Source organism: Hypanus sabinus, chromosome 15, assembly GCF_030144855.1.
Source record: "Hypanus sabinus isolate sHypSab1 chromosome 15, sHypSab1.hap1, whole genome shotgun sequence".
Classification (NCBI taxonomy): Eukaryota; Metazoa; Chordata; class Chondrichthyes; order Myliobatiformes; family Dasyatidae; genus Hypanus; species Hypanus sabinus.
The window spans coordinates 38058712-38347069 of NC_082720.1; positions in this window are offsets into that span (position 1 = coordinate 38058712).

Below are 288358 nucleotides of genomic sequence, written 5' to 3' on the forward strand. Positions count from 1 at the left end.
CTGATGACTGCTGCTGGCTATGAGGATGTCATCCACATAGATGAACGCGAAGTCCAGGTCCCGACCCACCGCGTTCATTAACCGCTGGAACGTCTGTGCGGCGTTCTTCAGGCCGAACGGCATGCGGAGGAACTCGAAAAGGCCAAACGGGGTGATGAGAGCTGTTTTGGGGACGTCGTCAGGATGCATCAGGATTTGATGGTACCCTCGGACGAGGTCTACCTTGGAGAAGATCCGTGCGCCGTGCAGGTTTGCTGCAAAGTCCTGAATGTGCGGCACAGGGTAGCAGTCCGGTGTGGTAGCCTCGTTCAGCCTGCAGTAGTCGCCACACGGTCTCCAGCCTCCCGTCGCTTTGGGCACCATGTGCAGGGGGGAGGCCCATGGGCTGTCGGACCGCCGGATGATCCCCAATTCCTCCATCCTCTGGAACTCCTCCTTCGCCAGTCGGAGCTTGTCCGGGGGAAGCCGCCGAGCACGGGCGTGGAGGGGTGGTCCCTGGGTCGGGATGTGGTGCCGTACGCCGTGCCTGGGCATGGCCGCTGTGAACTGCGGTGCCAGAACCGATGGGAAATCCGCCAGGACCCTGGTGAAGTCGTTGTCGGACAGCGTGATGGAGCCGAGGTGAGGGGCTGGCAACTGGGCTGCACCCAGGGAAAACGTCTGAAAGGTCTCGGCGTGTACCAGTCTCTTCCTGGGCAGGTCGACCAGTAGGCTGTGAGCCCGCAAAAAATCCGCACCCAGAAGTGGTTGGGTTACGGCGGCCAGTGTGAAGTCCCACGTGAACTGGCTGGAGCCAAACTGTAGCTGCACCTGACGGGTGCCATAGGTTCTTACTGTGCTGCCATTCACGGCCCTCAGGGGGGAACCCGGTGCCCTGCTGCGGGTGTCGTAACTCGTCGGAGGTAAAACGCTGATCTCAGCCCCAGTATCGACCAAAAACCTACGTCCTGACCTTCTATCCCACACATACAGGAGGCTATCCCGATGGCCAGCCGCCATAGCCATCAGCGGCGGCTGGCCCTGGCGTTTCCTGGGAACTTGCAGGGCGGGCGACAACGGTGGGCTTCTGCGCCCCACCGCTGGTGGTAGAAGCACCAGTGTTCATTGGGCCGGGGGTTGGCGGGCTCTGCGGCCGGGCCTGGACTGGTTTGCTGCTGGGAGCATGGCTGGGAGATCTGTGCGATGGACGCCCCGCTCACCTTTTTGGCGTTCCACAGCAAGTCCGCCTGGGCTGCCACCTTCCGGGGGTCACTGAAATCCGCGTCGGACAGCAGCAGGCGTATGTCCTCGGGCAGCTGCTCCAGGAATGCCTGCTCAAACATGAGGCAGGGTGTGTGTCCAACGGCGAGAGACAACATCTCATTCATTAAAGCCGATGGAGGTCTGTCGCCCAAGCCTTCCAGGTGCAGTAAATGGGCAGCCCGCTTGCGCCGTGAGAGTCCGAAAGTCCTGAGGAGCAGGGCTTTGAATTCCGTGTACTTGCCGTCTGCCGGGGGCGACTGTACGAACTCCGCGACCTGGGCCGCTGTGTCCTGGTCGAGGGAGCTCACCACGTAGTAGTAGCGGGTGTCTTCTGAGGTGATCTGGCGAACGTGGAATTGGGCTTCGGCTTGCTGGAACCATAGGTTTGGTCGCTGTGTCCAGAAACCCGGCAGTTTCAATGAAACCGCATGAACAGAGGCGGCGTCGGTCATTTCTGGTCCAAAAATCGTTTGGACCGTCGGGGTCACCAATTGTAGCGGTGTGCTACACGAGGCGCTAAAATTACGACACGGAGTCGGTAACTGCAGTCGAAGGAAAAACCTTATTCGAAATCCTCAGCCTCACTTTTAAGCCTCTCTCGACCTGCCCCCCGTGGCGCAGAGGCTCCAAAGCTCTGTGCTCGCAAACCCCCGTAGGCTATCTAATTGTGAGCCGGTTCGGATGTGCCAGGAAATGGGTCGCCACACTATCATCCTAAATGTTTCTACATCAATGTTTCCTTTTTTTTACAAAAAAATGCTAATCAGCATTTCCTGCAGGGTATGGCAAGATACTCACATCACAATGGGACAACACTGCAGGAAGTTCACCCGCATAGAGCTCATTACTTTTATCACTTGCACAATGTGAAGTGTACTGTACTTTCCTGAACAGCAAGTCAAAGAATCCAATTGGTGTCATGAAAACAAAATAATTTTTGTAGCGTTTTCAATGTTCTAAGCGGGATGGGCAGTGTTAGCAAGGTATTTAGCAAGGCTGCCTAATAGTTACAAAGAAGATGGTGGTGAAATGCTACCAGACAGGTGGTAGAGCTAATTCTGCAGTGTTTTGTGGAAAGGACGTTCAGAAGTTAACTCCAGCATCAGTAGAGCAATGATTAGATATATCCAAGTTGGATGGTGTGTGACTTGGAGAGGAGCCAGCATGTGGTGGTACTTTTCAGCATCATCTGCCCTTTAGCTTCTATGAGGATCAGTGCCTGAGAGGTCCTTATACAAAGGAGTCATTGAATAATGCAACACAGGAACAGGCCCTTCAGCCCTAAATAACTGTGCCATGCAATATGCCATACTAAAGTAATCCCTCCTGATTGCAGAGGATCACATTCTAGGTTCCTACCAGTTAGTGATCTTTCTCTTCAAGCTGACCTTTCTCACATTAGAACTATAACCTCTAGTAGTTGATATTTCTACCCGGGGAAAAAAAAAGATTCTCACTGTCTATTCCTCTCAGAATTTTATAAACTTCTATCAGGTCTTCCCTTCAGCTGTTGACACTCTAGAGAAAACAATCTAAATTTGTCCATAATAACTAATCCAGGAAGCAAACTAGGAAAATGCTTCTGAGCACTCTCAAAGGTTCCACGTCCTTCTATGATAGGGTGACCAGGCTGCACACAGTAATCCATATGCAGACTAATCAAAAACATGAGGAAAGACTCCTAATGAAGGGTCTCGGCCCGTAACAACCATTTTCCATAGATGCTGCCTGGCCTACTGAGTTCCTCAAGCATTTTCTGGGTGTTGCTGTAGACTAATCAAAGTATTATACAACTGCAAAATGATTTCCTATGTAGAAACAGGCCTTTCAGCCTATCTAATCCATGCCAAACTATTCTGCCTAGTTCCATTAGCCTGCATCTGGACGATAGCCCTCCATACCCCTCCCACCCATTTCTCTTAAATGTTGAATCAAACCTGGAAGCACATTTCCACTGGCAGCTTATTCCACACTCTCAGCACCCTCTGAGTGAAGAAGTTTTCCCTCAAATTCTCCTTAAACATTTAGGACGATAGACGGCATGCCACAAAAAGACGTACTTTGTTGTAGATGGTGTCAAGATGTTTGAATATTGTTGAAGGTCCACTTACCCAGGCTGTAGATATCAGGATGTGAATTGCTCGCTGGAGGACACCCAGCTTCTGAGCAGCTCTTGTAACACAGTTTTAATATGACTGGTCCATTTAACATTATTTAGTAAAAACTCATCAGTGGTCATGCTGGGAGGATGAGTGATTGCAATGCCATAAATATTGAAGGAAGATAACTAGATACTCTCCTGTTGAAGATAATCTTCTCTCAATTACCCATGCTTGGATGTTGAGTAAATCTTGCTGTTTGCAGGAGGAGATCACTTTGTTTAATGAGTTATGAATAGTAATGAGCATTCATCAACAAGTATGCCCATTTCCAACATAGTGGAGCAAAAGTCATGAAGCAGCTGAGGTTAGGTCGATCAAACACATGGGTCTGAGGCAGCTGTGAGTGATTTATTCATGTTGGGACTTTGTGCCAGTGAATATTTTGAGTTATCTGTAACGTAAGATTGATAAATAGTTGGACATTTACTCTTGTGGGGAAAAACATATTTTTTTCAGTATTTACTGCCAAAAATTATTAAACTGTCCGAATTCAAAGTGAATAGCTATTTAATTGTAAGCCTCAGGTTCTGTCGGCTAGGTAAGTCGAGGGAAGACAATCTCTGGCCCTGCTGAATGGGGGAGATTGAGATGTGAGTCCACCCCTAAACCGCCCCCCCCACCGTTTGTGTGGATTCTGTGTGACGTGTTACCCTATTACAGATCAGTACAACGAAATAACAGACAGTTCACCGCAGACAAGTAAATGACTTAGCTTTATGATTCCTAATCTGACTACAGGGTTAGTCAAGGAAAAACAAAAATGAAAAGGGCCCATTTTAATGAAACAGTTTAATGTGCACAAGTTGGAGCTCAGAGTTTCTCTTCGCCGATCCTCCTTCGATCTCGTGGCCTTGGTTGGGTCATGGCTCCTCTCTGGTGTCTTCTCTCTTCATCTCCAGCCGAACAAAAGACCCGATCACCCTGGTGTCAGGCACACAGCACAAAAACATCCTCCTGTTATTGGAAGGCTCACATTCCAAAGCACCCATTATCTCTAACCATAACCCAAACACTGCTTCTACAGAAAGACTATCCCATTAGCAGTGAAACCTTTCCCAGGGTGTTACATAACATAAATTGCACAATATATCATTTGTCTCTATGTAAAATGTAAATAAAGAGAGAACTGTTGGATGTCTATTATTTTCTTTGAATTGTCATGTTTTGAAACCCCTTCAGAATGGTGAGATTCTCCTTTGATAAGTACTGTTTCAGGCTATGAGTTGTTAATATTTTTTCCCAAGGAAAGCTTGAATTTACTCCCACTTAGTGATTTTTAATGACTGCCTTATTTATCACATGTACATTGAAATGTAAGAGTGAAATGCATAGCTTTGCATCAAAGAGCAACGCAGAAAAAGGATGTGCTGGGAACAGCTCGTTAGTGTTGCCATGTTTCCAACACTAACATTGCAAGTCAATTTACTAATGCGTATGCTTTTGGAATATGGGAAGAGACCGGACCACCCAGGGGAGGTCCATATAATTAAGGGGAGAAAGTTTAACATCAATTTATTATCAAAGTACATACAGTATATATAGCACTATAAAGTGGGCAATCACAATAAATACAAGAAACACAATAGAATCAATGAAAGACCACACCCAAGAGGCAGAGAACCGCCAATGGGCAAAAAACTATGCAAATACAAAATGAAAGTGAAAAAAACAAATAATAATAATATATAAACAATAAATATCAAGAAACTGAGCTGAAGAGTCCTTGAAAGTGAGTCCAGTTCAGTGATGGGGAAAATCAAGTTATCCCCTCTGGTTCAAGAGCCTGATGCCCTTTGAGGGGTAATACCTGTTCCTGAACGTGTTGTGCAAGCTCTTCACAGACAGTGGGAGGAATAGAACCCCAGCTGTGGCATTGTAAAACATTATGCTGACTACTAAGTTACCATGCCAGCAAGCTATAAAATTCAAGGTAGAGACAAGTAAAGGTGTTGGGGTACTCTTGCCAACGGGCAAATTGTGATGTGAAAATGTTACCAGGCACTAATTTTGACCCTAGATATGTAATAAGCCCATGCCAGGCTGGCATTTAATGAATCTAAGGCCCAAGCAAGTCTAGGGAAACTTGTCTTTGAACATGCACAAAATCCTGATTCCTAAAAGCAAATCTCAGGTTTACAGTATTCCTGGTTTCTAAATTTTTGTTTATCACTTTAACATTTTTGACAGCCCAGCTTGATGAAGGATGATCCAAAAGCCAAATATTTAATGCGCTTGAAATCTGAAAAGAAACGGATAACCCTGGAATCGCTTAGGATGTCAAGCAGCATCAGTGGAGGATGGAAAGTCAACAACAAGAAATGTTTTTTTTCTCTCTGCACAGGTTTTGCTTGATTTACGGAGTACTTCAGAGATTTTCTGGTTTTTGTTACAACCAAGACTGGTTCTAGTGTTATAACATGTCAAGAATCCAGCCTGCATGTTTCAATAGATGAATCTTCACTTCTCTTTTGTTTTAACGATGGGAAGTGTCTATTTAATTTGAAGACAGTCCTATTTTTGGTATGTCAGTCTTTTAATACTTAGAGAAAAAACTGGACCGTGTAAGAAGATATTCAGTAAGCCATTTGTTTGTTTTTTAATTCTAGTGATTTATTGGCAACATTAAAAATCTTGGTGATTCAGAACAAACAATACTTTACCATTGTGGTTCAATCATGGAATGTTATTCTTCTCAAATATAATAAATTAATTCAATAATTTGTAAGTTGATCTCTCATCTCCTTTCTTTGTCTTTCTCTGTCCTTACTTTGTCTTCACTTCCCTTCAACCCTTATTCCTTCTTCAGTTATATTGTTTTTTTCTTTACCCCAACTACTCAAGCTGGATTACAGTGATGATCATTTCCTACAGAAACTGCATCCAGCTGAGAAACTGCTCAAGCAGCACTGTGCACTGTTTATTTGTGCAAGGCTGATATTTTTCTGGCATCCGTCATACATGCAACAATATCACAGATCTTACACTGAACATTTCTCCATTGCTGACAGATATTGGAGCTTTAACATGTGACCTAGGAGCTTCATGGATTGCTCAAAAAATCTAGGAGTCTACCATGCAGGAACTGGAAATCTCATCTCATCTTTTTTGAGGTCTCTATTATGAAATCAATGGGGAAACTACATCAGTATCCTCAGTTTTAAGTGCTTGGGATTATGGAAAATCATTTAGAGTGCTCCCTGCACTATTAGAAAGATTTTAGTTTAAACCACACCTGAGATGCATATTGGGCCCCTGATCAATTAACACTCTCCACTACTATATTGGTCCAGGTAAAACATAGTTTACCAAATGCCGAAGAGGCCAAAGTGCATCCCGTATTCTGATCTCCCTTATCAGCATGTTGTCCTTTATTGCAGTAGCTCTATGACTGCATGTGGAGAGAACTTAACTCTCATTCATAGAACATTGAACATATTATAGCATAGGAAGAGGCTTTTTGACATGTGTGCCAACCATGACAGCAATTTAAACTACACACCTGCCTTCAGATTATCTCTAACCATCCATTTCTTGGCTGTTCACTTGCCTGTCTAAATGTCTCTTTATCATTATTATCACCTCCTCTGGCAGAATGTTCTAGGCAACAAACAAAAACTTACTACATAAGAGAAAATCTGCAGATGCTGGAAATCCAAGCAACACACACAAAATGCTGGAGGAACTCAGCAGGCCAGGCAGCATCTAGGAAAAGAGTACAGTTGACGTTTTGGTCTGAAACCCTTCGGCAGGACCAGAACTTTCTACATAACTCCTTTTTAAGCTTTCCCCCATATTAACTTAAAGCTGTCCTCTAGCATTTGGCACATTCATCTTGGGAGAAAAAGACTTTGACTATCCTGATGTGAAAATGTTATTCTGCTGTCACCACTAACCTATTAACCTTTCTCATGACCTCCCTCAAAAAAGTCAATCAAATTTGTAAGAAATGATCTCTCCCCACACAAAGCCATCCTGGTTATTCTTAATAAGCCTACAATTTTCTAGATGCGAAAATGTTCTGATGAAAGGTTTTGGCCCAAAACATTGACTTATTTCCCTTCATATATGCAGTCTGATTTATTGAGTTCTGTCAGTATTTTATGTGTGTTAGCTATCTATCCTATCTGTACGTCTCCTAATTTTATATATTGAATCACCCCTCAGCCTCTAGTGCTCCAGAGGGAACAACCCAAGTTTGTCCAAAATCCCTTTATAGCTAATATTCTCTAATCCAGGCAAAATCCTGGTGAACCTCTTCTGAACACTCTACAGAGCTTCCACGTCCTTCCACAAATGCACACAATGCTCCAAACGTGACCTAACCAAATTTTTATACAGCATGGGCATGACCTCTTGACTTTGATACTCAATGCCCTGTGCAGTATACAGTATCAATGTTCCTGAGAGCCCTGCTGCTTAATGTACACTTTCCGCTTCTATATGACCTCCCAAGGTACAACATCTCACTCTTGTCCCAATTAAACTCCTGTTATTTCTGCCATATTTCCATCTCGTCTACATCCAGCTGTGTCCTTTGACATATTATTTTAATAGCCACAACTCCATAATTTTTGACCATAACACGCACTGCTCAACTGTCATTCATCACTCTTGTATCCTCACTCAAAAAATTCAATAAAATTTGTAAAAGATGACTACTTCCCAAACAAGACTATGCTGTCTATCCCTAATAAGTCTGTGCTTTTCCAAATGAGATTTGATCCTTTCCCTAAGAATCTTTTCCAATAATCTCCCTACTACTGATGGCTCAATGGCTTGTCGTTTCCTAGTTTGTCCCTATTGCCCTTCTTAAACAGAAGAACAGCATACACTTTTATCCAGTCATCTTGGCACCTTGCCTGTGGCTAGATAGGTCTCACTTCCAGTGCTATAGTGTTACAGTAATGCAATGATTAGAGGCATTCATCCAGCTCCTAATGGGGGCTGCCCAGATTCCATTTTAGAGTCAAATGTAACATGGTATGGTACCAAGGAGCAAAATGGATGGGAGCTCTCAAGGCAGTAAGTTTAGCTCATCAAGCAGGTGAAACCCAATTTCAAGGCACCATTGTTAAATCCTTGCTCAGCATAATTAATCACAGACCTATAAACTGAAATGCTCAAAGGTGACAAAGTAGTTTTACAAATTTTGTGGATGGTACTCTTTGCAGCCTGTCTGCACTATAGTTAGAGAATTGTAAAGCTGGAGGATAAGCACAAAATCATGTAGGTAGCTTTGCCCTGGACGGTCCTAAGATTGCTGTTGAGAGGGTATTCATTCAGGAAAACAAAGAGTAACCTTGCACTATTGACTTCTCACACACAGGTGATGGAGAGGCTTGGGTGAGGCAGAAATTGAATCACTTGCTGCATGATTAAATAAGTTATGATTTGGTCACTGACAAGAAACTATACAATAATGTGAAGGATAAAATTCCTTCTGCTTGGCAGTAGCTATGTGGTGTGCACATAGTTACTGTCAAAACACTCTTCACGCCCACACAAAGCACAATTCAGCCCATGAATGTTAATAGCTTTTGCTGCAGCAATGGGATTTTGAGGTTATTTTTCTACAGCTGCTGCCATTTCATTTTTAATTTAAAAACCTTTCTGCAGGCTGTCTTAAGGTGACCTTTGGCATGGAAGTAAATAGACATAATGCTGGCATTCATATTTAGTTATAACAAAGGACATTTAACAATTTATAATAGGCTAATCTTTTCTGCAGGCTGTTTTTCTTTTCATACTGCAGCATTGACTGCTTAATGGCTGCAGAAAGAGATAATGAACATTACTGCAGTACCAACCGCCACTGTATACGATAACAACATATATTTTTTGGTAAGAGCAGAGTAATGGAAGCTAATAAATATATTTCAGTCAATGATAAATAAGTAGTTCAACTCAACAACTTTAAAAAAAAGATAGCTCGCATTTTCACAAGTAATTCAACCACTTAGGTAAACGTTCTTCACAACTTTTTTAAGGGTTCAGGGAGCTGATGTTCATTTCTGACTTAAGGTACACCTGAAGGTACACAAGATTTCATTCCCAAGTTCAAAGTTTAACCGCCTGTCCACTAAGTTGATATCATCTCACTAGCAGGTGGTTATTCAGCATGTAACTATGCTCAGCTATAACTTCTTTGCCTGCTCCATCAAGATCATGGATGGACCGAATCAAGCAAAGTCTTTTAACTTCAGAACAACGTAGCCAGCATTTTCCTTCCATCCATTGCAGTACAAGTAATCTCATGTCAATTCCAAGGGTCTTCACCCTGAATTATTTTGTTTTCCTTACCTTGACCAGTTGAGTTTTCTCAGGCCAGGCAGCATCTACGGAAAAGAGTCACAGTTGACGTTTCAAGCAGGACTGGAGAGAAAAGAAAAATTAAAAGTTAGAGCAAGAATGTGGGGGGGGGGGGGGGGTGAGGGGAGTAGGCAGTACCAGGTATTTGGTGAAACCAGGAGGGAGGGAGGGGACGAAGCAAAAAGCTGGAAAGTGGATTGGTGGAAGAGATAAAGGTCTGGAGAAGCGGGAATCTGATAGAAGAGGATAGAGGACCATGGATGAAAAGGAAGGAAGAGCACCAGAGGGTGGTGATGGGCAGGTAAGAATATAAAGTGAGAGAGAGTAACATGAATGGGGAATGATGAAGGTGGGGGGGGGGACAATTACCAGGAGTTCAAGAAATTGATGTTCATGCCATCAGGTTGGAGGCTACCTAGATAGAATATAAAGTATTGCTCCTCCAACCTGAGAGTGGTCTCATTGTGGCAGTAGAGGATGCCATGGAGTGACATGTCGGAATGGCAATGGGAAGTGGAATTAAAATTGGTACTGGCTACTGGGAGATCCCGCTTATTTTGGTGAATAGAGCATAGGTGCTTGGCGATCCAATCTCCCAATCTACTTCGGTTCTCACCGATGTACAGAAGGCCACATTGGGAGCATCAGATACAGTAGATGACCCCCAACAGACTCACAGGTGAGTTGTCACTTCACCTGTAAGGACTGTTTTGGGCCCTGAATGGTAGTGAGGAGAAGGTGTAGGAGCAGGTGTGGCATTTGTTCTGTGTTTAAAGGTAAGTACCAGGAGGGAGATCATTGGGGAGGGATGAGTGGACAAGGGAGACGCATAAAGAGTGATCACTGCAGAAAGTTGAAGGTGGAGGAAAAGATCTGCTTGGTGGTAGGATCTGTTGGATATGGTGGAAGTTATGGAGAATTATGTGCTGGATGTGAAGGCTAGAGGGATGGTAGGTGAGGACAAGAGGAACCCTATCCCTGATGTGATGGCATAAGGGTGGGATGAGGGCAGACATGTGTAAAGTGGATGTAATGCAAGTGAGCACAGCATTGATGGTAGAGGAAGAGAAGCCCCTTTTTTTTAAGAAAAATACTTTGTCTGCTACATGTTGTACCTTTACACTCTCTTATTAAAAATATTCCATTTATGTTATTGCTTGAAACTCTGCTTCCTTCCACTTATTAGTTGCCAATTAAGTATCTTTCCATAATGGCTCCTAATCCATTTTGGTATTCCTAGTCTGACACTGAATGATTGCCATTAAATTTTAAACACTATTGCTTTTCGACCAATGTTCCCAAGTGGGGCTCAGCTATATTGGAGAGGGAGGAAAGAGTCCAATTGAATAATAAAAAAATGAAAACTTGGGAAGTACTCATCAATTTGGGCAGTGTCTGCGAAAGAGGAAGAATGTTAATACTTCAGGTCTGAAACCCACCAGAGCTTGTTATTTTGGTCCATTTTATGGGCGACATCATAGGAAAGAATAAGCAAGAGGTTCTGATCAGAGATTACCAAGGATTAGGATCTGATGTTAATACTCCATGTAATACTGCTGACTCGTAGAGAAGACCAAAGACTCAGGGTCATGAATGAGTCCATTTCGAAGCATTGAGGAAGGTTGAAGCATCACAGTGAATGCAGAGAAGCTTATCAGCCATTCTCCACAGAAGCCGTGAGGTGGATGGTGGACTGTGGCCAGGTCGCTGGCATTCAGACATTGCAGTCTGGCATTGCAGTCACTTTTTAAGGAAGGACTGAGTTTGTGCGGCCACTCTCCTCAATGTTGACAGGATGATGTTTTGGAAATTCTTAGATTCATGTGATTGTTAGATTATAGTTTATATAGGTCTCCTTCAGTTTTCGGTGTTTTCTTTCTTGTTTCCGATTGGCAGGTGGGGATGTGTTATTTTTATGTGAGGAAGGCATTGGGGATTTGGGGTCTGATGATCTTCTTGGTGTTTTTCTATGTGGCCAACCTGTTAGTTTGTGTGTGAGATGTGAGAAAGGTAATTGAGATTTTATGCTATTGTTATTATTCTTTTCTGCGAGGGAGGGAGTGTGGTGGGTTTGATATTACTGTCACTATTTTTTGGTGAGAGAGGGGGTTGTGGGTTTGGGGTTTGATGTTCCCAGCTGCCATTTTCTTTTTCTTTCTTTTTCAATCTTTTTATTGAATTTCATATATAAAAAAACATATCATAATATTGAATAGGTTATAAGTGCACTAGACTTGAAGTTGAATTAGTAATAACATAACAATATCTTAATAAAATAACAGCAAAAAAATAGTACATTAATCAATCAAACCTATATTAATTATACATGAAAAAGAGTAAGAATAATCATCAAAAGAAAAAAAAATTAAAAAAATACAAGAAAAAAAATATATATTGAAAAAAAATTAAACCTAAACTAAACTAACATGGGCAGTAATAACAGTTTATATGTATATGATAGTGTCAAAAACTCCGGAACTCCATACCAGAACAAGAATAAAAAGAGAAAAGGTCTGGAAGAGGCCAAATTCATTCATATGAAAGTGTCGAATGAACGGTCCCCAGGTTTCTTCAAATTTAATTGATGAGTCAAAAATAGTGCTTCTAATTTTTTCTAAGCTCAAATAAGAAATAGTTTGAGAGAACCACTGAAACGTGGTAGGAGGATTTACTTCTTTCCCATTTTGTAATATAGACCTTCTGGCCATTAATGTTACAAAGGCAATCATTCGTCTAATTGAAGGGGAAAACCGATTACCATCCTCATTTGGTATACCAAAAATTGCAGTAATAAAATGAGGTTGTAAATCAATATTCCAAATTGAGGAAATTATAGCAAATATGTCCTTCCAATAGTTATGTAAAGTGGGACATGACCAAAACATATGGGTCAATGAGGCCACATCTAAATGACATCTGTCACATTGAGGGTTAATATGAGAATAGAATCGAGCAAGCTTATCTTTAGACATATGGGCTCTATGTACAACCTTAAATTGTATTAAAGCATGTTTAGCACATGTAGAAGAAGAATTAACCATTTGTAAAATTTTTTCCCATTTTTCTGTTGATATATTATATTGAAGTTATTTTTCCCATTCTTGTTTAATTCTACCTGATACCTCTGGTTGTATCTTCATAATCATATTATAAATAAGAGCCACTAATCCCTTCTGACAAGGATTCAAGGTAAAAATCATATCTGAAAAATCTATCAAAGTTGAATTGGGGAAGGATGGTAGAACTTTATGTAAAAAATTTCTGATTTGTAAATATCTAAAAAAATTAGATTTAGGTAACTTAAATTTGTTGGAAAGTTGGTCGAAAGACATCAAACTACCTTCAAAAAAAAGATCACAAAAACATATTATACCTTTCCTTTTCCATATGCTAAAAGCTTGATCTGTCAACGAAGGTTTAAAAAAGAAGTTAAGTAAGATAGGGCTATCAAGAACAAAGTTTTTCAGAGTAAAAAACTTACGAAATTGAAACCAAATTCGTAATGTGTGTTTGACAATAGGGTGGGATATCTGTTTATTGAATTTAACTAAATCAGCAGGAAGAGAAGAACCAAGAACGGAGAATAAAGAATATCCCTGTGCATCATTGCATTCTAAATTTACCCACTGTGGGCACAATGGTGAATCCAAATCTAATTTCCAATATATTAAGTTTTGAATATTATTCGCCCAATAGTAAAATCTAAAGTTAGGTAAAGCTAAACCACCATCTTTTTTAGATTTTTGTAACTGCCTTTTACTTAACCTGGGGTTTTTATTTTGCCACACAAATGAGGAAATTTTTGAATCAATGTTATCAAAAAAAGATTTAGGAATAAAAATTGGTAAAGCTTGAAATAAATATAAAAATTTCGGTAAAATCATCATTTTAATAGCATTAATCCAACCAACTAATGATAAGGTTAAAGGAGACCATCTTGTAGTAAGTTGTTGAATTTGATGAAGCATAGGTAAAAAATTCAATCTGAATAAATCTTTATATTTCTTGGTAATTTTTATACCTAAATAAATAAAGTTATCAGTAACAACTTTAAATGGTATCCTGTCATTCAATAAAGTTTGCGCATTTAAAGGGAATAATTCACTCTTATCCAAATTTAGTTTATAACCAGAAAAACTACCAAATTGAACCAAGGATAAAATAGCGGGAATAGACCTGTCAGGATCAGAAATATATAACAACAAGTCATCAGCATAAAGTGATAACTTGTATAACTTCTCATTATGGGTAATACCAAAAATATTAGGGGATTCACAAATAGCAATGGCTAGAGGTTCTAATGCGATATTAAATAATAAAGGACTTAAGGGACAACCTTGTCTCGTACCACGAGATAATTGAAAAAAAAGAGGATCTGTAATTATTTGTAAGAACAGAAGCAACAGGTTTATAATATATTAATTTAATCCATGATATAAAATTAGGACTAAAATTAAAATTTCTCAAGGCATTAAATAAGTATGTCCATTCAACTCTATCAAAAGTTTTTTCAGCATCTAATGAAATAACACATTCTGAGGTTGTGGGTGAAGAAGTATAAATTATATTAATCAATTTTCTAACATTAAAACAGGAATACCAGTTCCTAATAAAACCAGTTTGGTCTTCTGAAATAATTTGTGATAGTAACTTTTCTAATCTAATAGCTAAAATTTTTGTAAGAATCTTAGAGTCTACATTTAATAACGATATAGGGCGATAAGACGCACATAGAGTAGGATCCTTATCTTTTTTAAGAATTAGAGAGATAGTAGCTTCATAAAAAGACTGGGGTAATCTCTTCTTAGTAAATGCATCATTAAAGATTTCACATAACCAAGGGGAAAGCAAAGAAGAAAAAGTTTTAAAAATTCTATAATATAACCATCAGGACCAGGAGCTTTCCCTGAGTTCATTGATGAGATAGCCTCTCCTATTTCAGCCATAGAAATAGGAGCATCGAACAAGCTCCGATCTTCATCTGTCAGTTTAGGAATATTCAAATTGTTAAAAAAATTATCCATCATGGACAGATCGCCATCAAATTCTGATTGATATAAAGATTTATAAAAATCTTGGAAAGTATTATTAATTTCTTTATGATCAGTAGTCAGATTACGGTCTTGTTTACGAATTTTAATAATTTGTCGCTTAGTCGAAATAGCTTTTAATTGGTTAGCTAACAATTTACCAGTTCGATCACTATGAATATAAAATTGAGCCCTGGTCTTGATTAATTGATTCTCAATTGAAGAAGATAATAATAAGCTATGTTCCATTTGAAGCTCAACTCTCTTCTTATAGAGTTCTTTGGTAGGAGTCACGGAATAAATCTTATCAATTTCTTTAATTTTATCCACTAATAAAGCAATATCTAAATATCTTTGTTTTCTTTTACCGACGGAATATGAGATAATTTGTCCACGGATAAAAGCCTTAAAAGAGTCCCAAAGTATTCCTCTGTCAATCTCTTCGGTATAGTTTGTTGAAAAAAACAAGTCAATTTGCTGTTTTATGAAGGTGATAAATTCTGGATCTTGAAGCAAAGTAGCGTTAGGTCTCCAACATCTAGTATTATTGAAAGAGTCCGGTATCTTGATAGATAACTTCAAAGGTGCATGATCCGAAATGGCAATAGAATCATATTTACAATCAGTAACATCTGTTAATAAACAATGATCAATAAGGAAATAATCAATTCTAGAATAACTGTGATATACATGTGAAAAAAACGAAAATTCTTTATCTTTAGGGTTCAAAAACCGCCATATTTCAGTAATTCCCGAATCAACCATAAAGGAATTAATAAGTAAGGCTGATCTATTCGGAAGAATTCGAATAGGTTTAGATCTATCCATCAAAGGATTCAGACAACAGTTGAAATCTCCACCCATTATCAACATATATTCATTTAGATTAGGGAGGGAAGTAAATAAACGTTTAAAAAATTCAGGGCAGTCAAAGTTTGGAGCATAAATATTAACTAGAGCCACTTTTCGATTAAAAAGTGAGCCAGTTATGAACAAAAATCTGCCCTGTGGATCAGAAATAATTTCATGATGTGTAAACGAAATTGAGGGGTCTATAAAAATAGACACACCCCTAATTTTGGCGGTACAATTTGAGTGAAATTGTTGACCCTTCCAGAACCTAAAAAAGCATTGATTATCCTCCCTCCTAATATGGGTCTCCTGTGCAAAGATAATATTAGCATTTAGTCTATGGAATACTTTAAATATTTTTTTACATTTAATTGGATGATTTAAACCATTAGTATTCCAAGAGATAAAGTTAATAGACTTATCCATCATGCCAATATTAATTGTATATATCATAAAAGGTTAAAAAGACACATAACCCATAATTCAGGAAGAAGGAAAAATGATTCAGGAGCAACCGAAGAACATGACACTTCAACAATATTAATAATCTAAAGTCGGCCCATAAACTAAAAGCAAAAAAATAAAAAGCAAAAGCATGAAAAAAGATCCCTACCCCCTCCCCCAACCCCACAAAAAAAAGCCAAGCGGCAGGCGCACAAACTAATACTAATATTTCCCCCATTTTCAAGATGGCAACTCCATGAAAAGAAAAAAAAAAGACTATTAACACCCAGATATAAATACAGGGTTGTAAAAAGGAAGAATATATATCAATCAAAATGAAAAAATAATATAATAAAGCAAAAGATCATTAATAAAAAAGGATAAACATTAAAGTTTAAAATAGTGTAATATGCCTTTAAAAAAAGATTCCATATTCAAATACAAGAAAATGATGTTTCAAAAACAGAGACTTATGGGAAGAAGAAACGACATTTTGAAAAAACCATATTACAGAATATAAATGTAAATTCACCAATCTATTAAAATTATTTTTTAAAAAAAAGGTCATCAAAATAGGATTAAAAAGGATTCAATAATCACTACAATATATAAAAAAGGTCCAAAAATCCAAAACATTCGTCCCATTTTCAAGTACAAGCAAATAAATGCTTACGGAAAGCAAAGTCTTATGGGAAGAAGAAACGACATCTTAAAAAATAAATCATTATTACAGAGTATTAATGTGTATATCCAATTCAGAGGAAAAAATTAAGAAAAAAGACATTATAGTAAAATTAGAAGAGCATCCATAAACCATGATAATAAAAAAAAACAGATCTACAGACCAAAGTAAAAAGCTATACCGCAGCTTCATAAGTTAAAGCCCAAAACAAAATGGCATCTTCTCTCCAAAAATTCTTCAACATAACACATAGTTCAACTTGTACTAGAAGACCGATATTCTTTGACGAATTTCTTCGCTTCTTCCGGAGTATTAAAGAAGCGCTGACTGTCGTCACTCAACGTAATTCTGAGATTCGCTGGGTATCTTAAAGCTTGTTTAAGTCCAATCGAATGAATCTCTGCCATCACCGGTTTAAAAGCGATTCTCGCCTTCATCACTTCAAATGAATAATCTTCAACAATACGAAACTTGTTGTTTCTGTGAGAAATCATACCTTTCTGACAAGCTAATCGGATTAAAAGCTCTTTCTCCTGAGGATAATGGAGGTGAACAATCACAGCTTGTGGCTTGTCTCTCAAGATCGAAAATCTCGAAACTCTGTGGGCACGATCAATAGTAGGTTTAGCCCGCAAAGCGTCCTCGTCAAAAATTTCCCACAATAAGTTAGAGAAATATTCAGTTAAGTCACCAGACTCAACATTTTCGGGAAATCCGATAATTCGCAAGTTCTGTCTGCGAGATCGGTTTTCAAGATCGGTGATTTTAAACTTATTCTGCTCCACTATTTTAGCGGTCGACCGTAACTTCTTCTCTGAAGTTTCAATAGTACGTATTTTTTCACAAATTAATTTGTCAAGAGCCACAAACTTTTCTTCATGCCATTCAATATCTGCTGCCTGCGATTGAAGCTTGGTATCAAACGATCTAACAACTTCTTCAAGCTCAGATATTTTCGCAGTAAGCTTATTTTCCAGACTTGCAAGTTTAGTATCCAGTTTAGTATCCAGAAGACTGGAAATTGCCTCAAGAGATGGAGGGTCTTTAGACGATTTCTTAGATACAGACATTTTAAGTTTGAAGAGATTAAATCAAGTATTATTTTAGAAAAGAAGTTAATCGTAAATATCAACCCATGTAATTAAGTATGAAAAGATTTGATTAAAGGGTGATTATAGTTTAAAAAATGAAGAGCGCCTAAAAGACAGATGTCTACGTCGCCATCTTGAAACTCCGCCCCTGCCATTTTCTATGTGGGTGATCTGTTAGTTTTTTGTGCAAGGGAGGATGTGGGCGTTTGGGGTTTGTGAGTTTTGTTTCTTTTTCTTTTTTGTGTGTTGGGGATGTTTCATGTCTTTTCTTTCAGCAAATCCCATGCTTTTCTATATTTCTTGGCTATCTGGAGAAGACAGTTGTCAGAGTTATACTGTCTATGTACACTTTGATAATATGATGAGCCTTTGAGCCTTTGAACTTTTAATATCACAGAGGGGCAGTTCTGGAACTGGGATAGAAGTAAACTATTCCATTGGAAAACATTTCACTGACATAGACGTTTACCAGGCTCAACCAGAAAAAGACAGTCATTAGCATAAAAAAGTGATAAATAAAGAAGGAAATGAATCTCAGTGGAAAAGTTGGAATACATAATTTAAAAACAGATGTTGAAAACAAGAGTTAGAATAATTGGAAATTGTGCACTTCAGACTAAGAGGAATCTAGAATGCCTGAAGTGATTGAAAGTGAGAAATTCTGACAGTAGATCGTGTCACTATGCATTGCTGAAGTGTTCTTTATTACAAAAGCATGGAGGATATGGGAAAAATTCTGTCTGAGTGAAACTTGGTACTGATTACTGAATTATAATTTGGAAGTGAATTGGTCTGAATCATAAAATCAATAAGCGGGATTGTACTCTGTTATTTCTCCCATTTAGCAATGAAATTTAAAATGGAACTACTAAATGATAATGATTGTATAATAAAAGACAAGTGATCAGTGGAGACATTATGGGTTAGAAATTTGTCCCTGGTAAGGTCAATGGCAATTCAAAAGAATGCCAATATGCACTTGTTTCTACATTGAAAATTAAACTCAAGTGACGGAGGACATAGTTCAAAGGATAGAATCAATCGGTCAGAAAGAAGGTTAGACTATAATGTAGTTACAATTCCTGTAGTGGAGGCTGTGCATAATCTTAGTGTTTAGACAAGCATTCAGTAAATTCAGAATGGTTTAGTAAGAGCTTTTCACTAGTATGTAGATTGAAAATATCATTCATCACTGGATTCCTGCTATTCTTGCACTGCCTGGCAAGGATTGCAGTCCTGAGTGTTGCATTGAAAATGGAACAAGGGTAAAGTTGGATTACTGGAGGAGGCAAGTGTAGAGCATTGGGAACATCATCACAGTTACAAATGAGAAGCATGAGTGGGCTGAGGAGAAGGTGGGATGTGAGCTAATGCATTAGGTATGAGCGTTATCCATATCAGATCTGAACTCACACCCTCTTTACACAGAGACAACATGGCTAGTAAAATGACAAAGCTGGAAAAGCTGACAAAGTACTTCTCCTGAAAGATATAAAAAGCAGATAGGCCCTCCATTAGTTGGGTAAACCATGGATGTTGTGTGATATCTGGCTACTTGCAATTTACTTGCAAGCCAGGCCACTATGATATGGAGAGCAAGCTATTGCCCATGCAGCAAGCTCCCCTTCTCCACACAAAGGAATGGCAGAAATTGATACATTTTGGCACCAATGGCATTTCAGGAGTTGCCATTCAGTGTTGAACTCAATGCAGAACTGCCTTAGGGACTCCTTCTTTGGATTTGAATTTACTGCCAAAGCCTTGTCCACATGGGCGGGTATAAACCTAGTGGAGCAAGGTTTCAGATCAGAGTTTTCCTTCTCCTAGATGAACAGCCAACTGTGGCAAACTAGCCACATCTGCCCAGAATGACTGGTTTTAAGATGCCAGTCTTTGTACCTTTTCCTGTCAAAAGAAACAGTTCCATTGGCCGAAGTAGCTGAGCGACACGTGAAGACTAGGAATTGGACTTAGGTGTCAGAGGCTATTTGAAATGCACACTATTGGGAGCATTTAATTAGTAGTGAAAGCTCATCCTCATTACTCACCACCCACCACCCCCAAGCCTAAACCAATCTTAAGAAGCCATAAAAAGCAACTATATGTTAAAATTTATGATAGATTTGAAATCTGCAGGCATGCCCTCTCAAATCATACCTACTAACCACATCTTCAATATTAGTACTGTATCAAAGTGTTTAATCAAATCAACTATGAGGGGTGATTGATACGTACATGGCCTAAGGTAGAAGGAGTCAATTTTAGAAAACCTAGCACATTTATTTTTCAACATAGACCCTTCCTATATTTATACACTTAGTCCAGCTGTCGTGGAACATACGGAACTTGGACCTTCAGAAAGTGTCCACAGATGGGTGATTGATAAGTTTGTGGCCTAAGGTAGAAGGAGATGAGTTATACAGCTCTCATTACATATGTTGGGTGTGGCCAAGTGGCTAAGGTGTTCATCTAGTGATCTGAAGGTCGCTAGTTCGAGCCTTGGCTGAGGCTGTGTGTGTGTCCTTGAGCAAGGCATTTAAACACACATTGCTCTGTGACGTCACCAGTGCCAAGCTGTATGGGTCCTAATACCCTTCCCTTAGACAACATCGGTGGCGTAGAGAGGGGAGACTTGCAACATGGGCAACTGCCGGTCTTCCATACAACCTTGCCCAGGCCTATGCCCTGGAAACTGTCCAAGGCGCAAATCCATGGTCTATCAAGACTAATGGAGGCCTACGAAAACATGCACATGCAGGTCAACTCTTTGAGTGATTATGCAGAAAGTTCCAAGTTAGTAATTCATCTCCTTCTACCTAGACCACGAACTTATCAATCACTTCTGATGAGTTATTAACTTCAAACTTTCTGCATAATCACTCAAAGAGTTGACCTGCATGTGCATGTAATGAGAGCTGTATAACTTACATCCTTCTACCTTAGGCCACAAACTTATCTATCACCCCTCGTATTTATGCTCCTCCGAATATCCTACACATTCTTTATTTATGAAAGCATTATTTGAATATTCTGTGACTAGATTTTAATATGATGTATTTACTCTTTCAATTTGCCACTTAATTTTTAATCTGGAACTCCATTCTTCACCTAGATCCCATTTTTTGAACAACCATGGATAATGTTGTTGGAGGTTAGTTCATCCAAAAAAGAAGTCATCCATCCCCAAGCAAATGTCATTACAGTTCCTTACCACGAGATGTTACCTCGAATATTGATATAAATGATTTTGTGAGGAAATTTTGGTTATTCCAAAAGCATAACTAATGCATCTCATACACTGCAAAATTAGTGTTGACAGTATACCAACCATCGCACATAATCATGTTAGGAGAATGGATAGTCAGTGAGATCTTGTGATATACAGTATCGTGGACAGGATAAACAAGAGAATATCGGCAGATGCTGGGCAGCAAAAATTAAAAGAGTAAACGGTCAATGTTTTCAGCCAAGACTGGACAGTCCATCAGGACTGGAGGAAAAGTCAGGAAAAGAAGGTAGGGGGAGAGGAGGAAGAAATAGGAGGTAATAGGTGATAGGGGAAATCAAGAGCAGGGGGGAGTGAAGTAAAGAGCTGGGAAGTCAATTGGTAAAAAAGATTAAGGGCTAGACAAACTGATAGGGCAGTACAGAAGGCCATGGAAGAAAGGGAAGAAGGGGGAACGCCAGAGGGAGGTGATGGGCAGGTAAGGAGATAAGGTGAGAGAGGAAAGTGGGAATGGGGAATGGTGAAGGGGGTGGGGCATTACCGGAAGTTTGAGAAATCAATGTTCATGCCATCCGGCTGGAGGCCACCCAGACGGAAAATATGGCGTTGCTCCTCCAACCTGAGTGTGGCCTCGTGGCAACAGTAGAGGGGGACATGGACTGATATGTCAGAATTAGAATGGGAAGTAAAATTGAAATGGGTGGCCACTAGGAGATGGAATGAAGGAGCTCGGCGATGCGGTTTCCCAATCCACGTCAGGTCTCACCAATATTCAGGAAGCCACACTGGGAGTACCGGATACAGTAGACGAGCTCAAAAGGCTCACAGGTGAAGTGTCGCCCCACCTTGGAGGATTACTTGGGGCCCTGGAACGTAGCAAGGGAGGAGGTGCAGCATTTGTTCCACTTGCAAGGATAAGTGCCGAGGGGGAGATTAATGGGGAGAGATGAATGGACAAGAGAGTCAAGTAACAAGTGATTGCTGCGGAAAGTGGGAGGGAGGGAAAGATGTGCTTAATGGTGGGATCAGTATGCATGCTGAATAAATGCAGTTCAATGTACTCCCACAGTGTAATAAACACAAAGTGCTGGTAACAAGGAGGAGTAAAAGAGTTAAAATTTCAAGCATGTGACTTTAACTTCAGATTTTCAGAACCTACAGTATTTCACTTTTGAAATATCCTCATAAAGCAGATCATAAATTCTGAGGTCAATTCTTCAGAAAATTGGGAAAAGAATGACCTTTCAAGTTCTTTGCTTCAGACATAGGTATGTAGGGAATAGCACACAGCATGCATCTATTCATGTGCTTACAGTAGTCATGATAAATTTGTTCAGCAAACTCTGCTCCTGCTATTTTTGCACCTCTGCAGCTTTTTTTATATTTACAGGAATGGCAGGAGATGGAGGGAAATGGGATTTGGATGATTCCCTTTGAAGACAGCAGCATCTTCTGGTTGGGAGGTGCTTTCTGCTTATAAATCGCATGATACTCCAACAAGAATTGCTGCAGAATCCAAAGGGAATTTTCTAATATTGCATTACTGTCCTCTAGTCCAAGCTTTTAATAGGAAGGAGGTGATCTTTTTCTCCAGATGGTGAACAGATTTCTGGAGCAAAGATCCCCCAAAATGTTGCTGCATTAAGAGCTATTGGGTGAATTAATTGACTCGAAGTCACCAGGGTGCGGTTTTAACTCTGCTGAAAGATTTGTCCTCAACTTTCATTTCAGTCAAATTGTACATAGGCCGTGTTAAGGGTAAGTGGAAAAGTAATATGCGCTGTAACAAAACGCAGACTTTAAACCTGCACACATGGTTACCACTATAAAAATGACAGAATTTAACTAAATGGATAAGCAAAGCACACTTGTAAATTTAACATTCAAACTGACCTACAGCTGTGAGAGTTGAGTCAATATTGTCTGTTTTATCTGTAATTAAATATTTCTTATAATTAATATGCATCATATGATTCTGCATTATTGTGCATATAAAACCAACCAAAAGTAATGACTCTTCCAAAAAAAAAATGCCAATATCATTGAAGGAGTCAGGAGTGCAGAATAAAAACATGTACTGCAGTAAGAGTAACTATAAAGCCATCAGACATCTGACATATAACTGCTAACAGACTTTACGCAATAGTTGTCTCCAAATACAGAATGATAGAGCTCTGCAGAGTACAGCGAAATAGGATAGCCTGAGGTATACAGTTTCTGATTGAGTCTCTGATAGCTTTTAATACAACCTATTTACCAAAGCAACAGAAGTGGCAGAGAATCCAATATGAAATCCAATTGGTCTAACAGGCCTGAAGCTCATTTTTGCCATGTAACAAGTCATTTTTACCAGGAAATGGGCACAGTCACTGATACAGTCGATTGCTTGCACTAATATTGTACTTTCAGCTCATTTCCATTACTGAAATCCCTTAAAATTTAACCTTTTATCCTTCCTGAAGGCAAGTTTCACCAAAAGCTATTCACTGCTGTATGTTATCTTTGATGAAGTACACGATTACAATTACCTAAAGCTAAGAGGATATCTTGCTAGTCCCTTAAATTATCCAGTACAACTCAAGAAGTAATCTAGTTTGAGCTTCTAATAAGTTTTAGTGCCTATGCCTTAAAGTTTTTTTTAACTTTAGTCTATTATTATTTACTTTGAAATTACTTGTAAAATCTTTGCCAGACTCTTGTAAAATATTCTATTTTAGTCGGTTGTTTTCTGTGCCAGAAGGCCTCAGATTTTCTAGCTATTTCCCATGGTTCAACCTGTCAGGGTGCTTCACCTGAGCTTGAATACGTCCTCTGTGCCTTATCACCACCAACTACACAGGTGCTGGTCAAATGGAGTGACAGACGGTATACCTTTAGTAAAACCACAGCCTCACAACTGAAGCCACCAGTTGTTAATTTGCCAACATGTTATTTTAAGTACTGATCCTATTGAATCCAAGGTTGTGCCCCAAGCCAACAACACATTATTCAGGTGCCATTTCTTCAGCACATGGAGTGGACTTAAATATTTCCTGCTGAGAGTAATGTTATGGCTTCTTTTTAGCAGCAATGCTTGATCCACCTCCCTGCTCCCACTTTAATGAATTTGCGCAGACCTAACAATGGGTAGTCAGTGCTCTATATTGAGTATGACATTTGATTTTTAAAATGAAATGCATTTTAAAAGAAACTAAATCACTAGGTTTTACATATTAAGGGATATGTGAATAGTGCAAGGAAGTGGCACTGGTGCTTAAGAAAAGAGCAATATTCTTACTGATTTTATTTCATAAGACCTTAAGACATATGAGCAGAATTAGGCCATTCAGCCCATCAAAGTCTGCTCCACCATTCCATCACAGCTAGTTTATTATCCTTCTCAACCCCATTCTCCTGCCTGCTCCTCATAACCTTTGCAGCCTGACTAATCTAGAACCTATCAGCCTCCTCTTTAAATATACCCAATAACCTGACCCCCACAGCAGTCCGGAGTAATGAATTCCACATATTCACTACCCTCTGGCTGAAGAAATTCCTCCTCCATTTTGTTCTAAATGGACTTGCCCCTATTATGAGGCTCTGGTCCTAGGAAACATCCTCTCCATATGCACTCTATCTTGGCCTTTCAATATTTGATACACTTCAATGAGAGCCCCTGTCATTGTTCTAAACTCCGGTGAGTAAAGGCCCAGAGCCATCAAATGCTCCTCATATATTAACCCTTTCATTTCTGGTATCATTCTTGTGAACCTCCTCTGGACTCTTCTTATTGAATAATGGAGCTGGCATGAGACCAAAAGACCATATGACATAGAAGCAGTATTAGGCCATGCAGCCCATCATGTCTGCTCTGCCATTTCATTATGGCTGATTTATTATCCTTCTGAAACCCATTTTCCTGCCTGCTCCCTGTAACCTTTGGCAGCTTTGCTAATAAAGGACTGAATAATCTTCTTTTATTGTTTTTATTGCAAATGATCTATGTTCCTATTATATCATGTTAACAAAGGATCAACATAAGCCACTAATCTATTCAACTCCTTCTATATAAATAGACAATAAAAGCTCTATCTGCTGACATTCTGTAGAAAGGTCTAGAGATGCAGACAATATATCTATGAGCAATATTTATGGAAGCAGAAACCTAAATGTCAAGTTTCTATTGACAGAGCTGCAGTTACTCAGCAAAGACAATTAATGCCTGCTTCTTTCCAAAAGCAGGTGATCATTTATGGGCCATAGGAATACAGACTAAAAAGAAATGGACAGAATAATTAATAATTGGGCAGAAGATGCCACAATCACCTGATTTATGGCAAGAATATACAACAATACTTATGGGTCACTGCAGTAGAAACTAGTCTTGTGCTAATTTTTGTTTTGATTTAGAGTATCCACAGCATTTAGAGACACACATGTCATGTAAAAGCTACATTGTTGAGTTCGGACTACTTATTAGAAGCATGCAGAGTGGTAACAACCTGCAAGAAAAACTTATGGCTGTCCAGATAGGCTGGTTACAATGATCAAGATGTTTCATGAGAACATGTCTGGCAAAGTATCTATCAGAGGAGATGTCAGCGAAGCCTTCACCACCAACCACGGGGTAAAACAAGGATGCATTCTTGCTCCAACTTTATTCACAATATATCTTGCTGCAGTTTTGGAAATAATGGACCATAATTTGGACAAAGGCGTGTACATTAGGACTCGCTCAGATGGAAAATTGTTCAAACTGTCAAGACCCAAAGCTTCAACCAAATCAAGCAAGATATGTGTCAGAGAGTTTCTGTATGCAGACGACTCAGCCCTGGTTGCTACTGAAGTAAATGTGATTCAAGAAATTGTAGACCGCTTCTCATTGCTGCTACTCTTTTTGGCCTAAGAATCAATGTCTCCAAAACCGAACTTCTGTACCAGCCTCCTCCTCCCAGTGAGACCCAGCCACCAGTCATATCGGTCAATGGGGTAGCGCTGGAATGTTCTGACTCTTTCCCATACTTAGGAAGCACTGTGACCAACACTAACTCATTTGATCTGGAAGTTGAGAGGAGAATTCTATCAGTTACAACAGTCTTTGGTGCTTTGCAGAAGCGACTTTGGTCTTGCCACATTAAACTGGCAACCAAGGTCAAAGTGTATAACACAGCTGTTTTACCATCTCTGCTTTATTCAACTGAAACGATGACATTGTATCGGAAGCACATCAAGAAATTGACCAAGACACAACTCAGGCATTTACTTGAAATATTACACATCAAGTGGCAAGAGAGGGCACCAGATGTGGAGGTGCTCAAACGTGCTGGGACAATCAGCACAGAATCGCTCATCACAGCTTCTCAGCTGTGTTGGACTGGCCATGTCATAAGAATGATGATCGTTTACCCAGAGCTGTTTTCTGTGGCGAGCTACCTGAAGGAAAGCGGAAGCATGGTGGTCAGAAGCTGCGTTACAAAGATGTGCTCAAGCGCCATATGAAGAACACTGACATGAATGTCAACACCTGGGAGAAAGATGCTTTGGACAGAAGAAGTTGGCGCTGCATTGTCAAGAAGTCAATCCCAGTTATTGAGCAGAAAAGGCAGAAGAAATATGAAGCAGATCATGAACACAGACATTCGGTGCTAGACCAGTCAAATCACAAATGCAACCAATGTGGGAGACAGTGCCAATCCAATGCTGATCTTGTGGCCAATAAACATGCCTGCAGAGACTAAACTCTCAGCACTGTCAACATCGAAATCGATGGACAGCCAAAGACTATTCGGGTTACTCATTGGAAGCATGCAGAATAGTAACAACCTGCAAGATGTCTTGAATCATCATTGCGATTTTGGAGTTCAACATTCTAACTGCAATATTCAGCACCATTAAGAATTCCAAGTTAGCATTTTTGAGAAGAGGGAGTAAGTTAATTGGTGATTGAAAATTATCCATTGGTACTACTCAGTAAATATTCTGTTGTTCCTATAGGTGCCTCAAATTAAAGAAATCTGTGAGAAAATGACTACAAAAGATATAGGATACCAAATATCTTGTTGGCTTTTGTGGTGCTGAATATGCTATTTGTTCACCTTCACATGTGTGGTATTAAGACAAGAACATAAAAAATAGCAGGAATAGGCAATCCAGACCTTAGAGCCTGCGCATCATTCATCAATCATCAAGAACTTGAATAATCTGCCACCTCATCTTAACTCTTTCTGCATTATCCCTATGTTCTTTGACTCCCCTACAATCAAAATATCTGTCAACCTGTTTTGAATGGACTTAAATATTGAACCTTATAGCCCTACATGGTTGAAAATTATTAAAATTGACCAACCCTACAGAAGTTTTTCCTTCTCTCAGTCCTAAATACCTTCTGTCAGTCTTTATCTCAAGCTACTTTTAGACACCTCAGACAGGGGAAACATCTACCTTGTCAAACCCTCTAAGATTTTTTGTAATTACTTCAATTAGATCACATTTTATTCTCCTAAACTGTGGACTACTCAGTCACTCCCCATATGGAAGGCTGTCCATCATGAGAACCATTCTGATAAACCTTCACTGCATTCTATGCATTACAAGCTTATCCCTTTGTAGGTATACATACAAGACTCCAGGAGCACACTCACTTAAGCTCTCCATAATTTTACTAATATATTTTTCCTTCAGAATTCAAACATTATAATAAAAGACAACATATCATAATTCCTGCCTGTTGCTTTTCAGTGACTCGTTCAGGACAATGAGGGGAAGCCACTAGAATGGGAGGAAAGAGAGCAGAGTATCCCACCTGGGTACTCAGGTTGCCCAGATATTCACGGATCAATTCTCCCTTTGGAACTTCAGCAAGGAACAGTTTTGATGCCAGCTGCAACTGCAGTATCAAAGCAGGGCAGGAGAGGAGATGCACTGAAACTGGCTGTCAGGATGATTGTGCCAAATCAACTTTTATACATCTGGCCTTTTTAGGCTCAAATTTGAGATATGTACAACATTTTGTAGTGTTCAGGTCATTACCACATGTGATAAATTACTCAATTTTCCTAACACAATATATTTTCACCTCACTTACCGGATACCAGGAGGGAAAGAGGTCACAAGAATTTGTAAGGATTACAGGGGCACCAAAATTGCATGTGGATCTTTGTTTGTGCACTTGGTGTTCATCACCAGCTGCTGCCACTTTGGCTGAAGAGAAAAGCGCTTTCAGTAATAGACCAAGACAAATGCACTGCACCAAAGCGCACTAAATGTGGTCATTCTTACCCTCAGCCATTAGGCTCCATAATGAGTCAACCTATAGCCGGGGAAGTGATGACCCCTCCTGTTAGACTGTTTAAGGTAACTTATTTTTATATTTATTCTTCTTACTTGTCTACTAAAATTGTATATCTATGCACTGTGACACTGTAATATCCTTTGGGATCAATAAAGTATCTGTCTATCAATTTTAAAATGGATTCAATGTTCTCAAAGCCTAGTTGATTCATAACTATGAGCAGCTGTTTCTGAACATCAGTGTCCAGAATTACAGTTAACATCTCAACGCTTTTAATCTGCTGCAGTTTTCCGTGTCAGTTTTGGGCTACCAACATAAACCAAAGGGTGACTTCAGAACAACAGAAGCTATTGATGATATGACTGATTCCTTTGATACATGACTCTCACACACACAGGCAGAATGTGTACAACGAGGTCATGATGCAACTCATAATCTTTATAAGGAGTACACTGGCTCGCTGAAATGCTTCCTCTACCTGAAAGAGCCTCATGGCACATGGCAGAAAAGATGCTGAAGCAAGTGAAGATTTACTTCATGTTTTTCAACATTGCATCAATGAAGGCAAACTTCTTGTTATAAGTTCTATACTAACAAGCTAAAGCGAAGGATGAAGAAAGGGAACACCTTATCTGTGTTGTGCCCGTATACACCTCATATCAATTAAATAAAAGCACACATACAGGAGATGGCTTAAACTGGTGTATTTACATTGCAGCGAGAGAGGAAGAGAGACACAGAGAGAGAGAAGGAACAATGCACAGGTGTAGACAACAGCACATGCACAGGCAACAGGTCACTATGCAGTGCTAAGTCGGGGGGTAGGGTTATTGCTCTAAAATAAATAGATACATTTTGGAAGACAGATGCAATGTTAGCATTCATTTCAAGAGGCCTTTAAAATAAGGACAGGGTTGTGATGCTGAGGCTTTATAAAGCACTGGTGAGGCCTCCCCTTTATTGTGAACAGTTTTGGGCTCCTCATCTAAGTAAAGCTGTGCTGGCATTGGAGAGGGTTCAGGCTAAGTTCACAATGATGAGTGCAGGAATGAAGGGGTTATCATATAAGGAACGTTTGACGGCTCTGGGTCTGTACTCACTGGAATTTAGAAGGATGAGGGTGATCTCATTGAAATCTGTCAAATGCTGATAAGATGTGGAAAAGATGTTTCCCATGGTGGGGGAGCCTATGACAAGATGGGACAGCCTCAGGATAGAGGATGTCCATTTAAAACAGATATGCAGAGAAATTTCTTTAGCCAGAGGGTGATGAATTTGTGTAATTTGTAATCAGTGGTGAAGGCCAGGTCGTTGCGTGCATTTAAGGCAGAGATTGATAGGTTCTTGATTAGACATGGCATCAAAAGTTACAAGGAGAAGGCCATGAAATGGGGTTGAAGAGGGGAAAAAAGGATCAGTTATAGTTGAATGGTGGAGCAGACCTGATGGGCCAAATGGCCTAATTCTGCTCCTATGTTTTATGGTCTTATTTAACTACCTCCCCCTTAAGATTGATGCAACATCAAACTGTATATGTACAAAACATTCAATGTCCCTTTCACAAACCCATATTACAAATCAGTATACTTTCACAATAACAATCAATAACTAACTTCACAATTCCAAAGGTTCAGTGTTTTGGGCGGTGCTCTGTTTCTTTCAGGATAGCGCATCTGGACCTGTGGTGTGGCATCAGGTTTGGTAGGTGTCTTGTGCAGAATGTTTTTGGTTACTGGTGTCATGTAATTGTCTGTGACAACCTGATTGACAGGCTATAATGTGTTCATCTTGTTGAATGCATTCAACTCGGTGTGTTCTACGGTTCAGGATTCAGAACCTGGTCCACATGACATCTCCATGTCTGATCTGCAACATCCACTGTGTACATCAGTGGTCCTACCGGGTGTTCACTTTTCTTCACGGTAGTCACACACTAGGACTTCCTGTCCAATCTCAAAGCTCCTTGCTGCTTCACTTGGCAAATTGATGAATTGATTATTTTGTAGTTCCCTCCAGAGGTCAAGTTTCAGGAGGTTTATGCAGGATCTCAGATTCCTGTCCATGAACACCATTACAGGTGTTAGATTTGTTGTCACATGAACAGAGTTCCAATACACAAAGGAAGTTTTTGGCCATGTGCTGTAGAGAAATATCCTCCTTGTCCACCACTTTAATGGACTTCTTGAAGGTTTGGATAAACCTTTCCTTCAGGTAACCAATTCATTGCTGGGTGGTGAGGATCAGATTTGAAATGTCTGATGCTATTTTTCTTCATGAACAGCTGGAATTCTTCTGATATGTATTGTGGTCCATTCTCACTCACAGTTTGTTCTGGAAAGACATTTCTGGTGAAAATAGTTCTCAGAGTAGAGACAGTCTTTGCTGAGTTGGTTGATTTCATTGATATAACTTCCAGTCACTTCAAATGAGCATCCCCAGCAATCAGAAACATGGAGTCCATGAATGGCCCAGCAAAGTCAATATGTACTCTTTGCCATGGTGATGACGGCCACTCCTATTGGTGTAACGGTGCCGGTGGGGGAGTATTTTGAACTTTTTGATGTCCCATATAGCTTTTGGCCAAGTTTTCAATCTGTTTATCTATACTCTTCTCAAACACCTTCTGATTAGCATTAAGCGGCTGAGACAGCCATTAGTTAGGTTTACCATTTGGGCTGCTATTACCTGTGGATGCCAAACTAAGAGTTTTGATTGAGTGTCAGTCTCATTGGATTTTTCTCAACTATTTACATCCAAAAAGTGCTGCCCTTCACTTTTCAATACATAAAGCTCTAACTGTTATGTTTGACCTCCATACACCACATTTACTTTCAATTTGCCTTTGGGAGACATTTTTTTCACCTGTGTAAGTCTTTAACATCACTAACGTCTTCTCTAATGTTATCTTAGAAATCAGTGTGTTGTAGTCAGCCTCTGGAATTATGGACAAAGCTGACCCTGTACCCAGCTCTATTTTCAGTCTTGCACCAGATGCATCTATTGTGATGAAGAAGATTTTATGACCTGCTTCAGTTATACTATGCAGTTCTAGGCATAATAGTTCACATTTGTCAGACTCTATGTTGTTTGGTTCCGTTTTACATTTGGTAACTTAATGCATTTGCTTAGTTTTGCATTTGAGACTTTTCACCCAGTTGTGCTTTTTGTCTGCCTTGCATATTTTCTCTATGTCTGTGAAACTTCCTGCAGACTTTTTCTTTGAACCAACAGTCATTTGTATCATGGGAGGATTTGCCACATCGATAACATTTTTACACCATTCAGTGACATTTTGTGCATTTCACATTCTAATATCTTTTTCTGTAGTTCTCCTGCATTCTTTTCTGTAGTCTCTAATGATACTGCAATGATCAATGTCCATTCTAAGCTTAGGTCTCTTTGGCACAATAGCCTATTTTGAGTGCTTTGACTATGTATGCCACATACAAGCCTGTCCCTTAATGTATCAGAAGCTCCATCTCTAAAGTCACAGTACTGGGAAAAGTTGTGCAATTCAGAAAGGCTTTCATCTTTTGATTGGCTCATTTTGTAAAATCTAAATACCTCAGCTATTACCAGTGGTTTGGGTCTCAAGTGATTTTGTAAAATTGTAACAATTTCATTTTGCTTGCTAGGTTTGCTGGTGTTATTAGGTTGCGTAAACACTATATGTTCTTGGGCCCATTAGGTTAAGAAGTGTAGTGGCTTCCTTTAGCTACACCACATTGTTCATATTACAATACAGTTCCCCCCTCTTGACTCCCAGCCTTCACTATCAAATTTGTCAATGTTCCCAACTGTAGCCATCGGTGTGTTACTTTCACTTTAAATTCAGCGTGTCTTTCAGTATTACTCACACATCCCTCGGCTTTCTCATACTGTTTAAACTCGTTGTTTCCTCCTGTAATTGTCAGTCCAGTCCCTAATAGTCTCTGATATTCAGGCTTGTACTCAACGCCAATTTGTTGTGACTGTGCACAACTACATATATATTAATTAAAAGCACACATGCGACAGTTAGCTTTAACTGGTGTGTTCACAATGCTGTGAGAGCGAGAGAACAATGCACATGCACAGACAACAGTACACATGCAGACAAGAGATCAGTATGGAGTGTTAAGGTGGGGGGAGGGGTCATTGCTCTAAAAGAAATAGATCCATACATTATAATCAGATTCCTTCTTCTTTTGCTCTTGTGAAGAACTTTCCAAATTCAGCACTTTACTCATGCCTCAGTCACAGATCATGAGTACCCGCATTCCTGCTGCTCAGCCACAATGCAAGATTAAAAGCAATGTCAAAACAAACTTTTCAAGTCAATTTTATCAATGAGATTTTATTTCAACTGTACATCCCCTGAAAGCCTCTTTTCAGTGTGGCTTTGTCTTCACCAGTGCCTTGGAACAATGTTAGCCTCTTTGTTGCCACATGCCACATGCCAGTGATAATAAACCTGATTCTGATGTTTACAGGAAAGTCCCTAAACTGTAGTAGCAGAAATAACATATGGTTTTGGAGAATGATGTTGAGCAGTCCAAGCTAGATATCTGGCTGCAGTCCGCAACATCTCATTATGGTTAACACTAGCCCAGGTTGGGTCGCTGACTTAAAGGCAACAGTAAAATTACTAGCAGAGGGCCAGGCATCTCAAAAGAGAGCTCAGGTTTCTTTTAGCGAGCAAACACGAGGGAATCTGCAGATACTGGAAATTCAAACAACAACACACACAAAATGCTGGTGGAACACAGCAGGCCAGGCAGTATCTATAGGGAGAAGCGCTATCGACATTTCGGGCCGAGACCCTTTGTCAGGACTAACCGAAAGGAAAGATAGTAAGAGATTTGAAAGTAGTGAGGGGAGGGGGAAATGCAAAATGATAGGAGAAGACTAGAGGGGGTGGGATGAAGCTAAGAGCTGGAAAGGTGATTGGCGACAGTGATACAGAGCTGGAGAAGGGAAAGGATCATGGGACGGGCAACCTCGGGAGAAAGAAAGGGAAGGGGGGAACACCAGAGGGAGATGGAGAACAGGCAAACAACTAAATATGTCAGGGATGGGGTAAGAAGGGGAGGAGGGACATTAACGGAAGTTAGAGAAGTCAATGTTCATGCCATCAGGTTGGAGGCTACCCAGTCGGTATATAAGCTGTTGTTCCTCCAACCTGAGTTTGGATTCATTTTGACAGTAGAGGAGGCCATGGATAGACATACCTGCCCTCAATTTTACCTGGTCCATTTCCGACACCTCCCTCCCCTTTCTTGATCTTCCTGTCTCCATCTCAGGAGACGGCCTATCTACTGATATCTACTATAAGCCTACAGACTCTCACAGCTACCTGGACTATTCCTCTTCCCACCCTGTCTCTTGCAAAAATGCTATCCCCTTCTCACAATTCCTCCGTCTCCACCGCATCTGCTCTCAGGATGAGGCTTTTCATTCCAGGACGAAGAAGATGTCTTCCTTCTTTAAACAAAGGGGCTTCCCTTCTTCCACCATCAACTCTGCTCTCAAATGCATCTCTCCCATTTCCCACACACCTGCCCTCACCTCATCCGCCCACCACCCCACTCGGGATAGGGTTCCCCTTGTCCTCACCTACCACCCCACCAGCCTCCAGGTCCAACGTATAATTCTCCATAACTTCCGCCACCTCCAATGGGATCCCACTATCCATCACATCTTTCCCTCCCCCCCCCCTTTCTGCTTACCACAGGGATCGCTCCCTACGTGACTCCCTTGTCCACTCATCCCCCCCATCCCTTCCCACCGATCTCCCTCCTGGCACTTATCCTTGTAAATGGAACAAGTGCTACAACTGCCCTTACACTTCCTCCCTCACCACCATTCAGGGCCCCAGACAGTCCTTCCAGGTGAGGCAACACTTCACCTGTGAGTTGGCTGGTGTGGTATACTGCGTCCGGTTCTCCCGGTGTGGCCTTTTATATATTGGTGAGACCCGACGCAGACTGGGAGACCGTTTCGCTGAACACCTACGCTCGGTCCACCAGAAAAAGCAGGACCTCCCAGTTGCCACACATTTTATTTCCACGTCCCATTCCCATTCTGATATGTCTATCCATGGCCTCCTCTACTGTCAAAATGACTCCAAACTCAGGTTGGAGGAACAACACCTTATATACCGGCAGGGTAGCCTCCAACCTGATGGCATGAACATTGACTTCTCTAACTTCCATTAATGCCCCTCCTCCCCTTCTGACCCCATCCCTGACATATTTAGTTGCTTGCCTGTTCTCCATCTCTCTCTGGTGTTCCCCCCCTCCCTTTCTTTCTCCCGAGGCCTCCGGTCCCATGATCCTTTCCTTCTCCAGCTCTGTATCTCTTTCGCCAATCACCTTTCCAGCTCTTAGCTTCATCCCACCCCCTCCAGTCTTCTCCTATCATTTTGCATTTCCCCCTCCCCCAATACTGTCAAATCTCTTACTATATTTCCTTTCGGTTAGTCCTGATGAAGGGTCTCGGCCCAAAATGTCGACAGCGCTTCTCCCTATAGATGCTGTCTGGCCTGTTGTGTTCCACCAGCATTTTGTGTGTGTTCAAGTTTCTTTCGATTCCTCTCAAGTGACAGAGTCAGCAATGAAAGACATAACTCCACAAGTAGTTTGATTGAGTAATTTTATCTAAATCTTAACTAAAAATTAATTAAAGGAATTAATTTGTTTAATTCATAATTACAATCTTTCAACTTCTAAATATAACGACAAATTTAGTGTAATTCAACTAAAAGAACAAAACTCAGATTTGTCTATTTGATCCTTCACTAATAAATCAAGTTCAAGGTTGTATGCAATTTATTGTAATACTTATCAGCAATTAACTGTGAGCAGTATTGCTTGTATATTCTTTACCACTCAATCCTTAAGAGCTGGGGAATCCCAACACTGACGAGACATAAAGGGGCATCAAGATCCAGCCCACGGAGAAGCTCCAAGTATCCCTTAAAGAAACCTTGCTATTGGACTGTTCAGGGTCTCCCTTAGCTCCCCTACAAATGAATAACAAGATCCCTGGTGTGCAATTTACTGGAAGCTACCACACGATTTCCATAAATCACCTCAGACAGGCCTATCTGCAAAACCAGAGCCTAATACAAAACTTAAATCAGTCATCTCGTCAACATATTCAACCACTTTATAGCTGCTGTGACAGGGAAATCACTATTTCTGCTTCTTCTTACCACACCAGGAGAGAAAGATAATTATGTCTTCCAAAGAGCGGACAACATTCAGATGGTCTTTGAATTCACTGTTTCTATGCAGAGCATCACTTCAGTTACCCTGATGATTGCTAGGTGGCAGATTGATGGAATACAATGATACTCTACAAGTCGCTTTCATGTTATGATGGCAGCAGCACTGAGATCTTACTGCACTCTGTATCTGAGTGGGTCGTTCATGTTTTGCAAGGAAGCTACAACACAACATGAACAAATATTGAGCCCCACACCAAGCCCTTTGAAACTTTAACATTGGATCTTTTACTGTATCTTTGGAGTGCACACCGATCTGGCAATTTTACCGATTATTGAATATCTGGAATGAAATGTGCTAAAGGTCAATGGTACTGGAAGTCACATAACTGAATGGATCCTCACATCAAAGAGCGCTTTTAAATCAGAAGAGGGTGTTGCTTCAGAATTAAGAGTTGTGAAAAATATGAGTGTAATGAAATTGTCATGTTTGATACTTTCAGGCACACCTTCACAGAATCCCACAGCCCACCAGCTCCCTCTTTTCCACAAGCACTAGGACGTGAATTTTGATTAGGTTGTGTAGCCTCCAAATTGTCAACCACCTTATTCTATAAGATATGAAAGTACGCAAGTGAGTGAGTGACTGGTATGTCTGCCATTGTTAAATGGCCTACAGTGGCTGTAGGCTGAGAAACAGAGAAATTTGCAGCAAAGAAGGCTATGTGCAGTGGTATATAGGGACACTGATTCTGAATCCTAACTGATAGAGATCATTGGTTATTGGGAGAAAGTGAATTGAGCTGGTGGTACAACAGGTAAGATAGGGTAACTGGACAAACATTCATTGGCCTTGACCACTTGCTATTCTTCCAATTACAACCTTTTTTTATATTATTATACAGATAAACAGGTTACATTCATAAATTTGATATTAAATGATTTTCTTTATGTACATTTTTGTCAGTACCTCCAGTTGAACTGTCTTTTTGTGTGTTTCCCCTAGCTGTCAGTCTGTGGTTTTGTATTGCCATGTGCTTCTGTCTCTGCTCCTGCTCTACTCCGGCCCCTGTATTACTGAGTACTCCGTCTCTGATCTGTTTCTCATTATTACCTGTATTGCTGCCACCTGTGTCTCATTGTGCTCCATCTATCATCTGCCTCTCTGTTTATTGCTCAGTGTATTTCAGTCCTGTGTTTTCACCTGTTTGTTGCCAGATTGTGCCAGTGAATTTTCCTGAGCCTTTCCAGTATTTGTATCTGTACTCTGTCTGTTTCCCAATTCTGGTTTTTGGATCTCTCTGGATGTTTTGATCTGTGCCTGAACTTTAATGCTGACTTTGTTCACACCTTGGGATTTGTTACTCAATTAATATCACTGTGTGCACAGTACTCGTCTGTGATTGGATCCCTGCTCCAGCATCCTGACAATTTTGTGAAATAAAACAGCTCAGTGATCAATATGACTTTCCAAGCTGAAAAGTAATGGCCCAAAACATTGACTGTTCCTCTCCACAGATGCCACTAGGGTGCTGAGTTCCTCCAGAATTTTGTGTGTATTAATCTGGATTTCCAACATCTGTAGAATCTCTTGTGTTTACAATTTGCTATCCATGCATTTGCCTTACCAAGTCATTTTATAATCTACTTATTAAAAATTGATACAGTGTGATTTACAAATAAAAAAGCTTCCAAGTTCAGATTACAAATGGATACTTCTAATACATTTTATTGTATTGGGTTAAGTAGGACTTTGGAAGTATGTATATCAGTTTACTTAGCAAGAGTAAAGGACATTGCCATATCTGAAAACATGTCTGAAATGGAACCTAAAGTTTGGAATGAGGATCCTCTGAAAGATCAACTGTGTAAATGAACATATGAAACATAAATGTTCATTGTTTCAGGATATTCAGAACAAATGAAGGAGTAGGAAAGCAGACCGGGCTGGACCTTACAATAGTAATGATGCTGAAACTATTGGCATTCACTGTCATTACTGCATTAAGTAGGCAGCATTTACTGTCATTATTCTGAGAGCAACTTAGGGATTTCAACATGTGTCGGTCAGAAATCCCGAAGCTGCTGTCAATAATTCACCAGATCTTGCTGTATGCTGTTTTTAGCCTTCTCCACATGATTCAAGGAGCAATTACTTGAACTGACATGCATTTTGTGCGATTACAAGCTAATCTGCTGTAAAGAACACCAAAAATCTTGCTGTGTGTTCTATAAGGTCAAAGTTGCTGCTTAGCAAATCACTAAGCCCCAAAAACATTTTTTTTGTATGTGCATTGTAATTCCTTCAGAAGAACAACTGAATTGAAGAACAAACCTAATGAAATAGAAACTTTAATTCAAAAAGGAAAAATTAAACAATTTACATCTTGTATGTATAATTTGATTCAAAATCAGACAATTAAACCAGGAATCCATATGTCAAGACAAAAATGCGAAACGGATTTGAATATTAAAATTGATGAAACAAATTGGTCAAGACTATGTCTTGATAGTATGTATGACAAATACAATAAATGTCTGACTTAGATTAGTACAATATAATTGTTTACATCAACTATATATTACACCACAAAAAATAAATGGATTAAATCCAAATTTATCTGATCGATGTTTTCGATGTAATCAAGATATTAGTACTTTTTTACATTCTACTTGGTCCTGTGCCAAAATTCAACCTTTTTGGATAAATTTAGTTTTATTGGAACAAATTATTGGAATACAACTTACACATAACCCAATATTGCTTTTATTAGGTGATATTGAAGAGATAAAACCAAAACTCAAATTGAACAAATATCAGAAAGAATTTATAAAAATTGCTTTGGCTGTAGCCAAAGAGACTATTGCAGTTACTTGGAAATCAGATTCATACTTAACTATGGACCATTGGAATAATGAAATTTTTGGCTGCATTCCACTTGAAAAAGTTACTTATAATTTAAGAAATAAATATGACATATTTCTGAAAATTTGGTGCCCTTATTTACAAAAGATAGGATTAGATATATAGGTGCTCCGAAGATAAAGTTATTAGTCATTTGGGGAAAAATAAATATTTATATTAAAGTTATTTTGAATATCATGGAGCATATGGGGATCTATCTATCTTCCTTCCTTCCTTCCTTCCTTCCTTCCTTCCTTCCTTCCTTCCTGCCTTCCTTCCCTCCTTCCTTCCTTCCTTCCTTCCTTCCGTGAACTATGTGCCTGTCGGGACACACCCCTGCTGACTGCTCCTGTGGCTCCTCCCACAGGCCCCTGTATAAAGGAGACCTGCAGCCTGAAGCTCGGCCTCAGTCTCCAAGACCTTGTATGATAGACACTCACTCCTGGTTCCTTCTTCCAGTCAATAAAAGCCGATATCTCGCCTACGTCTCAGTGTGAGTTATTGATGGTGCATCAATTTTATTGACTGGAAGTTTTCAAACATGGAACCCGTTTTGCGTCCGGACCGGTTGGATTTGGACCCTCAAGACCCTGACGCGGCTCTCGCTTTTGAACACTGGCTTGCATGCTTCCAATCGTACTTGGCGGAGCTTCGTGCGACTGAACCCGCCGTTATGCACAGCATCCTACTCTCGAGGGTCTCCTCCAAAGTTTACTCCTTTATCCGGGACCTGCCGACCTACGAAGGGGCACTGGACGCCCTCAAACGACAGTACCTGCGGCCGGTGAACACCGTCTACGCAAGACATCGCTTAGCTACCCGGCAACAGCGGCCTGGCGAATCGTGCGCTGAGTTTCTCCGAGCACTACAGACACTCGTCCGAGCTTGTGACTGCAAGACGCTCACGGCAGAACAGCATGCGGAGCTGCTGGTGCGAGACGCCTTTGTGACGGGACTGAGGTCAGTGTACATGCGCCAGCGACTGCTGGAGAACTCGGATCTTACCTTAAGCTCGGCGATAGAGACGGCCAATGCTCTAGAAGCTGCGCGGCATAACGCCGACGCTGTCCAGTCACGCGATTCCCCGCCGGTTTCGTGGACGCCTCAGACCCCGCCACCGCCGGCTCCCGGGAGCGAATTCGCCAACGCCGCCACCAGTCGCGATTCCACGCGCTCCCCGACCCAGACCACGGCGGTGGCCCGTCAGAAACTCGTGTTTTGTTATTTCTGTGGCCAAAAGAAACATCCTCGACGACGCTGTCCAGCGCGAGAAGCGACCTGCTCCAGCTGCGGAAAGCGGGGCCACTTCACCAAGGTCTGTAAGTCTCAACCTCGAGCGGAGTGCAGCGCTGCGGGTGAAACGTGGGGGCCGCCATCTTGCATGCCGGGATGTGGGCGGCCATCTTTGTCGACGTCAGTACGCCCCGCCCCCGATCCTCCGATGCTGACCGGGTACCCCGGATGTGAGCGGCCATCTTTGTCGGCGTCAGCATGCCCCGCCCCCGACCCTCCGATGCTGACCGGGTACCCCGACGGCGATCCAACTGTGGCCACTGTGACTCTCGACCAAAGCGCCCCACACCAGCTTGCAAGGTCCATGATGGACATCCAGGTGGAGGGGCACTGGACTGGATGCCTGTTTGACACGGGCAGCACTGGGAGTTTTATTCACCCGGACACAGTGGAACGCTGCGGACTTGCAACGCGGCCGGTAAGTCGGAGGTTCCATTTGGCCTCTGGGTCGCAGTCCGCAGACATCCGGGCGGGTTGTGTAGCGACATTGGTGGTGCAGGGCACAGAATATCGGGACTTTGAGCTGCTGGTCATGCCTAATCTGTGCGCACCTGTGCTATTGGGGCTGGACTTCCAGAGCCATCTCGAAAGTGTGACTATGGTATATGACGGGCCCCTCCCACCACTCACTGTCAAGAATCCTCAGTTTTGTGGGACTTCTTCACATACCCCGCTACTGACCACACACACACACGGGCACACACATCCCATCCAGAACCAGGCCGACAGCTGCGCTACCGACACTTGCAGCCTCTCCAGTCTCAAGATCCCTCCCCCACCGCTGTTCGCCAACCTGACCCCCGACTGTAAACCTGTGGCAACCAAAAGCAGGAGGTACAGTGCGGGGGACCGGGCCTTCATTCAGTCGGAGGTGCAGCGGCTGTTCAGGGAGGGGATCATTGAGCCGAGCACAAGCCCTTGGAGGGCCCAGGTAGTTGTTGTTCGGACTGGGCAGAAAGATAGGATGGTGGTGGACTATAGTCAAACCATCAATAGGTTTACACAGCTTGACGCATACCCCCTACCCCGCATCGCGGATATGGTCAACCAGATTGCTCAGTATAAGGTGTACTCGACAATAGATCTGAAATCCGCTTATCACCAGCTCCCCATCTGCCCAGAGGACCGCCCCTACACCGCCTTCGAGGCGGGCGGCCGGCTCTATCACTTCCTGCGCGTCCCTTTCGGTGTCACGAATGGTGTCTCTGTCTTCCAGAGGGAAATGGACCGGATGGTGGACCAGTACCAACTGCCGGCCACATTTCCCTATCTGGATAACATCACCATCTGTGGTCACGACAGGCCAGATCACGACGCCAACCTCCAACGGTTTCTCCAAGTGGCCGCAGCTCTGAACCTTACTTATAACAGGGACAAGTGTGTTTTTGGTACCACCCGCCTTGCTATACTTGGGTATGTCGTGGAAAACGGGGTTATTGGGCCTGATCCCGAACGTATGCGCCCCCTGTTAGAGCTCCCTCTTCCCACCACTCTCAAGGCCCTCAGACGGTGCCTGGGTTTTTTTTCCTATTACGCCCAATGGGTCCCCCATTACGCAGACAAGGCTCGCCCCCTGGTCAAGTCTACCTCGTTTCCCCTCTCTGCTGAGGCCTGCGCGGCCTTCAACTGCATTAAAGCGGACATTGCCAAAGCTACGATGCATGCAGTGGACGAGACCGCTCCCTTCCAAGTGGAGTGTGATGCCTCCGATTTCGCTCTGGCTGCTACCCTTAATCAGGAAGGCAGACCAGTAGCATTCTTTTCTCGCACCCTCCAAGGCTCTGAAATTCGGCACTCCGCGGTGGAGAAAGAAGCCCAGGCCATAGTGGAGGCTGTTAGGCACTGGAGGCACTATCTTGCTGGCAAAAGATTCACCGTGCTGACCGACCAACGCTCGGTTGCGTTCCTGTTCAGCAACCAACAGCGGGGCAAGATCAAAAATGATAAGATTTTGCGGTGGAGGATAGAACTCTCCACCTACACCTATGATATCCTGTACCGGCCTGGCAGACTCAATGAGCCCCCTGATGCCCTATCCCGGGGAACATGTGCTAGCACACAGCTCGACCAGCTGTACGCCCTTCATGCACAACTTTGCCATCCGGGGGTCACCTGATTTTACCATTTTGTGAAAGCTCGGAACCTGCCGTACTCCCTGGAGGACATCAGGACGATGACCAGGGACTGCCAAATTTGCGCCGAGTGCAAACCGCACTTCTACTGTCCTGACACGGCACAACTTGTCAAGGCCACCCGCCCTTTTGAACGCCTGAGTGTTGACTTTAAGGGCCCCCTTCCCTCCACTGACCGCAATGTCTATTTTCTCAGTGTTATTGACGAGTTCTCACGGTTCCCCTTTGCCATCCCCTGCCCCGACACCACTGCCACATCCGTCATAAAAGCCCTGCGCCAGCTCTTCACTCTGTTCGGGTATCCCTGCTATATCCACAGTGATAGAGGGTCCTCCTTTATGAGTGAGGAGCTGCGCCAGTACTTGCTAGCTAGGGGCATTGCTACCAGTCGGACCACGAGTTATAATCCCCGGGGTAATGGCCAGGTGGAGCGGGAGAATGCCACAGTGTGGAAGGCCACACTTTTAGCCCTTAAGTCAAAAGGGTTGCCGGTCTCTCGATGGCAGGAGGTCCTCCCTGAGGCACTGCACTCTATCCGCTCTCTGTTATGTACATCCACCAATGCCACCCCTCACGAACGCCTATTCTCTTTTCCCAGGAAGTCTGTCACTGGGACCACCCTACCAGTTTGGCTGACGTCCCCGGGGCCAGTGCTGCTCCGGAAACATGTGAGGAGCAATAAATACTCCCCGCTGGTGGAGAGGGTTCACCTTCTACATGCGAACCCCCAGTATGCTTACGTGGTCTTACCTGATGGGCGGGAGGACACGGTCTCCATCCGCGACCTGGCACCCGCAGGTGCAGCAGACCACTACCCTGAAGGCTCTCCGGTGACTGTGAACCCTGCACCAGAGTTGACACCGTGCTCACCAGGCCCTACACAGACTCCTCACGACACTTGTATACCGGGCGTTTCGTACGCATTTATACCAGGCGCCTCGCACATGCATGAGGGATCACTGGCGCCTAGTGGGCAAGAACATGCGCAACCCCCGTCCCCTGTGCAATCGCCAATGTTGCCGGCACCTATGCGGTCACAGCCGGTGCCAAGTAGATCGCAGCGACAGATTCGACCGCCTGATCGGCTTGACTTGTAAGAACCTTCGCTACATGAGGACTTTTTCAAACGAAGGGGGGGTGAATGTGGTGAACTATGTGCCTGTCGGGACACGCCCCTGCTGACTGCTCCTGTGGCTCCTCCCACAGGCCCCTGTATAAAGGAGACCTGCAGCCTGAAGCTCGGCCTCAGTCTCCAAGACCTTGTATGATAGACACTCACTCCTGGTTCCTTCTTCCAGTCAATAAAAGCCGATATCTCGCCTACGTCTCAGTGTGAGTTATTGATGGTGCATCACTTTCTTTCTTTCTTTCTTTCTTTCTTTCTTTCTTTCTTTCTTTCTTTCTTTCTTTCTTTCTTTCTTTCTTTCTTTCTTTCTTTCTTTCTTTCTTTCTTTCTTTCTTTCTTTCTTTCTTCCTTTCTTTCTTTCTTTCTTTCTTTCTTTCTTTTTCCTCTTTTTAGATAGGGATGTTAAGGGAGGAGGGTTGAAATATATCATTATTTCACTATTCTATTTCATGTAATTATCTTTAAAAATCGAACAAAAATTTATATAAAAAAAAGAAGAACAATTCAAATTAAAGGACCCTGGAAATCAGAAAAGTGGACACTTAAGAAAGTTGGATGTATTGGGTGGATATGATGCGGACGGTGAAATGGACAGTAGTGGATTTCATTTCCGTTTACACAGTGCTTGAGTCAGCTGCTCTTAATCCATCTCAGGGAATTGAGTCTGCTACACAGGGTCTTGCAACTTCCTAATTATGATTCCTAACCAAACTTAGCTCAAGACAGTTTCTCAATAACTCTCCTGGCTGCTGAGAAAATGCCCCTGACTCTGGGCATAAGGCAACCACTCTCCACAATCACCAGTTCTCCCCAACTGATTAGTTACTCAGCAGTGCCTTTTCCTTTGAACTCAATCGAGCCTCCATCACAATTATCAGCCCATACTGCCATTTCTAGTTTAGAATTATTAACTCCCACACCTTTATGATGTCCCTTCCACCCTTCAACAGCCAAACAACAGCCCAGTACTGCGTTTTGATCACCAGAGCCTTGACAGTTTCTGATATCCACACTGAACTGCAAGCACTAAGTTTACTTTCTGATTTCCAGCTATCGAAAGCTGATGAATGCACCAACAGAACTCTCCCCTCACTGCAAAGCCTGGAACTGTGTCCAGCATCCCACACCACAGCTCTGGACTGATTTCCTTTGTGTGTACACCACACAGAGGAATGAGATTTCTGATTCTCAGGGCTATTTAGAAATACATGATTCCTTGGACTTCACATGTGCCTTTGAAAGTAAGAGCCCACTCACCAATCATTTAACATGTCTTTAGTAGTGTTATTTAATTTCTCAACAAACAGAATAATTTTTTAAAAATGTGATCTATGCAATTTTGCCTTTTGATACATCGAGTCCTCAGACAAAATATTCATGTTACTGCCAAGTTTTTTTTCTATAAAATGGCAGTGCATTTAACAAAATGCATTCTTGTTTAAAGTTGCTAAATTTAGGACCTTTTCCATGAGATTTTCCATAGCAATATGAAATGTTAGAATTATATATACCAATGTGCGATGGTCAATCCCCAATGAAACAGGATCAGAATCAGGTTTATTATCACTGGCATGTGACATGAAGTTTGATCACTTAGCAGTAGCAGTTCAATCTAATACATAATCCAGCAGAGAGGAAGAAAAAAATAATTAATAAAATAAAAGTAATAAATAAACAAGTCATTCAGTTACATATATTGAATAGATTATTAAACAATGTGCAAAAACAGAAATACTGTATATTAAAAAAGTGAAGTAATGCTCAAAGCTTGAAAGTCCATTTAGGAATCGAATGGCAGAGGGGAAGAAGCTGTTCCTGAATCACTGAGTGTGTGCCTTCAGGCTTCTGTACCTCCAACCTGATGGTAACAGTGAGAAAAGGGCATGCCATGGGTGCTGGAGGTCTTTAATAATGGACTCTGCCTTTCTGAGACACTGCTAATTTTTAACATCTGCATTGTTTACATTCTAACAGCAAGATATGCAGACATTGTAAATATATATTGATTAAATTGGAGGAGCATCATTATGCCTTAATATCATACTATTTTATTACCACATGGAAATATCCTAATATTATCCTGTCTGGAAAAAAAAGACTTGCTTTTTCATTTGCTATTATCTGTTTGTTAGCGATGCAAATACCTTCATTAGACTGTTCTAATGATTATTATTGTATATTGAAAAACCCAAATCATAACTAAACACTGAAACCTAATTAGCACTGTTTTGCATTTGTAACATGCTTGCCCTACACTTGCTTCTAAGCACTCAAGAAAAGAAAAGCCAGGCGTAACTGTGCAGGCGTAACCATACAATCATTTTTAGTTTATTAACTATAATTAATATTAAAAGCCATTGAAGCCTAAAGAGAGGCAATATGATGAGTGCCAAGACAAATGAGGCTGATATAAATGCAAATGACTGGAGTGAGTAGAACCACTTAAAGCTTTCCAGAAGTACTGTTAAATACAAGAGCTTTTTGTCACCATATCACAGACTATAAAGCATACGATGCTGACACAGATAAGAAAAGGAATGAGGTAGCTTATGGAATATATTGTGGTGTCATCATGGAGATGGAAGTAGCTCTTATGAACATCTATAATTATGACAAGTTGGTATAATTAATGAGAATGATAAATGTGCATTAAAGCGAGTCCCTTCTTATTAGTAATGAAGTGTCTCAGATATCAATCTCCCCTTTGCAATGCACTGTTAACCTAGGACATTCAGCATTGTAAAACTTATTGTCAAAGTGAGTACTTGTTTCAATGGTTTGGCACAGAAAGATTGTAATGAATTCTTCACAATCCACAAATATCTGAGATGGTCCAAGCCAGATATTAGGATCACCTGTTATTTCATTTCCTTTGCTCTGAAATGAATAAGGGTATGCTATCTCCAATGCTGTTGATGATGCAATTGTGATTTCTAAAGTAAAGCACGTTTCAATCAAAAGGATGAGCTACTATGCAAATCTAATACTTCACTAATTCCTATCATAGCAGAAGAGAGTTGGGTATCACCAATGCCTTTGTTCATCTGAAACCATAACTAACTGTGCTCTGTCTTGACAAAAGGCCTCGGCTCAAAACATTGACTGTTCACTCTTTTCCATAGATGCTGCCTGGCCTGCTGAGTTCCTCCAGCATTTTCTGTATGTTGCTTGGATTTCCAGCATCTACATATTTTCTCTTGTTTGTGCTTTTTTTGATGTAATTTCACAAGGCCAAAAGGAAATGGTGGGAGATATAACAAACAGAGCTATACACCTAATTAATAACAATGAAGCAGCAGAGTGATTTATGCAGTTTTATACTCTAACTGAAGCACAGAAAGAAGAAAGATATACATGAAAAGATGAAGACTAAGTAAATCCTTCAACAAGTATTTTTTTAGAAACCAAAAGAACATATAAATTTATAAAAGGCACAGGGCTTGAAGGAAGATCATAATGTAATGAAAGACAGTGCATCAGATTTTATCAAAGGTCAAGCTTGTAGTTGACATGTTGAAATTATGCTTGTTTAAATATATTAAAAATGAGCTGTATCAATTCCCAACACGACACCAAAAGGATACTTGCAATGAAGAGAAGTGGGAAGGAATAATTGCAGATAAATTGGTGGAGAAATAGCCATATGGCTCCTCAGGTCTGCTAAACCATTCATTAAAATCAAGACAATATTTATCGCCCAATCCCAGAATCCTTTATCTCCAGTGGTCCAAAAATGTACCTCAATGACAATATGGTTTAAAAATTCTGGAACCTTTGGTGCTCATTAAATTGTGATATCTACACATCCAAGACCAATGTCCTGTAATGTTCTTTTCTTTAAAGGTAACAGTCTATTAATTAGAATACATGCCATCGTCAGTAGGTTACGACATCAGCTTTCCATGCACCAGCTCAAGGAAAACATTATCTTGTGGCTTATGAACGATACCTTTATCCATATGTACACACAAGCCAAAACACTTGATAGGTCGGCTGTCAGCCTGTGAGTTTCAGTACAGCTCATACTCACCTGCAAGCATTTTGTTATTGTATCATTAAATGGAAGCAAATATACAGAGGCAATGATAACTGAGGCTGATGCTTTCTAAGGCATTTAATACTGATGGACAAAGACAATATTTCCCCAATACTTACATTCTGGATGAAAATGACAGATATATTTTAATAATTTGATACTGTGTGCAGAACAGACGTACTGAACATAAAACATTGGAGCAGAATTAGGCTATTCGGCCCATTGAGGCTGCTCTGCCATTCCATCATGGCTGATTTACTATCTCTCTCAATCCCATTCTCCTGCTTTCTCCCTGAAACCTTTGAAGCCCTGACTAACCATGAACCTATCAACCTCCACAATAAGTATACTCAATGACTTGGCCTCCACAGCCATCTGTGGCAATTAATTCTAAAGATTCACTACTCTCTGCCTAAATAAATTCTTGGTCATCTCTGTTTTTAAACATACTTCCCTCTGTTTGGATGTGTCCAATGGTCCTAGACTCCTGTACTATAGGAAACATCTTCTCCACACCTACTCTATCAAGGCCTTTCAAGTTTGATAGGTTTCAATGATAGCCCCCATCATTCTTCTAAATTCTACTGAGTAGAGGCCCAGAGCCATCAAATGCTCCTCATATGTTAATCCTTCTATACACAGAATCATTCATGTGGCCCTCCTCTAGACCCTATCTACAGACATATCTTTTCTTAGATAAGGGGCACAAAGCTGCTCACGATGCTCCAAGTGTGGTCTGAACAATGCCTTATAAAGACTCAAAATTACACCCTTACTCTTGTATTCTAGTCCTCCTGAAATGAATGTTAACATTTCATTGGCCTTCCTCACCACCAACTCAACCTGCAAGATAACTGTAAGGGAATCTTGCACTAGGACATCCAAGTCCCTTTGTTACTAGCAGTTTTGAATTTTGTCCCCATTTAGAAAATAGTCCAGTCCCTTATTCCTTTTACTAAAGTGTGTGATCATACATTTCCCTACACCATATTCCATCTGCCACTTCTTTGTCCATACTGTCAGCCTGTCTAAGTTCTTTTGTAAACTCCCAGATTCCTCAACATTAGCTGCCCCGCCCATCTTCATACCATAAAGCAAACTTGGACTCACAGTGATCAATTCTGTCATGCAAGCTATTGACATATAATGTGACAAGAAGCAGTCCCAACACCAGCCCCTGCAGAACACCACTAGTCAGTGGCAGCCATTTCCTTTATTGCCTCTCTTAACCTCCTGCCAGTCAGCCAACCTTTTATTGATGCTGGTATCTTTCCTGTAATACCATTGGTCCTTATCTTGTTAAGCAGACCCATGTGAGGCATCTTGTGAAAGACCTTCTGAATATCCATATAAACAGCATCCACTGACTTTCCTTTGTGTATTCGGCCACATATTTCCTCAAAGAATTCCAACAGGTTAGTCAGGTAAGAGTTCCCCTTAAGAAAACCATCCCGACATTGGTCTATTATAACATGGATCCCAAAACTTCATCCTTATTAATGAATTCCAAAATCTTTCCAGCTACTGAAGTTAGGCAATCTGTCCTATAATTTCCTTTCTTTCACCTCCCTCCCTTCCTAAAGAGTGAAGTGATGTTTGCAATTTTTCAGTCCTCCAGAACCATTCCAGAATCTAGTGATTCATGAAAGACTGTGCCGTAGCAACAATCTGGCACTCAACGTCAGTAAGGTGAAAGAGCTGATTGTGGACTTCAGGAAGGGTAAAATGAAGGAGCACATGTCAATCCTCATAGAGGGATCAGAAGTGGAGAGAGTGAGCAGCCTCAAGTTCCTTGGTGTCAAGACCTCTGATGATCTAACCTGGTCCCAACATATCGATGTAGTTATAAAGAAGTCAAGATAGCAGGCTATACTTTATTAGGGGTTGAAGAGATTTGGCATGTCAACAAATACACTCAAAAACTTCTATAGTTGTACTGTGGAGAGCATTCTGACAGGCTGCTTCACTGTCTGGCATGGAGGGGCTACTGAACCTACAGGACTGAAAGAAACTGCAGAAGGTTGTAAATCTAGTCATCTCCATCTTAGCCTACAAAGTACCAAGGGCATCTTTAGGAATCGGTGTCTCAGAAAGGCAGTGTCCATTATTAAGGATGTTCAGCACCCAGGGCATACCCTTTCCTCATTGTTACCATCAGGTAGGAGGTACAGAAGCCTGAAGGCACACACTCAGTGATTCAGGAACAGCTTCTTCCCCTCTGCCATCTGATTCCTAAATGGACATTCAAGCTTTGGACACTATCTCACTTTTTTTAATATACAGTATTTCTGTTTTTACACATTTTTTAATCTATTCAATATATGTAATTGATTTACTTGTTTATTTATTATTATGTTTTATTTTATTTACTTTTTCTCTCTCTCTCTGCTAGATTATGTATTGCATTGAACTGCTGCTGCTAAGTTAACAAATTTTATGTCACATGCCGGTGATAATAATAAACCTGTTAATAAGAATAAACCTGATTCTGATCATTACTAATGCCTCCCCGGTCTCTTCAGTTACCCCCTTTCAGAATTGTGGGTCGTCATCTATCTGGTCCAGATGACAACTACCTTCACACCTTTCAGTTGCCAAAGACCTTCTCCTTAGCAATAGCAATTACACTCACTTCTGCACTGTAACACTTGAATTTCTGGCTTACTGTTTGTGTCTTCCACTGTGAAGACTGACACAATATACTTATTAAGTTCACCCACCATAACTTTGTCCTCCATTACTGTGTCTCCAGTGTCATTTTCCAGCCATCAGATATCCACTTTCACCTCTATTTTAATCTTTATATATCTGAAGAAATGTTGGTATTTCTTTTCTAACATTGGCTAGCTTACCTTCATATTTCATTTTTTTTCTCTCTTTGTGGTCTTTTTATTTGCCTTCTGGTGGTTTTTAAAAGCTTCCCAATCCTTTAACTTCCCACCAATTTTAGTTCCATTATATGCCCTCTCTTTTCTTTAATGCTGTCTTTGACTTGACTGGTCAGCCAGGGTTGCGTCATCCTCACTTGAGAATATTTCTTCATCTTTGGGATGGATCTATCTTGTGTTTTCTGAATTGCCTTCAGAAATACCAGACATTGCTGTTCTGCCATCATTCCTATTAGTATCTTCCTCCAACTAATTTTAGCCAGCTCCTCTCTCATGCCTGTGTAATTCCCTTTTCTCCACTGTAATACTGACACTTCTGATTTTATCTTCTCCCTCTCAAACTTTAGGGTGAATTCTATTATATTACTGTATGATCACACTCTCCTATGGGATCTATTACCTTCAGCTCCCTAATCAAATCTGGTTCAAAACACAACTCCCAAACTAGAACTGCCTTTTCCCTAGTAGGCTCCAGCACAAGCTGCTCTGAAAAGCTGACTCATAGACATCCTACAACTTCCCTCTCATGGGATCCAGTACCAACTTGTATTTTGAAATCCCACATGACTATTTGAATATTGCTCATTTTACATGCCTTTTCTATCTCCTGTTGTGACTGGTATTTCACATCTTTGTTACTGTTCAGAGGCCTGTATACAAGGGGTGATTGATAAGTTCGTGGCCTAAGGTAGAAGGAGTCAATTTTAGAAAATGTAGCACACTTATTTTTCAACATACTGTTGACCCTCCCTATCCATAGGGGATTGGTTCCAGGACCCCCCACAAATACCAAAAAACGCGAATGTTCAAGTCCCTTATTTAGCTGACGAGTGAGGTGGTCTTTAGGACCCAGAGGAACCCCGAACCTTATTTAACCTGTATCAGTGCGGTGGACATTAGGACCCAGCGCGGCTCTGAATCCGCAGAGTTCTTGTTCATGAAAATAATCACAATCACGATTGAAAATAAAGTGGAAGTAATAAAGCGATCGGAAAGAGGTGAAACGCCATCGGTCATCGGAAAAGCGTTAGGCTACAGCCGGTCAACAATCGGAACAATTTTATTGGAGCATGTGAAAGGCCCTGCCCTGATGAAAGTTATAATTATTACTAAGCAATGCAGTGGTTTCATTATTGAAATACATGTGTTTCTTATGTGTTTTATATGCATAGAAAGGTAAAATGTATACTATATACAAAGACAAATGTTTGACTAACTGATGCTAAATAATACCAGATGTACCTGTTCTGACTTCAAATCCGACTTAAAAGTGGACTCAGGAACAGAACTTGTTCATAACCTGGGGAATGCCTGTACTTTTAAATCATCTCTAGATTACTTATAGTACGTAATACAATGTAAGTGCTATGTAAATAGTTGTTATACTGTATTGTTTAGGGAATAATGACAAGAAAAAATAGTCTGTACATGCTCAAATAACAAGTGCTGGAGAGAGAACTTCCGAGTTTTCCCGATCCGCGGTTGGTTGAATCTGCACATGCGGAACCCGAGGATAAGGAGGGCCAACTGCAGTCCCCTCCTACATTCATACACTTAGTCCAGCAGCCGTGGAGCATCTTTGTAGAAGTCGGTGTCTTGGACCTCCAGAAGTGGTCCACAGCAGGGGTGATTGATAAGTTTGTGGCCAAAGGTAGAAGGAGATGAGTTATACAGCTCTTGTTACATGCACGTGCAGTTCAACTCTTTGAGTGATTATGCAGAAAGTTTGAAGTTAATAGCTCATCTCCTTCTGAACTGTCTCTACTGACAAATGAATGGAAAATACAGACCACTGCCACCTCCAAACCTGCTTTGGACAGGTGGGGCTTGTCAGCCTTGGACAGCAGCTCTCCTAGAAGAAGGAATCAACCTCCACTGTCTTGTGGCCATACTCACCCATGGGAGAGGCTTTGGGAGTAAACCCCAAGGAAGAAATCCAGAGTTGGGGTCCTTAAGGCAGTTTGATGTTGTTTACAAGTTCACTCTGGCATCTCTGTGATGAAACTGGTGCCAAGCTGTATCGGCACTTGCCCTTCCCTCGGATTATATCAGTGACTTGGAGAGGGGGAGCCCGCTGCATGGGCAACAACCAGTTCTTCAAATCGTCCTGCCCAGGCTTGCACCCTGGAGAGGACACAATCCATCAGAGGTGCAAAGACATGATCCCAGGAGATCGACAACTGCCTACTACAAGTATGCCATATAGTAACTACATGTACTATGTGCTGTGATTTGCACCTTAGCCCTGGGAGAACATGGTTTCGTTTAGCTGTATACATGTGTATGGTGAGTGACAATTAAACCTGAATGTGAACTTAATTCTATTCCATACATTTCACTCAAATCTGCTTCTGTTGTTGTAATCTTCTTCACAGAACAATTAATGATAAACAATTTTATTTAGTATTCCTACTGCAGGTAGCTGCAAAAAGATAGAACATAATTTTGTGCATTAATGCAGCTGTCAAATTCTACGTATTTTTCACTGATTGCAGAGTGGGTCACTTTGAAGCCAGTCACAACATTTTTATATGATGTGTAAGTATGATGTGTGAATGAGCAGTGTAATTCAGGGTCCAAGTTCCAAGATGAAATAGATGAATTTAAAATAATATAGCAAACTTATAGCCTTTATCTCAAGGGATTGGTATATACAGTGGATTCTGGTTAGTTGGGCCATGGGTTAATTGGGGAAGCTGCTTATTTGGGACAATTCCTGAGGAACAAAATCTAATTGAGATAATAGTCAGTATTCCCTTCATTTTTGGGATACTATGCCACTTAATTGGGACTGGAAATTGTTGTCGACTTGTTTCTAACTGGCGTCAGCCTCACACACTTAAGTAGGCTTTACACCATATTTAGAGTGAACAGTTTTTAAATAGTGTCAATTCAGTGTGTTTCTCATCAAAAAGGAATAATTTTTGTCACTGATAGCTGGCGAGAAATAAGCAGTGAGATGATTCAGAACTGTTTTGCTTGCTGCATAGTCAAGCATTCAAGCTTGGAGATGGCAGAAATAGTCAGGAGAGAAAATGAAAAAATTCATTACTCTAAAAAGTTAGAAACCATGAAGAATTTGAAGGTATTGACAAACATCTCAAATATTATAATAAAAATAAAGGTATGGAGGATGTAATCATTGAAAGCATTGTGTGAAGCCAGTCCATTATCTGCACTATGCGTCTGCAGTGATTTTGTTCATTGACAGTCAATCAAAAGAACACAGCAGCATACACTGGATGAATTCCTCTGTCATTAACTATTATGAACTAATACAGAGTTTTATCATCCTGTGGTAGCATTGGTAGTGTTCTAATTTGTTCTGTATTTCATTTATAAGCATAATTCATTATTTATTTAATATCTTTTTTAACTATTTCCATCAAACAAAGAGTTAAATGGGCCAAATGTACTGGTACTGATGTGTCCCAATTAATTAGTATTAGGAACTAATTTTCCTTGCATAAACCAATGACAAGGTGTATTGATAAACATATTTTCTTACTGCAGAATGATAAATTTCATCAAAAGATTTTTAATGATCCAAATTGAATTTGGGGGAAAAACTCAGGGAAACCCTGTAGAAATTCTACACCAATGCTTTCTCAAAGAGAAGGTGAAAGGATACCCTTGGATAAACAAACTATAATCAGTTGCTTGAAAAAAAAATCATAGGCAAAGAGATTCTGCAAATGCTGGAAATCTTCAGCAACACACAGAAAATCCTGAACAAACTTAGCAGATCAGGCATCATCTATGAAGGGCAATAAACAGTTGGTCTCAGCCCAAAGAATCAACTATTTATTCCCCTCCACAGATGCTGCCTGACCTGTTGAGATCTTCAAAGATTTTCTGTGTAGAAAAGTTGCTTGAGTAGAAAAACGGGCCTGCTGTTGTATAGCCCATTGGTTCGAATATGTTGCATGGTTCCTTTGTCAATTGACTGCATAGTTGTGATTTTTCTAACCTTAATGTAAGAAAGGTGAGGAAAATATTATGATTTCTCTTCTGATTAGTCGTTTCTTCAGCTCTGTGGACAAGAGAAGGGGAGGATAAAGTAGGAAGGGGGAAATTGACTGCTACAGCAAGCAATAATTTTATAATGTTGTTTTATGCCATTGCATTCCCATTTATTGACTTAATCAAACCATCCAATATTTGGATGTCTAAACTAAGTTCTGCAGTTCTCCAAGAAGGACTAACAAAACCAATCTCCCAGGAACAGAAGTCAATCAGAAAATTCTACAAACATGAGAAGATCTGCTCTTGGATGAAATCCAAAGCAAGATGCATGAAATGCTGAAGGAACTCAGCAGATTAGACAGCACTTGTGGCTAAATCTTTGACTTCATCTTTTCCATAGATTCTGCCTGACCTGCTAAGTTCCTCCAACATTTTGTGTGTGCATGTTGCTCTCATTCAGAAAGTTACTATTAGTAAATTAGTGTTAGTCATAGGGTTTGGTCAGTTTGTGCAGTAAGTCCTATCATATTCAGGCTGGTTCATATCAAGGGTCTAGTTATAGACAGGAAGGCAAATAAACCTGGTGGTTTGAGGGGGTAGTTCTACTCTCCCCCCCTCTGTCTCACAATCTATACTGTAAAGTCTGTTATAGAGTATCTTGTCACCTCTTTTAACTGCCAGGCCTAAATAGCCCGTCCACAGGTTTTAATTCAAAGTAATTACATCGCCTTAAGAAAAAGTAAATGATTAGTTTATCTCCTGAGAACACATTAATTGTCTGGCCCACATTCATTAAGTGGTTAGAGACAAATTTAGATCAGATTTAAGTATTTTAGCTATTAATTTTCAACTACCTCCCATCTTGCTAAATCTTTGTAAATCATTGTTCATTTCAAAGCCTTGAAAGAGTTCAGAAGACCTTTACTAGAAAAGTACAAAGGATGAGGATTTTCATTCATGTGAATGCATATGAAAAGCTGGGATAAATTTATAGATGCCATCAAATTGAGGAAGCAATGGGTTAAAATGCCATGACAAAGCACGTCATAGGCAAATTGAGAAGTGTTTAATGAGGTTCCATTTGTAGACATCAGAAATAAAGACAATAAAAATGAAATACATATGCATGCATCCAATAGGTTAGTGGGTGGAATTTTACCTACATAATAGTGACAATATAGAACTTGCCATCAAAAGGAGCAGGTGAGACAAGAAGGAAAATAATACAAAGAAGGAGAAACAGATGAATTCTCAGAAGGACACCTTATCTTTGGTATAAGTTTATATCTTTTTAAAAAATTTACTCAGTGGTCACAGTTTTTAGAATCTCTTGTAAGAGGATGCACCAATTTCGTTAAGATTCTTCTGGATCTTTTGCATACTAATTTTGCATAATTAAGTAGCCAATCAACTGATGCAAATATATTTACTAATAGTAATATATTTACTAATAACTAATTTACTAATAATAGCCTAAAGCTGGCATAAATATTCAATTAGTAAGTTGGTTTATTATTGCCACAGGTATCAAAGCAGAGTGAAAAACTTATCCTTCATACCATTAATACATATCCATTCAGTACAACAGTGCATTAAGGTGTACAAGGTAAATAATAAGAGAATGCAGATTTAAGTGTTACCATTACAGAGAAAATGTAGTTAAACAATAAGGTACAAGGTCAGAATGAGATAGATCGATGAGGTCGAGTGCCCATCTTATCGTACCAGGGATACGTTCAAGTGTCTTACAGCAGTGAGAGAGGAGCTGTCCTTGAGCCTTTCAGGCTTTGCTATTTTCTGCCAAATGTAAGGGGGGGGGGGGGAGAAGAGAGAATATCAGGATGGGTGAGGTCTTTGATTATTTTGGCTTCTTTACTGAGGCAACAAGTAGTGTAGACCAAATTCATGGAGGAGAGGCTGTTTTCTGTGATTTGTTGAGCTGTGTCCACAACACCTTACAGACACAGGTAGGCAGGCTCCACAGTGTATCTAGACAGGATGCTTTGTACGATGCATCGATAATAATTGGTGAGGGTCCAAGATGACATGTCAAATTTCTTTAGCTTACTATGGAAGCAAAGGCGTTGGCGAGCTTTTTTGGCCATGGCATCAACGTGTTTGGAACATTGGTGAAATGTATTTCTAGAAACTTCAAGCTCCCAACCCCCTCAACCTCAGCATCAGTGATATAAACAAGAATTTGTATACAGCCCCCTTCCTTGAAGTCAAAATCTATCTCTTTTGATTTGCTGACATTGAAGCAAATGTTGTTGTCATGACACCATGACACTAGGCCCTCTTTCTCTTTCCTGTATTTTCCTGACACATTGTTGTTTGAGATTTTGTGGTATCATTTGCAGACTTAATGATGGAGCTGGAACAGAATCTGGCCATGTACTGTGAGTCAAAGACTGAGAATACAACTTTGTGGGGCACCAATATTGAGGATGTTTGTGGCAGAAGTGTTGCTGTCTATGCTTCCTGTTTGTAGTGTTTTCATCAGGAATTCAAGTATCCATTCTCAAAGAGAGGGAGAGCAGGAGGATTCAGTTCTTGTTCTACGATAAAGATACTTGTATAATTCTACTGGAAGTAGCAATTCTCAATTGCCCCAAATACACCATCAGAGCAGAGTACATGTAGAGTGTTGTCTTCAGGGTCAAAGAATAATGCAGGCCCAGATTAGCGAGAATGAGGCCTGCAGATGTACCTGCTAGCATTGTTGCTTATTGCTGCAAAGACAGTGGAGTAGAGCAACATGGTTCTGAGCAGCAGTGCCTCAAATGGTTTAAAGTGTGTGGACTGGAACAAGCCTCAGACAGGAAACCATTTAATGTTTTTAACAGATGGCAAAGGACCACCCCATGCCTTACCATCTAGCAAAGCTGTTAAAATTCAATACTTCTGACTGCTTCTAATATTCAGAAATATATGAAAAATATTCACATGAACAGAAAACAAAATAAAATGTTCAGCAATTTATTTTCTACATCAACCAAAATCATTAAAAATATAAAAATATCTACCAAAATCATTTAAAAAGAACTCAGTATTAAAAATACACATTCAATTAAAACCTGGTTAAAACCCGCAACTTTTTAAATTCTAAACTCACTTTGCAATCTTACTTTCCATGAGCAACTAAATGAGGGTTAAACATGCAGAATCCAGGAGAAGATGCCCTCAAGAAATGCTAGTATTCTGCCAGAACTACAAGCAAAATCTAGCTATTAACTGATATTCTACAAATATATGTTACATTTATGTGCCTGTACACATGAACTATTGGTTTGCAGAACTCACACACCAGAATATAAAGCGACTTAATATTGAGAATGTTTCTATAGTTCCCTTTGCAATAAGGAACTAATCTGCATCCATTTATACCAAGTATCCAGCCTAAAACTAAATTCCCTCTTGGGAAAAACAAATCCTTAGAATACATAAAGCAATAGACTTCAAATTTTGCATTTCATTTTCTGAACCTCCCACACAAATGTATGGTTTGTGAGTAATAAATAAGAAAACTTGGGGAAAAATCATTATTTTAGCAGAAAAGGTTAATGCCATTGTTCACATGTTTGTGATTGATGTCATTTACCTCTGTAAATATCAAAAATTGGTGTGGAAGAAGTGAAAACTGATCATCTTTCTACAGACATTGTTAATAAATAGAATCTTGGAAATATACAGTGCTGAATCAAATCTTTAGGACTATCTTGTCCATTCACAAACAAGAGAAAATCTGCAAATGCTGGAAATGCAAGCAACACACACAAAATGCTGGAGGAACTCAGCAGGCCAGGCAGCATCTATGAAAAAAAACACACTTGACATTTCAGGCCGAGACCCTTCGGCAGGACAGGAGAAAATGCTACCATACCTCCCCAAAGTTCTATGATCAAATTTTTTTTCAAAGTCAACTACAAAATTCCTTAAAAACAAAATTAAATTTCAAAGCAAATATATTATCAATGTACATGTATGTCACCATATACAACCTTGAGATTCATTTTCTTCAGGCAGACTAAATAAATTCATAATAGAATTATAACCAAAATAGAATCAATGGAAGCCCACACCAACTTGGGCATTCAACCGATATCCACTCCTCATATTTTTTTCTCCTGTACTACCAAAGGGCCTCGACTCAAAACATCAGCCGTGTTTTTTTCCATAGATGGTGTCTGGCCTGCTGAGTTCCTCGAGCATTTTGTGTGTGTTACTATCTTGTCCATGCTGACTTTGATGTATATCAACACTAATCTCATTTCGACCATAAGGCATAGGAAAAAATAAGCCACTTGGTCCATCAAGTCTGCTCTGTCATTCAATCATGGCTGATACATTTTTCCCCTTCTCAACCCCCCATTCCGTGGCTCTCCGCTCTTGTAACATTTAATGATGTATCCAATCAAGATGCTATCAATCTCTGCCTTAAATACACCTAATGACCTGGCCTCCATAGCAGGCTGTGGTAAAAAAAATCCCCAAATTCACAACAATCTGGATAAAGAAATTGCTCCACATCTCTGTTTTAAATAGACACCTCTCTATCCTGAGGCTGTGCCCTCTTGTCATAAACTCCACCACCATGGGAAACATTCCTTTCACAGCTACTCTGTCTAGGTCTTTCAACATTCAAAAGGTTTCATTGAGATCCTGCTCATCCTTCTAAATTCCAGTGACCCAGAGCCATCAAACATTCCTGGTATGATAACCCTGCATCAATGAAAGACCACACCAACTTGGGCATTCAAACAGTTTGCAAAAGACAACAAACTGTGCAATACAAAAAACAAATAAATAAATAGATTAATTAATAAATAGATAGATAGATAGATAGATAGATAGATAGATAGATAGATAGATAGATAGATAGATAGATAGATAGATAGATAGATAAATAAATAAATAGATAAATGGATGGATGGATAGATAGATAGATAAATAAGCAATAAAAATGAATAACATGATATGACAAGTCCTTGAAAGTGAGTCCATGCGTTGTGGAAACAGTTCAGTAATGTAGCAAGTGAAGTTGAGTGAAGTCGAGGAGTAATAACTATTCCTGAACCTTGTGGTGTGAGTCCTGAGTCTCCTGCCCCGGTATTCATCCTTTTGAAATATTTTAATGTAAAATGACTAGAAAAACATGAACTATCATGAACAGAGAGCAAGACAAGCCTTTTCTTTTGCATTCATCTGAGGCAGGATCACTTCAGTGCTAACAGTTAAGTATTAAAGAACACTTAAGAATTTTGTTTAAAGTCAGAAGGTAAGCTCACTTCCTAAAAGTTGTTAGAGGTAGAAAAATAACAGTATGTAAAAAGTATTTGGAAGAGCATGCACAAAAATATTTCCATCTGGTACATACTGTCATTCTTTTGTCTTGGTTAACTGCAAATTAAGGCAGAGATGAAGAAGACAAATGCAATGTTAGCATTAACTTCAAGAGAATTACAATATAAAAGTGAGGATATAATGCTGAGGCTTTATAACACATTGGTCAGACTGCACTTGAAATATTGTGAGTAGCTTTGGGAAAAGGTTTGCTGGCATTGGAGAGGGTCCAGAGGAGGTTCACAAGAATGAAAGACTTAACATATAATGAGCATTTGATGGCGGAGTTTAGAAGAATGTGGCAGGATCTCATTGAAACTAATTGAATGTTGAAAGGCTAAGACAGAGTGGATGTGAGGAGGATGTTTTCAGCCTGAGAATAGTGGGATGTCTATTTAGAACAAAGATGAGAGGGGTTTTCTTTAGTCAGAGGTTGGTAAATCTGTGAAATTCATTGCCACAGATGACTGTGGAGGCTGAGTCACTGAATACACAACACTGCGGATTTCAGTTAATAGATCTATTGGTTAAAATGTGCAACCGCTTCTTGCGACAGCTTCTAAGGAACAAAAACTGATCACGAAAATATCCGAGATACGTTTCATTTACTTGGACACTATGGCACTTAATTGTGACAGGAGACAGCTGCTAAACAGTCTCTAACTAAATGTCAGTCACGTGATTTTGTGTGGCCATTAGACACTATACCTTGCTTAGAAAGAACAGTTTCTAAACAGTGTACTTGTATATGTGTGCAAACAGCAGTAATTTTTGTCACTGATATTTGGCGAGAAATAAGCAGGAAGACAACTTAGAATTGTTTTACTCACTGAGGTTTCAAGCACTCAGGCTTGAAGATACCAGAAATGGCCAGGAGTGAAAATGAAACGATTTTACTACTTCAACAAGTTCGGACCCACAAAGAATTTGAAGGCATCAACAATCATCTTGAATTTTACAATGAAAATGAAGATTTGTAGGATGTAACCATCAAAAGCATTGTAGGGAGACATTATATTATCTGCACTAGGTGTCTGCGCTAATTTTGTTCACTTACATTTAATTAAAAGAATGGCAGCATGTTGGTTATCCATCATATTTGACGATTACAGTGAAACCTATGCAGGAGAATTTTTAAAGTGGAAAAGACAGTTTCACTCTCTTGATTTCAAAAGGTTGGGTTCAGTGGTATGTGTAGTCATCACAAATTGGGGTCTTTCTTGGTTGCAGTGGGTAACCATACTTTTTTTTGTGCCTAATCATACCCTTTGCTTTCCACGAAGTATTTAAAAAACTCCTGCTTGGCCATTGGATCTCATTGTTGATCTCATCTGTCCAATCCATGGGAGCTGACTTCAGATGCCAGGACAGACTCGTCCCAATTTCACTAGAGAATGAGGCCTGCCGGCTGTCCTCACCTGACTTAGCCCACCTATTGAAGTAATATACTGCGATGTGACTGCTGTCACACGGGAACAGATATTTGAAGCCACACGTAGGATTTGAGTGTCTAGTAGGGACCAGAGGTGAGTGAGCTACCCCTTAATGGACACAACAAGTCCCTTCAGAGGAGTGCTACACCTCAGTGAACACCCGATAAGTGGCCTCGCACACAAGATGAATTCCTCCATCAATAACTAGCAGGAACTAATACAGTTTTATAGCACTTTTGATGCACCATCAATAACTCACTCTGAGACATAAGGCGAGATATCAGCTTTTATTGACTGAAGAAGGAACCAGCAGTGAGTGACCATCATATTACATCCTGGAGAATGAGGCAGAGGATCAGACCTCGATCGCCTTTATACAGGGGCCTGTGGGCGGAGCCACAGGAGCAGTCAGAAGGGGGCGTGTCCAGACAGGCACATAGTCACCACATTCACCCCCCTTTTGTTTGAAAGAGTCCCCATGTGGCGAAGTTTCTTACAGGTCAAATCTATCAGGTGGTCGAATCTGTCGCTGCGATCTACGTAGCACCGGCTGTGATTGCACCGATGCCAGCAACAATGGTGATTGCACAGGAGACGGAGGTTGTGCTGGTTCCAGCTCATGCATGTGCGAGGCACCTGGTATATAAGTGTCATGAGGAGTCCATGTAGGGCCTGGTGAGCGCGGTGTCACCTCGGGTACCGGGTTCATAGTTACCGGAGAGTGTTCAGGGTAGTGGTCTGCTGCACCTGCGGGCGCCAGGTCGCGGATGGAGACCGTGTCCTCCCACCCATCAGGAAAGACCACGGAAGCATACTGGGGGTTCGCATGCAGAAGGTGAACCCTCTCGACCAGCGGGGAGTATTTATTGCTCCTCACATGTTTCCGGAGCAGCACTGGCCCTGGGGACATCAGCCAAACTGGTAGAGCGGTCCCAGTGACAGACTTCCTGGGAAAAGAGAATAGGAGTTCGTGAGGGGGGGTGGGGCCACCATCCGACCACCTGGGCCCTCCAAGAGCTTGTGCTTGGCTCAATGATCCCCTCCCTGAGCAGCCACTGCACCTCTAACTGAATGAAGGCCCTGTCCCCCGCACTGTACCTCCTGCTTTTAGTCGCCACCGGTTTACAGTCGGGGTCAGGTTGGCGAACAGCGGCGGGGGAGGGACCTCGAGAGTGGAGAGACTGCAAGTGGTGTCGGTAGCGCAGCTGTCGTATTGGATGGGATGTGTGTGTCGCTGTGTGTGTGGTCAATAGTGATGAAGTCCCACAGAACTGAGGATTCCGGACAGTGAGTGGTGGGAGGGGCCCGTCATATACCATAGTCACATTTTCGAGATGGCTCTGGAAGTCCAGCCCCAATAGCACAGGTGCGCACAGATTAGGCATGACCAGTAGCGCAAAGTTCCGATATTCTGTGCCTTGCACCACCAATGTCGCTACACAACCCACCCAGATGTCTGTGGAATGCGACCCAGAAACCAAATGGATCTTCTGACTTACTGGCCGTGTTGTGAGTCCACAGCGTTGCACTGTGTCCGGGTGAATGAAACTCTTAGTGCTGCCCGTGTCAAACGGGCATCTAGTCCTGTGCCCCTCCACCCGGATGTCCATCATGGACCTTGCAAGCTGGTGTGGGGCGCTTTGGTCGAGAGTTACAGTGACCAGAGTTGAATCGCCGTCGGGGTACCCGGTAAGCATCGGAGGGTCGGGGGCGGGGCATGTTGATGTCAACAAAGATGGCCGCTCACATCCGGGGTACCCGGTAAGCATCGGAGGGTCGGGGGCGGGGCATGCTGATGCCGACAAAGATGGCCGCCCACATCCGGAAATGCAAGATGGCGGTCCCCACGTCTCACCCGCAGCACTGCACTCCGCTCGCAGTTTAGACTTACAGGCCTTGGCGAAATAGCCCCGCTTTCCGCAGCTGGAGCAGGTCGTTTCTCGCGCTGGGCAGCGTTTTCGAGGGTGCTTTTTGAGTCCACAGAAATAACAAAGCACAGGCTTCTGATGGGCCACCGCCGTGATCAGGTTCGGAGAGCTTGTGGAATCGTGACCGGCAGCGGTGATTTCACTTGTGGGAGCCGGCGGTGGCGGGGTCGGCGTCCACGGAACCAGCGGGGAATCGAGCGGCTGGACAGCGTCGGCGTAGTGCAGTGCAGCTTCCAGAGCGTTGGCCGTCTCAATCACCGAGCGTAAGGTAAGATCGGAGTGTTCCAGCAGTCGCTGGCGCACGTACACTGACCTCAGTCCCATCACAAAAGCGTCTCGCACTAGCAGCTCTGCATGTTGTTCTGCCGTGAGCGTCTTGCAGTCACAAGCTTGGACGAGTGTCTGTAGTGCTCGGAGAAACTCGGCGCTCGATTCTCCAGGCCGCTGTCGCCGGGTAGCTAAACGATGTCTTGCGTAGATGGTGTTCACCGGCCGCAGGTACTGTCTTTTGAGGGCGTCCAGTGCCCCTTCGTAGGTCGGCAGGTTCCGGATAATGGAATAAACTTTTGGGGTGACCCTCGAGAGGAGAATTCTGTACATAACGGTCCAGTCAGTCGCACGAAGATCCGCCAAGTATGATTGGAAGCATGCAAGCCAGTGTTCAAAAGCAAGAGCTGCTTCAGGGTCTTGAGGGTCCAAATCCAACCTTTCCGGACGTAAAACGGTTTCCATGTTTTAAATCTTTCAGTCAATAAAATTGATGCACTATCAATAACTCACACTGAGACGTAAGGCGAGATATCGGCTTTTATTGACTGAAGAAGGAACCAGCAGTGAGTGATCATCATATTACATCCTGGAGAATGAGGCAGCGGATCAGACCTCGATCGCCTTTATACAGGGGCCTGTGGGAGGAGCCACAGGAGCAGTCAGAAGGGGGCGTGTCCAGACAGGCACATAGTTCACCACAACTTTATTAGTATTGAGTGTTCTAATTTTTTCTGTATTTCATTTAAATACATAATTTGTTACTCAGCTAAATGGTAGTTTATCTTTTTTTATACCTTTTTAACTATTCTGTGGAACAGGTTAATTGGGTCAGCCACTTAAGTAGTCCAAAATGTACTGGTTGCAGTGTGTCCCAATTAACTGGAATCCACTGTATTTGAAGTGGAGACTATAAGGTTCTGGATTAGTCAGGGTATCAAATGTTATGGGTAAAAGGCAGGAAAATGGGGTTGAGAGAGGTAATAAATCAGCCACAATGGAATGGAAATGGTGGAGCAGGCTCAATGAGTCAAATGACCCAAGTTTGCTCCTATGTATTATAGTCTTATGATATGCCAACATTTGGACTTGGTTCACATGGATGGGCAGCTTAGTGGGAAGGCTGAAGGGATTTTCATCAGTCCCATTGCCATTAGCTCTATTTCTCTCTGCAGTCAGTCTCTGAGGCTGATTGAACTCAATTTCATTCAACTGTATATCACATCAATCACCAAAATGACCTATTTCTATTTTCATAAAACAATCTGTTGCCATTCTGCCTTGGCACATCGGTGCACAGTTCACATATATGACTTCCAGATTGATTATTCCATGATCTCCACTCTCTTTATTTTTTTTTCCTTTAAAAACTTACACACACGCAAAACTTTGTTGCTAGTTCCTACGGCATCATTTCATTCAGCCCAGCTTATGTGCATTGGCCATTGGCAAAAAAAAATACAGGCTGCCAGAGGAACTTGGTGAGTCAAATGTAGCTGTAGAAGCAAAGTAATATTAATGTTGTTTGCTTCCACATCAGTGCACCTCACGCAAGAGCACACTCCCTTTGTTCTTGACATGTTCTGTTTCCAGATTTACCTTCATTTTCTCCACAATGGAGCAGCACGGAAGGAACAGACAAAAGTAATTATTGTGAACAACTCGTTAAGCAGTGGAAATTAATTTGAGGTTTCTAAAATTGTAAAACCGAGATAACATGGATTAGACAGACCTAGCTCCCCTTGAAGGAGAGAACAGCAAGACTGCATAGATTTAAGATGATTGTATTAAAAACTAGTCAGTAGTTTGTTCACACCAGAACACAGCAGGACTGGAACTCAGTTTTTGTGAAAATGGAAAGGACAGAAATTAAGCATATGGATGAATATTTGAAGTCTCACTATTACAAGTTTTCTGATAGATCTGGAAGTAAGATTAGATTCAATAGCTTTTTCTTGATTGGCACTGTTCTGATGGCCAAATGTTTTATATTTGCGCCAGAGACTTCTTTGATTTTATAAATGTAAATGCTCCTATGAAAGTTAATGCAGATATAGGACCATAAGACATAGGAGCAGATTTAGGCAATTTGGCCCATCAAGTCTGCTCCACCATTGAATCATGGCTGATCCTTTTCCCCTCCTCAGGCCCACTCCCCAGCCTTCTCCACATAACCTTTGATACCATGTCCAATCAAAAACCTATTAAGCTCTGCCTTAAATACACCCAATGACCTGGCCTCCATAGCTGCCTTTGGTAGTAAGCTCCACAAATTCATCACTGTCTAGCTAAAGTAATTTCTCCGCATCTCTGTTTTAAATGGATGTCCATCTATCCTAAGGCTGTGCACTCTTGTTAATGACTCCTCCACCATGGGAACCATGTTTTCCACATCTACTCTGTCTGGGCCTTGCAACATTTGAATGGTTTCAATGAATCCCCCCCTCCTCATCCTTCTAAATTCCAGTGAATATAGACCCAGAGTAATCAAACATTTCTCGTATGATAAACTATTCGTTCCAGGAAACATCCTTGTGAATCTATTCTGCACTCTCTCCAATACTAGCACATCGTTTCTTAGATGAGCAGCTCAAAACTTTAGGTGTCCTGAAACTTCAGGCGACTACTTCCCTGTAACTCTGATCGACTATCCCATACAAGCCAAAGCTGCTGCTCCAGATCCCTAATACAGTCTTCAAGGAGCTGCAGCTGGATGCTCTTCATGAAGATGTAGTTCCATGGAAGACTCTGGGTCTCCCAGGACTCTAGCATCCGACATGAAGAACATACAATAGCCATTTACTACATTAAGCTCAGTGAGAGAAAAAAAAACCTTAACAACAGCTTACCCAGAGCCGACACCTCTTTTCAGCCAACGTCTCCTTTGAGCCAACTATTGAATATTTAGTATATATAGATCCTATTTACTAGTACTTCTTTTTCTATGTATTGAATGAACCATCATGTTGCACATCCAAAAAGTGTCAAAAGAAAAATGTCATCTATCAAACCAAGTGATTTAATTGTCCTTTCCACAAAATGCCCCAAATATATTAGAAAACAGAATATGTGTGGAGAGGTCTGAACATACGCTCATGTTAATCCAAATATCTAATCAGCCAATCATGTGCCAGCAACTCAATACAGAAAAGCATGCAGCCATGGTCAAAAGATTCAATTGTTGTTCAAACCAAGAATGGAGAAGAAATGGGATCTAAGCGACTTTGACCACAGAATAATTATTGGTGCCATATGGGGTAGTTTGAGTATCTCAGAAACTGTTGTTCTCCTGGGATTTTCACACATAACTGCCTCTCGAGTTTACAGAGAATTGTGTGAAAAATGTCCTCTAGTGAGTGGCTGTTCTGTAGTGCCTTGTTAATGAGAGAGGGTGGAGGAGAATGGCCAGACTGGCTCAAGTAGGCAGGAAAGCAAGGAAAATTCAAATAACCGCACATTATAAGAGTTATGCTGAAAAGCATCTCTGAACGCGCATCACGTTGAACAGAAGGTACTTAATGAAGTAGCCACTGAGTGATGTTGAAGCATTTTCTTATGTAACATATTTGGAGACTTGAGAAATCATAAACAATGGACTTTATTTTTGGATACAGAGGAAACCTAACTCTATATTTACCAGAAATTAGAATTCTGGACTCAACAAGATGATATATTTGTCATCTTAGCAAGATGAGGCGCTCTTGTTCCCCGATTTGGAATATCTAATGATTAAGTGCCATTCAGTCTACTTAGGGATCTCTCCTCCGTGATTCTGACCACAGTTTACCTACTGCCAAAGGCAGATGTTAAGCAAGCACTCAATGTGTTGGGTAACTCAATTAGCAAAGAAGAAACAGTCTACCCCAACACATTTCACAACATTGCCAGGGACTTCCGTCAGGTTTGCTTGAAGAAATCTTTGCCCAATTATCATCAACATATCACCTGCAGCACGATGTTCAACCATTGTTATGTTAAGATCATGAATGCCTACTGTTTCATCCCTTGGCAGTGTTTCAGGAAGGCTATCTCTTACTTGCATACAGGCAGAGGCTAAAGATCAGGGCAGCAGAGGTAAGGGCAATAAAGAGGTGGTCACCAGAGGCAGAGAGTGGCTACAGGATTGCTTCAAGTCAGTGGACGGACCCATGTCCAAGGACTCATCAGGAGATCTGAATGAATAGGCCCTGGTCATCAAGGACTTTATAATGATACTCATCAATGTGTGTGCCTCCACAAACTCATTCAGAATCTTCCCCAACCAGAAGCCCTGGATGAATCAAGAGATCCGCAATCTGCTGGGGGCTAGATTGGTGGCACTCACTTTGATGGACAGAACATGGAGGCACCTTCAAGAGTTCACAGAGCTCCTGAAGACCCTGTGATTTCAGTCTCTGAGGCCTACATGAGAACATCCTGCAGGAGGGTGAATCATCTGCCCCAGATGCTGTACGTGCCTGAATACTAAAGAACTGTGCTATTCAAATGCCTGGATTAGTTATTGGGCTCTTTAACTACTTGCTTCGGCAGCCTGAGGTACTCACTTGTTTCAATTATATCCCAGTCCAAAAAGAACATGGTGACCTGATTTGATGATTATTGTACAATAGCATTTACATCCACTGTGATGAAATGCTCTGAGAGGTTGGTGATGAAACGTACAATTTCTTCCTAAGGAACAAATTGGATCCATTCCAATTTGCCTACCTTCACAGCAGGTCAACAGCTGATGTTATTTCAATGGTTCTTCCCTCAAACCTGAAACAACTGGACAGCGAAGATGCATATATCGGGATGTTCTTCATTGATGACAGCTCTGCGTTCAATACTATCATCCTCTCAAAACTAATCAATAAGCTTCAAGATCTAGACCGCACTACCTCCTTGTGCAACTGGGTTCTGGCTTTCTTCACTTGCAGACTCCAGTTAGTTCTGAATGGCAACAACATCTGCTCCACAATCACTGTCAGCACAATTATGTCCTTATCTCTGAGTTCTACTCACTTTACACTTATGGCTGTGAGGCTACGCACAGCTCCAATGCCATATTTAAATCTGCTGACAACACCACAGATGTTGGCCAAGTCAAAGATGTGATGAATCAGCATATAGGAGGGAGATCGAAAATCTGGCTGAGTGGTGCCACAATAATAACCTCTCACTCAATGTCAGCAAGACCAAGGAGCTGATTATTAACTTCAGGAGGAGGAACCGAGAGGCCCATGAGCCAGTCCTCATCAAGGGATCAGAGGTGGAGAGGATCAGTAACTTTATATTCCTCGGCATTTTCATTTCAAATTATCTATGGGGGTCCAGCACTTAAGTGCCATTACAAAGAACACATGGCAACACCATTACTTTGTTAGGAGTTTGTGAAGATTCAGCACATCATTTAAAATCTTGACAAATGTCTATTGATATGTGGTAGAGAGTATATCGACTGGCTGTATCACCGCCCACTGTGGAAACTCCAATGCCCTTGAATGGATAAGCTGACAAGAAGTTTTGGATGCACCTCAGTCCATCACATGCAAGATGCTCCCCAACATGGTGCACATGTATAAGGAGTACTCTCAGAGTAAAGCAGAGCATCATCAAGACCCCCACCATCCAAGTTATGTTCCCTTCTCATTGCTGCTGTCAAGAAAGAGGTACAGGAGCCTTAGGGCCCTGACCACCAGCTTCAGGAACAGTTATTACCCCTCAACCATCAGGCTCTTGAACAAGGGTCAATAACTTCCCTTACCCCAACACTAAACTCATTCCACAACCTATCAACACTTCAAAGGAGTCCATAACTCATGTTCTCAATATTTATTTATTTAGTTATTTGGTTGGTTGGTTATTTATTTATTTTTAATTTTTGTATTTGCACTGTTTGCTGCCTTTTGCACATTGTTTGTTTGTCCATCTTTGTGTGCAGTTTCTTGTTGATCCTATGGTTGTTTGTATTGAAACTCCACAGGAAAATGAACCTCAGGATTGTATATGGTGACGTGTATGTACTTCGATAATAAATTTACTTTTATTTATCTGCATGTGAACGAGTTAAACTGACCTCAAGGTAGCAATTACATAAGTTATCAAACTTAACAAACTTTTAAATAAAATACAAAATTAATTCAAGTGTTCTTTAGAAATAAAATGTCTTCATGTCTGCATGTTCAACATGTTTAGTCTTTAGCCGGATTATGAAGCTATCTTAGTTTAATTTCAAGTTTTTATTTATTTTTAGGATAAAATTTGGATCCTAAATTTTAGCAGCAGTTTTCTTTGAAAGATATTTAATATGTTGGGGTCAATTTTAATCCAAAGTAATTCTTTACAGTACTTTAATGATACCACATACTTCAAAATTCCAGTCAAGATGATGCCAAGCTGTGATCTCCATGACTGACATGGCTCAGGGTTAGTCACCTCCATTTAAATTGCCAAGATGGTTTTAGGGACAGCGCAATGATCTATGGGTCAGGTTAGGATTTAGAGACAGGGGCACTAAGTGAAGAGTTAAGGCTAGAGCTGATGGTCAGGTCAAGATGACACTGAGCTGCAATGCCTGACTCAGATTTTGTTGGTTTTATTTAGGTTCATATGGATGTTAATGGGGACAACATAGAAAGTTAGGGGTCATGATAGGTATGAGGGACAGGGATGAGGAAGAATTAAGAGTCAGAGGCAGAGACAGTGTTAGTCCAGGTCAGACTGCTCCACAGTTGAAGGCTGGCAATCTTGGATTTTGGGTCGGTAGGCACTGAGGTGACTAGCAATTCCTCAGGTCAGGGAGTCCCAAGTTGTAGGTCCATATGGCCAGGAGACAAGTGGTCGGGTTAACACCCCACCACGCTTCTCCCCCACTCTACACCACAGGTCGCTGGGATCAGTGTTCCCATGCGGATTTGGAAGTCAAAGCCTGAAGCACTGTCCAGTTGAAGATCAGTGATCCCAGAGGTTGCGTCAGCAGGCACTAAGGATACCAGAGATCCCCAAGTCAGCAGGTTTTGAATTGGAGGTCTGTACAGGCAGGATTAACAAAGGCCTGTAAAACCCCCACCTGGTCACCAGTTCAGAATTCTGTGAGAGGCCAGTTGAACCCATGACTGGTAAGTCATGGGGTTGAGACCTGAAGGTCAAACCCATGATCGGCAAGTCCTGGGATCAATAACCCTTAAGGTGGTGAAGTTCAGAGGGCAAAGCCAAACTCTGAGCCCAGAGCTCAGCATGTCCCAAGATAGAAAACACGAATTGGTGGTCCAGAGGTCGAATCTGCAAGTTTGGGCACAGACTGGTGGTTGAAGGCCCGATGATTGTGAGTCTGACAGTCCAGGAATCCCAGAGGTGGCCTGTCCTGTGTGTGGGAGAGAAAGGGCCTGTTTTGATGCTGTTGTCTTGTTTTGATCTGTTGTTGCGGCTTCTGTTGTCTGCTGAATATTATGGGCACGCTATGTTGGTGCTGGAATATATGGCAACACTTAATCGCTGTCTCCACACATCCTTAGGTGTGTTGCTTGTTAACACAAACAACACATTTCACTGCATGTTTCGATGTCCACATGATAAGTAAATCTGAATCTGAACTATTAACTTGACAGCTAAAGGGATCAATGTTTCATGGAAATCCTCTGTTCAATATTGTAGTTTACACAAAGGCTTGTCTTTAATGTTTATGGCCACTGCTGAAATTCTTACCATTTTATTATGATTGTGTAGGGTCATCAAAAGATTTGAAAGAGGTTTTAAAGTATCTTTAATCAAAATCGTAAATCTGTTCCTTTTTCTACAGATGCTAGCTAACCTGCTGAGCATTTTAAATCTTTTGATATAAAATGAAAAATATTAATCTGCTAATAATTATTTTAAGGGGTTCTCTCAGATGACAATGGCGACACTGGTCGAAAGCTCTAGAGACATGTTTCTTGAGTGGATCTCCTGTGGTTATACGTAAGCTGGTGATTGGTCTTTTTGCCTGGTCCAAAATTCAGCCCAGTTTGGAAGTCTCTTCCTTCTATTTAGTCAAATACCAAGTAAATTTTGCTAGGTGAGCACTAATCTAAATAGGCCTCTGCCTTCCAATTAACTCTCAATGAGGTGAAAACATTTAGTTTTCTCCAGAAAATAATTGACAATACTAGCAAATAAATTTTTGAAGAATAGATTTTGTAGCATTCCACCAAAAATGGGCTTAATCATAAAGCATATATAGTGTGTAGGCCTCCGTTAGTCTCGATAGACCATGGATTTGCACCTTGGAGAGTTTCCAGGGTGCAAGCCTGGGCAAGGTTTTTTTAATGGAAGACCAGCAGTTGCCCAAGCTGCAAGTCTCCCCTCTCCATGCCACCAATGTTGTCCAAGGGAAGGGCATTAGGACCCATACAGCTTGGCATCGGTGTCATTGCAGAACAATGTGTGGTTAAGTGCCTTGTTCAAGGATACACACGCGAGCCTCAGCCAAGGCTCGAACTAGCGACCTTCAGATAACTAGATGGATGCCTTAACCACTTGGCCATGCGCCAACACATATATAGAAAAGATTCAGCAAGAAAAAAATGTACATTTTATATATATATTTTAATAGTTTTCCAATTTCTCCAAATATTAAAATCTGTGGAAGTTTCGACAGACAATGAGTTGCCCCTCCTGCCAAACGCCATCAGGGAAACTTCTGGGTGAGATCTCAGCACCATGCTACCCAAGGCTTGTCTTCCAGCTTCAGAAGTTCTCTACATTCAACCAAGTTAAGTGCAAATATTCAGGAAACACAGATAGCAATTGGGGCTGTTCCAGTAAAAATTTGGTCCTTTAAATTTCTTGATGTGCATCAAGGCCATGTCTATTGTTACCACAATTCGCACATGTGCTATGAATCTCTTTGCTATATTTGAATGAATTCTGATCTGATTTTGTTTGAATAAGTATTAGTTGGGACTTGATTCAATGCATGAAAATTATTTCCTGTGTTGAGCTGTTGTTTCCTCACACCAGCACGACATATCATGCAGTGCTTTCAGATGACATATTTCACTTTCCAAGTGTCTCAGATAACCAGAGATATTAAAAAACCTTTGAGTATAACTAATAATTTTAAAAGTTACACATAGTAAAAAGATATGATGTAAATACACTTGAAATTGCTGTTAATTAAATATATCTTGAAATAAAGGAAACATAGAAAAAAATTCCAAATTCCTATTTTAAGTCAATGTCAGAGGCCCCCATTTGAAAGAAAGTGGCCCACATATACCTGTATGACTGCTTCTCTACTCTGCCGCTTACATTACGCAGCTGAGTCCAGAGCAGAGTGAAAGAACATCTGGTCAGTAATGCAGTCTATAGCAATACTGCAGTGTTCCTTCTCTTTAGCTTCAAAATCCTAGATAGTTAGTACCAATTCCTTTAGCTACCTTTCAAGCTTCCCTGTGATATTCTTTCTTTAAACTTTAGTACTTATTCAGAACCTTGTGGTGGGTCCTCAGAAACTTACCATTGACTTGCTCCAACTCTCTGCAACATTCCTTTTAAAAATAACATATCATGAAGCTTAAGTATAGCAGCTGTGAGGCTCAAATTTGTTAGTGAGATGTATTTTTTTTTAATTTTGTCTACGCATGTCTGATCTAATGGACATGAAAGCATGCTTCTAGTTATGTAATTCTGAGGGGGTTTTTTTTACTAAAATGACCTGGGTGTATTTTAACTGTAATCCCAGTTTCGAATCCGTCCACTAGACACTTGTTTTACAAGGGTTGTATGCCATATTACCTACAGCTGCAGGAGGGAAGCGTCTGACTGTAAATGCATTCATCTTTTTCTCAGAGTGAACGGTACCTATCACCAAGACCAATGTGGTGTCAGATCCTGTCAGAAGTGAAATATAATTAAATGCTTTCTTGGTGCCAGAAATTTAAAAAAAGCAGGAAAATTTTGAATCAAGAAGTCCTAAGTGATCATAAGTGAGCACAAAATATTTAAATAATTCCTATTGGAATTTCTGAATACACGTTAATTTTCCTGGTCTTGCATGGAGAATTTCTATACCATTATTAAAAAATGAACTTTAAGTTGACATATTTTTGGCATTCATATCGTTTTATTAGCTTGTTACATGTTTGGGTTATTAATGAGATGTTATTACAGCTGTAAAGATCAAAGACCGAGGATGCTGAAGGTCTGAAATACAAACAGGAAATGTTGGAAGATTCTAGTTGTTCTGTTTACAGGGTCTTCCACCAGAGGTGTTAACTCTGCTTCTCTTTCCACAGTTCCGTCGAGTGTTTCCATTTTTTATTGCAACTATGCCATATTTGATTTCTACTGAAGTTACAGTTTCAGCAAATACAGAGCTTACAGTCATAATTTTGTTTCAATAAGTTTTCTCACTTATTTAAAAAAACTTAAAAACTAGTTCAAGTGGTATTAGACAGGTCCGACAATCTAAGTATCCAATGTAAAAAGGTCTGCAAATCCAATGATACCTTCAGCCATCACAAAACCTTTGCCCTCAAAACAAGTCAATGTGAAAGAACATGTTCCATTTGCCTGGACGAGTGAAGCTCCAAACTAATTTTTATCGAGTCATAGAAAACATCTAATCTGGATACAGTACATCACAGTTTGATATAGCTCTGTCTGGGTTCACGATAAACTGGACTTAGTTCAGTTATGGTTATGGACTTAGCTTAGCACATTATGGAAACCAGCCTCTCCATCATGGGCTCTGTCTGTATTTCTCACTGCCTCAGTAAAGCAGTCAGCATAAACAAAGACTCCGACCACCCTGGTCATTCAGTCTTCTCCCCTTTTCCATTAGGCAGAAGATACAAAAATTTGAAAGCACGTAGCATCAGCCCCAAAGACTGCTTCTACTCCACTGTTATAAAACTATTAAATGGTTCCCTAATAGGACAAGATAGATTCTTGGCTCCCCAGTCCACCTTGTTATGATCTTGCATCTTACTGTCTGCCTGCACTGTACTTTCTCTATAACTGATTCATTTTATCTGCATTCTGTTATACTACCTCAATGTAGCGTGTAATGATTTGATCTGTTTAAACTGCATACAAGACAAGCTTTTCACCTCAGTACATGTGGCGATAATAAAGCAATTCCGTTTTCAATTCCGAACCTCAACATCATCCAGAATGAGGTAGTCTGCTTAGTGGATGCTTCTGCCACCTCCTGAAACACTCATTTCCTCATCAAGCAACATTGAGTTTATACAATCAAAATGCACTACAGTTGATGCTCTTTGCTATTCACACATTCAGTGTTTTAAGAACAACTTCTTCCCCTCCGCCATCAGATTTCTGAATGGACAATGAACCCATGTGCACCACATCACAATTTTTTTTTGCTCTCTTTCTGCATTCATTATTTAGTTTAATCTCTTAATATATATTTCTTATTGTTAACATATTTTTATTCCAATTACGCTGTCTTAGTCTTGCCTGTAATGCTCTGATCCCATGACTGGAATAAACAAAATACAGTTGCTTAAGTCTTTCAAAGATTAACTGGATCAAATGCTACATAATTAAAAACACTTATTAAACAGTAATTTTATTGTATTCTACTGTATTTACAATCTTCATAATAAATTGTCATATTTAAAAGAAATTCTTGATCATACTCACTTTAAAGCTAAATAAAGGAAATCCACTGTAAAGTGAATGCACAAAAAAGGGAGAGAACATTAGCAACTCAGATTTTATCATCAAATGAATCACAAACAAGTTACAAGTAATCCAAAGTAATGTATGCATTTGGGATTGGTGTTTGTGTATAAATCAGAGGTAAGAATTGCTTATGTAAACTAAGAGACAGGAGTTCAAAAGTATTCAAAAATAATGTTGATGTATTAGTTCGATTTTATTCACAAGCTCAGCGAAATATTCTGTATGTGCTTCTAAATTATTGATTGAAGAGTTTTATTAACATATCCATCAAAATGTTGTTTTCTTTGAACAAAACCCTTTATTAATATTCATACAGAAAGTATTAGCTTTCAAGAGCTTTTAGATAAAAATAGTTAAAGTGCTAGGGAAATATTTGTGTTTTATTTTGAAAGGGGAAATGTGCTCAGCTCTTCATTTATTAGCAAACCGATGGAAATATCATGAGAAGGGCGAAGTATGTTTCACTAGCAGGGTTTTGATTTTTGTAATTATTATCTTCATGTGCCATTTCATATGACATAGGCAACCACGGTCTCATGACCATGATTGTTACTGGCAATTTTTTCTATGGAAGTGGTTTGCCATTGTAAGTTTGAAGACTGTACATTTAAGTTGCCATTGTCTTCTACCAGGCAGTGCCTTTAGGTGACCCCAGCCATTATTAATATTCCTTAGATATTGTCTGCCTGGCATCAGTGATCAGAACTTGGGATATGTACCAGCTGCTCATGCAACTATTCTCTAACTGCTCCCATGGCTTCACATGACCCTGTTCAGGGGGCTAAGCTGGTGCTAAACCTTGCCCAAGGGAAACCTGTAGGCTAGCAGAGGGAAAGGGCACCTTACACCTCCTTTGGCAGACATGTATCTCCAGCCTGCCACCCAGCTTATAATCACGTAAATTTAATAAATCATAAATATCATTTATTATTCCCCAAATTATTGAAGCAATTTTTGAGTGTGGTTGTGAGGGGGTGAATCATTTTTTAAAATAATTATCTTTTGTTTTCATTAAACTGCATTAAATCCATAATAGGATTTCAGAACTTGAACTTACTTTGTCAAACAGTTCTTCAGAGAACAGATATTTCAATATTTTCAATATTTTTCATCTACATGTGATATAATAAACATGTTTGCATTTTTAAACATGATTTTATTTGCATTTCTTTAAATAATGGCATAGATCCAAAATATATTCAATGTTAGTCAATCAGTTTCAAATACCCTATCCACAAAATCATTCTCTGATTCAGTCTTTATTAAAATGATAAACAATATTTCACAGCATGAAGCAAATAAATTGAAATTCTAAGCTACCTTGTAGAGATTCTGTAATGGGAATAGATCTGGCATCTAAAATCTTCTACTTTGTCTTCATCTCAATTCAAATACCTTTAACCTTTGCTTTCTGAAGTAGATTACTTTTAACCATGGACTAGGTAACATTTTACCTATTTACTGAATGCACAGTCTTCAAACTGACTATCATTCTCATGCTTTGTATTTAATTTAAACTGACGCTTAGTTTTGGAGGGCTTAGGTTTCCCTTTATTCCTCTCTTTCCTTTGCAAGAGTGCCTTTCAGTAAGATGTAAGAATGGCATTTTTATTTCCATTGGATTACTAATACATAGTGTAAGTGAGATGTGTCAGATAAACATAGAAATTGAAAATGTTAAAAGGATACTTCACTGAAGTTTTCAAAGGAAAAATGGTTAGGTGTAACTTTAGGGATTGCTCATGGTTCTTTTTTTTGTAATTCAAACTTTCATTATTATTTATTCTTATTTTACAAAGCAGCACAGCATATCATAGAGCAGATACAGTACAGCATATTTACACAACCATCCCATGACAGGAAAACATATAAAACTAAGAAACAGAAAAAAACTTCTAATTTAAGTTCAAATTAACATACAACCAAAATTGATGCCACGTGTCCTGCACTTTTCCCTCACTGTTAATTCTTCCCAACGTGCTCATATGATGAAATCTTAACCATTTCCTCAGTCCATTCCCTCACAGTGGGACATCTGAGTTTTCTTCCAGTTTTGCAATATAATTGTTGCAGCTGTGATGAGACCCACCTTTAAAATAGCAAATTTGTCATTGTTTACATTAGGTATCAGTGTCCTATTATCATTAATTTACAATCATATCAGACATGATATCATTAAATGGTGGAGCAGTCTCCTGGGCAGAGTGATCTGCTAATGTGTGCTTAAATGACAGTACTAAAATTATTCTCAAAGTTGTACCATACTGTTGTTGATTGGTGTAAATGGTACTTTGTTGTCATGTATTGAAATTTTGTGTTACTGCTGTTTTTATGTAGTGGTCAAACCCAGCAGCCCCATCAACCATCACCTAATAGTCCCCAGACCACTAACACCGTTGTACCTAAACCCAGAATAGATATTTGATCCTTGCCCAAATACACTGCAACCCTCATCCCTCCCCAACCCCAAATGGAATCTGTTTCTCTCTTAAATGCTACTAGATCAATGCAAGCTCGTGAGCAGAATCTTGCAGGGTCAAGTTTTAGGATACCATATTTCATTAGATAATCTAGCAAATATGATTTAATATTTAATTACAGAGGAATGATGGAACTTAAGAGTATGTATATTATGCAGATTTGAGAGTAAAATTATATTTATGATCAATGCAGAGGTCTCCCATTGTTTAGTTTGGAGGGCTTTTTTTTCAAAACAACATTAATGAACATATTTCCGTTTAAAACATACAAATGTCTTAGGTGATGGACATTTTTTTGTTGTAAAAGAAAATAAGATTGTAAAACATTTAGGCCATTATCATGAGATCAAAATCCAAATTTGGTTCATTGAAATTCTCTCAGTGGTTATTAGTAAATTAAATCAATTATTCCTGCAGACAGTTGTAGAGACAAAGTATTTTCTTTTACAAAATCATACACAGATTAATTGTTATTATTCTTTCGCTAAAAATAAATGCATATTGAGGCTTATTTTATCTACAATTCGCAGGTTTTGACATTTGCATTTAATTTCTAAAGCAATTTACTTACATCAAATGTGAAAACAAATTATGAATCATGGAAGCCACTGTCAATTTTATGAGGCCAGAGGTATATGGTCAGAATTTTGCATTTCTCTCTTGATACATGGCTAATCTGTAATTTTAGTGAGTTTAAAATGCAAATGTTTGATGCAATATCTGCAATCAAGGCTCCTCACAGGTTGCCTGCGTAGATAACTTTTGCAAGCAATTTTATTGCTTGGATGAGACAGTACTAACATAATTGCAGCCTTAATGCAATAATTATTGCTCAAAATTAATATTACATATACCACAGGTGGAAAACCCATTCAGTTTTCCTGCCAGATAACTTGAGCAAACATCTGAAAGACTTTGGATTAGTAACACCATCAATTCCAATAGAACTTCCATTCCAAACTCATTGGTGTATTCATTTCAAGCAGCCTGGATAACCATTCTGTTGCACAGGAACCTCTCCGTTTACCGTTTTAGTTATTTCAGTAAATGCTAATTTGCAAGCTTTTGAGAGCAATTTAGAATCAATAACATTATTGTGGAACTGGTAATACACAGGGCAGACAATGTATGGGTGACAGCTTTCTGTTCCTTAAAGACATTGGAGAGGTTGCTACAATTTTAATCACTTTTGCTAAACTGAAAGCAATATAAACACTGATGTGTTCTACTGTTGGCAATTTTAACCCTCATTTTCAGTGAAATTATATGTTTGGAGCAGAAAAAGTTCATGTGAAATACCTGCTCCCATGAGAGACTATGGACATTAATGTGCAGCTCAAATACACAACTTTAAATCTTACCTAAAATGTACAAACACTTCATGTTTTAATCATAGCTGAAAATATTTGAAAACAGTTGAAAGATGTGAATTTGTCATTTCCTTTTCTCAGTTCCTTTGGCTCCTCTGCATCCACTCCAAGAATGAGGCTTTCCATTCAGAAACATCAGAGATTACCTCTTTCTTCAAAGAACAGGGTTTCACTTCCTCCACCATTAATGCTGCCCTCACCTGCATCTCCTCCATCTCCTGGACATCTGCCCTCACCCCATTTTCCCACAGCCTTAACAGGGATAGAGTTCCTCTTGTTCTTACCTACCACTTCATGAACGTCTGCATCCAACACATCATTCTCGGCAACCCTTCTGCCATATTCAATAGGAAGCTACCAACAAACACATTTCCTTCCCACACTCTCTACTTTTGCAGGGATCGCTCATTCCATAATTCACTTGTCCTTTCATCCCTCCCCACTACTCTCCCTCCTGGTGCATACTCCAGCAAATAGAAGAAGTACTACACCAGTCCATTCACCTCCTTCTTCACCTCCATTCAGGACCCCAAACTGTCCTTCCAGCTGAGGCAACACTTCACCAGCAAATTTGTCAGGATTGTCCACTGTATCTGGTGCTCCCAATGTGACCTCCTCTACATCAATGTGACCTGGCGTAGATTGGGGGACCACTTTGTGAAACACATCAACTCCACCCTCAACCGGCAGGATTTTCCAGTGTCCAACTAATTCCCATTCCAGCATGTTGGCCATGTCCTCCTCTATTGAAACTATAAGGCCACTCTCATACTGGATGAGCAACACCCCATATGCCCAGGATAGAGGAGGATACCTTTGCAAATCTTCCTGGAGGAAAACATGTCAGCAAAGTCGACATAACTGAGGCCTACCTACAGATGTAGATAGAAGAGCTTGAAGTGATTCTCACCAAAAGTAGAGTAGAAAGGGCTTTATCACTATAAAAGACATATTTCTGGAGCAGCATCTGCACCTGCACACTGGCAAAAAGCTATGAACCAGGTGCTGTGCAGGAACTCAGTGTTACATGGATGATACCATTGTTAGTGTTAAGGATGACAAGAAACATCTCCAAAATCTCAAACATTGAGAAGATTAGAAAATTATGGGCTCAGACCACAATGTAACAAACGTGAATTCTTTAAACCAAGCATCGCTTACTGTGGTCACACCATTGATTCACAAGATTTACAAGAGTGTGCTGAGGAAATTCAATTGGTAGTGGTTACCCAAGAACAAAGGATGTGTCACAGTTGCGGTCCTTTTTAGGATTTGTCAATTACTACTGTTACGTATCCCTTAACTGGATCACTTACCAGCAAAGATAGAGAGGTCCATTGAAGTCTGATGTCACTATTTTCAAACGTTTTTATTTATAAAGGGGCACAAAAGTAAGGTTAATACAAACATTCAGATAATGCACATCACCAATACTCAATCTAAAGCGCGGGTATAGTAATAATCATCATTAAGAAATGAGCTCTACTGTTGTCTAGGGGATAATATATTGTCCGTTGGAAATATAAAAGTCACTCAGAAGTCTGCAGGCTTCAGCCTTTTGGGAATCGCTGGGTTTCACTTGTTGCGACAGAGAGAGAGAGATTGGTGAGAAAAGGAAAAACTTGCCGGGTCTTTATGAAGCATCCGTTGAATCAGGGGAGCGGGCTCCCCCTCCCCGATGTTAGTTAAAAGCGGTTTTCCGTGATTCCAGCCACAGATTCCAATCCTGGAATCTAACGCACGTGGCTTCCTTCAAAATGACTTTCCGCTACAGCAGGATCACTCTCGTGTCTTCTTGGTGTGTCTGAAGGGGCTTCCCCCCCCCCAGACTATACTTTCTCATGGGGTCGCAGGTGTCAATCAGGTTGGGATGATGCAATCTCTCTCTCAACCAGCCCACTTTGCCCGAGGGCTTTACACGAGGTCTCCATGAGACAATAGTCAATGTCGCCTTATTTTGCATCCCGCTGAAGCGCAGTACTCTGCACGTCTCTCTCTCTCACACTTCCTGTGTCTATTCAGCACGTCTCTCTCTCTCCCACTTCCTGGGTCTACTGACCCCCCCCCCCCCCCTCAACTAGTGCTCTTGCGATTCTCACAAAGGAGGGGGCTGGGATCATAACACTACAACAGGTCCCTGCCAAAACTGGCTACTGTGTTCCACCTTTTGAACTCATTACTACAGATTGGGAAGAAATAATAATGGATAAGAGTAGTGTGAGGTGGCTTTCAAAAAGGTAAAGGAAATGGTGACACCAGACACTGTCCTCAGACATTATGATCCAAGTTGTCCAGTGAAGCTTTCCTGAGATGCCTTGCGATATGGTGTAGGTGCAGTTATGAGTGACGGAAATTAATGCCCCTTAGACTTTTCATCATGTTCCCTTATTATGCACAGTAATATGAAGCACAATTACACACAGATTGATGGTGAAGCCTTAAATCTGGTTTGCAATGTAAAATGTTTCAACCAGTATGTATAAGAGTGTACCCTTGTTACTGATCATCAATAACTAGTGCCCATTTTAGCCCACAGAAGAGTGTTCCATTATCAACAGCTGCACAAATGCAGAACTGGGCTCTGTTTTTTGGAGGACACAATTACAAGATCGAATTTTCAAAGATAACCAAAGATGAAAATGCTGATGGATGGTCCCGTTTACCCTTGCAAAAGGAACTATGTGAAAAATTTACACAACAGGACACTCCTCTTGATGTACTCTCCCTAACACAGATCAGAAGTCTCCCTGTTACAGTAGAGATGATCCAAAGGGAAACTGGAAGGACCCCATACTGTCTCACGTCTACATGGCAACACAAAATGATTGGAATTTGCAACAGAAATCCCAGTTCCCCCATTTTTACCAGCACCAGGATGAACTTATCCTTGACAAAGGTTGCCTTATGTGGGGATTAAGAGGTGTTGTACCATTCAAGCTGTGAGCTAAAGTGCTGGAGGAACTACATATTGGTGTGGTTAAAATGAAAGCATTGGCTTGAAGTTTTGTTGGTAGCCAGCGATAGATCAGCAGATTGAGCTGCATTCCATCCAGAAGATGCCAAGAGCAGCACCTCTCTATCCCTGGGAATGGCAGAGGATTCATGTAGATTTTGCCAAACCATTCATGGGCACAAATTTCTTAGTAGCAGTACAAATTGGTCATAAGTGTTGCCTTTATCCTCCACTACAGCCTTGCACACTGTTGATGGGTTCAGAAGCCACTTCTCAAGGACTGGTGTTCCATAAAACATAGTTAGTGATGACAGACCACAGTTTGTTGCAGAATAGTTTCAGGCATTCCTGAAAATGAATGGAATAAGACATACTACATTTGCACCCTACCAACCAGCTACAAATGGCTTGGCGGAAATATTTGTTCAAAGTCTAGAGCAATGTCATCAGTGCTCACTACACTGACACTGAATCAGCAATCTCCTCCTTACATATTGCAATACAGCACACTCCACAACCAGCAACTCACCAGCTATGTTGTTCCCGGGTCAAACCTTGCATTCACGCTTGGATCTGCCCAAACCCAATTTCAGAAAGAGAATCTAGGACAAACAGATGAGACAAATTGGAGGCTCCTCAAACTATACAAGACTGAAGAGGTGATCAAAAACGGGTACTCGGAAAGATTAAGCAGATAACAGGACCACTCTCCTACACAATGGAGATTACGCCTGATATCATTCAGAGACAACACATTGATCAGTTGAGGAAGGTTCAGTCTATTGTTAGAGAAGAAAGGTACCTGGAGTTGTCAGAACCACTTCCTACCGTCCCAGAGTCAACTCAAGGAGGAGCCCCCAGATCCTGAGACAGTTTCACAGCCCCATCTCACCTGCCAAGTAGGGTCACCCCACTTGTCAGGAAGAGATTAGCCCAGAAAAGTAAGTAAGTAAGCCTCCACAGTAATTAAATCTTTAGACCTGAATAGGACAATTAACAATATACTGTTCTGTGAATGTCTATATGGTAGTTGTATTATATAGTATTCTATATAAATTGAGATGCATTCTATATTGAATTGAACTTTATAGCTAATCAGGGAGGACTGTTATGTATTTAATATTTGAGTCATATTAATAATATATTGTTTGATTAAGAATTCTTTGTTGTTTAAATAATTCATTATGGTTATATTTATGAAGTATGTGAAATGGCATATCTCATCACGCCATCACATCATATGTAGGCACCTTGCTAAAAGTAAAAAATGAACTCAAACTCACATCTCTTGGCTCCCTTGTTTTATTCATATTTAAATAACTTTATTTTTTAGAGTTTCAAAACGTAATATCTCAGAGGAAATTTACACAGTCACAGCAAGAAAATGCAAACTCCAAACCAACAATACCAAGTTCAGGATTAAATCCTTGGATCTGGCTCTGTGAGGTTATGGTTCTTCCAGCGAAACCATTGGGATCATCAAACAAGCTAGTGCAGAAGAATTGCACCAAGATAGTGATTAGTATGGAAGATGTCTATCTCTCCTCTTTCCTCATCTTGCAGATATTGTTCTCCGCATTCCCTCCCCTTGTTCCCCGTCTTGCTTACACTTCAAAGACTAACAAAGCACTGGTGTCTGTGAGCAAGTGGAAGCTGATAAATACGAGGGGTGATTGATAAGTTCGTGGCCTAGGGTAGAAGGAGGTGAGGTATTAACTTCAAACTTCCTGCATAATCACTCAAGGAGTTGACCTACATGTGCATGTAATGAGAGCTGTATAACTCATTTCCTTCTACCTTAGACCACAAACTTATCAATCACCCCTGCTGTGAACACTTTCTGGATGTCCAAGATCTGTATGCTCTACGACTGCTGGACTAAATGTGTAAATGTAGGAGGGGACTGTTGAAAAATAAATTTGCTACATTTTCTAAAATTGATTCCTTCTCCCTTAAGCTACGAACTTATCAATCACCCCTCAAATTTCAGAAAAACGTTCCTGCTTCTGTCACACCACTTGGTGTAGACTTCATAAACAATTGTTGTTCATCTTTCGGAGTCGAAGACGACCATGACTTCTGTCAGGTGGAGTGTTTGTGACCGTGGGTCCAGAGGTGACTGGTGAGGCCAATCCGGGCCCTGAAAGCTCGCCCACATGTGGGACACATGAGGGTAGGTGCTGCAGTGGATGTGGAGGTAGCTCGAGCCTTGCATGCGGCACGTTTCCTCTGAGCCTCTGTCACGAGGCTCATTTCTGCTGCATACGCTCCTTTAGTTGTCCTGCTCCACCAGGTTGGGCGGTCCAGAGCAAGTGATTCCCAGCTACTGGGATTGATGTTGAGGTCTTTGAGGTACACTTTGAGGCAGTCTTTGAAATGTTTCTTCTGCCCTCCAACTAAGTGCTTGCCCTGGCTCAGCTCTCCATACAGCAGCTGTTTTGGTAGTCGACTGTCAGACATCCTGACGACATGGCCAGCCCATCTGGCTTGGGCTTTCTATAGTAGGGTGTAGACGCTGTGGGTGCTAGCCCGCTCCAGGACCTCCGTGTCTGGGACTTTGTCCTGCAATCGTACGTGGACAAGTCTGTGGAGGCTTGAGCTAGTGGAAGGGTTTGAGCTGTTTAGCGTGTCTGCTGTAGACAGTCCAGGTCTCGCTGGCATAGAGGAGGGTGGTGAGAACCACTGCTCGGTAGACCTTCAGCTTGGTGGTAAGGCTGAGTCCTCTCCGCTCCCATACATTCTCACAGAGTCTCCCAAAGGTGGCACTGGCTTTGGCAATTCTGTTGCTGATCACTGCATCTATGTTCACCGCTTGTGATAGAGTACTGCCCAGATAAGTAAAGCTGTTGACTGCCAGTAGCTTCTGCCCCTTTACTGTGATGTGTGGTTCCTGGTAGGGCTTTCCGGGTACAGGCTGGTACAGAACTTCGGTCTTTTTGGTGCTGATTGTAAGTCTGAAGTTGTCACAGGCTCGTGAGAGGCAGTCCATTTCTCACTGCATCTTCTGCTCTGTGCTGGTGTTGAGGGTGCAATCATCAGCGAATAAGAGGTTTCTGACGATGGTCTCCTTTATCTTTGTAACAGCCTGTAGATGCTGGAGGTTGAATAGCCCACTGCCAGTCCTGTATCTGATGTGTATACCATCCTGACAATTGCGGAAGGCATCATTCAGTATAGCAGAGAAGACCATGCTAAAGAGTGTAGGGGTGAGAATGCATCCTTGCTTCACACCGTTCATCACTGGGAAGGCTTCTGAATCATCACCATCATCCAAAACTTTCACCATCATGCCATCGTGGAACTGCCGAACAATCGTGATAAACCTGCTAGGGCAGCCAGATTTCTCCATTATCTTCCATAAACCATCTCTGCTGACCGTATCAAATGCCTTGGTCAGATCGACAAAGGTCATAAAGAGGTCGCTGTCCTGCTCGTGACATTTTTCCTGGAGTTGACGTGCAGCAAATATCATGTCGACCGTTCCACGTTCTGCACAGAAGCCACACTGGCTTTGGAGGAGAAATTGCTCAAGGTGTTGGAGAAGGCGATTAAGCAGGACGCGAGCCAAGATCTTCCCAGCTATGGACAGGAGGGAGATGCCTCGGTGATTGTCACAAGACTGGCGGTTGCCTTTCCTCTTGTAGATGTGGACTATACTGACACATTTCAACTGCTGCGGGACCTTTCCTCAGTCAGCTTCTGCATCATGAATGGGCCTCCTGCTTTGTAGACTTCAGAAGGAATTGCATCCGATCCTCGTGCTTTGCCACAAGAAAGTTGCCTGATGGCTTTTCTGACTTCTTCTTTTGTGGGGAGGTTGTCAAGGTCCAGGTTGATCGCCACCTGAGGTAGTGAGCAATGGCCTCATCATTGATTTCGGCAGGGCGGTTGAGGACTTGATTGAAGTGTTCAGCCCATCTCTCCAAAATCTGCTTTTCTCTGTCAGCAGCAGAGTCCCATCTGCACTGAGGAGGGGTAAGGAGCTAGAGGACTGAGGTCCATACATAGCCTTCAAAGCATCGTAGAAACGCTTGGTGTCATGACTGTCTGCATAGCCCTGGATCTCATCGGCCTTATTGCTGAACCAGACATCCTGCATCTCACCGAATTTCTTCTGCACTTTCCGTCTTGCACTGGCGAAGACATCTAACTTTGCTTGTGATGTGGGATTGTTCTGGTGCGCTCTGAACAGTTGGTGTTTCTTTGACAATAGTGCCTGTATCTCTTTGTCGTTCACATCGAACCAGTCTTGATGTCTACGTATTGCTGGTCCGACGTATTCGAGAGCGGTAGAGTAGACCGCATCTCTGAAAGTCGTCCACTGCTCTTCAATGCTGGTGTGGTCATCCTGGGGTGCGTCAAGCAGCCTGCTATCTAGGTCTTCACAACGTTCTTCTGCAACTACTCTGCTCTTCAGCTTGGAGACATTGAGCCTCTTTGCAGTCTTCTGACCTTGGGGTCTTCTCACAGGCAGGATGCGAAGTTTAAGCTTGGACACTATGAGTCGATGATCCGTCCAGCAGTCGGCACCACACATGGCCTTTGTCACTCTCATGTCTTGCCAGTCCCTCTTTCTGGTGATGACATAGTCAATCAGATGCCAGTGCCTTGAGCGTGGTGGATGCATCCAAGATGTCTTGTTATGAGTGGGGAGGCGGAATAGGGTGTCGGTGATGATAAGGTCATGTGTAGTGCATGTCTTGAGCAGCAGCAGGCCATTGCTGTTACATTTGCCAATACCATGTCTTCCAAGAATCCCTCCCCAGGTCTGGTAATCTGTCCCCACTCTGGCGTTAAAGTCCCCGAGGACAATAAGCTTCTCTAACTGTGGGACTGCTGCTATGAGGGTGTCAAGTTCTTCATAAAACTTATCTTTGATGTCACCTGGGTTGGTCATCATTGGGGCATATGCACTGATCAGCGCTGCACTCCTCTTATTGCCAAGTGGGAGCCGAAGCGTCATCAGGCGATCGTTGATGCCCTCTGGAAGCTTGGCAAGTTTACGAACGAGGTGGGATCGGATGGCAAATCCAACGCCAGCCTCTTGTCGTTCAGTGCTGCTGCGTCCGCTCCAGGAGAAGGTGTACCCACCACCACGTTCTGTAAGCCGGCCCTTGTCTGCTAGGCGTGTTTCGCTGAGTGCTGCAATGTCCACGTTATAGCGGGCTAGTTCTTTAGCAACCAGCGCTGTTCTTCTGTCTGGTCTGACAGCCTTGGTGATGTCAAGCAGAGTTTGCATGTTCCACGTGCCAAGGTTGAGCACCTTCACTTTTGTCTTCTTTGTAGTTCGACCGCTGAGTGGGATCCCCATCAGCCGCAGTGTGCTGGCCAGGGAAAGATGAAGCCGGCTATGTTTGAGGCACCTTTTCTAGCCCCTTCCTCCATGGAGGTGAGCAGAGCGATTCCTAAAGAGGACTGCTCAGACACCCAGGGGGCTGCCGAGCACCACTGCTGCTTCATTCCAGCGGAGAACGACCCAATGCCCTGGGCCGCCTGTGTGCAGGTTTGTGACTACAGCTTCCAGTGTATCCGCATCTGCTGCTTCGCCACCCGCCCATCGCCACAGGACTTGAAGTTTTTTAGCGGAATGGGTTTGGAGTCGTGACTTGCACTTGACTTGGATTAAAATGAGGGAGAATTGCGCAAATCGTCAGCCTCACTCTTTCGTCCCGACCTATCTATATCCGGTTGCAAGACGGAGTCGAGATGGCTGGAGATAAGTCGGGATGCAGTGGATGGTCAGCAGTGTCCTACGTGTCTCACCGTGCCCTGATTGCGCTCCATCCTGAGGAAGGGTCTCCATCCTGAGGAAGAGTCTTTCCAGAGATGCTGCCTGATTGTTGAGCTCCTCGAACATTTTGTGTGTGCTGCTCTGGATTTCCAGCCTCTGCAAAATCGCTTGTGTTTATCACCCATCGGCATCATGGCATTATCTGAATAACTGAGGATCACTTTGACAGTATTGTCATTAATTCAACATTGGAAATGGAAAGCACACAGAGTATTGTCATTGAAGGCCTGAATGGGTCCTGACCTGTCTATTCTGGGCACCTCTATGGTACATCAATTAGCCCTTCATAGTAAATAAACTAGCATACTATAACGTGTCAGTGCACTGTACATGACAAATTATATACACGTGAGCACCCTTAGCACATCAAGAATGGGAACAGCTGTGACTGAACTTAAACTGAGCCACATGGAAGCTGTAACTGGGAAATGTAACAGACTTTATTCACACAACAAACCTCCAAGAGTCCAAAAGAATCCAAGAGAATCTCACTCTCCTGACACAATCTTTTATATCTTTGCAGCACAAAGATATCAATAAATAATTAACTGCAGTTTCAAATGCTATAATCACTTTAACATTTCACATAGTCAGGTGACTTTACAGAATTACACATCTACAATGGTAGCACATCCCAACTAGCAGAACCTCTTTGAATATTCAGTACTGGAGTCTGTTTCCAGAAGCCCCTGAGTACAAACTGCAGGCACCCAAGATATCACAAACAGGAGAAAATCTGCAGATGATGGAAATCCAAAGCATCACACACAAAATGCTGAAGGAACTCAGCAGGCTAGGCAACATCTAGGGAAAAGAGTAAACAGTCGACATTTCAGGCCGAGACCCTTCATCAGGACTGGGTGATCAGAAATTGATGTTCCCAGTCCATAGATCCGGCTTGGCCTGCTGGATTCCTCCAGCATTCTGTATGTCTGGCATCCAAAATATACTCTTTTTGTTACAGTGTTGAAGGATGGCTCCATGAGTATCAGTAGACTGAGTAGCAAAACAAGTCTTTCCTGAACTGTCCGCAGGCATACACCTTTAATAGCAAGAACTCTCCTCTATTGCATTTCCCTATATACAGTTCCAAAAAGGAAGTATGTTCCGAACCCTATGATTGGTTTCCCATGCCACCAGGTATCAGTTCAAAGTTAAATTATGTGCAGGTTTTAGTTCCTGAAGACTAGTTCTTACTTTAATTAATCTATAATTAGTCGGTTCAACACTGTTCACTTTCTAAATAATGATCCCTAATGGGAACGGCCAAACTCAATGTTAATGATAAATATGCTAAGGACTAATTTGTTATTTGTTGCTTTGCAGAAGTTGGGATGTGGTACAGTACAGCACAGAAAAAGGCCATTCAGCTAATGTCTCTGCCAAACATGATACCAATGTATACTAATCAGATGTGATTGTATATGCTTTATGTTCCTCCATTCCCTGTTTCCCTGCTTCTGGCAGAGTTTTACAAGACTACCTTACCTTTGAAATGTTTGAGCTTTCCAATGCCATCCTTGAGCACTGCTGTGGCATTATCCAGTACCTTTCTTAATTCACTTTCAGTTGACTCTATTACAGGGGAATTGGCATGCAAATTGTGGGTGGATCTCCAATCAAGAAGTCTCAGCCATTCAATATCTCCACAATGCTGGCCCTTCTGGTTTTTTGCCACTTACAAACCCAATGTTCGTTGGTGTCATTGTTTTTCATTGTTACAAATGCCAATTAGTCAGAGGTCATCTTTTTTCAAGTATATGTTCTTAATTGGTTTTATACAGGCTTAAGTTCAGTATCTTTGAAATGCTGTTGATACTGATTAGGTGGAATGACTGAAACAGCTAAGCCAGTGTACAACTCTATTTTTATTACTTTGTCGTTCACTTCAGGTGTAATACATATTGCTTGTCAATTGTTAGCTTTCACATTGTAAATATCAAGGTTACCCAGTTCTGTGCCAAGCTTGTCATGACCAGATTTTATCAACAGCATGCAAATTAGAGTTTGTTTTTAAACTTCAAATTGACTTTTTATTTTTTCCCATTCCCTGTGCATTTCATTTATTTTTGTTAGCCCAACATGCTCTTTGTGTGTGTCCTACTTTATGCAAGTTTCAACTTATCTGCATTAGTCTGGTGTATGCCCAATGGCAAAACAATTTGTTTAGCTAGGCAAGTTTCAGTTCAATTGTGTTCACACTCAATCCTGACTGCGAGTCTCTGTCTCCCATTTCCATTGATACAGCTACTTCAACTGCTCTTTTAAATGTAAGTTTTGCTTCAGTTAGGTGCCATTTTTGAATGCTTTCTTGTGAGATTCCACTAGCTCAGTGGTCTCTCAGTCCATCATTAAGCCCAATATCTAACTGACATTGCTTAGACAATCTCTTCAATTCAGCCACCTAAGCTGAAATGGACTTCCTTTCCTTTTGATTCCACGTGAAACCTAAGACATTCTGGAATCAGGAATGACTTCAGTCCTAAAAGTTGCAGCTCATTTTGGTTGCTTTGGTTAGAGCAGTCACCCCTCTAAGCACACTGTATGCCTTTAAATCCAATGCACTCAGCAAAATTGAGACTTGTTTCTCATTGGCAAGTACATTTGCTTTAAAATAATTCTCAACTTGCTTAGTATATATATTCCAGTTATCTCTTGTGTAATCAAATGCATCAATCTTTCTGATGTAGCCAGCCATTTCTGTTTTTTTTTAAGTGAGTATTATCACCTGGCACTCACTGTTTATGAACCCATGAATTTGTCTGATTTATGCCTTATTTTAAATGCGACAGCGCCTGCCCATTACCAAAGAAGTATGTACTGCACTGTTTTTTCCTTGACTACTTCCCGCTGCATTTTTTTTTACTTCTACTTTCTCACTGCACTTCAACAGGTAGGTAGTTGTCTTGTTGTTTTGTAACTCTAAACATGAAGCTAATTGAAAGGAAAACAAGGGAGCCAAGAGACATGAGTCTTAGTTTGTTTTTTTACTGTTAGCAAGCTACATATGAAGGACAATGTAGTGTGATGACATAAGCCATTAACATACTTTGTATGTATAACCATAAGAAATTACAGTATTTAAGTAACAAAGAATGCTTAATCAAATAGTATATGTATTTACAACATTACTCAAATATTTCTGATACATTAAATACGCAACATGGGTGTTGTGATTTTCTGCCACATTCCAATGATATGTAGTTTGGTAAGATTTTTTCTGTGTGCTATACTCTGCCAGAGCCTCGGCGACCACTTACTTTTTCAAGTGGTTGTCTTGGAGGAAAGATTCTGTGAGTGGTCCCCCACGCCCTTCTCACAGCGCAGTTGTTTGGTTTGTTTTTACGAGGCTGTGTTGCGAGCTCGACACTCAACCCGGCATGGATGGAAAGTGTGTCCGGGAGTGGCCCGACTGGTTTTGAACTCGGGAACCTTTACTCCAGAATCTGGTGCTAATGTCACTGCACCACCAGCAGGTTGCTTGGCTTCTTTAAATTGACCCTAGTGTGTAGTTGGCTGGTAGAATCTGGAAGGAGGTAGAGGATATGGAGAGATCTACTTTTAAGTAGCGACTTCTGTAGGTTTAGCATAAATAGATGATTAATATTCTGTGTGAACTCAAGGGTAAAGGGCTTGTGTCAGTGCTGTATCTCTTTATGACTCTCTGACTTTTTATGGAGCAGTCCACAAACTAACATGGAAATGTCTTCAGAAATTGTAAGGAAATTCTGAATTACTATTGCAAAGAAAAAAAATTGGAATGTGTTCTAAACAACTTAGCGGGGGGGAAAAAGCTGTTATGGAAATAAATTCTTATAGCCACGCAAGTTGTGCCTGCTAAGAGTAGATATTCAAGCTGATTCAAAAGCTTGGGGGGAAAAATGCACAACATTTCTTGCTTATAAATAAATCACAATCATTGCAGCATCAGCTATGGTGTATGTCTGCAGGAGGCTGAGGTTTACCATGGAACAAGATTGTGGCTTTTCTTTCAGACTAGCCACTAGCTGTGACTAGGGCATGAATGCCCAACAGGAAGACAAATGTTTGTCATCTTCATACTTACATTTTGGTTGTAGTGCATTACTGAGAACAGATTGCCTGTCACTTTCTGCAGCAGCACTGACTTGATAATAGTGAAACAACACATTTTAGACATTACATTTGAATTGCAGTAATTTGAATTACCTATTAAACTGTCAAAATATCCATGCAAAAATAAGTAATGAATAATAAAGTCATAGAAACACAGCACAGAAACAGGCCTGTCACCCCACAAACTTTATGTCAAACTTCCATTTACACTAATCTGCCCCAGATTCTACCATTAGTTCAGGCAGGGGATTTAACTTAAAAATATATTGAAAAAGAATCTTGGTCCATTAGTTTAAGTTTAGTTTAGTTTAATTTCTTCTGAAATTATCTGTGCGGAGGGAAACACTTTTTAGTTGGGTCATGCTGTAAAAGACAATGTTATGTGGCTGATGTTCCAATCAAATTTTGTGAATATAATCCAGAAGATGAGAGGTAGAGTAGGATAAATATATGGTTATAGGAATGTTCTTAAATATTTCCCCAAGATTGAAAGCAAACTCAATTTGCATACTAGCAAGTTGGCACATCTTAAAACTCTTTGTGATGTCTGAGGGCGGTGTAAGTATTATAATAAAAATGCATCTTGGGATTTTCTTTTACTGTTGATTTAAGCCAGAGTTATATTAAAGTCATATAGTATCACATTAGCTCTCACATCAGAGATACAAGCACTTAGAAAGAGAAAAAAAATCCTATTAAGTTATTCACTGATTCCTTGGTATTTTTTTCTTCTTACTTGATTGAAATTGTACCTCTGACTACAGACTTGCTGTAGCTGCAATGATAGAATTCAAATACTAAAGGTTAGATTCTTCAATGATAGAAGCCTGACAGGCAGTGGGTAGTGTGGGAGTTAATAACAACTAATCCAAAATGAATGATTTCCCACTCATTTTTACTAAGTGTGGTTGTTCTTTATTATAGCAGATGAACTCCAGTACTGGAATGCGTACGTACTACCTTTTGCATTTTGTTCGAGACATGAAGGTGCTTGGCATCTGATGGGTTCCTGCAAATTCACCTGAAGAGGGCAAAATAAGGAGATCTTTGTGACTTAAAGGCCTTACAAAGAGCAAGCGAGGGAAGAATGAAGTGGACAGTAGTTGGTGCTGATAAAAGTGATGCAAAAGGGACTGCACCAAGCAAAATAAGATAGGAGATCCCTTGGAGATCATGTTGCTCATTGAGGTCCTGTACCAAATGTTTGTGGCACTATTTTATCAGTTCTTCACATTACCTCAGAGAATTTGCACTGTTGATGGTGCAGCTCATATCCATATCCTTTATCTTGCATATTTATACACATCCCTGTACTCCACAGAGAAGAATCCAAGTTTGTTCAACCTCTCCTCTTTGGCTATAAGAGCTCATGAAAGGCTCTACGTAGATGTCCATCTTTTGGTATACATTTCATTGTTTTACACTTGCCATCTAATAGTGTGAACACAGGAAATTTATTTACCAGTTATAAACTGCTGCATAACATTTGTTCTGCTTGTTGACATTTACTTAGAAATATCACAACTACCCAAAATATGTAAAGAGTAATTCACAAAATGGGCGCTGGAGCAATAATTCTTATTTGACGTTAACAACGTATCTACTTCATAGGCAGGCTCTTGCAATCAAGGATAACATACTTCTATTCCTTTCTGTAGGATCTGAATTGACTGCTGAGGCCAGTGGGGGAGCAGAGGGCTCTCTCTCGGAAGTATGCAGTGACTGATGAGCAGACTGGCGGGGTGTGTAAGATGGTGAGACGTGCCCACTGCTTACATACAGCATCAGAATTTACCCAGTGAATGGATCTGGGATTCCAAACTGGCACATATTCTAGTCAAACATGAGGGAATCTGCAGATGCTGGAAATTCAAACAACACACGCAAAATCCTGGTGGAACGCAGCAGGCCAGGCAGCATCTATAGGGAGAAGCGCTGTCGATGTGTTGGGCCAAGACCCTTTGTCAGGATTTTCCCTTCAGCAGCATATTCCAGTCTATTTATGTAATTCCCATTAATCCCTCAGTGTTCCTTTAATTCTTTTTCTTCAGATATAACATGGTATGCTAACAAATTTTCTGATGAACCAGTTGAGTTGAAACGAAATGTTGACCAGGGGTCACATTGAATGGAAGGGGCCAAGAAAAGTGATGTACCAGTGCTTGGAAAAGGAGCATGGGACTGAGTGCTATGCTAAATGAGAGTCAGTGCAGAAAATATTATCTGATGAGTCAAATGTCGAACCATCGGGATTTCAAAATAGCCCCAATGGAGGTTTTCAGAGTTTTACTGTACCAGTCCAATTGCCTATTCCCTACTTTGAATAATCACAGACAGAAACCCCAGAAGTCAGTGGGAATGTGCTAATCCTCCCTGGACAAAGAACAGGTCATTCCAGCCTTTGGTTTAAATTACTTCAATACAGTCAAATATCTGGATGGGAAAATTGTAACTGACTGATACTCTACCAATTGTATGCATCCACTGTATGCTTTTATTTAAATCTAATGAGATCTTAAATTAAAGATAACATTCAACTGCAGAATAACTGAAATTTTAATACAACAGTGTATCGTGCATTAAAACCATCTCATACATTATAAACTTACTTCACAACCAAGAATATCTGCTTGCTTTGACACACACTATGTTCAGCACATTTTTTTTTATAGTTTAACTAAGTCTAATTTCCCATGTGCAAGCTCCAATTAAGGTCTGAGGAAAAACACTAATCAACTGAAATAATTCCCTACGTCCTGTCAGCACATTTTTTCATGTCATTTTTCTTGGGAGATGTTAATACATTCTATCTCTGTGATTTAAAACATTTTTAGCTTGATTTAATTCTTGTAGCATTGTCATGTATACTTTGTATAAACCTTGGCTCAATGCCACCATCCAAATGAATTGCTAAACTGAGATCCCAACCGACCTTTCAGGCAGACACAAAATATTCTGTGGTATATTTTATTAAAGTCAGGGGAAGGCATTTGTTATCATGACCAGTATTTATAGCTCAATCTGCATCACTAAAGCAGATTACTAGATCATTATATCATTACAGTTAATAGAGTTTTGCTGTGCATAAATTGGCTGCCATATTATTATATTTCAACAGTCACTGCACTTCAAAACCACTTCGAGATGGCCTGTTACTTACTTCACAAAAAATAATCATTCTCCATCAGTTTTCTCTGTTACTTAGCATACATTAGTTTCTGAAAGGTATAAAGTTTACACATCAAAAGTATTACAACAGTTTCAAATTATTTCTCTGTTAATTTGTGAATACACAATCGTTAGCAAACATTTTCAACGATTTTGCAGGAAAGTTTGTGTTAGACTGAATGGGGCATGGGATGACTAATTGCAGAAAGCTAGTGCATTTCTAGGCTCAGCACATTCATCCCATTCTAGTTCACTGCCTCATCTACTGTAATATTTTGGATAGTTCTCCTCTGAAACCTACTGTACCCTCAATGCCTGGTGACTGCAGACTTCTGTCAATCAACTTCTGTCAATCATCTTCCAGAATTACTGATTTTCATAGTGATCTTGCTCAACACTTGCTTCAAACTGCAAATGTAACTTGCACTTGCACATGAATTGAGTAACAAAGGTTGCTTTAGGTGGAAATTTTAGTATTAGATTGTTAGGCCGGCGAAGAGTTACTAGACCCGTGAGTAAACTGTGAACAGAATGCACATAGAGGGCAGGAACATGGACATGCTGTCACATTTGCAGACAAATAAACAGAAAGCAAAATACAGAAAGCACAATATTTAAAAACAAGGTTAATCTGGTAGAAACTTTTGAAGTACAATGAGGCACTATGATAGTGGTTGATGGGCATCTAATACTTTTTATTAACTAGCAAGTAATGTCATAAAAGCATGGCTGGTGGAGTCACAGTTGCCCTATAAAATGGTTCTAGCAGTCAATTAACTGAAAGGGAGGAAACAGCTATAAGGATTCTGTTTAGTCTATTCCCACAGTTTGAAAAACTGCTTTCGTTGTCAGATTTTGGTTTCTAATACAGCATGGCATCATAAAGAATGACAACTCTGTAAAAAGAATCTGTGTTTAATAGTTTCATATTGCGACGTTCTGAGTGGGGGTGTGGTTGACAGCCTGTCCCTGCATTTCTAATGACCAATACTGTTTATTATTCTTGTATTAAGATACTTTCGTAGGATTATGGTGGGAAGTTCCAGTTCATTTATTGTTACATTTTAGCTTGGGTTATACAGTTAATTGCTTGTGTATTTGTGGGTCACCCTAACTGTAACCGGGGTGTGTGACAGTCACCTCCCCCGTCTGTGTGAGACTGGTTGGATTTATTCTCCAGGTTATGGTGCCTGGTCTGTTTTGCGTCTGTCACAACAAATCAGTTGTTGAGTTAAAGAGCTTCCTCGTCTGTCATTATGGACCAAATGCTCGCCACAATATGTTCCCACATACTGAGAAGAAAATTCTCTATCTTTGCGCACTCAAAATATCTAAAGGTTTGATCATGTCTAAAAATAGGCCCAAGGATGTTAATTCAGGGGATAAATAATGAGCAAGCCAACTTGGCTGTGTGTTCAATCCACACCATATTATCCATATTCCACGCTTCATTGCAATATTTTATTTCTAAGGAATAAATGTGAACATGAAATCCAAATGGAGAGGAAATCAAAGGGTAAGAGGGTAGTTTTTAGCTCTATAAGATTGGAAGCCTGAGAAACAAACGAGAGCAAGTGTATGAAGGAGGGCAAATTCAATACCAAGTTAGGAAGGGTAAGATTGTATTTATGTGCAAAATGGAATCAGTGGGGTACTTAAAAGAATCATGAAAAAAATAAATTAAGTGCTAATGCCAATATTTTTAAAACTCCCTCAGAACATAAGAAATGTGACTCCATGTTACAGAGTTCTAACATAACCACTCATCATATCAATAAATAGATACTTGTGGAGCATGTGGAGACAGGATAATTTTGTGAAATTTTAATGGATATTTAATTGGCATATACCGTAGGCTCCTAAAGCAAAAGAGAAACTAAGGGAGATGAGATTTCTGTGAATGCACTGACAGAACAATAACATTTAGATAGAAACCTTTGCTCATTGGCATACAATTGAACATCTGCTCTTTGTCAGTAGTTGCTCTGCCAGTTATCCATAAATAATGGAGAGCGCTATTAGACCTACCATTGTTTTGACAGCAAATTCCGGCCCATTAGCTTCTGAGATTCAATGACTTCCTTAAGCAGTTCATTATAGAAGCCTGTGGAAGATGCTCCGTTAGCATCAGCAGCTGAATGTGCCCTGCTGTTCACAGCACATAATACTCCAGAAAGCCAAACCATTCCACTAGGAGCTTAAACAGATTTAAATGGTCCTAATTTAATTATGTACGTTATAGAGGTAGGAGTGACTTTCAAGCACCTGTATCCATCACTTTATACTATCAGCACTGTTTGGTTTTACATTATGAAATGCATTGTTATGTTTACAGGGCCTTATGTATACATAAACAATTGTCAGCATTGTTTGTATTTTCTTAACATAATCCTAAGGAAGTGGTCTGCTGTGAAATGGAACGTGAAGATATTAGTCAATAGAGTAGTTTCTGGATGTTTGTCATTTCTTGCCAAGGTCCAATCATTTCATCTTTTCCCATTTGCTTTAGCAATTCATTGGCATCAAAACACTTTATTATTTGAAGCACTTTCACACCTACTTCCAAGAAGACTGCACTTTTGCATTGGGTTTGGAGGCTTGCATGCCTCAATGACCCAGAGAGCTAAGTTGGATGGACTCAGAGCCTTGTGCTTTGACTCTTGGTAGGGTCAGCAAAACCAAACAAGTCAAAGAGTGGTCCACCAGTGCTCCAGATTCAGGGGTTCAGCTCAGGAATAACAACACTGACTGGACAAAAAAAAAATGGTTACAGAAACTGCAATAAAGAATCCTCGTATATCTGAGTGTGATCGCTTTCCTGAGTCTCCACCCGGGATTTCTGTGGCTGACAGTTGTGAAAACTGAGAGGAAACTACTGGCATGATGAAGGAAGCTCTGAACACTGCCAAGATGATATTTTGACAGAGTTGGAGGACCGTCATATCTGCTCCAAATGCCAGCGGTGTAACATGCAGTAACTAACTTCCACACATATTAACATCCAGCATTGTTTATCATCTTACTCTATAATTTATTGGTCCAGGAAATGTTTTTCAAGTGCTTTGTACAAGAAAGGTATATGCATTCTCATAGGTACCTTATCCAATTTGATTAATCTAGTCTACATAAAGATTAAAGACTGATAGTTATTGCACGATGTACTTCAATTTTTTATTAATACTCCTTCCAACATTGTGGATACTACATAGGGATTGCATTATTCCTAGTAGTCAAATGGATTCAACATCTTGAACATCTTTTTGACCTAATTATCTCTCTTACTACCTCTTACCATTTTTTTTGTTAGCCATTCTTGTGTTATCTATATACATCTTATCAACATGGATGGTCCACAATGAATTCATATGCAACTCAAGTTAGCCAATAGTTGCAGTTGGGTACACTTGCTTAGCAGTGGTCACATCAGACAGGGGAGGTGTCCTGACTTTGAACATTACTCAGGAGTAGCATTCTGTAGATGAGCTCTCCTTCTATGAATTATCATTAAATTAATCTCCTTAGTTACTCCACTTAATTAAAAAAAAACATCAATTACTGACATTGCATCCACTTGGCACTCTTTAGTATTAGAATTGTTAAATGTTTGTGTAAAATCTAATTCTAAATTTTCACAACGTAGATTAAAACACAGCCATGATTTACAGTCTGCATAAATTTGTTATGTAGTATATAGTTAGCATGGAGTCCATTAACATTCTGCACACACAATCACAAAAAAAAGGTACTGCTGAATAAAACAGTAATGTCAGAGAACCAGACTGCCCTGAATTAATTAATTTCTTTAGTTGTACATGGGGTGTATGGGGTGTCTGGGGAGGGGTAGCACCTCTGGTGGGGAGAGCCTGCCGTGCCCTTTTCAAGGCAGCTCATCCACCTTTGGTCCCCACCTGGTGCTCAGCTCTCATCTGTGTCTCCAAGTAGCTGTGGCACACACAATGGCCAAACCCTGGTAAACCATTGCGGCCAAACCATGTGAGGGTAGCCGACTGGTCTTCGACCCTCGGTGAGGTAGCAGATTTGCCTATTCCAGCGCATGAAGTCTGGCCCTGGCAGAGGGAGAGGAGGAGACTGATTAACGGTCCAACGGTCAAGAAGGAAGGCCAGTAGGCATTGGTGGAGTGCTAAGAGCACTACAAGGCACTTAGACGTCCTGATCATCCACTGCAAGAGGTGGCGATCTCTTTAAACTCACTGGGCCGTAGGCAATGGCAAACCACTACAGTAACCTGCCGAGTACACGATTTCCCTATATGTCAGAGCGGCGTGGAGGGAAATCGTCCACCAACTGGAATTTCCTGATGCGACCAAAAGTGAGCAACAGCTGTGCATGGGGACTTAAGATGGAAGAAGTGAGTTGGAGGTCTTGACCAAAATAAACAAGTTCTAACCTAAATAAAGACCCGTTAAATTGACAGAATAATAGAAAAAGTTTCCATAATTATTTCAGATGATCACTTCATTCATTATTTCTGATGATCGCTGCAGCATGTGGAGAAGTAGATGGTGTGGGAGAAACAGGAGATGTTGTAAATAAGGTAAACTTATTCCCAAGAGAAATTAAGAAATACTCCCAGTGGCCACTGAGGGTATTTCTTTATGTTCATGGTCTTCTGCTGCCATAATGTTCAGTGTTCAATGTTTTGTGTCTTTAGAGATGTTCTTTTGCACCCCACTGTTGTGAAGTGTGGTTATTTGAATTACTGTCACCTTCCTTTCAGCTTGAAGCAGACTGGCCATCCTCTTCTCAAAGCATTTTTGCCCACAGCACTGCCGCTCACTGCCTGTTTTTGTTTTGCTTTCCTACTATTCTCTGTAAAGCCCAGAGACTGCTGTGCATGAAAATCACAGGAAATCAATAGTTTCAGAGATATTTAAATATCCTATCTGGCGCTAACAATGATTCTACAGGTCAAAGTTATGTAGATCACATTTCTTGCCCATTCAGATATTCAGTCTGAATGTCTTGATCATGTTTGCATGTTTTTATCCATTGAGCTGCTGCCATATGATTGGCTGATCAAATTTTTGCATGAACAGGCAGATGTACAGATGTCTCTGATGAAATCGCCACTGAGTGCATACTAGGTTTGAGAGAGAAGAGAGAGTGAGAGGCGAGTTAGATGCAGAATGAGTTACCTCCAAATCTGATGGACAACTACTTGTCTAACAGTGAAAAGCATGTTGATGCTCAAGGCACAAACCCTTGTCAGTTAGCTAACAATCCTTATTGGTCCAGACTCATACATAACCATTCAACTGCCCAATCATATCCCATACTCCTTTACTATTACATTTTCCAGCTGGTGTGGCTTATCCCTTAAAGCAACACCGCAGGGCTTAGCCTTTTAAGAACCAAGCATGTGTTCAGGTTAATTGGAGCAAGTTCCAGTGACCCAGGAGAATTTTAAAAGGACATGCAGGAGATAAAAAATGAGAATGTACTTTGCTGGAAGAGAAAGCAAAATATGGGTGAGCATAGGCTATTATTTCCCAATGCAAACGTGAGGTGGTGAAGTGGGGCGAGTTCCTTTGTCTGTGTGGGACCAGAGAACCGTCCAGGCAAATACTGAAATGTTGATGGAAAGAACTGATATTCAAAGTACAGAATGTTGATGCGAGGAATTGGATGTAATGCCACAAAAAGGGTAATGATGATATAAAATGAATGAATACTGAATCCATCTTCAAATACCACACAGCGCACTTGCTTAATGTAGCCAATTTTCTAGATCCAGACACCTCAATGCTCACAAAGCAGTGTTGCGTATCCCGTAACTGGATAACTTACCAGCAAAGATAGAGAGGTCTGTTGAAGTCTGTTGTCACTATTTTCAAATGTTTTATTCGTAAAGGGACACAAAAGTAGGGTTAATACATACATTCAGATAGTGCACATCGTCAACACTCAATCTAAAGCGCGGGTATATTAATCATCATCATTAAGAAGTGAGCTCTGCTGCTGTCTAGGGGTTAATAGATTGTCCGTTGGAAATATAAAAGTCACTCAGAAGGCTGCCGGCCTCAGCCCTTTGAAAATCGCTGGGTTTCACGTGGGGCAACCGAGAGAGAGAGATTGGGGGAGAAGAGAAAGAACTTGCCGAGTCTTGATGAATCTTCCGTGAAATCGGGGGAGCGTTGGTTTCCTCTCCCCGATGTTAGTTAAAGCGGTTTTCTGTGTTTCCAGCCACAGATTCCAATTCCGGAATCTAACGCACGTGGCTTTCTTCAGAATGGCTTCCCGCTGCTGCGGGATCACTCTCTCATGTCTTCTTGGTGTGTCTGCGGGGATGTCCCCCGAGACTCTCCTTTATACTTCCTCACGGGGTCGCAGGTGTCAATCAGGTTGGGATGATGCAATCTCTCTCTCAACCAGCCCACCTTGCCCGAGGGCTTTTCACGTGGTCTCCATGAGACAATAGTTGCTGGCATCTTATTCTGTATCCCTGGTGGGACGTGCAATTTTTCACATTTTCTCTCTCTCTCTCACTTCCTGGGTCTACTGACCCCCCCCCCCCCTCAACGGGTGCTCTTGCGATTCTCACAAAGGATGGGGCTGGGATCATAACAGCAGCAACCTCTATTGTTCATGACACACACACACTAAAATACTGCCCAATCACAGCTTTATGTCGCACACTTTCCATATTTTGAGAGCTATTCAACCAGAAGCAAGTGTGTTAATACCCGGCAAGAAGGTGCTACCAACCCACAACGACATCCTGCAGACAGCTCACGAAACAACTAGATACTCTTCTTCTTCTGAACTGTGATTGATTGCAGCCTGTAATTTCCATTTTAAGAATGTACTTTTGAGCTGACAAACTGATTAGGTGCTTTTGTGATCTCCTGGAGGATTCTGCAAGTGCGAGAGGATGGCCATCGATTCCTAATGGCAAAACGTGAAAATTCATGGTCAACTCCATTACTCCGAGCTGATTAATATCAACAAGCTTGAGAGCAGAAAATGAACGGGTGTTCATTGTTGTCTGCCTGTGTTTGACTGTTCTTCCTTTTGCTGCTGCCGGCAGAAACTTTTGGGGACTCTGCAGTTCGATGCTTAATGTCCTCAGCACTGTACATATTCCATGGCTGTGGTTCACATAGGGGAATCTACAGTTCACGTTCCATGGTTTTTTGTTTACTCTGTTTTTACTACTTGCGAGATTTGATTGAGGTGCTTCAGCACAGAGCTGGCTCTGCAGCCATCAACACAATACTAAATTGATTGACTTGGGGCTGCAGCCTGCCATCATTAGCTTCTGCACCAGCTTCGCTCACCTCAGTGACAAGTGGATGTGGACCCTTTCGGGGATTCTGCGGTTTGATATTTAGCGTTCTGTGTGTTATTTGCTCGCTTTTTGGTATTTGCATGATTTGTTTTTTTTTTGCATGTTGGATGTTCGATGGTCTTTGTTGTGTATGTTTTTTTTTAAAAAACAGGTTCTATGATCTCTCTGTGGCTGACAGTGGGATGACGAATCCCAGGGTTGTATATTGTAAACGTATTTTGAAACTTTGTCATCCAAACATATTGTGTGACACTCATAGTACACTTTCTCCCGCATGCAGAAACAGTGCTGTAAACCAGCATTGGGATAAACAAACGATATGGGTACAAATGCTGCTGCAATCCTTCGGGCTCCTCTGGCAAAGAGTATGCTGGAAGTCACTGGAGCAGCAGTGACAGAATCCATGGGCTGCAGGAATCTAAGACAGATGAAGATGACAGCATGCCCCATATCTAGTCTTCCATTCTACTTACATTGCACCTCCCTCTCATCCCAAATTCTTGACTGATTTTCAAACTGCAATGATTATTCAGTACTGCTTCCCTTCACTGTAACTCTGCATGAGTCCATCTCCTTTCAGGTAGTTGGTCTGACGAGGCATTGACTGAACAACATGAGAACCAAAGTGGCAATGCTTCATTTACTTGGAACACTAGGACAGATAACACCACTCAAAATAGGCACAAGAAGAAATGGACAAAGGACGTTTGCTTGGCTTTTATCCCCTTTTGAGGCACAGATATTGATTTGGTTCTATTAAACATATCAATCATTATTTTCTCAATCTCTCTTCACAACTGGAAAGGGACCCTTTATATACCTCCTCACTTCCTCATCTCTCTTTGCTTCTGCCTTGGCCCTCTTAGCAAAGCAGTTAACTTTTATTACTGTGAAACAGCAGGATAAAGAGTGCAGTGCATAGCAGACCAGTACCCTGAGATTCCATTTGCAGTACAACTCATTTGAAATGTTGTTTAAGTCAAAAGGAAGTAAGAATACATATATATATATAAAAATTCCAATATGAATGACAACAAGCGATTTATTAACCAAAAGGAAAAGTACTGCAGATGTTTGAAATTGAAATTAAACAGAAAACTCTGGAAATATTCAGATGTAAGGCAGTATCTGTGGCAAGAGAAACAATGTTACCAACCTGAAACAACCATTCTGACTGTCTTTCCACAGATGCTGTTTGACCCATTCAGTATTAACAAAGTTTTCTGTTCTTATTTCAATGTCATTTTTATCACCATGCCTCTGAGGTAGCACTTGAACCTAGGGGCATTTGACAAAGTGGTAAAAGTGACCTTTCCTGAGCCATGTCCAAAACACAAAGATAATTGGTATATACTTGTTGAACATCATGCTGTACTTTCCTGGTAATTAATAAGAGTCCCCTTTAGGATTTTTGACAGATTTGCTGTATGTAACATGATGTAAAATATGCATTACATAAACATCTGTTGTTCTGGTCAATCTATCTTTTATAATCTATGTTATTTCTTTCTCCCTGTGACACTCATAGCAGATTTATACCAGACTGGCATATTAATGGCAGGAAATTCACTGCTACAATTCAGCAGCATTTGCCTTAATCCAGAAATATCATCCAGAACACTACTATGCACATTGGCTGGATAGCCTCTCCCACATGAAACAGCAAATTAAATTGTTTTAATTAATTCATTTCAGAAGGAAGAAAGTAGAGGTATGTGTATCCAGATACATGACAGAGTAGATGTGCTTTCAGTTCAGAATCAAGTTTATTATCACCGGCACATGATGTGAAATTTGGTAACTTAGCAGCAGCAATTCAAAGCAATACATAATCTAGCAGAGAGAGAAAAAAATAAAATAAAAATAATAATACTAATAATAATAATAAATAAACAAGTAAATCAATTACATATATTGAATAGGTTAAAAAACCTGCAAAAACAGAAATTCTGTATATTAAAATACTAGTGAAATTTAAAAGACTACTAGACAGGTATATGGAGGAATTTAAGGTGGAGGGTTGCAGGGTTTAAGGGTCAGCACAACATTGTGGGCCAAATGGCCTGTACTGTGCTGTATTGTTCTTTGTTCTTAAAATGAGATGTTATCAGAAAAGAACTGAATAATCTTTAACACAACTGCATATCTTACGCATCTGCTTTATTTTACTGAGAACTTTTTAGCTCAAATGCTCCAATGTCAGCAAAATAATGCATTGAGTCACAGATTCTTTTGTAATGCAAAAGAGTATGAAAACATCAGGAGGTATGTTTTGAAAGCTTTCAATTGACTTAAAAACATGGAAATGACCACTGTACCCCAATCTAACTAAAACATAGTTCTGTTTATTTTAAAAGTGTATTTAATAATTTAAAGTTAGAGTACTTTCAGATCGACAATGAGTTGAAAGCTTAGTTTTTAACTAAAATATTATCAGCTGTATCAAATAATAATTAGCATACTACTGTTCTGATATATGTACAGCACATCGTGGAGTAGCTTTTAAACAGAAACAGAATATATTAGAAGCATTCAGCAGAGATGGCATCATATGTGGAAAACTAACAAGAATAACGTTTCAAGTCACACACAAAATGCTGAAAGAACTCAGCGGGCCAGGCAGCAAGTATGGAAAAGAGTATAGATGACATTTTTGAACAAGACCTTGTGTGTATTGCTTGGATTTCCAGCATCAGCAGATTTTTTCTTGTTAATGGTTCAAGTCAATGATTATTTAATCACCTTTCACCTTTTAGAAAGCAAGTTGCTTTAACTTTTAGAGAAGGAAATGAGATGGAAAAATAAGGTAATGCCTGTGATTGGGTGGAGAATGGAATACAGAATAATGCAAATTTTGAATACAGCTGAGAAAGAATAGTGGAAGTTTCTCAACTGCAAATCATGTGTCTAAAAAGAAAGGGAGAGGGAAAAGAATATGTTCTATGAGACACGGAGCATATCATTTGCTAGAAATTAGAGATCAGGCAGCATGTGTCATTGAGAGAAAAGCTGGAAAAGTTTTCATTAGGATTCGCCCCTGCTGGTTATCTGAAATTGTTGAATTCATTCTCTGAGTAATGTAACAAACAAGATTTAAAGATGAAATGCTATTCCTTGAGTGAGCTTTGCTAGAACAGCATAAGAGGCCAAAGGTGGAGGTTAGAATGGGAGTGGGTTGAAGAAATGAATTAACAGACAGCTAGAATGTCCATATTCACCTTGCAGACTTAACAGAAGTATTAAGCAAAGCAGTCACCTAATCTGCATCCAGTAAAAAAGAGACAAGTTTATGACAATTACATGGAATATATTAAAATGAGAAAAGCACAAGTGATTTGTTGTTGCAGCTGTTTTGGGTGTATCAGTGGTGGAAAGGTAAGAGGTAAAAACGGAGATGTTACATCTCCAGCAGTTTCATGGGAAGCTGCTGTGAAAGAGGACTGAGTGAAAATGGTGATGGGAAAGCAAACTACACTATCACAGAGGGATAGATAACTCAGATTGCTGAAATCACAGCAGAAGATGGGATTGTCATCGTGTTGAAGGTGTCAGCAATTACAGAAGATGAATGTGAAAATCAGTGGAATGGAAGTTCAGGGTGAGGATTCTACAAAATTATTCCATTCAGTCTGCAAGGGCGACCCTGAGCTTTCCGTGCTTTTCGCCTTTAAATATGCCCAATTTTGATGGCTGGGAGAATTTATTTTTCTAAGTTAGAGCATAAAATTGTGTGCAGCTTTTCAAAATGACCATAATGCAGGATACTCTCTGTATCAGTATCACCAAAGAGGAATCAATGATTACAAAAAATCTTTATTATTACCACATGGATTCAGTCAGATGAGTACCAGAGGTACATTTAAAGGGAATATTGCAAAATATGAATGACAGGCAGAAGTAGAAGTTTATTCTGAATGTATAAGAGAAAGTAGAGTGAAAAGCAGCTTGTGGAGCATAAATACAATATTGACTAGAAGGCTGATTAGCAAATGAAAGTCTCCCAAGGGCCAAGTTTTGATATATTTGTTCCCAGTGCTGTTTAATTTGACTGCATTCTGTTGTTTGACCAGATCAAATAAATACAGGTACTGTTCTTTCAGGATTGCGTTTCATGATTTGGCACAAAATTTTGCCTAACAGTTTATCAATTCTGTATCAGAATCCATTTATTATCACAGACATGGATGGCATCCATTAGTCTCACAAGACCATGGATCTACGCCTGGAAAGTCTTGTGAGGTGTCCTCTCCAGGGCGCAGGCCTGGGCAAGGTAGTGTTGAAGACGGGCAGTTGACCATGCAGCAAGTCTCCCCTCTCCACGCCACCGATGTAGTCCAAGGGAAGGGCAAGGGCCGATACCACTGACATCGCAGGAGATGCCAGAACCAGGTTGAAGACAACATCAGACTGCCTTAGGGACTCCAGCTCTGGATTTGTCCTCAGGGTTTACTCCTGAAGCCTTTCCCATGAGTGGGCATGGTCGCAAGGCAGCAGAGGTTTGAAATCAGAGTTTTCCCTCTCTTAGACAGACTGCCTTCTCAGACTGATGAGCTCCATCTACTTGAATCACAGACATATCTCATGAAATATGTTCTTATACGACAACATTACTGTGCAATAGAAAAATAAATTGTAATAAGTTACAATAAGAAATAGAAAAAAGTAATGCTAAAAAAGTGCAAAAATTGACTCAGTACTTATGGGTTCATGGCCAGTTCAGAAACCTGGTGGCAGAGGGGAAGAAGCTGTTCCTGAAATGTTGAATGTGTGTCCTCAGTCTCCTGTACCTCCTCCCTGATGATGGAAATGAGAAGGCATGCCCTCAAAGCTGAGGGTCCTCAGTGGTAGATGCCATATTTTGATGACATACCAAATTTCCTGAAACTCCCAAAGAAATTTAGCTGCTGGAATGCCTTCTCTGTAATTACATCAATATGCTGGGCCTAGGATAGACATTCAGCAAGGGTGACACCCAGGAACTTGAAGCTGCTCACCCTTTCCACTGCTAACCCCTCAATGAGGACAGGTATGTTCTCCTAGCTTCACCTTCCTGAAGTCTGCTATCAGTTCCTTACTGATGTTGAATGCAAAGTTGTTGTTGTGATGTCACTTGACCAGCTGATCTAACTCATGCCTCCTCGCCACTACACAAGATTCTGCCAACAGCATTTGTGTCATTAACGAATTTGTAGATGGTGTGTGAGCTGTGCCTACCCACAAAGTCAGGTATATAGAGAAATTAGAGCAGTGGGCTAAGAACGCATCCTTAAGGTGCATCAGTGTTGATTGTCAGCAAGGAGGAGATGTTATTTCCGATCCCCTCTGACTGTGGTCTCCTGATGAGAACATCAAGGATTCAGTTCCAGAGGGAGGTGCTGAGGCCCAGGTTTTGAAATTTGTTGATTAGTACTGAGGGGATGATGGTGTTGAATGTTGAGCTGTAATCAATAGACAACAGCCTGGCATAGGTAATACTGTTGTCCAGGTGGTCCAAGGCAGAGTGCAGGTCCAGAAAGGCTGCATCTGCTGTACACCGATGGTGGCGCTAGGCAAATTGCAGTGAGTCCAGGTCTTTGCTTATGCAGTAGTTATTCTAGCCATGTGCAAGCTCTCAAACCATTTCAATCAATCAGCATTTCAATGTTTCTTTGACATATTTATATGACATGTTTGACATGTTTATATGAACCTCAAAACTGGATTTGTGACTGAATTTTTGCACTGGTAAAGGAATTAAAAACATGAATGCTGTACAAGCTGATCAATCAAGAAGTTGAGCAATGTAGGACAAGAAATGCCTTAATGGACAGGTACTGTGCCTATAAACCACTCGGAGATTTTCATGTTTTATTGTTTTACAACATTGTATCACAGTGGATTTGATCTGGCTTTTTTTTTGACACTGACCAACAACAACAACCAACAACCTTCCTTGTCAAAGTGAAAACATTTTTCTATAAAGTGATCTAAATTAATTACAAATAGAAAACACAAAAAAAATGATTGAATGTATTCACCCCTTCAAGTCAGTATTTAGTAGATGCACCTTTGGCAGCAATTACAGCCTTCAGTCTGTGTGGCTTGGTCTCTATCAGCTTTGAACATCTGGACACTGTAATTTTTCCCACATTCTTAAGCTCTGTCAGATTGCATGGAGATCATAAGCCTTTTCACATCCAGCTACAAATTCTCAGTTGGATTGAGGTTTGGACTCTGACTTGTCCACTCCAGGTCATTAACTTTGTTGTTTTAAAGCCAGTCTTGTGTCGCTTTGACTTTATGCTTTGGGTCATTGTCTTACTAAAAAATTGATCTTCTCCCAAGTCACAGTTCTCTTGCAGACTGCATCAGCTTTTCCTCCAGAAATTCCATGTATTTTTGCTGCATTCATTTTACCCTCTACCTTCACAAATCTTCCAGGACCTGCTGCAGTGAAGCATCCCCACAGCATGATGTGGCCACCACCAAGCTTCACTGTAGGGATGGTGGGTTTTTAATGATGTGCAGTGTAGGGCTTATGCCAAACATAGTGTTTAGTCTGATGACCAAAAAGCTTAATTTTGATTTCATTAGTCCACAGAACCTTCTTCCAGCTAACTTCAGAGTCTCCCACATGCCTTCTGGAAAACTCCAGCTGAGAATTCATGTGTTTTTTTCAACAGTGGCTTTCTCCTTGCCACTCTTCCAATAAAGCTGCGACTGGTGAAGCACCTGGGCAAAAACTGTTGTCTGTGCGGTCTTTCCCATCTCAGCCACTGAGGCTTGTAACTTCTCCAGAGTTGTCATAGGTCTCTTGGTAGCCTCCCTCACTAGTCCCCTTCTTGCACAGTCACTCCATTTTTGAGAATGGCCTGCTCTAGGCAGAGTTACAGCTGTGTCATATCATTTCTATTTCTTGATGATTGATTTAACTATCCTCCGAGGGATATTCAGTGACTTGGAAATTTTCTTGTATCTTTCTCCTGACATGATTTTCAACAACTTTTTTGTGAAGTTGCTTGGAGTGTTTTTCTTTTGTCTTCATGGAGTAGTTTTTGTCAGGTTACTGACTCTCTAGCAGACAGACCTTTCAGATACAGGTGTATTTCTACTATCAATTGAACTCCTTGACTGTACACAGAGATCGCCATTTAACTAATTATGTGACTTCTAAAACCAATTGATTGCTCCAGCGATGATATGGTGAGGTCGATACTTAAGCAATCAATTATTTTTTGATTTTATATTTGTAATTACAAACTTGTAATTTAGGCCACTTTGTAGAGATCTGTTTTCACTTTGATACAAAAGAGTCTTTTTCTGTTCATCAGTGTCAAAAAGCCAAGTTAAATCCTTTATGATTCAATGATGTAAAACAATAAAGCATGAAAACTTCCAAGGAGGTATTTTTATAGGCACTGTATGTTGAGCAGTTTAATGTTTTGATTTTCCTAAGTAAATACAATTGAAAGCAACTGCAAATCCTGAAATAAAAACAGGTAATGCTGGAAACACTTGGGAATTCAGGCATTATCTTGGAAGGGAAATAGACAATGTTTTAAAACCAAGAGTTCTCATCAGATTTTTGACAAAGATTCATTAACCTGAAACATTAAATTCCCTCCTCTTTCTACAGATTTTTCATGATTTGCTGAGTGTTTCAATTATCTTCTGCTTCTATGATTGATTTTCCTAAAAGCATTTCTTGAAGATTTCATTGCAAAGTAAAATCTGTTGTTGTTTTTTTTTATTTACTCTCGGTGAAAGTAGAGCATTTATAGTTTTTTTTTTATTGTTACGAACCCCGTAACTGGGTTACTTACCAGCAAAGATAGAGGCGTCCGTTGGAGTCTGATGATACTATTTTTAACAGTATTTATTAGTAAAAATACACAAAAATAATATCAATGCAAATATACAGATATATACATCATCAATACTAAACCTAAATGTGCGGGTATAATAATAATCAATAAGAAATAAGCTCTGTCGTTGTCTAGTGCATAATGAATTGTCCGATGGAAATCTAAAGTTCATTTCAATTCATACAGGCTTCAGCCATTGTTTGTTTGTTGCTGTGTTGCAATTGTTGGAGAGAGAGAGAGAGAGAGAGAAGAATGGGAACAGTTACTGCTACGGTTTTTGCCAACCTTCCTTTATGATTTCGATCTGTCAGGTGTCTCGCTGTCGTGGCCATTCAAGTGTGAACTCTCCTTTAGCTAAACTGTTCTTCTGTGATGAGCCCGCCACCCAGACAAGGGAGGACACACACGAGCTCTCACTGGCTTTTGCTATAAAACGCTGTCACTGGATTTCTAGCGTTTCTCCTGGTGCGTCTGAGGGGTGTTTCCCCAGACCCCTCTTTTATCCTCACTCACGGGGTCTCAGATGTCAATCAGGTTGGGATGATGCAATCCCTCAACCAGACCACTCTGGTTGTCCCCTGAGGGGTTTCAATGAATAGTACAGTACTCAATACACAATTCCTTCTCCAAGAGACAATAGCAGTAATCAGTGGTTCCGTTCCGCTTTTTGTTAGGAGACATTCCAAACCTTGTGTATTCTGCGTTGTCTATAACAACTGCCTTTGCTGTGATCCTGCATGTCTCTCTCTCTCTCATTATTGACATGATGTGTATCTCCCTCATTTCCTGGGTCTCAGACCCGAAATAATAGCGATCTTGCGATTCTCAAAAAGGAGGGGGGCGACTTTGCACCCTTCGGCCCCTCAGAGTTGCTCCACATTCATAACACCCCCATACTTCTAAGGATTTTTACCACAGGTAAAAATTAACTAACACAGAGTCTTACAGGATTTCAGAATCTAACACAATACAAAAGAGTTTTTTTTTTCACTACAGAGTAATACAGTTATACATTCAATCCAGCATCTAAACAGTTAGCGATTACATTGTCATTTCCTTTAATATCTTAATATCTTATACCTTAATAAATTCCTGTAGCATCAGACTCCAATTTAATAACCACCCATTTTTTTTTATTCCTTTTCTTTGGCAAAACAAAACTAAAGAGTTGTGATCTTAGTTTACGTGTATATTACAAAAGTTTATGCAAATACTAATCTTTATTTTACTTTCAAACTTAACAGTCAATCTTCCATGGTGTTGTCTTTATTATTTACATGCTTTGTCGAAATCCCTTAAAACCAGATCCTGTTATTTAAAGTGGCATCCCGTCAACCCTCGCCCCTTTTCCAGTTAACTCCCACGTGGTTAGCTTGCTTACCAGTGTGGAATAGGCTTTTGCATGCTCCTTTCATAGGAGTTATTTCATCAACAATGTTTTCCAAACTTAGCACATTTTCTGAACTTCCACGCAATTCTTTATTTTTAAGCAAGTCGTTAGTTTTATCTTCAGGACCCTTCATTCTATTAGTTTTCAGTTTAATATCTGAAAGTGATCCCTCTTTGTCCAAACAACATTTCAAATTCTGCCTCTTCACAGCACACCCTTGAATAACATTAGCGCTTGGGGCACCTTTACATTCCAAATCAAACTGTAATTGATTCGCAGGCACCTTGGTATCAAGCCATTGTTTCTTCAGCCTGGTTACTGCTTCTGACACCAATCCAGACTTTAAATTTTCTTCATTCAACTTAGGAACTACACTTTTCCCTGCTTCTTCAATAATAATAACCACATCACCACCTTTTATCTCCTCACTAACTTTTAACACACCTTTGAACACAAACAACTGGGAATTCTCACTTCCCACTATTACCAAGGTTAACCCTTTCTTCACTGAACCAAGTCCATCTGACCCACAAGGACAGCATTCCTTTTTAACTGAATCAGATACCTCAGACTTTTCCTGAGTTTCATTACTAGGTTCGGTACCACATGCATCCACATCTTGAACACACTCAAACGGGACCTCTGCCTCTTCCAGGCTTTCAATACCCGTACCCTTTTCAAATTCTAAGTTCCCCTGATCCTCCCAGTTACTCTCTGGGCAACTCACTTCCAACGTAAACTCAACCCTGCGGGCTGAAACAACCTCATCTGCTAACCCAGCAGACTCCTTCAATGTAACGGCATCCTTTTCATCTAGGACTGCCCTTATATTATTATTGGGAACACATTTAAAATTTTCAACTTCTGCAAACAGTTCTGTCAAGCCAGACAGATCATCCATGTCCAACCCTGGACCTTCTAACAGCCTTATCTGTTTCTCATTTTTACTCCGTGCCTCTAAAAATTTCCTCCTGGCTAAGGGTAGGTCTACCTCCTCTCCCTTACTCTCTTTCACCTCCCTATTCTCTGTTTTACCACCCCCTAACCCCTCTTGGTACAAGGTCGGTAAAAACTTCTCAGCAAAATCGATACTGGCCTGATTTAAACTGATCTCCTTCTCAGCTGCCTTTCTCGACATGCTGCGAGTGGTCGCGCATGCGGGATAGATCTTGGAACCTAGGGGCGGGACCTCAACACTTACAGGCTTGCTCGTCAGCTTCATTGCTGACCAAACCTCACCCCCGGCTAAATCATTACCCAGAAGGATAACCACGCTAGTTCTCAGAAATTCTGATTGCACCCCTATTTCAACTGGTCCAGATACCAGTTCACAATTTATAATGATCCTATGCAAAGGCACAGCTTCTGTCCCTTTTCCTATGCCTCTCAAAACTACCTCTCCCATCTCAGGACCAAAATCTAGTATCTTACTGAGAATTAGTGACTGCTCAGCTCCAATATCTCTCCAGATCTGCACTGGAACTGGTGTTTCTCCCTCTTTCTCATACACGGTCCCTTCTGAAATAAATTTCTCACTCCCCTCTCGTATTCTATCTACCTGGGGCTTTCTCGTTCACTTACTGATCAACACAATACACTCTGTAGGGACTGCTGCTTTCCCTTTCCCTGTCTCCTTCCTCGGAGCAAAGCACATAGATGCAATATGACCCACCTTTCCACAATTAAAACAGGTCAAGCCAGGACCCCTCCTGCCGTCTTGCCTTTCTTCCTCCTTATTTTTACCACTAGCTCCCGGCTGAATCTCTGCCTCAGCCAGCGGGCTTTCTCTACTGTTCCCATGGTGTTTCTGGTAACTCTTATTTGAGGAAAACTTTGTCTTGTGGGTTAGGGCATATTCATCTGCGTACCTGGCAAATTTAGATATGGACTTAATCGGCTTCTCGTTCAAATACATCCGGATATCATCTGAAACACAACCTTTAAATTCCTCAATCAGAATTAACTCCCTTAAATGCCGAAAATCCTCTTCCACCATTTCTGCTGCACACCAACGATCCAAGAGCACACCCTTTTCATAGGCAAACTCTGCATACGTCTGATTCCACACTTTCTTTAAATTTCTGAACTTTTGTTTATAGGCCTCTGGTACCAATTCATAGGTCCAAAGAATGGCCTGCTTTACTTCCTCATAATTCTCGTACTCCTCCTCCTCCACAGACAACACCGCATATGCTCGTTGTGCCTTCCCTTTTAACACACTTTGTAACAACGCCACCCACTGATCTCTGGGCCACTTCTGATTCACTGCCACCTTTTCAAAATGCAAGAAATAACTATCAACATCCGTCTCCTCGAACGGAGGTACTAACCTAAACTCCCTACTAACATTAAACCTCTCCTCTCGGTCTGGCCCTTGAGCTCTTCACTCTTGCCTTAACTTCTCCATGTCCCGCTCATGTTGCCTCTGTTTCATACTCTGAAAAGCATACTCCCTCTGCTTTTCAGCTCTTTCCTCCTCCTTTTCAGCTGCTTCCAGCTGTTTTAACCTAATTTCATGCTCCCTCTTCGCCTCTAACACCTTAAGCTGGAGCTCATACTCCCTTTTCCTCTGTTCCATGTCCAGCCTCAATTTCTCCAAACCTAACTGAGCCGTCCCACTAGCTGGTACCTTTACAGGGATATCTTCCAATACCTCAGCCGAAAACACATTCTTCTCAATATAATACTGAGTTATGGCCCTCCGCATCGCCCACTTTTTCATTGATGACCTCATCTCTGCGAGATTTAGTCCTTTCGCAATATTTACTAAGTCCGACTTTGTGTCCCCCTCTAGCAGCTTCAAAGTCAGGTTTTGTGTAAATTCGTCTACATCCATCTTTGCTGCTTTCCCGTCTGGCTACCCGCGCAACCAGATCCAAATTTGGACTTAAAAGCCCAATTTACTGGCCCTCCAATTTGGTATCAAATCTCGAGACGAGGCCCCAAGTTGTTACGAACCCTGTAACTGGGTTACTTATCAGCAAAGATAGAGGCATCTGTTGGAGTCTGGTGATACTATTTTTAACAGTACTTATTAGTAAAAATACACAAAAATAATATCAATGCAAATATACAGATAATATACATCGTCAATACTAAACCTAAAAGTGTGGGTATAATAATAATCAATAAGAAATAAGCTCTATCGTTGTCTAGGGGATAATGAATTGTCCGATGGAAATCTAAAGTTCATTTCAGTTCATACAGGCTACAGCCGTTCTTTGTTTGTTGCTGTGTTGCAATTGTTGGAGAGAGAGAGAGAGAGAGATAGGAGAATGGGAACAGTTACCACTATGGTTTTTGCCAACCTTCCTTTATGATTTCGATCCATCGGTGTGTCATTGTTGTGGCCGTTCAAGTGTGACCTCTCCTTTAGCTAAACCGTTCTTCCGTGATGAGCCCGCCACCCAGGCAGAGGAGGACACACTCGAGCTCTCACCGGCTTTTGCTATAAAATGCTGTCATGGGATTTCTAGCGTTTCTCCTGGTGCATCTAAAGGGATTGTTCCCCAGACCCTCTTTTATCCTTACTCACAGGGTCTCAGATGTCAATCAGGTTGGGATGATGCAATCCCTCAGCCAGACCACTCTGGTTGTCCCCTGAGGGGTTTCAATGAATAGTACAGTACTCAATACACAATTCCTTCTCCAAGAGACAATAGCAGTAATCAGTGGTTCCGTTCCACTTTTTGTTATGAGACATTCCAAACCTTGTGTATTCTGCGTTGTCTATAACAACTGCCTTTGCTGTGATCCTATGTGTGTGTCTCTCTCTCTCATTATTGACATGATGTGTATCTCTCTCATTTCCTGGGTCTCAGACCTGAAATAATAGCGATCTTGCGATTCTCAAAAAGGAGGGGGGGGGGGCGACTTTGCACCCTTCGGCCCCTCAGAGTTGCTCCACATTCATAACATTATCAATTAAGCACATATACTATAAATAATAATAAATTTAATATTACTCATTCCATTATTTTATAAGAGCTATGATGGATTTTACAAGTTACAGAAAAAATTTCAGTTCAATAATACTAACACTGAAAAATTGCTAGATTTATGCTTTGAAAATGGAATTTACATCAACCTGCCTTACTCCTCAAGTGCTCAGCCATGTTGTAAATACGTCAGTGAGCACTTTGTCTATGAAGCTTTGTAATATCTTTGTTTCAAAGAGCTGTTTCTCCCAGTCCCATCATGGAGGATACTATGTAGTATCCTTGCCAGGACCACCAGTCTCAAAAGTAATCCCTTTCCCTAAGCAGTAAGACTCATCAACACCTCCACCCAATACTATATTATTTCCTATCCATCACCTAGCATCCATCACCTAGTACAGCCTAGCATCACTTTATGGACATACAATCAGTCTCTTAACATAAATATATAAGATAGCTTATAGCTTATATAATGTGTTCTTTATCTTCTCTTTTGTGTTTCTTTGTGCTGTATCAGATATGGAGTAACAATTACTTGTTCTCCTTTACACCTATATACAGGAGATTACATTAAGCAATTTTGAATCTAAAATCTTGAGTGCAAAGGTCTCTCAAGAAACACTGATAAATTGTACATAATTACTGTTGGCAGTCTAATAAAACAGGCACAATTAATTTTTATAGCTATAATCAAATTGATTTATATTTTTTGTATTTCATCTGTCAGTCTCCTGTGGCTTTCAACAAGAGTGTGGGTGGAATGTAATATAAGACTTTGCAGGATGGAAGACTGAAAAAACAATTGATCCTTGGCAGAGAAGATGGAAAAGAGAGATGGGGAAAGAAGGAAGAAGATTTTCCCAAAACAGAATTAGTTGCAACTTATTATTGAGGAGGAATATGTGAGGAGAAATAAAAGCAGATAAGGAGGAAGAGCAGAAATGCCCTTTCTGCAAATTTTATTTTCTTTGCAATATACCTCCTTTTGCAGGGATAAAAGTGATTCTGAATTTTTTTTTGTAATTCATCTCTACAATGATGTATTTCCATTCTGTCAAACATTGTATCAAACTTTGTTGCAATAGATGGTTGTTAACAGTGTACTACAGTCATACTTGATGGCATGAAGATTGAATCCTGAAATCAAGTTCTTCTATCCTGCCTTTGCATAAAGTACAACTTTTGCTAAAGTATTTGTCCTATTCATTAATTCTAAGCATTACACATTTGATATTCTCCTCTTTCATTCTACAATTAAGAATATATTCACTTAGAAATTCATTCATAGTTATATGGCCTAAGTGAACCATGTAGGTAATCATGTATGTTGAAAGCTGCTTCCAAAATTCCACTGATGCTAAAAAGCTTTCACACTCCCTGTTTAGTGTATGTGACTTGGAAAGAAAATTTCTAAATCTCTACAGTTATTAATGATGTTCAGCCAAAAATCTTTCCAGTATCCTATTTCCTTTGTCTGAATGTAGCCCAAAGCAGGGAGAGAATAAAGAGAACCAAAGATTAGTTACTCTGACATCAGAGAGGGAAAGTGCTGTGAGCTATTACTAAGGAAAGGGAAATCATGTTTGTTAGCGTTAGTTAAGGTTTTAATTAGATGGATTGAAAGGATTTGAAGTGGTGTTTGGTAAGATGCCGCAAAAACGATCATTCACCAAAATTAGTGAGCAAGAGTTGGAGGTAAACACAAAGTACACTGCAGATGCTGTGGTCAAATCAACATGTACAAACAAGCTGGATGAACTCAGCAGGTCGGGCAGCATCCGTTGAAATGAGCAGTCAACGTTTCGGGATGTCCTGACGAAGGGTCTCAGCCCGAAACGTTGACTGCTCATTTCAACAGATCCTGCCCGACCTGCTGAGTTCATGCAGCTTGTTTGTACGTAATAATTGGAGGTAAACTGCTGGTGTGATTTAGAATTGTTTAAGCTGCAGGGATGGGGGTATTGGGGCCCCAACCTGATTGAGATGAGGATGTGCATGGTCTTTGATGATACCAGGCTAGGTGACTGTGTGGGCTGTCAGTGTCATGTTGTACTTATTTTATTCCCCATGTAAATCTTTCTAGCCTAAAACCCTCCAGGCAATCATGTTGTCACATTAACAGTACCTATCCCTATCCAACGCTGTTATACACCCCAACTTCCTGCAGTATCTTAACTTTCCCCACAATGCATCACCTCAACCACAACTCTTTTCACACCCTCTCCCTCTACACCTTCAGTATCACCACACAGCAACAGCTAGAAGCTAGCTTCAGATTGCCAGCTCCTGCTGATTCACTGCAGGATGCCAAGAAATCTAGGTATTGATACTGCATCAGATTCACCTGAAACAAGTTCAGCAACTCTATTAAGTTGAATAGAGAGGAATAGTTACATGGGAGAAAGGGTTTTGAAAAGCTAAGTTATCTTAAACTTATTCAATTATTTTTAGTGCTTTATATTTTAGTTCTTTTTCAGTTATATGTAATTTTTAAAATTTTTAATAGGTAATTAATATCTAATAACTTTTTAATGCATTTTATTTTTGTGAACATCAAAGATATTACTTGAAATGCAGAAATTCCCTGTTTACATTAAAGCCAGTTTCATTAAGGAAGTTGTCAGTAAGATGCATGTGGACTTAATAGATAGAATAGTGGTGAGTGCACATGACTCTCTATTGCCAGAAAATATTGTGTCCATACTTTAAATGGACCAAATTAACTTGGTAATTGGTCAACTAAACCAAAAACTGTCTAGTCGACAATTCTCAATGCATGTGCCGGTATATTCTGGATCAAACACGAGGAAATCTGCAGATGCTGGAAATTCAAGCAACAAATGCAAAATGCTGGTGGAACGCAGCAGGCCAGACAGCATCTATAGGGAGAAGCACTGTTGACGTTTCGGGCCGAGACCCTTCATCCTGTGTTGCTTATATTCTGGATGCCTGGACCTTTGCAAGGGCATGCAAAAGTGTAGAACACTAGTCAGAAGTAGGTATCACCTGATTTCTTATTCCAGTCTTGGACTCGCCATTGATAATTACAATCACCTTTGCTGAGATTTTTTACATATTTGAAGCTTTGTTAACTAAAGAGCTTAAAAATATAACACTTATTTAGAAACAAATTGCATATTTGAAATACGTTTAACTCTATTAATCATTTAAATCAATATAAATTATTTTAAATCTCTTTTAAGAGCTGTTCTGAAATGAGTGGACCAGGACTTTGACAATGCAAGCTGTTGAAGGCCATCAGATTGGTGATGAGGCAGGGCTTCAAATCATAGCACCTGAAAATGTGCATTTACAAGCCTGTGTGCTGGATCAACTATGATCCTACTCAATATTACATTCCGCTGTAAGCAAATCCTCCAGCTGCTTCCTATGCATTTTCCTAAGGTCTGTTGGAATAGAATGTTTAAAAAAATACTTCTACATTGACTGTGCTGGAGGTTTTTGTTTACCTGTTGGGAATACCATAGCTTAAAGTTTTCATCTGCAACCAAACCATGTCAGAAAGCTTTTCATGGTTAACTGTGGCTGCAGACAATTCTCTCTTGTCTGAAGCTTTTATTTGCATGGAACTTTGATTTATCATTATGAACTATCTTCGAATAAGATCCATCAAAATACAGCAGGTAAATTCTAAGATATATATAGTAAAGTGTCTTGAAAATTTTCAGCTGTCTAGTGCAGATAAAATTCAGTGTCAAAAATACAATATGCTTTCGTAATTCCAAAAATAGTATATATATTGCAGTCTTTCAGTTCTAGCCCATATAACGAAAATTTAATGGGAAGTATGTTGACCAAATAATGTACTGTGCATTAATAATGTCTCAAGTGAGTTTAGCTAAGATATATAGACAAGAAGACCCCAGGTTGTTTCCCTGCCCACATTAAATCAGTTGTTTTCAGATTCACTGTCATCAGGGATTATAATTAACCTCAGTGCCTTGGTTTTGAAAAGAAGATTTTGCAAGGGCTGTCCAGTGTGTTGGTATTGGGTGGAGTCCATGATGGACCTCAGCTGCCACACTATCTAAAGGCAAATAGCCTGTCAATACTCAGTGCGGGAGCCCTAACTAATGAGCTGAGATGTGCACAGGCATTCAGTGTCTATTGATTCAATCAGCACCACATAGACAGGAAGAAATGAAATTAGCAAAAAAATAGGGAAACTACATCCCTATGGGGAACACGTAAATATGACAAGTGTACAAAATTGAATAAAATATTGATGGAAATTATCTTACACTGGCAGCAAAATGACAAACTGCCCTTACCCCACCACTTCCAAACTCCCCCTCACCAATCCGCGCGCGTACGCACACACGCAGACGCATGCAGGCGCGCGCGCACACACACACACACACACACACACACACACACACACACACTATATGACTTTCAGCTATTCTTAAAGATTATTTATGATTACATTACGGTGCAGTGCACGTCTTAGGCACATGTAAAAAATCTGTAAAGCATAGATGGTGTGAAAAATAATGAAATGAAGTTTCTAAATATCAAAAAAGTTACTCTAAAGAGAAGTTAACAGTAAAAAAACCGAAATCAAATTGATATTGGTGTGACCACCCTTTGCCTTCAAAACAGCATCAATGTATCTGTGTGACATTCATGTTATGGTTGACTAGTTAGAGGTATTGTATGTGTTGGGTGTATAATATGATTGTGCAAGTCCCATAATAATGTTTAGTTTGTGAGTTGGGAGGTATTAATAGGGGTAGTAGGACTGATAATGAGTTGAGAAGATAATGTATTTGTGCATTTATTGGTAAGGGTGCTTTGCTGCTGCTTACATTGACCTTGAAAACATACTTCAGCATTGAGGCGTAGCCTCTTTCTTGGTGTCCTGAACCACTCTTAATAACCAAACTGACAGGACATCTTCCTGGATATTCTGGCCTGCTCTTGTGAAAAGGAAGCTGATGCATAGGGTTATGCTATCATTCTTAGTCTCTTTACCTCACAATCTACCTCATGGCCTTGCATTCTTCTGTCTACCTGCACTGCTCTGTATCTGCACTTTAACAATTTATTCTGCATGCTGTTATTGTTTTGCCTTGTGCTACCTCAATGCATCATGAAATGAATTGATCAGTATATGAACGGCATGCAACGCAAGTTTTTCACTGAACCTCAGTACATGTGACAATAATAAACCAATCTCCTGATATTTTGCTCTCCAACCTCCATGTTTCCTCACAGAAATAGTGAAAGCAGTGATCATCCTTCATTGGAAATATTCTTTATTCATCCACTTTCCTGTCCCTAGTAAAGGAACCAGCTAAAAATAGTCATAAATACATTGGTTGCATGTTTTTCATTCAGAACTTCAAAACTGATTGTCTTTCACTTTTATTGTATTCTAGGAAACCAAAATATAATGTTTCACATCATGCAATTGTTTCAATTCAGGTTCTGAATTCCAATTTTCTTACAGTTAACTTTAAGATTTTCTGTTCCAGTACTTTTCCAATTAAATGCAAGATTACAAATTGCACTAAAAGGTGTGTACTATGCAAGGATGTCAACTGAATGAGGAAGTATATGAAGAAAATAGGAGATAAAGATTATTCTTTTGAGAACAAGAGTACCATTTTTCCATTGAGCAAACTGTTAAGAAATCAAACAGTAAGAATCATTAAACAAGCAGTAGCATACAGATATTGAAGAGCATGTTCATGATAAAGCTTTATGTTTGGGTATTTCTAATTTTTTTCAAGAATTTGAGGCATAATTGGACTTGCTGCAATTGGATTCCTTTCTAAATTTTAGCTTGGTGACTGAATTTCATTTTGAAATGGTGCTGTGAAGTAGTCCCTACTAATTAAATAATAGAGATCATATATATCCATAAATATGCAACATGAATGAATAAGATGCTGTATATTCCTGAAAACCAGCATAACCTACATACAAACCCAATTTATTTCCATAGGATCTTTCTTATATTTGGATGCTATACTTAATTTCAAACTTGGCATACTTGAATCTTATGAACCATTTTCCCCAAAGGATAGGAGTAGGGACTTCACCTAGAACCCAGAGAAAATGTCTCTTCACTTTCTAAATCTGCTCCTTTGAAATTCTGTACTTCTGTGTACAGAAGATAAGATTGTATTTGGATTTCCATTGCAGTACAATTGGTATTGGATCACTTAAAAAAAGTACACCATTATTTGTAAAAAGCATATCAGCAACAATGGAGAGTGAAATCAGCAGGGCATAAAATTGGTGTCCTATCTAAATTCACCCCGTTCCTGCCAGGCGAAAGAGAATAAAATCTGCCATAATCTGTTTCATTCTCCTTAAAAGTCATATTGAAGCTATTATGGTTATTATTGAAACAATAAACAACATAAACAATCTTCTGCATTTGCTAAATTTAAGAACCATCGTCTTTAAGCTATCTATTTCTAGCCTCTAAGCTGAATACCTGACATTCGTGGTAAAGGTTATTTCTATACTTTAAAAGAACACATTTGGGAAATGAAATTCCTGAAAATTAGATGTCATAACATCAAAACTTATGTTCTTAAATTGTGTAGCAAATCATTATCTGCCTCAGGGGCTCTTTCTTCAATCACAGCTTGCTGGCATGCTGTTAATCAGCCTGCAGCAAAATTGCTGAGTTGCAATGCAATCATGAAACTTTTATCTTGACTCTTTCCAACTCTTTAAAGATTTCTATAGAAACAGTCAATGATTTTGCTACCAGACCTGAACCACCCGAATTCACATAAAGAATGCCACATTATGATATATATCTTCAGGCATTTCATGTAGGAGTATGTATACTTTATCAAATCCTTCCATTTATTCTTCAAAAAGTCTTAGTCAGCACTTTCTGGAGTTTTTGTTTTCTTGCTTCTTATTTGTTCCCTTTATTTGCTTCTCCATCTTTCTAACATACACTGTAATCTTTTTTAAAGCTGCAATTTCTGTGGGATTGAGGATTGTTAGAGCTCTCTATCACCTCTACCCAGTTTTCCCCTAACTTGTACTTTTGACCTTGTGTTCATATATCTATATCATTCCAATGTTTCCTCATCTTGAACTACCTATTTAACCATTGTTCCACTACCACTCACCTCAATCTGTCCATTCCTTCTACAGTCGCTCATTGCATCCAAGGGTGGGTTGTGAGGTCCTTAAACTCAACTAGTCCATGCTACCACTTTTTACACCTCTTTACATTCCTGATGTAGGACAACTAACTTGTCTAAGCTTATTTATTTTTATAATGGACAAGGACTGAAATATTGATGGCTGCCTAATAACATGAGTGTAGGATTTAATAAATGATGACAGTCCAGAGCTTCTTATTCTCTGAAAATCTAAAGTTACCACTGGGTGGAGAGATAATATTTCAGTGTACTGGCAGCAATGCAACATCTGACCTTGCATGCTGAAGACTGACTTCATGTCAGTCCCAATGATGATCTCATTGGCTCAGGGCCTTTTTCTTAAGGCCAAACATGGCTGATTCTAGTCAAGATCTCAGCAGACAACGCAATGACATTCTTCTTTACTCAGCGACTATATCTTTAAAGACCAAACTAGGCTGGTCATTTTCAGCAGACTCTCTAATTTGTCCTCCAATCCGCCTGAATGGCTTCAGTTCATGCTGTCCCCTTAACCACAGGCTTGATAGCAGTTGAGCTGGACTTGTTGTGTACTGCATTGCTGCCTGCTAATTTCACCCAAGCAGGAAGGCAGAGGCAGTGTATGGTCCAACAAATGGTGCAAATGATTACCTTGGACATTTGGATTGCAAGACCCTGGTGAACATTGGTAATGTAGAATACTGCAAGTCCAAGTCATTAGTGAGACTGACAGCGGAGGAGGTACATGGCCTCAGTTGCTGCGCAGACCAGGGCCTCATGCCATAGGGGTTTCCTGTTTAAGCTACCCAGGTGAGAAGATGTGGGAGGCTGTGTAGCATGGCAGGCATCCGTACTGAGTTGGGGGGGGGGGGGGAGGGGACAGCCCTTCCCATCAGAGCTGCCCTCCTGTGTTTGCAGTGGAAGAAGAGCTGGATTGTCTTCATCTGCAGCTGCTGGCTGCAGAAACTCAATTCCAGAAAAGCATCCCATGCACCATCAGTCTACATGGCATGACACTTATGGACTTGGGCTATTATTTTTGTGACTGTATCTTTTATTGCTTTCATCATTATATGTGCTTTATGTGCCTGTGCTATGTGTGACTGTTAGTACTGTGTTTTGCACCTTGGCCCTGGAGGTATGCTGTTCGTTTGGCTGCACCATGAGCATGGTTGAATGACAACTTGAACTGGAACTTAAATCCTTCCTGTCAGATGATTGGCCTTGAGCATGCACAAACCCAGTGATCTTGTTCAGTATATGGCAGTCTCACATTTGTATTGGTAAAATTTTAATACATCACAGATCTACTGTTATACTTCATGCCATAAAGTGCAATAGGACAACTCTGCTGGATCTTTATTCTGTTGAGTATTTTAACTCCATGAATTAATTGATTTAATGTACCAGCCCATTGTCCTCAGAGAAATGTCATTCTGCTTAAATATTTTGATGGGATAACGTCAAGACTTGATGAAATGGTGATTGTTAATAAGATTTACCAGTTAACACCAGAGTAACAAACTGACCACTGCTTCAGCTCCTTCACTTCAATTTTAGATCTTCATTACAAATTCCCCTGGTCTCTCAGAAATCATTAGGATATTAGCTTTGGTCTTTTTATGCATGAAAGCCATAAAACACAGCCAAATGACATCTTTTTATGATGGCTTAGCTAAATATACATTTCCTTCAGGTTCTGCTGCAATCTATTACCTCAGGGTTTGTAGTTTTCACTTTATATACATTTTAAAAGTTAAATATAATGAGGAAATATACTTTATGATTCTAATAAGGAGGGACTGATAATGTGTATTTCTTCATTCTATTTTTTAATGTAGAAGTTAAATTTTGCAGCAATGACCTTCTCCAAGAGAACTTAAAGGGGAAAAAAATTGAAATGTGGTTAGATCACAGTAAATTTCACTTTAAGTTTCCCAGATATTACCAGCTGTAATGGTTACATTTGAGTTTTACTAGTGTCAAAAAAAAACAAGCAGAATAATTAGGGCAGTGGCAGCTGATATGTTCCCACCTCTAATCCACTAATAGAAAGGAAACTTCCGGATTTTTGAAACAATTCCAGAGCATGGAGTTAATAAGTCCCAAAGTGGCTCTTGCAGACATGATAATAATATTTTCTACTTGCTTTCTGGTACTCCAAATGGGAACTTATTTCAAATTGTTAAATCAAACAAGACAATGCCATATGGTGGTCACGAGTTACTACTTTAAACATGGTTCCTTTGCACTCAGCATTGACATATAAAAAAAACAATAAAACCAATGGTTATCACAAACATATGTTGCTTAAATAGTACAAGCAAAGCTAAGCCAATAGGTTAGTTATACAAGACTTTTAACATGGTGTACGGTATGGCCTACTGTATAATAATGGACTACTTTATGTTGTAGGGACACATCGTTGCATGCGGTATTAGGCACGTATTGATCTGTACGTGTGTGCTGGGTTCGGTTTCTGCCAGTAAAGAACCATGAACCTTAGCTCCCGTATCCAGGGCTTTTATTAATAGCATTGTTGTGTAACCAGGCTACATACACAACAAATTGGTGATGAAGTTAATGAACCTACATCATATCGGAACGCCATGTTTTAATTGATAACGACACTCAGAAGAAGATCACAAGGAATAAGCCAAGGAGTGGGAGAAGGAGGCAGAGCAAGGTCGTGAGTCTGAAAGGAAGCGGGAGCACAGCCAGGGTCGGGAACGTCAGGACACCAAGAGAGACAGTCGGAGCCACAGCACGTCCAGCTGAGACCACAGCCGACACTGACACAGCCCAGCAAAAAGGACACGTGAGTCAAAAAGGACAATAAGGGGAGAATGGGGCTTACTTAACATAAAAAAGATGGTGCTGATTGGAACCATTTCAGCATTTGATAGTGGCAATGAAGACTGGGGAACTTACATTGAATGAGTGGAGTTATATTGCAAGGCTAACAGTGTTAGTGATGAAAAGAAAGCCAGCGCCTTATTCAGTATTATGGGAGCAAAAACATATGGCCAGCTACAGAGCTTGTTAATCCCTGAAAAGCCAGCTGACAAAATGTTCAAGCAAATAGTAGACACTCTTCGACCTCAACCCACTGGTCATTGCTGAAAGATGTAGATTTCGCAATCAGAATCAGAGCAAAAATGAAAGCATTTCTGAATATTGTGCTGAATTGCACAAATTATCAGAACATTGTCAATTTGGAGCTGGTCTATTGCATGCATTGGGGGACAGGTTAGTGTGTGACATGTGCTGTGAAAACACACAGAAGAAGCTTCTGTGTGAAAGAGACCTTACATTCAAGAAAGTTCCAAACATTGCAATATCAATGGAAACAGCGGCGTGGGCTGCTTCCAAGATACTAGAAAAGTCTCTGGAATATGCCACAAGCAGAATGTCACTGAACAGAAATGAAGGAAAGAAATGTTGCCGTTGTGGGAACAGGTCACATGACCTGGATGACTGTTGGTTTGAAGACAAAGAATGCAGAAACTGTGGCAAACAGAGCCACATTGGCAGAATATGCAAAGCTAATCAACAGCAGAAAAAGGGCAAAATAGAGAGAAATAAGAAATCCCAGAAAGGAAAATACAACAAGGTACACGAAATGAAAGAAGACAGTTCTGATGAAAATGACTCCAACGAAAGTGAATTGTCTTGTCGGCAGCTTCACAGCGTGAAGGAGACAGATGATAGAAGAGTAATATGGATCACTCCACAGGTAACGGGCGTGAGACTGAAAATGGAGTTGGACACAGGCTCAGCTTTAACAATGATCTCTGTACACAACTACAAACCACTGTTTTTGCACATACCTCTGAATTGAACTAAACTTCTACTAAAGACTTACACACGACAGATAGTGCATCCCAAAGGCAAAATTAAAATGACAGTGACCTACAGAGATAAAACACAACAAAGGACCCCCTATGTATTGAGAAATGGAGGACCACCGTTACTGGGATGTGAATAGCTCATGAAAATCCAATTGGATTGGCACACCATCAAGGCACTAGATGAGTCAGCAAAGGAGCGCAGCAAAACTAATCTGAGAGACTGTCGCAAATACTTGCTGACTCTGAGGGAGTGTTCATGAAAGGAGTAGGAAGACTTCAGGACATGAAGGTAAGGATTGAGATTGAGGAAAATGCATGTCCAAAATTTCACAAAGCCAGACCAGTGGCATATACAATCCGTCCTACAGTAGAGGTAGAGTTGAAAAATCTGGAGCAGACTGGGGTCCTGTCAAAGGTGGATTGGAGTGAATGGGCCACGTCTGTTTTTCCAATGATGAAGGAAACATCCAGCACAAAACCAGGAAAACCAAGGAAGGAGCACATACATGGTGATTTTAAAGTGACTATTAACCCGGTTCTCCGCACAGTACTGTATCTGCTCCCTTATATTGAGGACATCTTTGCTTCCCTGTCAGGAGAGAAACATTTCACAAAAATTGATTTGACCCAAATGGATATCCAAATGGAAATCGATGAAACATCTAAGAAATACCTGACAATAAATACACACAAAGGACTTTACCGGTATAACAGGTTGGTGTTCAGGATAGCATCAGCTCCTGCAATCTGGCAAAGGGCAATGGACCAGGTCCACCAGGGGATTCCAGGGACTCAGTGTTACCTGGATGACATCATTGTCACCGGCAAAGATAACGACGAACATCTTTCTAACCTTGAACAAGTGCTAACCAGGTTACGAGAATATAGGCTCAGAGCTAATCGACAGAAATGTGAGTTTTTCAAAAAGGAAATTTCATACTGTGGGCATGTGATCAACAAGGATAGTTTACACATGTCTCAAGATAAGATAGAAGCGGTGATTAAGGCACCACCACCCAAAAATGTGTCTCAGTTGAGACCATATCTTGGACTAGTGAACTAATATCACAAGTTCTTGCCTAACCTATTCACAGTCCTACACCCACTAAATGCACTATTACAGACAGGAACACAATGGAAATGGACTGAGAGCTGTGAGAAAGTATTTCAAGAAACTAAAAGACTCATAACTTCAGAAGGGGTACTTTGACCCCTCCTTACCAATCCAACTAGCTTGCGATGCCTTACCCCAGGGGATAGGAGCTGTGTTATCGCACAAGTTTCCAGATGGCTTAGAAAGACCAATAGCCTCTGCCTCAAGAATGCTAACTTCAGCTGAACGCAACTACGTACAGATTGACAGAGAGGCCCTAAGCATCATGTGGGGAGTCAAAAAATTCAGTCACTGCCTGTACGGCCAAAAGTTTATCCTGTTGACTGACCGTCAGCCTCTCATGTCAATCTTCAATCCAAGAAAAGGTGTTCCAGTGATGACAGCACAAAGGCCACAGCGATGGTCTCTTTTCTTTGGAGGTCACATGTATGACATTGAACACAGGGGGACCCAACAACATGGCAACGCAGATGGGTTGTCACATTTACCACTGCTAACTTCCAAGATAACTGCACACATGGATTCAGCAGAGGTTTTTCACACAACAATAGCTGAACAATTGCCAGTGACAAACAGCCTCATTGAAAGGGAAACACGCAACATCCCTACGTTGTCATAGGGTGTATGACATCACGATAAAGGGACAGCCAGCACCAAGTAACACGCTGTTTCCAGCCTCTCAGTGAGAAAGGAGCAGTTGTCAGTGTGTCGGGGAACACTAATATGTGGCTCACGGGTTGTGATTCCTCCCAAGCTTCGCACCGGAGTGCTGGAGGAACTGCACAAAGGGAACCTGGGTACTGTGAAGATGAAAGGTCTTGCCCATGCCTATGTGTGGTGGCCAGGAATCAATAAACAGATTGAGGACATGACCAAGAACTGCTCTGGATGTTAAAGGATCCAGAACACACCTCCACAAGCCGTGGAGTGGCCCTCATCACCCTGGCAATGAGTGCACATCGACTTTGCTGGACCATTCATGGACTCTATCTTTTTAATTGCCATTGATGCACATTCTAAATGGCCAGAGGTCATCAAAATGAAGACAACCACAATGGAAAAGACCATTACAGTGCTGAGGACCACTTTCGGCAGGAGTGACATACCAGAACAAACCTGCACAGACGATGGACAACAATTTGTCTCTGAAGAATTCAAAAGATTTGCGAAGAACAATGGAATCAAGCACTTTACATTGGCTCCTTACCATCCATCCACAAATGGCTTGGCAGAAAGATTTGTACGGACATTTAAGAAAGCCCTCAAGGCAAGTGACAGCGAAAATCGACCACTACAACACAAGACAGACAACTTCCTCCTTGCCTATCGTAATGCAGTACATGCAACCACTAACCAGACTCCAGCGATGATGTTTCTGAACAGGAACCTAAGATCCCGCATGGATCTTCAAAACTAGATGTACGACGTGATGTGGAGAACAGACAGTTCAAACACTTGAATGCTAAGTCAACACGGAGCTTCATTGTGGAACAGTTAGTTCTTGCACGGGATTACTGGACTGAAAAATGGCGGCCGGGTATAAACTCCGCCATAGACGGGCTACTGATGTATAGAATACAGGTGGGAGAGAAAATTTGGAGCCGGCATGTGGACCAAATCCTGGATGATCAGGTGAAAATGCACAACAATACCTTGCCCGGACTCTCATGACATAGAAGCACATCATGTGGATCAAATCCTGAATGCTCAGGTGAAAAACACAACAACACTTTGCCCGGACTCCCCAGACATAGAAGCAAACACTCCTGATGTGACCACATCAACCTTGTCCACAGATAAGCCTGTCATCAGTGCTGAGGACCCACCTGAGGTATCTGTGGAGACTCATTCCCCAAAGCAAACATTTCAAGTCAGACGTTACCCGGAGAAGCAGAGGCGACCTCCCCAGAGACTTGAGTTATGGGTCTTGGACCAAAAGTTAAAACAGGAGTTAAATAAACACTAGAAGAAAAAAAGGGGCTTGTTATAATTTGATATTATTATGTTACTTTGTTATGATTTGATATTATTAAGATACTAAGTAAACAAATGGTAGGCATTTGTATGTTAAGGGTAGACATATTTGTTTAGCACAGTGACCCAGTAAAAAAAACAATTCATACACTATTAAAATAAAAGCGGAGGAGTGTATGGTATGGCCTACAGTATAATAAGGGAATACTTTATGTTGCAGGGACGTGTCATTGCATGGGCTATTAGGTGCGAATTGATCTGTATGTGTGTGCCGGGTTCGGTTTCTGCCAGTGAACCCTAGCTCCCGTCTCCAGCGTTTTTATTAACAGCATTATTGTGTAACCAGGCTACATACACAACACATGGAATCAACATTGATACTATTTTGCCTCAACAATAACAGAAGTGGTAAAACATCAGCATGAAACCATCTGTCAAATTGAAACAAGCTATGCAAACCTCAGGAAGTAATTGTACATCATTTAGTCTTCACACCTGGCACAATGTATATTTAACAAGTGCAAAATGAATGTTAGAAGTTCCCAAGTAATCCTTAAATTTAGAAACAGTATATCTGGAATGGCGTAATTCATGGGAGATAAACAGTTTTCATATAGCTGACCATTCAAATTGTTGTTTCTGTGCACGACTACATATCAATTAAATAAAAGGACACACACAAGATTTGGCTTTAACTGCTGTACTCACATTGTAGTGAGAGCGAGAGAACAGTGCAAATGCATAGACAACAGATCAATACGTAGTTCTAAGGGGAGTCATTGTTCTAAAAGAAATAGTTCCATACATTGCATTTCCTCCCCTTTAGATTAATGCAACACCACACTGTATAATGTAGAAAATATTCATTTTCCCCTTTCATAACATCCATAACTAACTTCACAGTTCTGAAGGTTCAGTATTTTGGTTGGCACTCTGTTTCTTTCAGGATATCGCCTCTGGACCTGTGGAACAGCATCAGGTTTGGTAGGTGTCTTGTCGAAGACAAAGTTCTCAGTTTCCAGTGCCACCTTGCTGTCAGTGACATCATCACTAAGAGGTAAATTCCGGTGACTGTAATGTGTCCATCTACATGGATGCAATTGATTCAGGTGTGTTCTCCAATTGAGCATGCAGTATCTGGTCCATATGATGCCTCCAAATCTGATCTCCAACATCCATTGTGTACATCAGTGGCCCAGTTCTTGTAGTTATCCTTTCAGGTGTCCACTTGTGTTCTTGGTAATCACATGCTATAACTTCCTGTCCAATCTCAAAGCTCCTTGCTGCTTCACTTAGCAAATTGCTGAACTGTTTACTCTGCACTTCCCTCTATAGGTCTGGTTTCAGGAGGTCTATGTGAGATCTCAGATTCCTGTTTATGAACAGCATTGCAAGTGTTTCATTTGGTGTCGCATGAACAGAGCTCTGATGCCCAAAAGGAAGATGTCCACCTTGTGCTGTAGAGGAATGTCCCCTTGTCCATCACTTTAATGGACTTCTTGAAGGCTTAGATATACCTTTTAGCATTTGTTGCTGGGTGGTGGGGAGCTGACTTGAAATGCTTGATGCCATTTTCCGTCATGAACAGTTGAAATTTTTCTGACATGTATTGTGGTCTGTTGCACTCACAGTTTGTTCTGGTAAGCCACTTCTAGCAAAGATAGACCTCAAAGCTGAAATAGTCTTTGCTGAGTTGTTGATAGCACTGTAGCAATGTTTATGAGAAACTGGTGATAATAGTTTACAGGGCCCAAGTATGACCTGAGTTTGATACATTTTCCAATTTGGGTGCCTGTATCACTGCTTCAGTCTTCTCTTGTGACATATGTAAGACATTATTGTTAATGATATGTCTGCAATATGAGATTACATTCTTCAAAAACTCACATTTCTCTCTCTTTGCAAGCAGACCAAACTCACTCAACCAAGTAAGAACTTTGCCAAGGCTTTGGAGGTATTCATCATCATTTTGCCAGCCACAATGACATCATCAAGATAACATTGTCTTCCTTGGATATCTTGGAGCACTTGGTCCATTGCTCTTTGCCAAGTTGCTGGAGATGATGCAACAACAAAGATGAGACAATTATACTGGAACAGTCCCTTCTGAGTGTTGATTGTGATGATCTGCCTGCTTGACTGTTCAATCTCCAATTGCAGTCAGGCTTCTGACAAGTCAGTCTTTGAAAACCTCTCCCCACCTGCCAAAGATGCAAAAAAAAATTTCTATTCATGGCAGGGGATACTGCAGACTACTCAGCACCGGGCTGATGCTCACCCTGACATCCCCAGCAAATGGCTCCAGCCTTCCTTGTCTTGATCACCAGGACGATGGATGTTGCCTAGTTGCCCCACTCAACCTTGGAGAGAATTCCATATGCCTCCAAGGTCTGTAGTTCAGCACCCACTTTAGGACATTGCTGTTTCATCCAGTTCATCTCTGGCCTTCATGCTTTCGCATTTACCAATCCCCTTTTCATTAGCATTAAGCAGCTGTGGTTAGTGCTACCATTATGAATGCCATTGCTTTTTGATGCCACACTAAGAGCTTTGATTGAGTGCCCGTCTCATTGGATTTTTCCCAAACATTCACATTCGAAAAGTGCTGGCCCTCCAGCTTTCAATACATAAAGCTCTAACTGCTGTGTTTGACCGCCATACATCACCTTCGCTTTTGGGGACATTTTTTTTGCCTACGCAGGTCTTTAGCAACACTGAAAAGTTTCAGCAACAATTGAAAAGTTTTGGCGGGAAGTCTTTTATACCTTCGTTCAACTTTTTAGGGTCCAATTTGACCCAAATCCCCTTACTGCCTTGTTTGATATTATTGCAAATGAAGATATAACTTTAAATACTCCTAACCTACAGGTTTTAGTTTTGACCTCTCTTTAGCAAGAAGAGCAATCTTGCTTAAATGGAAGGAGTCTACCCCTCCTACACATCTTCAATGGCTACGTGATATTATGTCGTATTTAAATTTAGAAAAGATCTGCTGCTCAGTCTTAAATTCAAAACAATCTTTTTATGATATTTGGGGACCTTTCCTAAATTACTTTTCCAATTTATAAAGTTTAACAGTGCACAGACTTTTATGTATATCTTTATCTTCTCTTCTTAAGTGAATATGTTTTGGTTTTTTTTCTAATTACCCATTGTCATCCATCAGCTTTTTTCTTTGGTAGTTGGTAGGGGGATGACTTTTTATATATATAAAAAATTTATTTTATGATGCATGACCTATCTTTAAATTTTTAATTACAGAATGGTATACCTTTATGTGTTATGCTGTAACATTTTGATCAATTTTATTACAATATATGAATGTACACAAGTTATGTTGAGATGTATCTACGTGTTGCACTCTGTAAATCTTTTTTTTCTTCTGAATAAAAATATTGTAAAAAGGAAGCAACACTGAGGTCTTCTCTAATGGTATCTTAGAAAACAATCTGTTGTAATCAGCCTCTGGAATTATGGACAAAGATGACCCTGTATCCAGCTTCATCTTCAGTTTTACACCATATTCTGATCCAGATAATTTTGTGATCTGCTTCAATTATAGCGTGCAACTCTATGCATGACATTTCACCTTTTCAGACTTCATGGTGTCTGATTTTGTTCTATATTTGTTAACTTTATGCACTGGTTTAGTTTTGTGTTTGGGAATTTTTACTCTTGTGCTTTTTCTCTGCCTTGCACATTCTGTCTATATGAACTTGTCTGTGACAAATTCTGCAGACTTTTTCTTTAAACTAACAGTCATTTGCATTATGGGAGGATTTGCCACATCAATAAAAATTTTATCTTTTTGCACCATTCAGAGACATTTTGTGCATTTCACATTCTAACCTTCTGCTTCATCTTCTAACAATATTGCAATGATCAATGCCCATTCTAAGGTTAGGTCTCCTTTTGCCAGTAGCCTCATCTGAGTGCTTTGCCTATGCATGCCATGTACAAGCCTGTCCCTTAATGCATCAGAAAGTCCATCTCAAAAGTCACAGTGCTGCTAAGTTTGCACAATTCAGAAAGACTTTCATCTTTTGACTGGTTCCTTTTGTAAAATCTGAATCACTCAGCTATTACCAGAAATTTAGGACAAGTGATATTATAAAATTCTAACAATTTCATTGAAGGTCTTACTTGGTGGCTTTGCAGGGGTTACTAAGTTGTGTAAGAGTCTATGTGTTCTAGGGCCCATTAAGCCAAAATGTGTACGGGCTTTCTCTTGCCCCTCCACATTATTCCCATTACAATTCAGTTTTACCCTCTTATTATATGACTCCCAGCCTTCATAAGCACTATCAAATTCATTAGCTTTCCCAACTGAAGCCATCACCACATTATTTTCCCTTTAAATTCGGCGTGTTTTTCACTGTTACTCCCGCATTTTTGTAAGGTAAAGGAGCCATTAGGAGGTAGTGACCATAATATGATGTTTTATAGAACATAGAATAGTACAGCACATTACAGGACCTTTGGCCCACAATGTTGTGCTGATCCTCAAACCCTGCTTCCCATATAACCCCCCACCTTAAATTCCTCCATATACCTGTCTAGTAGTCTCTTAAACTTCACTAGTGTATCTGCCTCCACTACTGACTAATCTACAATTAGCAGATTTTAATCTACAATTTGAGAAGGAGAAGGGAAAATCGGAAGTGTCAGTATTACAGTTGAACAAAGGGGACTATGGAGCCATGAGGGAGGAATTAGCCAAAGCAGACTGGAAGGATACCCTAGCAGGGATGACAGTGGAACAACAATGGTAGGTATTTCTGGGATTAATACAGAAGGTGCAGGATCAGTTCATTCCAAAGAGGAAGAAAGATTCTAAGGGGAGTAAGGGACAACTGTGGCCGACAAGGGAAGTCAAGGACAATATAAAAATAAAAGAGAAGAAGTATAACATAGCAAAGATGAGCAGGAAGCCAGAGGATTGGGAAACTCTTAAAGAGCAACAGACGATTACTAAAAAGGCAATACGGGGAGAAAAGATGAGGTACGAGGGTAAGCTAGCCAAGAATATAAAGAAGGATACTAAAAGCTTCTTTAGGTATGTGAAGAGGAAAAAATTAGTTAAGACCAAAGTTGGGCCCTTGAAGGCAAAAATGGGTGAATTTATTATGAGGAACAAGTAAATGACAGACGATTGAACAGGTACTTTGGATCTGTCTTCACCAGGGAAGACACAGACAAGCTCCCAGATGTAATAGTGGCCAGAGGACCTAGGGTAACGGAGGAGCTGAAGGATATTCACATTAGGGAGAAAATGGTGTTGGGTAGACTGATGGGACTGAAGGCTGATAAATCCTCAGGGGCTGATGGTCTGCATCCCAGTGTACGTAAGGAGGTGGCTCTAGAAATTGTGGATGCATTGATAATCATTTTCCAATGTTCTATAGATTCAGGATCAGTTCCTGAGGATTCGAGGATAGCTAATGTTATCCCACTTTTTAAGAAAGGAAGGAGAGAAGAAACAGGGAATTATAGACCAGTTAGCCTGACATCAGTGGTGGGGAAGATGTTAGAGTCAATTATAAAAGATGAAATAATGGCACATTTGGATAGCAGTAACAGGATCAGTCCGAGTCAACGTGAATTTACGAAGGAAAAATCATGCTTGACTAAACTTCTTGAATATTTTGAGGAAGAAACTATGGAAATGGACAAGGGAGAGCCAGTGCATGTAGTGTACCTGGACTTCCAGAAAGCTTTTGATAAGGTCCCACATAGGAGATTAGCTGGCAGGATTAGAGCACATGGTATTGGTGGTAGGGTACTAACATGGATAGAAAATTGGTTGGCAGACAGGAATCAAAGAGTAGGGATTAATGGGTCCCTTTCAGAATGGCAGGCAGTGACTAGTGGGGTACCGCAAAGTTCGGTGCTGGGACAGCAGCTATTTACAATATACATTAATGATTTAGGTGAAGGAATTAAAAGTAACATTAGCAAATATGCAAATGACGCAAAGCTGGGTGGCAGTGTGAAATATGAGGAGGATGTTAGGAGAATGCAGGATGACTTGGACAGGTTGGGTGAGTGAGCAGATGCATGGCAGATGCAGTTTCATGTGGATAAATGTGAGGTTATCCACTTTGGTGGCAAGAACAGGAAGGCAGATTACTATCTGAATGGTGTCAAGTTAGGAAACGGGGAAGTACAATGAGATCTAGGTATCCTTGTTCATCAGTCTCTGAAAGTAAGCATGCAAGTGCAACAGGCAATGAAGAAAGCTAATGGCATGTTGGCCTTCATAACAAGGGGAGTTGAGTATAGGAGCAAAGAGGTCCTTCTGCAGTTTACAGGGCCCTGGCGAGACTGCACTTGAAGTATTGTGTTCAGTTTTGGTCTCCAAATTTGAGGAAGGACATTCTTGTTATTGAGCGAGTGCCACACAAGTTCACGAGGTTGATTCCCGGGATGGCGGGACTGTCATATGTTGAAAGATTGGAGCAACTGGTCTTGTATACACTGGAATTTAGAAGGATGAGAGGGGATCTGAATGAAACATATAAGATTATTAAGGGATTGGACACACTGGAGGCAGGAAGCATGGGTGAGTGATGAACCAGATGCCACAGTTTAGGAATAAAGGGTAGGTCATTTAGAATGGAGTTGAGGAAAATCTTTTTCACCCAGAGAGTTGTGGATCTATGGAATGCTCTGCCTCAGAAGGCTGTGGAGGCCAATTCACTGGATGCTTTCAAGAAAAAGTTAGATAGAGCTCTTAAAGATAGCGGCGTCAAGGGATATGGAGAGAAGACAGGAATGGGTTACTGATTGTGGATGATCAGCCATTGAATGGCGGTGCTGGCTCGAAGGGCCAATTGGCCTACTCCTGCACCTATTGTCTATTTGTTTGTGTCTGTGACAGCCTTCTCGGTACTGTTTAACCCCCGTTGTTTTGCTCCATAACTGCCTTAACTGTCAGAGCAATTTGTAATATTTTCTGACATTCAGGTTCATACTTGTCGCCAATTTGTTGTGTCTGTGCACAACTATATATATTAAATAAAAGCACGCACATGGGCGACAGCTTGAACTGGTGTATTCACAATGCAGTGAGAGCATGAGAACAATACACATGTGTAGACAACTGATCAATACATAGTGTTGGGGAGGGGGATTATTGCTCTAAAAGAAATAGATCAATACATTACAAAAATTTCACAATAAAAGGCACCCACTTGTTGTAATGACATTCAATAATGAGGACATGGTTCCACCAGTGAGTAACATATGATTATTTTTATAACAGTAATTTTCAGCATGTTCTTGCTAGGATGAATTTATGTCTTTTATCTGCCTCTGGGTCCTTGTGCATGCACTACAAAGGTTCACTTTATTCTTAAAGTATCAAGTACAATACAGCTCTAAAATTCATTTTCTCCAGACAACCATGAAATACAGAACGATGGAAGTTATTGAAAGATAAGATATCAACATTCACAACCCCCCCAACACAAAAAAAAGAAATAAAAGTCACAAACCTTGAACACCCCCACCCATTCCCTAGTACATAAAAAGCAGCTGGAAAATCAGAACTCCAAACTCCCAACCCCCTCCCTCACAAAAGATCAATAACAACATCAAACCCCCAACCCCCTCCCACACAGGAAAGAGTGACAATAGCATCAAACCCCAAACCACCTCTCTCACTCACAAAAACTAGCCGTTCATTCACATAGAAAAACATCAAGAACATCAGACCCCAATTCCCAAACTCCCTCACTCACCTTCCAATTGGCAACAAGAAAGTAAACACCAAAAACTGAAGGAGATAATCATAAAGTACAGCCCAATAATCACAAATCTCTGAATTTTGAAAACATTCTTCCATTAGCATTGAGGAAAGTACCCACAGAACTCATTATCAGTCCATCAGTGATATACGTTACTGGCAATTTCTCAGAACTTCCACATCTGGAGAGATGAAGGCGTTATGCCGTAGCCCAGGACTGTTGAACATTGCTTAACGAACATCTTCCTGTGGTTGAATTCCAGCTTCGAACTGATGATGTAGAATGCCTTGCTGTTGGTGACTCGAAGGTAGCCATATTGCATAATGCCTACATAGGCTGAAGATGTCAGTAGTTTGAAGAACAATGAGTGCATATTTTCTGACTTACACCAAGACTTTCAATCTTGGTAGATAAGCTGCTGCATTACTCTGTGCACATGGATATGTCTCTGGTGGAGTCTTGGAAGGAGATCCTGAGACAAGGAGACTGAGGACAATGCTCACCCAACTTGATCAGTCACTGTAACACATGGCCGCCAGATGCAGCAGGGAACAGAACCCCCTGAGAGGCCACTGGTGCCTGGCATCAGATAATGTAATGTCCTGAGCAACAATCATCTGTTGGAGTAACTCAGCAGGTCAAGCAGCCACTGTGGGAGGAAATGGTTGATATTTTGGGTAGGAAAGCTGCATCTGAGTCTCTTTTGTCTCGAATATCATAATGGTCCAATTCCTACCTCTGTTCCTATTTCATGTGTCACCTATCAGCTGCATATCACTTCTCTGCTCCCACCCCAACATCTCAACACACCACTCAGCTCTCTTTTGGGGATTCTCCTCCGCTGCATATTCTGCAATCAAACCACCTCTGCTTGCTGCATCACTGTAATTTCTGAAAACATCCTTCTCTTCATAGGAAATCAGTCATGTTTGCCCTCCCATTTCATACAGTGGCATGGCTAACTTCTTCCCTGTCAGATAGGCAGCCATGTGCTTATGAGCATCTGACTTGCTGATCTTCTCAAAGCTCACTAGAGCGTCCATTTAAAAGCTGAATAAACATCCCCCATCCTATATGGTAAAGCAAGAGCTATAAAACCCAATTGTATACTTTTAGGAACTACAAAGCCATCCTCCATGGACATTGATTGATTCTAATATCACGAAGCACACACATACAATGCCACTCTCCCATTCTTATATATGAATATGTATATTGCCTTGTCTGCAAGACTAACTTTTACACAAAGGCTGAAGGCAGTAAAGGGCCATTACTCTTCCAGACAACTGCTTGAGAGCTTCACTGTGAAAATGCCAAATTATTTCTCCACAATGTTCTAGGTGCCATTCTTCTTAAAATTAAGTTCTGATTACGATGTTCGCTGCTTGAGGAACCCACCTCAAATGTAACAATATCCACAGGCAATTAAAGATATGTTACCCTTCCTCTCCATCTCCCTGCCATTTAAACTCAGTACAACTTCATGATCTCAATGATGTTCCTGAATTGAAAGCAGTATGATGGGAAACTGCAGAGGCAAAGTGACCCTGCATGATCCAATGTACATTTCACATTGCAAGTCCTGCACGAAGGAAGTCACTTCACGTACAGCTTTGAACAAAGCTGTGTGGGTTTCCTGTGCAGTACTAATTCACATCATGATTTCAGTCTATAGCAACCTCTAAATTATTTATTTAGTTTTATTTTGAGAAACAACACCATAGCAGGGCCTTCAGGTCCAATGGGTCAGCGCAGCTTGATTACACTGACATGGCCATTAACCTAAAACACATAGTAGTAGGCAGCCGTCAATCCCAGGGCATCATGGCTTTGCACCTCTCCATGGCGCAAGCCTTGGCGGGAAGATTTGAGGAACCAGCTGTTGACCATGCAGCGGGCTCCCCCTCTCCACATCACCAATGCAGTCCAAGGGAAGGGCAAGCACCCATAAAGCTTGGCACCAGTGTCATCGCAGAGGTTGCCAGAGTGAATTTGCAAACAACATCAAACTGCTCTGGATTTCTTCCTCAGGGTTTACTCCTGAAGCTTTTCGCATGGTTGGGTATGGCCGCAAGGCAGCAGAGGTTTAAAAATCAGAGTTTTCCTTCTCCTGGGTGGGCTGCCGTCCAAGGCTGATGAGCCCCACCTGCCCGAAGCAACTGATTTTGAGGCACAAGTTAACTGCCTTTGCCCCTTCCTTTGTCAGTAAAAACAGTTCTGCCAGGCCTAGTAGCTAAGCCACACGAAGGCTAAAAGTTGGACTTGGTTGTCAGAAGCTGTTAGAGTCGCACGCCATTTGGAGTAGTTTATAGGTAGCGGGAACTTATCCCCACCACCACCCTGGGCTATGACAACCTTAGGAACAAACTATCAACCCGTATGACTTTGGAATGTGGGAGGAAACCAGAGCACCCAGAAGAAACCCATCTGATCGAGGGGAGAAAATACAAACTCCTTACAGACAGTGGCAGGAATTGAGCCCAGCTCGCTGGTGCTGTAGTAGTGCCATGTGAGCCACCATGCTGCCAGGCAATCCCATAGCATATATAATGTAACCTTTTGGTAAAATTGAATCTCATCCCACAGGCAGGGACTAAGTGAATGGCTGTGAGTGCTTAGTATTTACTGGCACCTTCTGCTGAGGTTGCTTAAGCTCCCTTAGTATACAATTACAATTGTCATTTGACTTTGGTTTTGCCAGTAAGTTTCTAATCAGTAAAGTGAATGGCTGCATATAGTAGCAATGTGCTCCCCAACCAGAGTTTAGAAGATAGAACAAGTGTCCTGTTAATCAAATTTAGTAACTTCGCAACTATACCTTTGAAGGTGATGAGACAAGCATTAAGGACAAGCATTCTCCCTGTTTTTTCTATATAAGTTAACCTGCTTTTATTGGAAGAAGTTGCTGAATTTTCTGTAACAGTTTAAGTTCCATTGTCTTTTGAACATATAAATAAATAGTTTCCTCCATAATGGATTGTTTATGGTGAGGCAGAATTGTAAATGGACACTGAAAATGTAAGCAGTGTGCCAATATTACTTACACTGATTGATTATGGTGTAAAATTTACAAACTATTTCCTCCAGAGACAGCACATTGGTAGGTTAGGTTAGAGCATTATACGAAAATGTAGAAAATTTTAACCATCAACTGCTGTCAATTTCACTGGATTTTAGTTCTCTATATTAATTTAAACACACACACATTATTCCAAATTAAAATTCAGATCCATTTCTTTGTAGTAACAAAAGAAATTTTCTTTACTCCTACGCACATGAGTAACTCCACTTTTCTGTCCAGAAATTAAGGTTCTATTGTTTTAATAGAACCATCTTGCACTGCTCAAACAATTGTTGCACTTGAGTTGTCTTCATTATGTGAGTCTTGACTGGGCATTAAGACCCATCAATATAAAAAGGCAGTCAATCAGCAAGAAACTCGGACAATGCCACCAGGCGAACCATGAAGCTTCTTTGACAGTACCTCAACAATGTGCTTTAATATTAATCCAAGCTAATGTCATTTATGTTTCTAACAACTACGACCTTTCCAATTCTCTGTTGTAGTAATAGTTTGTGCAAAGCTAAAGGGAACCATTACTATGTTTCAAGGATCTCAGTTAATATCACCAAAACACGATATCATATCAGAGTTTTATAGCCAGTTCTCTGACTTATTTCTGGGCCACGGCCACTGCAGTGAAAACTTTCTAAATGCAGCATCACCCAATTTTCTCACAACTCAAGATACATAAGGTTCATTGCCGATCACCTTATAGGAATTCCACCATCCCCAACATATGCTTCCTTCACTACTCACACCTGTGTATCTCCATTCCCAATTAGTTCCTGAAATTCCTGTTTAACACCAGATGGAAAGTGCCATCACCAAAGGAACAAAAAGCAGCATTTCGAAAGAAACCTCACTGCTATCATTAAAACAAGAAATACTACTTTGTCAGGACCAACAAATGTAAATTAATATACAAGTGGTGATTAATATGTTTATGGCCTAAGGTAGAAGGAGTCAATTTTAGAAAACTTAGCTCATTTATTTTTCAACATAGTCCCCTCCTACATTTACACACTTAGTCCAGCGGTCGTGGAGCATACGGATCTTGGACCTCTAGAAAGTGTCCACAGATTGGTGATTGATAAGTTTGTGGCCTAAGGTAGAAGGGGATGGGTTATACAGCTCTCGTTACATGCACATGCAGGTCAACTCTTTGAGTGATTATGCAGAAAGTTTGAAGTTAATAACTCATCTCCTACCTTAAGGGACAATGTTGAAAAATAAATGTGCTAGGTTTTCTAAAATTGATTCCTTCTACCTTTGGCCATGAACCTATCAATCATCCCTCATAACATTGTTTATATGACTTTTCTAACAAGATTCCAATTTAATTCAGATACAAAAGATAATCTGCAGATGCTGGAAATCCATTTAACACACACAAAATGTTGGAGGAACTCAGCAGGCCAGGTAGCATATATGGAAAAGAGTCCAGTCAACATTTCAGACCGAGGTTCTGTTGAAAGGTCTTGGCTCGAAACATCAACTATACTCTCTTTCATAGATGCTGCCTGGCCTGCTGAGTTCCTCCAGCATTTTGTGTGTGGTGCTTCAGATTATCCAGATTCAGTGTACAAAGGAGATCAGTTAAGAAGCTGGTTGGTTACATACCAAGTTCAAATGAAGGACAGCAGGCAACAAATAGTAAAATTTTAGAAAAGGAATTGTTCACCTACCATTCTCTTCTGATAGTGTTAGGAAATTACTTGTACACAAAAGTCAGTTACCTAAAATTGTGTCATCAATGGTAGCACTGGCTAAAAACACATCCAGAATACTTACAGCATCAGCTACAATTTTCTTCAAGGTTATTCACAGCTTTTAATCTGCTGCTTACAAAGATGTTGATATGCAAGAATTCTGGCCCGAAATATCTACTATACTTTTTTCCATAGATGTTGCCTGGCTTGCTGAGTTCCTCCAGTATTTTGCGTGTGCTGCCCAGATTTTCAGCATCTGCAGATTCTCTCTTCTTTGATATTCAAAGTCCTTTTGAAACCTGGTCTCTCTTTTGTGTAGATATACAGTACTACGCAAAAGTCTTAGGTATATAGATACAGCTAGGGTGCCTAAGACTTTTGCACTGTACTGTATTTGTCAATGTGGAGTGGAGAGCAAGTTTATAAACCTGGACAGAGGAAAGGATGTTGGGAATGGTGAGAGTGGTATTCTGCAGGAGGGGTGTGGGACAGGTGCCAGAGAAGGAATGCCGGGGCTGGAGGGTGGCACAGATGTAGACACACGCAGCCCTGAGGCAACAGGCAAGGTAATTTGCTTCCAAACAATTGGTTTATTTATCATTACAGAATGTCTTTCCGGTGCTTCTGGCTCCATTCTCCTTATTCCAACCATGAGTCCCCCCTCCCTGTCCCCTTCCCACTCAGTCCACAATAGAGACCCATATCAGAATGAGGTTTATCTTCATTCACAATTTTTTTTGCAGCAGCAGTATAGTGCAATACATAAAATCACTCCATACTGTGCAAAAGTCTTAACTATATATATATATATCGTCTCGGCCCGAAACGTTGGCTACTCTTTTCTCACGGATGCTGCCTGACCTGCTGAGTTCTTCCAGCGTTGTGTACGTATTCTTTGATCCACAGCTTCTGCAGTTGTATTTTTGTGTGTATCTATATATGTGTGTGTGTGTGTGACTGACTAAGACTTTTGCCCAGTGCTGTATAGCATACAAAAATATTTAAATTATATTGTTAATAATAAAAGAAAATAAATATTCTGTCTTGCAGAGAAATAAAAATTGAAACCTATCTGACAAACATAATCTTCTGTCAGATTTTAACATTTCCATTTTACGTCATGGTCTTGCACACATTCACAAATATAATGGCTGAAAAACATGCTTACATTTTATTTCCATGCTCAAAGGGATAGTAACAGAAATAATTAGTGTATTTGTACCGTGCTTGTGAAGTCATGGTGTCACTGGAACCATACTGCTTTTCAACAACATTTTCTGATAGAAGATAATATAAACTGATTCATTTTATGAGCCATAGGACGTGCCATCAGTTTTAAGTCTGGTAACAGGACAGGTTTAAAATGAGCTTTGCAATATCTGGATCCATCTGATGTATATTACTTTTTTCATTTTACAAAGAGAGAAATCCCATAACTCACAAGTGCCGTGGGGATACAGTATTCAGAGGTTCACTGCTCTTTTCAACATGTACTGTCAACACAAAGTAAAAGGTTGTTTGATATAAATATACTTACAAAACTGCTCCCAAAACCTAATCAACTGAAACATTCTTATGTCACTATTATTCCAATTCTGTTACACAGAATTTTTCACATAGATGTGTCATTTTTATTGCAAGTTCTCAGTCCCATAAAAAATATTTCTAATAGCTTTTTAAATTTTTTTTAAACACCCGATGTTGTACTCCCCAAGTATAATCTGTCTAGAGCCATATTTCACCACACTGCTGCAGGACAGTTCAGGGAAGGGGTCATTTGTGTCAGAATGCTTTTTGCTAACATTATTTTCTGTTATTTCTCTGGGGCTGCATTTGCTGTCTGGATTTGTGAAATGCAGAAATTGCAGATGACTTATTATATGGAGATTATAGAATACTAATCCAAAGAAAATCCCAATTCAATTGCTTGATTTGCAAATTAATTATTCATTTATCAGAAGCTGTGTTTATCCATTCCCTGCACATTGCTGATAATTCTTTAAAGTAATTATGAAATGTGGTGCAGTCATACTGATCTGCCGCAGTTGTAAGTTTTTGTTTTAGACTATAGCATAGAAATTTCGCTTGTAATTACATGGAAGTGATTTCTTAATTTACCTAAATTAATGTCACTTAAATATCCTAACATGAATGTTCTATAACTTGAGTTGCTGATTTATCTCAGTGCTCAATGGGACAAAAATAAATGGTATGATATTTAAAGTTGCAAGAATCAAATTGCAATTTCTTCAATTGATGCTAATACACATTTTAACTAGTCAGGCTCTGTTTTGAAGAGGAAGTAATTTCAAAATGCAATAATTCATATTTTGAATGCAAATATTATTCATAATTGATGTTAAGGTTTATGACATCATCTGACCTGTCAAAGTGAATATGGATAATCGTAAACTGCTGGAGAAACTCAGCAGGTCAGGCGGCATTTATGCAGAGGAATAAACCGTCAGTGTTTTGGACTGACTGCCTTAATCAGGACTGGAAAGGAAGGAGGGAAAAAAATCAGAATAAGAAGGTGGGAGGGTGGGGGGAGGTATAAGCTGCAAGTGATAGGTGAAATCAGGTGAGGGGGAAGATAGGTGGATGGGGGAAGGGTGATGAAGTGAAAAGCTGGGAGGTGGTAGATAGAAGATATAAAGGGCTAAAGAAGAAGGAATCTGATAGGAGAGGAGACTGAAAGATGGGATAAAAGGAAGGAGAGGCACCAGAGGGAAGTAATGGGCAGGAGATGAGAAGGAACTGACTTCCTCTCCATCGATGCTGCCTGACCTGCTGAGTTCCTCCAGAAATTTGTGTTTGTTCCTCTGGATTTCCTGCATCTGCAGAATTTCTTGTGTTTCAGATCCAGATTCAGTTTATTGTCATTTAGAAACCACAAATGCAATGCAGTTAAAAAATGAGACAATGTTCCTCCAGAATTATATCACAAAAGCACATGACAAAACAGACTACACTAGAAAATACACTTTACGTTTGGCAATCCCCGATCCAGAGTTCAGAGAGTCTGTTTAATGATAATCCTAGTTTTATGGGGTCATAGAACCATACGGCAAGGAAACAAGTCATTCAGCATACTGCACGGATCAATACCATTTTCCCCCTCACATCCCTATCAATTCATTTCCACATACCCCACAGTTTTCTACTCTTTGGGCAATCAATTAGGGGAGGGGGTTAAATGTATGTGGCTGCTGGGACAGTGTGGCAAGCTCCGTACAGACAGCCGCGAGACCAGGTCTAAATTAGTTCACTGGAGCTGTGATACCACTCTGCCATAAAAATATTCAACTAAACAGAGACTGAGTAAAATTTAAAATGCATTTTTTAATCATGGTTACATGAGATTTAACCCTGTAAAGTGATGCACTAACCACTAGGCTATTATTCTGCCCATATATATTAATACAAGATTTGTAAGGAATTTAATCCAGACAGGTGTGAAGTAATACATGTTGGGAAATCAAATTCTGGTAAGAACTATAGAGTAAATATCAAAGAACTTACGAGCATTATCTAAAAGGAGACCTAATGGTACAATGTCCACAGCTTACCGAAAATAGAGATACAGATGGATGTAAAGTATAGTTACACTGAAGACATATCAGGACACAGCAATTGCAGCAAGTCAGGTGGTACTGTGGCCAGCTCTGAATCTCAACAGCGAAGGGTAAAGTCAGGCAGAAAGAAAGTGTTAGGAGACTTATAGTTAGAGGGACAAACAGGAGATTCTGTTGCTGCTGAAGAGACTCCAGGATGATGTGTTGCCTCCCAGGCGCTAGGTTCAAGGATGTCTCAGAGAAGCTGCAGAATATTCTCAGGAGGGAGGGTGAGCAGTCAGCGATCAAGGTGCACCAATGACATAGGGAGGAAGAGGGAAGAGGCCCTGCACAGTGGGTATACGGAGTTAGGAAAGAGGCTAAAACGCAGGAGCTCCAAGGTAGTATTCACTGGATTACTTCCAGTACTATGTGCTAGCCAAGTTTCAGATTTCTGGATCATTAGGCTCTCTTGCAGGGAAGGTATGAGCTGTACACAGAGAGCAGGCTACACCTGAACCTGAAGGTGACCAACATCCTTAGGGGCAGGTTCGCTGAAGTTATTGGGGAGGGTTTAAACTAAGCTGGCAGAGGGACAGGAACTGGAGTGACTTGGCTGAGGTTGGTATAGAACGGGGGTCGGCAACCTGCGGCTCCCGAGCCATTTGTGGCTCTTTCACCTCTGTGCTGCGGCTCCCTGTGGCTTTGGGAAATAATTGGTCAGTATTTAATTAAAATGTATTTTATGTTAGTTTGTTAGCTTTTGAAATGTAATTCTAAATTTGAAGATTATGGTGATCTTGTACAATCTAAGTGTGGCGACATCCGAAACGGCTCACAATTAGCCAGCATTCCGGCTAAGGGAGATAGCCTACGGGGGTTTGTGAGTACGCGTCTTTTGCAGCATCTGCGTCCATGGGGGCTGGGTTGAGAGAGGCTTAAAAGCAAGGCTGTTTAGTTCGAATAAAGCTATCTTTGACTGCAGTTTACTGACACCGCTACAACGTGTTTTTATCGCTGGCTGTCCAGACGGAAGGTGCTGAAACGCTTTGTCGCGTGTCTGGAAGAAGTGAAAACTTTCCTGGGCAGCAAAGGGCTCACCTTTCCTGAGCTGGAACAGCCAGAGTGGCTGGAAAAGCTACACTTCATGGTAGACATGACAGCGCACCTGAACACGCTGAACAAAGCTCTTCAGGGGTAAGGACGTACAGCCCTGCACATGTTGGAGGATGTTTTGGCATTCGAGCGCAAGTTGACAGTGCTTGCCAGAGATTTACAGAAAGGCACTTTGTCTCACTTCCCCAATTTGAGAGAGTTCAAACAAGGTCACGACATGATAATTTCGGAGTATTTACATTCTGCAATCATCGCAATGCAAACATCGTTTGGGAAACGCTTCTCTGAGTTCAGAGAGGAAAAAAACACATTATCCTTCCCGGTCACTCCCTTAAGCATCGATCCTTCCCTACTGAATACGACTGCATTGGCAGGTGTGAGTCAACCTGATCTTGAGATGGAACTGGCCGACATAGCCGACAAAGACATATGGGTGTCCAAGTTTAGACGCTTGACAGCAGACCTTGAAGATGTTGCCCGTTCTTGCTCAGAAACACAAATGGAGTGATATTGAAAACCTTCCAAAACCGGACAAACTTGTGTTCGAAACATTTATGTAAACATTAAAAAGTATGCGCTTTGAGTCCTGTCGATCTTTGGATCCACATATGTAAGTGAGCAGGTGTTCTCCAACATGAACTTTATTAAAAACAAACATCGCGCATGCCTCACAGATGACAGCTTGCGATCCTGTGTAAAGATGAAGGTGACGTCATACAGCCCTGATGTGCAGACGCTGTGCGCTGAGGTCCAGGAGCAGAAATCCCATTAACCAAGTATGATAAATATTTTAATTGCCTATTATTTTATGTGTATTCATATTTTTTCATTGTTCAGTGAAATAGTCCTTTTATTTTTCAGGCTGACAGCTGGCTGATGTTATTTTTGGTTTGCTGCTGGCGGAAAATTTAAGTTCGGCGTTTTTCATAAATACAAGAAGGACTCAAATAGACATTGAGTATTTTACTTTAAAGTAACTTTCAACCCAACGTCTTTTTTTCGGAGTTCAAAATGTTTTTGTTGCATGCAGAAATGTAATTTCGTTTTCTCTGCAGGAGTTCATCAATTTCATAAATGCAACACATTATAGTTTGTTTATACATAGCATAAAGGCAAAAAAAAACGTTGTATGCAGTGTTATTTCATTTTAAATGTCAAACGGGTTTTGCGGCTCCCAGTGTTTTCTTTTCTGTGGGAAACGGGTCCAAGTGGCTCTTTCAGTGGTAAAGGTTGCTGACCCCTGGTATAGAAGTTGATGTAGTCTGTAGTGAAACTATCAAAATGACAGACAGATGACAGGGCAAACTTGCAGTCAATGGGATGAATTAAAGTGTAACATGGGGGCAAAATTGAAAAAAAGGCGATGAATACAGAACTGAAGGTGTTATATTTGAATCCACTCAGTAGTAGGAATAAGATCAATTATCTTATAGCTCAGTTGGAGATTGACACGTATGACATTGTGGGCATCACTAAGTCACAGCTTAACATCCAAGAATACACATTGCAGTGAAAGGAGAGGCGGGCAGGCGGCGGGGGGGGGGGGGTGGCTCCTTTGGTAAAAAACTAAATCAAATTCTTAGATGTAGAATCTTTGTGGGTAGAGTTAAGAAGCTGCAAGGGTGGGTAAAATACCTTGATGGAAGTTAAACACAGGCCCCCAGCAGTTAACAGAATGTGGGATACAAATTACAGCGGAAGATAGAAAAGGCACGTAGAAAGGACAATGTTACAATAGTAATGGGGGATTTCACTAGGCAGGTAAAATGAGAAATCTAGGTTGATGCTGGATCCCAAGGGATGGAATTTTCAGAATGCCTATGAGATGGCATTTTAGAGCAGCTTGTTGTTGAGCCCACTAGGGGAAAGACAAAATCTGGATTTGGTGTTGTGTAATGAACCAGATTTGATTTTGGAGCTAAAATTAAATAAACTCTTGGAAGGCAGTAACCATAATATAGAATTGACCCTGCAGTTTGAGAACAGATCAAGTCAAACGTAGCAGCATTGCAATGGAGTAAAAGGAATTACAGAGGCATGAGAGAGGAGCTGGACAATTTGATTGGAAGGGAACACTAGCAATGATGATGGCAGACCAGCAATGGCTGGTGTTTCTGGATGAAATTCAGATGACACAGGGAAAATATATCCCACAGGTGAAGAAAGTATTCTAAAGGGAGGATGAAACAACCATGGCTGACATGCAAAGTCAAGGACAGCATAAAAGGAAAAGAGAGGACAGATAGTATAGCAAAAATTAGTGAGAAGTTAGTGAATTGGGTAGCTTCCAAAAACCAGTAGAAGGCAACTAAAAACCCATAAAGAGATAAAAGCTGAAGTATGAAGGGAAGTTAGCCAGTAATATAATAGAGTTCACCAAAAGTTTTTTTTTCAGATATATAAATAAAAAGAGAGGTGAAAGATTGGTGCTGGAATGGTAGTAATTGTCAGGCCTGCACAGGCAGATACCTCTAAGTCTCCACCCAGTAAGCAGGAATCACCTACCACTCATTTCCAAATCATCTATAGCCCAAATAAACCCAATCTCATTCACAACCTTGTTCACACATACATACAAACAAGCCAGCCTCAACCAGTTGCTCCTATCCTCCATTTACCTTGTGGTGTTAAGTATCTGTTCCCTCTTATTTTATGGTCCCTCAGATTGTCATTTTGCACTTATTAGTAAAATGTCATTTGCTGCTAAGTCAGCTTGACTGCTCTGTGTTTGGGTTAAGCCACCTCTGCATTTCCTATCAGGAAGCTTGTACCAATGATTGACCGAGTAGAGGATGCTTGCCTAGAGGAAGTCATCCATCAACAGAAACACATGATCCTGAGGCAGCAGGAAACTATTGGCCACCTGGTTGCCACTCTCAACCAACTCTCCATCTCAATACAGCAGCTCTATCCCAGTCAACCTCTTCCCTTGGAGTCCTAGATTCCTGTGCTCAAATGCTTCAACTGATCCACAACTCGATGGTACTTCTTTCTGTCCCACTGCATCTTACACTTCAAACTCCAGCCATCTCCATGTGTTATGGACTGAGACAAATTTATCTTTGTCATTTATCTCTGGGTGAGCTCTGACCTGGGCAGCCACTAACTGGGATAATGAAACCACCACTTGTAATAAGTATGAAATTTTTGCTGGTGAGATGCGCTGGGCTTTCGACCATGTGGGATGTTGGTGGGAAGGAGCAGATCAGATACTTTGCCTGTTTCCCAGCTCAGGGTTGGTGCTGGTCCACACTGTGGAAGTCAGGGCCCTCACGGTGGAACTCAGCCTAAATGTGGAAGTGGTGTTTGCCCATTACAATCACGGACTCTCGGAGCATTTGAAAGACGAACTGGCTGCCCCAGAGGATACCCACCAACCTTGAAAGCTGTGTCACTCTGGTCCTCTGAATTGACAAATAACTTGTGGAATGATCATCAACCAGAACCTTAGTTCCATTCCCAGAACCCAGGCAGCTAGGGAGAGCTTCCTTAACTCCCCATGAGCATGAGCATTGGTGCAGAAACAAATTCTAGGCTCACTGCAGAGCTGCCAATCACCCATACATCAAGTGCCCACTGATCCAGGAAAACAGCACAAAGCGTGGTCTCTATCTGATAAGCTCCCTGTGTCCTCTCATTTCAGAACCATAGCCAAGCTCACACACTCTGTCCTCCTCCCCACCCCGAGGGATCTATGGACACAGGAAGCTCTGGTGGGTTCCAGTGCAGCCAGCCATTTTCTAGACCCGACTGTGTACGCAGTTTGGACTCTCTACCAAGCCTATCTCTTAGCCCATCTGCATCACAGCAATTAACTGTATGTTTGTGCCAGCAGATAGGCACTCTGAAGCACTCCAGTGGGCGCACTCCTCACCCCTCTCTGGACATCTAGGCAAATGACAGACCCTGGACTTTCTGTGATGCTCTTTCTGATGGCACATCATGACCACAGGTGTACGTCACTTTGTCGCCGACTTCCCCAATGTGCCCAATCCCATTCCTCTAACCATTGGCCTTCTGGGCTCCTGCCCCGCCTGCTGCTCCCTCAACAACCATTGTCCCACATCACCATGAATTTCATTGCGGGTTTGTATGCTGATATTGACAGATGGACCAGTTCTCCAGTTCAACAGGCCAAGTAATATACATCCCATAGTATTCTAAAGGAAAAATGACACAAGTGAGGCTCACAAGAGAAGTCAAAACCAACATAAAAGCCAAAGAGAGGGCACATAATAGAGCAAAAAATTAGTGGGAGATTAGAGGATTGGGAAGCTTTTAAAAACTAACAGAAGACAGTTAAAATGGTCATCAAGAAATAAAGATGGAATACAAAAGAAAGCTAGCCAATAGTACTAAAGAGGATACCAAAAGCTTCTTCAGATTATGAAGTGTAAAAGAGAGATAAGAATGGATATTGGACTGCTGGAAAACAACATTGGAGAGGTAGTAATGGGGGACAACAAAATGGCCGATGAATCAGGGTTCACTGTGGAAGACACTAGCAGTATGGTGGAAGTTCCAGCTGTCAGGGGTCATGAAGCGTGTGAAGTTACCATAACTAGAGAAAAGGTCCTTGGGAAACTGAAAGGTATTAAGGTAGATAAGTCATCTAGACTAGTTGGTGTACAAACCAAGGTTCTGAAAGAGTTGTCTGAAGGGATTGTGGAGGCATTAGTAATGATCTTTCAAGAATCACTTGATTCTGGAATGGTTTCAGAACACAGCAAAATTTTAAAAAATGTTACTCCACTCCTTGGAAAAGGAAAGAGGCAGAAGGAAAGAAACTATAGGCTAGTTGATCTAACCTCAGTGGTTGGGAAGATGTTGGAGTCAATTATTAAGGATGCCACCTCAGGGTACTTGGAGGCACATGGTAAAATAGGCTTTGGTTTGCATGGTTTCCTCAAGTCAAAATCTTGCCTGACAGATCTGTTGGAACTCTTTGAAGAAATAACAAGCAGGATAGACAAAGGAGAATCAAAGGATATCATATACTTGGATTTTCAGAAGGCCTTTGACAAAACTACAAGCCCATGGTATTATAGGAAAGATTCTAGCATGGATAAAGCAGTAGTTGATTGGCAGGAGGCAAAGAGTGGGAATAAAGAGAGCCTTTTTCCAGTCAGCTGCCAGTAACTAATGGTGTTACACAGGAATCTGTGTTGGGACCAATTCTTTTTACATTATGTGACAATGTTTTGGATGATGGAATTGATGGCTTTGTTGCAAAGTTTACGGATGATATGAAGATAGGTGGAGGGGCAGGTAGTTTTGATGAAGTAGAAAGGCTACAGAAGGACTTAGACAGATTAGGAGACTGAGCAAAGAAGTGGCAGATGGAATACACAGTGAGGGAAAGTCTGTGGTCATGCACTTTGGTTGAAAAATTGAAAAGATTGACAATATTCTAAATGGATAGAAAATACAAAAATCTGAGGTGCAGAGGGACTTGGAATTCCTTGTGTAGGATTCCCTAAAGGTCAATTTGCAGGTTGAGTTTGTAGAGAGGAAGGCAAATACGATGCTATCATTCATTTCAAGAGGAATATAAAAGCAAAGATGTAAATTTGAAAACTTATAAAGTACTGGTGAGGCCTCACTTAGAGAATTGTGAGCAGGCTTGGGCCCCCTCATCTTAAATAGGATGTGCTGAAGCTGGACAGGGTTCCAAAGATGTCCATGAAAATGATTCCAAGATTGAATTGCTTGTCATTTGAAGAGCATTTGATGGCTCTGGGCCTATATTCACTAGAATTCAGAAGAATATGGGATGACCTCACTGGTGAAAGGTAGATGTCGAGAGGATGCTTCCTATGGTGGGAGAGTCTAAGACACAAGGACACAGCCTCAGAATAGAGGGGCATACTTTTAGAATTTCTTTAGCCAGAGAGTGGGGAATCTATGGAATTCTTTGCCACAGGCAGCTGTGGAGGCAGAGTCTTTATGTATATTTAAGGTAGAGATTGATAGATTATTGATTGATCAGGGCATCAAGTGATATTGGAAGAAGGCAGGAGACTGGGGCGGAGAGGAAAATTGAATAAGCCATGCTGAAATGGCGGTGTAGACTCAATGGGCCAAATGGCCTAATTCTGCTCCTGTATTTTATGGTCTTATGGATTAATTTACAGACATTTATAAAATTATAATGAGTATATATGGGAATGATGAGATTCTTTTCCCAAAGCAGAGAATCTAAAACCTGAGGGTACAAGTTTAAGGTGATAGAGGATAAATTCAAAGGACATGTGACTGAAAGTGTTTCACCCAGAGGATGATGGTTGTCTGGAACAAGCTGCCAGAGTTGATGATAGACGCAAATGCAATTACAACATTAGGGCAGGTACCTATTTATGAATTGCACAGATGTATGTTTCTAATGCAGTCAAATAAGATGGGCATCGCTCTCAGTTTTGTTGATGTGGGCCAGAGGGTCCTTTTTCAATGCCATGGGGTTCCATTTTGCTTACAGGTAATGGTCTAGCAATACTTACCTTCAAATCTAACCATTAGTGATGATAACTTGGACACACTGCATCTAAAAGGAGAAAACTCCTATAAAATTAAGTTAAAGTTAGAAAACAACTTATATGAACTTGTATAGAGAAACTGGGAAGCTTCTCATTAGGTCACATGAGGTTAAGCAAATATTTAATGTGTGTTGAAGTTCAGGATGTCTTTAACAGTGTATGGAAGGAGAATGTTTCCAAATGATGGAAGTATTAGTAACAAGAAAACGTGCTAAAGAAACAAGTGGGAGATGAGTGGGTGGGGGGGGGGGCAGTGGTAAACAGCAATTGGTGTGGTCTGGAATGCAGTGATTGAAGAGTAAACACTTGCTCAACTGTATTAAGCATATCATTTTTTAACTTAGAAATTGTGTTCAAAGCAGTCATTGGAAAAACAAAACAGTTTTCTCAAAGAATAATAACTTGTATGCAGTTTAGCAAATGCCATTGAATGAGAGATTAAATTTCTAGGATGGATACAAATAGTTGGACGACAGCCATCTGGGAGGCTACTGAAACATTTAGAGTTTCATTGTTGACAATATTGGTACCTTGGTTATATTGGGTGTTCGTGATTGGTGTATTTGCATTCAAATGGCATAACACAGCATCTCACCATTGATCTCAGTGCCTTCTGCAATAGCTTTTAAGTCAATCAATCACACTAAAATTAATTTGATCTACTAACCATCACACACTTAGTGTGGTTAATCTCACACTCATAACTTGTACACAATCCCTGTTATTCAACCATGACACCCAAAAGCAAGATGTAATTACCACTGATAAACTTCATGTAGTCACTTGTTGGGGGTCAGGAGTGGCTCCATCAGTGTCTCATTCTCCAGCAACTCTGAATTTGAAGAAAGTTGGAGAAAGTGTTGTTATTGCACAGCTCAAACTCCTGAATCTGAGTACAGCTTGTATGGAGTTTCAACAGCATCTTGTGAGCTCAGATATTCCACAGAGAATTTCCAGTTTTCTCTCAAATACCAAAGACCTGCTGGAAGTCTAACGGATACTGCAAGTCGTTTCTTTTATAGTTGGGTGGCAGGAGAACTAGTGGAGATTTAATAGGTATATGAGGAAGAATAAACTTGATAGGTCTAATATCTTCCTTCTATGCTTTAAGAAGACATGAGAAATAACATTGAGCTTAAAGTTTTGGTGAAGTGTTATTGGTATCAAAGCAACTGTTCATGAAGATTGATATCACTGTTTAATTATTCAGTATATTTCTAATATACATTAGTTGTTCTTGTATTAATTAACCTGCTTAAATCTCTGCACAAGGAAGCCTATTGATACTGATTAACTAGCTACTGCTTTTGAAACTAATGAGTGCAGTCATAGAAATTGAATTGAATTGACTTTATTTCTTACATCTTTCACATACATGAGGAATAAAAATCTTTATTACGTCTCCATCTAAATGTGCCATGTGCAATCATAATAATTTCAAATAATTTATAATAAATAGAACAGTCAATGTAATATAGAGTACACTCAAATCAGTGTGAGTTCATCAGTCTGATGGCCTGGTGGAAGAGGCTGTCCAGGAACCTGTTGGTCCTGGTTTTTATGCTGCGGTATCACTTCCTGAATGGTAGCAGCTGGAATAGATTATGATTGGGATGACATGAACCTACGGATCCTTTTTACACACCTGTCATTGAAAATGTCCTGAGTCATGGGAAGTTCACGTCCGCACCACTCTCTGCAGAGTCCTGCGATTAAAGGAGGTACAGTTTCCATATCAGGCAGTGATGCAGCCAATCAGGATGCTCTCAATTGTGCTCCTGTAGAAAGATCTTAGGATTTGGGGGCCCATACCAAACTTCCTCAAGGTCTTATGTGAAAGAGGCATTGTTGTGCCTTTTCCACCACATAGCCGATGTGTATAGACCACCTGAGGTCCTCGGTGATGTGGATGCCGAGCAATTTGGAGCTGTTTACCCTCTCAACCCCAGATCCATTGATGTCAACAGAGATTAGCCTGTCTCCATTCCTCCTGCAATCCACAACCAGCTCCTTTGTTTTTACAACATTGAGGGAGAGTTTGCTTTCTTGACACCACTGTGTCAGAGACAACTTCTTCCCTGTAGGTAACATTGTTATTGTATGAAATAATGCCAATCAATGTAGTGTTGTTAGCTAATTTAATTAGCAGATGTGGATGGTGATACAGTCATGGATATACAGGGAGTAAAGGAGGGGACCGCCACTCCCTAGCATACTCCTGGCTAACAAGCTTTGTGAACTGACAGCCAGAATCTCCTATCAGTGGGAAACAAAGGAATGCAACGTTTTGTGCTTTATGGAGACCTGGCTGATGGAGGAGATACCGGATCATGCCATCGAGCCTTCTGGGTTCTCCCTGTTCTGGGCAGACAGGTTAACAAACCTCACTGGGAAGAGTAGAGGAGGAGGGATATGCTTCATGGTCAACAATGCCCCCAGAATGTGCATGCCCTCAAATCCTTTCGATCCCCAGACCTGGACTACCTGGTGCTGCTGTGCAGACCCTACTGGCTGCCGAGGTGGTTATGGCTGTTATCATCACCGCAGTGTACATTCCGCCGCAGGCTGATACTGACCTGGCTCTCAAGGAACCGTACGAGACCATCATCATGCTGGAGGCTGCACACCCAGAGGCTGCCTTCATCGTTGACGGTGACTTTAATCGACTTTAATTTTTTGATTTCATAGCCCTATAGCACTTTCCAGAAGGGAGCTTTTGGTATGTCAGACACCCTGAACCAATAGGCTGGTCCTGGACTTATTTCCACTTGGCATGATTAACTTATTGTTATTTAATTATTAATGGTTTTATATTGCTATATTTCTTCACTATTCTTGGTTGGTGCGGCTGTAATGAAACCTTATTTCCCCTCGGGATCAATAAAGTATGTCTGTCTATCTGTCTGTCTGTTTTGGTTCTGGAATATAGAAGATTATAGAAATGGACCCAAGCAGTCCAGATAAATGATTTCAACCTGACACGACAGCTATCCATTTCCCTCCATGGATGCTGTCTGTCCTGCTGAGTTCCTCAGGCATCTTGAAACATGCTTTAAAGTTGTATTTATTATGCAACTTTGCATTTACTGCATGATGTCTGTAGATGATGCAGCAGGTTGCGCCAATCTCATTCTAGACCTCATAGCTGCCTCCCATGCTTGACCTGTGAGGCTGCGCTAAATTGTTGTGTCTGCAGAGACCCTACTGTGCAGCAATCATTGTCATCCCAGCCCTTCCACAGAGGGCAATGCAACGAAGATGCAAGTGGCTGAAGGTAAAGCTCTGCCATGATGGTTTTCTAACAGATTTTGCTTGAAAAATTTTTACATTTTTTTAAGAAAATCAAAATTTTCTGAATGAAATGGAACAAGGTCTACTAGTACGTGTTCATTTTTATATTTCTATTCACAAGTTTAACTTCCTTCACTGTTCTCCATCTTCACTCAGAATAGTAAAATGATAAAAGAATGTGGCATGAAAAGTATCCAGTGAAACTCTGAGGCTGATTGTTATTCAAATTTCAGAACAGTTACAGCGTTAAAGCAGTGGCGGTGAAGCCCAACTTTCGAGGAGGCAGAAAATTGAATTTAATAGAAATGGAAAGCAGGGCTGGTGTAAAATAGATTTCCAGTTTGCTATCAGTCATTGTCTCATACTACATGATTTAAAACACACAAGTTATTCTTCCCAGAGTTAAAAGAATGATCAATTCATTAGCTAGCCTGCATAAAAAGAACACACTTTTCACCCATAATATTTCAAAACACTTTGATATTTTTCGATGCATAGAATGCAGTTTAATAGTGGGAAACTCTTATTATTCATTATCATAATGATATTACAGGCAGTCCCCGAGTTACGTACGAGTTCCATTCCTGAATCTGTCTTTAAGTCGGATTTGTCCGGAAGTCGGAACAAGTACATCCGGTATTATTAGCGTCAGTTAGACAAACGTTTGTCTTAGTATATAATACATATTTTACCTTTCTGTGCATATAAAACACTTAAGAAACGTATGTATTCCAATAATTAAACCATTGCGTTGCTTAGTAATAAATGTAGCTTTCATCAGGGCAGGGCCTTTCACATGCTCCATTATTCTCACTTTATCCGTTATCCTTTAAAATTGTTCCGATCGTCAACCAACTGTAGCCTAACATTTTTCCAATGACCGATGGCATTTCTCCTCTTCCTAAACACTTTATTATTTCCACTTTATTTTCAATCGCGGTCACTTCCCGTCAATGGGACAGAAACACTGCGGGTGGCAACTCCCGAGCTTTGCCGGCTCCCAAGGTCCGCTGGGTCCTAAGGACCACTGCATTGAAACAGGCTAAATAGGACAAGTGGGGGCTGTGCTGGGTTTGGGTATTTGATCATCCACAATATTCTGTGTGGGAATTTAAACTGGAGGTGACAGTGTTTTTTTTTAAATGGGGTCGAGTTGCGAGCTCGACATTAATCCAGCATGGATGGTACAAAGTCACTGGATCGACATCAACCCGGCACGGGAACGGTTAATCACTGGATCGAACTCAGTAAACTCCGTTCTCCAGCCTGGCGCTGATCTCACTGTGCCACCAGCTGACCAGAATGGCGGTGGGGTGGGGGGGGGGGTGACGGATGAATCTTACTAAGAAAAATTTAAGCCAAATACAAAGTTAAACACTCACAGTGTCAACGGCAACAATTTAAAATGGTGGACGGCGTCGTGATCCGACTTGAAATGGCAGTTGGCGTTCTCCTTCCTCAGTTCGTAAGTACCAGTTGCCCGTAAGTCGGAGGTTCGTAACTCGGGGACTACCTGTACATAGATTAAAGTCTTGATGATGAATACATGTATATGTTTATATCATTTGTATATTGGCTTCTTATGGAATACAGAATCTTGATAATCCAAGACAGAGTTTAATGTAGGAGTGGGTTTCAATATCCATCACTGAAAGACATAGCGTCAGACTGGATCTGCAGCAGATAGTGAGTGAAACAACAAGTGATAAATGTACTTGACTTCCTATTCTTCAAGTGACCCCTGGCAAAGCAGGTGTCCATGACAGCAATGAAAGAAGCAACTATCATACTGTTGTGGTAGAGTCAAAGTCTTGCCTTCATATTAAGGTTATCGTCCTTTTTGTTCTTTGGCTGTACAATTGCGCTAAATAGGATCAACTTACAATTGATAATGCAGCTCTAAAATGGGCATCTGTGATAAGCTGCAACTACCCAATGATTCCCTCACACTATTATTCTTCAGAAGCTGTGGAAACAAATGAAGAATTCAGAAGATATTGGCTGCAGACACAAGTTGTGACGATCTGCTAACCTAATGAAGCCATCAAACAGAGCTACCTGTGTCTAAAACATAATGCAATAGGGGGAACTAAACAAAACAACGGAGGGTGTGGACCCAGGACACTGACTGCCTAGTTCCCCACCACAAATGCTGTCTGACCCATTGAGTTTCTCTGTTATGATCCAGCAACAATGAATATATGTAAAACTCCACTTTTAAATGAAACTGTGACATAACATCGGAATACACAGCAACATGGAGTCAGTGGTGAATTCAGCCATGAACTGCCCCACCTCACAGGGAGGGGTCCTCCTTTTATACCCTGTTGAAAAAAAACTATCAAATGACCTCTCACTGGTGGGAAAATGACGTCACTTCACCATCACAAGACCATTACCTCATGTCCAGCATAGCCTCAATTACATCATGGTCATGTGACAGGCACAAGCTACCCACAGGTAAGTAACATCTCCAACAATTTTTTTTTAAAACAGTGGTTTGCTGTACTATCTCATCTTATCATGAATGCAGGTGACCTACTCAAGGGAGGAGAAAGCTTCCAATTGTCAATTTTGGTGGGATTAAAAGAAAGTGTGAAGCATTCACAACTTTGTTCAGCCTGACATGCCGAAAGGATAATCCACCTCGGCTTCCCCGAGATCCCACGATCTTAGAAGCTGGTTTCCAGCCAATTCAATTCATGTGATACCGAAGAACAGCTGTGAACACTGTATGCAATGAAAGTGAGAGCACCCCCAGACAATATCCCAGCTGTGGTACTGAAGACCTGTGCTCCAGAATGAATTGCTGCCTTAGCCAAGCTGATCCAGTATAGTTACAATAACAGCACCTGCCCAGCAACATGGAAATTGCTAGGTTACGCCCTGTTCACAAAAGGCAGGACAAACCTAAACAAGCTAATTTCTGCCAATTCATTCAGCTGTCAATCATTAACAAAGAGACAGGAAACAACACTGACAGTGTCACCAAATGGCACTCACTCACTTGTAATATTGGCACAGTGCTACAAGCTTATAGAATTGCTATCGCAAGGCTTCAGTGGCCTAGCTTGATTTTGACCCCAGCACTGTCTGGACAGAGTTTACATGTTCAGCCTGTGAAGTTAACAGAACTAGTCACACAATTAGTGTAACTGGAAGAGGTGTTTTGATGCCAGGTATCTCAAGTGATGACTCTCTTTTTGACAACAGACAGCCTTTCCACGATCTGCAGTTTATAACTGAAGAACACAATGGAAAACCTTCAATTAGAATATTTAGAATTTAGAATATTGTGTGCAGTTCTGGTCACCGAAGAACCTGTTTCTGTGCTGTAGATCTCTATGAATCTACGACCTCATGAGACAATGCAGCCAGTTGATCGGAATCTCCTTTACCACTCAAATACTGTAAATTCCCCCTCCATTGTTGGACTGTAGTGGATATATAGTATATACAATCTGGAAAATGCATTGTGGTTTGTCACACAGGCTACTCTGACAGCATCTGCAAACTCCAGCACTGAGAAAGACAAGGACAGCAGGGTCCTCTCAAAATTAACGATGGTTCTTCATCACTAAGTCAAACCCTGGAACTTGCTTCCCAGGAGCACAGTGGTGTACCTTCAGCAGAACCACTGCACTTACTTCAAAGTGGCCGCACATCACCACCACCACATGGGCAATTAGGAATGGTTAATAAATGCCAAATGAATAGCCTGCAGTGCCCAGAATCCCAAAAAAGTGGGAAAAAAATCAGACTATTTACCTTTAGCTTGTCTCTATTCCATGTGAACTAAAATGTACAAGTCTATGACTTCATACTCCATCAAATGCTAAACATGTTTCCTACATGCTGTACAGTGCAATGGAAAATGAGACCTTAATATGACCAACAAATCACTTACACAGAACACCACTACTCATTAGAAATGTTTCGTGATCTTGCAGCCACTGTGGTGGAATCTATTCTAATCAGATTATCAGCCAAATTGGCAGACAGACAGCAAATCTGGAGGCAATTTCCTCGAAATTTCGAATTGATAAATGAATAGCTGGTGCTTAATGCTTTACTGAGGAGTAGGATGTGTATTCTTACACCGTAATTTACACAGATTTTTCTGCTACTTCTCAAGGACGCCTAAAGTAAAAGGTTGCTAAAGAACTGTCTCAGAGAGAATTACAAATAGGAATAGTTATAGACTGAGGGAGAAAGCTGGTAGTGTTGATGTACTTCTTGCCTACATTTATTATTTCTTTTAATGCTTTTAACACAAGTGGTTGACAATTGATAAATTTACTTTATCCCCACATTAGAAAGATCAATATGTGAGGCAACATAGTAATAAATTTTAAATACGACTACCTGGCTTAGACAGTAAATGAGACTTACTCATGTTTTTAATGAATTTTGCATGTAATCTGAACTACCATATTGTTTATTGGCTACCATATTGTTTACTGACTTTGTCGGCAAAGCTCCAAAGTCAGCACAACTCACAGGCAGTCAGCTCCACCTGAAGGAGGGGTAACTAGTGGCTGCAAGGACAGGGAGGCATTATTTGATTCTGCTTTCCAATATCCTGTGTCACACTTAACCACAGAAAAGTGTGTGCCCCTAGCCTTCTAAGTCACTGCAATTCAGATTAGAAAGAGGTATGTTGCCCAGTGTCAGAACAGGTCAGAGGTCTTTCAAGTATGTGCTCTGGAGGGAATGGAAAAAATAGGGGATCAGTAAACGGTTTCAGTACAGGAGGACATTCAGTCTATTGATTCTGCATGGGCCAATACAGACTCAGTCTAACTCATTCTATTCCCTCACTTCCATCCAATAGCTCCGTTACCTCTTTCCTTTCAGATGTGATTCCAGTTCAATTTTGAAAACCACAATTGAATCTGCTTTGTTACTATCCCTGGCAGTGTTTACCTATCCCTAATCATTTGTTCCATGAAGACATTTTTCCTCATATCACTCAGTCCGTTCACCAATCACCTTCACCATGCATCCTGTAGCCCTTGATCCTTTCCCCAATTTTATGCACTTATTCTCTTATGCTTCACAATTTTATCAACCTATAATATCCTGCCTTACAATTTTCCCACTCCAAGAAAAATAAAAGAATCACTAAACAAGGATTCTGTACCCTCACAATTATTTTGGTAAATCGCTTCTGCCTTCTCTCTAAAGAAATTACATTTTCCCTGTAATATTCTAGTTGTGACTTATCTATGGTTTCAGTAACTATTAATTATGAGTTTATGCCTTTATTTATAAACTCCAGATTCCCATATGTTTTTCAATCTGCCTTGCCACTCTCAATGAATTATATGCCTATAACTACATTTCTCTCAGTCCTTGTGTCCCTTTGGAATGGTGCCCTTTTGTTTCTATTGCTTTTTTACTTTCTACTAAATTACACTTATTATTGATGATTATCTTTCATTTGTTAGCAATCTACTTGCATATTTCTCCATGAAGTTTATCACTGTCCTCACGTTACACTATACCTCCACATTTTACGCTGTCTTCCTATCTAGAGACTGTGCCCTGTAAACCCAAAGCTAAATTAATATTTTATACTGAGCAACCAATGATCTAGAACCAAGTCCCATCAAAATAAAGATTTCACTTCTATCCCTTTCTTGTTAATTATTCTAAATTTCTATGTTGTTGCGATCCTTACTATCAAGCCTTCTATTTTTTTGACAGTAACACTGTCATCACAGGCAGTTCCACCATCAAGCCATTCTATTCATTCATGGAATAACGCCAAATTAACTTAATTTGTTTTAGGAAGTCCATACTTGTCCAAGTGATTGTAAATCTGTTTCTGATTTTTGCTTCTGGAACTTCAGCTGCCATTAAATCAGCTGGCCTTCAGCTACCTACAACTTCATCACTATATTTGAAACTACAGATGCTTAGAATGTTATGGCCAAGACCTCTGCAATTTTTCTCTCGGTATCCTAAGATAAATCCTATCTAAACCCGGTGATTGATTTGGAACAAGGCAAGTTGTTAATTCCGGTACCTCAATTTGGAAGTTAGCTGGTGGTTACAGAACTGCTGCTTTTGCAGTACTTTTTCCTATGCAATTGCAATATTTCTGGAATATATTTCGTCAGGGTAAATATCATTGTAAAGAGATTTACTCCAGAAAAAGCAATTAGGTTCCTCTTCAGGTGCCAGATGCAACCAACACTGGTCACAGTTTATGTTTGACAAACAGGAAGCCTTTCAACCATAGCAATAATATACCCCAGGAACAAAACAGGGCATTTACAGATTCCATGTCTTCTGTCTCTCATGAGGAGATGGCATAAAAACAGTAGGCAGCAGGAAAGGACAGGCAGAGGACAAGTATCCCTCTATGTTTCAAATCCTATGGAGGAGATCATAGGAAAAGACTTCTCTGAGACCATGGACAATGCGCATTCTTCTCAATCTTTCCTAAATTAGTAGTAATAGTGATTGTTGACAGACCGTTCCTATGTTTTCCTCTCCCCTCAAAACAAACCAAGCTTTATCTACCTTACATTTCAAAGCAAAAGAGCTGCATTCTCCAGAGTCAGTGGAGGGCGAAGAAGATGGAACTGAGCCAAGTGATATTACTATCCCACCCAGCAAAAGGGAGTCTGATGCAGGAAATATCTTAGACAGCAGGACAGAGGAGGAACTTGGACATAGTGAAACACACGAGATGTGCATCTTAGAAGGTCAAAGGCCATTGCCAGCTTGCCTGAGGGGAATTTCAGGCTTAGCTGTTCTGTAAATGACTCAGGTGAGGACTTTGAAAGGCCAGACTAGAAAAGAAGGTTCAAGTGAGTAACTGAACACTTTCAGTGAAAAGCCTGCTAGAAAATCTTTTCTGTCAAAGGGCATCATACTCATTGGTAAGAACATGAGCACTACTGTACAATAGATCTTCCCTTCTGTTATGCAATGATAAGATAATCTTTTATGTAATGGCTTCCTCAAACACAGCAACACAGACTGTAAAAAAAATGGTACATACATTAGAGCCACCAGCCATCTGGCATAATGGCTATTTACAAGATCAATATTTAGATATTTGAATTGTTGACTTTGAGGCATCAGCTGAAATCCCACCACTGCAAAGAAAATAAAAGAATCATCAGTGGCAACTATGATTTTGTGACACTGTTGTTCACAAGCCTCCTGCATCATTATTTTTTGAAGGAAAACTACCATCTTTATTTGGCATGGCCTGCAAGTTTCTCTACGTCAACCACCGTGAGTGATTCTCAACTATCCTCTGAAATATAATAGGAAGGCATTTGGCGATACAATAGAGGATGGACATTAAATTCAGGCCTTCCCAGAAACATACGTATCCCATGAACAAATACAAAAGCTCTTCAGCCAGAATGACCCACACTGAATTTGCAGTTTCAATAGCAGTAATTATCACATTTTGATCAAAACCCTTCACTGAAAAAAAAGAACATCTTTCGGATCAGAATCAGAATAAGATTTATTATTACTGACTTATGATATGAGATCTGTGGCTTTGTACAGCATCAGTATAATACAAATGCATAAAAATATATAAACTACAAAAATAAAGAGTGTGAAATAAAGGAATCTGATGGCAGAGAGGAAGAAGCCATTCGTAAAACATTTGAGTACGAATTTTCAGGCTCCAGTTCCTGTTTCCTGGTGGCAGTAATGAAATGGGGGCATATCCCGGGTGGTGAGTGTCCTTAATGATGGACGCTAACTTCTTTAGGCACTGCCTCTTTACAATGTCCTCGATGGTGGGATAGTTGTGCCGGTGATGAAGTTGGCCAAGTCTCCAACTCTTTGCAGCCTCTTGTGATCCTGTGCATTGGAGGCTATGAAAGAATCATTCAGAATGCTTGCCTGCTGTACGTCTACAGAAATTTGTATGAGCCTTTGGTGACAAACCAAATCTCTACTTTTTGAGTTGAGATAGAGGAATAATTCCAGAAATACCCAGGTGAAAAAAGTTATTGCTGAATGTCCTTTTCCTTCCCTTCCCTCCCAACTCACTCCCCCAACCATCTTCTTCTCTATGGCCTTTGTTAGTCCTCCCAATAGAGCTGTGCTCTTAAAGGAATACCTTCCCAGTCAGTCTAGCCAGAAGCAATTTGAATTAGCACAACCTGTTATCTTAAAAAAAGTACTTTAGCAGCAGATACTCCATTTCAAGTCAGCTATTTTAATTTCAGGGCATGTGCAAGATAGTTGAAAATGGAGCAGAGGATTCTGTTTTACAGAGTCTATTCATAACACATGAATTGCATTCCAAAAAATACTTCCTGTGCATGCAATTTCTAGGGCATTGAATTTTAATGTGTGTAATAAAAGTGTTCCTTATGCACTTTAATAAACTAGGTGAATTGTAATTAAAATAAGTTCACTAATGATTTTAGTGACAAACATCTGCTTCTAAATTGAAACTGCATTGTGTGATTCCCAAATTTATCATCCAGCTTCATGCAACAGTAATTGCAACATGCTCCCTAACGATACAGTTTATTCTACCTGTGGAAAAAAAATCATATGAAGGTAGCCAGCTCTAACTTCTAAAAAATCCATGTCTTTCTAGTCTGTAATTTCTCCAACAACCTAGATCAATAGTCATTTTCTAGGCTTCCCATGGGATCACATGAATAGGATTAAAATGGATGCAGTACCGAGATTTTAGTGATAAAAACTTTTTATCATGAACCGATCATCTCAACTTTCTCCCACAAACAACAGGAAATGAAATTTTAGAATGTAAATCGATTGAAGTGAATCAGGGTGAATTAAATTAATAACTATTCTCAATATTGCATTCAGCTTTTTGAATCCTTGTATAAATACAATTTGAAATTCAATAGCTTGAGGAGACATCCTGAATCTTGAATTCTTCTAAACTCCAGTGAGTACTGGCCTGGAGCCATAAAACACTCCCATAGGTTAACCCTTTCATTCCTGGAATCCTCCTAATGAACGTCCTCACATGTCAACACATCCATAAAGGGGCCCAAAACTTCACAATGTTTCAAGTGCAGTCCAGCTAATGTCTTTTAAACCTCAACATTACATAATCAAATACCTCACTGATGCAAAACATTCTCTATTCCTTCCCCTCCAATCAGACAGAAGATACAAAGGTCTGAAAGCACCTACCACCAGGCTCAAGAACAGCTTCTTCCCCACTGTTGTAAGGTTACTGAACAGTCCCTAACACAATAAGATGGACTCTTGACCTCACTATCTAGCTTATTCGGACCTTGTATCTTGTTAATCTACCTGCAATCCACATTTTGTGTAAGTAGTAACATTTTATTCTGCCTTGTACTACCTCAAAGTTCAAGCAAATTTTATTATCAAAGTACAAAGGTCATCACATACAACCCTGAGATTAATTTTCCTGCAAGCACACTCATCAAATCAATAGAAAAGTATTTATAACAGAATTAATGAAAGATCAACCACAGTGCAGGAGACAACAAACTGTGCAAGTATAAATAAATAAAAATAAATAAGAACATGAAATGGCAAGATAGAGTCCTTAAAGTAAGGTCATTATGGTTATGGGAACATCTCAATTGATGGGTAAATGAGTGTAGTTATTCCATTTTGTTCAATAACCTGATGGTTGAGAGGTAGTAACTGTTCCTGAACTAGGTGGTACGAGTCCCGAGTTCTCTTGTACCTTCTGTCCAATGATAGCAGCAAGAAAAGAGCACGACCTGGGTGGTGGGGATCCCAGATAATGGATGCTGCTTTCCTGTGACAGTGTTTCATGTGGATGTGCTGTCGATGCACGGAGGTAATGAATTGATCCTTGCAGGACAAGCTTTATACTGTACCTCAGTACTTGTGATAATAATAAACCAAATTATAATAAATCAATTTACAATGTTTAACGACTGAATTCCAGCTTTAAGCTAAATGTTTGAAATCAGACAAAGATACATCTTTATTCATTGGTGCACCTAATTTTATTATTTCAGCCTGTTTGTGATGTTCTGAAAGCACTAGTTCCTAATTGATCGAATATAGGCATGTATATTCATGTGATTAGTAGTGTAACACATGTAGCAATGGTTGTACCAATTTTAGAGCATCCATCTCTATAGACAAGGCCACTCCTAAAAATGCTCTTTCACGATGTTCATTCATAAATAGTTTTGGTTTGTTTGTTTCAGTAATTTGATACTATTCACTATTCGACTGAGTGCATTAAAGGTATTGAGGAAATTACTTTGAAAATACTGGTAGGTGATGTTTAGAGATCCTGTCAGTTTTTTTTTGAAATCCAGTAAATCAGACCATAAGGTATTGGAGCAGGATTAGGCTAATCTGCCCATCAAGCCTGCTCCACCATTTGATCATGGCTGAGCCATTTCCCTCTCAGACCCATTCTCCTGCGTTCTCTCCATAACTTTTCATGCCCTGACTTATCAAGAATCTATTAAACTCTGCCTTAAATACATTCAATGACCTGACACCGACAGCCATCTATGGCAACAAATTCCAGATTCACCACCCTCTGCCTAAAGGTTTTCCTCATCTCCCTTATAAATGAATGTCCCTGTTATTCTGAGACTCTTTCCTCTGGTCCTAGACTCCCCCACTATGGGAAACATCTTCATCACATCCACTCTACCCAAGCCTTTCAATATTCAATAGTTTTCAATGCGATCCCCCCTCATTCTTCTAAATTGCAGTGAGTACAGGCTAGAGCTATCAAACACTCCTCATGTGACAAGCCGTCCAATCCCAGAAACATTTTCTTAAAACTCTTTGAACCCTCTCCAATGTCAGCACCTTAATTCTGAGATAAGGGGCAAAAAACTGCTCACAATACTCAAAGTGAGGACTCACCTGTGTTTTGCAAAGCCTCAGCATTACATCCTTGTTTTTATGTTCTAGTCCTCTGAAGGAATGCTAACATTGCACTTCCTTCCTCACCACGGACTCAGCCTACAAGTTAACCTTTAGGAAATCTTGCATGAGGACTCACAAGTCCCTTTGTACCAGAGATTTTTATGTTCTTTCCCCCATCTGGAAAATAATCTGTGTGTTTTTTTATTCCTTCTACCAAAGTGCATGACCATACACTTCCCAGGACTGTATTCTGTCTGCCACTTAATTTCCCATTTTCCTAATCTTTCCAAGTCCTTCTACAAACTCCCTACTTCCTTCACCATATCATCTGCAAACTTGGCCACAAAGCCATCGATTCCATCATCTAAGTCAATGTAAAAAGAAGTGGTCCCAACAAAGTCCCCTGTAGAACACCACAAGTCATAGGCAGCCAAACAGAAAAGACTCCCTTTATTCTCATTCTTTGCCTCCTGCCAGTCAGCCAATGCTCTATCCAGACTAGTATCTTTCCCATAATACCATGGGTTCTTATCTTAATAAGCAGCCTCAAAGGCCTTTTGAAAAGCCAAGTGCACAACATCCACCAATTCTCCTATCTATCCTGCTTGTTGTTTCCTCAAATTCCAACTGATTTGTGTGGAAAGATTTTCCCTTGAGGAACCCATACTGACTTTGGCCCATTTTATCATGTACTTCCAAATGCCCTGGAACTTCTTTCTCAACAATCAACATTTTCCCAATACAGAGGTTGGGCTAAATGGCCTATAATTTCCTTTCTTCTGCCTCCCTCCCTTATGTAAGAGCGGAATGATATTTGCAATTTTCCAGTCCTCTGGAGTGATGCCAGAATCTAGTGATTCTTTAAAAATTGTTACTCGTCCCTCCACAATCTCTTCAGCTTCAGCTCCTTCAGAATCCTCGGGTATTGTGCATTTGGTCAGGTGAGTTACCTACCTTCAGAACTTTCAGCTACCCAAGCACCTCCTTAATAATAGCAACTGCACTCACTTCTGCCCTCTGACTCTTGAGTTTCCAGCATACTGTTAGTGCCTTCCATAGTGAAGACCGATGGAAAGTATGTATTGAACTCATCCACCATTTCTTTGTCCCCCATTACAATCACTCCAGGGCAATTTTCCAATAGTCCAATATCTACTCTTGCCTCTCTTTTACTCTTTATATCTGAAAAACTTCTGGTATCCTCTTGATGATATTAGCTAGCTTACCTTCATATTTCATCTCCACTCCTTATGGATTTTTAGTTGGTTTTATTTTTGGGAAATAAAACGAACAAATGATGATAAATTTCTTTCATCATCCATTGCTATCTGGAAATAGGTCATGTCTATGATAAGATTTCAGATTTCATTGTTGGCCAATAGTAGATAAAATCTGAGATAAACTATTTTAAATGTTCATATGATAGTACCACAAAATATAATTTCAAGACAACGCTGTTTATTCTCCATTCCGAGGCTTTGTTAACTGTTGCTTTTAATCTTCAGAAAGGTTAATTAATCCCCAAACCTGTATCATTCATTAGAGAAATTCTTGATAAATTATGCAGAACTTTGCAAACCAAAACTACATTGCTAAAGCAATGTGCCCTTTTGCAGTGAGATGTTTACAGAAATTCCAAAACATTACCACACAATAGAGAATGTGGCCTTTCAAAGTCCTTCACAGATTATGACTGGAGCAGCACCACAGGAATTGTTAGCCCTTCAGCAAGATCTCCACACTTATGTCAGCAACACAAGAGCTACCACAGCTACACCTCAGCAATTTTGTGTTAGTCTAAAAAATCTGCACAGAAAACCAGTGATTAATTTTGACACACCACTTATCCTTCCTTCAGAACTCTTTTTCAGAGCTGCTCCTTTTATTTAGAAGCTCCATTATCAACATTCACTGTCATGTCCTGAATCAAGAGCAAGAAAGCTCAGGAGAGCTATGACTGTTATTATTGTAACCGTGACAAGGGTGGGAATTCTATTGGGGAAGGTGGGGGGTAGGGGAAGGAAATGAATTTTAAACATTGTAGAATGGTGTATTAGGTCCAGCTAATAATTACCTTTTGAAGAAAAGTGAAGCTCAATCACAATACAACTAGAAGGCTACAAATTCCTATTTTAAATGTGGTGCATTTGACTGCATGAAAACAACCTCATGAAAGTCAGCATTGTGATTAGCTCAAGCTGATTGGCAATTAGCACAGCATTTAATTACATGGAAATGAGGGGATTTGCAATTGGTTTAAACATTCTTTAGAACTTAACATTTCCAGAATTGGTTTCCCATGGCTTGGGAAACTTGCCAGTGAAAAGTAGGCAAGTTTCAAATGGAGTAACACACAAAATACTGGAGGAACTCAGCAGGCTAGGTGGCATCTATGAAAATGAATAAACAGTTGATGTTTCAGACTGAGACCCTTCTTCAGGACTGAGAAGGAAGGGGGAAGAAGCCAGAAAAAGAAGGTGGAAGGAGTGATAGGTGAAGCCAGGTGGGTGGGTGAGGGAGGATGATTTAAGAAACTGGGAGTGGAAACTGCAAGGGCTGGAGAAAAAGGAAACTGACAGGGGTGGAAGAGGGGCACCAGGAGTGTGATAGGTAAGTGAGGAGAAGAGGTAAGATTCCAGAATGGGGAGATGAAGAAGAGGGAAAGGGGAGGGGAAAATTGCCAGATGTTGGAGAAATTAATGTTTATGATATCAGGTTGGAGATCGGGAGGGAATCATGGAGGGGGTAAATTCTGCTTAAGGCGGAGAGTGGGGGGTGAGGTAAAGATGTGTTTACTGGTGAGGTTCTATTGAAGATGGTGAAAGTTTTGGAGAATGATACGTTGGATGTGGAGTATCATGGAATTATAGATGAGGACATGAGGAATACTATCCCTCTTTAAATGGTAGGAAGATGTTCAGGGAATAGAGATGTGGGTGAGGGCAGCATCGATTGTAAAGGAAGGGAAATCCCATTCTTTGAAGAAAGAGGACATCTCTGATGTCCTGGAAAGGACAGATGCAGTGGAGAAGAAGAAACTGAGAAATCAAATCATGTTTAATTGTCATTCAAACCAGACATGGATACAGCCAATTGAGAGAGCATTCTTCTGGGATCAAGGTGAAAAAGCATAGGAGCACAGTTAAAATATTTTTTTTAAATCTGTCAAAAAAAAAGAGTCATACAAGAAAACAAATTTTTAGACCAAGTTCCCACAAATTAATGGTTCCTGGCAATCCAGTTTGTAATTCCAAAATCCACCACTAGGGGCAGCACTAACAAGGGAGGCCACCCACAACCGAGCCCGGATGCCATGCTACAACACAAGCCCAAGGACTGAGGCCTAGTCCTAGCTACAACAGAGGTGACACTGCTGCCTCGCCACCTGTCTCACCACCAAACAAGGAAAGCAGGCCTGCATCAATCAATGTCTAACAGGGTCTTGCTAGCACAAAAGGAATATCCAAGCCGGTCACTCACAGTTTTACTGCACGCCACCTCCACGCTAACTCAAAGACTCCAACTTCAGTGTACTGAGTAGTAGGCAGCAGCACGGTCTTCACCCAGGTCACCTCTTCCAAACCTAATCTGGCTTCTCCCCCAGGCCAACGGGCCATCTTGGAATTGCCAGCCAGTTACTCCTAACAAATAGCAGTTCGCTGGTGCGATGGACCTGTGGGACAGGTAATTATTGGAGTAAAGAGTAGTCTTACTATGTATAAAAACTCACCTAGCAAGAAAAACAAGCACCTTTGCTAGGCCCCCACAAGGCCACTGTGTGTATACCATCTTTACCATCTTACTGGAAGTGGCATCTTTAATGGAGACAGGTACAGTCAAGATAGCCATTGCAATCGATAGGTTTCAGATAGAGGTTGGCATGAGTGAAGTATTTTTTATTTAATGTACAGATTCAGGGACAACGGCACCATAGCATCAACGTTGCTACAAACACACTTATTTAAGATACTTTGTATGGGATGCTATTTTAAGCAGCAGGAATGCTAGAATCGATAGTCCGTGTTGTGTGTTGTAGGCTATGTGCATTATTTAACACAAAATACTAGAGGAACTTGGTAGGTTAGGCAGCATCTATGGACGGAACTGAGCAGGCTATTTGAGAGATGGGTAGAAAATCCCTGAAGCTAGCAATTACCTCTAAGGCAGAAATTCATACAAATCCCTCTGGTACCAATCTACTACTTCTGGAGGAGAACTGACATTCCTTCAGCAGTTATGGAGAGTATATATAAAATTCTGAATTCCATCGTGATGATTACCTTAAGATTCACTATATTTCTTCTGCTGAGTGAATGGTATCCTGAAATCAAAGTCTGCGGCTGCCCTGCCACTGCGATCCAGTTGTTGTCACCCAGGGGTTATGAATACCCAAGAAAGATGACATCATAACTTTCTACTAATTCTTGCACATGAGATTTCATGGGAGTCAGCTCCATCATGGGCTCTAGCCTCCCCTGTATCCAGGACATCTTCAAGGAGCAATGCCTTAAAAAAGGTAGCATTCATCATTAAGGATCCCCATCAACCAAGGCATGCCCTCTTCTCATTGCTACCATCAGGGAGAGGGTATAGGAATCTAAGGGCATACACTCAATGATTCAGGAATAGCTTCTCCTCTGCCATCAAATTTCTGAATGGACATTGGACCTCACTACCTTTTTTATATTTTTGCTTTATTTATTTACTATATATATATAAATACACACACACACATTTAATTTAATTTACAGTTATTTAAGTTATGTATTGTAATGTATAGCTGCTGCGTAACAACAAATTTCATGACATATTCTGGTGATAATTAAACATCACTTTGATTCCGATTCTAAATTTTGATCTTAGAAGATAAAGCAGGAATGTATTAAACTATGTGAAAATATTAAACTCTGCCCTCCCCTTATTCCATCTTTTCACAGTTTACCCATCACTGAAATAAATACTCAATATTTTAGAACTCTTTCTGATTCCATCGCCCAGCCTTCTAATTTCTTTATATTTCTGTCAGCAGCCAAGGCTCAAAAGTGCTCTTGATTTACATAAAATAGTTATCTTCTTCTGACTGTGAGCAGGGTTGTTTGTGGCAGGCAAAATTCAATGGCCTTCTCTTTCTTATTTGCTTTATGCCTTCTTTTCTTACAAGAAACGTGTTGAATGGGAAAAAGAAACCATATTTATGTATGAAGGAAGATCATTTACCCACCCAGGAAATGCAATATATTCAATAAAGGATATCCACAAAGCAGATGCATTTCAAATTATGAGATCTGTTGTAATCAGCAGTTCTGGATGGATGTACCAAGGGTTGCGCAGTACATCCACTGGGTATAGTTGAAATTGAAATGGTGAAAGGAGTGTTTTTTAGTATGGCAGAGTCTGAGGAAAAGCTGCAAGTGTGATGATAGGGGGAGGTGTCTTCCGTCACAGGTTACAGTTGTTAATTTTCCATGATATGATTAGTTCATTAAACTGCATTAGTTTAATCGCATTCTCCTGCATTCTATTCAAACCCAGAGTACAAACAGTAACATTGCTCAACTCCCTATTGGGCCATCTTAGTGACTTGGGCAGATTGCTACCTACAATTGTCGGGGGAAAAAATGTGTCCTCACTGTTCTGATTAAAACCACAAAAAAAATGAAACTTTGTTAATTCAAGATGCAGATGATGCTTTGTCTGACTAGAACCTCCAAATTACATTTCTGCATTGCCTACTAATATGTGGGTTTCAGATCACAAGAAATACCAAAAAGCTGCAGGGCAGATCAAGAAATAGTTAAAGGCATATGTGAAATTTCACTTCGTTAGCTGAAGCCATCTATTTCAGAACCAAATTGAGAAATTTCCTTGCAGAATGCTCCTAGTCTTTAGATTACTCTGAAGTACTGGGCAATGAATGCTTGACTATTGAGTATATGCAAGGATCAGGATCACAGGATTTTGGACACAAATATAAACATTGAATATAGGCAATGGGCAGAAAAATAGTATAGTAATAGTATTCGTAACAGTATTGAATGACAGAGCAGATATGTCCTTCCTTTTCCAATTTCCTATACTCCTTCTGTTTTGGAACCCTTAACCTTCATGATTTTTATAAATGACCTGGATGAGGAAGTGGAGGGATGGGTTAGTAAGTTTGCTGATGATACAAAGGTTGGGGGTGTTGTTGATAGTGTGGAGGGCTGTCAGAGGTTACAACAGGACATTGATAGGATGCAAAACTGGGCTAAGAAGTGGCAGATGAAGTTCAACCCAGATAAGTGTGAAGTGGTTCATTTTAGTAGGTCAAATATGATGGCAGACTATAGTATTAATGGTAAGACTCTCAGCAGTGTGGAGAATCAGAGGAATCTTGGGGCCCGAGTCCATAGGGCACTCAAAGCTGCTGCGCAGGTTGACTTTGTGGTTAAAAAGGTGTATGGTGGATTGGCCTGCATCAATCATGGAATTGAATTTAGGAGTCGAGAGGTAATGTTGCAGCTATATGGGACCAAGGTCGGACTCCACTTGGAGTACTGTAGTCAGTTCTTGTCGTGTCACTACAGGAAGGAAGTGAAAACCACAGAAAGTGTGCAGAGGAGATTTACAAGGATGTTGCCTGGATTGGGAAGCATGCCTTATGAGAACAGATTGAGTGAACTCAGCCTTTTCTCCTTGGAGTGACAGAGATGACCTAACAGAGGTATATAAGATGATGAGAGGCATTGATCGTGTGGATAGTCGGAGGCATTTTTCCCATGGCTGAAATTGCTGCCACAAGAGGACACAGGTTTAAGATGCTGGGGAATACGTACAGAGGAGATGTGTGGGGCTTTAGTGTGCCTCTGCACCTTGGCTGTTTGGCACTGCGCGCACATTCTGGCCCATTCACTGACCTGCTTGCAAAGTCCGTGCCACGCGAACTTGCTGGAGACCAGCCGGACGGTTGTCCTGATAGATGGGTGCACCAAACCACGTATGGAGTCGAAAACTTGCTGCCTCCAGGCTGCCGGGACGATGGGGCGAGGCTAGCCGGTAGCCACGTCGCACAGGAGGGTCCTATCACCTGGGCCTACGAGAAAGTCTTGCAGCTGCAAACCCGAGACTGCGGTCCTGAAGCTGGGCATCTCGTCGTCTGCCTGCTGTGCCTCCGCCAGTGCTGCATAGTCCACCGCCAGGGACAGGGCCTGGACAGCTTGTCTGGAGAGTACGTCCGCCACGACGTTGTCCTTCCCCGAGACATGCTAGATGTCCGTCGTGTACTCGGAGATGTAGGACAGATGTCGCTGCTGGCAAGCCAACCAGGGATCGGACACTTTCATGAACGCAAAGGTTAACAGTTTGTGGTCCGTGAATGTGGTGAACGGCCTGCCTTCTAAGAAGTACCTGAAATGCCGGATTGTCAGATACAGTGCCAACAGCTCCCGGTTGAAAGCACTGTACTTGAGTTCGGGTGGTCGCAGGTGCTTGCTGAAGAATGCCAGGGGTTGCCAGCGCCCCTCGACGAGCTGCTCCAGCACCCCACTGACTGCTGTGTTGGATGCGTCCACCACGAGTGTGGTCGGAACGTCCGTTCTGGGGTGCACCAGCATCGCGGCATCTGCCAAGGCTTCATTGGCTTTAACGAAAGTGGCCGCGGCCTCCTTGTCCCAAGTAATGTCCTTGCCTTTACCCGACATCAGTGTGTACAAACGGCGCATGCTGAGGGGAGGAAATGGTGGTAGAAGTTCACCATACCAACGAACTCCTGCAGGCCTTTGACCGTGTTGGGCTGGGCAAAGTGGCAGATCACATCTACCTTGGCAGGCAGAGGTATTGCCCCGTCTTTGGTAATCCTGTGGCCCTGGAAGTCTATGGAATCGAGATCGAACTGGCATTTGGCCAGGTTGATCGTGAGGCCGAAATCACTCAGGCGTGAGTAGAGCTGGTGAAGGTGGGACAACTACTGCTGGCTATAAGGATGTTGTCCAAATAGATGAACTTGACTAAATGAGTTTTTTACTCAGAGAGTGGTGAATGCGTGGAATGGGCTGCTGGTGACGGTGGTGGAGGCGGATATGATAGGGTCTTTCAAGAGACTTTTGGATAGGTACATGGAGCTTAGAAAAATAGAGGGCTATGGGTAAGCCTAGTAATTTCTAAGGTAGGGACATGTTCAGCACAGCTTTGTGGGCCAAAGGACCTGTATTGTGCTGTAGGTTTTCTATGTTCTATGTTCTTATGATTTTCCAGTTTTATATTTTAGTGGTTAGCATGTACTGGAACAGGCAGATGGAAATTTAAAAAAACAATAAATGATAGTTGTTAGCTCTGTGGTATACTGTCTCTTTTGGTCATACAGAAAGCCTTTCATCTTGTTATCTGAGTCACATCGGGCTGTCTATGGAAATAGGCAGTGAACTTCTTAAACATTTTACACAAATCATTCTATTCCTTGTCAACAACTTTCAGAATATTCAGATTTTCTGAAATTTTAATAAATAATCCATTAACTGTGTTGCACAGATAACTTGTTTCATTATTTCAATATATTGATAATTAAAGTTGTTTGTAGAGAACAAGTAACAGCAGGCATGTAACAGAAACATATGCAGTGTTTTTCTGGTGCCAGCATGGAGAAAACGTTTATAAATGATTTAGAGTTTTATGTTAACAAGAATTAGGATTAAAGTCATCTTTTGCTGGTAGCAGTTAACTTTGACTAACATCAACTTCATGAATAACAGAAAAAAGTGTAGAAAAATCTTTCCTACAATTTCAGCTAAATCCAGAATTGATTTAATTCAATTAATTGAGTTAATGAGTTGTAACCACCTTTTGTGGTGCTCTATTTGCTCCACAGCACAATAAGTACTTTGTAAATGTTGGAATGTAAGAAGCAAGAGTAAGCCATAAGCATATTGATCCTGCTCCCTCATTCCAGAAGTTCTTGGCTAGTTTAATCTTGGCCTTAAATGGCCTATTTACCATAACTTTGACACCCTCCTCCCCATAAATCTGTTTACTTATTTCAGCTTCAATTATTTTCAATAATTCATCCACCACAGCTCTCTAGTGGAAGAAATCCCAAAAGGTTCATGATTATCAAAGAATGGAAATTCTTCCTCATCTCCATTTTGGGGGCGGAATCAGAATCAGGTTTATTATCACCGGCATGTGTCATGAAATGTGTTAACTTAGCAGCAGCAGTTCAATGCAATACATAATCTAGCAGAGAGAGAAAAAATAAGTAAATCATTTACAGTAAATATTAAATAGATTTAAAATAGTGCAAAACAGAAGTAATATATATCAAATAAGTGAGGTAGTGTTCAAGGGTTCAACGTCCATTTCAGAATCATATGGTAGAGGGGAAGCAGCTGTTCCTGAATTGCTGAATGTGTGCCTTCAGGAATGTATACCTCCCTCCTGATGATATCAATGAGAAGAGGGCATGTCCTGGGGTGCTGAGGGTCCTTAATAATGGATGTTGCCTTTCTGAGGCACCATTCCTTGAAGATGTCTTGAACATTACGGAAGCTAGTACCCAAAATGTAGCTGAATAATTTTACAATTTTCTGTAACTTCTTTCAGTCCTGTGCAGTAGTCTCCCCTCCCAATATCAGTCATTGATACATCATGTCAGAATGCTTCCATGGCACATCCATAGCAATTTTCAAGTGTTTTAAGTGACAAACCAAATCTCTTCAAACTCCTAATTAAATATAGCCACTGTCTTGCCTTCTTTATAGCTACATTGATATGTTGGGACCAGGTTAGATCCTCAGAGATCTTGATACCCAGTTCTTGCTCACTCTCTCCACTTCTGATCCCTCTAATGATAATTGGTCCATGTCCTCTCATCTTACCCTCTTGAAGTCCACAGAAAGCTCTTCCGTCTTAATGACATTGAGCACAAGATTGTTGCTGTGACACCACTCCACTAGTTGGCATATCTCGCCCCTGTACGCCCTCTCATCTCCATCTGAGATTTTACAAACAATGGTTGTGTCATCAAAAAATTTATAGATGGTATTTGAGCTATGCCTAGCCACATAGTCATGGCTATAGAGGGAGTAGAGCAGTGGGCTAAGCACACCAACACTGAGGTGCGCTGGTATTGATAAAGAGCAAGAAGGAGATATTATCAACAATCCATACAGTTTGTGGCCTTCCGGTTAGGAAGTCAAGGATCCAATTGAATCCTTCCATCCTGAAATTATGCCTCCAGTTCTAAATTCCTCTGTCAGAAGAAACATCCTCTCGATATCTACCCTTTCATCCTTTCAGAAAGTGAAGAAGGGTTTTGACCCAGTACATCAACTGTTTGTTCATTTCCATAGATGCTACCTGAATGGCTGAGTCCCTCCAGCATTTTGAATGTGTTGCTTTTGACTAACAACATCTGCAGAATTTCTCACGTCTTTCAGAATCTTGTAGTTTTCAGTTTGATCATCCCCATTCTAAGCTTCTACGTGTATTGGCTCAACGAGCTTAGTCTTTGCTCTTAAGTCAATCACTTCATATCAGATATTAACCTTGTGAACCTTCTCTGAAGTGGCTCTAATACCACAATATGCCTCCTTAAGGGATACCAGAAACCTAGGCGGCACTCAACATGTGGTTTCACCAACTCCCTAGCAAGCTGTGCAGGTCTTCCTTATTTTTATATTCCATTTCACTTGCAATAAAAGACATTTGCTTTACTCATTAGTTATGGCTGTTTACTGATTTACAGTATGTCATGTACAAGGACATCTAGATTGCACCGAGCAGCAGCATCTGTATTTTGCTTCCAATATTCTGCTTTTCTATTCTTCATCCAAAAGCAGGTAATCTCACATTTTACACTTTATTTGGTCAAGTTTTTCTTAATTAGCTTATCAATATTTCCTCATAGGTTATTTTCTTTAAACAGTCTTCAGCATGACGCATTCGGTATTGTTGCATTTCCATATGTAAACATCAGTATGGTCGATAATTGCCAAACATTTTTGGTGCACGTTAAATAATCTACAAGGTCATATGTCTATATGGTTGCTCAAAGAATAAAAATGTTTTTTTTTATAGTCACAAGAGATTCTGCAGATGTTGGAAATTCAAAGTAGCACATTCAAAATGCCAGAAGAACTCAGCAGGTCAGGCAGAATCTATGGGAAAGATTAAGGCCTTTCATCAGGGATGACCCTTTATCAGTTCCTCCAGCATTTTGAAAGTGTATTTTATTTGTCCTCCTGTGTGACACAGTAAACAAGCTTAAATAATATAGTCAAGGCAAACAAAAGAACATAGGTATATCACCAGATTATTGAGAGAGCTTAGATTCCCTCCTGATTTGTACTGATCTTTTCACTTCAAGCTTAATACTAAATACATTTATTAGAGCTATATAACAATTTAGGTTGGTGGGTTGGAGATATGTCTCTACCAAAGGAGATGCATAACACTTCTTCCCTCCACTACCTTGCGGGTCACCTTTGGGTCCGGTGTACCACCTGCTTAGCCCCCTGATCAGGGTCATGTGAAGCCACAGGAGCAGGTGGTGGATGGTCATGTGAGCAGCTGCTGAATATCACATGTCTTGGTTTTGTGACCACTGACACCAGGAAGATAATCTCTGAAGAGCTTTGATAATTGCTGAAGTCACTCATCTTCTAAAGAATCTGCCCAGAGAAAGGCAATGGCAAACCACTACCGGAGGAAAATTTGCTAAGAACAATCACAGTCAAGACCATGAATGCCCATGTTACATGACGTGGTAGATAATGATTCTGATGGTGATATAACAATGAAACATTTCTGATCACCAGCCAAAGCAGAGATCAAGACATTTCCTTTGACGTTTCGGCCCAAAACGTCAACAGTGCTTCTCCCTATAGATGCTGCCTGGCCTGCTGTGTTCCACCAGCATTTTGTGTGTGTTGTTTGAATTTCCAGCATCTGCAGATTTCCTCATGATTGTTCTTAGAGTTTTGTTGGTTTTTGAGAAAAATCTTAAAAAATCCTATGTATAGCTATTACATCAATAACTGAATACTTACAAAAAAATATACCGTATGCTTAGCAGAGGAGAAATGTTTCTCACTTTGTAACTGCCTTTGAAGGGAATAACAGTACAGGACAGAGGAGCCATCATTACTCCAATTTTTTTTCCACCTAAACTCTGTTAGAGATGTCTGTAGAAGCCTTTATTGTTCCTTTAATACTTTTTTAAACAAGTCCATCTCTCACTGTGAGTTATGATAAAGTTTGAGACATTATGCTATTAGAATTTTAAAGCTTTAAATGTTTAAAAAATAATCAGAATTGTTTGCAGTTAGTTTAAGCTCATTAAAAAAGTAATTGTAGTTATAAAGGCTAATCCACACTTACTAATCAATGAGGCCAAATACACTGGTCTTTTGAGCCACCATAACTTCAACCAAATGAGAAAGCCTCAGCCCATAAAAATGCTATGGATCTCAGCAGGTCAGGCAGCATCTATGGAGAGGGAAAAGCAGTTGGCATTCTGCGCTGAGACCCTTCATCGGGACTGAAAAGGAAGTGGGGAGAAGGTAGGGGAGGGGAAAGAGTACAGCCCAGCAGATGATAGATGATGTCAGTTGAGTGGGAAGGTGGGTGGCTGAGGGATGGGGATGAAGTGAGAATCTGGGATGTGATGGATAGAAAAAGTTAAGGGCTGAAGAAGAAGAAGGAATCTGTCAGAAGAGCAGAACTGACCATGGGTCAAATGGAAGGAGAAGGGACGCCAGAGGAAGGTGATATGCTGCGGTATAGTAGACGACTGCAACAAACTTGCAGGTAAAGTATTGCCTCACCTGTAAGGACTGTTTGAGGCTCTGGATGATAGTGAGGGAAGAGGTGGATGGGCAGCTGAAGGGTAATTCTCTGTAATTCAAGCTTCTACTATGAAACACATCCTTCCCTCCCCCCACCTACTTTCCGTGTTCTGTTGGGAATCTCTCTCTCTCTCTCTCTCTCTGACTCCCTTATCCATTTCTCCCTCCCCTCTGATCTTCCTCCTAGCATATCCCTGCAAAGGAAAAAAAATGGTACACCTGCCTCTTCACCTCCTCCCACACCATCATTCATCAATTTCACCTGCACACCTGTCAGGTGTATCTAATGTATCCGGTGCTCTCAGTGCGACCTCCTCAACATTGGTGAGACCCAACGTAGATTGGAGTACTGTTTTGTCGAGCATGGGACTTCCCGCTGGCCATACATTTTCATTTCAGTCTCCATTACCATCCTGACATGTGCATGGCATGCTCTACTGTCGTGTTGAGGTCACCCTCAGACTCATATTTCATCTGTGTTGCCCCCAACCTGGCAACATAAACATTGATTCTCTCTAACTTATGTTAATTTCTCCACCCTCCCCCTTGTCTCTTTTTCCATTCCCTGCTCTGGGTCCCCTCTTACCCCTTCTCTTCTCTTCACCTGCTATCACCTACCTTTGGTGCCCCTCCTCCTTCCCTTTCTCCCATGATCCTCTATCCTCTCCTATCAGATGCCATCTTCTTCAGCCCTTTTATCTTTTCCACCTCTCACCTCCCAGCTTCTCACTTATCCCCCTTCCCTCATCTGGCTTCATGTATCGCCTGCCAGTTTGTACTCTGCCACCTCACCTCCTTATTTTGTATTCTTGCATCTTTCTTTCCAATCCTGATGAAGGATCTTAGCCTGAAACATCAACTATTTATTCCTTTTCACAGATGCTGCCTGATCTGCAGAATTCCTCCAGCACCTTGTGCTGGTCTTCCAGCTACTACAGGATCTTGCCTTTATGTTCCAACTAATGTCTTTTCAGGGCCATGCACAGAAATTAAATTTGACCACTGTTGAAGGGGAACATCAAACAGATATAATATGTATATCCCTGATTGTGTTTGTTCCTCATGTGAATGACTATAATGAAGGGAGGGTTGAATCGATCCATACCATAATTCCACAATTCTGAGGAAGACTGAAAATATTGATTGTTTCTCTTTCCCTATCTGCTATCTAAACCTGCTCAGTTTTCCCATCATCTTCTGACTTTGTTTCACATTTCTGTATTCTCTCTTTTGATTTTCTTAACTCCACATATTTTGGTGCTTTCCTTTGACAGTTACTGAAATTTGTAAGAAGCGATGTGCAGGGTGCAAGATGAAGCTCTTATGTCATCATGACCTCTCTACAAATTAGTTTCTCCAAGTGATGTGTAGTTGGTAGTTATTCTCAGAGTAGAGTGAAGATCCACAGTAGGCATTTTGCTTGATGCCATGTTCTTCTGAATCAGTTGAGTGTTCCACCAGCTGAGCTATGCTATAATTAACTTGGGCTAAAGATGAATGGGGCCATTATGGCAGATGAGTTCTTTTCTTTTCTGAACTCTGTGTGTGTGAGCAGAGGATGTACAAAGTGAACAGGTTACTGGAAGTGTGAGGAGAAGGAAGGGAAAATTGTACACAGCAAAATCCATACCTACACATTATTTTTTGGAGAAATATCAGTACTTATACTTCAGTGAGGAATGTGTTTCTATAACTAAAGTTAGTCTGACTGAAATATAGCCTTTGTATAGCCACAATAATTTCAAGAGCAACCTAGAGGCAAGGTTCTGACTATGGTTACGCAAGTGACTGTGGTCATAAACACTTATGTGTTGAGTATCTACAGGAAGCCTTCTCTGGCATGGATTTATTGGAAAGAACCCCCAGCGGAAATGCTGAGAATTCATCAAGTCATGCTTGTCGATGATACTCTGTACAGAATCTCAAGTTGAAGCAGACTTGGGGAAATAACAAATACCAAAGGCCTTTACTTAGATACCCGGAACTTGCTGGGAAAGAACAAATTAAAGTAAAATAGCATCACACACAAAATGCTGGTAGAACACAGCAGGCTAGGCAGCATCTATAGGGAGAAGCACTGTCGACGTTTCGGGCGTAAAATGGTGGTTTACAGGAAAGGCATCGTGACATTGAAAGAATTTTGCAATTGGGACTTAGTTGACTTTTTTAATATAGTGCACCAGACATCTTGCTGAATTATTATTCCTCCTTGCTGTTGAGTGCAGGCATTAAACAAAAGATAATGATCAAAACTCATAGCTGACTGTTCTGATTAAAGGTCTTCTACTTGAAACTTTCCACAGATGCATCTACATTTTTAAATTGTTTTTCAATAGGTAGAATAGTTGTGTGCACAAAGGCACACATCTAGGAAGCTGGGATATATGAAGTTTTTCATACTCTTACAAACCATCTGTAGCAGGGATTGAACAGCTTATGTACAATCCCGAGAAAGGACATCAAAGCCATGGTACTATGTCCAATGGTCCTGTATTACTGAGATAAAAGCAGGGGGTATTTTCCAAAAGTCTTTGTAGCTTTGTAGCAACTAATCACAAACCAAATGACCTGACAGATAAAGAATTCCTTGCAGCAACCTTCAATGCACTTTAAGATGCCATTCTGTCAATCTTCCAAACAACTTTCTAACCTCTTGCTATCTTTAACAATGACACTACTATCTTCTCACTGCTGAATCCAGAAATATGAAATATCTTTTAATGTTCAGAGGTTTAGCCAAACCAAAAGAATAACACTTTTGATGGGTTCTTAGTACAATTACACTTTGAGTCCACAGATAACAGTTGTAATGTTTTTAAATGTCAATTTGCCTTGTATGAGATTTTTGGCTTCAGTTCATTTAGGAATTGACGTAATTGTAAAAATGCTTTGAAACAACATTTCTTTACAATTTTCCTTTCTATTAACACCAATTAAAATGGGTGACTGATCTAGACACAACTTCCCGCCAAATGAATCAGAAAGTGACACTTCATATATTTAGGATATTTTATTTATTTCATAATTTTGAGGACAGTAACATTTTAAAAATGTTGAAAGGAAGTGTGCAGACCTTAATTTTCTCTTTAAATCTACAAAACATTTTCCCCTCAAGTATTGTAAACATTCCGTTCTTCTCTAGAGATAAGATTTCTCAGCACCAAATAAACATCAGAAAAGGCTGGCCAGCTGGGATGGAGTAGGAATATTTTCCTCCCATGAATTAAATGTTCCTTCAATAAGGTCATCACATTATCAGATAGTGCGGCCATGAAGAGACAACTATCATTTTACTCTTTGATATCTTATTATGATACTTTTTCATATTTGTTCATTTACTGTCTTTTCTGGATGATCACAGACGAGCAGTTTTTATTATTCATTTGCCCTGCAAATGCATTTGAAAGACTCACGTAGCAGAAAGCTAGAGAGCCTCTGAGTTGAATTTCTCACTAAAGATTTGACTGTACTTCAAACTTCAAAGTAAATTTATTATCAAAGTACCTATACACCACCATATACAACCCCGAGATTCATTTTCTTGCAGGTACACTCAATAAATCTATAGAATAATAACCATAACAGAATCAATGAAAGACTGCACCAGACTGGGCATTCAACCAGTGTGCAAAAGACAGCCAACTGCACAAATACAAAGAGAAAAATAATAAGTAAATGAGCAATAAATATTGAAATCATGAGATGGTGAGGTCAGGGAAAGTGAGGAGATGATAGAGAGGAGCTATAGGCAAGTAGTCACACCGGGGCCTCGGGAGACAGATAAGTGGGTAACAGTCAGGAGAGGGAAGGGCAAGGGTAAGATACTAAGAAGTACCCCTGTGGCTGTCCCCCTTAACAATAAGTACTCCCACTTGAGTACTGTTGGGGTGGGGGGGGGGGTGGAAACGACCTAACTGGGGGAAGTAACAGTAGCCACACCTCTGACCCTATGGCTCAGAAGGGTAGGGAAAAGAAGAAGACAGCAGTAACAGGGGACTTTATAGTTAGGGGGTCATTCAGGTGATTCTGTGGTTGCAGGAAAGAAACACTGATAGTAGTTTGCCTCCCAGGTACTAGGGTCCGGGATATTTCTGATCACGTCCACAATATCCTGAAGTGGGAAGGTGAACATCCAGAGTTTGTGGTACATTTTGGTACCAATGACATAGGTAGGAAAAGGGAGGAGGTCCTGAAAACAAACTACAGAGAGTTAAGGAGGAAGTTGAGAAGCAGGACCTCAAAGGTAATACTCTTGGGATTACTGCCTGTGCAACGTAACAGTGAGTATAGGAATAGAATAAGGTGGAAGATTGGAGCAAGGGCAGGGATTCAGATTTCTGGATCATTGGGACCTCTTTTGGGGCAGGCATGACCTGTACAAAATGGACAGGTTACACTTGAATCCGAGGGGGACCAATATCCTGGCAGGGAGGTTTGCTAGGGCTATTGGGGAGAGTATAAACTGGAATTGCTGGAAGGTGGGAACCAAACTGAAGAGACAGAGGAAGGGGCAGCTGGCTCAGTAGGAGAACATTTTTGGAGATAGTGATCACAATTCTATCTCCTTTAACAAAGCATTGGAGAGAGGCAGGAAGAGACAAGTTAGGAAAGTGTTTAATTGGAGTAGGGGGAAATATGAAGCTATCAGGCAGGAACTTGGAAGCATAAAGTAGGAACAGATGTTCTCAGTGAAATGTACAGCAGAAATGTGGCAAATGTTCAGGGGATACATTCCAATGGTATATTCTAATGAGACAGGGAAAGGATGGTAGGGTACAGGAACCGTGGTGTACAAAGGCTGTTGAAAATCTAGTCACGAAGAAAAGAAAATATTACAAAAGGTTCGAAAAACTTAGTAATGATAGAGATTTAGAAGATTATAAGGCTAGCAGGAAGGAGCTTAAGAATGAAATTAGGAGAGCCAGAAGGGGTCATGAGAAGGCCTTGGTGAGCCAGATTCAGGAAAAACCCAAGGCATTCTACAAGCATGTGAAGAGCAAGAGGATAAGACATGAGGGAATAGGACCAATCGAATGTGATAGTGGAGAAGTGCGTATAGAACCGGAGGAGATAGCTGAGGTACTTAATGAATACTTTGCTTCAGCATTCACTACAGACAAGGATATTGGCGATTGTTGGGATGACTTACAGTGAATTGAAAAGCTTGAGCATACAGATGTTAAGAAAGAAGACGTGCTGGAGGTTTTGGAAAGCATCAAGTTGGATAAGTCTCCGGGATCGGGCAAGATGTACCCCAGGCTACTGTGGGAAGTGAGGGAGGAGATTGCTGAGACTCTGGCAATAATCTTTGCATCATTAATGGGGACAGGAGAGGTTACAGAGGATTAAAGCAAAACATCGATAGGATGCAAAACTGGGCCGAGAAGTGGCAGATGGAGTTCAACCCAGATAAGCATGAGGTGCAAACACAAGGAAATCTGCAGAAGCTGGAAATTCAAACAACACACACAAAATGCTGGTGGAACACAGCAGGCCAGGCAGCATCTATAAGGAGAAGCACTGTCGACGTTTCGGGCCGAGACGTCGACAGTGTTTCTCTTTATAGATGCTGCCTGGCCTGCTGTGTTCCACCAGCATTTTGTAAGTATGAGGTGGTTCATTTTTGTAGGTCAAATACGATGGCAGAATATAGTATTAATGGTAAGACTCTTGGTAGTCTGAAGGATCAGTGAGGGATCTTGGGGTCCAAATCCATAGGACACTCAAAGCAGCTGCTCAGGTTGACTCTGTGGTTAAGAATGCATATGGTGCATTGGCCTTCATCAACCATGGGATTGAGTTTAAGAACTGAGAGATAATGTTCCAGCTATATAGGACCCTGGTCAAACCCCACTTGGGGTACTGTGCTCAGATCTGGTCACCTCATTACAGGAAGGATATGGAAACTATAGAATGGGTGCAGAGGAAAGTTACAAGGATGATGTCTGGATTAGGGAGCAGGCTTTATGAGAATAGGTTGAGTGAACTCGGCCTTTTCCCCTTGGAGTGACAGAAGATGAGAAGTGACCTGATAGAGGTGTATAAGATGATGAGAGGCATTGATCATGTGGATAGTCAATGGCTTTTCCCCAGGACTGAAATGGCTATCGTGAAAGGTGATAGTTTTCAGCTGCTTGGAATTAGGTACAGAGGAGATGTCAGGGATAAGCTTTTTATGCAGAGAGTGGTGAGTGCGATGGCGGTGGAGGTGAATATGATAGGGTCTTTTAAGAGACTCCTGGACAGCTACATGGAGCTTAGAAAAATAGAGGGCTATGGGTAACCCTAGGTAATTTCTTAAGTAAGCACATGTTCAGCACAGCATTGTGGGCCAAAGGACCTGTATTGTGCTGTAGGTTTTCTATATTTCTTTTTCTAAGAATCCTTGGAAATGAATCCATTGGTTGTGGAAATATTTCAATAATGAGGCAAGGAAGTTGTCTGAAGTTATCTCCTTTGGTTCCAGAGCCTGTGGGTTGAGGGAAGCAGCAGGCACCAGGGAGAAGGATTTCCAGCAGGCCATTAATATTAACTTTACTGCTCTCAGACGAAGAGGCTACGGTAAAGCAAACTCAGGCCTGTCCAGTCTGACTTCTTGAAGGCCCTTACACATACACAAGCTGCCATTGACAACAGGATTCAGTGGCATGGTGGTTAATATCCTGAGGTTAATTAAAACCCACTTTGAATAACTTCAGACAAAGGGGGACAACCGGGTCAATGCACAATAGAGTCGGCTTCTAAGAGAGGTAAAAACTTTAAGAGCATACCAGTCAGTAATCAATTACCTGCGGGGGGTGGGGGTGTTTGTGTGTTTGTGTGTGTGTGTAGGGGGGTGGGGAACTGTAGGGCATGCAAACAACCCTGTCCCTATCCTTAACCCTAATCTCTCCCTGCCAGCCCCTTCTCCCCTCCAGGTGCTCATCTCCACCCCCCCCCCCCCCACCCTTAACCCTAAATTTCACATCCCTCTTACCTTCGTCCCAACCCTACCCTATCAATAACCCTAATCTCCACACCCCCACAAACCCTAACCCCACCGGGCATCCCTCTGTCTCTCTGCCTGCCAGACTCCCTCCCTCCATCCAGGCTCTCACCTCCATCTCCAACCCTACCTCTAACTCTAATATCCATGGTTCTCTCTCCTCCCGCCTTTCACATCCAGCTCTGTCAAAAAAGAAATCATCATCATTAACTCCTGTTGTCCAATGGTGGGTTGCATGCTTGAACTGCAATCCTTGAAGTGATGATCTTCCAACCATGCTTTCAAATTGAGAATTCCAAGGATTTGATTTAGTGAGAATGAAGGAACAGCATTCTTTTCTAAGTCAGAATAGTAGGTGACCTGGATACTGCAGCTGGTGTTTTTTCAATCTGCCCAAAATGATTGTTCTTCTAAAGCAGTGGTCTGTAGACCATAGGTTGGGAACCCCTGTAAAGTGAATTGATATTCTTCTATCTCTCCTGCATTTGGATGATCATCATTGCCCCGCTGCCCCCACAAATACTGTATAAATAAAATATTTCAAATACTTACACTTGTTTAGCCACTGCAGATCAACCTTTTCCCCTGTTTATCTGTGATGAATGTGTTGAAAGAATTTTTAAACTACTATTATGTGTCCAAATTTGCCAGGGATCGCCAAAAGAATGCCAAATGAGAATCCAGCCATCTTAGGTATATTTTTTCCACATTGACTCCATTTTACATGCAAAAGAAATTTGCTGCACAGCTAACTACTTCCTAAATTATTTATGAACAATGGCATAAGTTATTTCTTACTGCTGATACCTCTGAAGTTTACTCAATCCTTAATGTTGACAAGTGGGTCAAAGCTAAGCAAAGGTATACAACAGTTAATGCTTGGCCTAAAACCTCACTTATTATCTTGCCAATAGGTGATAAGTCTAATTGAGGTTATTTGAGATTAGCTACTTAACTGTACTGACAGACGCATTTAATGTTTTACTGTGTGGTAGATAATCAATATGCCATATATATCTGATGTGTAAAGCACAAAACTGTAAATTTAGCTTTTCTGTCTTAATAGGACTCATCATTTTACTTCTCATGAATTCAAACGGCATGATTACAGGGCTGCTCCATTTGATCCTCCTTCATATTTTTAGTACCCTCCAACCAACCAATGGGCAAGATTTGTCATTGATAGTAACCCACCTGTTTCCAGGGCAGGGTGAAAGATGCCAACCCTGTCATATCATAGAACAACACTGCTGATAAAGAAGTTGAGGAAAAACTCTCACTAAACCATGCCTTACTTGGTTAGATGTTAGTTTTGGACATCAGTACCATCCCATATATATTAAAAAAATATCCAGCCTAATAAAGTACCTTCACAATTATTAAAAATATAATGAAAGAAAAAATAAGATGGCACCTCAGTAGATTTATGGCGTTTCGCCAGGTACTCCGCTTTCCTCCCACATCCTGAAGGCACATAGGATGATAAGTAATCAGCCAGTCTAATTTGCGCATTATAGTTGAATGGTATGATTAAGGGAGGGGGAATAATGAAAGATGCAGAGAATTAAAAGGGAGTAATGTGAATGGGCACATTTTGGTCAGCATTGAATTGGTGGGCCCAAAGATCTGTTTCGGTGTTGTATGTTTTTATGAAGTTTAAAACTCTAAAAATTAATAAAACAATATAACTCTTAGTCCCTCATTTTCAATCCTTTCAAGTCAGGAGAGAAACCATTTCTGCATCAGGGTTTACCCTGGTGCAATTTTTCTACTAAAATTCTACAGTCTATGAAAAGAGTACTTGTGATTTTGGTCAGCCTTGCTGGGAGCTAGGTGAAAGTTAATATTGGAATGTAATCTGGAAAACCTACAAAGCACAGCTGTTAATTTGTTTGTATGTTCTCCCTGTGGCTGCATGGGCTAGTTCCATTAGTCTGGTTTCCTCCCACAGTCTAAAGATATGTGTGTTGATAGGTTAATTGGTCATTGTAAATTGTTCTATGATTAGGCTGGGCTTAAATCGGGGGATTGCTGTGCAGTGTGTTTAGAAAGGCTGGAAGGGCCATGTTGCATTTCAATAACTAAATTAAATAATGTTGATATTTGCACATGAAAATGTGGAATTCACTTAGAGTGATAGCACTTATACACAGAACAGCCAATGTCTCCCCACATGTTACAGATCATTAGTTGCTCACAGATGTTAAAGTATTCATCAATTCTAGTCATGCTAAGAACAGGTGGATTTAACTTGTGAACTTTGTAATATCTTTTCCAATATTTTCCTTCTAATATGCTCCATTGCCCATTTGTGCCAATTATCGCAATGATTTTTAGAACTACCCTGGAGCAACATCATACCATGAAAACTTTGCATCAAGTTCCTGTAGTCTTTCCAGTGGATTCCACTGTACTTTTGACAAATTCTGCAACGTGGCTCTGAGGCTCGTGGCATATGTTCCTAATGTGCCCAGCATTGCGCGAGGAGAGAATGGGGCTGGGTTTGGATAAGCCTAGGGTAAAAATCTTCAAGTGTTGACCTTCTCACACATCTATTCCTTCAATGGGATCTGTGGTGGAGTCAAGAACGGGTATCCTCAACTAACTAGGAAGAAACATGTTGGAGAACTGGGAGGCCCAGAGTCTCCTGGGGAACAACATCTGCTTGAAGTGCAACCAACTGTAGATCCTTGAAGACCGTGTTAGGGAACTGGAGCAGTAACTGGATGACCCTTGGCTTGTACAGGTAAGTGAAGAGATAATTGATCAAAATTACAGGAAAGCAGTCACCCTAAAGTTGCAGGAGGTGATAGGAAGTTAGGCAGAGGGACTGGTGTGGCTCTACTGGTAAAGAATAGCACCAAATGTCATGCACTTTGGTAGTAGAAATGAATGTCCAGACTCTTTTCTAAACAGGGAGAAAATCCAGGAATCTGTGGTGCACAGGGACTTGGGAGTCCTTGTGCAGAACACTCCAAAGGTGTTCAGGGATGATTCCAGGAATGAAAGGGTTATCATATGAGGAACATTTAATGGTTCTGAGTCTGTACTCACTGGAATTCAGAAGGACAGGAGGGATTCTCATCAAATGTTGAAAGGCCTAGACAGAGTAGATGTGGAAAGGATGTTTCCCATGGTGGGAGAGTCTAGAACAAGAGGGCACAGCCTCAGGATAAAGGGGCAGCCTTTCAAAATACAGATCCGGAGAAATTTCTTTAGCCAGAGGGTGGTGAATTTGTAGAATTTGTTGTCACATGAGGCCAGGTCGTTGGGTGTATTTAAGGCAGAGATTGTTAGTTCTTGATTGAACATGGCATCAAAGGTTATGGGGGGGAGTCCAGCAACTGGGCTTGAGGTGGAGATAGAAAAAAAGGATCAGCCATGATTGAGTGATGGAGCAGACGAAATGAGCCAGATGGCCTAATTATGTTGAATCCTTATGGGTTGATGGAGAAACTGAAAGGGTATAAGGATGTTGATGGCAGCTATATATAGGCCTCCCAACAGTGGCTGGGAGGTGGATCACAGATGACAATAGGAAATAGAAAAGGCCAGTCAAAAGGGCAATCTTATGGTAGTCATGAAAGATTTTAACATACAGGTCGATTGGGAAAATCAGGTTGGTAATGGATCTCAAGAGAGTGAGTTTGTTGAATGCCTGAGATGGCATTTTAGAGCAGTTTGTCATAGAGCCTACTAGGGGATCAGCTATACTGGATTGGGTGTTATGTAATGAACCAGAGGCAATTAGGGAGCTTAAGGTAAAAGAACCCTTAGGAACCAGTGATCGCAATATGATAGAGTTCAACTTGAAATTTGATTGGGAGAAAGTAAAGTCTGATGTAGCAGTATTTCAGTGGAGTAGGGGAAATTACAGTGGTATGAGAGAGGAGTTGGCCAAAGAAAATTGGAAGGAGCTGCTGTCAGCAGAGCAGCAATGGTGTATGTTTCTGGGAAAAATGAGGAAGGTGCAGGACATATGTTTTCTAAAAATAAAGAAATACTCAAATGGTAAAATAGTACAACCATGGCTGATAAGAGAAGTTGAAGCTATTGTAAAAGCAAAAGAAAGGGCATACAACAAATGACCTGGAAGTGGGGGTAGAAGGGTGGGTTGGCAAGTTTGCAGACAACACAAAAATTGGTGGTGTTGTAGATAGTGTAGAGGATTGTCGAAGATTGCAGAGAGACATTGATAGGATGCAGAAGTGGGCTAAGAAGTAGCAGATGGAGTTCAACCCGGAGAAGTGTGAGGTGGTACACTTTGGAAGGACAATCTCCAAGGCAGAGTACAAAGTAAATGGCAGGATACTTGGTAGTGTGGAGGAGCAGAGGGATCTGGGAGTACATGTCCACAGATCCTTGAAAGTTGTCTCACAGGTAGATAGGGTAGTTAAGAAAGCTTATGGGGTGTTAGCTTTCATAAGTCGAGGGATAGAGTTTAAGAGATGCGATGTAATGATGCAGCTCTATAAAACTCTAGTTAGGCCACACTTGGAGTATTGTATCCAGTTCTGGTTGCCTCACTATAGGAAGGATGTGGAAGCATTGGAAAGGGTACAGAGGAGATTTACCAGGATGCTGCCTGGTTTACAGAGTATGCATTATGATCAGAGATTAAGGGAGCTAGGGCTTTACTCTTTAGAGAGAAGGAGGATGAGACGAGACATGATAGGGGTGTACAAGATATTAAGAGGAATAGATAGAGTGAATAGCCAACACCTCTTCCCCAGGGCACCACTGCTTAGTACAAGAGGACATGGCTTTAAGGTAAGGGGAGGGAAATTCAAGTGGGAGATTAGAGGAAAGTTTTTCACTCAGAGAGTGGTTGGTGCGTGGAATGCACTGCCTGAGTCAGTGGTGGAGACAGATACACTAGTGAAGTTTAAGAGACTACTAGATGGGTATATGGAGGAATTTAAGGTGGGGGGTTATATGGGAGGCAGGGTTTGAGGGTCGGCACAACATTGTGGGCCGAAGGGCCTGTAATGTGCTGTACTATTCTATGTTCTATGTTCTAAAAATTAGCGGGAAGATAGAGGATTGGGAAGTTCTTAAAAACCTACAGTGAGCAACTGAAATATCATTAAAATGGAAAAGATTATATATTAAAGCAAGCTAGCAAATAATATCAAAGTAGATAGTATAAGTTTTTTTCAACTCTGTTAAAAATAAAAGAGAAATGAGAGTGAATATAAGACTGCTAGAAACTGAGGCAGGAGAAATAATAATGGAGGTCAAGGAGGTGGCTGATGAACTGAGTGAGTATTTTGTATCAGCCTTCACTGTGAAAGTCACCAGCAGTATGTGTGAAGGAAGAGAAGTGGGTGCAATTACTATTACAAGAGAGAAGGTGCTCAAAAAGCTGAAAGATCTAAATGTTTATAAGTTACCCGAACCAGATGAACTGCACCCCAGGGTTCTGAAAGAGGTAACATTATAGATTGTGGTGGCATTAGAAATGATCTTTCAAAAATTATTGGACTCTGGCATGGTGCCAGAAGACTGGAAAACTGCAAATGTCACTCCACTCTTTAAGAAAGGAGGAATGCGGCAGAAAGGAAATTATAGACCAGTGATTGAGAAGATGTTAGGGTCAATTCTTAAGGATAAGATGATGGAGTACTTGGTTACACTGGACAAGATAGTGCAAAGTCAGCATGGTTTCCTTCAGGGAAAATCCTGCCTGACGAACCTTTTGGAATTCTTTGAGGAGATTACAAGTAGGCTGGATAAAGGGGATGCAGTGGATGTTGTATATTTGGATTTTCAGAAGGCCTCTGACAAGGTGCCACACATGAGGCTGCTTATCAAGTTAAGAGCCCATGGTATTACAGGAAAGTTACTAACATGGTTAGAGCATTGGCTGATTGGTAGGAGGTAGTGACTGGGAATAAAATGATCCTTTTCTGGTTGGCTGCCAGTAACTAGTGGTGTTCTGCAGGGAATGGTGTTAGGACCACATCTTTTTCTGCAGTATATAAGTGATTTAGATGATGGAATAGATTGCTTTGTTGCCAAGTTTGTAGATGATACAATCAATTGGTGGAGGTGCTGAGAAAAACAGATAGTATACGGAAGGACTTAGACAGATTAGGAGAATAGGCAAGAAAGTGGCAAATGAAATATAATGTTGGAAAATGCATAGTCATGCACTTTGGTAGTAGAAATAAATGTGTGGACTATTTTCTAAATGGAGAGAAAAACTAAAAGTCCGAGATACAGAGGGACCTGAAGGTTAACTTGGAGGCCAATTCAGTGGTGAGGAAGGCAAATACCGTGTTAGCATTCATATCAAAAGGTCTAGAATACAAGTGCAAGGAGGTGCTGCTGAGGCTTTATAAGGCACTGGTAAGGCCTCACCTTGAGTATTGTGAATAGTTTTGGGCTCCTCATCTTCAAAAAGATATGCCGCCATTGGAGAGGGTCCAGAGCAGGTTTACAAGGATGATTCCAGGAATGATTGATGGATCTTAGTATGTACTTGCTGGAATTCAGAAGGATACGGGGGGACCTCATTGAAACCTTTCAACTGTTGAAAAGCGTAGACAGAGTAGATATGGAAAGGATGTTTCCCATGATGGGAGAATCTAGGACATGACAGAACAGCCTCAGGATAGAGGGGTGCCCTTTCAAAACAGAGATGCAGAGAAAATTCTTCAGCCAAAGGGTGGTGAATTTGTAGAATTTGTTGCCACATGCAGCTGTGGAGGCCAGGTCGTCGCATCTCTTTAAGAAAGCGATTGATAGGTTCTTGATTGGACATGGCATCAAAGGTTACGGGGAGAAGGCTGGGAACTGGGATTGAGGAGGAGAAAAAAATAGGATCAGCTGTGATTGAATGGCAGAGCAAACTCAATGGGCCAGATGGCCTAATTCTGCTCCTATATCTTATGGCCTTATGGTCTTAACGTCATTCACTGAGGGCTCCAGACCAGAACCAGGTTCAGGACACTTGGTAAGTATATAAAGATAATAAATTCATTTTGTTTTATATGTCCCTTGCAAAGTATTATAATACTTAGTTGCTAATCATAAATTTTCAAACCAGCAGATGAATAAGTGGGAATTTGATAGAGATGTACAAAATTATGAGGGGTATAGATAGAGTAAATGCAAATGGGATTTTTCACTGTGGTTAGATGAGACCAAAACTAGAGGTTATAGATTAAGGGTGAAAGGAAAAATATTTATGGGGAATCTGAAAGGGAACATCTTCACTCTTACGATGGAGAGAGTGTTGGATGAGCTGCCGGTGGAAGTTGTGGCTATGATTTTGATTTCAACATTTAAGAGAAATTTGGATAGATACACAGATGGGATGAGTATGGATTGCTATGATCCAGGTGCAGAGTCGATGGGACTAGGCAGATAACAGTTCAGCACAGACTAGATGGGCCAGAGGGCCTGTATCTGTGCTGTGGTGTTCTGTGACTATGGCTCTACATTAGTAAAGTGGAAGGACAAATGAAGAGAAAAGTCTTTAACACAGTGCTTCAGCGGTTTGATCACGGCACGACTGCGCAAGCGCGTGGACGTCAGCCAGTGAGATCAGCGAGAAGAGTTTAAAAGTGAGAAGAGTTTAAAAGGAGTTGGCTATTTCTTCAGCGGTTTGATCACGGCACGACTGTGCAAGCGCGTGGACGTCAGCCAGTGAGAACAGCGAGAAGAGTTTAAAAGTGAGAAGAGTTTAAAAGGAGTTGGCTAGTGCTTCAGCGGTTTGATCACGGCACGACTGTGCAAGCGCGTGGATGTCAGCCAGTGAGAACAGCGAGAAGAGTTTAAAAGTGAGAAGAGTTTAAAAGGAGTTGGCTAGTGCTTCAGCGGTTTGATCACGGCACGACTGTGCAAGCGCGTGGATGTCAGCCAGTGAGAACAGCGAGAAGAGTTTAAAAGTGAGAAGAGTTTAAAAGGAGTTGGCTAGTTCTTCAGCGGTTTGATCACGGCACGACTGTGCAAGCGCGTGGATGTCAGCCAGTGAGAACAGCGAGAAGAGTTTAAAAGTGAGAAGAGTTTAAAAGGAGTTGGCTAGTGCTTCAGCGGTTTGATCACGGCACGACTGTGCAAGCGCGTGGATGTCAGCCAGTGAGAACAGCGAGAAGGGTTTAAAAGTGAGAAGAGTTTAAAAGGAGTTGGCTAGTGCTTCAGCGGTTTGATCACGGCACGACTGTGCAAGCGCGTGGATGTCAGCCAGTGAGAACAGCGAGAAGAGTTTAAAAGTGAGAAGAGTTTAAAAGGAGTTGGCTAGTGCTTCAGCGGTTTGATCACGGCACGACTGTGCAAGCGCGTGGATGTCAGCCAGTGAGAACAGCGAGAAGAGTTTAAAAGTGAGAAGAGTTTAAAAGGAGTTGGCTAGTTCTTCAGCGGTTTGATCACGGCACGACTGTGCAAGCGCGTGGATGTCAGCCAGTGAGAACAGCGAGAAGAGTTTAAAAGTGAGAAGAGTTTAAAAGGAGTTGGCTATTTCTTCAGCGGTTTGATCGAGGCATGTGGACATCAGCCAGTGAGATCAGCGAGAAGGGTTTAAAAGGAGACAGCTTTGCAGAGCAGGTGCCAGAGGAGCAAGTGACAGAGTAGAGGGAGACAAAGCAGAAAGGCTTTGGCTCAATGGAGCTTCAGTGATAACAGGTCAAGGCGAGATACGCTACTTGTGTAGAATACAGACAGAAAGAATGTGTGTGAGCCTGGTGTTCTGTGCTGGGAGTCAGATGTGGGAAGTCCTGGAGACTCCCAGCCTCCTGGAGGGCCATATCTGCACCAGACCCCACTTGGAGTGATGTGCTCAATTCTAGTTGCCTCACTACAGGAAGGACGTGGAAACCATAGAAAGGGTGCAGAGATTTCCAAGGATGTTGCCTGGATTGGGGAGTATGCCTTATGAGAATAGGATGAGTGAACTTGGCCTTTTCTCCTTGGAGCGGCAGAGGATTACAAGATGATGAGAGCATTGATCGTGTGGATAGTCAGAGGCTTTTCCCAGGGCTGAAATGGCTAGCATGAGAGGGCATAGCTTTAAGGTGCTTGGAAGTAGGTATAGAGGAGATGTCAGGGGTAATTTTTTTATGCAGAGAGTGGTGAGTGCGTGGAATAGGCTGCCAGGGGTGGTGGTGGAGGCAGAAACAATAGGGTCTTTTAAGAGACTCCAGGATAGGGACATAGAGCTCAGAAAAATAGAGGGCAATGGGTAAGCCTGGGTAATTTCTAAGGTAACCACATGTTCGGCACAGCTTTGTGGGCCAAAAGGCCTGTATTGTACTCTTGGTCTTCTACGTTTTTTAAGTTTTCTAAAGTGAACAATTGCAACCTTTTGTGAATTGACATAATTCTTTGATGGATATGTTATATAATACTTAAGGGATCAGAGTAAGTTATTTTTTTCCCTGTCCCTTATCTTTGTGCAAAAGTGGGCTGGTAAATCTGATGATGGAAAGCTTAAAAGACTGCCTTGAGCTTTTTATCAGATGATGCCCGCAGTGATAAATTAGTAACCAAGTGAAAGGTAATAAATTTGAGGTGAAAGATAATAAGCGAAAGATAATAAACCTGTGCAAGTCAAGTGAAACAATTTTTGAAAGCATTTAACTCTGTTTGCATCTGGCATGACATCATCTGCCATTAGAATCTAACAAACCAGTCAACCCTAACAACATGCTCACTCTCTGTAATGGCTTACACGGATGAAAAATCAACAAAAGGATAACACATGGCAGCCTACAGTGGTGACATAATGTATGTATATCCAGATTGCTCTTCCATACAGTTATGAATTCAAATGGCATTGAAGAGTGAAGCGTTTCTGTTCAATGTACTTGAACCGATAATAATTTCTGAGCTCAGGTCATTCATTTATATAAAAAAAAAGCCTGCTAATAATTGTCCTTCATACTGAGTGATAAATGTGGCAAGAACTTATTATCAAAAAGAAATTCCTCACCCTACAATAAAGGTTAAAATAATCCCCTATGAAATATTGGTTCAAAAGCAAAGAAATCGGTTCATTTTTGTAAACTTTTAATTTGATTACTAATTGTCTATCTGTGAAATAAAATAACTGCAAATGATAACCATCCTGTCTACTTCTACTGGCATCTTCCTATTTTTATTGACATCTAGGCTTTTGTGAGTTCCTTGTAATTGCATCAATTTGTTGAACCCAGGATGGATCTTCAGAGATGTTGACACCCAGGAACTTGAAACAGCTCACCCTTTCCACTGCTGATCCCTCAGTGAGGACTGGTGTGTGTTCCCTCGATTTACCCTTTCCTAAGTCCACAATCAATTCCTTGGATTTTATTGATGCTGAGTGCAAGGTTGTTGTTGAAACACCACTAAATCAGCTGATCTATCTCATTCCTGTACGCCTTCTCATCACCATTTGAAATTCTGCCAACAATAGCTGCGTCATTACCAAATTTATAGATGGCATTTAAGCTGTGCCTGTCCACACAGTCATGAGTGTAGAGAGAGTAGAGCAGTGGGCTGACCGTACATCCTTGAGATGCAACAGTGTTGATTGTGAGATCTCAGATTAATGAGATAAAGCATTCGACTTTTCTTCCATCCCACACTCCTAAAATGTTTATGACAATTGTCCACATTGAAATATTGGGCCCAAAATTTCATGTCAGCTTGCATTGTTGCCACAAATGGAGTAATGAAAAACAGATTTTTTTTTGCTCTCTATGTGCAGCTGACATCTCCCTTTAATCCACTTAACTTTCTTTTCCTGAATCTGCTCAACTGATTTGAAAGAATATTTGGGGTTTCTCAAATGACATCAAAATCAGATCTATGAGAAATCCTTTGTTTAACCTCAGCTTCCGGACAACGCTACCCTCGTGTAACTTTGCAATCATAATAGCAGTGATAGGATTGGGCCAAGCCAGCATGGATTTACCAAGGGCAAATCATGCTTGACTAATCTATTGGAGTTTTTCGAGGATGTAACCAGGAAGTAAGACAAGGGAGATCCAGTGGATGTAATGTACCTCGATTTTCAGAAGGCATTTGATAAGGTCCCACATAGGAGATTGGTGGGTAAAATCAGAGCTCATGGCATTGGGGGGAAGATATTGACATGGATAGAAAACTGGTTGGCAGATAGAAAGCAAAGGGTAACGGTGAATGGGCGTTTCTCAGAATGGCAGGTGGTGACTAGTGGGGTGCCACACGGCTCGGTATTGGGACCACAGCTGTTTACGATTTACATCAACGATTTAGATGAAGGCATTGAGAATAACATCAACAAGTTTTCTGATGATACTAAGCTTGGTGGCAGTGTGACATGTGATGAGGATGTTAGGAGAATTCAGGGTGACTTGGATAGGCTGAGTGAGTGGGCAGATACTTGGCCAATGACGTTTAATGTGAATAAGTGTGAGGTTATCCACTTTGGGAGTAAGAACAGGAAGGCAGATTATTATCGGAACGGTGTAGAGTTAGGTAAGGGAGAAATACAAAGAGATCTAGGAGTCCTTGTTCACCAGTCACTGAAGGTGAATGAGCAAGTGCAGCAGGCAGTGAAGAAGGCTAATGGAATGTTGGCCTTTATTACAAAGGGAATTGAGTACAAGAGCAAGGAAATCCTTTTGCATTTGTACAGGGCCCTGGTGAGACCACACCTGGAGTATTGTGTACAGTTTTGGTCTCCAGGGTTAAGGAAGGACATCCTGGCTGTAGAGGAAGTGCAGCGTAGATTCACAAGGTTAATTCCTGGGATGTACGGACTGTCTTACGCAGAGAGGTTAGAGAGACTGGGCTTGTACACGCTGGAATTAAGGAGATTGAGAGGGGATCTGATTGCAACATATAAGATTATTAAGGGATTGAACAAGGCTGGAAAGAGGCTGGAAATATGTTCCAGATGTTGGGAGAGTCCAGTACCAGAGGGCATGGTTTGAGAATAAGGGGTAGGTCATTTAGGACAGAGTTAAGGAAAAACTTCTCCCAGAAAGTTGTGGGGGTCTGGAATGCACTGCCTCAGAAGGCAGTGGAGGCCAATTCTCTGGATGCTTTCAAGAAGGAGCTAGATAGGTGTCTTATGGATAGGGGAATCAAGGGATATGGGGACAAGGCAGGAACCGGGTATTGATAGTAGATGATAGCCATGATCTCAGAATGGCAGTGCAGGCTTGAAGGGCTGAATGGTCTACTTCTGCACCTATTGTCTATTGTCTATAATAGAAAACTGAGCAGTAGGCCCATAATGGCTGCTTCACAAATAGGAACATCATGCAGAGAATAGGATGAATAATTAGCTTCAGTTGTGCAAGGTTATGGGTGATACACACTCTATGATTGCCAAGATTATTTTATAATTTTGACCAACATAAATATCATTTATTTCCTCCCTTTTACTAGAATCACCCATTTTTGATTGGTGCTGGCAAGTAACCTTTTCACTTGTAATTAGTGGATGATAAAAACTATTAGACAGAAAGAGAGGCCAGTCAAATGATTGCTTTCAGTTTGAGAAGGGGAGTGGATGTGGGTGGGGTTTGTGAGCGAAGAAGAGGGAAATGGGGGATATCAGATGGATGGACTGATAGTACATTGAGTGAGCTATCATCGATAACAATGAGGTTTGGTAGTGACATGTTCTTCCTCCTCTTTCTCTTCTTTCAAGTCATTTGAAGATGTTCTGTACCTTATATCCCCTAAGGTTGAGCCCTGACAGCACAGTGTTGAGCAGAGCATGTCCTGCCATAATCATTCTATGGGAAATGTGTACTGAAGATCAGCTCCTGATTTGACCAGGCATATGAAGTGCAGCTTCAGTCTGACTAAGATTTCTTCATATTACTCATTTGGCACATCTGCATAGTGAAGTTAATGGTTTGGACACCAGCTGAATTGAAAGATTGGTACTTGCATTTGACAAATATCTCTGGGTGATGTGGGGATATGTTGTCAAGAAAACTCTGCCTTTCTAGAATGCCCGTCAGATCTGCAGATCTGAGGTCTCCTCATTCAAAATACATCATTATGGAAAATTCTAATAACTGTTTAAATTACACATTTCTTCCTTAACTGAGGAATTACAACGACTGATAGTAAGGTTCTGCAAATGTCACTGGAAGAATCCAGGTACAAAGAAGTTGACAAAATGGTGACGTACTGATGAAGCACAAACCCAGACACAATTTGGCAGCAGGTTTTGTTCTGGTAGATTGCCAACACAAGGGAGGAAGCCCTAGGTTTACTAAAATAACTATGTTCTTGGAAGTTCATTCCCTCTCCTTGAACTCAGTGAGGTCAAAACTGCTTTCAATGATCTCTGCCTCTCACTGATTTTCTCTCTCATATGGAGTATGCAGATCATAAGGAGCAGGTAAATAAATGTTGTACCAACTTCAAGCATTACTGTGGGCATTGCTTCTGACTTCTGCTCCAATTGATGCTCTTTCAGCTGCAAGTGCTACTCTAGTGTCTCTTCATCCTGTTGGTGTTGGTCAGGTGGTTTTTCTCCTCCATGTAGAAACGTACATGCAATTCTAGTAGGTCCCCTTCCTACTTCTCTTGATTCATTGACCCTTCTGCCTGCAGGAGCTGTTCCTGCTGGCATTTATCTGGCTGCTACTCATCCTGACACTGCTGATATTCAAAGTAACAATATATTAATGGTATCCATACTGATCTGGCAAAGCTAGAATGTTATGAGTAATCCTCCAATATAATTCTCAATGTAAAGTAATATCTCAGCATAACCACGGGACCACAAAAGCCATAAAAAAAGCAATTGTTTGTATTCTTATTGCCATAAAAATAAGAGAGCATTCACACATAGGAAGGAGCAGGTTAGAGAATGAAGCTTCTTAACAATGCTTCTTAACACTCAGTGAAATTGTGGCCAACTTATAACCCAGTTAAAGAATTCCTCTTTGCCACAGGCTCCATAATACCTTTGGTCAGTAAAAATCTGCCCATTTATAATTTAAAACTAATAATCAACCTAGCATCCTTACCCAATTGTAGAAGAAAATCCAAACTTCTGCAAAAATTCAGGGGTTGAAGCATTTCCTAAATTCAGTCTTCTTAGATCCGACTCCCAATGCCAGGATTATAGACTGGGTCCTGGACTCTGAAGCCATCAAGACTAATTACTCTTTACTTATCTTATTGTTCCATTTAATATCTTGCAAATGTCAAACAATCAATGTGGTTACCTTCTGAATTATAGGGAACTCATCCTTAATCTTCGTTATATTGACTTTAAGTCTAATCATTGGAACAAAGTCACAAAATGGAAGATTAACATGGCAATCTCTTCAAGGATATATTTTCTAAGGTATGCTGTCTATATTTGTTCATTGTTCTCTAGGTGTAATTTACCCAGAACCAGTTCCTTAGATAGGAAGATCAGTATTCGCTTAACCTTTAATAATCTACTGCACCAAATCATAATATTTTAATAATGTATTCTATTTGTACTTTAGGGAGTGCGAAGCACAGAAACAAATATCACTGTGATGATTGTATGCTCAGTTGTTTGGTGATAATAAAGCATTTCTGTTTCTATTTCCTAAGAACTTCTTTGGAAGTGTACTGCTTCTAGCTTTCACTATTAGAAAGTACACCGCACAACTCACTTTAGATTCTAAGAGAATAAATTAAGAGTGGCCTACACTGAGACCTACATTAAAGTTTAATCATGTCAAAATTCTTTATAATTTCCTACCATCATTTAAAATGGTTACAATGCTGCCCATCTATGGACCCTTGGAAAATTTAGATATGTATCTTTCTAAGTCATCAATTATCTAATTTATCAACTAAGTCATTGAAAATTTGGTGAGCAATGTGTCTTGAAAACATGATCTTCATGGGATACCACTAGTTACATCCTGTAATATGATTACCTGCCATTATCCCCACTTGGTCTTTTGCTGGTTTGCTAATCTATCAATGAGGTCAGTAGTTTGCCTTCACCACCATCAGTTGTAAAATAAAATTATTGTATGATAAATTCTGTAAAATGCCTTTGAATTCCATGTAAATAAAATTCTTTGGCAATATCCAGCCATCTGCTTTTTATACAATCAGATGAAAAAGTTAGGTACTACTTCCTCCTCTGATCTGCAGTAAAGGAGTTTTACTTTGCCTTCATTATAGAATTCCAGTCGGCCCAGGAAGTTTGTTGCCTCATTCTAAAGTTGGAAAAACTGTGTTAAAGTAGTGCATGAGCCCATTAATAAACTGAAGTTGGCTCCTGGATCTCCTAAGGGGATTGCTCATACACAACCTGAAGTAAACACAGTAATTGGTAGCTTAGAGGCAGTTATTTAATGTATTATTTTGTTACCTTTATTCCCACTGCACACTCCTAAACACTAGATATTAAACACATTGGATACTACAGGATCTCTCCAAACAACCCTACAACTCTTCTACAGCTATGACATTTTAAGGAAGCTTAGGCAGGAGTATTTGGAAGGCAACCCAGCATTGTTACTCTGCTGAAATTAACAGTAGTGCATCTTTCTTTTTACATTGTCAGTAAGTTCCCCAAGGAGAAATCATTTTCCTTTGAAGGCGGAGCCCTATTCTCTCTCACAAGTTCCGTTGGAACCTCTGACTAGGTTCCACCTGTGAACTTGAATCTTTCAATCTGGCCTCCAGCACAGTTGCCACCCTATCCTTTGATCATTTGAGGAAAATTGCAATGCCTTGAGTTTGAGGAGTTATTGAAATTTGCAGCAGATATTTGCACAGGGAGTGGTGCTGACGCCTCTGCTGTTAGTAATGTATATAAACGACCTGAATGAAAATGGAAATGGGTGGGTTAGTAAGTTTGCGGATGATACCAAGATTAGTGGAGTTATGACTAGTGCAGAAGACTGGCAAAGAATGCAGTGCAATATAGATCAGTTGCAAATATGGGCCAAGAAATGGCAAATGGAGTTTAACCCAGAAAAATGCGAGTTGTTCCACCATGGTAGAAAAAATGGAAGTGGATAGTATACCATTAAGAGCAAGATCTTTAACAATGTTGCTGAGCATAGAGATTTTGGGATCCAAGTTCACAGCTCCTTGAAGGTCTATAGAGGACAATAAGTTGGTTAAGAAGGCTTATGGAATGCTTGCTTTTATTAGCCGAGGCATTGAGTTCAAGAGACGGGAGGTTATGATGAAATTTTATAAAACTCTGGAGTACTACGTACACTTTGGAGAGGTTGCAGAAGAGGTTTAGCAGGATGCTGCCTGGTTTGGAGGCCATGTGCTATCACGATCGGCTGGATAAATTTGAGTTGTTTTCTCTAGAGCCTTGGAGGCTGAGGGGAGATCTGACTGAGGTTTACAAGATTATGAGAGGCATAGATTGAGGGGACAGACAGTCTCTGTTTCCCAGGGGTGAAATGGCTAACACCAGAGGGCATGCATTGAAGGTGATAGGGGGTAGGTTGAAATGGGATATGAGGAGTAGGTCTTCTTTTACTCTGAGAGTTGCAGATGCCTGGAATGCACTGCCTGGTGTGGTGGTAAAGGCAAATACATTAGAGGATGTTAAGAGATTTTTGGATAAGCACATGGATATATGGAGGAATATGGACATGGTGTAGGTAGGAGCATTTAGTATTTGAGTGTTTTGATTAGCTTTTTAGCTGGTTCATCACAACGTTGTGGGTTGAATGGCCTGTTGCCATGGTGAACTGTTCTATCTATAAAGAATGGAAGATAGGGATCTGACAGCCTTTGTATATAAAAATAGCCCTTTAACAATGGTAGCATACATTTAGTAAATTACTTTCTGCCATTACATTACATAACACTAACAGCAATGGAGAGAAAGGACTGGACTACTGTTTAGTCCAAAAATAAGCATGATGCATCTTATATTAAGTGAATTGAAAATTATTATGAGGTGCTCACTGAATAGCATCATCTTCCTATTTAGTCTCAAACCTAACCAGGTAATGTGAAAAAATGCTATTTTACTAATTATTGAGTCAAAGCCGGCAGTTTCATAAGGAAAATCTATGTTTAGTCACCAACAACTAGTATTCTAACATTATTCATTTCCATCGTTTGATTAAGAAGTCAAGCTAATTTTGTGATAATGCTAATTACCTAGTTTTGTTTTGAAATTACCTGCATGTATTAATTTCAAACTTGTGCAAAACTCCAAAATGCCAACTTTTTAAATTGGTAATCAGACTATTATATACTGAGGTATGGTGGAAACTTTGTTTTGCTTGCAATCTATACAAATCATTTCACAACATAACTTCATTGAGGTACTACAAGGGGAAAATAATAAAAGAATGCAGAGTATAATGTTACATTAATTGAGAAAGTGCAGTATATGTAAACAATAAGATGCAAGGGCCATAACAAGGTAGATTGTGAAGTCACTAGTTCATCTTCATCATACCAGTAATCTGTTCAATAGTCCTATAATCATCTAGTTTTAGTATACCTTATTGTAGTTATATGTAAATGGGGGAGTAAAGACAGCAATATCTGTGTAAGTACATCCTATTCATATGTAGCCCTCAGGCTCAGCCAGCACGTGTTTGTCTGGGGGAAAACAACCTCTGGACCCGACAAACTGAGAAATCTCATTTTGTGTGGCTGCTGCATGATGTGCTGCCCGGTTACAAATCTGTACCCCAGAGTATCAGACAGTACACCATTTGCAATTAAATGATTGAACTTAATAAATCGTAATCTGGATAGAGGGTTAGTGAAGGAAATAAAAAGTAAAAGTGCCCATTTTAAGGAAAAAGTCTATTCCGTATCGTTGGAGCTCACTGTTTGGTCATTTGTTCCCGTCGACCTCCAAGTGTAGCCAGCCCTCGGACCCTCGCTCCTCAGTCCACTCCATCCGGTGGTCTTCCGACTCTCTCCATTCGCATCCTCTCTCTCCATTGCTCCCCAATGACAGACAGCTAAAATCTCTCTTCCAGATTCACAAGAAAGAACAACATTTCTCCCATTGGATAACATACATTCCAAAGCCCCGTTATCTCTAGTCATGACCCAAACATTGCTGCTGCAGAGAAACCACTGAATTAGCAGTGAAACACTACATAGAAGCCATTACATTAGCCTTAGCAGTGAAACCTTACTGTGTGTTACACATAATATTGTTCGATCTTTGGCGATTCTGATGATGATATCACCAATATGGTTCTAAAGGACACATTAGAATTAGTTCATTTCCTTATGGATCTAATACTCCAAAATTTACATTTGCGTCCTGATATAAGAGCAAGAACAGAGTTATTCATCTTTAAAGCCCTTGATAGTACACTATTCTCAGAAGATCAAGTTATGAAAGCTGACTGTGGTACAAATTAGTCCATGCATTCTTTAGATTATTTTTAAGTTATTAATCTGTATTTTAAAGGTAATAATTGATATTCATGCAATTCACTTTAAGGAACTGCAGTTAATAGAAGCTATCTTCTCACCATGGTACAAAAGATGCAGCTTTTATTATCCACAAAATAACAGTAATCAATCTCTTCCTCAGTGCTGCTGAACATTTCTTTCTGGCCCACGGAACAATATGAATTTTTCACTTAAAGTAACCTTCAAAGTTTATAATGCACTTTTGTTTGCTTGAACCTTTTCTGGTGATGCAGCATTCCACGGAAAGAAAATGGCCAAGAGTATGTATGATCATGTTACTTAGCAAGCAGCTTTATTCCAGAGTGCAAACCAAATAACAATATGAGCCTCGTAACAAGTTCCTATTATAGTCAACTGCCACTAAATTTTCTCATAAACGTTATTAATTACTCAGATTAGTTACTGTCAAATTCATCATTTATTCCTCATTTTTAAATATTCTGGATTAGCCTAGGTTTCCATTAGTCAGTGTGATTCGCAAGGCCCAGGAGACCTAATGGACCAGGTCTAAACTTCAAAATCATGGTGAGCAAAATGATACCCATCTTTATTGTAATATGCAATCCACCTCTATTAAAACTGTAGCTGAGTATGTTGGAAGTGGGCTGAACATTTTAAATCCTATCTAAATATCTGCCATTTGTTTTTGGAGTTTGATAATGATATAAAGTTCCAAACTCATCAAGTACTTTGAAGCTCTTAATTTAAGATCCTCACCATATGTCATGGTAGTATAGTGGTTAGCACAATGCTTTACAGTACCAGTGACCTGGGTTCAACTCCTGTTGCTGTCTGTAAGGAGATTGTACATTCTCACCATGACTGCATGGGTTTCCTACGAGTGCTCTGGTTTCCTCCCACAATATAAAGGTGTACAGATTGATCAGTTAATTGGTCATTGTGATTAGGCTAGAGTTGAATCGGGGTTGCTAGGTGGTACTGCTCAAAGGGCCGGAAGAGCCTATTTCATGCAGTATCTCAAAATATAAAATAAATATATTGTCAAATATTGGGAGTTTTGATAAATATTTACAGCTCTTCCAGGCAACTTTCTGCTCCTATATTTGCTGCATTGCCATCAAGCCCACTCTCAAATACTGCACATGATTTGTGTCAAATTTTAGAAGGTTAGGTAATATAGATAAATATGTGTTTTCACCGTGTCCTAGGAACATGAGAAATATAAGCAGGAGTAGATTCTTTTGCCCTGTTATACGTGTTATACGTGTGTGCCTAGCTACATATAACTTCCAGAAGCTTCCAAGAGCAGCGTCTCGCCATCTCTGGGAATGTCCTGTATTGCCCTGGCAGAGGATTCATGTGGATTTTGAATACTTATTCATGGACACAAATTTCTTGGTAGTAGTGGATACAGCTACAACGTGGCCAGAAGTGTTCCCAATAGCCTCCACTACAGACTCACACACTGCTGAGGTGCTGACAAGCCTCTTCTCAAGGACAGGTGTTCCATAACACTTAGTCATTGATAATGAGTCGCGGTTTGTTGTGGAACCATTTCAATCATTCCTGAAAATGAATGGAATAAGATATATTACATCTGCACCATACCACTCAGTTACAAATGACTTGGTGGAAATGTTGGTTCAGAGTCTAAAGAATACACTGCAAGCAATGTCAGCAGCACTAATTAATACTAATCAGAAGCTCACTAATTTTCTCTTGATATCACAATTCAGTGCACTCCGCAATCACTAACTCACCAGCTATGTTGCTCCTGGCTCATCCCTTGCACTCATACTTGGATCTGCTTAAACCTAAGCTCAGAAGGTATATGCAGGACAAACATTCAAACTGAGGGCTCCTCAAACAAGGAGGTTTGATGTTCACTCCTGGACATGCAGTTCTGGCGAGGGTCTATAGAGATGATTAAAAAGTGGATACTTTGGAAGATTAAACACAGAACTAGACCACTCTCCTGCACAACAATGTCATCTAAAGATGACACATCGGTCAGTTGAGGAGAGCAGAGAATATTGTTACAGAAGAAAGGTTGCCAGAGCTGACAAAACCACTTCCAACATTTCCTAAGTCAAATCTGGCAACCACTGTGAAGGAAGCCTCAGAATCTGAGATTGTATCACAGCCACAAGTCTCACCGGCCAAGCAGAGTGATCCACCTTGTCAGGAAAGACGTTGTCCCACAAGAGTAAGATAACCTCTACAGTGATTAAATCCTTAGACCTGAATGGGACAATTTAAAATTTACTATGCTGTGGATGTCCATATACATATATATATACAGAGCCTATAAAAAGTATTCAACCCCCTCCCCCACCCCTTGGAAGTTTTCATGTTTTCTTTTTTACATTGAACAATGAATTTAATCTGACTTTTTTGACACTGATTAACAGGAAAAGACTCTTTAATGTCAAAGTGAGAACAGATCTCTACGAAGTGATCTAAATTAATTGCAAATATAAAACACAGAATAATTGATTGCATAAGTATTCAACTCCCTTTAATATTACACACCAAATCACCACTGGTGCAGCCTTTTGGTTTTAGAAGTCACATAATTAGTTAAATTGTTATCTCTTTTTTGGAGAGCTGTGTGCAGTTGAGGTGTTTCGATGAATTAATAGCAGTAAAAATACACCTGTATCTGGAAGGTCCAATTGCTGGTGAGTCAGTATCCTGGTAAAAACTACACCATGAAGCCAAAAGAACACTCCAAGCAACTCCATGAAAAGATGATTGAAAAGCACAAGTCAGAAGATGGATGCAAGAAAATTTCCAAGTTACTGAATATCCCTTGGAGTACAATTAAGTCAATCATCAAGAAATAGAAAGAATATGGCACAGCTGTAAATCTGCCCAGAGCAGGCCGTAATCAAAAACTGAGTGATGGCAAGAAGGGGTCTAGTGAGGGAGGCCACCAAGAGACCTATGACAACTCTGGAGGAGTTACATGCTCCAGTGGCTGAGACAGGAGACTCTACGCATACAACAACTGTTGTCCAGGTGCTTCAGCAGTCACGGCTTTATGGAAAAATGGCAAAGCAAAAGCCACTGTTGAAAAAGACGCACATAACATCTAAAGTTTGCTTGTGGGAAACGCTGAAGTCAGCTAGAAGGTTCTAGGGTCTGATGAATCCAAACTTGAGCTTTTTGGCTATCTGCCTAAACGCAATGTCTGGCGTAAGCCAAATACTGCACAACATCAAACACACACCATCCCTACTGGTGTTGGCTGTATCATGCAGATGCTTCACTGCAGCAGGACCTGGAAAGCTTGTGAAGATAGAGGGCAAAATGAATGCAGTAAAATACAGGGAAAATTCAGTTTGGAGGAGCAACATCTCATATTCCCTCTGGGTAGCCTCTCACCCAATGGCATGAATATTGATTTCTCTAATTTATCACCCCTCCCTCTTTCCCTCTCTTCCATTTCCCATTCTGGTTTCTTTCTCACCCATTCTCATCACCTCACATGCTCATCTCCCTTTTTTCTATAGTCCACTCTCCTCTCCTATTAGATTCCTCCCTCTTTTTCTATTCATCTCCTCGCAGCTTCTTACTTGATCTTCCCCCACCCCCCCCCCCGCCCTCCCCACTTCCACCTTTCCCCTCACCTGTTCTCTGTTCTCCCCTATCACCTGCTGGCTCGTACAACTTTCCCTCCACCCCCACCTTCCTGTTCAGGCTTTTCCCCTGTTCCTTTCCCATCCTGCTGAAGGGTTTTGGCCTTGACAACCATTTGTTCCTCTCCATAGATGTTTCCTAATATGCTGAGAACCCCCAGCATTTTGTGTAGGTTACTCAAGATTTCCAGCAGCTGCAGAATCTTATTCAGTATGTTTATGATACTGAAATAGGAATACCTTTGTTCAAGATGTTTCACTCTGTGAAAAGAGCAGAAACATTCATGCCATTGGGAATATGAGACGTTGCTTGCTCCTCCAAACTGAATTTGGTCTTAGCATGGCATTAGAGGTGGCTTTGAACAGGCATATCAGAAGGGGAATGAGAAATCAAATTGAAGTAAGTAGCTAGTAGGAATTACACTGTCCCCCCCCCCCATTATTACCTCTCCAGCACTGTTTTCCAGCAGTCTGAGATTCACTTTCACTTCTCCTTTACACTTAATGTATCTGAGAAACTTTTGGTATCCTCTTTAATATTATTGGCTAGCTTACTTTCATATTTCATCTTTTCCTTCTTAATGATTATTTTAATTGTGTTCTGTTGGTTTTTAGAAGCTTCCCAATCCTCTAACTTCCCACTAATTTTTGCTGTATTATATGCCCTCCCTTTGGCATTTATGTTGGCTTTGACTTCTCTTGATAGCCACCATTGTGCCATTGTGCCTTTAGAATACTTCTTCTTTGGGGCGTACTAAATTCTGTGCCTTCTGAATTGTTTCCAGAAATTCCAGGCATGACTGCTCTGCCATCAATCCCTACCAGTGTTTTTTTTTCAATCAATTTTGGCCAACTCCTCACTCATGCCCCTTTCCCCACTGTAATACTGATTGATCTGAACTTTGCTGGTATTCTTTGAATAATGTATGTGTTTATCTTGAAAAGTAATATATTTCTTCCAAATGTTCAGGAGCATCAGCTTTTCTTTCCAAAAGTGATAAAAGAGGGCATTTGTTAGTTCATCTTATTTTTATTTGGCTACCTGGGTAGTAAACAGAAACTTACTCATATTGTTTCCTGCAGAATCTAATTTAGTTGTAGACATTATAGAAGAGGTGATTGTTCCACAAGATTAAAGTTTAGTGTAAGCTGAGCCTTGGTGTGAACCAGCTGAGAATATCAATTGGGAATCACAGATCAAGAGTAAAAAATCAACAGTACCATGATGGATGGATGTACCAGAAAGGATATCAGTAAGGATCATGATCAAGAAGGTAATGCACCTCTGAGTTGAAATGACAGCAATAAACTGCACTCACTTCACTCACATAGTTTACAAAATCTCACTCTGGTAGAGTGTTGCTGCATTTATTGCAAACATTTTTCATCGTCTATTATTTCCTGTAAGCTGGGTATTTGATAGCCGTCACTCTGTCTGGTGAAGCAATTTGTAGAAGTCTTTTTCAGATAAATCATACTTTGATGACTAAAAATGGTCCTTTAATTTCTACAGGGGAACTATGACCAATTGCAGGCAATACGATAGCCCCAATAGTGCTGGATTTCTGGCTCTTTCTCTTATTTTGGATTTACATTGTGGAGTTTATAAGTCCAGATGTATATTTTTAAATTCTTCTGCCTAATGAAGTCCATATTTAAATATAGTTTGAGTAGATGGGCTCCTCTACTGCCATGCTGAGACCACACTCAGGTTGGAGGAGCAACACCTCTTACATCATCAGGGCAATCTCAATGAGATGAGAAATCATCAATTTCTCCAACATTTGGGAGTCTTTCTAACCATCCCCCCATCTCTCTTTTTCTCTACCCCATTCTGGTTCTCCTCTTACCTCTTCTCTGCTACTCATCACCTCACTCTGGTGACCCTCCTCCTCTCCATTCTCCTATGGTTCAGAGAAACCTGCTATCACATTTCTTCTTCTTCAGTGCTTTACCTCTTCCACCTATGATCCAGTTTATTCCTCTATCCCACACCCTCCCCTTCCCACCCACCTTCCCACTCACCCTCACTTATCAGCTTCTACTGCTTCCTCTGAACCCACCTTCTTATTCTGGCTTCTTCCCCTTTCCTTTCCAGTCCTGATGAAATGACTCAGCCCAAAATGTCAACTGTTTGTTCCTCTCCATGCTGGCTGACCTGCTGAATTCCTCCAGCATTTTGTGTGCGTTGCTATGGCTTCAGCTGAATGCCTCTGGGAAAGTGTCATTGCTCTGTCTGCAGTTTATCCTGTAATTGCTCTACTTAAACAACTTAGCATTTGACTTTGGTGGAAACTGTCAATAACCACAAATCAGAAAGTGCTTGGAAGGGAAAGGACAGCTAATTCAATCCTTTTACTATTATTTTATCTTTGAAGTCAAGTGCAACAGGAGTCGGGTAAATAATCACATATTCTCAGATTAATTTTTTTAAACTAAGGACAGATTTGTAGGAGTAAATGTAAAGGAGTCATTTACTCAAAATACATAAAATGCAAATTAAACATTTTAGAACCCTGAATCAATGTTCATTATAAACACATAAATTATCTGCATTTTATACACATCTGCTATTCCATTGCTTTATTTAAATCTAAGTTTTTTTTGCACTGGACAATCAATTTGTTTTTTGAGGTCAGTCAATTTTAAACACCCTTTAGAATTGTTTGCCTGCTTGCTCTCTTTGGAAAACTGAATGGAAAGCTCTCTTTGGGTTTGGAGATAAGAACTGGAAGTACCAAATACCAAAAGTGTTAAAAACATCAGGGCGAAGAACAATTTTGAAGTGAGGGTCTCAACACAGATTCATGAGTTAAGCAATAATATGGTGGAAAAAGCTTACCAGAATGAATGATCCAGATTTTTAAGAAAATTGGATAATTTCTATTAATGTGTAATAAATGAAAGAACTATTTGTTGGTGAGTGGGAGAATTTTATCAAATACTGTATAATACAGAATATTGAGAAAATTGTATCCAGTTGTTTAAAAGCATAACAAAATTCTTTCCCCCATCTTCATGAATAAACTATGGGAAACCCCAGGCCTCAAGTTAAATATATTGTATGCATGTATGGCATCCGTTAGTCTCACAAGACCATGGATCTGCGCCTGGAAAGTCTTCTCCAGGGCGCAGGCCTGGGCAAGGTTGTATGGAAGAGTGGCAGTTGCCCATGCAGCAAGTCTCCCTCTCCACACCACCAATGTTGTCCAAGAGAAGAGCAAGGGCCGATACAGCTTGGCACCAGTGACGTCGCAGGAGATGCCAGAACAAAGTTGAAGACAATGCAGGACTGCTTTAGGGACTCCAGATCTGGATTTGTCCTCAGGGATTACTCCCGAAGCCTTTCCTATGAGTGGGTATGGCCGCAAGGCAGCGGAGGTTTAAAATCAGAGTTTTCCCTCTCTTAGATGGACTGCCTTCCCAGGCTGACGAGATAATAATGTATTTAAAACTTTAATCCAGCACATTCATGTGTCCAATATGTTAATCATTGAGATCAATCATCTGTGAATGTTCCTAACTTTGCAAAATTTTCCATGCTACAATTGGATTGTTGTTTTAAAGGTGTAGCTTTTAGTTGGACTTTTAATTTTTTGAATATTATGTAATAACCTTACTGTACCCCAAAAATGTAATAAACAGAATGGAATTCAATTGATCCTGATGTTATTATTATTTTACAATGGCCTTACTCTATTCTTAAATATACCTTGCTATGCAAAAAGTTGAAAAGTATAATTTATTTTGAAAGCTATTAGTCAGACTGTTGAGAGATTTTGTTTCAAGATTCAATTTTCTTGAAGTCATTAGTTCCCTATTTGTTGTCAACATCAAAGTTAATTTATTATCAGAGTATGTATATGCCTCTACCTTGAGATTCATTTGCTTGTAGTCATTTACAGACAAATAAAGAAATACAATAGAACTTATGAAAAACTATACACAAATAAAGACTGATGAATCACCAATGTACAAAAGAAAACAAATGTATATATAAATAAATAATGTTGAGAACATGAGTTGACTTGTCCTTGAAAATGAGTCTGTCGGCTGTGAAATCACTTCTGAATTGAGGTGCATGGAGTTACCTATGCTGGTTAAGGTGCCTGAAGGTTGTAGGTTAATAACTGCTCCTGGACCTGGTGTTGTGTGACCTCCTTCCCAACAACAGCAAAAGGAAGGAAGTATTGCATAGCTGGTGGGGATTCTTGATGATGACTGCTTCTTTCATGAGGCAGCACTCCTTGTAAATGTGCTCAATGTTGGGGAAGGCTTTGCTATGATTTATCTATCATCTTCTGTAGACTTTTCTGTTCCTGGGCATTGATGTTTCATACCATGCTGTAATGCAACCTGTTCATTGCTCAATTCGTCAAAGTTTTAGGTGGCATGCTCAACCTATACAAACTTCAAAGAAAGCAGGGGTCCCATTCCTTATTTGTGATAGCACTTACGTGCTGTTCCCAGGGCAGATCTATCACCAACTTGATAAAATACCTCTTTGGAGATTGAATTGCAGAAAGTGAGTTGCCTTTTAAGATCCATGCTGCCTATAGTGATCAAGATGAGTTAATTCAACATCAATGAAGAGTATTTAATGTCAGCATTTTAAAATTATGTTCCTTAGCTGAGGATTTCATTTAAGATGTGCTGAAATTAGTGATTAATTCTCATAAAATATAAGAGCTTCCTTTTGAGATTATTTTAATCAGTAATATGTATAGAGATATCAAAACTTCACAGCTCTCATTCCCATTACAGCTGTAATTCAAAGTGAATAAAGAGCCGTACAACACTACCACACAGGCAAGGGCCCTTCAGCCCATCTAGTCTATGCCAAACCATTAATATGCCTAGTCCTGCACCCACTACGTAGTCCTCCGTATCCCTCTCATCCATGTATCTATCCAAATTTCTCTTAAATGTTGAAATCAAACGCATATCCACCACATTCACAGTTAGCTTGTTCCACACTCTGAATGAAGAAGTTCCCCCTTTATATCCCCCTTAAACACTTCACATTACACACTTAACCACTGACCTTTAGTTGTGGTCTCACCCAACCTCACTGGAAAAAGCCTGCTTGCATTTACTCTATCTATAATCCTCACAATTTCGTACACCTTTATCAAATCTTTTAGATTCTAAGGAATGATGTCCTAACCTATTCAACCTTTCCCTATAACCCAGGTCTTCAAGTCCCAGTAACATCTTTGTAAATTTTATTTGTACTCTTTCAATCTTATTTACATCTATCCTATAGGTAGATGAACAAAGCTGCACACAATACTCAAAATTAGGCCTCACCAAAATGTTATACTATTTCAACATTGCATCCCAACTCTTGTACTCAGTACATTGATATATGAAGGCCAATAGTCCAATAGTCTTTATGATCTTATCTAACTTTAATGCCACCTTCAAGGAATTATGGATCTGTATTCCCAGATCGCTTTGTTCTATCATACACCTCAGAGCCCTACTGCTCACACTGTAAGACCTACAGTACCCTGGTTGGTCCTCCCAAAGCACAACACCTCACATTTACCTGCATTAAATTCCATCTGCTGTTTGTCAGCTTATTTTTTCACTATCCACTACACCTCCAATCTTAGTGAAATCTGCAAATCTGCTGATCAAGTTTACCACATTATCATCCAGATCATTGATATAGATGTTCCCAGCACCAATCTATGTATCATATCACTAGTCACAGGCCTCCAGTCAGAGAGGCAACCATCAACTACCACTCTGTCTTTTCCCATTAAGCAATGTCTGATCAAATTTTAATGTTTCTTCTTGAATGCCAAGCGACTGAACCTACCAACGTCCAGTGCAGGTCTTGTCAAATGCCTTATTAAACTCCATGTTGACAACATCCACTGCCTTGCTTTCATCAACTTTCCTGGTAACTTCCTTAAAAAACTCTATGATTGGATAGACATGACATACTATGCACAAAGCCATGTTGAATATCCCTAATCATTCCACGCCTATCCAAGTACATTCCCTCTACTGATGTCAGGTTCCTCGGCCTATAATTTCCTGGTTTATTCTTAGCACCTTTGTCAAACAACAGAACAACATCAACCATCCTCCAATCTTCCAGGACCTGGTGTGTAGCTAATCCACCCTAATTTGCCTCAAGACAACAAACATCTCCTCCTCTGTAATCTGTATAGGATCTATGACCTCACTATCGCTTTGTTTCGGTTCCATGGACTCTGTGTCTGTTTCCTGAGTATATACAGGTGCAAAAAGTCAACTTAAGATCTACCCCTTCTCTTTCAGCTCCACACATAGATTACCATTCTGATCTTCCAAAGGACTAATTTTGACCCTTGCTATCCTCTTGTTCTTAATATATCTGTAGAAGACCTTAGGACTTCCCTTCAGCTTGTCTCCTACAACCCCATGCCTTCCTTAAGCCCTCCTGATTTCCCTCTTTAGTGTTCTCTTGCAATTCTTAGACTCAGATACCTCAGTTGTTCCAATGTGCCTATAACTGCAATTCACTCTCTTCTTTTTTGTAACCAGTGCATCAATATCTCTCAAAAATCAAAGTTCCCTAAACCTGTTATCCTTGCCTTTTATTCTGACTGGAGCATACAAACACATTTTTGGAGGCCTCCAACTTACCAAGCACACCCTTTGCTAAATGGCATATGCTTAATCTTTTGTGATTCCATCAAAATTGGCCTTACTCCAATTTAGAATCCCAACCTGTGGTGATATCACGTGCAATGAATTGCCAGTACATGATTGGACAGAGCACTGAGCATGCATAGGATTGCTGGAATGTTCCAGCACGTGGCTGGGTTAAAACATGTTTGTTTATTACTGTAAATAAAAGTTCTCTAATTCTTCCAGAATATGATTCTTTATTATTAACCCATGGTATGTTTAAACAGAAGTAACATAACATGGTGTCAGGAGTGGTTCTGGAAGAATAATACGGGAGAATCAAGAATCGAAGATAATCGAAAAAAAAGAAGAAAAAAAAGTTCAAACTGTAAACAGTAAAACGGAAGGGTTACAACCCCCATCAAAACTTCAACTGATTGGCAATTTAACTGAGAATTGGAGGATATTCAAGCAACAGTTTGAACTATACTTATCGGCAATTGATTACGAATAAAAATTGGAAAAAAACCAAAGTTGCGTTTCTGCTCCATGTCTTCAGGAATGACACAGTAGAGTTATATAATAATTTTGTCTTTGAAGATGGAGAAAATTTCAATTTAACGTCAATTTGAAGTATTTTGTATACCTGAGAATTATTTAACGTATGAGCGATATAAATTCTTCAAATTTGTGCAGAGAGCTGCTGATGCAATTGATCAGTATGTTACTGAGTTAAGAAAGTGTAGTAGAATATGTGAGCTGGATTGCTCGCAGATTCTCTCATTAAAGATAGAATTGTTTGTGGCATTCAAGATAATGTTCTGAAAGAAAGGTTGCTGAGAGAGCAAGATTTAAATTTTGAAAAAGCTTTGGCACTTTTCAAAGCTTCTGAGACCATGACGTTGCAGGCTAAAGAGCTTTTTTGTCAAAAACTGCAATGTAAACACTGTAAAAAAAGCGCAAATATATCAAGAAATATAATAATATGTCGACAAAACCAACAGAGAGAAAGACGGCATTTGAAAGAAAAAAGTCATGTGATCACTGTGCACAGGAACATTGTCCCGCATATGGCAAAATTTGCAATGGCTACGGTAAGATTAAACATTTTTCATGCTGTTGTAAAAGTAGAAAGAAGAAAAATAAAATGAAACAAGTAAATGCTGTGCTTGAAAATGAACGTGAGGAGTTTTATATAGATGTGCTTTGTGAAAACAAAGAAAGAATGACTGGACTATGCCATTGCAAGTAATCAAAAACATTATTGTGTTTAAATTGAATACTGGAGCACAAGTAAATGTTTTTGCAGAATCTGAGTTTAATGCATTAAAGCCAAGACCAATGTTACCTCAGACAAATATAAAAGTGACTGGGTATTCAGGTGCAGACATTCCAGTTAAATGAACATGTGTGGCAAAAGTATCACACAAAAATATTGAGCACGCGCTTTCATTTGTGGTCATGCCAAAAAACATACAGTCAATCCTGGGTTTATCTGCCTGTGAGGGACTGAATTTGGTGAAAAGAGTCTTAGTCCTGAACAATGACACAGAGTCAGAATACAGTGACTTGATGAAAGAGTATGTGTATTTGTTCAAAGGGCTTCCAGGAGAGCACGATTAAAATTGACACCACAGTGCCACCCATAGCACATCCATGTAGAAAAGTGCCTTTTGCATTACGTCATCAGCTTGACAGAATGGAACAGTTAGGAGTCGTACAAAAATTGATGAACCGACTGAATGGGTCATTTCAAGCAACACACACAAAATGCTGATGGAACACAGCAGACCAAGCAGCATCTATAAGGAGAAGCACTGTCGACGTTTCGGGCTGAGACCCTTCGTCAGGACTAACTGAAAGGAAACATAGTGAGAGATTTGAAAGTAGGAGGGGGAGGGGAAAATGCAAAATGATAGGAGACCAGAGGAGGTGGGGTGAAGCTGAGAGCCGGAAAGGTGATTGGCAAAAGGGATACAAAGCTGGAGAAGGGAAAGGATCATGGGACGGGAGGCCTAGGGAGAAAGAAAGGGAAGCACTAGAGGGAGATGGAGAACAGGTAGAGTGATGGGCAGAGAGAGAGAATAAAAGAGGGGGGAAGAAACTAAATATATCAGGGATGGGGTAAGAAGGGGAGGAAGGCCATTAATGAAAGTTAGAGAAGTCAATGTTCATGCCATCAGGTTGGAGGCTACCCAGCCAGTATGTAAGGTGTTGTTCCTCCAACCTGTGTGGCTTCATCTTGACAGTAGAGGAGTCCATGGATAGGCATATCAGAATGGGAATGGGATGTGGAATTAAAATGTGTGGCCACTGGGAGATCCTGCTTTCTCTGGCAGATAGAGCATAGGTGTTCAGCGAAATGGTCTCCCAATCTGCATCGGGTCTCACCATAAAAGGCCACATCGGGAGCACCGGACGCAGTATGCCACAGCCAGCCGACTCGCAGATGAAGTGTCACCTCACCTGGAAGGACTGTCTGGGACCCTGAATGGTGGTGAAGGAGGAAGTGTAAGGGCAGGTGTAGCACTTGTTCCGCTTACAATGCGTCAATTCGCTTATTATTGTTGATAAGAAAAATGGGAAACTGAGGATTTGCTTAGATCCAAGAGCCTTGAATCGAGCCATTAAAAGAGAGAATTTCAAATTGCCTACTCTGAAGAAGACAAAACATGAAAATAACAATGAAACACCAGAACTGTGTGAACCACTTAGAAGGTCTACTTCGTGTTCGTAAACTCTCAGAGAGACCGATAGAGGCATGTTAAATTATGCATTTGTTTTGATTAACGTTAATTGTTTTTTTTTCTTTTTAAGGAAAGGACGATATGGTGATATCAACTGCAGGGATGTGCTAGTACGTGATTGAACAGAGCACTGAGCATGTGCGGGATTGCAAGAATGTTCCATCAAGTGGCTGGGTTAAGATGTGTTTGTTTATTACTGTGAATAAAAGTTCTCTAATTCTTCCAGAATATGATTCTTCATTGTTAACGCACAGTACGTTTAAACAGAAGTAACATAACACAACCCAAGGACCAGACTTATGTATTCACGTGCATTATGACCCTTGTGGGTTCTTGTGAAGCTTTCCTGTGTGTTATGTTCTGAACATAATGTGAGAGGGCATTCTGGGTAGATGACTTAGCAAACAAAATAAATAGCTGCATGTTTGTTCCTCACCTCTCTGTCTCTTGTGTGTGTTATTCATGGCCACCCAGCCTCCCAGTACCACAACATAACAACTAGTGATGAAGTGACAAGTCCTCATGTAAAATGTATTGTTTTGTTCCCTTCAGCAAAAAAGCCCATGTGCAATGCTGGCACTGTACTGCTGTGTAATGTGGGTGAGCAAATAGAAGACGCTGCACACCTTGAAAAAGCGGCCACAGGAATTATTGTGAGTGAAGAATCCAAGGAGAGAGATCAAGAACAGGATGGTTAAATAAAACAAACAAGAGAGGGAGAGAGACATGGATAAGTCTTGCTAATTTTTCTGGAATGTGATCGTGTTTGAAAAAATAGTGACAATGTTTGAAATGATGGGGCTGTATGGCAAAACAACAGAGCACTGAAGTTCATATACAGAGAGATCTGAATATTTTACACAGGCAAATCAAGAGAAATTCATGTTCCAACATTTCTGACTGTGTCAGATGCAAAAATATTTAATTTGTTGCAACTACTATGCTTGGTGATAAGGCTTATGAGTACATATTTAAAGTCTTAAAGGACCGCCTAAACTTTGATTATTGTAGAGAGGTTTAAGTGGAATCAAGAGGAAGGCGAGTCTATTTTACAGTGTTTAGCGGAGCTGAAGCTATTGTCTGAAGACTGTGATTTTGGGCTGTTGCTGAATGACACGTTACTTGAGAGACACATATGTGATCTGCGTAGTGAGCAATTCAGAAAGGTTTGCTTACAGAAGACAGATTAACGTGGCAGAAGACAATTGAGATTATTACTTCTACGAAGCTGGCAGCTAAAGAAGTTATTAAGCACATCTTCCCAAGTTCATAAAGTTCCAACTGACTTTAAGAATAAGACCAGTATTTACAATCAATGTTACCGTTGTGGCAAAATAATACTGATATAGGGTTCAAAGGTTTATTTATTATCAAAGTATACAACTTAGCTTCTTAGGATTTAGATTGCTGAAGCTGTGTCAAAGACATAACCTAGAAACATAGAAACCCTATAGCACAATACAGATCCTTCGGCCCACAAAGCTGTGCCAAACATGTCCCTACCTTAGAAATTGCTAGGCTTACCCATAGCTCTCTATTTTTCTAAGCTCCATGTTCCTATCCAAAAGTCTCTTAAAAGACCCTATCGTATCTGCCTCCACCATCATTGCCAGCAGCCCATTCCATGCACTAACCACTCTGAGTAAAAAACCTACCCCTGACATCTCCTCTGTACCTACTCCCCAGCACCTTAAACCTGTGACCTCTTGTGGCAACCATTTCAGCCCTGGCAAAATGCCTCTGACTATCCACACGATCAATGACCTCTATCAGGGCACCTCTCATCCTCCATCGCTCCAAGGATAAAAGGTCAAGTTCACTCAACCTGTTTTCATAAGGCATGCTTCCCAATCCAGGCAACATCCCTGTAAATCTTCTCTGCACCCTTTCTATGGTTTCCACATCCTTCCTGTAGTGAGGCGACCAAAACTGAGCACAGTACTCCAAGTGGGATCTGACCAGGGTCCTATATAGCTGCAACATTACGTCTCACTTCCTAAATTCAATTCCACGATTTATGAAGGCCAATACACCATATGCCTTCTTAACCACAGAGTCAACCTGCACAGCTGCTTTGAGTGCCCTATGGACTCAGACCCCAAGATCCCTCTGATCCTCCACACTGCCAAGAGTCTTAACATTAATACTATAGTCTGCCATCATATTTGACTTACCCAAATGAAGCATTTCACATTTATTTGGGTTGAACTGCATCTGCCACTTCTCAGCCTAGTTTTGCATCAAAGTCCCGTTGTAACCTCTGACAGCGCTCCACACTATCCACAACACTTCTTCCAACCCTTGTGTCATCAGCAAAATTACTAACCCATCCCTTCACTTTCTCATCCAGGTCATTTATAAAAATTATGAAGAGTAAGGGTCCCAGAACAGATCCCTGAGACAGACCAACCTCCATGCAGAATATGACCCGTCTAAAACCACTCTTCGCCTTCTGTGGGCAAGCCAGTTCTGGATCCACAAAGCAATGTCCTCTTGGATCCCATGCCTCGTTACTTTCTCAATAAGCCTTGCATGGGGTACCTTATCAAATGTCTTGCTGAAATCCATACATCTACATCTACTGCTCTTCCTTCATTTTATTGAAAATTCCCGTAAAAGTAAAAAAAAAACTGTCCGCCAATAACATTATAAGAAAGAAAAATGACTTTTGGAAAAACAAAAAAGAAATGTGAAAAAGATGGAGCATACTGAGAACAAATGGAATGACTGTCACTCTGTAGTTGAAGATGCTTTGCATGTTTTATCTGTTTCAGGACACAAAGCCTGCTATTTGGTGCTCCTGCAGCTGTGAGATCACAGTGTGGATGCAGATAGACACGGGTGCTGTGGTATTGCTGGTGTCTGAGACATTTTACAGGGATAAATTACAACATCTTACCCCAGAAGGGGTACACTGCTGAAGTTGTTCCACTGAGGAGAGTAGTGCATGTAACAGTGGAGATTAATGAACAAAGGAAGAAATTATCACTGGATATTGTTAAACGTCATTATCCAGCACTTCTGGGCCACTCATAATTGGAACAACTAAGGTTTACAAGAAATATTGACCTATTAAAAGCTACACAGAAGTTTTCAATGGAGAATTGGGCAGTATGGTGGAATCACTGTTAAGATGGCTGTTAAATCAATACAACACCCAAATGCCTAAAGGCAAGACCTCTTCCATACACCCTCAAACCTAAGGTTCAGGCTGAATTCAAAAGACTAGTCCAGAGTAAGGTAATGAAACCAGTGTGTAAGTAAATGATCAACTCCAAAAAAAGGATGCGTTTTTAAGGTTTGTGGAGACTTCAAGGTGCTCATTAACCCAGTTATTTTCCCCTCCTTGATGATCTTTTTGAAGAATTGGCCAGAGGACAGATAATTTAGCGAGACTGACTTGTTTCAAGCCTACGTGCAGATGCTTGAAGAGGCAGTCACATGAACTGTTGACCATAGCGACTCACAAAGGAATATTCAGGTGTCGAAGGCTTCCATTTGGCATCAGCTCAGCTCCTGCGCAAGGGACTAGATCCTGAGCAGCTGACCTTTGGATGACTCACTCATTACTGGGAAAAGCATGAGCACTTACAAAACTTGGAAGCTACACTATAAAGACTCAAGAAATATGGTCTAAGGGTCCAGGAGGACAAGTGTGAGTTCTTTCAACCTTCAACTGAATACAGTTGGCCCTCCTTATCCACAGGTTCTGCATGCATGGATTCAACCAACCACAGATCGGGAAAACCCGGAACTTCTCTCTCCAGCACTTGTTGTTTGAGCATGTACAGACTTTTTTTTCTTATCATTATTCCCTAAACAATGCAGTGTAACAACTATTTACACAGCATTTACATTGTATTAGGTATTGTAAGTAATCTAGGGATGTTTTAAAGTATACATTGGAAAAAGTATAGGTTGAAAAAATAAACCGGAAGTTCTCTTACTAAGTAAGTCGGAACAGGTACATCCGGTATTATTTAGCATCAGTTAGTCAAACATTTGTCTTAGTATATAGTACATATTTTACCTTTCTATGCATATAAAACACTAAAGAGACATATATATATTTCAATAATGAAACCACTGCGTTGCTTAGTAATAATTGCAGCTTTCATCGGTACAGGGCCTTTCTCACTTTACACTTTAAAATTGTTCTGATCATTGGCCAACTGTAGCCTAATGCTTTTCCAATGACTGATGGCATTTCACCTCTTTCCAATCGTTTAATTATTTCCACTTTATTTTCAATTGTGATCATTTTCCATCAATAGAACAGATACACAGCGGATTCAGAGCTCTGCTGGGTCCTAAATTCCACCACACTGAGACAGGTTAAATAAGGGATTTGAGCATCTGCATTTTTTTGGTATCTGCGGGAGTTCCCGGAACCAATACCCCGTGGATAAGGGGGGGGGGGGCTGACTGTACTTGAGCCATCTGATGATAGTTCAGGGCTTCGCAAAGCACTATCAAATGTAAGGACAGTTGTGGAGGCTCCATCACTACAGAATGTAAATCATTTAGGATCTTTTTTAGGATAACTAACATACTAACTAACATATGCAAAGTTTGCTTTTAACCTAGCTAACATGTTAAAACCACTTCATGAGCTTTTAAATAAATTAACACACTGGCAGTGGATAGATCACTGTGAAGAGGCTTTTAAAAAGGCTCTGTCACAATCTGAAGCACTCACACAGTTGAACCCAGTCCGTGCCCATACAGTTGGCCTTTGACACATTATCCTATAGTGGAGGAGCAGTTATCTCACAAGTCATGTTGTCAGGTGAAATGAAGCCAGCAGATATCCAACTACGAACTTATTCTTGAGAAAATGTATGGGTGGGAATATTTGTACCAGTGAAATACAACAACCAACAAGCCACATTGGTCTTTATGTGGAAGGCCAGCATTGGAGGGGCCATGATTGGCTAAGACAACTACAACTTGATTGGAGACCCATTTGCAAGCCACATCCCCTGCAATAGAATCAACTGAAAGCAAATTAAGAAAGGTACTGGATGACATTGGAAAACTCAAACATATCAAAGGTAAAAATCAAAATGCCACACCCAAGTTTTACCATCTGTTGAAAAGCAGCCAGTGATCTGGTTTGCATGCAGGCTGAAGGAAAGTTGAATAGAGTCCATGGGTCATGCCAGTGGTCCAAGCAGCCAAGAAGAATGGGTCTGTCAGGATCTGTGATGATTATAAAGTCATTATCAACCCAGTATTGAAAGTAGACTACTACCTTCTATCCAGATTGAAGATGTTTTTGCAAACCTTTCAGGAAGGAAATGCTTCAGCAAAGTGGACTTAGCTGAGAACTAGCTACAGATGGACATGAAAGAAAGATCCAAAGTGTTTCTCACCATAAACACTCACAGAGGGCTATACTATAATAGGCTTATTTTTGGAATAGCATCTGTACCTGTACTTTAGCAGAAAGTAATGGACCAGGTGCTACAAGGCTGCCCAGGCACCTAGCGTTACCTGAATGACATCATTGGTGTGGTTGACAAGGAGCATCTCCAATATCTCAAGATAGTGTTAAAAAATTAGAAGATTATGGGCTCAGAGCACAACACAACAAGTGTAAATTTTTAAACCAAGCATCCCTTACTATGGTCTCACCATTGATGAACAAAGATTTCACAAGTGAGCTGAGAAAATTGAAGGCCAAAGGATGTATCACAGTTGTGATCCTTTTTAGTATTTGTCAATTACCATAACAGGTTTCTGCTGAAACTGTCTAATGTGCCCCACCCCTTGGCCTCAATAGTACAGATTGGGAAGAAAAGGCAATGGCAGTGTGAGGTGGATTTCCAAAAGACAAAGGCAATGATGACGTCAAGCTCTATACTCACACATTATGATCCACATCATCCAATGAAGCTTGCCTTTGACACCTCACCTCGCCTCATGTTATAGGTGCAGTCATGTTGTATGTAATGGCACTGACAACAAAGAGTTTTGCAGAGGTGGAGAACAGTGTGCAATACCAAATGGACACTTCTGCTGCATTTCTGACGATGCAATTATTGAAAATAAATAGATGCTTAAATGTTACCAGAGAAATTACTTAAGCAGGATTCTACAGTGGTTTTATAAAAAGTGATTACAAAAGAAAGAAAATGTTTCAGATTACGTCCGTACAATGATTGGAATTTTCTACCAGTCCATGCAGACTCCTTTTTGCTCATTAGTTTTACAAGCAATCTCGAGGATAACATCTGCAGGGCAATAGATTATCATAAAATAATACAGAATTGGTTGCCAAGGTCTGTAGTAGGGGTGAAATAAATTGACTGAATGTTTATTTTCATGAGCCAAATGAATGAGATGTAAATAATAGATATAAAACAAACTTCTGTTGTGCCATAACCACATCAAGAAGAACTCAATGCATCTTTCCTTCAAGAAAGAATGCCAATTACTATAATGATAATAAGGGAACATGAACAAGAATTGACAATAGTTATTAACTAAAGAGTCACAAGTGACATCAAGCGGCTTGAGAAAGAGCAAACAAAAATAATGGGAACAATGCTATATAATTGAGTATTTTTTTTTAATCTTGTACTTCACCTCGCTGTCAATGATGTCAATTATGGATCTCCTTCTGCAAACTTCAGTGTTATCTGAAGTCCAAGTCCTCTTGTACTATTGAACAAAATATAAGAAGTTTTCATTTGCACACTTTAGAAAATGAGAAAGCAAATTTAAAGGAAATCAGAAATCAGAATGAGATCAGGGAGAGATCAAAAGTTAGGATAATCATGGGTTGAGACAAGTGTTATCAGGACTCAGTAGAGGGGTAGGAGCGAGGGAAATCATGGAGTTAGCAGATAGGACAGGCATGAGCCTATCTCACTGGGTATGAGGCCACCAGCTACCCTCACCAGGTTCAGTCTACCTGTCAAAGCAGTGTACCAGGGTGTGGCCGCTGTCACATGCAAACAGCCACTTGGAGCCAAAGGTGAGAGCTGAGTGTCCAGTGAGGACCAAAGGAATGGGCATGATAAGCCCCTTCCACTGGAGGTGATACCCTTCACTGGACACCTGATACACCCCATGTCTGATTAGATGAGCGTTTATTGCCTATCCCTATTTCCTTTCAGAAGTCAGTGATGAACCATTGGCTTGAAGTTGTTCTCATGTCAGTGATCCCATAAGGGTTATGAGTTAGGAAATTTTATCATTTAGGCCCAGTATAGGATCAATACAAGAATATAGTCACAGTGGAAACACAAGGCAATGAAAGTGTGTTGAACTTAGTTCCAGTTGTATGATCTCATTCAAACCAAATAAAATGAAACTGTTCTTCCCTGCCAGGAAGAAGCCCCAGAACTCAGTGCTGCAGATCAGTGGAGGAAAGGACAATCAAGGCCAGCTTATCCTATTTAAGTTTTTATCATTGTTTAAGCATTGAAAAGCATTCTTTGACTACCATGTTTGAGTGCTCCATGCAGAAATCATGAATATTTTTGCAGGACCCTTGAAAGCCCAGTGAGAAACTGACGGCTCAAATTGAAACTCCTGTTATGTACACAATCTAATTTCAATCACTGCTGACAGTAATCCCCACAAGTGACTCTCATATGGAAGATGACTTTGGTCATATCCCTTGAGCAATGACTGGAGAACCACCCCTTCTCCAAGAGAAGAAAAGGAAACAATGCAAGAAAGTGATGGCATATGTTTTTCTGATGGATGGGGAGCATTTAATCACAAGCTTGACAATGAATACCACATGTGGATAGACAGATTTCACAATTTTGGTTAAGCTGAAATGAATTTTGATCACTGCACTGATGTTGACCATAGGCTACCACCAGCCAGGCCCATTTGTTTCACCAGTCAAACTTTTCCCACTGGGAGGGGAAAATAATTCCCTTCAAGGGGTTGTAGGAATTACCTCTTATAACAATGATCAGGGAGGCACAGAGAGATCTATATTTACTGACAAGTACCTTTATTATTTTGTTACGTACCCCGTAACTGGGTCACTTACCAGCAAAGATCGAGAGGTCTGTTGAAGTCTGATGGTATTATTTTTAACAGTATTTATTGATAAAAATACACAAAAATAATATCAATGCAAACATACAGATAATATATGTTGTCAATACTAAATCTAAAAGCGCGGGTATAATAATAATCAATAAGAAATAGCTCTATCGTTGTCTAAGGGATAATGTATTGTCCAATGGAAATATAAAAGTCACTCAAGTTCATTCAAGCTGCAGCTTTTTGGTTGGAGAGAAAGACGGAGGTTTAACTTGCCCATTCCTTTTATGATGTCAATCCTTCGAGAGTCATTGGGGACTGATTTCCCCTTTGTGGTTAGCTAAAGCCATACTTCCGTGGTAAAGGCCCCACCAATTCCGAGGCAAATGGAAAAGGACGCACGTGGGCTTTTCCACCGGCTTTCGCTATTACGCTGTTACAGGAGTTCTAGCATTTCTTCTGGTGCATCTGAAGGGGCTGTTCCCCAGACCCTCTTTTATCCTGACTCACAGGGTCTCAAATGTCAATCAGGTTGGGATGATGCAAACCCTCCACCAAACCCCCCCCCCCCCCCTCGGTTCATTGCCTAGGGGCTTCGATGCATCGTGCAGTATTCACTACACAATTCCGTCTCCAAGAGACAATAGCCGTTATCAATGGTTCCGCCTTTTGGAGTCCAGGACACATTCCAAGCCCTTTGTGGATTCTGCATGTCTTTCTCTCAATTCCTAGGTCTCCTGAACTGACTTAATAGTGATCTTGCGATTCTCAAAAAGGAGGGGGCCATGGATGTAACACCCCCTTTCTTCAACGCGTTTTTTACCATCGGAAAAAAACGAAGTAATACAGAGTCTTACAGGATTTTAGAATCTAACACAACACCAAAGTTTTTTTTTACAGAGTAATACAGTTATACATTCAATTCAGTATCTTGATGGTTACCGATTGCATTGTCACTTTCTTTAATACCTTAACATCTTGTACTTTACTAAAGTCTTGTAGCATCAGACTCCAATTTAGTAACCAACTATTTGTAGGTCCTATTTTTCTTTAGCAAACAAAAACTAAAGAGTTGTGATCTTAGCTTATGCATATACTGCAAAAGTTCATGCAAATACTGATCTTTATGTTACTTTCAAACTTAACAGGCAGGCTTCCATGGGGTTGTCTTTATTATTCACATGCTTTGTCGAAATCCCGTAAACCCGACTTTTGCTATTTAAAAATGGCGTCCCCATTAACCCTCGCCTCTTTTCCGGTTCGTTCCCACGTGGGGAGCTTGGGCACCCTGGCGAAATAAGCTTTCGTCCACTCCTTCCATAGGAGTTATTTTATCAACAATGTGTCCCAAACTTAGACCATCTTCTGAATTTCAACCCAATTCTTTAAATTTACGCAAGTTGCTAGTTTTCTCTTCAGGAACCTTCAGGCTATTAGTTGTCAGTTCGAATTCTTTGTCCAAACAGCATTTCAAATTCTGCCTTTTCACACCACGCTCTAGAATAACAATAGCGTGTGGGGCCCCGTTACCTTCCAACTCAACCTGTAATTGACTTGCAGTCTTTGTGGTACCACGCCATTGTCTCTGTAGCTTGGTTGCTGCCTTTGATATCAATCCAGCCTTTAAATATTCTTCATTCAATTTGGGAACTACATATTTCCCTTTTCCTTCAATAATAATATTCATCTCCCCACTTTTGATCTCTGCATTAACTTTTAACACACCTTTGAGCACAAACACCTGGGAACTCTCACTTCCCACTATTACTAAGGTTAACCCTTTCTTCACTGAACCAAGTCTATTTGACCCACAAGGACGGCCTTACTTTTCAACTGAATCAAATACCTCAGACTTTTTCTGACCTCCATTACTAGGTTCAGTACCATGTGCATCCACATCTTGGACACACTCAAACGGGACATTTGCTTCTTCCAGGCTTTCAATACCCATACCCGGTCCAAATTCTAAATTCCCCTGATTCTCCCAGCTACTATCTGGGCAACTCCTTTCCAGAGTGAACTCAACCCCGTAGGCTGAAACAACCTCATCTGCCAACCCAGCAGACTTCTTCAAGGTAAGGGCACCCTTTTCATCTAGGACTGCCCTCATTTCATTATCGGGAACACCTTTAGAATTTTCAACTTCTTCAAACAGTTCTGCCAACCCAGACAGATCATCCATGTCCAACTCTGGACCTTTTAACAGCTCTATCTGTTTCTCATCTTGATCTCCTGCCTCTAGAACTTTTCTCCTCACTAAGGGCAGGTCTACCTCCTCTCCCTTACTCTCTTTCACTTTACTACTCTTCGTTTTACCACCCTCTAAACCCTGGTGGTACAGGGTCGGTAAAAACATCTCAGCCAAATCGATACTGGCTGGATTTAAACTGCTCCCTTTCTCAGCTGCCTTTCTCAACATGCTGCGAATGATCGCGCGTGCGGGATAGATCATGGAATCTGGGGGTGGAGCCTCCACTGGCTGTCTGGTCAGCGTCATTGCTGACCAAACCTTACCACCAGCTAAATCATTACCCAGAAGGACATTCACGTCAGTTCTCGGGAATTCTGATCGCACCCCCATTTCAACCGGTCCAGAAACGAGCTCACAATTCAGAATGATCCTATGCAAGGGTACCATTTCCGTCCCTTTTCCTATTCCTTTCACAGCTACCATTCCCATCTTGTGACCAAAATCTAGTACCTTACTGCTAATCAATGATAGTTCAGCCCTCATGTCTCTCCAGATCTGTACTGGAACTGGTGTGTCTCCCTCCCTCACAGACACGGTTCCGTTTGACATACAAGTCTCAGATCCTTCTCGTACTCTGTCTACCCGGGGCTCTCTTGTCGATTTACTGATTACCACGGCACATCCAATAGGGACTGCTGCTTTCCCTTTTCCTGTCTCTTTCCTCGGAGCAAAGCACCTAGATGCAATATGCGCCCCCTTTCCACAATTAAAACAGGTCAAGCCCGGAAATCTCTGGTCGTCTTGCCTTTCCCCCTCAATCTTACCACTAGCTCCCGGCGGGACCTCTGCTTCAGCCGGCGGGCTTTCTCGATCGTTCCCACTGTCTCTCTGGGAACTTTTATTCGAGGAAAACCTTGTTTTGTGGGTTAGGGCATATTCATCTGCGAACCTAGCAAATTCTGAGATTGACTTATTCGGCTTCTCATTCAAATACATCCGGATATCCTCCGAAACACAACCTTTAAATTCCTCAATCAGAATTAACTCCCTGAGACGCCAATAAACCTCCTCAACTATTTCTGCTGTACACCAACGGTCCAAGACCACACCCTTCTCATAGGCAAACTTGGTATACGTCTGATTCCACCCTTTCTTTAAATTCCTGAACTTTTGTCTATACGCTTCAGGTACTAACTCATAACTCTGGAGAACGTCCGCCTTTACTTTGTCATAACTCTCCTCCTCTTCCTCCTCCATGGACATCGCCGTATATGCTTGTTGTGCCTTCCCTTTTAACACACTTTGTAACAATGCCACCCACTGCTCTTTGGGCCAATTCTGATTCACTGTCACCTTTTCAAAAAGCAAGAAATAACTATCAACATCTGTCTCCTCGAACGGAGGTACTAACCTCAACTCCTGACTAACATTAAACCGCTCATCTCAGTCTGACCCTTGATCCCTTCGCCCTTGCCTTAACTTCTCCATCTCCAAGTCATGTTTCCTCCGTTTCTCTGCCTCCTTCTCCTTCTGGGCCCTTTCTTTCTCTTTCTCAGCTGCTTCCAGCTGTTTTAACTGAATTTCATGCTTTCTTTGTTTCTCAACTCTTTCCTGCTCCCATTTCACCTCTAACTTCTTTAGCTGGAGCGCATGCTCCCTTTCTCTCTTGGCCCTTTCTTTCTCCTTCTCAGCTCTTACCCTCTCTTTCTCTTTCTCCTTCTCAGCTCCTTCCCTCTCTTTCTGTCTCTCTCTCTCTCAGCTCTTTCTTTCTCCTTCTCAGCTGCTTCCAGCTGCTTTAACTTAATTCATGTTCCAACTTTAATTTCTCCAACTCTAACTGAGCCGTCCCACTAGCAGGTACCTTTTCAGGGATATTTTCCAATACCTCAGCTGCAAACACATTCTTCCCAATATAATACTGAGTTATTGCCCTTCACACCTCCCGCTTTTTCATGGACAATCTCACCTCTGCGAGGTTTAGCCCTTTTGCCAGATTTATCAAGTCCGATTTGGTGGCCGTCTCTAGCGCCTCTAGAGTCGGGTTTTCTATAAATTCATCCACGTCCATCTTTTCTGGTTTCCCGTCTGGCTACCCGCGTAACCAGATCCAAGCTTGGACTTACAAGCCCAATTCACTGGCCTCCCAATTTGGTGTCAAATCCTGAGACGAGAACCCCAATTGTTACATACCCCGTAACTGGGTCACTCACCAGCAAAGATAGAGAGGTCCGTTGAAGTCTGAAGGTACTATTTTTAACAGTATTTATTGATAAAAATACACAAAAATAATATCAATGCAAACATACAGATAATATACGTCGTCAATACTAAATCTAAAAGCGCGGGTATAATAATAATCAATAAGAAATAGCTCTATCGTTGTCTAAAGGATAATGTACTGTCCAATGGAAATATAAAAGTCACTCAAGTTCATTCAAGCTGCAACTTTTTGGTTGGAGAGAAAGACGGAGGTTTAACTTGCCCATTCCTTTTATGATGTCAATCCTTCGAGAGTCGTTGGGGGCTGATTTCCCCTTTGTGGTTAGCTAAAGCTGTGCTTCCGTGGTAAAGGCCCACCAATTCCGAGGCAAATGGAAAAGGACGCACGTGAGCTTTTCCACCGACTTTCGCTATTACGCTGTTACAGGAGTTCTAGCATTTCTTCTGGTGCGTCTGAAGGGGCTGTTCCCCAGACCCTCTTTTATCTTGACTCACAGGTTCTCAGATGTCAATCAGGTTGGGATGATGCAATCCCGCCACCAACTCCCCACCCCCCCCCCCCCCCCCCCGGTTCATTGCCTAGTGGCTTCGATGCATCGTACAGTATTCACTACACAATTCCGTCTCCAAGAGAAATAGCCATTATCAATGGTTCCGCCTTTCGGAGGGCAGGACACATTCCAAACTCTTTGTGGATTCTGCATGTCTTTCTTTCATTTCCTGGTCTCCTGACCTGACTTAATAGTGATCGTGCGATTCTCATAAAGGAGGGGGCCACGGACGTAACAGTTTAAACTAACAAGTACTTGAATACACACACTAAATACCTTTCGTGCACACCTGCTAAGTATTCCTGACTCTCCTGATTAGTCAAATAATAGCAAAAGTATTAACCGAGCAAAGAAGTCTATGCTGGCCAGGCATTCCTCTTAGTCCCAATTTACACACCACATGTTTCATACAAAGTTGCTCACGCTTGTATCTGCAATGATTATTCTGTGAAATTACCGCTGCCAGCACAAATGAAAAATCCACTTTTATATCCGTTCCTTATCAAATCAAACATTGCATTCCAGTGTCACTGGCCACAGATCTATCAAGTGTCTATTAACACCTTGTGATAGGCTCTGCTCCAAGCCAGCATCCATTTATTGCCCTCCTCCTGGTAAGTGTTAGTCGATAATTTGTGGCTCTTTGTTCTCAATCAGCAATGAGCTTCAGGCAGGCACAACACCAACATTCACAAACCTGCATGTTATATCCGACCATAGAACATCTCACTAATAATTTCTTATTTGGAAATTATCTCCAGTTCAGCAGATTACCTGAAGTATCAGTGTGTTTTGTTTAAAACATTGATCAAGTCAAGCTTGTCAAGCTCACAAGATGGAGAATAGAGTGTATTCACAAAATGGCAGACTCCAGTCCCAAGCACACAGTGAGAACAAAGGCAATTAGGTTGCTTGCTTCCATTTTCCTTGATTCATTTGAATTCACTGATAGAATGTATCTTAATGGCCAGCAAAGGCCTTCCAGGTCTCCTTATCATATATAGGCAGGAATTACTAAAAGGTACAACACACATAAATGCTGGAGGAACTCAACAGATCAGACAGCATCTCTGAAAATGAATCAGCAGTCTATATTTCAGGCTGAGATCCCTCGTAAGGACTGGAAAGAAAGGAGGAAGATGCCAAAATAAAAAGGTTGGGGAAGGAGAACTAGCTAAAAGGTGATAGGTAATGCCAAATCAGTGGGAAAAGTAAAGGGCTGGAGAGGAAGGAATCTGATAGGAGCGGAGAGTGGAGCATGGGAGAAGAGGAAGAAAGAGCGACACCAGGGACAAGTGATAGACAGGTGAGAAGATGTAAGAGGCCATAGTGGGAAATACAGGAAGAGGAACGAGGAGGAGGTTTTTTTCACTGGAACCAGAATCGCAATGAGAATAAGGTTTAATAACACCAGCATCTATCATGAAATTTGTCAATTTTGTGGCAGCGATACAATACATACATAATAATAGTAAAAAACTGTGAATTACAGTAAGTACATATACTGTATATAAAATAGTTAAATGCAGTAAAACTGGGGAATAAAAAAAATAGTGAGGTAGTGGTCATGGATTCAATGTTGATTCAGAAATCGGACGGCAGAGGGGAAGAAGCTGTTCCTGAATCTCTGAATATGTGCCTTCAGGCTTCTATACCTCATATTCACGACATCTGGTAGGGGGCTAACCAGATGAAATTTGAGGTGTTGCTCTTCCACCCTGACAGTGGGCAACTATTACAATTCCTGTTCCCATTCCTGTCTGAAATCTTGGTCTATGGTCTCCTCTTGTGTCTCCACAGACCAAGATGTCGAAACAGGAATGGGAATAGGAACTAAAGTAGTTGCCAACAGGGAAATTCCACTTTTGGCAGATGAAGCAGAGGAGCTCAAAAAAAGTAGTCCCCCAACTTACGATGTGTCTTACCAATATAGAGGAGGTTGCATGGGTGGAGGTAGTCTATGGTCAACATCAGTGTAGTGAAAAAAACTCATTCAGCTAAGCTGAAATTGTGAAAATCATGTGAAGAAAATTCCACATTGTTTCAGAATCCCTAGAAGGGCCTCAGATGCCGAATCAATATCTCACATCAAATTAACATAAGAGAACACATTCCCTTATATTTCAAAGCAACACACACGAAATGCTGGAAAAACTCAGCAGGCCAGGCAGCATCTATGGAAAAGAGTAAGCAATCAACTTTTTAGGCTGAGACTCTTCATCAGGATTGGAAAAAAAGAGAAGTAAGAGTAAGAAGGTGGGGGGGAGGGAAGGAAGAAGTACAAGGTGGTAGGTGATAGGTAAAACTGGGAGAGGGGGAGGGGATGAAATAAAGAGCTGGGAAATTGATTGATCAAGGAGTTAAAGGGCTGGAGAAGAGGAAATCTGAAAGGAGAGGATGGAAGACAATGGACAAAAGAGCATCAGAGAGAGGTGATGGTCAGGAAAGGAGATAAGTTGAGAGAGGAAAGGTGAAATGGAAAATGGTGAAGAAAGGAGAGGGATCAATTACGGGGTGTATGAGAGATTGATGTTCATGCCATCAGGTTCGAGGCTAGCCAGACAGAACATAAATTGTTGCTCCTCCAAGCTGATTGTAGCCTCACCACAACAATAAAGGAGGCACACACGAGGAAATCTGCCGTGGCCTGATGTGTTGCAATGGGAATGGGAAGCAGAATTGAACTGGGTGGCTACCAGGAGGTTGCATCTTTTCTCACAGATTGAGGGTAGGTGTTCTCCGAAGTAAGTTCTGGGGCTTATTGCTTGTAGGGAAGAATGGTTGGATCTCATTTGGTTTGAATGAGATCATACAACTGGAATGGAACTAAGCTCAATGCACTTTTATTGCCTTGTGTCGCCATTGTGACTATATTCTTGCATTGATCCTATATTGGGCCTAAATCCTAAAGTTTCGTAAACCCCTCCATTCCGAAATCAAATAGCAGAGACGAAGAAGCTGTTCCTGAATCACTGAGCGTGTGCATTCAGGCATCTGTACCTCCTATTCATGACATCAGTTTGGGGGCTACCCAAGCGAATTATGAGGTGTTGCCCTTCCACCCTGAGAGTGGCCTCCTTTTCACACAACAGGAGGCCATTGACTAAGATGTCAGAATGGTAATGGGAATAGAAATTAAAATGGTTGCCCACTGGGAAATTTCACTTTTGGCAGATGGAGCAGAGGTGCTCAAAAAAGCAGTCCCCTAGTATACAGTGGGTCTCACCAAGATAGAGGAGCCCACATAGGGACCACTGAATACAATGGACAACCCCAACAGATTCGCTGGTGAAGTTTTGCCTCACCTGAATGAACTATGCGGGACCCTGAGTGAAGGTGAGGTCAGAGGTGAAAGGGTAGGTCTAGCACCTTCGCCACTTGAAAAGTACCAGGAGGGAGATTAATGGAGAGGCAGAATGGACAAGGGAACTATGGAGAGATCCCCACAGAAAGAGGACAGTGGGCAGAGGAAGTAAAGATGTGTTTTGAGATGGCGGAAGTTGCTGAGAATGCTGTGTTGAATGTGGAGACTCATGGTGTGGTAGCTTAGGACAAGAGTAACTCTATCCCTGTTAAGGAAGTGGGAAGGTGGTGTGAGTGCTGATCTCTGGGAAATGGAGAGGATGTGGGTGAGGGAAAAATCAATGGTGATGGAAGGGAACTCCCATTCTTTGAAGACAGAAAACATCTCCGTTGTCCTGGAAAGACCATCCTCATTCTGGAAACAGATGCAGTGGAGACCAAGAAAAGGGAACTGCATTTTTACATGACTGGAAGAGGTATAGTCAAGGTGGCCATGGGAGCTGGTAGGCTTATAAAAGATGTTGGTAGACAGTTCAGCTCCAGAGATGGAGACAGAGAGATCAAGAAAGGGAAAGGGGGTGTCAGAAATGAATCAAGTGAATTTCAGAGCAGGGTGGAAGTTGAAGACAAAATTGATGAAATTCATGAACTCAGCATGGGTACATGAAACAGCACCAATGCAGTTGTCAACGTAGCAAAGGAGGAGTTGGGGAGCATTACTGGGGAAGGCATGGAACATGGACTGTTCTATGTTGCCAACAAAGATGCAGGCATAGCTGGGTTGTAGGTGGGTGCCCATAGCTACCTCTTGACTGTGGAGAAAGTGGGAGGAGCCAAAGGAGAGTGAGGGTGCGGTCCAGTTCTACCAGATGGAGGAGGGTGTGGTGAGGAGAATTAGTTGGTTCTTTTGTTGAGAAAGAAGCGGAGAAGTGGGGGGTGGGGTATAGGTAAAGATGTGTTTTGTAGTAGGATTCTTTTGGAGATGCAGGGGATGATGTGATGGATGGGGCTCATGGGGTAGCAGGTTAGGACAAGAGGAACCCTCTCCATGTTAAAGTCGTGGAAGAAGGGGTGAACACAAATGTCCAATAGGTAAAACGAGGTGAAGCTTTAAGACATTTGGCAAATTCCTTTTGTTTTATTTCCAACTCCAAATTACCTGTTTAGAGAGCCCCTTTAAACTATGTTGCTGACATTCACCCATGAGATTTATCATCATACTTGATTACATTAATGGATTAAAAAAAACACAGAAATGATTTTGTATTGCTGTAAATACTTTCTCTAAAAGTTCCACTTTCCCACTGTTGCAGAATCTCTTGCTAAAATGCATATAGTATATTCCCAGTGCTAAAGATCTGGATGCAAACATAGACCAATACAGAAAAATGTTTGACATGACCATATCAAGATTCATGCCACCACCTCCTGACAAATGTATAGCTCAATTTCCATTGCATGTACAATCAATTTACTAACCAGTCTTCTAACATTTTCTGCAAGTATACCTTAAATAACTTAATTTATTTTAAGCAATTTTATTCATAAAAACTGGAAATAGGAGTGCAAGCACTGAAATGCTGTTTTATTATTTAGGAGTTTCTAGAAAATGCTATCTCCCTTAAAATCTTTTGAAAAATTGACCCAAAATTTAGATCACACCTTGTTGTTCTAATGAATAAGGAGCATACTCATTCTTCACCAGAAATGTGTTATCGATTAGTTGGATCACGCTGCTCAGTAGGGAACCAGAATTATTCTTGGGCTCATTGCAGATGTAAGTCAGGGACCTAACAATATTTGAGGACACTTTGATCCTGAAAAGACTGCATTATGTGGAGGAACACTTCCACAGTAGGCCTGCTTCAGTTTTCACAGAGTCAGAATGATCCCAGCTTCTCAGTGAAATCATGATAGCAACTGCATTTGTGTATACAATCCTTCGTAGCAATGTGATACCGTGACGAGAATCACATTCATTCACAGCAGTGCTCTAGAAAGATAACCCATGATGTGAGAAGCTCCAATAACCAGTGTACTTTGATCTTCATCTCCAGATTAAGCACCCAAATCATTGGCTATTTGCTGATATCTGGTATTTACAGATGCTGTCAATCCGGAGGACAAAAATTTTGAGCTCATTAGTTAGAGCTGGAAGAAAGGTTATGACCTAAAGTTATATTAATGAAATATTAGCTGCAATTCTATTCAAAACCTATTTTCTTACTACAAGCAGTTTGTTGAAGAGAGATCTGCCACAATTTTTTTTAAGTAGAGTCAATGGTTTCCTAAGAGAACACTGGGACTTAGTGTGTCCATCTTTTTTAAGTAAAATAAAGTCAAATACTATGAAATTTACTTGATTTTCTCTAAAATTCAGGCAACTATTTCACAGAAATTTGTTTGTATTTGTCATCAGATTTTCAGATCATTTTCTCACGAAGAGATGAATTCATGTTATAGATGTGAATAATGAATAGTGATTGACAATTTTATATATTCATGAATTCATAATTGTTAAAAGTAGAGAAGACAAGTAACATATTCAGTAGCTCTAACTTCAGTACCAATTGTAATAGCTTAAAGTACATAGATATGGTATCCTAAGGGGAAAAACCTTTAATACAATGCCACAGAAGAGGAAACTGAGAGATTTAATGTACCAAACTTGTTAGAAAATTCCAAAATTCCACTTATTTCAATGGGTAAATGCCAATAGTTCTAATCAGAACCACTGTATTGTGTCTGCAGAACCTCAGTGGCTCAATAGTTCAATTTAATATTTGAGAATGTATACAGTATACAACCTGAAATCCTTACTCTTCACAGACATCCACAAAACAGAAGAAAAACCCCAAAGAATGAATGACAGAAAACATTAGAACCCCCAATGCCCCCCAACCTTCATGAGACAAACTGCAAGAAGTCATCCAGGTCCGCAAAACCTTCTGGTGCTATCTTCAACTCCTCCCACTCCCACCTAAGACAGTATTTTCATTCATTTATTATTCAGAATAAAACAGCATATTTCAGATATCTCATGGAAATATAATGTTTTCTGGCTTATTTACTATCTCTGCTGTTATAGACCTGGATTATATGTTAATGCTACTTCAGACCCATGATAATATTTTGTGCTGCTCAAAACAAATATATTTTCATAAGTTTCATCGGGGAATTTGTTAATGTATTCAGATGGACAAGCTAAGAAGAATAGTAAGACAAAAGACTTGCATAAAATTAAAATCCAATCAAACAAGAAAGTAAATTGCAATCTCTAAAATGATTGTGAGTGTTGCTTAATAACTTAAGACAGTACTCATGGTTCAAACAATTTGCTGAGGTTCTCCAATTACATGAAGCCATGGTGTTTGATTGCTTTACACAGTTTTGCATTGGAATAATGTAAGATGCAATTCTCTCTTTAGAGTAATCTAATAGTGTTATCACCTCACATTTATATTCAGCTGGCAAGATGTGGGCATAATTGGCAAGCCCAGCAGACATTTTCCTGTGCTTAAGTGCTCTTGAGAAGGTGCTGGGCAGACACCTTGAGGTGTTACAGCCATTCTGGTGAAAGTACTCAGACAATACCATTGGGTAGGGGATTCTGGGATTGAGGCACAGTAACTATGCAGTTCCCTGTCAGAATGGTGTACAACATGGAGGGAAACTTACAAGTGATGTGTTTCCATGTGCCTGTTGCCCTGTGGTCAGTTGAGTTTATGGTTAATAGTGACCAGTAGGATATTGTGTTTAGGAAATCAGTGATGTAGGTGCCATTGAAAGTCAAGTGTCTGTGGTTTGTTCTTCTCTTCTAGGTGATGTTCGCTACCACGCTCCTTTGTAATGAAATAAAAAGGATGGGTTAGACCTGAACTCAAAGGGTTCAAATATCCCAGCATGCAGGTTTACTAGAACTATTAGCTAGAGGTTAAACTAATTTGGCAGGGGGATGGAAACTGGAGTAATAGGGCTGAGGTAGGGGAAAACAGAAATAAATCAAAAATAGCATTCAACGGAGATGATAGGAAGGACAGGCAGGAGATGAGGCATAATCACAGCCAGTGGAAGGAGTTACAGGGCAATAGAGGTGTTGTGCAGTTAAAACAGAAAGCAGCAAATACCGGACTGAAAGTATTATATTTGAATGCATGCAGCATAAGGAATAAGATGGACCATCTTGAAATTCAGCTACAGATCGGCAAATATGAGATTGTGGCCATCTCTGAAACTTGGCTAAAGGATGGCTGCCATTGGGAGCTGAATGTCCAAGGATATATGGTGTATCGGAAAAATTGGTTACCAGGCAGAGAGGGTTGTTTGGCCCTGTGTACAAGAAATACTATTAAATCATTAGAAAGGGATGACATATGATTGGTAGGTGTAGAGTCTCTATGGGTTGAGTTACGAAATGGCAAGACTAAAAAGACCCTAACGGCAATCGTATACAAGCCTCCAAAGAGCAGCCGGGATGTTGATTACAAATTACAGCAGGAGATAGAAAAGATGTGTCAGAAGGGCAATGTCATGTTAATTGTTGGGGATTTTAACGTGAAAGTGGAATTGGGAAAACCAGGCCAGTACTGGACCTCACAAGAGAGAGAATTTGTAGAATGTCTAAGGGATGGCTTTTTAGAACAGCTTGTTGTTGAGCCCATTAGGGGATTGGCTGTCCTGGATTGGGTGCTGTGTAATGATCTGGAGGTGATAAAAGAGCTTAAGGTTCAGGAGTGAAAGGGTTACCATATGAGGAATGTCTGGCAGCTCTTGGGCTGTATTCCCTAGAGTTCAGGAGAATGGGGGGAGGGTCTCATAGAAACATTCCAAATGTTAAAAGACCTGAACAGATCAGACGTGGCAAAGTTATTTCCCATGTTAGGGGATTCTAGGACAAGAGAGCATAACTTCAGGATTGAAGGACATCCATTTAGAACAGAGATGTGGAGAAATTACTTTAGTCAGAGGGTGGTAAATCTGTGGAATTTGTTGCCAAGAGTAGCTGTGGAGGCCAAGTAATTGGATGTAGTTAAAGCAGATATAGATAGGTTATTGATTAGCCAGGGCATCAAAGGGTATGGGGAGAAAGCAGGGGAGTGGGGATGACTGGAAGAATTGGATCAGCTCATACTTGAATGGTGGAGCAGACTCGATGGGCTGAATGGCCTACTTCTGCTCCTATATCTTATGGTCTTATGGTCTTAAATGTGCCTTGTTGTCTCTTAGTTCATACATGGATGTCTTGCTGCTTCCAGGCATGGAAAATTTCATTTGTTGAGTAATTGGAACATACTGCAAACATCCCCTCCCTAGCCTTAAAATGGAAGGCGTGTCATCAATGAAGCAGACAAATTTGGTTTGTTTAATGACATTGAGCTGATTACACTGCACAGTTAATGGGGCTGGGATGGCAACAATATTACTAGGGTGTATTGATTTTGTATTCAGCCAGATGTTACCTAAATGTCTAGAGCAGACATCCTCACTTCATATCGAGACTGCAGCTCTTTGGACTAAGGGATTGATAACATCTGGAGCTGAATGAATCTGACAGCACCCAAATTGACCATCAATGAGGAGGTTTTCGGTAAGTAAGCACTGCTTGATAGTATGTTGAAACGTACCTACCATTACATTGGTATCAATGGGCATCAATTAGCCTGAATGGATTTGTGCTACTTGTAGTCTGAGCATAAATGAGCACTGCTTCACATTCTCTGGTAGATGCCAGTTTAGTTCCTGGACGGGAACGGCTTTGCTTGAAGCATAGCTAATTCTGAAATATGTTTTAAGTAATAGAGCTGAAATATTGTCCATCCCATAGCCTCTGTCGCATCCAGTGGTCTCATCTGTTTCTTGACTCTACGTGGATTGAATCAGAATTGACAAAATACTGGCCTTTGTGACCGTGGGAAGCTGTGGAGGATCATTGACTTGACTCTTCAGATTGTAGGTAATTGCAAAATCTTTGTCTTCTGTTCGCATGAAATATGTTTCCATTGCAGGTGATGAGGTACAATGCCTTATAATCGCCCATTTTTCAGCTTCCAGGTTTGTTTAATTTATTCCATTTAACACAATGCCCATGCCACATAAAGCAAGGGAAGATGACCCCAGTATAAATACAGGACTCCATATGGATTTTGCATTAGACCTTCCTCCCAGTTGCCAAACACTCATATGTCAACCCCATCATTCCTGGAATCATCCTCATGAACGTCCTTTGGACTCTCTCCATTGACAATACATCCTTTCTGAGATAAGGGGCCCAAAACTGTTGACAATACTCCAAGTGCAGACTGATTAGTGTCTTTCTTAAAAAGCTTCAGCACTATCTCCTTGCTTTTAAATTCTATTCCCCTTGAAATAAATGCCAACGTTGCATTTGCCTTCATTACCACAGACTCAACCCTTAAGTTAACCTTCTGGGGCTCTTGCACGAGGACTCCCAAGTCCCTTTGCACCTCAGATGTTTGAATTTTCGCCCCAGTTAGATAATAGTCTACACTATTGTTCCTTTTACCAAAATGCATTATCATACATGTCCTAACACTGTATTCAATCTGCCACATTCTCCAGCTGCTACCACCTGGGAAACAGCACAGCAGGATAAAAGCCAGGACCAACAGACTCTGGGTCAGCTTCTTCCACCAGGTCATCACACTGATTAATTCATGCTGATACAATTGTGTTTCTATGTTATAGTGACTATCGTGTTGTACATACTATTTATTATAAATTATTATAAACTGCACATTGCACATTTAGACAGACACATAATGTAAAGATTTTTACTCCTCATGTATATGAAGGATGTAAGTAATAAGGTCAATTCAATTCAATTCATTTCATTCTTCCAACTTGTCTAAATCCTGCTGAAATTACATTGCTTCCTCAGCACTACCTACCCCTTCACCTGTCTTCATATCATCCGCAAACTTTGCTACAAAGCCATGAATTCCACTACCTAAATAGAGGTAATAGTGAGTGAGAGTTTTGCACAAGTTGGGGAGAATAGTTAAAAAAGGAGTGTCTCCCAGGGCTTGGCACATTAACAGTGGACCAATTGATTCAAAGAGAGAGAGCGAGCATCGCACAGGTCAGGGAGAAAAGTTTAAATATGGAGTGTTTTATGGGGTTTGGCGCATTAAAATAGTGGATATGACTACAAGGACAGTTCTCTGTTCTGGGTGTCAGATGCGGAATGTCGGGAAGACTTCCAGCTTCCCTGATGGCCACATCTGTGCCAGGTGCATTGAGCTGCAGCTCCTTAGAGACTGAATTAGGGAACAGGAGCTGTAGCCTGATGACTTTCGGCTTGTTAGGCAGAGTGAGGATGTAATAGACAGGAGCCACAGGCAGGTAGGCACTCCGGGGCCACAGGAGACAGATAAGCGGGTGACCATCAGAAGAGGGAAGGGAGAGCATCAGGTAGTGCAGAGCACCCCTTAATAATAATAATAAGTACTCCATTTTGAGTGCTGTTGCCAGAGGGAGAGGGGGGAAGGACCACCCACCTGGGGGAAGCAACAGTGGCCGTGCCTCTGGCACAGAGTTTGGCCCTTTGGCTCAGAAGGGTAGGGAACAGAAGATGAGAGCACCAGTAATAGGGGACTCTATATAGGGGGAGAGATAGGTGATTCTCTGGATGCATAAAAAGAAACTAGGCAGTTTGCCTCCTAGGGTTCATGATGATTATGAGCACGTCCACAATATCCTGAAATGGGAGGGTGAGCAGCCAGAAGTCGTATGGTACATACTGGTAGCAACGACATAGGTAGGAAAATTGTGGAGGTCCTGAAAGCAGAATACAGGGAGTTAGGAAGGAAGCTGAGAAGCAGGACCTCAAAGGTAGTAATCTCGGGATTCCTGCCTGTGGCACATGACAGTGAGTATAGGAATAGAATGAGGTGGAGGATAAATGCGTGGCTGAAGATTTGGAGCAGGGTGCAGGGATTCAGATTTCTAGTTCATTGGGACCTCTTCTGTGGCAGGCGTGACTGTACAAAAAGAATGAGTTGGACTTGAATCCGAGGGGGACCAATATCCTGGCAGGGAGGTTTGTTATTGCTCATGGGGAGGGTTTAAACTAGATTTGCAAAGGGTGGGAAATAAAGTGAAGAGGCAGAGGATGGGGAGATTGGAGCACAAGTAGAGACAGCTTGCAGGGAATTTGTGAGGAAGGATAGGCAGATGTTAGAGCGAAGATGCCCTCAGCCTGATGGCTGAGATGTGTCTATTTTCACGCAAGCAGTATCATAAACAAGGCAGATGAACTTAGAGTGTGGGTCAGTATGTGGAACTGTGACATTCTGGCCATTACAGAGACTTGGATGTCTCAGGAACAGGAATGGCTGCTGAGTGTGCCAGGCTTTAGATGTTTCTAAAAGAACAGAGAGGGAGGCAAAAGAACTGGGGGCATGGATTGCTAATTAGGGATAGTGTCACAGCTGCAGAAAAAGGGGAAGTTATGGAGGGATTGTCTACTGAGTCAGTGTGAGTGGAAGTCACAAATAGGAAAGGGGCAATAACTCTACTGGGTGTTTTTTATAAACCCTCCCAATAGTAACAGGGATATCGAGGAGCAGATGGGGAGGCAGATTGTGGAATGGTGCAATAATATTAGGGTTGTTGTGATGGGAGATTCTAAGTTTCCTAATAATGATTGGCATCTCATTAGTGCAAAGGGTTTAGATGGGGTGGAGTTTGTTAGGCATGTTCAGGAAGGAATGTAGATAAGCCAACTGGAGGAGAGGCTGTACTTGATCTGGTATTGGGAAATGAACCTGGTCAGGTGTCAGATCTCTCGGTGGGAGAGCATTTTGAAGGTAGTGACCACAACTCTATCTCCTTCACCACTGCGCTGGAGAGGAATAGTAACAGACAATTTGGGAAAATATTTATTTGGGGTAGGGGAAAATATGATGCTATTAGGCAGGCACTTGGGAGCATAAATTGGGAGCAGATGTTCTCAGGGAAATGCACGGCAGAAATGTGGCAAATGTTCAGGGAACATTTGCATGCGGTTCTCCATAGGTATGTTCCATTGAGGCAGGGATTGGATGGTAGAGTTAAAGAACCATGGTGTACAAAGTATGTTGAAAATCTAGTTAAGAAGAAAAGAAAATCTTACAAAAGGTTCAACAAACTAGGTACTGTTAGAGCTCTAGAAAATTACAAGGTTGCTAGAAAGGAGCTTAAGAATGGAATTAGGAGAGCCAGAAGGGGTCATGAGAAGGCATTGGTGAGGAAGATTAAGGAAAACCCCAAGGCATTCTACAAGTATTTGAAGAGCAAGAGGATGAGCCGTGTGAGAACAGGACCTATCAGGTACGATAGTGGAAACGTGTGCATAGAGTCGGAGGAGGTAGCGGAGGTGCTTAATGAATACTCTACTTCAGTATTCACCAGGGAAAAAGACCTTGGCAATTATGGGGATGACTTACAGCGGACTGAAACACTTGAGCATATAGACATTAAGAAAGAGGATGTGCTGGAGCTTGTGAGAAGCATTAAGTTAGATAAATCGCCAGGACTAGATGAGGTATACCTCAGGCTACAGTGGGAAGTGAGGGAGGAGATTGCTGGGCCTCTTGTGATGATCTTTGCATCATCAATAGGTATGGGAGAAATACCGGAGGACTGGAGGGATGAAAATGTCATTCCCTTGTTCAAGAAAAGGGGATAGAGATAACCCCAGAAAATATAGACTAGTGAGTCTGACTTCAGTGGTGGGCAAGTTGTTGAAGAAGATCCTGAGAGGCAGGACTTATGAGCATTTGAAGAGACACAATCTGATTAGGAATAGTCAGCATGGCTTTGTCAAGGGCAGATCATGTCTTACGAGCCTGATCCAATTCTTTGAGGAAGTAACAAAACACATTGATGAAGGTAGAGCAGTAGATGTAGTGTATATGGATTTCAGTAAGACATTTGATAAGGTTCCCCTTGCAAGGCTCCTTCAGAAAGTAAGGAGGCATGGGATCCAAGGAGACCTTACCGCATGGATCCTGAATTGGCCTGCCCACAGAAGGCAAAATGTGGTTGCAGATGGTTTGTGTTCTGCATGGAGGTTGGTGATCAGTGGTGTTCCACAGGAATCTGATCTATGACCTGGATGAAGAATTAGAGGGGTGAGTTAGTAAGTTTGCTGATGACACAAAGGTTGGGGGTGTTGTGGATAGTCTGGAAAGTTGTTGGAAGTAACAGCAGGACATCAAAAGGATGCAGAACTGGGCTGAGAAGTGGCAGATGGACTTCAACCCAGATAAGTGTGAAGTGGTTAATTTTGGTAGATCCAATTTGAAGACAGAATATAATATAAATAGTAAGACTCTAGGCAGTGTGGAGGATCGGAGAGATCTTAAGGTCCATGTTGTTAGACACTCAAAGCTGCTGCGCAGGTTGACAGCGTTGTTAAGAAGGCATATGGTGTGTTGGCATTCATCAACCATGGGATTGCATTCAAGAGCTGAGAGGTAATGTTACAGCTATATGAGACCTTAGTCAGATCCCACTTGGAGTACTGTATTCAGTTCTGGTTACCTCACTACAGAAAGGATGTGGATACTATAGAGAGAATGCAGAGGAGACTTACAAGGATGTTACCTGAATTTGAGAGAATACCTTATGTGAATAGGTTGAGTGTGCTTGGCCTTTTCTCCTTGGAGCAACAGAGGATGTGAGGTCACCTAAAGAAGTGCATAAGCTGATGAGGAGTATTGATCATGTGAATAGCTAGAGGCTTTTTTCCCCAAGGCTAAAATGGCTAATATGAGGGGACATAGTTTTAAGGTTCTTGGAAATAGGTACCAAGGGGAAATCAGGGGTAAGTTTTTCACATAGAGAGTTGTGGGTGCATAGAAAGGACTACTGGCAGTTGTGGGGGAAATGGATACCAAAGGGTCTATTAAGAGCCTCTTAGATAGGTACATGGAGCTTGGGAAAATAGAGGGCTATGCACTAGGGAAGTTCTAGGCAGTCTCTACAGTAGGTTACATGGTTGGCACAACATTGCAGGCCGAAGGGCCTGTAATGTGCTGTAAATTTCTAAGTTCTATGTTTAAATCATTAACAAGCAATGTGATCCCAATACTGATTCCTGAGGAACACCTCTAGTCACTGGCAGCCAACTAGAAAATGTCCCTTTTTCCCCACTTGCTGCCTCCTGCCTGTTAGCCGTTCCTTTATCCATGCCAGTATATTTCCTGCAACACAATAGGATTTAATCTTGTTAAGCAGCCTCACCTGAGGCACCTTATCAAATGCTTTCTGAAGATCTATGTAAATGACATCTGTCCTTTCCTTTGTCAACCCTGCTTGTTACTTTCTCAAAGAATTCTAAAAGATTTGTCAGGCAAAATTTCCTTTTACAGAAACCATGCTGACTTTGACTTATTTTATCCTTAGTCTCTAAGTACCCCAAAATCTTAATAATGGACTCCAACACTTTCCCAACCACTGAGGTTGTTCGCAACTACCACCCCATGAGCTTCCACATCCAACACACCATACTCCGCAACTTCCTCAATCTTCAATGGGTCCCTACCACCAAACATATATTTACTTCCCTCCACCCACTCTCCATCTCCCACAGGGATTGCTTGCTCCATGATTCTCTTGTCCATTTGTCCCTCCCAACTGATCTCCCTCATGGCTCTGATGCCTACAAGTGGAGGAAGTGTTTACCTGTTCATTCACCTCCTCCCTCATCTAAATCCAGAGCTTCAGACAGTCCTGCTGGGTGAGACAACACTTCACATGTGAATCTGTTCAGGTTGCCTACTGTAGCAGGTGCTCCCAGTGTGGCCTCCTCTACACTGATGAGACCCAAAGTACACTGCAATGATGAGGCTACTCTCAGGATGGAGAAGCAAAACCTCATAATCTATCTAAGTAGCCTCCAACCTGAGGACATGAATACAGATTTCTCCAACTTCCAGTAATTCTTCCCCTCTCCCTTCCCTCTTCTTCAATTGCTCACTCTGCTCTTACTTCTTCTCATCACACACTTATCACCTCTCCCTGGTGCCCCTCCTCCCTCCCCTTCTCCAATGATTCACTCCCCTCTCCTATCAGATTCCTTCTTCTCCAGCCATTTATCTTTTCCACTTATCACCTCCAAGTTTCTTACTTCGTCCTACCTATCACCTTCTTATTCTAATGTCTTCCTTTCCAGTCCTGATGAAGGGCCTCGGTCCAAAACGTCGACTGTTTATTCATTTCCATAGATGCTGCCTGACTTGCTGAGTTCAGCCATCATTTTGTGCGTGTTACTCTAGATTTCCAGCATCCGCAGGATCTCTTATGTCTAAGACAGAAAACAACTTATTTTTAAGCTTACGAGTGGATGAGGGAGGAATGAGTATGACACAGAGATTATTTCATGTACGGTGGAATGCAGGGTTGCTGTGTGGATAAACTGCAGATGAAATCATGCAGTTAATAACAAAAAGGGTAGCTGTAGAAAGGGAGAACATAATCAAAGGAACATAACACTTGTGGAACAGAGAGCTTTTGGAAATGCTTAGTTGGTCAGACCACACCATTGGGGAAAGGAAAACTGAGCCAACATTACAGATGTTTAATCAACAGACATTTCTGAAAGGAATAGAGAAAATCTGTTTCTGCAGTTGTAGAACTGGACATTGGCTGCTATGTAACCAATGGAAAATGTGGTATTGTTCCTAAGTTTTTGTTGGACCTCATTATAACTGTGCGGGAGACCATAGACAGGTCAAAGTGAGCATGAGATGGAGAAAGTGGCAGGAAATAGGAGACTCAGCATCATCTTTGCAGGGGCTTAGCAATGTAGTTAGCCAAACAGTTTTAGATTTCTGTAATATAGAGGAGCCCACATTGTGAATACTGAATGGAGTACATTAAAAATTGAAGTAAATTGCTGCTTCAGTTGGAAGAACTGTTTGGATTCCAGGATGATGGGAAGGGAAGGGATAAAAGCAAAGTATGGCAGCTTGCAGTTGCATTGGGAAGTGCCATAAGAAGGGGAGTGGTTGGTGAGCCCAACAGAATGGATCAGAGAGTTGTGAAAATAAATTCTCTTTGGAATGCTGAAAGGGGAGGGAGAGGACATTGTGTTTCATGTTGGAATGTTGTTGTTGGCAGAAATTGCTAACAATAATATATTGAAAATGGATGGAATGTGGGTGATATCTTTCCTTTGTCCAGAATGGGAAGGTGTGAGAGTAGGGGGTGTGGGAAATAGATGGGATACAGGCAAGAGTTCTACAGTACATACTACGGTAGAAGGGAAATTATCATTCATAAAAAAGGAAGACATATCTGAGGTAACTGTGTAGAAAGTAGTGATAGAGGCAGAGCTTGAGCACCCAAACCATCCCTAACTGTGAATTTATTATGTGACTTTCCAAAGGGCCCCAGCTGCAGATATTTGCTGTGGATATAGGTATTGATTTTGCATTAACTGTGTGTTTTATGTAGATTTGGAAGGCAGTGGAGGCCAATTCTCTGGATGCTTTCAAGAAGGAGCTAGATAGGTATCTTATGGATAGGGGGATCAAGGGATATGGGGACAAGGCAGGAACCGGGTATTGATAGTAGATGATCAGCCATGATCTCAGAATGGCGGTACAGGCTCGAAGGGCCGAATGGTCTACTTCTGCACCTGTTGTCTATTGTCTATTGATTCACTATTACGTTGCAACTGTATGCATTTAGTCAATTACTTCTGGACAAAAATGTTGCTATTCGGTAAGATGAAAAAGTGTCCGATAACAATTTAGCATTGTTGATTCCCTATTATAGTTGCATTGCAAAATTTTGGTATAGTTTATATTAGTGACATTGCCTCATTGTTACTCACCAGAGGTTTTTTTTTGTTTTATTTTAAACTAATGCATCGAAGTGTTGAATAATTGCATGCCAATCAGAAACCTGCTCAGATTCAGTTCATGTTGTGAGTCAATAGCAGTACTATCTCCAACTCTGGATAAACAAATCTGATTTTCTCTCTATCTATCGAACATAAACCATCAAAACTGAAATCTGTGCATTACTTCCTGCTGAGCATCTGCACATATCCCTAGTTAAACCTCAGGTACTTAGACTCCAATTAAATTTGAGATGATATATACTTGGCGGTATTTTAAAAAAAAAGGATGATTCTCCTCCACTGAGATTGTGAAATTCTTTTAATGCACATATTTTATATTTAGTACTTATGTCCAGATGCTGCCTATTGATTACAGTTCAGCAGTTAACATGATCATTCATACACTTCTGATCAAAAAGCTCTGATATTTTTAGACCCTGGGCTTCTGGACATCTGTCTGCAACTGGATCCTCAACTTCCTTACCAGAAGACCACAATCTGTGTGGATTGGAAACAACATCTCCACCTGACTAACTATCAACACTGGTGCACCCTGGGGATATATGCTCAGCCCACTGCTCTACTCTCTCTACACCCATGATTGAGTGGCTAGGCACACCTCAAATGCCATCTATAAATTTTCTGATGATACAACCATTGTTGGCAGAGCTTCAGAGGGTGTCAAGAAGGCGTACAGATATATCAGCTAAAAGAGTGGTATCACTGCAACAAATTTGCATTCAACATCAGCAAGACCAAAGAACTGATTGTGGATTTCAGAAAGGGTGAAACAAGGGAATGCACTCCATTTCTCATAGAAGGATCAGAGTGGAGGGAGTGAGCAATTTCAAGTTCCTAGGTATTAATATCTCTAACTTGGACCCAACATATTGCTGCAGATACAAAGAAGGCACAACCGCTGTATTTCATTAGGAGCTTGAGAAGATTTAGTATGTCACTAAATACTCTCAAAATTTCTACAGACGTGTAATTCCCTGGTTCAAAATGCAATAAGTGTTCCTTTAATTACATTATACAATTGAGTATTTCATTTTTGCAGATTAAAATAAAAATTCAGTTGATTAAGTTAGGCTTGTTGAATTAGTCAACACGATTTGACTTGGGAACTTTCTAGCAAGAGCGCAGGGAAAAGAACGGGGAGTCATTTTCTCGAGAGAATACAGGATCAAGGAAGGAAATAGAAGGGAATCCATACCCCCGTTCGATCTTCCACAGAGAGCTGTCTACCCAGACTTCTCCCTTTATTCATATTCCCCATACTGCCCATTGCCTCACCCCACCTGGTTTCATTTGCTTATGACCTCCTCTCTGTCTGGTTCCATTGATCAGTATCCGTCAATCTGCTACAAATGGGTCAATTTAATATTAGAGAAGGAAATAATAATGGACAATGAACATAGCAGAGAACAAGATGAAACGCTCACAGAATCTCTTTGGAAGGACAGATAATGCTGTCGGAAAATCCTTATGTAGACAATGGTCTCATTGAAAAGGTGCAGATAACTTTTATTTAGCTGGCTAGCACACAGCATTTGAGAAAGCGCAACACCTTTGTTGTTGGATGTGCTGTGGATATTTATTTATGTTTTGTTTGGTCTGGGTTTCAGGCAAAACTGTTTCAGCGTGAGTAAATGAAGTGAAGCATAATGGATTGATTACACATCAATGAGCTCCAGCAGTTACATCACGTTATAGACTAACATCTTTTATTTATATATATGATGGGCCCTTTTCTTTATTTTGTATTTTTAGTATTATTGTGTTTGTTATAATTTAAAATATTTTGTCAATACAATTTTATGTTAAGTTTATACTGGTGTGACTTAAATTATTGCTTCCTGGCAAATGGTAAATTTTCATGGGTGTGTCAGTGTTCTTTCAAGTAATTACCTTCATTTTTCCTTAGAAGGTTAATTCAAACTTTTATGGTTGTGTACACTGAATCATATTTACCCTAGGCATGTCTATTAATTGGAAATAACCTTTTTATTGTTATTCCCACACATCGTTGAGATATGTCGTTGTTAGCTTGTATTCACAGTAATAGTCTAACTGGCTCCATCACCATCTTGTACGTGGTGAGGAGGGGGCTATTACACAGGATCGAAGTAAGCTGCAGAGAGTTGTAAACTTAGTCAGCTCCATCATGCCCAGCCTCCACAGTGACAAGGACATCTTCAAGGAGCAATACCATGAAAAGGCGGTGTCCATCCAGGACATGCCCTGTTCTCATTGCTGCCATCAAAACAAAGGTACAAGAGCCTGAGGGCAGAAACTCAATGATTCAGGAACAGCATCTTCACCTCTGCCATCTGATTTCTGAATGGAAAATGAACCTATAAGCACTATCTCACTACTTTTTTATTTCTATTTCTGCACGATTTATTTAACTATATATACACATAGATGTACTGTAATTCAGTTGTTTCTCTGTTATTATATATTGCATTGTACTGCTGCCACAAAGTCAACAAATTTCACAACATATGCCAGTGATATTAAACCTGATCCTGATTCTGATTATATGCATGGTAAAGCAAAACAGACCTAAATCTGCATAACTTTAGAACTTATTTATCTCCTTGAGGCCACCAAGGGCACAGCTAAGCAGGAGTAATGAAACACATGTGAGTATTTTGAAAAAAATAATGGTTGAAGAAAAAGTTTGTGTGTTATGAAGGTTGGGCTGGATGCTTATTAACGTGACTCATAAATAATCTCGGAGTGCAGTACTTGGTTTCAAATAAATCTATGTAAATGCTAAGATAAGGTTGCAGTTTTAAAGGTGACAGAATATATTAAGATCACTGATTTATGATTGTATTGTATCAGGCCAGAAACTGCTGTCAGACTTTGTCATTACTTACAAAAATCATTTTTAAAGGTTGCTCTAAATGTGGTGGGTGAAAATGGCTTAATAGTATTATATAAATATCTCTGTTTCACATGTACTTTTTCAATGCTGATGCAGTTTAATAATCAGATGCTGAGGAGGAGGCAACATGTTTAAATAAATTAATATTCGATGGCATGAGAGAGCCTTGAAAAATAAGTAACTGAACAAAAAGCTCAGAGACCAAGGGCTAACACCACCTACCTTCATGGAGAGTCAGTGATTGTGAGGAAATGATGAAGAAAGAAAGTGCATTAGTTTGTTCATTCTTTCAGTGAAGCAAGTAATTTTTAGCCAAGGACAAGAAAAGGATGAAATGGAGAATAATGAGCACAGCATTGCCAATCTACACACTGCCTTGCTGAGACTGCATAGACTTTAAATCAAAATATAATGAGTATGGTCTTGAATCTGTGCCAAATTAGCTTTCCTGCTTCAGGTGTGTTGGGGTACATCTCCCATCTGCCCGTTGAATCCCACACATCCCTTGCCTATATCCTTCACATCAGTTAATAAGCTGCTCAGAAGAAATTTCAGTTCTGTAACTACTGATCCTCAACATGTTTTGCTGTTGGGGTGAAGAGTAGGAGGGCATCAGGATATTTCTACTACAGAGTGCCACCATTTCATCTGAACGGGACTGAAAACTTAAAAGGGAGAATGAGTAACTTCAATTATAATTGAAAAAATTTCTAACTAGGTCTGCAGCTACTCAACTACACACCTTCAGGAATAACAACAAACTTGTATGGCATAACAGCTCAGACGGTTGCTAAAACTACTTACACCTTCTGATTGGAATCCTTTTCCTCCTTAATCCTTCCAACCTTGCAAATTCTTCTCAAAATCTGATATTCTCCGCAAATTCGCTTGTTACTCGATCTTTTCCAACATTTGCCTTTCTTTTACAGATTGCTCCAATTTGCTTTGTTGCCATTCCTGTTGGTGCAAGGATCTTAGGCTATATTCTCCTGTCCTATAATCAGTAACAATAAATATGCCAATCATTAAAAATGGACATGGCATTCGCAATTATTCATCAATTGCTATTGGATTCTGTTTGCTGATCTATTCATTATTCACCAGTTTTGCATTTCCTTTACAAGGTTTACTATTGATATTTGCAGCAGCGATTATTGCATTTCTCATACCCTTTCAACTTTATTTATATATTTATTATTTATTAAGGTATTGCACCAATTAGGCCCATCCAGCCATCGAGCCGTGCTGCCCAGCAATTCCCTGATTTAATCCTAGCCTAATCACAGGAAAATTTAGAATAACCAATGAACCTACCAACTAGAATGTCTTCGGACTGTGGGGGGAAACGGGAGCACCCGGAGGAAACCCATGTGATCACCGGGAAAATGTACAAACTCCACACAAGCAGCAGTAATTTTATAGAAACAAGGAAACCTAGAAAACCTACAGCACAATACATGCCCTTCAGCCCACAAAGCTGTGCTGAACATGTATGTACTTTAGAAATTACTTAGGGTTACCTAAGCATAGCTCCATTTACCTATCCCGGAGTCTCTTAAAAGACCTATCATATCTGCCTCCACCACTGTTGCTTGCAGCCCATTCCATGAACTTACCACTCTCTGCGTAAAAAACTTACCAGTGACATCTCCTCTGTACCTACTTCCAAGCACCTTAAAACTGTGCCCTCCTGTTAGCCATTTCAGTCCCAGGAAAAAGCCTCTGACTATTCACATGATCAATGCATCTCATCATCAAGCGCACCTCTCATTCTCCTTCACCCCAAGGAGAAAAGGCCAAGTTCACTCAAACTGTTCTTATAAGGCATGCTCCCCAATCCAGGCAACATCCTTGTAAATCTCATCTTCATCCTTTCTATGGTTTCCACGTCCTTCCTGTAGTGAGGCAACCAGAATTGAGCACAGTACTCTGAGGTGTCTGACCAGGGTCCTATATAGCTGCAACATTACCTTTCGGCTCTTAAACTCAATCCCACAATTGATGAAAGCCAATGCACCATATGCCTTCTTAACCACAGCAGGTTTGAATGTCCTATGGACTCAGACCCCAAGATCCCTCTGATCCTCAACACTGCCAAGAATTTTACAATTATTGGTATATTCTGCCATCATATTTGACCTAACAAAATGAACCAGCTCAGACTTATCAGGGCTAAACTCCATATGCCACTTCTCAGCTCAGTCCTACATCTGAACAATGTCCCACTGTAACCTCTGACAGCCCTCCACACTATCCACAACACCCCCAACTTTTGTCATCAGCAAATTTACTAACCCATCCCTCCACTTCCTCATCCAGGTCATTTATAAAAATCACGAAGAGAAGGGGTCCCAGAACAGATCCCTGAAACAATGATCTCCATTCAGAATACAACCTGTCTACAACCACTCTTTACCTTCTGTGGGCAAGCCAATTCTGGATCCACAAAGCAATGTCCCCTTGGATCCCATGCCTCCTTACTTTCTCAATAAGCCTTGCATGGGTTACCTTATCAAATCCCTTGCTAAAATCCATGTATGCACTATATCTACTGCTCTACCTTCATCAATGTGTATAGTCAATTCAATCAGGCTCATAAGGCACAACCTGTCTTTGACAAAGCCTTGCTGACTATTCCTAATCATATTATGCCTCTCCAAATGTTCATTAATCCTGCCCCTCATGATCTTTTCCATCAACTTACCACTGAAGTAAGACTCACTGATTTATAATTTCCTGAGCTATCTCTACTCCTTTTCTTGAATAAGGGAACAACATCTGCAACTCTCCAATCATCTGGAACCTCTCTCATCCCCATTGATGATGCAAAGATCATTGCCAGAGGCTCAGCAATCTTCTCCCTCGCCTCCCACAATAGCCTGGGGTACATCTCGTTCAGTCCTGGAGACTTATCCAACTTGATGCTTTCCAAAAGCTCCAGCACATCCTTTTTCTTAATGTCTATTGGCTCAAGCATTTCAATTCACTGTAAGTCATCCCTACAATCGCCAGTATCCTTTTCCATAGTGAATACTGAAACAAAGTATTTATTAAGTACCTCAGCTATCTCCTCTGGTTCCATTCACACTTCTCCACTGTCACACTTGATTGGTCCTATTCTCTCACATCTTATCCTCTTGCTCTTCACATACTTGTAGAATGCCTTGGGGTGTTCCTTAATACTACCCGCCAAGGCTTCTCAATTCCTCCTCTGCCTCTCCTCATTTCATTCTTAAACTCCTTCCTGCTAGCCTTATAATATTCTAGATCTCTATCATTACCTAGTTTTTTGAACCTTTTGTAAGCTTTTCTTTTCTTCTTAACTAGATTTTCAGCAGCCTTTGTACACCACAGTTCCTGTACCTTACCATACTTTCCTTGCCTCATTGGAACGTACCTATGCAGAACTCCATGCAAATATCCACTGAACTGTTGCCATATTTTTGCTGTACATTTCCCTGAGAAAATCTGTTTCCAATTTATGCTTCCAAGTTCTTGCCTGATAGTTTCTTATTTCCCCTTACTCCAATTAAATGCTTTCCTAACTTGTCAGTTCCTATCCTTCTCCAATGTAATGGTAAAGGAGATAGAATTGTGATCACTATCTCCAAAATCCTCTCCCACTGGGAGATCTGACACCTCACCAACTTAATTTCCCAATACCAGATCAAGTACAGCCTTTCCTCTTGTAGGCTTATCTACAAACTGTGTCAGGAAACCTTCCTGAATACACCTAACAAACTCCACGTCATCTAAACCCCTTGCTCTATGGAGATGCCAATCAATATTTGGGAAATTAAAATCTCCCACCATTACAACCCTGTTATTATTACACCTTTCCAGAATCTGTCTCCCTAACTGCTCCTTGATGTCCGTGTTACTATTGGGTGGTCTATAAAAAACACCTAGTAGAGTTATTGATCCCTTCCTGCTTCTAGCTTCCACCCACAGTGACTCAATAGACAATCCTTCCATGTCTTCCTCCTTTTCTGCAGCCGTGATATCTTTGATCAGTAGTGCCATGCCTCCACCATTTTTGCCTCCCTCCCTGTCCTTTCTGAAACACCTAAAGCACGGCACTCTAGTAACCATTCCAGTCCCTGAGCCATCCAAGTCTCTGTAATAGCCACAACATCATAGCTCCAAGTACTGATCTGCACTCTAAGCTCATCCGCTTTGTTCACAATGCTTCTTGCATTAAAGTAGACACATTTCAATCCATCAATCTGAGCACATCCCTTCACTATCACCTGCTTAACCTCCTATCCTCCCTCTTGCACTACCTACAAGCTTTCTCTATTTGTGAACCAACTGCCCCCTTCCTACATCACTTCAGTTTGGTTCGCATCCCCAGCAATTCTAGTGTAAACTCTCCCCAATAGCCTTAGCAAACCTCCCTGCCAGGGTATTGGTTCCCCTGGGATTCAAGTGCAACCCGTCCATTTTGTACAGGTGATGCCAGACCCAAAAGTTGTCCCAAAGATTCAGAGATCTGAAATCCTGCCCCAACTCCAATCCCTCAGCCATGCATTGATCCTCCACCTCACTCTATTCCTATACTCACTGGCACATGGCACAGGTAGTAATCCCGAGATTACTACCTGTGAGGTCCTGCTTCTCAACTTCCTTCCCAGTAGTCTGTTTTCAGGAGCTCCTCCCTTTTCCTACCGAAGTTGAAGGTAGCAATATGTACCATGACCTCTGGCTGTTCACCTTCCAACTTCAAGATATTGTGGACTCGATCAGAAACAGCCCTAACCCTAGCACCTGGGAGGCAAACAACCAACCATGTTTCTTTCCTGCATCCACAGATTTGCCTGTCTGACCCGCGAACTATAGAAGGTCATAGTTGCTATTTTCTTGAAACTATGGCAAAATGCAATTATTACACTGACAATAGCCAAGCCTTATTCCAAGCCACATTCCATTTAAAAGATTTGAAAGAGAAAAAGAAAGTTATGTGAGGTTTCAGTGGGAGAAGTCAAACCAGAGTTGGTCTTAACAACTTTAATTAACTACCTCTCTCCAGAATCAAAGGTGGAACTGCCCTGACAGTTCTGATGTGATCTAAATTTTCTACCTTCACATCAGTAGCAAGAATAGCTTCCTTGGGTATTGATTAAGTGGAAGTTTGTAAATGAAAAAGATACTTCACATCAATTTCAATATAAAAATTCTAGTGGTATTCTAATGCTCAAGAATTACAATAGAATAAAAAAATTAAACAAACAATTTAAGTACATGAAATAACTAATTTTTTGACAATTTAGGATTATAAAAATATACAAAATGTCACCCTGCAGAACTCAGCCTGCCAAGTCATCTGTGGAAGGCAAAATTAGTCCATGTTTCAGGTTGAAGACCATTCATCTGAGCTGAGAAAGAGATAAAGCAAGTTTGTTAAAACAGCAGAGAAGTTGGAGAGGGAAATGGATGAAGAAAAAGAACACTGTAATTGAGTCAACCATCAGGCTCTAGAACCAAAGGAGATAACTTCACTCAACTTCAGTTGCCCCATCACTGAAATGTTCCCAGAACCCATGGACTCATTTTCAAGGACTTTTCATCTCATGTTCTTGATATTTATTGCTTATTTCTTTATTTTTGTATTGCAAAATTTTTTTTGCATTCTGACTGAATGCCCAACTGGTGATGTCTTTCATTGATTCTATTATGGTTATTATTCTATAATGAATTTACTGAGTGTGCCCTCAAGAAAATGTGTTTCAGTGTTGTATATAGTGACATACATATATTTTGATAATAATTTTACTTTGAACTTTGAACTTTTGATCTTCGGGTGAAAGAATATCAAACAGAATTTTAAGCTCCTTTGCGTAATATGTTATTGCTGTGAAGGTGGACACATGCTGTGAACACATTTCAGTTGGACAAGCTATACAACATCATGCATACCAAGTGAATGTTAGCATTAAACACAATGATATTGGAACACATCAAAAATAATTGTAAAGTCATTTCTAGGCAATTGTATTCAAAGGCTATCTGTAATGTCACCATAGGTACTAGTCATTTTGCTACAGCTACAGCTAAATGTTGAGAATACATTTAATATAAACACAATTTATCTTTCCCAATAGTGTGATAAGTATGCACGTTGTGTGTTTATCAGCCTATATACCCATTAAGAAAATTTTTCATACTCTCTAAACACCTCTATTGAATCTGTAAGCATGACATTTCAAAGGTTCAAAGGTTCATTTTATTGTCAAAGTATGCATGTACAACACAACTCTGATATTTGTCTGCTCCAGATAGCCATGAAATAAAGAAAAAATTACAGGCATCATTGAAAGAAAATATATCAACCCCCCCATGAAAAGGGAAAAGAAACACAACTCAACCCACTCACCTGCCCCCTCATTCACACAAAAGCTGACAGATCACACACACGGAAAACGGCAGCTGAAACATCAACCCTCAAACCCCCAACATCTTCCCTCACAAAAATGACAGTGACCATAGTATCAAACCCCCAACCCCTCTCTCATAGAAAAGAACAGCAGCAGTAGCATCAAACCCCCAACTCCCTCATACACAAAAACTAACTTATCCCCTACCTAGAACCCCAACCCGCCAATCAGCAACAAAAAAGAAATCACAGAAAACAGAAGGAAAGCAATATAGACTACAGTCCAATAAATACATAAGTCTTAGAATGTTGAAGACATCGTCCGTCAGAATCAAATTCAATCCTTCCATGAAGAGCAACTACTGTGCTGCTGCACTGCCAACATTCAGCCTTCTGAACGTCACTGACCTGGCCACCAACCTGTCGACACACCGCCTCCTGGACAGTAACCGCTTACCTCCTTTGAATTCACGTAAATACATCAATCTTCCATAACGCTTTGAAGTGGAGTCAATCATGGCCCTGTCTCTGGTCTTCTCCACAAGGTAGCTCTCGGTCCTCTCCAGGGACAGCAGAGCACTATATCCTTCTATCAAACACCAAACTGTGAGTCATAAGCTCCGGTTTCTAAATCACAATCAAGACAAAGAGAACATGCAGAAAGCATAGAAAAAGGGAAATAGTTGAAGAGATTGGCTATCTGAAAGATGTCGCCCAAGGAATCGTTGTTTCTCTGGCACCATCTTGACTAGCATTTCTTGTCACATTCCATTTTAATTTCCAATTCCACTCCTATTCCCAACCCCTTATATTTTTCCAACAAAATTTTCTGTAAGATCAAGGAGCAGTTCCTCAAAACCTAGTTAGGAATTTCACAGCATTCCAGACGACGTTGGGCTCAGCAATTTAAAGTGATTACCACTATTTTCATTTTTTCACATAGAGCAACATTTCAAATGATTTTACAGTCATTTATATCTCCTCAAGGCCCAGCTCTGGTGAGTTTAGATAGCTACACATTTTTGTTTGAATTGAAGATTTATTCCTCTCTATCTCTATACACTTGTTATCTATCTACCTCAAAAGTTCATGCAATGCTCATATTCAATTTCTCTAGCAAGCTAGCACTTACGTTTACTAATTATTAATTATTTATTGATTACAAATCAGAACATCCACCATATTCCTCTTGAGTGACTTATAACCCAGTGCTATAAGCATTGACATTCCCGATTTCAGGTAATCCATACACCCGGTTGATCTTCCACAGAGAGCTGTCAACCTAATTTTCTTCTCCCTTTGTTCATATTTCCCATGCTGCCCATTGCCTTTCCGCTACCTGATTTCATTTGTTTATGACTACTCTTTGTCTGGTTCCACAACGATCAGCATCTTTCTCACCCCTCCCTTGTTCTGCTACAGTGGTTCACATGGTTCAAATTAAAATATGAGAATGTATACAGTATACAACCCAAAATTCTTCCAGGAAATGAAAAAAAAACGAAGAATGAATGACAGAAAGCACTCCCCCCCCCCTTCCCACTCACAAGAAGCAGCAGATCAACCCTCCCCTCCCCTCCCCCCTTGCACCAACAAAAGCACCAACCCTACCTCTGCCCCACCATGCAAGCACTATCAAGAGCCCCCAAAGGAACCTTGATCTAAACTCCATCAGAAATACAATCCATAAACCAAAAGCCTCTCTCTCTCCAGCAAGGGAGAAAGGATGAGAGTAGGAGACCAGCAGCTCACTACTCTAATGTTACAATCTTCTGCATCGCTTCTCCAAGCCACCCAACTCAAGGACTGACAGGCTCTCACTTTCCATCAAAAAGAGAGAAAGAGAGGATCACTCCAGTACAGGGACCTTCTTCTGACAGCAGTGCACGCACCAGCTACTGCCTCGATGTTTCAGTCTTCCATGATGCTTCAGTTGGCGACATTTGCAAGGTTGCAAACCAAAAGTGCACATGTTCAATGCTGCTCCTGGAGATATCAACACACTATGCCACATAGCCAGTCTGAAAACCCCCTGCTCACAGAGAGCCATAGTTTGTGATGTAGCTGTAGATAATGGACTGAGTGGTGAGAATCTTTGATGATGGATGCTGCTTTCCTACAACAGTGTTTCATGTAGATGTGCTCAATGCTTGGGAGAGCTTTACCCGTGATGTACTGGGCCAAACCACTACCTTTCATAGGATGTTCTGTACAGCCAGTCAATACGCTCTCCACTACACATCTAGAGAAGTTTGTCAAAGTTTTTGGTGTCATTCTGAATCTCCACAGACTCCTAAGGGAGCAGAGGCATTGTCATGTTTTCTTTGTAATAATATTTATATAATGGGTCCAGAACTGGTCTCTTCAGATAATAACAACCAGGAATTTGAAGTAACTGACTCTCTCCACCTCTGATCCTCCAATGAAGACTGGCTCATGGAGTTCTGGTTTCTCTCTCCTGAAGTCTACAATGATTCCTTTAGTCTTGTTGACAATGAGTGAGATGTTGTTGTTATGACACCACTCAACCAAATTTTCAATCTCCCTCCTATATGCTGATTCATCACCACCTTTGACATGGCCCACAATAGTGGTGTAATCAGCAAATTTGAATATGGTGTTGGAGCTGTGTGGAGCCACAAAATTATAGCTGCAAAGTGAGTAGAGCAGGGAGCTAAGCACGCAGCCCTGTGGTGCCCCTATGCTGATGGAGATCATGGAGGAGATATTTTTGCAAATCTGAATTGGCTACAGTCTGCAACTGAGAAAATTCGGGATCCAATTGCACAAGAAGGTATTGAGATCCAGATCTTGGAGTTTACTGATTATTTTGAGGGGATGATGGTCAAAGTTTCTTAGAACACATTTCTTCCCCATTCTAATGTTTGGTCTTAAAAACAACTGAAAATCTTGATCAAATCACCATGCTTTTATACATTAAGTTGCTGGCACAGTCTGGTGATTAGCTAATTGCACTAACAACTAGGTGAACTGTACCTAATAAAGTGGCCACTGAATGTATGTTCAGTATTCATGCAGCCCTCTTATACCACATTTTCTTGGAGGCGTTAGATTACATCTACATTATATTATACAGAAAGTCAGAGGAAACACTAATCACACAAATGGTATTCAGCACGTGATACACTTCACAAATTCAGAAGCATGTCACTGATTTCAACACACTGTTTGCATTAGGTCGAGTGCAAAGCATGACAGTGAATTGTTTATCATATCTTACAAATAACAAATAAAAATGGCATATCACATTTCTGGTTGATAGGCTAATGAATATGCTTACTAGAGCAAAAGTTAAATTTGTATCTTTCTGTTGAAAAGAGTTCCATTTGATTTTTTTTTTTTGGCCAGTACTTGCTTAAGATGCGATTATAACTCATTTCTCAAGAAAGTCATCCTTCATGTTTGACAGTCATATGTGCAAAATAAAGAATATATGCAAACAGCCACATTCTTATCAAGATCTGCAACCATTCAGGCTTAGATTTATCTAACTAGTTGACTGTGCACTTCCTTGCTTTATGAGGAATATGTTTTCAACTGTCAAATCACCATCAGACACTTGCAAGCACCATATTGGATTCCACAATTTCCAAACTCTACAGTTTCCTCAAGTGTTTTAAAATAGTACTTTAAAATATGAAGTTTGAGAAGATGATCAAAGGCAAACATATGGAAAAAAGCTTGAAAGCATAACTGAACATAATCTGCTTCAAATGGACACATATTTTGTTTAAAACCAAGATAACATAATTTCATTTAAAACCAAGCTACATCACTTAGTTTAAAACCAAGATAATTGCCCACCAATTAACAGGAGGGCAGACAGGGTTCAGAAGAAAACTTCAGGTGGACATTTTCCTGAATCAATGGCTCAGAGTATAGAGCAGGGGTGGGCAAACTTTTTGACTTGAGGGCCACAAAGGGTTCTAAAATTTGACAGGGGGGCCGGACCAGGAGCAGATGGACGGAGTGTTTTGGTAATACACCTCATAAGAGAAAATAAAATATCATGGGGTATGTAGAAAACAGGTGCTTTAATTTCAATTGAAAATGAACAAATGCATTACAACAAAATATCTGTCTTTGAAGTCCCATGGTATTTAGCTATTTATTGAAATGACTTTTAAAACACTGAAAATTAAATGAATAAAATACAGCTTTTTTTAATAGTAACAGTTATTATTTTAAAGCACTGAAAATTCTGTTATCCTTCAAGATATTATCATCATCACTCTCCTCCTGACTGTCTTTATTTCAAAAACGGTAGGAGATGCAGGTCTACTTGTCCTGCTCCTTCTTATTCAATTGTCCCCTGTGCCAAAACTCAACAACAACCAGCACAATGACAGAACAGTGAGAGCGCGCCGGTATGCGGAGCTCTGTGCTCGCAAATCCCCGCAGGCTATCTCTCTTAGCCGGAACGCTGACTAATTGTGAGCCGGTTCGGATGTGCCAGGAAATGGGTCGCCACAAGGTCACAAAGTAAAGCGCAAATGTGGAGTAATACACTGCACCTCAACAAAGGTCAATGTATATAGAGTGCGTCATCTATTGGGAAAACGCCAGAATTGCGGGGAAAAAACGTTAACAAGGTTTATTAATATAATTTCATCAAGTTCTGCGGGCCAGATTAAAAAGCTTAAACGGCCGTAGTTTGCCCATGCCTGGTATAGAGTATACAGGTCAGTATATGGGCATTACATGCGGGGAAAAAAAACAAAATGCAGCTGACCTTGACATTATTGTTGGAGATCTCTGGCCACTGTGAACCAGTAAAGCACATTTCTATTAACAGCCAATATGAGAGTATTCCAAAATCTGGAGAAGAATCTGATTTCTCCTGTGATTTGGGAAAATTTATAGGCCAGCTGGTCCTAGCCGCTCCAACAGTTTAGTAGGTCTGTGTTTTTAAAACATTTTCCAAGTATGACATTTTGTCCAAATGATTCATATTCACTTAAGTCAGGCATCCCTGTGGTCTTCACCTCAAAAAAATGTAATGCAACTGACATAAAACATCAGATACACATAACGCTCTGCTTCAATTTTCAAATGCATTGCTATTATTAAATGCATGGCAGAAGCTCTAGCTTGTAATAATAGATATGTATTATTTTTATTACAAGTAGTAATAAAAATGAGACCTGCAAAACATATTCTATTATTAAACTTTCCCTATATGACAAGATTTTTTTTCTTCCAAATTAATTTGATTCTCCAAGTGGGTAACAGTAATTACCTAGCTGTGTGGGGCAGACTAAAAATGGAACAAAATTGAACCCCTCCAATCTCTCATGCTTTAAAGGCCAAAGGATCATAGTAAGGGTTCTGTAATTGTAAACTGCAGAAAGCAAATATCTCTGACAGCTTTGACAGTCCTTTTTAGGGAAAGGTGTCTGACTGAAGAGGAGAATTAACATTTTAGAAAATTACACTTAGGCAAATTGTCACCAACTAAATTATTCCTTGGATGGAAAATAAGCCTTTTGAAGCTGACTTAATAGGAATAGAAAGAACATTTCAATAGAAAGCATTTGTAGAAAAAAAAAGATTTTATAAATAAATATGATGAGACAAAAGTAGAGAGGAGACTACTGCAGGAAAATTAACAAAAAGTAGTTTTTGATACTGTATAATAGTTCAAAATTCAGCCCACACTTCCTGGTAACTTGTTGTGATGTTGTATTAATTAATATTTATTTCAGAGATAGAATATTTAGAGTGACACAAGCAAAGAGCACAAGAGCCCAGTCATATCCTTGAACCTGTGTCCTGTCTTAAAGGGTCAAGGAATTTTTCCTTTGTGTGTTGACAAAGCAGAGAAGTATGCAAAATAAATGCAAATCTCTTCTGTTGTCACCACAATCTGAAGAGAGTTAATATATTTATTTTAATGGTTCTATTGTTTGCATAGTTACAGTTTCAGTCCTTTAACTTGCTTCGTTGGTGTGTAGATCTTATTAGCTCTATTTCAGTCTCTGATATTTATGTTACATTGAGACAATATAAATGGAGAGCCATGTGGGAGGAGTGGGTTAGATAGACTGATCTTGCAGTAGGTTAAACAGATGCCATAAGACCATGTACTATACTGTTCTATGTTCTACAGTATGTTTTATGTTCACGTTAGGTACCCCATATCCTTAGCCTGTGAGTTCTGCTTCTGGACTTTCCCAATATCAGAAACATCCTTGTTGTATCTAGACCATCCTATCAGGATTTTATCATTTTCACTGAGGGCTCTTTTCATTCTTCTACAACTTCTTGCAAATGTAAAACCAATCACCCCATTACCATAAATTCCTAAACCTTTGCTGCCTTTCCTCTATTATAAGAGCATCTTCCCTCAAATGAGGTGGTAAAAACTGTACATAATACACATGGTGTGTTTTCATTAAGACCATAAGATACAGGAGCAGAATTAGGCCATTTTGCCCATTATGTTGCTCTGTCAGCCATTTTATCATGGTTGATCCATTTTCCCTCTCAGCCTCAATCTCCTGCCTTCCCCTCGCCACGTAATAATTACTTGCTATCAAATACCCATCAAGTCTTTTACGTAGCACAAAGGCATGAAAATCTGCTGTTCCTGTAAATCCAAGCAACATACACAAACGCTGGAGGAACTCAACAGGCCAGGCAGCACTTATGGAAAAGAGTAAACAGTCGACATTGTGGGCCGAGACCCAACAGCAGGACTCTGAGTCCTTTATCTGTATCCTGAAGAAAGATCACAGCCCTTTACTCTTTTCATAGATGCTGCCGGGCCTGCTGAGATCCTCCAGAATTTTGGGTGTGTTGTCAAGTCTTTTACGTGGAGTCTTGTTGAAAAACTTCTGAATGTCTAAACACAACATACCTACTGATAATCTCCTACCAGTACTATGGGCTTTATCCTCAAAAACTTCCAAGAAAGTTTTTCAATACTTCATGCTGACTATGACTAATCCTGTCAATACAGAATATGATAGATGAAATCAACAGGTCAGTCAGCATCAATAGAGAGGATTAAAGAGTCAATACTTTCAACAAAGACCTTTCATCAGAACTGGAAAGGAAGGCAAAAGAAGCCAGAATGAGAAGTTGGTGGGGGGGGAGGGAGGAGTATAGGCCAGAAGGCGATAGGTGAAATCCGGTGAGGGGCGATAAAGTGAGTGGCTGAGAGGAGATGGGTGGAAAAGGTAAAAGAATGAAGAAGGAAGAAACTGAATGAAAAGAGAGTGGACCATGGGAGACAGGGGAGGAGGAGGTACACAAGAGGGTGATGATGGGCAAGTGAGGAGAAAAGAATGAGTAAGAGGGGAAACAGAGAGGAGAATAGAAGGGGGTGAAATTACTGGAAATTGGAGAAGTCAATGTTCATTCCACCTGGTGGAGGTTACCTAAAGAGATTGGTTGGTGTTGCTCCTCTAACCTGAGAGGGGCCTCATTATGGCAGTAGAGGAGGCCGCGGACTGGAATGGGAATGTGGAACAGAATAAAAATGGTTTCCAACTGGGACAGCCTCTGGTTTACAAAACAAGGTGGTCCCCCAATCTGCATTGGATCTCATCAATATGGTGGAGGCTGCACCAGGTGAAGCAGATGACCTCAACAGACCTTCAGGTAAAGTGTTGCTGTACCTGGAAGGACTGCTTGTGGACCTGAATTGTAGTGAAGGAGGAGGTGAATAGGCAGGTACTTAGGTAATTGTAGCACTTAATCTGCTTGCAGGGAATAGTGCCAGAAGGGAGATCAGTGGGGAGGAACGAATGGACAATTGCTTCATGCAGAGTGAGGGCAAGATAAAGATGTGTTTAATCGTAGGACCCCATTGAAGATGGCAAAGGTTGCAGAGAATGACATGCTGCAGGGAAAGGGTGGATCAGGGAGAAGGGCCAACAGTTTTAATTCAATTCCCCCGTTCCCATTCTGACAAGATGGTCCATGGCATCCTTCACTGCCACAATTAAACCACTCTCCAGTTAAAGCAGCTATGTCGCATATTCAGCTCGGGTAGTCTTCAACCTTACAGCCAGAACAATGATTTCTCCAGCTTCCTGTAATTTTCCCATCACTGTTCTCTCCTTTCCATTCCCTAATCTGGCTCCCCTCTTACCCCTTCCCTTCTCACCTGCCAATCACCTCTCTCTGGTGCCCCTCCTTCTCTTCATTCTCCCATGTTCCGCTCTCCTCTCCTATCAGTTTCCTTCTTCTTCAACTCTTATCTTTTCCACCTATCACCCCTCAGCTTCTCACTTCATCCCACCTCTTCCACCCACTTACCTTCCCCCTCACCTGGCTTCACTTATAACCTTCCACCTTATAATCCCTCCCCTTCCCTCCCCCCACCTTCTCATTCTGGAACTTTCCCCTTCCTTTCTAGTCCTGATGAAGGCTCTCGTACCAAAACATCGACTCTGCTCAATTTCACTCTGTGTGTGTGTGTGTGTGTGTGTGTGTGTGTGTGTGTGTGTGTGTATGTTACTCTGGATTTCCAACATTTGCAGTATCTTTTGTGTTTGTGACAAATCTTACACTGTTTTTCTAATGCTCTTCTATTGCATTTATAGTAATGTACTTTTAGCATGTTTCCAACTATTTATGTCTGTTTAACTGGTCTGTAATTCCATGATTTTGATCATCATTTTTAAATAAAGGGGTTACATTAATTTGTCTCCAAAACCATAAGAGCTAATCATGCGTCTCAAGACTGTGACTGAAGTCTCTACCACTACATCTTAAGTAATTTCCTTAAATTCTGTGTGATGCAGACAGTTGGACACTGGAGCTTTATTAGCCTTCACTTCCCAAACATCATCTCCCTACTAATTACTGATTGCCTTCAGATCCATGCTGAAGGAAATTAGTAATTATTTAATATTCCTCTTCTCAAGATATCAATACTTGACCTTTCTATGTCCTCACTGGATAATTCCAATCTTCCCCAGCAAAATTTTTGTTTGTCAAAATTCAGAAATGTATTGGTTTGGTCCTGCCTTTGAAAGTGCATTCACAGACTTGATTAATAGGCATATTCTTCTGTGTTGTCTCAACCATTACTGTAACTATCAGTGGAAAGATTTTTTCACCTCCTGCAGAGGAATTTTCATTGGATGGTCTTGAGAAAGCCTCGGATTGAACAGTAAATATACCTGGCTTACTGATCCCTAGCTTTTTCAACCAATCCTACTTTTTCAGTGTGGTCGGCTACAACCACTACCAATTCTGACCATTTCAATGCACAGTATATTTACTTGAGATACTACACTTAGTGTTCCACCAGATTATAACTGTATCCTCTGTCTGAGATAGCTGGTTTAGTTACCCACTATATGAGACACTACTCATGTTCGAACAATCCGCTGTTGTATCTGGCTCATCTCGACTGACTGGTCATTTATCTATACTTTGGTCTTGAAATCTTGCTGATTCTTACAATTTGCAGTAGCAGCACTGGACGGTGGAAAATTCCAGTTCTTTTCCACCTGAGTCAATTTCAATTTTGAGCAAATTGCCACAGTATTTTCATGCCTGAGCAATTTCTTTTCTGTGTAGGGATCACAATGTGAACATTGCACTGTTTTCAAGTTTGAATAGACATGCTGATGCTATGTCATTTTTGTGACTCTCTTTGCAATGAGTCTGCAGTGAATGGTTTTTGCTGCAACTGTAGCAAGAACTTGTTTCACCCACACCCATGTAATGTTGCCTTGTAGATTTTGTTCCTGCTGCTGTTTTCTGGTTACAGCCAACCTTCATGTTTGTGCTAGGTGATAAATGGAAGTTCTGGATAGTTTCACTGCCTTTTTCATCAAGGTCTTTATTTTTGTAAGTCAGTTCAGAATTACTGAATACTTGGCACCTTTAAGGCACGCACAAATCTATCTTGCAGTTCACTTGTTCAACTAGGCTTTGTATTTTGTATTGGGTTCATATTTTCTCAAATTTCCTGAAAATCAAAACTTAAAGCGGAACAAGGTAAGTACTTTTTTCCATTCATTTTGTGAAATATAGGCAAGGTTAGTACTAATTAACCAAACTAATTGCTATCAAAATAGTCTGTGATTAGAAATTTCTATGTGAGTAACAACTTCCCCTCTTCTTCATGAAGAGGGGTTGACTTTCTTGAATTCTCTACCAAAAGGGCTATAAAGGCAATAACTTTAGAGGTATTGAAGGAGGATATAGAAATTTTTTTGGAAATCAGGGAATTGGCACAAAAGAGGAATTGAGGTCTGGGGCAGTACAAGTAACTCACACACATAACATATTTAGTAAAACTACCATAAATAAATTAACAATAAGGTGCATATACAACACAAGTTAAAAATAAACAGTTTAACGCTACTGGTGCTTCATATGTGTATAGACCTGGGCAGTGGCACGGAGTCTGTTTGTCTTGTGGCCTGGGGGAAGAAGCTGCTTCCCATCTTAAAAGTTTCTTCTGTTGTTTGTAAAAGGCCAATTCTTCGAATGGAAATACAGCAATAAATATTCAGTACTCACCACTACTTCCTAATTTTCCAGAGACAAAATATGATCACAGAAGTTTTGCTGAAGGATTATTTTTTCTCATCTGGGGAGTGTTTAATTATGTTATAAAAGTGGACTTCTGTTATTCAGGCCGGAATTCAAACTGGTCACAGACTTGTGACTGCGTAGGACAGAAAATGTAGCAAAGCGAAAACCAAACCAGAGGTACATGAAGTCTCACAGGAAGTACAGTATATCCACAAAATGAAGTTTACTGGTAAAAGCTTAAACTCGCTGACGTGTACAAGCAGTAGTTCTCTCCATCAACTGTGAGGAAGACCTATTCCCAGCTTAACTAGTGGCCATTCATTATTAGTAGCTATTAAAGTTACTGACATCTTCAACATTCTTTGCCTGAGGATCTTTCTACCATGGACATGCAGAATCTCCTAGCTAGTTGTCAATAAATGCACATGGAGTTATTTACCAGGACCAGTAAAGGTGTAACCTCTTCTTCATTGACCCTAAACAGACATAGCAGGCCCTCCAACTTTTATTTGACTGGCTTTCCACTGGTGTAGACTGTCTCGGACTGTAAACTCATGGCAATTGAGAAATATTGACCAACTAAAATAGTCAGTGGGACAAATTTCTTTTCAGTCGGTCTGCAGCCGTCATACTAACACTTTTTTCTACGAGTGTGCAAATTCTTGGGGATTACCAGGTTGTTTTAAATTGTAATCATCATCTATAATGTATAACAACTTAGTAATTGGAACAGACACCAGTAAACTCCCATGGCAAGTAATAAATTTGATCTTAAATTCATAAAAGAGGAGGTCACTTACTTGCTGGGAAATAAGTTTACAATCTGGAAAACAGTCAGAGGAAGGACTTTGGGGGGTTTTAGTGGAGGCGGGTAGTACACACTGATATGGTATTATAAGTAGCAATTCTTAAGTCAATTGGAAAATGAAAAGAGCAATCTGTCAGGGATATATGAGAAAAGTATGCAACAATAAGAACACATGGAGCAGTTTGACCATTTCTGATCTCCATTTATAAAAATGAAAGTGACAGTCCAGTGAGTCAATGTCCTGTCCCAAGCCTTTGTGGCTCATCAGGCCGGTGCTTATGCCGGTTTCTGTGGCATGAAGCGACTGAGAGTACAAGACTCCCCCCCCCCCCCGGATAGGACACCTGTCTATCGCGAGGTTGACCCCCAGCATTTTTTGCCAGTACCCATTTTTTAGCTGGGTAGACTGGAGCATTGTGTGGTTAAGCGCCTTGCTCAAGGACACACACTGCCTCAGCTGGGCTCGAACTCACGACCTTCAGGTCGCTAGTTGAATACCCTAACCACTAGGCCCCATGCCACATGACAGTCCAGTGAAGAGGCAAAATATTTATTGAGATAATTTCAGAATTAAGATTGTTTAGGCTCTTATCTCTAGAAAACAGCACGTTGAGGGGAATCTGATGAAGATCCTCCAAGATTATTAAAAGCTATGATGAGATCGACACGGAGATGTTTACACTTGTAAGTGATCCAGAATTAATGAAAACCACTAATGCAATGAAATGGATTTGTTGGGGCATATGTCTTATTTTTGTCTGCAGAACAATACCCTGTAATACCATGTAATACCAATATAAGCTGTCTCCAGGTTATGAATGCCTCACTTTGGATATCCTGACATATAAATGAGCTCTTTTAATACTATTAAATTCAAAAGTCTTATTGTATTCCTTCTTATCTTTCTTATATGCTTTTCATGCCATTCATTAAAACATTGGAAATAGGTTGCCATATCAAGTGACTTTTGTATATTTCCCAATTTTTGGACAAAATCAACTTATGGACATCTGTAAGAATGGAGATAACCAGAAGATATATGTACATAATTCTTTCTCAGCATTAGGAGGCTATTTTTGCCACATTTTACTCATCCCATTAATTGCATTTTCTGAGATTTGTTCAATTTCCTACTGGCAGTTTTAAACTTCCACAAAAAAAATGGTTGAAGAGAAAAGAAACAAAAATGTATGAAAATTGTCACAATATCTATAAAGTAATAACTTTACACCTTCTAAATTGTAAATCACAAAAAGATTGAATGTTTTCAAGATCATATATATCTGCTTTAAACTATAAATAAAAAATATTTGTTTGAATAGGACTCTTTAATTTTCATGCCAGTGTTCCATCACACAATTACGGATAAAGCTATCCAAAATCTCTCTCATTTATATTAGCAGGGAAGATGTGTGTATACTTCTATTTTTATTTAATTAAATTCTGGGGCTAACTAATTTTGAGAGTTATGAGATTGCTGGTTTTGAGCATAGGGGTTTCTTGTATTCCTTCTGTTAGCTCATTTAGTCAAAAAAAACTCAGTATTGATGATAAAATATTCACCTTTGGTGCTATTTTTCATTTCTGTTAGAAATATTTCAATCCTTCATGATGCCAGAATGCCTTTGTCATATTTAGCTTCACAATCTACCCTACACAAGGCCACAGATAGCCGGGTATTATAACTATCAGACAAAGGCATGAGTAGACTCGGAGAATAGTTGGCACTGGAGCAAATGAACTATCCCTTGCAGCTCATCACAGGAGTTACACATCACTGAGTTACTGTAATTATAACTTACTTCCTGCATCATTACTTTTGAATAACCAGTACCCATGTGTAAGTACTTGAGGTTTTGATAGATTAGCTATGGATCAACGGCTCCAGCTGTGGTTAGAAAGGTTCACAGAATGCAGGAGGCCACTTCTCATTTTTGTCAGTGCAAAATGCTACTGGGTCAAAGGATGGCAGAACCATTTGATTTTCCAGTTCCTTGGGCTCTGGTACATCTGCACAAAGTGGCTGTTGCCTAACAGATTTTGGCTCAGTATTGTTGAACTGGAATCCATGTCTCAGACATAGCTATGAATTGGAGGCAGAAAGTTATCTGGATACTTTGTTAAGGAAGCAATCATGCCCTTTAGTTTAAATATTGTGAGGCAGGGATGGGAATACATAAATTTATGTATTTATGTAATTTTAGATAATAAATTTTACTCCATTGATCATCTGAACGTGAATGTTGAAGTTCTATTTCCCAAGCACTTTTAATCTTATCATTAGGCGTCATACATACACTCATTAACTTTTAATATATAATAGTTATTAATCGTTTCTGAAATGGTTTAAGCTGAAAAATAGCATAAACCAAATTTGGTGAATAAGCCAATGGATAAAATCAGAATCAGAATCAGAATCAGAATCAGACTTTAATCACCAAGTACCTGTGCACATACAAGGAATTTACTTCCAGCAGATGTTGTCTCTCTGCTCATAACAATAATAATGATAAATATAAATGAAAATATAGATTATACATACAGGTAGTGCAATCCAAGAAATAGTTAGCCGACAGTTAACTGGCAGTTAACTGTTCAGCAAAGTGACCGCAGTAGGGAAAAAACTTCTCCAGTGCCTATTAGTCTTAGTCTGGAGGGATCTGAAGCACCGACCAGACGGAAGCAGTTCAAACAGTCCGTGCACAGGATGGAAAGAGTCCTTTATGATGTTCCCCGCCCTCTTCTTCAACCTGGAAGAGTACAGGTCCACAATAGAGGGCAGGGAGGCTCCAATGATGCGCTTGGCAGTCCTCACTGTGCGCTGTAGTCTGGTTCTATCCTGCTTGGTGGCGACTCCAAACCACACAGTGATGGAGGTGCACAGAACAGACTCAATGACTGCAGTGTAGAACTACAGCAGCAATTCCTGAGGCAGACCATATTTGTTACAAAACCATAGTTTGGTACAAAATCACGTAAAAAATTCCTAACTTGTAAATAGCTAAAAAAAATGTGTACTAGATATATCATATTTATCCATTAACTGTGAAAAAGACATTAAACAATCCTCTGAAAACAGATCTAAAATCTTTTATTCCCTTAGTTTTCCATATTAAAAAAGCCTTATCCAGAGTTGATGGCTTAAAGAAAAAGTTAGGATAGATATTACTAGAGAGAACAAAGTTATTTAATTCAAAAAATCTATGAAACTGAAACCAAATTTTTAAAGTATGTTTAACAATAGGACTAAGACCTTGTCTACCTATCCTGGAGAATGAAAAAGGGAGAGGAGCTCCTCGTAAAGAAGCTAAAGAAAACCCCCTTACCGAATTCTCCTCCACATGTGACCATGAAGGGCAATCCTGGTTATCTATACCATGAATCCAGAAGGTGATATAACGAATATTAATTGCGCAATAATAAAATCTAAAGTTTGGTAGCACCAGTCCTCCATCTTTTTTTAATTTTTGCTATAAAAATTTATTCACTCTGCAGCTTTTATTATTCCAAATGTAAGACAAGATCATAGAATCTATTTTATCAAAAAATATTTTCAGAACAAAAGATGGAACTGCTTGAAACATGTATAAAAATTTTGGTAAAATAACCATTTTTATAGAATTTATTCGACCAATTAATGACATTGACATAGGCGACCATTTAGAAAGCACTTGTTGAGTATATTCAATTAGAGGGGAAAAATTATACTTATATAGGTCTTTAAAATTTTTAGTCATTTTAATACCAAGGTAAGTAAAATAGTTTTTAGCTATATTAAAAGGTAGTTGATCATAATAATCAGAATAATTATTAATAGGAAATAGTTCACTTTTATGTAAATTGAGTTTACATCCAGAGAAAAAAACAAATTCCATAAATATAGATAACATAAAAGGAATAGATTTCCTACCGTCTGAAATGTAAACTAATAAATCATCCACATATAACGAAACCTTATGTAATTTATCCCCTCTCTTAATACCCTGCGCAGAATTAGAATCCCTAAGAGCGATAGCAAGTGGTTCTAAAACCAAATTAAATAATAAAGGACTGATGACAACCCTGACGGGTTCCTCTATATAATCTAAAATAAGGAGACTTTTGATTATTAGTTATAATCGCAGCCACCGGGGCTTGATAATAATCCAGGAAATAAATCCCAGACCAAAATTAAACCTCTTCAAAACCTAAAACAGATAAGGCCACTCCACACTATCAAAAGCTTTCTCGCATCCAGAGACATAATACATTCAGATTCTTTAATGGAGGGGGAATAAATGATATTTAACAGTCTTTGAATATTAAAATGTGAGTACCTATTTTTAGTAAATCCAGTTTGATCATTCAAGTAGGCAAAACATTCTCAAGTCTATTGTCTAGAATCTTAGAGAGAATTTTAAAATCTATATTCAGTAAAGAGATAGGTCTATACTCTATAGGATGCACATTCCGATAAATCTTTTCCTTTTTTAGGAATCAATGAAATTATTGCCTCATAAAAAGTTTTCGCAAGATTCCCAGAGGGTATAGAATCAGTAAAAGTTTGATGAAGCTGTGGTTTAAGCATTTCATGGAAAGTCTTGTAAAATTCCATTGTATAACCATCTGGTCCTGGAGCTTACCCTAACTGCATAGAGGATATAGCTTTAGCTATCTTCTCTTGTTTAATAGGTGCATTTTATATATCAACTTCTTGAGTCAAGATTTTGGGTATATTTAATTTTTGCAAAAATCTATTCATAATAGTAGTACTATCAGAGAATTCAGATTTATAAAGGTTAGAGTAGAAATCCATAAATATCTTATTAATTTCATAAGGATCTAAGGTTTCAGTTCTATCTGGTCTACGAATTTTGAATATCTGTCTTCTAACCATACCAGTCTTTCACTCATCAGCTAAAAGTTTACCTGACTTATCTCCATGTATGTAAAATAGACTTTTAGATTTAAGAATTTGCTGTTCGATGGGAAAGATCAGAAGCAAATCATATTGTGATTGAAGTTCGACCCTTTCTTTATATAGAACTTCAGTAGGTTTTACTGAATACGCTTAATCTATCTCTCTAATTTTATTAGCAGTTTTATTAACAGTTCCGCTTTAGTTTTCTTTCTTAAAGCTGCTGAGTATGAAATGATCTGTCCCCTAAGAAAAGAACTCCCAAATTCAGTTTAAGATAGTACTCAGGGCCCATATGTCAAAAGACAAATTAGCACATATTTTTTCTAATATAAGCCCCACCTGTGACAGATGCAACACTGAGGTGGCTACTCTAACACACATGTTTTGGTCCTGTGTAACGTTAAATAATTTTTGGAGGGATGTGTTTAGAATATTATCAAAAGTTATAGGTCTGGATTTACAACCCAATTCACTTACGGCAATCTTTGGGATTATTCCAGAAGAAACAGGAAGAGTTCCTGCTTCTACTCAGCATGTGATAGCCTTTTCAACTTTGCTGGCTAGGAGAGCTATCTTGTTGTACTGGAAAGATTCTAATCCACCTATTGTTCTTAACTGGCTCTCCTCCATTATGTCCTGTTTAAGTTTGGAGAAAATTGGAAGCCGGATGTTTGATACATCTTTTAACTTTGAGCAAGTCTGGTGACCCTTTATTCAATATTTTCATTTGATTTAATTTTTTTCCCTTTTTTTATTTTTTTAAGGAAAATTTTTCCTTATCCGCGTAAGTTCAGAGATGACTGGAGGGATGTTTTCTTTCTTCTTTTTTTTCTAATTTTATCCTCAAATGGACTGCCCAATCTTTCTTTTTTTTTGTTTTAGGTTAGTTTAGCGTTTTTTTTCCCCTCCTTATTAATAAAATTTCCAATCTTTTTTTTTGTCTTTACTATTTGTCAAGAGGAGTTGTGGTTTCTTGTTCATATACTATATACAACAGCTTAACATTATATCTAATTAACCTTGGCAGTATATTTTTTTTGTTGTTTCTACGTTTTTTGTATTATGTGTTTGTTAAAACTTCTCATCTGGTTTTTATTTTTTCTCTGTTGAAAAATTAATAAAAAAGGATTGAAAATGAAAAATGGAATATAAAAAGTGCCATTGGAAGACCTCCAGCTATTGTCCCTGCACAGGCAAGTCTAGGAGCTTCTGAAAGGATGAGCACTGTGTCACGGTACAGGGTACAGGGAGCCATTCAAAAGAAATACAGTTCAAAGTTCAAACTGCATTATTATCAAAGTATGTATTCATTATAAATCCTTGAGATTTCGGGCAGCTACAAAAAAAAGAAATTCTTAAGAGCCAATGAAAAAAAGTCCGACAAACACCCAATGTGCGGAGACAGAGGAAAATAAAACAAATCATGCAAATAATAAAAGTAAGCAAGTAGCACTTAGAATGAAAGTGAGTCCTCAGACATGAAGACCGGAGCATGCCCACAGCCACCCCCCGTTCAGCACATGCATCGTCGAGTCGGCAGACTCGAAGCTCAGAGCTGCCAGGCTAAGGTATGAAATATATCCTATTACCTACAGCTGCCTCCATGAGACTTAATCACAGGACAAAAGATATCTCACCATAATTAGAAATGAAGTTGGAATGGAAGAGGAAAGGAATAGGTATGAAGATCCATACAGATACCAATAGCACAGATAGACTACGGTTCTATTGACACAGTATGAGCAGCTCGTATCTAATTTTTTTTTTAAACTGAGCTACAAAGGTAGTAATCACTAGGTTACTATTTGAACCACATACAACTTGGTATATACACAATAAGGTCAAAATACCAACTGCATAATACTAAATGTGGAAGAAACAAGGAGAGGTTCCATATGTATCATGACAGAAAGAAATAAAAAGCAATCTAATGGGTCTAAAATTTGACTTGTCCTTTGGACCTGATGGTTTACATCCTGGGGCTATAAAGAAAGTGACTCCACATATAGTGAACTCTATGAATGTGACCTTTACTAACATTTTTCTATTTGTGAATAATTGCAGTGGATAGGAGAAGAGCACAAATGCAATTTCTGCCAGATCTGTTCTCTTTCCCTTTAAATATGTTTGTGTAACCAGGTGACTGTTGAATATTATTGTTTATTGTTAAAGTGCACTTATGTATTCACCATGGTAATGCTAAAATAGCTGCCTGTGCTTTTAAGAGAAAACGGTGATGACGTTATGCACTGGTGGAGTAGAAAGAAGAGTTGCAAGGTTCTATAAAGTATATCAAATGCTGGTCTTATGGTGAGGAAAGGTGAATAATGTTTGATAATATCCATGTAAATTTGTTTATATTTGTTTGTAAATCTAGAATATCGGTAATTTGACATGTTTTACATGTGGATGTTTTAGATTGTTGTGAGTAAGGTATCGGCGCTGGATAACGTGGTTGTTCAAACTTCCTTATTCGCCGAGTAAGTTAGACTTTCTAGTAATTTAAACTACAAGGCAATATATTGTAAAATTTCTTGTAAAGGTATATTTTTATCTTACTTTATTGTTTCATGACAGGATGTGAATGTAACGGAGTAATGTGAATGCGTTAATCTTTGTTCACGTAGCATGAGTGAGGAGAGCATGTTTCAGGGTCTAGCCTACACGTGTTCAGAAATTAAGCACAATGTGCCAAAGTGAGTATAATCTCTTAGTTAAGATGAGATGTATTTATTCATATTTTGAAGTTGTGTACAGGGTTGGTGGGATTCTAATGTTGCTTGTATTGTTTTTTTTAGAATTGCCACTTCCATATTGATTTTGTATATGTATTTTGTTTTAATTATTTTCATACTACATACGTAACAAGGGTGTGGACCAAAATTAAGATGAGATTGTAACAGCAGGAACTGTGTTTTTTAAATTCATTTTGTTATTTTTATTTTGATGCCCTGTTTCTGCATTAAAACATCTAAAACTGAAAGGAATCGAAGGCCCAAAAAAAGCATTTGTTGTCCTGAGTGTAAATTTTTCCACTGGCTACAAAATTTGTATTATAAAATAAAGTAAGTCTGGGCTGAGCTTTGGAAAGCCAAGCCAGACAGCATCCAATTTCTCATCCAGGCAGTTTACGATGTGCTTCCAAGTCCATCAAACATGCACACATGGGGCAAAGCAGAGTCATCAGCGTGCCCAATGCGTTCCAAGCGAGGAACCCTGGAGCACATCCTCAGCGGCTGCACAAGGACACTTGGTGAGGGACGGTACCGATGGAGGCATGATCAGGTCCTGAAGACCATCACTGAAGCCATCAGTGCAGGAGTGGAGTGAGTGAAGTGGTCCCGACCCTCCAAGCAGCCCATTGCCTTTGTAAGAGCTGGGGCGCAGCCAATACCGGCCAAAAGAACATTGGCAGATGTCCTGACCTCTGCAAGAGACTGGCGACTGTTGGTGGACCTCGAAAAGCAGCTGAGGTTCCCCGACCATATAGCAGCCACCACCCTGTGACCAGACATTGTCCTTGTGTCTGAGTCTACGAAGCAGGTAGTGGTGCTGGAGCTGACAGTCCCATGGGAAGATTGCCTGGAAGAGGCCTTTGGAAGGAAGCTATCTAAGTACGCAGAACTGGTCAGCATCTGCCAGCAGGCTGGATGGAGAGCGAGGTGTCTCCCAGTGGAAGTTGGTTGTAGGGGACTTGCAGCCCATTCCTTAACCAGAGCCTACAGCAATTTGGGCATTGAGGGAGAGAGGAAGAGGAGAGCCATCCACATTACCACTGATGCAGCAGAGAGGGCCTCAAGATGGCTGTGGCTCAAGAGAGGGGAGCCATAGAGTCATGTGTAGCTAGCCATCTGGACACAAGCTGGGGTCTGATCAGCCGCGGCTGGGTCACCTGGAGGAGGGTGTATGATGTTGAAAGATCTAAAACACCCGATGATTCCAGGAACATCACTGATGATGTGTCCAGAAGCATCAATAGATGTATGCACACAGTTTAGTATAAAGTAGGATTTTTTCCACCATGAGGACAGTATGATAGCTACTTTTATATGTATGTTTTGACAAGGGAACTTACTGTACATCAGCTGCTTGTATTTTGATAAGTAAGTATATTATTCTTCATCTTGGGTTCATTCATGCCTATTACAAATACAATCGAACAGTCATATCCTTCAAGAGTTGGCAAGTTGTTCCTGGTACTATCAAGTTAGTTTTGATGAAAGACACTGAAGGCTCCCACCTGGAGTTCATTCTGTTTCCTTGCAACTTTTGGTGCTTCTACTGAGTGTTGTTCAATAATTTGCTCCAGGTTCCAACATCCGTGGACTTTTGCTCGGTATGGAGGAGCATCGATTCATCAGTTAATGGCAGGATAGTAACCAGGAGGAGAATCCCTTGCATGCAATTGATTTGATGCCATGTCAAAGTCAGGAGTTAATGTTGTTGCCTTCCAGGACTACTTACTCTTGTTTATTTGGCATTGAGCCAGTGTTCTGAAAATCCCCAATGATTATGTCAGGGGAATCCAGCAAATTAGAAACTATAATCTGGTAAGAATAGTTAAACAGGACAGCTCCCTCAGTTAAGCATCAACCTTACGATACTTTTGTGTTTTGTGAACAATATTGCAAAGTTATCTAGCTTAGAGTGAATTGGCTGTTCCCAAATATGGTGCTTCAATCAATGCTTATCTTATTTTATTCTTTCACTGTTTTAAAATACTGATTTTAATCCAACTGGGTGGTTGCTAGATCTCTTCAGAGAACAACCTCTTCAGGCCAAAACGGGTAAAGTCGCCTGGGCACATTTTCAGCCCCAAAGAGCACATGGTTATCTTTTTGAATTAGCTGGTTGGATGGATTTATTATGCTCCATAGAGTTCTCTGGAGATGTAGTAGGCATGGTTGATCGAGGGGAAACAGTGGATTTCTAAAAATGTATTTAATAATATGCCATATAAAATATTAATGCACAAAGTAGGAGCTCAGTGCAATGTGATAATATATAAGCATTGAAAGAGGAATAGTGGATGTAATCTACAATACATAAATATCTGAAATGAAGGGACTAAAGTACTAAAAGATGATTTGCTAATGATACAAAGATCAGTGGGAAGAACATTGTGATGAAAACACAAAGATTCTACAAAGGGATGTAGTTAAGTGTCTGGGTAAAAATTGTTATAGGGATTGTAATGTTAGGATGTGAATTCATTCTGTTACACACCCCGTGGGTATCTTGTGACTGTCTTATGATCATGATGTAATTGAGTATCTGGTGAGCATAATGTAATGGTCTTGTGATGGTGGGGTGATGTAATTTTCCCGCCAGTGTGAGGTCACATGATGACAGGTTCCAACAGGTATAAAACGGGAAAGCCTGCTGTGACGCAGAAGTTTTTGTGTTGAGTCATCGTTTAATACATCAGTTATTCCGCTATGCTGTGTATTTGTCTCATGATGCAGTTTCATTTTAAAATGGAGTTTTACTTTCTACTGTAAGCTACAGAATCATTGTGCTGGCAATTTTGCCAATCTCTGCCAGTTTTGTTTGATGTATCTTTGATTTAATTTTAAAGTCTAAATATTGGAGAATGAAGACTTTACCGAAGTACGGGAACCTGAAGAATCGAATGAAGTTGGTGTCATTTGGCAGTTTAATACAGGATTGACCTTATTGAACCTTCGTTCAGAAAATAGTGACCTGCATCTGAGATAAGCACTGCCTGTAAGAGTAGGAAGGTTTGTGCTGTGTTCATTCACCAGGGAAAAGATCAGTTCCTTTAAGCCATTTTTATTTCCTTCATCGTGAATCCTTTGGACAAGGCATATTTCAGCTGGTATCAGCAGTAACTTCACATTATCAAGGAATTCGTTACTTCAGGAAAGTCTCTCCTAATTGACTGTATAAATCACTTGGACTTTCGTATTTACCACTTTAAGAACTGTTCCACGGTTGCCGTATAGCAGTTAACTTCTGGTTAAGTTAGTCTTTTGTTTTCTTTTCATTTATGTTGAGCAGAGTTTAATAAATGTTTATTTGTTTATAAAACCTGACTCAATTCTGTATTCATTGTTGCCGGACTCGTAGCGTAATAATTCACTTAAGCAAGAAGAATAGAGAAGTAGAATACTCTTTAAATAAAAAAAGAATGAAGAACAGAGCAATGTAGGTGAACTCAAATGTGAAACATAAAAAGGAGATATGCTGGTACAACAATTAATTTGGTAGAACAAAGGAATGCTGAACTTTATTAAAGTGGGGATAAGTATAGGAATTCTTGCTACAAGTGTAGGAACTTGCGGAGCTGGGAAATATATTCATTTGAGGGTCATTCAGAAAAAAAAATTAGGATCATTCTTGGGTTAATGGGGTTCTCTAATGTGAAAAAGTCAGCAAATTAAGCCATACATTTTCCATGTATGTCCATTTCCAGTGGGTGGATATTTGGCAACAGAAACAAAGAACCAGCACTTTCGGATGTCATGGTCTTTTGATTTGTTGAACAATATCATTTCAATCACAGGATTTTGTTGGCTGTAAGGATCTTCTGTCAAACCATTTGTTGAGCATAAGTTGAACTAAATTTTATATTGAATGGGAAAATTAATTTATCATTGTCACATATACTGAAGTACAATGGAAAAACATGTCTTGTACACCGGCCAAACAGATCAATTCATTACAACAGTGATTTGGGGTAGTACGAGGTAAAATGACAGAGTGCAGTTAAGCTTTGCACTACAGTGCAGTGCAGCAGACAGTCAGGCACAGGGTCTCAATGTGATGGATCGAGAGGTTAAGTGTCTCTCTTATCATACCAAGCAAACAACCAAATGTCTTATAACAGTGGCTCATATACCACTTCTCCTTGAGCCCAGTGGTATGTGCTTTCAGGCTTTTGTGTCTTCTGACCAAGGAGAGAGAAGAGACGATGTTCAAGATGGATGGCATCTTCGATTATGCTGAGGCCTTACCAGAGGAAGCAAGAAATATAGAGAGTTCATGGAGAGGAGGCAGGTTCCCATGATGCACTGAACTGTGTCCACAGCTCTCTTCATTTTCTTGTAGTCATGTGCTGAGCAGCTGCCATTCCAAGCTGTGGTGCATCTGGATCAGATGCTTTCAATGGTGCATCAATAAAAATTTGTGGGGGTTAAAGGGGACATCCAAATTTCATTAGGATCACATGGAAGTAGAGGTATTGGTGAGCTTTCTTGACCATGGCATCTTTGTGGTTGGATCTGAACAGACTGTTGATTATGCTCTCTCCACGAACTTACATCCCTTAACTCTCTCGACTCAGCACTTTCGATGTAGACAGGAGCATATGCAACACCCTCCCTTCCTGAAGTCAATGGCCAACTCTTTTGTTTTTCTGATATGGGGTAAAGGTTGTTGTCATGACACCGTATCATTGGGCTCTTTATCTCCTTCCAGTACTCTGACTCATCACCATTGAGTTATAGTGGAATCACAGCACGGGAACAGGTACTTTGGCACATCCAGTCCATGACCAGCTGTGATTCTGCCTGCTCCTATTGACCCACACATGGACCTTAGCCATCCATACCCCTTTCATCCATGTACTTACCTAAGTTTATCTTAAAGATTAAACTCGGACCTTCATCCACCACTTCCCCGGGCTGCTCGTCCTATACTCTCCCCACCTCTAATTGAAGAAGTTCCCCTTAAATATTTCACATTTCACCCTTAATCAGTAACCTCTAATTCTAGTCTCATCCAACCTCAGTGGAAAATTTCCTTATCTATACCCCTTATCATTTTATCAAATCTATCAAATCTCCCTTTATTCATCCATACTCCAAGGAATAAAGTCCCAACCTATTCAACCTTTCCCTACAACTCAGGTCAACTCCAGGCGATATGCTTGTAAATTTTCTCTGCACTCTCTCAAACTTATTGATTGTTTCCTGTAATTAGGTGACCAGAACAGCACACAATTCTCCAAATTAGGCTCATCAACATCTTATACAAGTTCAGCATAACATCCCAACTGTACTCACTACTTTGATTTATGAAGGGTCAATGTTCCAAAAGCTCTCTTTATAGTCGCCTCTACTTGTGATGCCATTTTCAAGGAATTATAGCTCTGTATTCCTGTATTCTTCCATTCTCCTGCACTTTTCAGTGCCCTATCATTCACTGCATAAGTCCTAACCTTCTTGGTCTTCCCAAAATGCACCACCTCACACTTGTCTGCAACAAATTCCTTCTGCCATTTTTCAGCTCCCTTTTCCAGTCGGTTCAGATCCCAGTACAGGCTTTGATAGCCTTCCTCACTGACTACTATGTTACCAACCTTGGTGTCATCCATAAATTTGTTAATCCAGTTCACTGTTGTATCACCTAGATCACTGATATAGATGACAAACTACAATGGATCCAGCACTGATCCCTTCAGCATAACACTAGTCACAAGCCTCCAGACAGGCAAACATCTGTCGCCATCCTCTGGCTTCTCCCGTCAAATCCAATTTACAACCTCATCCTGAATGCCAAGTGACTGCACCTCCTTTTTGACCCGCCTCCCATGCAGGACTTTGTCAAAGGCCTTGCTAAAGTCCATGTAGACAACATCCACTGCCTTTCCTTTATCAATGTTCCTGGTAACCTCTTCAGAAAAACTCTATAAGATTGGTTAGACACAACTTACCACACACAAAGCCATGCTGACTATCCCTAATCAGGCCTTGTCTATCCAAATACCTATATATCCAGTCCCTTAGAATATCTTCCAATAATTTGCACACTATTGATGTCAGGCTCATGAGCCTATAATTTCCATGCTTTTTCTTATAGCCTCTTTTGAATAACAGAACAGTAATAGCTATCTGCCGGTTATCCAGTACCTCACCAGTGGCTAAGGACATTTTAAATACCTCTGCCAGGGCTCCTACAATTTCTGCACCAGCTCCCCCAGAAGTTCCAAAAGGAAAGCTTGTGAGCTGCTGGAGATTTACCCACCCTAATTTGCCTCTCAAGACAGCACCTTCTCCTCTGTGATCCATATACAGCCCATGACCTCACTGTTGTTTTGCATCATTCTGTATCCATCTCCCAAGTAAATACAGAAGCAAAAAAAAATTGAATGAAGATCTCTCTCATGTCCTTGGGCTTATCATCAGTAAACATGCAGCTGGAGTTACAGCAGAATCTAGCCACACAGTCACACAGTACAAGGGACACATCCTGTGGAACGAACATGGATCCAAGGATCAAGGATCCAGTTCCAAAGGGATGTGTTCAGTCCCAGCTTTAGGAGTTTAGAAAAACTTGTAGATTGTGCTATGCATCAAATTCATACACCATTGTTGTTGTCTGTATCATGTAAAAGTGTCAAATTGCATGGATCCTTAAAGAATACCGGAAGGGTAAGAAGAAGGAACACATACCAATCCTCAGATTAGAAGAGGAGAGAGTGAGCGGTTTCAAGTTCCTGGGTGTCAAGATCTCTGCGGACCTAACCTGGTCCCAACATATTGATGCAGTTATAAAGAAGGCAAGACAGTGACTATACTTCATTAGGAGTTTGAAGAGATTTGGTATGTCAACAAATACACTCAAAAACTTCTATAGATGTACCATGGAGAGCATTCTGACAGGCTACATCACTGTCTGGTACAGGGAGGTGGGGAGGGGCTACTTCACAGGACCGAAAGAATCTGCAGAGGGATATAAATTTAGTGGGCTCCATCTTGCGTACTAGCCTACAAAGTACTCAGGACATCTTCAAGGAGCGATGTCTCAGAAAGGTAACATCAATTATTAAGGATCTCCAGCACCCAGGGCATACCCTTTTCTCACTGTTACCATCAGGTAGGAGGTGCAGAAGCCCGAAGGCACACACTCAGCGATTCAGGAACAGCTTCTTCCCCTCTGCCATCTAATTCCTAATTGGACATTTAGGAACTGTACTTCCCTCAATCAGAATTTTGTGTCTGTTTCTGTCAGTGAGTTGAGTGACTGTTAGCTATCAGCTTTTTTTTTGTTGGTCCAAGGAAGATGATATCAGTGTGTTCAATTTGGACAAATAGAGAACTGAGCAACTTGGCTAGAGCAAGGGCTCGCAACCTTTTTTATGCCACGGACACCAACCATTAAATAAGGAGTCTGTGGACCCAGGTTGGGAGCCCCTGGACTAGAGGAACATCCAGGAAACAGCCATTTGGGACCTTATGTCGACTGCTATGGACAAGGGTATAGACCACACAGAGGTAATGATAGCCAAATAAAAAATTATAGTATTTCTGTTTATTGCCCTATTTTTAATCTATTCAGTATACATACATGTACATATACAGTAACTGATTTATTTATTTATTTTTGTGGGGGGGGGGGGTCTTTATATTATGTATTGTATTGAACTGCTGCTGCTAAGTTAACAAATTTCATGTCACAACCTTGTGATAATAAACCTGATTCTGATTCTGATTCTGAAAATGTTGAAGTGTAATACAGAAAGCTATGGACATTTGGCACCACAAACACAGGATCAATTTACAACCAACAAAGCAACTATTTGTTAACTCACTGAACTCCCATTACATGTCACACTGATGGTTAAGTGAAGCAGACAATAGCACAAATTTTAAATTGTTGCACAAATCGCAATTCAACCACGAAGAGCAGTTCAGTGCTTGCTGTGTCTACTGAGTCAGATAGTTAAGGACCAAGCTATAGTAATATTTTCATCCTGGTTTAATTTTAACAGCCAATTCCAGCACAACAGGTGATTTCTAATAACTAAAAGACATGCCTATCTGTAGCTTTCTACATTTGGAACTTTTTTGGTTTTATCATGCTTACAAAAACTGTTGTTGTTAAATTTGATTTTTTTTTAATGTATGAAATAGAAGAGAATCTGCTTTTTGCAATATTGGTAATACAATTGCTATGTATAGTAAATAAATAATACAGATAAATAAGAAAGCAGGTAATTATTTGCTGCAAAAGAGGATCCAGTTAAATAACTGACCTAACTTATTTTACATGCTTCCTGAACCATTTATTTTCAGAGACTAAATGTGCTCAGGGCCTACAAAACATTCTTTCTCTTTGCCCATTGCTATTTTCATCACCTTACCAGTAGAAATTAATTTTACTCAATATCGGGAAAAAAACATGGAAATCAAAATTGTATTAACAGAGCATTCAATAATTTTGCTTGTGTTGTGGAGGTGAGATTAACCTCAGAGTTTGAATGGGTATAGCCTATTTAGTGCATGGTTTTCTTGTATCTTACAGCTTTTGTCTGGTATCATCCTGCCCACATAACATCAATGTGACACCCAAAATTCAAATCCAGAGTCATCATCAACAATATTAATCAAAATTATGACAACCACTGTTCACGAGCAGAAGAAACAGATTTTACTCATTTCAAATTTCATGGCACTTGATTCAAATTCTGGTTCGAAGTTTCTAGGACTGTGTGCTTTAAAAGTCCAGGCACATTTCTTCCGTGTTCAAATGCAGAGTATTGCACAGAAATCCTCAAAAGAAGCCTCAAGTAGAGAAGACTGAAATGTGAACTTCTGCACAAATGGATTCAGTAACCACTCGTTGGTTACTAAACTAAATATCAAAAGAAATCTTGTAATTTCATATTTATCAGATCAGAAATGAATAAAAAAAGAAACAGGAAAGAGTTCTGTAATGAGAGAATTGGCACCAAGAACATTCATTATTCTGGTTTCACAGGCGGCTATTTTTATTAACAATAATAAGTAAACTGTTGGAGAAACTTAGAAGGTCAGGGGAGCATGCCTTATGAGAATAGGTTGAGTGAACTCAGTCTTTTCTCCTTGGAGCGGTGGAGGATGAGAGGTGACTTGATAGAGGTGTACAAGATAATGAGCAGCATTTCCCCAGGGCTGAAATGGCCAGCACGAGAGGGCACAGTTTTAAGATGCTTGGAAGTAGGTACAGAGGGGATGGTAGGGGTAAGTTTTTTTACGCAGAGAGTGGTGAGTGTGTGGAATGGGCTGCCGGCAGCAGTAGTGAAGGCAGAAACAATAGGGTCTTTTAAGAGACTCCTGGATGGCTACATGGAGCTTAGAAAAATAGAGGGCTATAGGTAAAGCCTAGGTAGTCCTAAGATAGGGACATGTTTGGCACAGCTTTGTGGGCTGAAGGGCCTGTATTGTGCTGTAGGTTTTCTATGTTTCTATGTTTCAGGCAGAACCTGTGAAGGGAAAGTGATAGTTGACATTTCAGGTTGAGATCTTGCAGGTGTTCTGCTGCAAGTTTTTGACTCAAAATATTGACTATCCCTCTGCCTCCATAGACAATGTCTAACCTGCTAAGTTTCAGCAGTGGTCTGCTTTTTGTTCACTCGAGATTCCAGCAACTTCTGATTAACGTGACTTTAACATCCAAAGTTGGTAAGGACATTTGGCTTCCTTGCAGGGTTCCCCAAAATGCAGGCACGCAGAGAGCACATATGCCCTTTAGCATCCCCCTCTTCAAATTTGTGGCAGGAATGCCTTTGCACAAAATAAAACTGCCTCTCCTACTCAGGTCCATCTGCTCTCCCAAGAGTACACTGAACTGTTTCTGCCATTGGGAGGTGCTTTAATACTTCGTCACTCCCTAGTAACTGGAAGAATGTTGTCATATGACCCCTTCCAGGCTGTTTTCTAAGTCAGAATTGTAAGGGTAAATGGTGGTCATATAAGAAGTCTAATACATTATTCCACCATTTTTTGTCCAGTTGCATTAACAGAGTGTAACATAGCTTTACTTATGAATGGAATTTTCTGCCAAATCAGCATTAAAGACTTTACAATCATAGTTTGCCGGAAAGTGACCCCAGACAAATTTCTCCATCAAGATCCTTTTCAGTTTTCATCTTACAATTGGACCAAATGCAAGTGAGTGGGTTGTGGCCTATTCTTCATGCTTGTGTGATTTTTATTGTTTTTTTTCTATTTCATTGCTTTCTGTTTCTTCTGTTACATTTTTGATTGTACTCTTCCTTTTCTCTTAAACTCTTCCAACATCTCCAAACAGAAAGGCTCACCAAGGAACTACTTAGAACAAATAAGAGGAGGAAATTAAGTTAACCAATGGCAAAAGGAAGTTGAGGGAAAGGATGTTAGAAATATCAAGAAATTTGAATAGAATTCTTTGGAACACCATCTTATTGGAAAGCACATTGAAACTCTGACACTCATTCAACAAGATACTTTGGTATTCTTGAATTTCTGATGTACATCCAAAGCACATAATGTTCCCTGCATGAACCAGCTGGAACTGTATGCATAGCTCATGCACTCAGACACAGACAGCAAAAGTTCCTGATATGCCAGGTCTGAACATAAAATTACAAAATTGCTTACTAAGATTGTCAGTTCGTTTCATCAACTAGCATGCAGTGAAATAGCGGGGAATCTAAATAGATGCAAACACCACAATAATCATCTTTGAATAAAGCAATCAGGCTTTTTACAGAAGCCTTGGAAGGAGTGGCAAGGCTGTGAAAGCTTTCACAATGGAGTACGTGTCGGAGAACATAATGAAAATATGGGCTTACTTGGCTTGAGGAACGAATCACCTTGGAAATGACTATATAGGCTTTCTGGTTCTTTCATCTTGAAATATCTATTTTGTCATCCTAGGATATGTTCAATGCAAGGAGAGTTAATAATATCATCATTGATGGAAATTAGTCTGCATATTATGTTATCATCCTTTGTATGATGTTGGAATAAGCCCAGTACATATTTCAACGGTTGAAAACCATGTCATTGCTTCTAAGCAGGAAAAAAAATCGGCCATTGCTCAGACAAGCTTTGAGTCATTGGAATTGTAATTGTATGCTATTCCCAGTGGAACTGCATAGAAAAAATAGGCTATTATTTCTGCTCTATGCCTCCATCACTTTTACTCAGTATTCTCTTCAATAGTCCTTGTTTTAGTCTTTGTTTTATTGCCATATTCAATATCAACATAATCATATTTATATAATTTCAAGAAGCACCATTCTTTTTCAGCAGAGACTCACAACTTTTAAAAATTGATAAAAAAACAAAAGTTTGTATTGAAGACTAACCCTAAAGTTAATCGAAAAACATGGAAATAAAAAAAAATACAGATGAAGGAAACCTGAAATGAACCTATTGAGTGTTTCCAGCATTTCCCCTTTTTATTTCAGATAACATTTTATATTCAATGAAAGCATAAAAGGTTGAATAAATGTTTCCAACAAATTATTTTTCCAAGTAAAAATGTTAAATTACTTACAATGTATTTTGGAAAGATGATCAATTTTATATCTTTAACTCCAGCATGGCATTTGGTAATAGCCCCAGATGTGTCACTCACTAGAGATTAGGCACTTCAGTAGAGAACAGTACAAGGAAAATTCACATTACAAAATCCCTAGGTAATAACATAAGTTTGTGCATTCAGAAAATCGTGACAGTTATTCTAAATGAATCTGTGTTGAACTGACAACATGACAACTCAGATTAAGTAGAGAACAAGCCTAGTTTTGGATATGAATGAATATTGGCGAAGAATAAAAGTACTTTAATTATCTTTAATTAGTTACAAAGTAGCAACAAATGCAGGAGTGTTGATGACACAGCACATGGAAAAATAGGATTGTGATGGTATTGGGTTTGTTGGTCACGAAGTTCCACCTTAAGCCATATCCGATATAAATAGCCAAGTCTACCCTACCCTTAATAAAGGAAAGTTATGCTGTGACTACTCAATCTTCAAATACTAGTTCATTTCTCTGCTTAGTCTCCATGGTGAGTTT